Source organism: Eschrichtius robustus, chromosome 15 (assembly GCF_028021215.1).
Source record: "Eschrichtius robustus isolate mEscRob2 chromosome 15, mEscRob2.pri, whole genome shotgun sequence".
NCBI lineage: Eukaryota > Metazoa > Chordata > Mammalia > Artiodactyla > Eschrichtiidae > Eschrichtius > Eschrichtius robustus.
In genome coordinates this window covers 64,009,657-64,245,475 of record NC_090838.1, presented here as the reverse complement: position 1 = coordinate 64,245,475, position 235,819 = coordinate 64,009,657, and the positions used below count along the sequence as shown (strand labels likewise).

At 44.1% G+C, this 235,819-nt stretch overlaps 4 protein-coding genes and 1 pseudogene across 11 annotated transcripts; 2 read left to right on the top strand and 3 right to left on the bottom strand.

Annotated features, from left to right (window-relative positions):
* Window positions 1–2,656: 2,656 nt before the first annotated feature.
* On the bottom strand, window positions 2,657–23,502 carry MTHFD2 (methylenetetrahydrofolate dehydrogenase (NADP+ dependent) 2, methenyltetrahydrofolate cyclohydrolase). Its single transcript, XM_068564737.1, has 8 exons — window positions 23,356–23,502; window positions 8,446–8,630; window positions 6,838–6,960; window positions 6,062–6,214; window positions 5,538–5,645; window positions 4,608–4,700; window positions 4,098–4,223; window positions 2,657–2,910 (listed from the first exon to the last, which is right to left on the bottom strand). Exons 1-8 carry the CDS (start codon window positions 23,454–23,456, stop codon window positions 2,747–2,749), a joined length of 1,053 nt encoding a protein of 350 aa, XP_068420838.1. The 5' UTR covers window positions 23,457–23,502; the 3' UTR covers window positions 2,657–2,746.
* Window positions 23,503–39,012: 15,510 nt separating this feature from the next.
* MOB1A (MOB kinase activator 1A) lies at window positions 39,013–61,473 on the top strand. The gene is made up of 6 exons (XM_068564485.1): window positions 39,013–39,247; window positions 47,661–47,827; window positions 53,153–53,246; window positions 54,701–54,834; window positions 58,941–59,104; window positions 60,280–61,473. The coding sequence occupies exons 1-6, from the start codon at window positions 39,234–39,236 to the stop codon at window positions 60,355–60,357; spliced, it is 651 nt and encodes a 216-aa protein (XP_068420586.1). The 5' UTR covers window positions 39,013–39,233; the 3' UTR covers window positions 60,358–61,473.
* A 9,014-nt stretch (window positions 61,474–70,487) lies between these two features.
* BOLA3 (bolA family member 3) lies at window positions 70,488–80,757 on the top strand. The gene is made up of 4 exons (XM_068565030.1): window positions 70,488–70,595; window positions 72,775–72,898; window positions 74,993–75,081; window positions 80,512–80,757. The coding sequence occupies exons 1-4, from the start codon at window positions 70,542–70,544 to the stop codon at window positions 80,575–80,577; spliced, it is 333 nt and encodes a 110-aa protein (XP_068421131.1). The 5' UTR covers window positions 70,488–70,541; the 3' UTR covers window positions 80,578–80,757.
* A 12,622-nt stretch (window positions 80,758–93,379) lies between these two features.
* Window positions 93,380–95,683, bottom strand: LOC137777383 (formin-binding protein 1 pseudogene; annotated as a pseudogene).
* Window positions 95,684–111,972: 16,289 nt separating this feature from the next.
* TET3 (tet methylcytosine dioxygenase 3) lies at window positions 111,973–223,487 on the bottom strand. 8 transcript variants are annotated; one of them, XM_068564360.1, is made up of 12 exons: window positions 223,414–223,487; window positions 221,402–222,127; window positions 206,683–206,739; window positions 169,528–171,664; window positions 143,875–143,965; window positions 136,720–136,813; window positions 129,090–129,298; window positions 127,791–127,941; window positions 124,655–124,744; window positions 124,003–124,140; window positions 120,425–120,761; window positions 111,973–119,777 (listed from the first exon to the last, which is right to left on the bottom strand). In XM_068564360.1, exons 2-12 carry the CDS (start codon window positions 221,702–221,704, stop codon window positions 117,973–117,975), a joined length of 5,412 nt encoding a protein of 1,803 aa, XP_068420461.1. In that variant the 5' UTR covers window positions 221,705–222,127; window positions 223,414–223,487; the 3' UTR covers window positions 111,973–117,972. The 8 variants fall into 8 exon arrangements, with proteins under 8 accessions (XP_068420461.1, XP_068420462.1, XP_068420464.1 ...); XM_068564361.1 differs by lacking the exon at window positions 223,414–223,487 and adding an exon at window positions 222,943–222,983; XM_068564363.1 differs by lacking the exon at window positions 124,003–124,140.
* Between the last annotated feature and the right edge of the window lie 12,332 nt (window positions 223,488–235,819).

Genomic DNA, 235,819 nt, shown 5'->3' with positions numbered 1-235,819 from the left:
GTTAATTGCCTCTGTAATCCCCAGAGCCAGTACAGTGCCTGGTCCATAGAAAGCTCTCAGTGTTTATTAAATGAAATCTCAGAACTCCCTTCCAAGTATACTGCCATGAGGTAAAGCTCTAAACCTCCACCACTTCTACTGAGGGCAGCAGAATTACTTAGCTGCTCACTAATCCAGAACCATTGCCTGAGTTTAAGTATAAATTCTTTGTCTTCATCTGCACCAATTCTGGGAGAGCTAACAATCTACCCTTAACATTTCAGTTTTAAAAGCTGGCTGATTTCCAATAGCACTTTGTCCAAATTGAATTGTAGAAATGTTGTGGATTCAGGAGTAAATGTGCTTGATTAATCAAACAAGCTGGAAAACTAGAATGTTAATTTTTTGTTGTTGTAAACTGATCACCGTAATTTTCACATTGCCTGTCATTTGCATTTTGTACACACACACACACACACACACGAACATTTTAATTTCCATAGCTTTTAATAGGTTGACATATTGGTACTTCTCCATGCAGTAACAATAACTTGTAACTACAGTTCAATAAAACTTAATCCTGTCTGCTCATCTTGCTCCATGTTTAATCATTTGGGTGAGTCAGCAGGCATGGCTTATGTACAGGAACTACACCTCACTTGCAAAAATATCTCTAGCAACTATCACCCCTCTTCATCTCCAGAAAACTATCAAAAGCATAAAGGCGATGGGCTTCCCTGGTGGCGCAGTAGTTGAGAGTCCACCTGCCAATGCAGGGGACACGGGTTCGATGCCTGGTCTGGGAATATCCCACATGCTGCGGAGCAACTAAGCCCGTGAGCCACAACTGCTGAGCCTGTGCTCTAGAGCCCGTGAGCCACAACTGCTGAGCCCGCATGCCACAACTACTGAAGCCCGTGCGCCTAGAGCCCGTGCTCCACAACAAGAGAAGCCACCGCAATGAGAAGCCCACGCACTGCAATGAAGAGTAGCCCCCACTCGCCGCAACTAGAGAAAGCGCGTGCAGCAACGAAGACCCGACACAGCCAAAAACAAATAAATAAAATAAATAAATGTATAAAAAAAAGCATAAAGGCGGCAGATGAACAAGGAGGGGAGAAGGTCCGCTCTGCATTGTTCTCCTTCCTCTCTCTGCCTCAAGCTGCCTGCAACAGGAGTTGCTTCTGCCTGCATGAAAGCCAAATATCCAGCCCTTGAGCAGAATACACCGGACCTATCCTCGCTGCAAATGTGCCACAGCAAATACCTTTCAATCTGTGCAATCAAACTAATGCTTTAAACACACACACACAGACACACGAAAAAAATTTATACATATGTGTGGGGCGGGGGGGCTTGGCAAAGCACATCAAGAAGTCCCGTGTAAACTGAACGTATGGTTTAGAAAATAATCAGAACAAGACTAACCGCTTAAATGAATCTTACAGATTAAACTCCTGGCTTGGCACGACCTTTTGGGATGTAAGAGTAAAAGGACTAGGCTGGTTTCTCCACAGCATTGGAGAGGCATTGGATTGGGTATTACCAAGGCATTGGATTGGGTATTACCAAGGCATTGGATTGGGTATTACCAAGTATAGGAATATTTAGGTTGATTACATCCAATGAGAAAAATTAGGTCACAACAAGATAGTAGCAGAAAGATACAGTATTTCAGAAACTCATTCTATACCAGTCAGAAGTGTTTTATTTACAAAAACAAAATGAAACAAAGAAGTCCTTTAATCAGAAAGTCTGATTAAATTCAGTATTAACTCAAGTTCTCAAATATCAATCAAGGAAAGCCAACAGATGCATCAGAGAAAAGCCGGCAGCTGTTGACAGTTCTTTGGTGGAAAAGTAAGTTGCACACTTATACAAGCTGCCCTAATGATCATCAAGCCCAAGTTATGTTTTCCAAATACAGGTTTCAAGACACACTAAAGAAACCATACAGACACCCCCAACAGTATAAAAATTTGACAGTGAAGTTTAAGGATGTAGGAAAGTCAAATATGACAACACACATGAATAATTTATAAAATAAGCCTTTCAATCCTAGAAAACTAAAATGGGGAAACCTCAGGAATGGTAACCAACATAAAACGAGGGCTAATAGCAAATGAAACAACCCCAAACATTTTCCCAATGACTAAGCTACAAAATGACAGCTTAGGAGACTATTGACATGTAGTTTTTCTTCTGGTTATCAATCAGTACATATATTAAATTAGGGTAATTTTTTTTCTACTCAACTACCGTCATTTCTTTCTTTTTACCTTTTCCCTAATTTTCTCTTGCAACATTTTTCCTTTGGTTTGACCAGTTGAACTCAAAAGGTTTGGAACCTAAAGTGAGCATCAACTCATTATTGGAATAGCACTTGGGAAATGCAATCGTAGAAAAGACAAATTTGTGCAGCGTTGGTGGTATAGTGGTAAGCATAGCTGCCCTCCTAAAAAAGACAAATTTTAACTGAAGTGGTTGACAAAGTTAGGCAGCCATTCTCAATGTGACAGTGTCCCCCTGTTAATCAGTAGGTTAATGGCTTCCCTTGGCTGGATCCCATGACCCAGCACGATAGTGGCGTGCTCCCTGGTGGGTAACTGCAGGGCTATGTGTGCAAACACCCACCCATTTAAGCTTACAAATAAATAGAAAGCATTGTTTTAAACCATTTAAGTAGAATAAATATTGCATTTCTATTGGCCTGGTTTTCCTCATGAACTAGCTTGGAGTGCTGTTCATGACACAGAAGACACGATAGTTAATTACTTGCTACTCCAAGCTCCTTAGACTTCAGTACTTCCCGCTCTTCAAGCCTCAGCACTTTTTTTGCAGCAATAATGGTATTCTTCATTAGCATTGCCACTGTCATGGGACCAACACCCCCAGGGACTGGAGTGATGTAACCGGCTTTCTTCCTGACTCCTACATAGAAATAAGACAGGCAGACTGCTTTAATTATGGCAAAGGAACTGTATGTACTTTATCATGGAAGAAGCATTCAAAGAAAAAGCAATAAAATACATAAGCGTCTTCATAAGCCTCAAACTCATTTAAAAAAATCACAGCTACATTACTCAGGAGTAAAGGCTTTTGAACATACTAATATAAAATAACACACATATAGGGACTTCCCTGGCGGCCCAGTGGTTAGGACTCCGCTCTTCCACTGCAGGGGGCGCGGGTTCAATCCCTGGTGGGGGAACTAAGATCCCGCATGCTGTGCGGAGCGGCCAAAAATAAATAAATCAATAACACGCATATAATAAGCAGAGTTGTTCAGTGAATATTTATATATCTAAACAACCTATAATTTACCAGCCATACTTTTCCTCCATATTAAATCAACTTAAAAAGAAACATCTCAGTAGGTTAACTGTATGGGAAGTGTAACTGTAATAATAATAAGCATTACTTCAATTAATACCTGCCTACAATATTTTCTTAATTTCATCCTATTTATTTAACTATACTGTTTGCCCAAAGCACCAAGCAAAGTAATTTTCTGGAAAATAAAAAGCAAGATTTTTTAAATTCCAATCTAAAGGGAAAAATACTTAGAAACCTAGGCTTGGGTCTGACTGCTTTAGAAGAAACAGAAAGCTAGAAATAGGATTATTGGCATAAAATTCAGATAAAATCAGAACTGAAAGGAGAAATCTACTAGCAAATTCCAAAATTTTAGTAATTTGGCTCTGTCCCATACTTTTAACATGCCAGGTCTGTGATATCTCCTCTCAGTATGAAAATGAGAAATCTGTACCACTTTTTAGGAGACTCAATAGTTTAGGAAAATCACTTCATTAAATTTTCAGACTTGTTAAAAGTCTTGAAGCTGTTTTAATTATAAAATAGCCCTAAGCGGAAAAAAACAAAACAATTCTCTGAAAACTCTATATCTGTTCTCCATAATCTGATGATACAAACACCTAAAATAATTCTTGAATGACTGTAATTGTTAAAAAGATTTTTCTTAATTAATTCCCATGGAAAGCATTTTAAATGGTATTACCAAGGTAACATAAGTTTAAAAGTTAAAATAGTCTGCCCTAAATGTCCAATAACAATAGTATTTATTGACTTTTATATTTTTAAAAAATCATACCATTTACCTTCAAAATCCACATCTCCAACCAACTTGGGTTTAGCAGTTATGGGATCTTGAATTCTATTTATTCCCACATCAATGACAGCTGCTCCTTCCTTAATCATATCTGCTGTGATCAGATTCGGAATGCCTAGAAATGGAGATAGGAATGATCGGTTTAGTACCGAAAAGAAGATTCTTAGATAAGATTCTTATCTACTTTCAATTTCAAGAGACCTGGAAGAACGAATTAGCTTGTTTTACAAAAACCTATAAAAACTATTAACCAAGGAAACATTTCAATTTCATATAGTAAACAGGCTGTAGAAAAAACATTCATCCATCAAATCTATAATGGAATGCCAGAAATCAGTATTCCAACCACAACTCTCTCCTCATCTTTGTAAGCAGCTCACATTATCAATCCTAGGAGAATAATGAATGGAACAGCAGTGCAGCAGGCAAATTCGAAGATGAGACTCCCATCTTCACCCTCTGAGGTGACGTGCTCCCGCCCCTTCCCTGGTGCTCTTACCTGCAGCGGAGACCACAATATCTGCAAGAGCTGTATGTTTCTTCAGCTGCTCCTTGGGAGTATGTCGATGAGATATTGTGACAGTGGCATCACCTATGAGTTAAAAAATATTTCCGAATCAAAGCTGGGATTGGATGAGATCTCAACTAGGCAAACCATGCGAGAAATTCAACATCTCTGAAAAAATAATTGACAGTTCCTGTGCCATACTTTCTGGGCAGCCAATTGTCATTTTTAAAAAAAAACAAATACTCAATTTCTTGTAACTTTTACCTGCTGGTCCTAGCTCTACCCTTTGGAGTCATACATCTTTAGATTTATTCCTTATCCTATTTAACAGCCTTTCTAAACAAAATATCACTAGAATTACTCAAGGATTTTTCTTAAAAGTGTGCTGAAAGATACCTGGAAATATTTAGTTTTGACATTATTTCTGATGTAATCATGTATAGTCATATTATGATAACCACATTAACTCTGATTTGAAGCTTTTTCTCAAATTAGTAGAACTTGACACAATGATGACACATTACAGTAATATCAATTCAATTGTTTGCATTGGTCTAAGATTTTTTTCTACCAAATGGCACAGAACAGGACACTAACTTTGAATAAGTTCTACTTCTTAGCTCCAACTATCAAAGCCATAACTGGAAATTCTAATTGTCTACAACCATACTTATACTCAAAACTCAAATTTCTGAGGCATATCTATCTCTGAACTAGTTCCATACTAGTGAATATAAATGAACTTTCAAGTGACACTGAGTACAGCTTCTCCTACAAAGATTACTCCCCAAGTACCTATTAACAAAATTACAACAAAAACAAAGTTTAACAAAGTTAACACTTCCAAACATCCACAGGGCAGTCTCTCAAGCGTCTCTCATAAGGGAGAAGAGGACTCATCCCCGGGAGCAAAACCCTTACCTCCGGGGCGTTCGTGTGCCCCATCCGTGTGCAGCAGTACTGCAATGGGCATTCCAACGTTTTTTGACCTTCCAGCCACAAGCACATTCTTCCCCAGGGTTGGAATACCTATGAAAAATAAATATATTTGCATTTAAGATAGTGCCTGATTATCTTAGAAAGAGCACCTAAGGAAAAGGAAGGCTGATGGCCTAGGATGTGACTCTAATTGCGATAATGAAGGAATTCACTAAGCTTATTGCCTCATCAGTCAACTGGACTATCACTCGCTACACATAGTGAAAGCTAAAAGGAAACATTTGATAAGCTGCAAAATGTTATGAGTGTGCACAATCGCCACTATTAAAGCTTAAGTTTCCCTCAGAGGTTTCTGGATTAAACAGCAAAAACAGTTGTAGGCAACTGCTAAAGGAGTTAGGCTCTGGGGAGCAGGACTAGAGGCTGTGGGGTGGGAGTTTCCACTCTGCATGAATTTTTACCATTTGTAAGTACTGCCTTGATAACACAGAGACGGATATACCTACCAGTTCGCTTAATTATTTCCCACACACCCCATGGAGTAGCTGGTAACATGGAATTCTGGTCCAAACACATTCGCCCTACGTTAATTACATGAAAGCCATCAACATCTTTGTCTGGAGAAACAGCATTGCAGATCTTTCTCTCATCAATGTGCTCTGAAAAAGAAATCAGAGCAGTGGTCTTAAGTCACTGTTATGTAGTTAGCACTGCTTGACTCCAGCTTACCTGGTTTGCCACAAAAACCTATTCCGCTTTTACAGCTCGCCCCCATGACTTATTTCTTCATCTGCATATAAGGAACACACATCGAGCAAAGCCAAATGCCAAGATCAAAGCCAGTGTCCTGTTGTACAACTGCTTCCTTCCACTGTCCTTTGCTTTAAGATCTCAGTACCAAATCAAGGAGTAATTGGTATTCTGAGTAGGTCTGTGCCATATCTAATAACATACTCACTCTCTTGAGTTTACCTCCCCTTTATGTCAAATCCACACAAGGGGCCAGTTGTATAAAGTAACAAGTCTCTCCATTCCTCAGAAGTCATTTAAAATATTTATTTATTTGGCTGCACTGCGTCTTAGTTGCAGTATGCGGGATCTTCCTTGCAGCATGTGCGATCTTTAGTTGCGGCATGTGGGATCTTTGTTGCGGCATGCGGGATCTAGTTCCCTGACCAGGGATCGAACCCAGGTCCCCTGCATTGGGAGCACGGAGCCTTACTCCCTGGACCACCAGGGAAATCCCCAGAAATCATTTTAAATGGTGGTGTCCAAATCTCACCTGGAAGAGGCAGCTGAACAAGGAGGCCATCTACATTATCATCATTATTTAGTTTATTGATTAAATTCAACAGTTCTTCCTCTGAAATTGAAGCTGGTTTCACAATTGTCTCACTGTTGATTCCTATAAGAAAATTTCAAGGTAAAAAAAAAAAAAAGAGGCATTTATTGAGACAATGCTACGCTGCCTGCCATGCTACCAGCGAGGCTTTTTATCATCATAGCCACCCTGGTAGCTGGAAAGCTTGAATCTGCTCACAAGTAACCTTAAGTAACTTCCCAAATACAAACACTAAAGAATACTAGCTTGATACTTTCTTTTCTTTTGTTTTCTTTTTTAACATCTTTATTGGAGTATAATTGCTTTACAATGGTGTGTTAGTTTCTGCTTTATAACAAAGTGAATCAGCTATACATATACATATACATATACATATACATATACATATACATATATCCCCATATCTCTTCCCACTTGCGTCTCCCTCCCTCCCACCCTCCCTATCCCACTCCTCTAGGTGGTCACAAAGCACCGACTGATCTCCCTGTGTTATGCGGCTGCTTCCCACTAGCTATCGGTTTTATGTTTGGTAGTGTATATATGTCCATGCCACTCTCTCACTTTGTCCCAGCTTACCCTTCCCCCTAGCTTGATACTTTCCATATATTATACTACATAATCCTCATCAACCTCATTTTATAGACAAGGCCCAGTGAAATTGAAACACAAGCTGGCTGGTGACAAAGACAATCTTTCCAGTTCCAAAGTCCATGTTCTTTCCACTGTATCACACTACCTCCCATCCCAATGTCTTAGAAAGCCATGGCTTACTATTTTCTAGAGGTTCTAAAGGTTTTTCAATGAAAAGGGCAGGAGGCTTCAATCCTCAGTGATCAAGAATAGAGTATACCAAGGGCTCACAGTCCAGTAACACTGGCCAGGCATGCCAGAGGTTTCACAGCCCTTCAGAAGGGCAGGCACACGGTGCTCAGACCACTGACCCACAGAGAAGCGGGCAAAGGCACAGCTGAGCCTACCCACCTCTGGTCTGCGGCCACACAGAGTCTGCAGTACAGCGAGACCTGGAACACAAGCCTCCCTTCACTCAGACCTGTGCCTTCTGCATTCAAACCTCCAACCGCTTCTACACTGCTGATTTAATTGGCTTTGGAACCAACTGGTGGAGAAACCAAAGGCTATTTCAAAGAAGTCAGAGTCATTTCCTTCAAATCCATGACTGTGTTCTAGGCCACATCACTGAGGTCTCCTCAACCAAATGCTCAAACACCTCATTCAGACTCATTATTGCTCAAGGAAAGCAGATGTAAACTGTCTTCAAGGTCACCTATCAAATGTTAGACTAGAACAGAATTCAGACTACATTCCCGAAGACACCAAGAATACCAACCATATTCCTCCTGTCATAGTCTATAACCCTCCCCAGTAGACAGCCTGATTTCTTTATGACAAATATTTGGATACAGTTCAATCACATTAGCCTCCTCTGCCTGGGTTTTCTAATCAGAAAAAGGAATCATAAATTGCAATAGAGTTTGCCTCAGATAAGTCTCAGTTTAACAGCAGTCGGGGTCTGAGAGTGACACATACCCACATCGGCAGCTGCTCTGGTTTTGTTGAGGACATAGGAGTGACTTGCAGGATTCTCGCCAACCAGAACGACGCTCAGGTGCGGCCGTTTGTTGCCTGACGCCACCCACTCTTCCACCTCCTGCCGCACTTCCTGCTTGATCTGCTCAGCAAGTTTCCTTCCCGAAATGACAACCGCTTCATTTCTGCAGAAGGCAACAGAATCACAAAAACAAATAGCTTGAATCTTTGTAAAGAGTAAAGATCAGGCTACAAAAGTGTTATTAAATACCCAAAACTTCAGGAGGTGGGGGAGGGGGAATTGGAAGAAGGTGGTCAAAAGGCATGGTGGGCCCTCCTATCTGCAGGTTCTGCATCTGAGAATTCGTCAACCATGGGTCGAAAACATTGGGGAAAAAAAATTCCAAAAAGTTCCAAAACGCAAAACTTGAATTTGCCCTGCACCTGGCAACTATTTACATTGTATTTACAACTATTTACACAGCATTTACATGGTATTAGGTATAAATAACCTAGAGATGATTTAAAGTATACAGGAGGATAGGTTATATACAAATACTATGCCATTTTATATAAGGGACTTGACCATCTGGGAATTTTGGTATCCTGGGGGTTCCTGGAACTAAACCCCTTCAGATACTGAGGGATGACTGTACAAACTTCTAGTTATAAGATAAATAAGTACTAGGGACGTAATGTACATCCTACATTCTCAGTTAGTGAATTGGCTTTTAATTTATACATGCTTTTAAATCATTTCCCAGTTAGTGAATTGGCTTTTAATTTATACATGCTTTTAAATATATAAATTATGCTATGCAGTTAAACCAATAAGCAATATACTAGACAAACCTCAAATACCTACCACTCCCTCCAGCCCCTCCTGGAAAAGACTTTCCTGATGAAGAATAGGGATTGGAAGGGGGACTAAGGCAATTCCATCTCATAGGTGGCAGTGTGCTCTACCCCGAGACCCCAGTGCCCCATCCACAGCTGACACACCAGGAGTAAGTATCTGATGTCAAGAACAACAATTTCTAGGCTGGCCAGCGGTCCAGCTGGTGCAAAGGTTTATTCACCAGGAGCAGTGGTAGTGAACTAGACTAGTAAGAGCTCCTCTCTGAACTACATTCACATGCTAGAACCACATGGATGAGAAACTGCTTGTTGGGGGTGAGACAATGAGAAAACTCAGATCTAGAAGAAACTTCAGTTCCCAAAAACATATTCAAATCTCTGAAAGCCTATCTCTCCCCAGTAAGAATTGGTAAGAACAATAAGAACAGCTCTTCCTGGGTTCCAACGTGGAGGATTCCTGGTTTTCTTATTTCCACATATATGCTTAAAGTTCCCATTACTTAAAGTAGGACAAGCATCTATTCCTTAAGAAAAAACACCCCGGGGACTTCCCTGGTGGTGCAGTGGTTGAGAATCCGCCTGCCAATGCAGGGGACACGGGTTCTAGCCCTGGTCCGGGAAGATCCCACATGCCGCAGAGCAACTAAGCCCGTGCGCCACAACTACTGAGCCTGCACTCTAGAGCCCACGAGCCACAACTACTGAAGCCCGCACGCCTAGAGCCCGTGCTCCGCAGCAAGAGAAGCCACTGCAATAAGAAGCCCGCGCACCGCAACTAGAGAGAAAGCCCGTGCGCAGCAACGAAGACCCAAAGCAGCCAAAAATAAATAAATAAATTAATTAAATTTTTAAAAAAAGAAAAAACACCTCACTGAAAACAAGACTTTCCCTTTAGATTTTTGTCCCCAGTGTCATAAGGAATGCTCCAACCTCAACACCAATGAAGAATACGATTGTTTGAAACATTGAAACAATCTATTTCCCCTTATAGCACATATTTAATTCTCAGGGATAACATCAAGGTACTGGATATCTTGTATGGTCAGATATAATTAATTCTCAAGGCCACTGTTAATTAAAAACTTTAAAGCTTTAATGGTCTAAGCCTTCAATGCCTGCTTTTCAGTTGCATTGTGATTAAATACCTACTTTAAACCAAATCTCAATGTCTTAGATATAATGCAGTAACTTTATATCTAAACCTTATATTAAACATTAATTTGTATTTGCGTCTTTTGAAGTATTAAGAAGATATCACACAGACACCCCTGAGCGGAAGTGTGGGTGAGCACTGCTCTTGTGGGGGTCCCAGGCGGACTTTATCAACCCCTCAGCGGAGGTAGTGGGTGAGCACCTTTCTCAGCAGGCTTACAAATCTCTTAGGAAGCGTCATGGCTGTACACCTTCCCTCCTGTCCTAGATTTCCCTTATTATCCTCCTTCTCTCCTGACTTCTTGGACTGTCTACCGATCCTTGAGCCTCCCAGCTGGCTTTGCCAGCACGTGGGGTGTTGCTTCTTTTACTTCTGTGGAGAGGTAGCCCTCCTCAACAACAAAAGGACCATATCCTGAGGGGAGCTGTTGCCTTGTGTTGTTAGCACTGCCTTGTGGCCCTTCAGCCCTACCCTTCTATTTGTTTTTCTTTTGTTTAATTGATAAAGTTAATCCATTTAGTTGGCTCAGGGCCTAGGTCTCCTCCCTCCCTCTCTGAAGGATTTAGGCCCTGGGACTCTGGTTGCTTTTTCTCCCACTGGCTCTTGTTCCTTTCCTTGACTAATCCAAAGGACCTACTCAGGCTCACCGACCAGGCAGATTTCGGGTGCTCACAGGGACCCCACTGTTGACACTGGGAGAATGTCAGGACAAATAACTACCACCTGGCCGGGATCCATCAGACTCCCATCTTATCAAGACATCCCAATAAAAAAATGCGGGCAACTACAAGCATCCCGAAGGACTCGCTGCTAGGATGTGTCACCGAGTCCAAGCTCGCCCTGCTCGCTGCACGACAGGCCAATAGATGGGAGATGAGGTGTTGAGACAAGGAATACGACTTTATTCGGAAAGCCGGCAGACCGAGAAGATGGCAGACTGAAGTCTCAAAATAACCATCTTATCGTGGTTTGGATGCCAGTTTCTTTCATAGCACAGAGAAGGGGAGGAGATGAGGAAATAAAGTGAAAAGGCCATAAGTTCTGCAAATATCATCTGGAATGGCCAGTCTCGGGGAGGGGACGTGTTAATTTCTTCTTTCTTGTAGCCATCCACAAGTGGAACAGGGTCCGGATGTTTCCCTGAACAAAGGCACTTTGGTTTAACATTCAGGCAGAGGGGCAGGGTTCCCCAAGGCAGGCCATTATGTATAGACAGTATCCTTTTAGTTAAAAAAAAGCAGCAGAAAGCAAAGTTTAAAGTAAAAGAAACAGGACTTCCCCGGTGGTGCAGTGGTTAAGAATCTGCCTGCCAATGCAGGGGACATGGGTTTGAGCCCTGGTCCGGGAAGATCCCACATGCTGCGGAGCAACAAAGCCAGTGCACCACTACTGCTAAGCCTGCATTCTAGAGCCCGTGAGCCACAACTACTGAGCCCGCATGCCTAGAGCCCGTGCTCCGCAACAAGAGAAGCCACCGCAATGAGAAGCCCACGCACTGCAACGATGAGTAGCCTCTGCCCGCCGCAACTAGATAAAGCCCGCGTGCAGCAACGAAGACCCAATGCAGCCAAAAATAAAAAAAAATAAAAATCAAATAAATAAATAAAAAGATAAAGTAAATGAAACAGATCCAACATGTAGTCTGATTTGGCTCTTCCCTATTACAGATGCATATTAACTAACTGGGGAAAATTTAGACAGGGTGGTTTAAGAAAAAAATTAATTTTCTTTTGCAGTACTGTATGGCCCCAGTACAAACTAGGGGACGAAGTGATCTGGCCAAAAAAAAATTGGGTCATTGAATTCCAATACCATCTTGCAACAGGACCTATTTTGTAAAAGGAAAGGTAAATGGGGGGAAGTCCCATACATCCAAACGTTCATGACCCTATTCCATAATCCAGGTCTAAAGAACTCCTGCTGGGTGTACCTGGCTCACACCCCTTTCAAAGTGCCTTCTTCACAGAAGCCAAATGTTTTAGATGATCTCTTTATGAGTCCACCTCCCCTGAGAGGTCTACCGTGAACTCCTACCTCCCCCAATCGTGAGGGGGGACAGTCTTCCGGACCATTTACCCCTGATGCCGCATCCGGGGAGGTGGAGACACCAGACCCCCATAAATCAGCTCATGGATTTGGCTTTTGGAGTATTCAACAATAGAGAGGCAAAAAGGATTCAGGGACAACAGCAAAAAGCACAACAACTGGCAGCAGCCCTAACCCCTGCACCACCCCAGGGTTACCATCCCTTGCGAAGACCCATGGTGAGGACAGGACCCAGGAATGCTGGATCAGAGTCACTATCTTGCCAAAAAGCATCTGTTTTAAGTGTGACCAAGAGGGTCACTGGAAGCAGAACTGCTCCCAGTCCCGAAGGGGACTCAGGGCTCCCAAAGCAATGATGGCCAAGAGGATCGAAGACTGATGGGGCCCGGGACCCTCCCTGGCTCCCAAAGGACACCTGGTCATTTCTCCGGAGAAGCCTCGGGTAACCTTTGACATGGAAGGTAGGAAAGTTATTTTCTTATTAGATACCTGGGCTGCCTACTCTGTGCTGACTGATTTCCCTGGACCCTTGTCCTCCACAAGCTGTATAATAACAGGGATTGACGGAAAGCTCCGAACCAGTGATTCACTCCTCCCCTCAACTGCCTGCTAGGAAATTTTACCTTTGCACATCAGTTTCTGCTCATGCCTGACTGCTCCCTCCCCTTGTTGGGAAGGGACTGGCTCACTAAATTCCCGACAGTAATCCAAGCTGGAGATCCTCACAGAGATAGCACCCACCAAGAAAAACAATTGCTCTTGGTCAGAGGAATCTACCTCAGTCCCAAGTGAGAGGAGATGTACATTCCACCCCATCTAAGTTTTTAAACTATGGGCTGTTAAACTAGTTCATAGTTCAAGAACTAAAGGTCGCTTTCTTCTGCATTCCCCTGCACCCCAGTATCTCTTTGCCTTTGACTGGACAGATCCAGACACTGAAATGCCATGAATGCCTCCAGTCTGTGCGCTTATAAAATTCAAGCTGAGGGTGCTTACGTGATAGGAATCGAATGGACCAAAAAAAAAAAAAGAAAAAACGTGGGCTAGAAATTGTCCAGCTACCTTTAAAAATGCGATCACATGAGGCCGTAGGCAAGCCGCCTCAGACCAAAGGCCTGACTGAGGGCCATAATTTAAAAATTTCTTAAACCCAGGGAGGATCCCCAAAAGTGTTTGTAAAAATGGGAGGCCACTGGTCTGACTAAGCTAACCATACCTGATAGAAATTTGGGGGAAGGACTTCTCCCCTAAGCTAAATGAGGAAAGTAAAACATTCCTCAACATAGGTAAATGGGTATAGCAGTCCTTCAATATCACTGAGGGAGCCACCCAATTCTTTAAAAAAAAGAAAGAAAAAAAAAAAACTGTCCTTATTTTACAAATCTAGTCTTTACAGGACCAGAGATGTAGCTCCAAAAACAAATACAAAGCTCACAATCCTTTTACCACTCCCAAAACCTTCCCTATTTATCTGAAGAGGCTTGTAAGTATTAAACAAAGGGGAAACAAAGTCATCCTAGGAGGAACTTACCTGTGCCTTTGAGATGCAAATATCCTACCTGTTTTTTTTCCAGGAACCCTTATCTCTGCCATCTTTTTAAAATGCAAATTTTGAAAAAGGCAGTAAATAATTTGTAACTTGTCAAGGACAAATAAAAATCTTAAGTATCTTTTCCATAAATATTAGTAAAAAGGGTTTAGCCATCTAGACAAGTGAGCTTTATTTGTTCCACCTGCCAGAAACCCAATTTTAATCCAACCTCCTTTGTAGACTGATGCTGTACCTGACTCTTGGCTAAAATTTTGGAATGGGAACTATGAGGCCTCTGGGTTTGTTTGTATGTTTGTATGTATCTATGTGTGTGCTGTAGATGTATGGTATTGCCAAAAATTAATTCATAAAAGAGCTCTATTTAGTTGCTTTAAAGAAAATTAAGTGCTTATACAAATACTTAGAAATAGAAAGTAATCTGGCCAGAATGAACTTCAGGTTCATGTTATCTGTAAAATATTCAGTACTAAACTGATATCTGGTATTGAAGGTGGCTTAAGCTTGTTGGTTTGATTAATATAGACATGTCTTTAGAGTCATCAATGTTAAGTATAATACTTCTGTTGCGGGCTTCCCTGGTGGTGCAGTGGTTAAGAATTCACCTGCCAATGCAGGGGACACGGGTTCGAGCCGTGCTCTGGGAAGATCCCACATGCTGCAGAGCAGCCAAGCATGTGCACCACAACTACTGAGCCTGCACTCTAGAGCCCGTGAGACACAACTACTGAGCCCGCGTGTCACAACTACTGAAGCCTGCGTGCCTAGAGCCCGTGCTCCGCAAAAAGAGAAGCCACTGCAGTGAGAAGCCTGCGCATCGCAACTAGAGAAAGCCGGAGCGCAGCAATGAAGACCCAACACAGCCAAAAATAAATAAATAAAAAATAAATAAATTTTAAAAAAACTTACTTAAAGAAAAAATACTTCTGTTGTACCTAGATTTACTAGACCTTATTATATCTATTGCAAATTTGTTAGCAAATTTAGTTATGGGAGTAACTCAATGAGGAAAAAACTTTTAAGGAAAGTAAGATATGTGTTTTCAGTAAAAGAACGTGTGAGGAATGAAAAAATACTGAGAAGTTATGCCATTTTTGATAATAGATTGTGTGAGTTTCTTTGCCTTTAATCTGTATTTGCTTTTGAGATCTCTTGACACTTTGGTTAAGAAATAAGTATTGTCTCATAGTTACCAATGATTTTATTTGATCAAGTGTTTTAAAACTTTTTGACAAACTTCCCAAAAGTCAATTTTTTTTTTAAATTTATTTATTTATGGTTGTGTTGGATCTTCATTTCTGTGCGAGGGCTTTCTCTAGTTGTGGCAAGCGGGGGCCACTCTTCATCGCGGTGTGCGGGCCTCTCACTGTCGCGGCCTCTCTTGTTGCGGACCACAGGCTCCAGACGCGCAGGCTCAGTAATTGTGGCTCACGGGCCTAGCTGCTCTGTGGCATGTGGGATCTTCCCAGACCAGGGCTCGAACCCGTGTCCCCTGCATTGGCAGGCAGACTCTCAACCACTGCACCACCAGGGAAGCCCCTCAAATGTCAAATTTTAATTAAAGTTCTCCTGACTTTCAACTAACTTTGGGGTGCTTTAGAGGGCCCCTGAGGCATCTCAGAGAGAAATATTTAACTAGTATTATTTAGTATGTTAAATTACATAGACAGCATTATCACACAAGCAATAAACCTATTTAAAAATATACTGTATGGATGAATGTTATTAATATAGACATTCTAAAAATTATATAAAGGTTCTAAAATTTGGATATGTCCTGGTATAATGCTATAGTTCTAGTTGTTATCTTAAAATGTTCTATGTCACAACAATAACCAAGCTTCTTTATCAATTACACTGTAATCGGATATTTAACCTTTTAAGTCTTTCGTCATTTATAGACAGTTACTATTGTACTCTGATGCTGTTCCAATAGTGCTTCATCTTCAAGAAGATTCATAGGGAGGCTACAGAAGCAGTTCCACATCAAGATGATGGCTATGCAATGATTCCAGCTCATGTCAACTTAAAACAAGAAGCTGTCCTGCTCCTGGGGCCCCTAGATCAGGCATCCAGAGATTTGTCACTCCCTGACAGGAAGGGTTGATGCCCCTACTCAGCCCTGAAGCAGCTACAGATGACAGACCATTGCCCCTCTGCTTCCCATAAGATTATGGGAGTAAAATCTCTGAGTGGGGAATGAGACAGGAAGGGGGCAGGGCACAACCTTTTAAAGAATGACATAGCCCAAGGATATGACATAAATTGGCTAGAACCAGCTAGGTCCAAGATGGTGGACAAGTTGTCTTCCACCAAACCTTGAGCCTCAGTATACGCTCATTGTAACACATCAGCACACTAAATGACACACCCACATGACAGTTCCAAGGCCGACCATAAAAGGTAAAAAAATGGGCAGTGGCTCAATTCTTGGAAATCCCGACCCCTTCCCCAAAATAGCTGGGATATTCCTTCCACTCATCAACCTATGAAATTACCCACTCCTATAAAAACTGACAACTCCATACCCTGCTGCCTCTTGCCTTCTGAGATGGCCCACCCTCTGTCTAGTGAGTGTGTTTCTCCCTGAATAAACCTTCTTTCACTTAAAAAAAAAAAAAAAAGAAGATATCACAATTTTATAGCGAACCTAATGCATTTACTCGATTTTACATGATAATTCTAGCAGAGCACAAAATATACAATAGCATTTCATATATACTCATGATATATTAAGGAACTAAAAACATGTTAATATTTACAAATCCAATTCAGATTTAGGGTTGAGGAGGACTTCTTTAAAAGGGCTTTGCTGCTGTCACTGTTTGCAGATGACATGATACTATACATAGAGAATCCTAAAGATGCTACCAGAAAACTACTAGAGCTCATCAATGAATTTGGTAATGTAGCAGGATACAAAATTAATGCACAGAAATCTCTTGCATTCCTATACACTAATGATGAAAAATCTGAAAGTGAAATTAAGAAAACACTCCCATTTACCATTGCAACAAAAAGAATAAAATATCTAGGAATAAACCTACCTAAGGACACAACAGACCTGTATGCAGAAAATTATAAGACACTGGTGAAAGAAATTAAAGATGATACCAATAGATGGAGAGATATACCATGTTCTTGGATTAGAAGAATCAACGTTGTGAAAATGACTATACTACCCAAAGCAATCTACAGATTTAATGCAATCCCTATCAAACTACCACTGGCATTTTTCACAGAATTAGAACAAAAAATTTCACAATTTGTATGGAAACACAAAAGACCCCGAATAGCCAAAGCAATCTTGAGAAAGAAAAACGGAGCTGGAGGAATCAGGCTCCTAGACTTCAGACTATACTACAAAGCTACAGTAATCAAGACAGTATGGTACTGGCACAAAAACAGAAATATAGATCAGGGAACAGGATAGAAAGCCCAGACATAAACCCACGCACATGTGGTCACCTTATCTTTGATAAAGGAGGCAAGAATATACAGTGGAGAAAAGACAGCCTCTTCAATAAGTGGTGCTGGGAAAACTGGACAGCTACATGTCAAAGAATGAAATTAGAACACTCCCTAACACCATACACAAAAATAAACTCAAAATGGATTAAAGACCTAAATGTAAGGCCACACACTATCAAACTCTTAGAGGAAAACATAGGCAGAACAGTCTATGACATAAATCACAGCAAGATCCTTTTTGACCCACCTCCTAGAGGAATGGAAATAAAAACAAAAATAAACAAATGGGACCTAATGAAACTTAAAAGCTTTTGCACAGCAAAGGAAAGCATAAACAAGATGAAAAGACAACCCTCAGAATGGGAGAAAATATTTGCAAATGAAGCAACTGACAAAGAATTAATCTCAAAAATTTACAAGCAGCTCAATATCAAGAAAACAAACAACCCAATTCAAAAATGGGCAGAATGGGCTTCCCTGGTGGCGCAGTGGTTGAGAATCTGCCTGCCAATGTAGGGGACACGGGTTCGAGCCCTGGTCTGGGAAGATCCCACATGCCGTGGAGCGGCTAGGCCTGTGAGCCACAATTACTGAGCCTGCGTGTCTGGAGCCTGTGCTCCGCAACAAGAGAGGCCGCGACAGTGAGAGGCCTGCGCACCGCAATGAAGAGTGGCCCCCGCTTGCCACAACTAGAGAAAGCCCTCGTATAGAAACGAAGACCCAACACAGCCATAAAATAAATAAATAAATAAATAAATAAATAAATAAATAAATAAATAAATAAATAAAAGCAATCTTTAAAAAAAAAAAAAAAATGGGCAGAAGACCTAAATAGACATTTCTCCAAAGAAGATATACAGATTGCCAACAAACACCTGAAAGAATGCTCAACATCATTAATCATTAGAGAAATGCAAATCAAAACTACAATGAGATATCATCTCACACCGGTCAGAATGGCCATCATCAAAAAATCTACAAACAGTAAATGCTGGAGAGGGTGTGGAGAAAGGGAACCCTCTTGCACTGTTGGTGGGAATGTAAATTGATACAGCCACTATGGAGAACAGTATGGAGGTTCCTTAAAAAACTAAAAACAGAACTACCATACGACCCAGCAATCCCACTACTGGGCATATACCCTGAGAAAACCATAATTCAAAAAGAGTCACATACCAAAATGTTCATTGCAGCTCTATTTACAATAGCCAGGACATGGAAGCAACCTAAGTGTCCATCAACAGATGAATGGATAAAGAAGATGTGGCACATATATACAATGGAATATTACTCAGCCATAAAAAGAAATGAAACTGAGTTATTTGTAGTGAGGTGGATGGACCTAGAGTCTGTCATACTGAGTGAAGTAAGTCAGAAAGAGAAAAAGAAATACTGTAATGTAACACATATATATAGAATCTAAAAAAAAAATAAAAGTGGTCATGAAGAACCTAGGGGCAAGACGGGAATAAAGACATAGGCCTACTAGAGAACAGACTTGAGGATACGGGGAGAGGGAAGGGTAAAGCTGGGACAAAGTGAGAGAGTGGCATGGACACATGTACACTACCAAATGTAAAATAGATAGCTAGTGGGAAGCAGCCGCATAGCACAGGGAGATCAGCTTGGTGCTTTGTGACCACCTAGAGGGGTGGGATAGGGAGGGTGGGAGGGAGGGAGACGCAAGAGGGAAGAGATATGGGGACATATGTATATGTATAACTGATTCACTTTGTTATAAAGCAGAAACTAACACACCATTGTAAAGCAATTATACTCCAATAAAGATGTTTAAAAAAAAAAAAGATAACTGTAATAAAATCTTTAAAAAAAAATAAAATAAAATAAAAGGGCTTTGCTGATACAAATACCCCTGGCAACATTCTTGATCTATAGTAATACCTGCCCCGCACCAGAAATAGATTCCCAACCCTGGAATAGAATAGAGTGAAAGATTACTTTAAAAGGGCTTAGGACAGTCATTTATATTGAATGAAATAAATAAAGTGCCAGGCATGTGGGGACTTCCCTGGCAGTCCAGTGGTTAAGACTCCGAGCTTCCAATGCAGAGTGCGGGGGTTCGATCCCTGGTTGGGGAACTAAGATCTCACGTGTCACGTGGCATGGCCAATAATAGAAAATAAATAAATAAAGTGCCAGGCATATATATTCACTAAAAATTAATTTCTAACTCTGTTGGCTAAATTTATACACACACACATCCTTAATATACAATAGATATATTTATCTATTTATACACTCGTAAGGATAGTTTTATAAAAATAATCAGTGAGTAGGACTTAGATTGCACTTCATTAAAAAAAATGTTTTTAAGTTCCTTTTGAAAGCAGTAAACTTAGAGAAAATGGTAGCAGCATATTTGGGCTAAGCATGATATAATAAAGTTAAGGACACAGGGTTCTGGGAGAATCCAGTGTTCCAAGTTCCAAAGGCAACTTCTGGATGTTACGCCAATTTGCTTAAAAAAAAAAAAAAAAAAAAAGAAGTCAAAGAGTAACAAGAACCAAAACAAAGCCACAATGCAATGAGTATCTTTTATAACGTAACTGTGTTTTAGCCCTCGCCTGCATACCACAATTCTGCCAAATGTGAAACACAGTCCTGAGAGGGAGTCATTACCTACTTTCCCAACATTTTTTGTTTTTTGCCAATGGGCAGATAAAGTTACTGCTACCCCAAAATAAATGGAAATGGAGACTGAGATCAGTCCCACGGGGAATCCAAAATTTATTAACCATATTAGCTAACACGTTTAGGAGTGCTTTCACAGATGTGTTTAGAAAAATTTCCAATAAAATTATGAATCAACAGACTAGAAAGAAGAGGACTATCTAAATAAAATTAAAAACTGAAATCCAAGTCAGAAGCATCTTCACTTTCCTTCTAATTCAATAGTTTACAGTACTGGGCTTCCCTGGTGGCGCAGTGGTTGAGAATCTGCCTGCCAATGCCGGGGACACGGGTTCGAGCCCTGGTCTGGGAAGATCCCACATGCCGTGGAGCAACTGGGCCCGTGAGCCACAATTACTGAGTCTGCGCATCTGGAGCCTGTGCTCCGCAACAAGAGAGGCCGCGATAGTGAGAGGCCCGCGCACCGTGATGAAGAGTGGCCCCCGCTTGCCACAACTAGAGAAAGCCCTCGCACAGAAACGAAGACCCAACACAGCCATAAAATAAAAAATAAATTAATTAATTTAAAAAAAAATAGTTTACAGTACTGTAATTTTCCATGAAAAATTAATATCAGGTGCATTTTACAATTCATGATCAACTTATTTTGGAAAGAGTTCTGTTATCTACTAATTAATGGAACCAGTAATGAGTGAACACAGACACAAAGGGGGATGGATCTAACATCTCTTAAACGAGATATTTTGCTTAGAGTTTTACATACATTACTCTCAGTTACCTTGGGACTATTATAATAAGCCTGTTATACAGAACAAGAAACTGAGGACAGTAGAAACAAAATTCAAACACAAACTTCTGCCTCCAAAGTCCATTTTTTCCTTTACCTCACTGTTGCCTAGACTACAGTACTACCTCTCTAACCATGAAAACTCTCACACTACCCCCCCGCAAAAAAAGGAATACATTCAGACCCATATTTTTTTTTCATTTCTGTTCAATTTTATTTTAACATCTTTGTTAGAGTATAATTGCTTTACAATGGTGTACCAGTTTCTGCTTTATAACAAAGTGAATCAGTTATACATATACATATGTCCCCATATCTCTTCCCTCTTGCGTCTCCCTCCCTCCCACCCTCCCTATCCCACCCCTCTAGGTGGTCACAAAGCACCAAGCTGATCTCCCTGTGCTATGCGGCTGCTTCCCACTAGCTATCTATTTTACATTTGGTAGTGTATATATGTCCATGCCACTCTCTCACTTTGTCCCAGCTTACCCTTCCCTCTCCCCGTATCCTCAAGTCCATTCTCTAGTAGGTCTGCATCTTTATTCCCGTCTTTCCCCTAGACCCATATTTTTTAAAAGATGTTTTAATTTTACCAGCTAGCAGTAATCAAAGCAATACATTAGAACACTGAATACCAAATGTACTTATTGCCTTCAGAGATGTAGAAACCTACATTTCATTCAGAAAAGGCAGTGAAAGGAAGGCATTTGCTTTTTTGTTTTTTATAAATTTATTTATTTTGTTTATTTATTTTTGGCTGCGTTGGGTCTTTGTTGCTGCGCGGGTTTTCTCTAGTTGCTACGAGCAGGGGCTACTCTTCATTGCGGAGCCTGGGCTTCTCATTGCGGTGGCTTCTCTTCTTGCAGAGCACAGGCTCTAGGCGCGTGGGCTTCAGTAGTTGTGGCTCGCAGGCTCTAGAGCGCAGGCTCAGTAGTTGTGGCACACGGGCTTAGTTGCTCCGCGGCATGTGGGATCTTCCCGGACCAGGGCTCGAACCCGTGTCCCCTGCATTGGCAGGTCGCTTCTTAATCACTGCGCCACCAGGGAAGCCCCAAAAGCAGGGCATTTGTTACTGGAGAGTGTGAGCAAACTGTTCCAGTTCTTTAGGTAAGGAATTGGGAGTATTTTTATAAATCTCTTTTCAATCATGAAAGCACATATGGCCAGAACTCAGGAACGTAGGAAGAGGGAAGAGAACAGACAGTAATGAAAGATGGGGCTGGAAAGGCAGGTCAGGGTCAGACAAAGGAAATCCTTAAATGTCCCCTCTTAAGTCTTCTTTCAAGAACGCATTAATCCCCATTCTTTGCTCCAACAGCACCTTGGAAACGTCTCTAATAGCATTTTTACACTGACCGGAAATTACATTTTCTGCCACACGTACGTGTTCTGCCTCTTGACAAGTATGGGAGTTCCACTAAAGAAAACCGCTTTTACCATGTCTGAATTCGCACAGCCTAGCACAGTGCCTGGATAAAGGGGCTGCTGTTACAAGGCTTAGGTCTCTGCAGCGTAAAGGCTCTAAAGATTGACGGGAAAGAGGGTGCATAGCTTTAGGGAACGAAATCACAGCTCCCCCTCCACCCCCCGAAAAAAAAAGATTCTTCAACCTAGGTTTAGAATAGGAATTTGAGGTCCAAAAAAATCAGGAAATATTTATTACCTCCCTAAGAAAACGCAAACAGAGCTTTCCCTCTTCTCTTCCCGGGCGTTTACCACCTCAATTTACTCGGTCTGGCACTGACCAACTCCGGGTGGGCTGCAGTCAAAGTCCTGGTGACCACAACACATTTATTCTCTTGGGAGGGAAAGGGGCAGCTTGTAGAGCAGCGCGAGCCACACCCACGACCGGGAGAAGGAGGGAAGTGCTGGTACCCGGCGAGCAAGGCTCCGCCCTAACCCCCGCCGCCGCTAGGGTCCCGGGAAGGGACGGCTCACGGAAAGCGGCTCACTCACAACTCTTCCCCGCGCTCGCCAAAACATCTCCTCTGCTTTCCCGCTCTTAGTATCAGGGCCAAGGGCGACCGGCAGGTTCTGGCCGGTGACCTCCGTATGCTCCCAGGTAAGTTGCGGCGCCCCAGGGCCCGCCAGCACCTCCGCTCCACACCGTGGGCCCCGTTCAGCCGGCGGACTGGCTTTGAGACAGGGCGACGCCCGGAGCGTGCAGGAGACCGGCTCCTCCGAAAGGCGGGCTCCCGGTTTCAGCCCACACAGCCGAACGAGCGCCCTGGTGGTAGGCTGCGGCCACTCTGGGATGCCACGTCGCCCCGCCACACCCCTCTCGGTGGCCACCACCTCCCGGGACGGAGATGCTCATGAAGGGAGTCCCTGGGCGGGCCCCGCGCTCGGTTCCCCTCGGATTTCCGCGCTGACCCAGCCCCCCGACCCTCTTACCGAACTGCCGAGAGGTGGAAGGGGCGATGGTGGAGGCGGCAGCTCTGCGCCGGCCGGAGCAGCCGGGTGGCCAAAGCGGATAAAAGGAACGCTGCAGCCATGGCCAGCGCCGAGAGGGAAAGACGCGCCGGCCCTGCGGTTATACCGCTGCCGCGTGGCAGGCCCCGCCTCCTGCCGGCACCCATTGGTCCCTGCGGCTCTCCACTTGCAGTCTGTTGGGCCGCTGGAGCTGAAGGAACCGATCGGTTGTCTTCCTTTAAACGTAGAGAAGCCCAGTAAAGCCATGCTTGTGATTGGAGCAATAAGAGCCAAGAGCGAGGCCCTGGATGGTTCCGAAGGCTCGATAGCTTGCCGAGACTGGCTGAGGAAGGCAAGCCCCTGCCAAACGTTGTCACGGAAGCTCGGCCAACGCGTTCATTCACTGCCCAATTATCTGAGTGCCTACTGTGTGCCAGGCGCTTTAAGAGTGGATAAAAAGATAGGCAGATGGAATAGCAACCAATAAATGCAGAAGAATGATGCAGTTAGAAAACGACTATTTGGCAAAATCATAGTAAAAATTGATTGAGAATCATCAATGGATGTCAAAATAACTGAGTGAAGTTGGATGAGGACCAAGTTATTTACATATAGTGTTACCAGATCTTGCAATAAAAATACAAGATGCCCAATTAAATTTGGATTGGGAGGAGGGGTCATACTTTACTAAAAAGGTATTCGTCTGTTACCTGAAATTCAAATTAAACTGGGCTACCTGTATTTTATCTGACTGGCCGCCCTATTTGCATAGTCTCAAAGTATCTCTCCCACAGAGTATTTTTTTAATAGCAAAGGGGGGGACTTCCCTAGTGGCGCAGTGGTTAAAACACTCCGCACTCCCAATGCAGGAGGCTGGGGTTTGCTCCCTGGTCAGGGAACTAGATCCTACATGCATGCCGCAACTAAGAATTCAAATGCCACAACAGTGGTGCCGGCGAGCTGCAACTGAGGAGCCTGCCAGGCACAACCAAATTAAAAAAAAAAAAAAAAAAAGATAGCAAAGGGAGAAAATGGTACATTTACAGTGGAGAAACCTGACAGTCATCACCTTAAACAGGTGATCAAAATTAACACCAGTAATAGGACAAAAACACATTATATGCCCTCAGATATGACGCATTGAGGAGGACACACCACTTCATAAATCTTAGCAAGTCTGAATATTGAATAAAGTGATTTTCCTAAACCATTGAATTCCCTAAAATTGTTACAGATTTCTTATTTACACAATGAGAGGAGAGATCATAGACCTGGAATGTTAAAGCAGTCCAGGAAAAAGGCACATTCCTGAAATTTTGTAATGTACTAGTAGATCTAATCACAAGGAAATATCAGACAAGTCAAAATTAAGGGATGTTCTACAAGAAAAGCAGCCTGTACTCTTCAAAAATGTCAAAGTCATGAAAGACAAAGAATGAGGTACTTTTCTAGATCAAAGGAGCCTGGGCATGACAATTCAATGTAATATGTGATCCCAGACACGCCCCCCCCCCCAATTATTTTCTTTCTTTTTCCTTCATTCTTCTTTTTTTTCTCTCTCTTTTTTTGCTATAAAGGACATTATAGGACAACTGGCAAAATAATAATAAAGTCTGTAGATCAGTTAATAGCATTGTATCAATTTAAATTTTCTATAGCTAATCATATTGTGGTTCTGTAAGAGAATGTACTTGCTGTTAGAGATGAAGGGACATCATATCTACAACTTACTTTCAAATGGTTCAGAAAAAAAAAATATATATGTATATAGGTTTTGTTAGGGCTGCAATAAAATACCACAGACTGGGTGGCTTAAAAAAATTATTATATCTATATGAGATGATGGCTGTTTGCTAAACTTATTGTGATGATCATTTCTTGATGTATGTAAGTCAAATCATTATGCTGTACACCTTAAAATTATACAGGGCTCTATGTCAATTATATATCAATAAAATTGGTAGAAAAAAACAAAATTAATTCTCTTGCAGTTCTGGAGGCTGGAAGTACAAGATCAAGGTGTTGGCAGGTTTGCCCTCTCTTGAGGCCTCTCTCCCTGACTTGCAGGTAGCTAGCTGCCTTCTCACTGTCCTCACGTGGCCTTTCATCTGTGGGAGCACCCCTCTGGCGCCTCTCTCTGTATGTCTTAATCTCCTCTTCTCATAAGGACACCAGTCAGATTTAATTAGAACCCACCGTGACCACCTCATTTTAACTTTATTGCCTTTTTAAAGGCTCTATTTCCAAATACAGTCACATTCTAAGGTACTGAGGGTTAGGGCTTCTACATATGAATTTGGGGGTGGGGGTGACACAATTCAGTCCATAAAGATGTATATACAAAAAGAGAAGCTGATAAAGCATGTAGTGAATATAACATATTAACAACTGGGGAATTGGGCGAAGAGTATGTAAGCATTCCTTGAACTTTTCCTGCAGCCTTTCTGTGTGTCTGAAATTATTTCAAAAAAAATTTTTAAATCAGATTTCTGCCCTCCTGGGGTTTGAGGGCAAGGTAGACATACAGTGATCAAGAGAAGAGACTAAGAAAAAGAATGTGGTGCTGAGAACCCTCAAGACAGTAGATGTGAAAGGTTGTACAGCTCAGAGCATACCCTCAGGTTATATGCCTGGGTGTGATAACTCACAGAATCTATCCCCAGCAAGCCCTGGTGAGGAGGGCCTTACAGTTACTTGGACCTTGCAGCAGTGGCTTTGAAGAGTGAAAGGAACCGGACATGCCCAGATTTTAGGATACACAACCCTCTCCCCACTCTGCAAAATTTTGGAAATTCTCTTTTCCCAAAAAGAAAACTCTTGAGAGTGAAAGCATGAGAACATTATTATATATTTTTTACTATGCCTAATGAAAGAACTTCCCTCCATGCTCCCACAGTATTATATTGAAATACCACTTGTTTAACAAAAATACTTTATGCTCTAATTTTTAGCCCAAATTCTGTGGGGTGCTCAGGACCTTCTAACTCAGGCCCTAAATAGCCTTTCTGCATACTCTTTCCTTGCTCTGCCCTCCACTGAGCACATCCTGTACTTCTACCTGCTGTTTGATTGCCCTCCTCCATCTACTCCCCAGAACCACTGCTACTCATCCCCAAGGCTGCACCCCCAGACTGCCTGACTTACCCGTCTTGCCTATGGGCCTCCACGTTAAGTGGCCTCACATGTTTCATTGACACATAAGGAAGAATTTGGACCACACACGGGCAAAAGAGCATTTTTGCTCCAACATAATGCTGATAGGCAGAATTAATTGCCCTCTCTTTGGGGCTATCATAGAATATGAGAATACTCCTATGTCAGTCCTCAGAAGGACATCTTGATATTTGTGCATCTGTCTATCTCTTCAAATATTGAAACCGTGCAACTCAGATTGGGACTTACATGCTGGGTCTTTTTTTTTTTTTTTGGCCCCATTGCGCAGCTTGTCGGATCTTACTTAGTTCCCCGACCAGGGATCAGACCCGTGTTCCCTGCATTGGAAGCATGGAGTCTTAACCACTGGACCCCCAAGGAAGTCCTCCATGGTCTTTTAATTGAGATCACACACCTGGTCTCAGGACCTAATGAATCTCAGGTTCTTGATGTCTCATCACAGAAAGAATTCAGTGAGAGACAAAGTGATAGGTAAGAAGTGGATTTATTTAGAGAGAAACACGTTCCACAGAATATGGGCCATCTCAGAAGGTGAGAGGCCCCAAAATATGGCATGGTTAGTTTTTATGGGCTGGGTAATTTCATAGGCTAATGAGTGGATTATTCCAACTATTTTGGGGAAGGGGCAGGGATTTCCATGAATTGGGTCACCACCCACTTTTGGGCCTTTTATGGTTGGCCTCAGAACTGTCATGGCACCTGTGGGTGTGTCATTTAGTATGCTAATATATTACAATGAGGCTCAAGGTCCACTGGAAGTCAGATCTTCTGCCATCTTGGACCTAGTTGATTCTAACCAGTTTTTGTCATGTCCTATGGTTATGTCATTCTTTTAAAGGTTGTGCCCTGACCCTTTCCCTCCTGTTTCAATATGTTGTGGGCTTATTAAACCAAGACAATTCATATCTCATGATTCATTTCATTCATGCAAGCACAAAGCACATTTATAACCAAACATCTATTAATAATCATTCTAATAATAGCTAAGCTTTACTGAACACTTATAATGTGTCAGGCACTGTTTTATGCCCTTTGCAAACATTATCCTATTTAATTTTCACAATAAGCACATGAAGTAAGTGCTATTATTATGTCCATTTACAGATGGGGAAAATGAGGCACAGGAGGTTTAAGGAACATGTCTAAGGTCAGGGTGCTAGTAAGGGGAGGGCAGAGATTGAAGCCAGACAGGCTGGCTCCAGAGTCCATGCTCTGCTATTAAGTACCATTTACTGAGCACTTATTCTGTGCCAGGCACTGGGTTCAGCACCATCTTCTTTAATCCCAACAACCCTGTGAGGTACGTATTATGTTCCGCATTTCAGATGAAAAAACTGAGACTCAGAGAGATGACCAGTTGCCTGAAGTCACTCACCAGCAAGATGAGGCCTGGCATGGAAGCCTTCCCTCTAGCCCTCCACTTCACGTGGGCCTGAATATTTAATAGATAGCTAAGGAGGAAACCGGACCACACACAGGCGAAATTACTTAAAACTATAAATGGGTGAGAGAGAACAGTTGGGCAGAGGAGGCCATGGTGGTGGGACCCACAGAATTGGCAGCTAAACTCTAACAGTGTTCCACGTCTAGAAGGAACCACAGAGCTTATGAACACCAACACATTCCACCACCCGTCAAACCTCCAGTGTAACTGATTTACCTGAAGAAATCAAGGACTCATTATCATCCCAGAGCAATTTCTAAGTAAGGATTATGCCGGGCACCCCTCATGACCTAGAGCTCATAATGGCATCAGGGTAGCCACTGCAGTTGTGAAAATATTGAAATGTTTCTGTATCGATTGGTAAAACCTGTTCTCCCAAGCCCTCTGATTGTCTACCACACCCTAGTACCTCTCCCTAGGGAAATTAATATCAACACCCGGACCATGATCCTGCTTTCACACTAGGCTAGTTTGGGCCATGCCTATCCATTTCATACCCCTGACTTTCTCTCATCTTAGAACACACTGTTTTGGGGACAATGTGCCTTCTCTTTCAATACCACCAAAGTAGACAGCACTAAGACAGGACAGCCCAGTCTCCGAAACACCCAACCAGAGAGAATTGTTCCTTTTTTCTTACTATGAAAGCAATTCATGTTCTTTGTTTAAAACACACACATGTACGCATACACACTGGAAACTACAAAAAAGATTAAGAAGCAGAGACAAAATGGCACTGTGCTTGGAAGTAAGGATATTTTTTAAAAGTTGAATAAGATACAAACTTGTTCTAACTAGCTTTCTAGCTCAGTGAGGTGGAAGACAAATCATGTTAACAGTTGAGTAGGTAGGTGGCAGAGGTGTGCCCAGGCATCTCTGGGAGCCGAGTGGAGGGACCCCTGACTCTTGGCAAAGTCCTGTCCTCGCCTTTATACTGGAATCACCTTTATGGCCATAGTGAAAGTGTGGACTCAGGGAAGCAGGCCAAGGAGTATGTTCAGCCTTTTTGACAGGGCCATAAGGCCGACAGAAAACAGGAGAGCTCGTGGCTCACAAGCAGTCCATCCCAGCCCATAAGAAGCTGGGAACTTTGTTCAGAAGACTGCACAGAAGCCTCCAGTGATTTACAGGGCCGCTTTGCATATCTCCTTCATAAACCATTATAGGGTGAAAGGCAGCAGGTTAAGGATCCAGTGGTTGGAGAATATCAGCCTCAGAATTTTCAGGATTTAGGTTCTTTCTTCAATTCTTCTCTTTCTTGTATTTGAACTGGGGGTGGCTTCTGTTTAAAGGGTTCTGGATATTGGGGGAGTCCGTGTAGCACCCTGAGGAGATGCAGTTCAGTTTTCTTCTAATTTCAAGGAGAAGGAAGGGGACCTTACTTATTTGACAGGATAGGAAGGGGGGCAGGGAGTCAGACTGTGGAGAAAAGGGAACTAGTTTCATAGACCATTAACCACGTGCCAGGAAATATGCTAGATACTTCCCCTACATTTACTCATATAATCCTAATGTTCCTGTGAGGTCAATATATTATTATATCTGTTATAGAAGAAGCAACAAACTCACAAAGTTAAAGTAATTTGCCCATGACTGCCAGCTAGTAATGGCAGTGCCAGGATTAAACATAGGTCTGTCTTCATCCAAAACCCATGTTCTTTCACAAAATATGTCTATCACAGTTGTGTGAGGTCAGATTGAAGAGAGGGCATTTGGCAGAATGTAATGGCTGGAATGGAGCAAGTGGAACAAGGAAGGTTGACAAGGTTACAGATCATTTAATGACATGATACTCCCCGAAGGTTGTACTTTATTAGCCTGCCTGCCTGCCTTCTTCCTTTTCCTCCTTTTTCTTCTTTTTGCCTGACAAAAAAAACTCTTACTAAATTTTTACCATTTACAAAAATTTTGTATGATTTTTTAAAGACGAGAGATGATGTTTTACCAAAGCGGTTAAAAATACATGTTTCTGACAGCAGCACCAAAAATTGTTATGGAAAATATTGTTTGTCTTCCAAACTTCAGTACTGAGATGCCAACCCATCATGTTCTTGCTTATTATCTCCTTAGAATTAATTACAAATAAATCAAAACTTGTATTTTATCATGAAAAAAAATCTACACACTTTCTACTTGTCCTCATTTTATTACATTCAAGATTAAAGGTGATGGCAATACTGAGGGAAATGATTAGCTGCAGAGAACAACATAACTAACAGGTAGCACTTACTATGTGCCAGGCACTGTTCTAAATGCACTACACTTCATAACTCATTTAATCCTCACCATAACTCTATAAAGCAGTGTACTGCTATTATCCCCATTTTGCAGATGAGGAAACTGAGGCACAGAGTGGTTAGTAACTTCCCGAAGATCACACAGCTAGTAAATGGCAAATCTAATTTTCAAATCCATTTCCTTTTTTTTTTTTTAATATAAATTTATTTATTTATTCTTGGCTGCTTTGGGTCTTTGCTGCTGCATGCAGGCTTTCTCTAGTTGTGGCCAGCAGGGGCTACTCTTCGTTGCAGTGCGCGGGCTTCTCATTGCGGTGGCTTCTCTTGTTGCGGAGCACGGGATCTAGGCGTGCGGGCTTCAGTAGTTGTGGCATGCGGGCTCAGTAGTTGTGGCTCGCGGGCTGTAGAGCACAGGCTCAGTAGTTGTGGCACGTGGGCTTAGTTGCTCCGCGGCATGAGGGATCTTCCCGGACAGGGGCTCGAACCCATGTCCCCTGCATTGGCAGGTGGATTCTTAACCACTGCGCCACCAGTGAAGTCCCTTTCTTTTTTAAGACACGAGAGAAATAGCTTTTGAACTTTAGGAGAAAAGAAAAGACATCAACAACACAAACTTTGGTTTCTGAGACTAATAATAGCCAACATATATTAGCACTGTTCTGAGTATTTTACATGTATTATCCAATCCTCTTATCAGTCTTATTATTGTCCCTATTTTGCAGATGAGAAAACTGAGGTACAAAGAGGTTAAATAAGTGCACAGGTGCACAGCTAGTAAGTGCACAGCTAGTAAGTGGCAGGGTTAAGATAGCAAAGGAAAATGGCAAAATATATGAGAAAAGGGATTAAAAACTTTAGAGTCTTTGGGTTCTCTTTGTGACTGAAGGCAATCTGAGCCAAATTCTTGTCACCATTTCTTACTCAAGAGTATGCTTTCAAGGGGATTATATGAAATGTGAAAATTTTGAAAATTGTTAAGCACTATAGAATTTAAAGAATCATTCAATTAAAAACAGTTGAAGCGAAAAAGAGTACACTTTCAGAGAAGGCTACTCCTCAGTGAGTACCACAGGACATGCCTGGGTGACAAAGGTTTTCATCAGTACATCTGGTTCCTGCCTGACTCTCCTCCCCCACACTGATGGCATTTATAAAGCTTCTCTCCTAAATCACCACAGTGGAACGTGAAGATGAGAACACAGTCAGAAGATTTCCCCAGGGTCACCACTTTTATAAACTTTCCCTTTAGTCCTCTTCCTGGAACTTTCAAGATCATTCCATAGAGTTGACCCCCTCTCTTATCCTTCAACACTCTTCTCTTGCTTTTATAACATCCCCTCCTAGTTTCCCTCCTACTTCTCTGGCTGCTCCTTCTCAACCTCCTTTGCCAGTTTCTTCTTTCTATGTGGCCTTTAAATATCAGGGCTCCTCAAGGTTCTGCCCTGGCATCTCTTACTCTCTACTCTCCCCCTGGCTATTTTATCCACTGCCATGGCTGTAAATATCTATATGTTGGTACCTCCCAAGGTGATCTTCATCCTGGTCTCTTCTTTGAGCTCCAGACCTGTATATATCTGCATCGTAGATATTTCAGTGTTAATACATTCAAAACAGAACTCCTGATCTACCCCCAAAGCTGCTTTTCTTCCCATCTTCTCTATCTTAGTAACTGGGAACAACAAGCTAGTTGTTTGTGCCAGAAACACAGAACTTAGCCTTGACTCACAGTCAGCTCATCACTGAATTATTTCTCCAGAGTAGACCTCAGTTCTGTCTACTTCTCTCCATTGATCTAGTCTAGGTCAACCCCATCTTCTGCCCAGACAACCACAATAGCCTCTTAACTGCTTCCACATTTTAAAGTGTAGATGGCATCACCCTTCTCCTGAAAACCTTTCAATGGCGGGCCAACTGGCTTCAACTAAGATCTAAGTTTTTGGTGGCTGCTTTCAGCTCCCTTCACTTTCCCTTTGCCTACCACATTCTCATTACACTGGCCTCTTTTGGTGCCTTCTTTTTTTTTTTAATTAATTTTTATTGGAGTAGAGTTGCTTTACAATGTTGTGTTAGTTTCTACCATACAGTAAAATGAATCAGCTATACGTATAAATGTATCCCCTCTTTTTTGGATTTCCTTCCCATTTAGGTCACCACAGAGCACTGAGTAGAGTTCCCTGTGCTATACAGTAGGTTCTCATTAGTTATCTAATTTATACATAGTATCAATAGTGTATATATGTCAATACCAATCTCCCAATTCTTCCCATCGCCCCCGCCGCCCACCCCCCAGGTATCTATACATTTGTTCTCTACATCTGTGTCTCTCTTTCTGCTTTGCAAATAAGATCATCTATACCATTTTTCTAGATTCGACATATATGTGTTAATATACGATATTTGTTTTCTCTTTCTGACTTACTTCGCTCTGTATGACAGCCTCTAGGTCCATCCACATCTCTACAAGTGACCAAATTTTGTTCCTTTTTATGGCTGAGTAATATTCCATTGTATATATGTACCACATTTTCTTTATCCATTCCTCTGTTGATGAACATTTAGGTTGCTTCCATGTCCTGGCTATTGTAAATAGTGCTGCAATGAACATTGGGGTGCATGTGTCTTTTGGAATGATGGTTTTCTCAGGGTATATGCCCAGTAGTTGGACTGCTGGGTCATATGGTAGTTCTATTCTTTTGGTGCCTTGATCATAGCAAACTCTTACCTGCTTCAAAGCCTTTGCACGTGCTGTTGACTCTGAGCAGACCCTCTTCCCTCTCTCTTCATTCGGCTACCTCACCTTCTCGGGTCTCGGCTTAAATGACATCTCCTGAGACTCCCCAGTCTCTCTTAGGTCTCTCCTGTTACACTCTCTTAATGCTCTTAATGCATTTTGTGCTTTTCTTCCTAGTAGTAATTATGTAATTATTTGTTAATATCTATCTTCTCCAACTGAATGTGAGCTCCAGGAGTGCAAGGGCCATGAACTGCATTCACCAGTGTATGTGACTGACAGAGGTCTGACCTTAGACTGAAGACATTTTCAAAGGGGAAACTTTCACATGACTTCACTGAGTGAGTTTTCCGTGTTTAACAAATTGGGATTTCCCTTTCACGACCTGTGACCTGAGTCATGAGATAACGAGCAGGGACAGCTTAGCAACTTTACTGTCTGTTTGTCTTTTTTCATCCACTTGTGACAGGGGCTAAAACACAGGCTGCCAAGAGCACCGACTAGCTGGGAGGGGCAGGAACCTTGCTGTGACCAAAGTGAGAAGAGGCGGGGCTTGAGCGAGTTAGTTCAAATGATGAGACAGGGCACTTATACAGAATGAAAATGCAAGGTTGCAAATTCTGCCCGAGGGAGCTGGAAAGGGGAACTGCGTGATGAATGCGGGTGGGGCAGGGGGTGGGAGAGGTTCAGAAAAGGCAGTATTGGCTGCGGTACAATTTGCTGCTTAGCTTCTGCTTTCAGCATCTGCTGTGACCAGATGGTGTGCAGTGATCTCTCTGGCCAGCTGAGCCAAGGAAAGAGTAAAACCTCCCCAGTATTTATAGACTATAGGCTGTGTCTGAGGGGAGCAAATTGCCCTGTAGCAATTAGCAATTTCTCTCACTCTCTTCCTATGTTTTACTCTATCTTTCTCTCTCTCAGAAATCTTTTTTTTTTTTTTTTTTTACTTTTTACCTTTATATTTTATTACTTTTGAAATGGAAGTATTATTGCCTTGCAATATTACATTAGTTTCAGGTCGATATTTTTATACATAAATGATCACCATCATAAGTCTAGTTACTAAGTGTCACCATACAAAGTTATTACAATGTTATTGACTATATTCCCTGTGCTCTACATTACATCTCCATGACTAAATAAGTCATTTTAACTGGAAGTTGGTACCCCTTAATCTTCCTCATCTACTTCACTCATCTCCCCCCTCCCCCCCCCCCCCCCCCCCCGCCCCCACCATGACAACACCAGTTTGTTCTCTGTATCTATGAGTCTGTTTCTGTTTTGTTATATTTGTTCATTCAGAGATCTTATCTTTGATCTCTAAGTGGTCTATATTGATAGACTGGTCAAATATTTCCAAATCCCTAAGGCTCCCCCTCCTCCCCTCTGCTCTCAAATGTAGCTATCTGGAAAGGTTTTCTTATAAATGGCTGGCCTTTCATATCCTCCGTGATTCTCCAACTTAAGGAACAATCCCATTAAAAGGGAGGAAAATTTTCACAAACTCCCTTCTCATGCTGTCTGGAAATATTTTTAATGACAATTACATTATTTAAATAATATAAATTATTATAAAAGTATAAATTTCTAAATGTCCTTATGTTTATAGCTTTTAAAAAGCTATCAAATTACAGTTATAAATTAAACACAACAAAACCAGTAAAGTTAATAAAATCAAAATAACATCATTACTTAATGTGACAGGGAATATTTGGATGAAATAAAATCACCTGCAACATGAATGTGGTAGTGACAGGTACAGGGTAAATTCTTTTGCACTGGGCATCCTGCACCACCTTTGCTGAGCTATCCTTGATTCTCCCCCAGTTTTGCTTTTTCTTGGTTTCTTCATTCCACGGTGTGTCATGTGGCTGTCAGTTGGTACTGATGCATTGTTTTCACATTGCTTGCTTCTGTTAATGTTTTATTAGATCATGACAACTGGCACTTTGATACCAAAAAGAGCAAGCAAAAATGAAGGTATGTTATGAGAGGATCATGCAGATGATCTAGAACTGTATGGTCCAACATGGCAGCCATTAGCCATATGTGGCTACTGAGCACTTGAAATGTGGCTAGTCCAAACTGAGCTGTGTGTAGACGTACATACATTCATATCATGTTTTGCAAAAAAAAAAGTAAAATATCTTATTAAAAATGTTTAAATTGATTCCATGTTAAAATCACATTATTTTGGATACATCAGGCTAAATAAAATATATTATCAAGATTAATTCCACTCGGGTTTTTTATTTTTGCTTTAAATATATATATATATATATATATTAGAAAATTTAAAATTACTTATGTGGCTCAAACTCTGTTTCTATTAGACTGCACCTTTCTAGAATAATTGTGTGTGTGTGTGAAAGAGAGAATGTGTACAACAAACTGAAAATACCATATAAAAATTCTCATAGGGACTTCCCTGGTGGCACAGTGGTTAAGAATCTGCCTGCCAATGCAGGGGACATGGGTTTGAGCCCTGGTCCGGGAAGATCCCACATGCTGCGGAGCAACTAAGCCCGTGTGCCACAACTACTGCTGTCCCCGTGCCTAGAGCCTGTGCTCTGCAACAAAGAGAAGCCACGGCAATGAGAAGCCCACACACCGCAACAAAGAGTAGCTCCTGCTCGCCGCAACTAGAGAAAGCCCGCGCACAGCAACGAAGACTCAATGCAGCCAAAAAATAAACAAATAAATTAATTAATTAATTAAAAAAAATTCTCATAGAAAACACGTGGGTAATAAAGAGGTTCCCAGAGGTTTAAACCACTACTCTATCATTTAATGGCTGCATTCTCAGAAGCCAAGGTTACAGAACCAGCATAGGACTTTCCTTGTGGCTCTCACTCTAGTAGCCTTGTGATATAATATCTCTGTTGTTTTCCCACATGGCTTCCTTATTAAAATATTTTGGGGAAGGATCCAGGCACTTCCATCCCTTCCAGAAAATAGGTACTGCCTTACCTGGTCATTTTACTGCCATTTGATCAAAGATTGTTCCCCATTGAGGAAATATGAGGTAGGTTAAAAACAACAACAACAAAAAGTGAGAATGTACTCTCTGGGTAAGCAGATGCAACTATTTCCTAAGCTACACAAGAACTGCTGAAATTCAGGGACTGCATCTGTTTAAAAAAATTGGTCTAAAATAACACTTAGCCCAGAATTCCCTGGCGGTCCAGTGGTTAAGAATCTGTGCTTTCATTGCCGAGGCCCCAGGTTCAATCCCTAGTCGGGGATCTAAGATCCCACAAGCCACGCAGTGCCACCAAAAAATGAATAAATAAATAAAATAATACTTAGCCAAACATTCAGTTGCATTACTTAGCAAATATTTGCTACATTTCTATTTGCTAAATATCTCATACAAGGCTCCACAGTAGGCACAGTTAAAATACAAAGATAAGTAAGTCAGGGATTTGCTTTCAAGAAGCTGGTCATCCAACTGAGGTAATATGTCAAAATTTCTTCCTTTTTAAATAGCAAACGTTGATTGAGTAAATATATGTTCTAGAACTGTCTAAGGGAGTTCTATACCTTATTTAATCCTCACAACCCTAAGAGATTGCCCGCATTTTACAAATGAGAAAACTGAGGCAAAAAGTTATGAAAATACTCAACATTATATGATTATTAAGTAGCACTGGCAGGGTCCAAGTACAAATAGTCACCTCCAAAATATGAGCTTTTTAGTCACTATTCTATCTTGCTTCTCTTTTCAAAAAGAAAGAAGAAATTAATATTAGTATTTGCTTTTAGAGAAAAATAGGAATTATACAGAAAAATAGAAAAGAACATAAACTCTCAAAGTCCTACCACCTAACAAAACAGCTGTTAAATATGCAAATACTACTCTTTAACTTCAACTATAATTATATTATAAGAAAGATATATCAATAGATACAGGGCTACAAGAGTTCAGAGGTAGGAAAGAGGATTTCCTGCTGGATCTTGAAGGACAAGGTAAGATGTGGATGTTGGGGCATTCCAGGCAAAAAGAACTGCAAGCACAGGAGCATGGACTCAAGGAGGCCCAGGACTTATTGGAGAAACAGCAAGAAGTTGTTTGGCTGGAAAACCACCTTGAGCAATGAAGCTAGAAAACTAGAAAACTAAAGGCCAAGTCATAAAAAGCCTAGAATTCCTCTACCTTTCATCTTATCAGTACTGGTAATACTGCACTAATTACCATTTATTCCTGTGTCAATCTCCTCTGTTAGTCTGGGAATTCCAGTCTATATCACCATTCATTGAGCATTTATTGTGTGCTAGGCACTGTGCTGAGCACTGGCGATGACAAATAAACAAGCTTCGTTTTGCCCACAAAGGAATTCACAGTCTAGTGGGGAAGAAAACGTAAGATAGTTCTGATGGAAATATGAACAGTGTGGGTTTCTGTCACTTGCATCCAAACAAGCCTGGCTAAAGTAGACTATTACCAACATATCTGGCCATGGTTTCCCCTTCTCTGTGCCCTACTTGTACCCTATAGAAGCCAGATCACAGGGAGGAACAAAGAGGTTCTTGAAAAATAAAATCAGTGATCAAATCAGGAGTCTAGTGGGATGGGCCAGATAGAACTAAATGGCAAGTAAGATAATGACTGAAAAATGCCTGTGGGATTTGGAAACTGACACTGGAGAGCTTGGTGAGAGTATTTTCTGTGGGAGGGCAGGCACCCTGCAGAATGTGGACTGACTGGTGTTGAGGAACAAAAGAAATGGTAATGTTGTGGAGATAGTGGATGAAGATTGTTACTGGACCAGGACCCTTTTTCAGATGGTCTTTTGGGTGCCTGAGGTAACTTAAAGGAAGATAAAAATGTATTTGTTTCAAAGGCCAATAAGCACATGAATAGATTCTCAACATCAGCCAACAGGGAAATGCAAATCAGAATCAAGAGATACCACTTCACACCCACTAGGATGGCTATAATCAGAAAAATACATAATAGCAAATGCTATCAAGGATGTGGAAATATCAGAACCCTCAGATATTGGCCTGTGGGAATGTAAAATGGTGCGGCCAATTTGGAAAACAATCTGTCAGTTACCCCAAAGTTTAAACATATAGTTACCATATGACCCAGCCACTCCTAGGCATATACCCAAAAGAAAAGAACACATTCATCCACACAAAAACCAGTACAGGAATGTTCGTAGCAACAGTATTCATAATAGCCAAAAAGTGGAAACAACCCAAATGTCCATCAACAGATGAATGGATAAACAAAACATGGTATATTCATACAATGGAATAGTGTTCGTCCATAAAAAAGAATGAAGTACTGATACATGCTACAACATGGATGAATCTGAAAAACATAAGTGAAAGAAGCCAGACACAAAACACTACATATTGTGTGGTTCCACTTACATGAAATATCCAGATTAGGCAAATTCATATAAAAAGAAGGTACACTAGTTGTTGCTAGGGGTTGGGAGGAGGGAGGCATGAGGACTGCGAATGGGTACCGGTTTCTTTTTGGGGTGATGGAAAAAAATGTTCTAGAATCAGATAATGGCTATTGTTGCACAACTCTGTTAATACACACACACACACAAAAAAACACAGGAGCGTACTTTTTAAAAGGGTGAATTTTATGCTATGTGAGTTAGAGCTCAACTTAAAAATCAAATTAAAATTTAAAAAAAATTTTGGGTAATTCCCTTGCCGTCCAGTGGTTAAGACTCGGCCATTTCACTGCCGTGGGCCTGGGTTCCATCCCTGGTTGGGGAACTAAGATTCCGCAAGTAGCACAGCACGGCGGGAAAAAAAAAATTAAAAAAATTTTTGCTCTCACAGAGGCCCCTTAACACCTAGGGAGATGGAACCGGCAAGACATTAGCAACAATTCGAACCACGCACAAGCTCAGCCGCTCTTCCAGTCCGAAGACCGCAATTCCACCACGCCTCCGGGAGCGGAAGTCCCGGCCTAGAGGCTGCTGATTGGCTGAGGCGGAGGAGCGGGCGGTGCGAAAAGGGGCCTCTCGAGACCCTCTCAGCGGGGAGGAGCAGAACGAAGCCTTAGCTCGCGAGATTTTGTTGCTTCCGCATTTTGGGTCTGTAAGGTGGGGGAGGGGGGCGAGGCCGGTGCAGTTGCTCTCACCTGCTTGCCACGGCTCGATCCCGGCTCGGAGCAGCGGCGGCGCGGGCTTCCGCTGTCCGCTGGCTGAGGACCTTCCGCTCCCCCTCGGTCCCGCGTGGGCTCCGAATCCTGTCCGCGGCAGGGGCCAGCGGCCCCTCCCCTCCCCTCCGAGGATAGAAGATGAGCTTCCTCTTGTGAGTGTGGCCCGGTCGAGGGCTCCAGGGCTGAGGGCCGAGGCCCGGGAGGGGCGGACGGACGCCTGAGGCGAGGGCGGGTCCCCGGGGCCGGGGTCGGGTGCCCGGCGCTTGCTTTGCCCGCGCTCGGGGTCACGGGGGAGGCTTGGATGTGGGCAGAAGCAGAGGGAGATGAAGGTCGAGGCAAAGGAAGCGGAGTGAGAAGGTTAGGGAGTAGAAAGGCCCCGAGGCCGGTAGTGCCTCCAGACTTTTCCGCCCGAGGGCACCTGAGGGCAGAGGGACGATCTGGGGGTCTCAATTTGTCTCGAGTCTCGAGCCTTTTAGTAACGATCCATGCTGACTTAGCTTTTTACTCCACCGTACGTCCAGCTTTATTATCGTCAGTATTAAATTACCCCCGCGGAAAAATGCCGCCCCAGGAATATATGGGAGTGCCGCTGAAGTTAAGCTGCGGGCCTTGCATCCAATTCTGATTCAGCCCACTTTGTGAATTTGTATAATTAACTAACTTCTTTTTAACTCAGTAGAATCCGATTTTAGAGATAACGTCTGGGCCCAAATGAGCCTTCAATGGGAAAGTTTGTAAATTCTCTGATGATTCTTAATGACATTAAGGTTTGAGAAGCATTGCTCTAGCACCTTATTTTTCTCAGGTGGCTCTCTTTACCTAGCATGTTGCTTAAAAATATGTATTGTGTGAGCGAATAAATCATCCATTTTCAGTTATGGGCATCACCCACATACTTGACATCTAAAATAGTGTTTCATAACCAGAGTTTACCCCGTTTCTTATTGTGAGAAGTTTGGATTCTTTCTACCATTTTGCTATTATAAAATAAGACTGCTGAGACTATCTTTGTCTAAATCGCTTTTCCCCTCCTTTGGATTATTTTTTTAAGCGTATAGTCTTCAGAGTATGATTACCATATCAAAAAATCTTTATGATTTATATTTTAATTGTAAATTTACATATTACTAGAAACCACCCCCACCCCAGTCTTTTTTTTCTGTTAGTGCTTTGTTTGTGGATGCACAGTTCTTATTTGCTTTTTGGACCTAAATGTGAGGCTGTTTATTTCTTTTAAACTTTGTTTTGTTGATGGACATTTGAGTTTCCACTTTTGGTTATTATGAATAATACTGCTATGAACTTGGATGTACGTATGTGTTCCTTTCTCTTGGGAATTGCCTGGTTGTATGGTAACTATGTTTAACCTTTTGAGGAACTGCCAGACTTTTTCAAAGCACTGCACCATTTTGTCTTCCCACCAGCACTATATGAGTTTCAATTTCCCCACACCCTCCCTAGCACTTGTTAATTGCATTTTTGATTATAGCCATCCTAAGTGGATGTGAAATGGTACCTCACGGTGATATTAATTGCCATTTCCTTAATGACTATTGATGTTGAGCATCTTTTCGTGTGCTTATTGGCCATTTGTGTATCTTCTTTGGAGTAATGTCTATTCAGATCCTTTGACCGTTTTTTAAATGGAGTTGTCTTTTTGGTTTTAAGTTGTAAAAATTCTTTATCCTGGATACAAGTCCCTTATCCCTATGATTTGCAATATTTTCTCCTACTTTGTAGATTCTTTTCACTGTCTTGATGGTACCATTTGAAGCACAAAAGTCTTAATTTAGATGAAAATCATACTGAACCTTGAGACATCATTTCTTGCTAAGTACGGAAAATATTTAGCTACCTGTCATTCACAGCTTGTTTCTATTGAAAGGGCCATTCCCTCTAATTTAGTACTTCCTTATTAAATTTAGCTCTTTATCATGTTAAACACAAACTTTCCATATTTGATTTTTATTGTTTTCATAACTCCTTTTTACTTCATAATCAGTCTCATTTAAAATTCAGATTACTCAGGTGAAGTGAAAGTCCTCAGTTTCATTCCCTTCCCCTTCCTAGAAGTAATCACCACTATCAGTTTGATGGGCGACACTTTCTATGCGTTTATAAAATGGGCTTCTGCTGTGTATTTCATTCTGTAATATGTTTAACCATGTATTGAGATCTATCGGTGTGAATACAAGTACCTCTATCTTGTTATTCTTTTTTTTTTTTTTTTCTGAAACATTTATATTAACATATTTCCATACAAATAACCCAATGAAAGTTTAGTATTAGTTGTTTTGTTTGTTTTTTTATACTGCAGGTTCTTATTAGGCATCAATTTTATACACATCAGTGTATACATGTCAATCCCAATCGCCCAATTCAGCACACCACCATCCCCACCTCACCGCAGTTTTCCCCCCTTGGTGTCCATATGTCCATTCTCTACATCTGTGTCTCAACTTCTGCCCTGCAAACTGGCTCATCTGTACCATTTTTCTAGGTTCCACATACATGCATTAATATACGATATTTGTTTTTCTCTTTCTGACTTACTTCACTCTGTATGACAGTCTCTAGATCCATCCACTTCTCAACAAATGACTCAATTTCGTTCCTTTTTATGGCTGAGTAATATTCCATTGTATATATGTACCACAACTTCTTTATCCATTCGTCTGCTGATGGGCATTTAGGTTGCTTCCATGACCTGGCTATTGTAAATAGTGCTGCAATGAACATTCGGGTGCATGTGTCTTTTTGAATTACGGTTTTCTCTGGGTATATGCCCAGTAGTGGGATTGCTGGGTCATATAGTAATTCTATTTTTAGTTTTTTAAGGAACTTCCATATTGTTCTCCATAGTGGCTGTATCAATTTACATTCCCACCAACAGTGCAAGAGGGTTCCCTTTTCTCCACACCCTCTCCAGCATTTGTTGTTTGTAGATTTTCTGATGATGCCCATTCTAACAGGAGTGAGGTGATACCTCATTGTAGTTTTGATTTGCATTTCTCTAATAATTAGTGATGTTGAGCATCTTTTCATGTGCTTCGTGGCCGTCTGTATGTCTTCTTTGGAGAAATGTCTATTTAGGTCTTCTGCCCATTTTTGGATTGGGGTGTTTGTTTCTTTGATATTGAGCTGAATGAGCTGTTTATATATTTTGGAGATTAATCCTTTGTCCGTTGATTCATTTGCAAATATTTTCTCCCATTCTGAGGGTTGTCTTTTCGTCTTGTTTATGGTTTCCTTTGCTGTGCAAAAGCTTTGAAGTTTCATTAGGTCCCACTTGTTTATTTTTGTTTTTATTTCCATTACTCTCGGAGGTGGATCAAAAAAGATCTTGCTGTGATTTATGTCAAAGAGTGTTCTTCCTATGTTTTCCTCTAAGAGTTTTATAGTGTCCAGTCTTATATTTAGGTCTCTAATCCATTTTGAGTTTATTTTTGTGTATGGTATTAGGGAGTATTCTAATTTCATTCTTTTACATGTAGCTGTCCAGTTTTCCCAGCACCACTTATTGAAGAGACTGTCTTTTCTCCATTGTATATCTTTGCCTCCTTTGTCATAGATTAGTTGACCATAGGTGCGTGGGTTTATCTCTGGGCTTTCTATCTTGTTCCATTGATCTATGTTTCTGTTTTTGTGCCAGTACCATATTGTCTTGATTACTGTAGCTTTGTAGTATAGTCTGAAGTCAGGGAGTCTGATTCCTCCAGCTCCATTTTTTTGCCTCAAGACTGCTTTGGCTATTCGGGGTCTTTTGTGTCTCCATACAAATTTTAAGATGATTTGTTCTAGCTCCGTGAAAAATGCCATTGGTAATTTGATAGGGATTGCATTGAATCTGTAGATTGCTTTGGGTAGTATACTCATTTTCACAATGTTGATTCTTCCAAGCCAAGAACATGGTATATCTCTCCATCTGTTGGTATCATCTTTAATTTCTTTCATCAGTGTCTTATAGTTTTCTGCATACAGGTCTTTTGTCTCCCTAGGTAGGTTTATTCCTAGGTATTTTATTCTTTTTGTTGCAATGGTAAATGAGAGTGTTTCCATAATTTCTCTTTCAGATTTTTCATCATTAGTGTATAGGAATGCAAGAGATTTCTGTGCATTAATTTTGTATCCTGCAACTTTACCATATTCATTAATTAGCTCTAGCAGTTTTCTGGTGGCAGTTTTAGGATTCTCTATGTATAGTATCATGTCATCCGCAAACAGTGACAGTTTTACTTCTTCTTTTCCAATTTGTATTCCTTTTATTTCTTTTTCTTCTCTGATTGCCGTGGCTAGGACTTCCAGAACTATGTTGAATAATAGTGGTGAGAGTGGACATCCTTGTCTCGTTCCTGATCTTAGAGGAAATGCTTTCAGTTTTTCACCATTGAGAATGATGTTTGCTGTGGGTTTGTCATATATGGCCTTTATTATGTTGAGGTAGGTTCCCTCTATGCCCACTTTCTGGAGAGTTTTTATCAGAAATGGGTGTTGAATTTTGTCAAAAGCTTTTTCTGCATCTATTGAGATGATCATATGGTTTTTATTCTTCAATTTGTTAATATGGTGTATCACATTGATTGATTTGCATATATTGAAGAATCCTTGCATCCCTGGGATAAATCCCACTTGATCGTGGTGTATGATCCTTTTAATGTGTTGTTGGATTCTGTTTGCTAGTATTTTGTTGAGGATTTTTGCATCTATATTCATCAGTGATACTGGTCTGTAATTTTCTTTTTTTGTAGTGTCTTTGTCTGGTTTTGGTATCAGGGTGATGGTGGCCTCATAGAATGAGTTTGGGAGTGTTCCTTCCTCTGCAATTTTTTGGAAGAGTTTGAGAAGGATGGGTGTTAGCTCTTCTCTAAATGTTTGATAGAATTCACCTGTGAAGCCATCTGGTCCTGGACTTTTGTTTGTTGGAAGATTTTTAATCACAGTTTCAATTTCATTACTTGTGATTGGTCTGTTCATATTTTCTGTTTCTTCCTGGTTCAGTCTTGGAAGGTTATACCTTTCTAAGAATTTGTCCATTTCTTCCAGGTTGTCCATTTTATTGGCATAAAGTTGCTTGTAGTAGTCTCTTAGGATGCTTTGTATTTCTGCGGTGTCTGTTGTAACTTCTCCTTTTTCATTTCTGATTTTATTGATTTGAGTCCTCTCCCTCTTTTTCTTGATGAGTCTGGCTAATGGCTTATCAATTTTGTTTATCTTCTCAAAGAACCAACTTTTAGTTTTATTGATCTTTGCTATTGTTTTCTTTGTTTCTATTTCATTTATTTCTGCTCTGATCTTTATGATTTCTTTCCTTCTGCTAACTTTGGGTTTTGTTTGTTCTTCTTTCTCTAGTTTCTTTAGGTGTAAGGTTAGATTGTTTACTTGAGATTTTTCTTGTTTCTTTAGGTAGGCTTGTATAGCTATAAACTTCCCTCTTAGAACTGCTTTTGCTGCATCCCATAGGTTTTGGGTCGTCGTGTTTTCATTGTCATTTGTCTCTAGGTATTTTTTGATTTCCTCTTTGATTTCTACAGTGATCTCTTGGTTATTTAGTAACGTATTGTTTAGCCTCCATGTGTTTGTCTTTTTTACGTTTTTTTCCCTGTAATTCATTTCTAATCTCATCGCGTTGTGGTCAGAAAAGATGCTTGATATGATTTCAATTTTCTTAAATTTACTGAGGCTTGATTTGTGACCCAAGATGTGATCTATCCTGGAGAATGTTCCGTGCGCACTTGAGAAGAACGTGTAATCTGCTGTTTTTGGATGGAATGTCCTATATATATCAATTAAATCTATCTGGTCTATTGTGTCATTTAAAGCTTCTGTTTCCTTATTTATTTTCATTTTGGATGATCTGTCCATTGGTGTAAGTGAAGTGTTAAAGTCCCCCACTATTATTGTGTTACTGTCAATTTCCTCTTTTATAGCTGTTAGCAGTTGCCTTATGTATTGAGGTGCTCCTATGTTGGGTGCATATATATTTATAATTGTTATATCTTCTTCTTGGATTGATCCCTGGATCATTATGTAGTGTCCTTCCTTGTCTCTTGTAACATTCTTTATTTTAAAGTCTATTTTATCTGATATGAGTATAGCTACTCCAGCTTTCTTTTGATTTCCATTTGCATGGAATATCTTTTTCCATCCCCTCACTTTCAGTCTGTATGTGTCCCTAGGTCTAAAGTGGGTCTCTTGTAGACAGCATATATATGGGTCTTGTTTTTGTATCCATTCAGCCAGTCTATGTCTTTTGGTTGGGGCATTTAAACCATTCACGTTTAAGGTAATTATCGATATGTATGTTCCTATGACCATTTTCTTAATTGTTTTGGGTTTGTTTTTGTAGGTCCTTTTCTTCTCTTGTGTTTCCCACTTAGAGAAGTTCCTTTAGCATTTGTTGTAGAGCTGGTTTGGTGGTGCTGAATTCTCTTAGCTTTTGCTTGTCTGTAAAGCTTTTGATTTCTCCATCAAATCTAAATGAGATCCTTGCCGGGTAGAGTAATCTTGGTTGTAGGTTCTTCCCTTTCATCACTTTAAGTATATCATGCCACTCCCTTCTGGCTTGCAGAGTTTCTGCTGAGAAATCAGCTGTTAACCTTATGGGAGTTCCCTTGTATGTTATTTGTCGTTTTTCCCTTGCTGCTTTCAATAATTTTTCTTTGTCTTTAATTTTTGCCACTTTGATTACTATGTGTCTCGGCGTGTTTCTCCTTGGGTTTATTCTGTATGGGACTCTCTGCGCTTCCTGGACTTGGGTGGCTATTTCCTTTCCCATGTTAGGGAAGTTTTCGACTATAATCTCTTCAAATATTTTCTCGGGTCCTTTCTCTCTCTCTTCTCCTTCTGGGACCCCTATAATGCGAATGTTGTTGCGTTTAATGTTGTCCCAGAGGTCTCTTAGGCTGTCTTCATTTCTTTTCATTCTTTTTTCTTTAGTCTGTTCCGCAGCAGTGAATTCCACCATTCTGTCTTCCAGGTCACTTATCCGTTCTTCTGCCTCAGTTATTCTGCTATTGATTCCTTCTAGTGTAGTTTTCATTTCAGTTATTGTATTGGTCATCTCTGTTTGTTTGTTCTTTAATTCTTCTAGGTCTTTGTTAATCATTTCTTGCATCTTCTCAATCTTTGCCTCCATTCTTATTCCGAGGTCCTGGATCATCTTCACTATCATTATTCTGAATTCTTTTTCTGGAAGGTTGCCTATCTCCACTTCATTTAGTTGTTTTTCTGGGGTTTTTTCTTGTTCCTTCATCTGGTACATAGCCCTCTGCCTTTTCATCTTCTCTATCTTTCTGTAACTGTGGTTTTTGGTCCACAGGCTGCAGGATTGTAGTTTTTCTTGCTTCTGTTGTCTGCCCTCTGGTGGTTGAGGCTATCTAAGAGCTATCTTGTTATTCTTAACTACTGTATGGTATTCCATGATGTAGATGTGTCATAGTTATTCATTCCTCTACCAGTAAGCTTTAGGATCATTTCCAGGTCTTTCGCTGTTAAAAACAATCTTGGGAAACACATCCTTATCCATATCGAGGAGAGACACCTAGAAGTAGAAGGGATGGATTGAGAAGCATTTCAGTGTTAATAGATATTGCCGTGTTGCCCTCTTAAAATGTTAATGCACTTTGACCATTAGTGAATTAAAGTACTAACTTCGCTCTACCCTAGCCCACATTTAATGTAATTGTTCTGATTTCTGACACTCAGGTTAAGGAAAAATAAATCTAATTTTAATTGAACAGCTTTTCATATGTTCATTTGTCATTGTGTTTTTCTTTCTGAATTGTGTATTCATCTCCTTAGCCCATTTTTCTAAAGCATTCTTTGCCTTTTTCTTAACAGATCATAAAAGCCCTTTATAATTTAGTTAATACTTACGTTGCAAGTACTTTTTTTTTGCTACTTGTCTCCTTGTTCTGAATTATTGAAGTTTTAATTGTTACGGTTAGAAAGCTGTCCATTTTTTCTGGGCTTTGTGTCATGTTAGGAAGACCTTCCTTATGCATGGTGTGAGATAGGAATAAAAACTTATTTCCCCCCCCCCCCCAACCCCAGAACCAGTTGTCTCATTTATTTTCCCCGCTATAAACTCTAAAATGTTAGTGCTACTTCTCTGGTTTGCTTTGATGGCATCACAAATATTTTGATACAGAAAACTGGATTTTTGAGCTATACGAACCTTAGAGCTAACACCCTCACAGCACTATTAGGTGAAAATTGAGGCCAAAGGAGGTTAGGTTTCTCAGGCAGTCACAGAGTTAGTGGCAGATCAAGAACTAGAATCCAGGTTTTTTCTTCTTTTGGTTAAGGTGCCCTTTCTGTTACACCAGACTGCTTCATGAGGCATAGTAAAATTGCCTTCTATGTGAAATTGTGCTGCTAATCCTGTTTCTATGTAGGGGAAAAAATTTAACTCTTTCTTTTATTGTGTTTATTCTCTCCTCCCCTACCCCCCATCTTGGCACTTTTCAGGGAATATTTTTTAATTTCAAAACAATTGATATGCCTAAAATTGTCAATCTGCTTCTGGTCCTAAAAATTGATGTACTTTTACTTTTAACCTAACAGTAGTAGCCGCTCTTCTAAAACATTCAAACCAAAGAAGAATATCCCTGAAGGATCTCATCAGTATGAACTCTTAAAACATGCAGAAGCAACTCTAGGAAGTGGGAATCTGAGACAAGCTGTTATGTTGCCAGAGGGAGAGGACCTCAATGAATGGATTGCGGTTAACAGTAAGTTTTTAATAACTTTCAACTTTACTGGTTTATAAGAAGATTTTGCTAAAATCTTTTTGTTAATGAATTTTCTTATGGGTGTAGCTGTCCTAGTAAAACAGATTATCTGTAAAGAAACATGTAAGTACAAATACATCCAAAGTGTGTTCTCTTCAGAGTTTACCTGATTGTAGCTTGTGTGGTTAAATAGAGAGACCTGAGGAGAAATGAAGAGTACTTTGGGGTGATCTCTGAGGAAAATGGTCTGAATTGCTGAGTAAGGTCAAATGAAAGATTGATAAATACAAAGATTCTACCTGTGGTGGACATGACTTTGTAGGGATCCATCTTCATAGTTGTGCCCCGACTCCCAGCAGCTTTCATCTGCCTGTGTATACAGAAAAGTCAAGTACAGTTGCTATGGTCAGTCACTTGATTATTGTGAGTTAGCAGTAGTCAGAAGAAAATTGAGAGATTGGGAGAAAACAGAGGGACCCATGAGCTGAAAGTCACTCTGAATTCAAGAAGTAAGGGCATGACATGGAAGGATATGCTGAGGCTAGAGATTTGAATATTAGTGTCTATCATTTCTGAGATGAGATCAGTTCTGGATGATAGGGTTTAAGTCCATTAGGAATTTTAGTTGTTCCAGGAATCTTTAAAACTTTTTAATGGAAAATTTCAAACATACAGAAGTAGAGAAACAAGTCGAATGAATTCCCAGGTATCCATTATCTAGCTTCAACAGTTATCAATTCATGGCCAATTGTGCTGCTTCTGTACACTACCCTGATTATTTTGAAGCAAATCCCAGACATATTATTTTATCTATAAATATTTCAGTATCTAAAAGATAAGAACTTCCCCGTTTAAAGGTAATGACAGTGCCATCATTCCTTTATGTTATCAAATATCCAGTTAATGTTCACATTTCCTCTGATTGTCCTATAAATGTTTCTTTTTTAAAAAATATAAGGGGAGTTCCCTGGTGGTCCAGTGGTTAAGACTCCCGCGCTCCCACTGCAGGGGGCCCGGGTTCAATCCCTGGTCGGGGAACTAGATCCTGCATGCCGCAACTAAGAGCTGGAGAGACCAAATAAATATTTTTATGAAAGTAAAGAATAAAAATATATAGTTGGTTTAAATCAGGATCCAACAAGCTCTGTACATATGTTTCTTGAATCTCTTAATTCACAGGTTGCCCCTCACTGCAGTTATTTTTCCTTGCTATTTTTGTTGTTGTTGAAGAAACCAGTTTGTTTTCTACAGAATGAATTTTGCTGATAACATCCCCAGGGCGTCCATTATCTCGCTCTTTTATTTCCTGTAAATGTTAAATCTAGAGCAGCACTGTCCAAGAGAACTTTCTGTGATTAGGCAAATGTTGTATATCTTCACTGTGGCCATTTAGCACTTGAAATGTGTCTACGGTTGCTGGAAACGAATTTTAAATTTAACTTCATTTTAACGTAAATTGCCCTGTGTGTCTAGTGGCTACCATGTTAGAACAGATTTGGAGCTTTGATCAGATTCAGGTTTGATTTTGTTTAAGACTACTTCGTAGGTGGTGGTATATACTTCCAACAGTGTAGATATTTCCATAATGTCTAGTTGTCTTTTTATGTGGTATTCAACTGTTGATAATCATTGCCTTGGTCAGTGTGGTCCAATAGAAATATACTGTGAGCTACAAATGGAATTTAAAATTTTCTAGTAGCCACATTAAGAAAAATTTTATTTTTCTCAACTCATTAAAAAGCCATTATTCATATTACTAAGAGAAAAAAAAATCAGGTGTAGAACTATGTAATGTGTTATCTTTTGTGTTAGATGGGATAAAGAAACTTAGGGGGCAAGACACAGAAAAAATTAGTATAGTAGTTACCTGTGTGTAGGGGGGAAGTTGGAGTGGTTGGAACTTAGATTTTTTACTGTATATATATATATATTTTTTTTCTTCTGATCTCTGATTAGATCGGAGATCATTTTTTTTAAAATTATTTATTTATTTATTTATTTATTTATTTATGGCTGTTTTGGGTCTTCGTTTCTGTGCAAGGGCTTTCTCTAGTTGCGGCAAGTGGGGGCCACTCTTCATCACGGTGCGCGGGCCTCTCACTATCGCGGCCTCTCTTGTTGCGGAGCACAGGCTCCAGACGCGCAGGCTCAGTAATTGTGGCTCACAGGCCTAGTTGCTCCGCGGCATGTGAGATCTTCCCAGACCAGGGCTCAAACCCGTGTCCCCTGCATTGGCAGGCAGACTCTCAACCACTGCGCCACCAGGGAAGCCCCTTTACTGTATATTTTTATCTATCTTTTGGCATGTGAACCATGTGACATATTATCTATTCAGAAAATACCCCTTTTTGTAACCTTATTCAAATTATTATCTTTTATTCTTTTTTTTGATTTTTCTTAAATTGAAGTACAGTTGATTTACAGTGTTGTGTTAATTACTGCTATACAGCAAAGTGATTCAGTTATACATATACATACATCTTTTTTTTATGTTCGTTTTCATTATGGTTTACCATAGGATATTGAATATAGTTCTCTGTGCTATACAGTAGGACCTTGTTGTTTATCCATTCTATATATAAAAGCTTACATCTGCTAACCCCAGCCTCCCACTCCATCCCTCCCCCAACCCCTTCCCCCTTGGCAACCACCAGTCTGTCCTCTATGTCCATGATTCTGTTTCTGATTCATAAATAGGTTCATTTGTGTCATATTTTATTTTTAAATTTTTATTTTTTTAATTTATTGATTTTATTTGTTTATTTTTGGCTTCATTGGGTCTTCGGTTGCTGTGCGTGGGCTTTCTCTAGTTTCAGTGAGCGGGGGCTGCTCTTCGTGTGGTGTGAGGGCTTCTCATCCTGGTGGCTTCTCTTGTTGCAGAGCACGGGCTCTAGGCGTGGGGGCTTCATTAGTTGTGGCACGTGGGCTCAGTAGTTGTGGCTCACGGGCTCTAGAGCGCAGGCTCAGTAGCTGTGGCACACGAGCTTAGTTGCTCCGCAGCATGTGGGATCTTCCTGGACCAGGGATCGAACCCATGTCCGCTGCACTGGGCAGGCGGATTCCTAACCACTGTGCCACCAGGGAAGCCCCTGTGTCATATTTTAGATTTCACATGTAAGTGATGTCATATGGTATTCGTCTTTCTCTTTCTGACTTACTTCACTTAGTATGATAATCTCTAGGTCCATCCACATTGCTGCAAATGGCATTATTTCGTTCTTTTTTTTTTGGCTGCACTGTGAGGCATGTGGGATCTCAGTTCCCTGACCAGGGATTGAACCCATGCCCCCCTGCATTGAGAGTGCAGAGTCTCAACCACTGGACCACCAGGGAAGTCCCATATTCCGTTCTTTTTTTATGGCTGAGCAATATTCCATTGTATATATGTACCACATCCTTATCCATTCATCTGTTGATGGACATTTAAGTTGTTTCGATGTCTTGGCTATTGTGAATAGTGCTGCTATGAACATAGGGGTGCATGTATGTTTTTGAGTTATAGTTTTGTCCGGATATATGCCCAGGAGTGGGGTTGCTGGATCATGTGGTAACTCTATTTTTAGTTTTCTGAGGAACCTCCATACTGTTTTCCACAGTGGCTGTACCAATTTATTGATACATTCCCACCAACGGTGTAGGAGGTTTCCCTTTTCTCCACTTCCTCTCCAGCATTTATTATTTGTAGGCTTTTTAATGATGGCCATTCTGACTGGTGTGAGGTGGTACCTCATTGTAGTTTTGATACGCATTTTAATTAGCGATGTTGAACATCTTTTCATGTGCCTGTTGGCCATCTGTATATCATCTTTTATTCTGAAGGCATCTGTTGGCCTTCTTCAGCTTTTGATTTTTCTTTGAGACTTATTGCTCTAATCAACTGTTCTCAAACCTTTTGGTTCCAGGATCCCTTTATTCTCTTAAAAATTATTGAGAACCTTAAAGGGCTTTTAATTATGTGGCTTATATTTAGTGATACTGTGTTAGAAATTAAAATTGAGCAAGCTTAAATACTTATTTTAAAATACATGTTAACATAAATATATTTTTATGAAAAATGACTATTTTCCAAAATAAATTTTAGTGAGAAGTGTGGCATTGTTTTACAGGTTTGCAAATCTTATTTAATGTCTGACTTAATAGGAGGTTGGCTGGATTCTCATATCTGCTTCTGCATTCAGTCTGTTGTGATGTCATACATCATGGAGCCTCTGGACAACTCCACTGTGCCTCCTGAGAGAGAGTGAAAATTCAGAGCAATTAAATGTTTCTGACCTCACAGATTCCCCTCTGAAACAGGGGATCTCTGGACCATATTTTGAGAACAGATCATAAACCAGCACACCATCTGGGCACACTCTTTGTTTTGAATGAATATTGAATGCCTAAGTATTACTTTCTTAGAAACATGACTAATTTAAGAGGAAGGTTTATAAGTGAGGGAGTTTGTATAAAATTCCTTTTGACATGGTGGAATATTGATTTGTTTTCTAAGAAATTTGGAAAAGCCCTAGTTGATTTTTTAGGTAGTCTTTTAGACGGGGAACTAAGACATTTTTAAAAAAGCTTGCCAAGGCTTATGTGGTTCTCTTTGCACAGAGTAATATGTTTCACTCAGTTAAGTTCATTTCTTACCCCCTTCCTCTTCTGTTTTCTTCCAGATCTAGCTGAAGCTCCTTTAGGAAGTACTCCTTGACTATCTCAGCTCCTCGAGATGTTGCCTTTTCTCTGAACTCTTCTAGCACTTATTGTTGGCCTTTGTATGCTATCTTCTTATATGTTGTATTACTCCTCTCTTTTAATTTTGTCCCTTTTGTTAGCTGGAGACTCTAGGGGAAGGGACATTATCTCCTGTCTTTTTTATGTCCTCAATATGCACTAGGTGTCAATTTTTTATGATGAACTAGATTTTTTAAATGCCTGACACAGCTGATACACCTCCCTCCAAGTATATTCCGCAACGCTTTTCTTCTCTTTCCCAACACAAATGATATTGTCTGGTCCAGATTGGTAAGAAGCTATGGATTTTTTCATTTGCTTGTATATGATCAAATTGTATATTCTAATGTAATAATCACCATTACGTTAGAATTATCCCTAATATTTTATTTTCCTGCTTACAGGCTGTTTAAAAGCTTAGTATATTAAAAGTGAATATATATTAAAAGTTAACTTTACTTAGGTGTAACAACTTAGAAAGAGAATTTATAGTGCCCCTGGATTGTTGAATCTCCTGAGGATTCTTGGCTGAATCCTCTGACTGAGAGGTCTGATGTTTTGTTGTGTTTACACAGACATTTTAACACAGTTCTGCTATTATCTTTCCAGCTGTGGATTTCTTCAACCAGATCAACATGTTATATGGAACTATCACAGAATTCTGCACTGAAGCAAGCTGTCCAGTCATGTCTGCAGGTCCAAGGTACATATACTGGCTATTATATAGGTATTTGAATTATTACCAAATAAAGCTAATCACCAATTGATATAAATTAAATAATAAAGACTTGTTTTTCTTACCCATTTGCTTGTGAAAACAAAAAGTTTACCTATAAGCTTTTAGTTATTAAATACTTTGGTATGTGGTACCCAGTATTTTGATTTTTTATAATTGCATTATATTAAGTATGAATATTCAGTAGTAGGATTGAAAGTAAAGAAATTTGAGTTAGGTTTATCTTGCTTTTACAAAAGTTATTTTTTTCAATTTTATTAACATTTATGGTTCTGTTTCTGGTTTTTAAATTAATTTCTTGGAAGAGTTTTTAGTTGACCCTTTAATATTTGATTTTTTTGTTGTGCTTATTTACTGTTAGTTACCTCCAAATTGTGCTGCTTTAGTTATCTGGCTTAAAGATGCTAGATTAAAATTTTTTTGACTATCATAAATTTCTAGAAATGTTGAGAAAGAGATGGAACTCTTTATCACCCATAAAGTTAAGATGTGATGGAATTAACATTTTAGTGTGTCCTTCCGGCCTTTTTTCCTATAACAAATGATTGATTTTATGTGATGATAGATGGTAGCAAGATATTTACCTCTTGGGAAAAAATAGTCCTTTCTGAATTTGCTATAGATGTAAAGGAAAAAAAGGGCCCCAATGAGTTTGGGTCCTATTTTTATTATGTTATTTTAGGAGAGATGTTTTTTATTTTGTGAAGTGTTAAGTTTTATTCCTCAAACTTTCTATCTTTGGCTTAAATGCTTCACACAGTGAAGTTTTGATTAAGTCTTATTAATCATTTCTAGCTCAGCAAAGATGAGGTAGAAAAAGACGCATGCCTAAGATTGTTTCTTTAAAACCATCTCCAAGAAACAGGGTTTTATAATCTTGGCTCTGTTGATGATTACTTAATGTCCAACAAGCTCAGAATGTGGTGGATCTATCAGCGCCTTACGCAGTCCTCAGCACCCTCTGTCTAACAGACAGGAATGCAGTTCCTTTGTCTTTCTCAGGGCTGTGTTGTAAAACAGATTCTGGCACAGCCAGCTGTCACACTGGCTTCCTTTTCTTTTCCATTTACCATCACATTTCAGAATACAGTGTAACTTATGGTCGGCCCTCCGTATCCATGGTTCCTCTGCATCTACGGATTCAACCAACCGTGGATCTTGTAGTATTTACTATTGAAAAATATCTGTATGTAAGTGGACCTTGTGTGGTTCAAACCCACATTGTTCAAGGGTCAACTGTACTTCTACAGGGAACTCTCAAGTAATCTTCAGTAGAACTTTAGGTAATTTACTAAATATATATACTATACTATACTGTAGTACTATATATATAACTTCTGTTGACAAACTGTGAGCCTACTTTGATTACAAGTTGCAACATGTTTTTGAAAACTTTATCACTAAAACTTTTTTCTCTCCAGATATGAATATCATTGGGCAGATGGTACTAATATTAAAAAGCCAATCAAATGTTCTGCACCAAAATATATTGACTATTTGATGACTTGGGTTCAGGATCAACTTGATGATGAAACTCTTTTTCCTTCTAAAATTGGTGAGTTAATGTTGTAGAACTAATTTTCTTTTTAAATGGTAAATGTGTTATTGTATTTTTAGTGCTCTATTACTATAAGAAAATGTAATAAAGACTGCCAAATTCCTCTCCAAAAAGGTTGTAAATGTATACTCCTTCCAGCCATGTTTGTGTCTGCCTGTGTTTCTTCATCAGTACTAGTTGTTACTCAGTTTTTCATCTTTTCTAATATGGGTAAATACATTTCTAGTATAATGTACATTTTAAAAAATATCAATAACATTGAGCATTTTTTGGTTTATTGATCCTTGTGTGTTTTCTGTTTATATCCTTTTTCTATTTCTTTATGTTAAGGTTATTAGCTCTTTGTCATGCATGTTGTGTGTATTTTTTCCCTGGGTTGCCTTATTGTCTTGTTTATGAGGTTTTTTTGCTATGTATGATGTTCTTATTTTGACCTATTAATCTTTCCCTTTATGATGTCTGGATTTTAATACAATGATTAGAAGGGATTTTCCTACTTACAGATTATAAAATATTTGTCCATGCTTTTATTTAGCACTTTTGTGGTTTTGTTTTTACATTTTATTTTAATCTTTGTTCTGTCGGAATTTTTTCTCAATGCTCCCTTTACTTTTTTCCAACTATAAATGCTAGTTTGTCCAGTACCATTTATCGAATACATGTGTCTTTTATCCCCTCATTATCATATGTGTACACCAAATTGACATATATCTTGGAGTCTTTTAATCTCTTTATCTATAGTTATAGAAATTCCACACTGTTTTAATTACCATGGCTATGTATCTTTGAACATCTTGTAGGGCTAGTCTCTCTTCCTTGCTCTTCTTTTTCAGAATACTTACAGCTATTCTGGAAAATTTGTTCTTCCAAAGAATTTAGAAACATTTTGCAAGTAAAAAAAAAAAACCTGTGAGATTTTTATTATGATTTCATTCAATTTGTAGATTAATGTAGGGATTCTCGTTCTCTTGACAATACTGAGTCTTCCTATCCAAGAACAATTCATATTCATTTATTCATGTCTTTTAATTATTTCTTATTTCCTCTTGTAAAATTCTGTATTTTACTTTATGCTAGTCCTTCAGGTTTCTTAAGTTTATTCCTAGGCACTTAATGTTTTTATTGATAATCTGGTTTCTAACTGGTTATTGTTTAGTATATAGGAAAACTGTTCTGATTCTTTTGGATTGTTTTCTTGAGTTTTTAAAGTATATAGTTACATCATACTAAGATAATATTAATTTCACCTCTTCTTTTCTGATAAATATACTACTTGTGTAACTCTTATCTAATTGCAGTAACTAGTACTTCCAGAGCAGTACTGATCAATGGTGATGATGGCAAACATCCTTTTCTTGTTTACTTTTATGTGAGTGCTTCTAGTATTTCAGCATTAAGTAGGAATCTTGCTTTTGGTTAGAGGTATGTGAATTTTTAAAAATCAAGTTGGTTATAGGGTTTTATCAGATACTCTTCTAGTATCTGTTGTTGATCATAAGGTTTTCTCCATTTTTTTTTTTAATGTTCTGCTGCAAGAGTATTTTTTTTATTTCTGCTATTTTGATTAAGATTTTGGCATTGGTATTCATGGATGTGATTGGTCCTTGTCATTTTCAGTATAAGGGTATCTTATGAACAACATATTGTTGGATTCTGTCTTGTCTGTTTGGGCTGCTATAACAAAAAATACCAGAGACTGGAGGGCTTATAAGCAATAGAGAGGTATTTCTCACAGTTCTGAAGTCTGCAAGTCCAAGATCAGGAGCCGGCATGGTCAGGTTCTGTCGTAGGTCCTCTTCCTGGTTTACAGATAGCAAAAAGCAGTGTTTTTGTTGTATCTGCACATGGCAGAGAGGGAAATCATCTTTGTCGAGTTTCTTCTTATAAGGGCACTAATCCTATTCATGCGGGCAGATGCCCTATGACCTAATCACCCCCAAAGGCCCCACCTCTTAGTACCATCATCTAGGGGGTTAGAATTTCAACATGATTTTGAGGGAGACACAAACATTCAGAACATAGCAGATTCCTTTTTGAAATCTAATCAGAGGCTCTTTAAGGAGAAAAATTTATATCATGTTGTTATGTTTGGTCTGTTTGTTTTTGGTCAACTTTTCCGTTCTATAAAACCTTTTGTTTCCTTTCTCATAGATCCTTTATTGTGTATTGGGTGTGCTTGAATGTTAAATTCAGCTTGGAAAGTGCTTAGATTAAAACAAATCACTTGTATTTCTTTATTAAAGTCTTTCCTCGGCTTCCCAATTCTTCACTATTTTATCCTAATGTTCTGGAATTCTTTCCCCCTTCATTAGGCTATTATCCAGATCTTACTTATGCTAATTATTTATTCTTATTAGACAAAACTGTTTATTATTCATTTTTAAACAAATATATCCAACTTATTAATGTTCTTTTTAATAGCATGGGGCCCATTTGCAAATTCTGAGAGAAAAAGGATTTGACTTAAAAATCCATCTTTTCAGTACATGAATATAAGACCAAGTCCAGAAAAAACATGTCCATAAGCCCCAGAATAATGTGTGAAAAGGCAAGTTGTTACCAAGACTAGGGGTGGGGGATGGGGACACACACACACACACACAAATCAGCTGACAAGAGCAAACTATACTAAATTTCAAGCTATTAAGGACTGGTTGAGAAATAAAGAATACAAAATGCAGGGAAGGAGAAAGTGACAGCCTTTGTTTTCTGAAAGATTAGAGAAAAGAATATGTTCAAGAGTAGTGTCGTGAAACAGACCTTTAAGGCCAACTAATCTAGGTTATTTTGGAAGCAGATGCCTTCTTATGTATTTGTTAACTATACTCAGTGCCAGTTGTGTTGTCTTTCTCCTGTCCCTGTTTTCTAAGAAACATTGGCCTTGTCAACCAAAATTCTCAGGAATGCAACCAGTCACATCCCCACCTGCTCTGCTTGGAGAAAGATGACTAAGTCCTCTCCCAGTTCTTTTCTAAGGAGGTGTTTATCTTCTTTGAAAAATAGGGAGGTGCCATTCCTTCCCTTTACAGAAAGTATTATTCCCCTTCTTAGACTATAGGAAAATGAAAATAGCACTTTAAAAAATTAAATAAAAAGTCAGGGGGCTTCCCTGGTGGCGCAGTGGGTGAGAATCTGCCTGCCAATGCAGGGGACACGGGTTCGAGTCCTGGTCTGGGAAGATCCCACATGCCGCGGAGCAACTGGGCCCGTGAGCCACAATTACTGAGCCTGCGCGTCTGGAGCCTGTGCTCCGCAAAGAGAGGCCGCGATAGTGAGGGGCCCACACACCGCGATGAAGAGTGGCCCCTGCTTGCCACAACTAGAGAAAGCCCTCGCACAGAAACGAAGACCTAACACAGCCATAAATTAATTAATTAATTAATTTTTTCTTAAAAAAGTACATTGTTTATTAAAAAAAAAAAAAAAAAGTCGGGGACTCCTAGTTTAAGAAGGAAAACTGGCTTTTCAGAGTACTTCAGAAGAGGAAATACTTTTTATTTGTAGACAGTAGATAATAATGACTCAAAGTGTGCCTTTCTTTTTCTTTTGCTTGGGAGAGTTTCCAGTCCTGGTTGAGTGTGTATGTGTTTATGTAAAAAAAATTTTTTAGAGTTAAAAATTGCAAAAAGTAAAAATTTTCTATTTATAGTCAAAAATACTTATTCTCCGGGACTTCCCTTGTGGTCCAGTGGTTAAGACTCCATGCTTCCAATGCAGGGGGCGTGGGTTCAATCCCTGGTTGGGGAACTAAGATCCCAACATGCCACGAGGTGCAGCCAAAAAAAAACTTGTTGCATTTAATTTTAGGAAGAAACTCTCCAGTATTAAACAACTAAAATTGTTTTTGATTCCGCATCATCTTGCATAACTTGATACCTGTGCCTACTATTCTAAGGCAGTCAGGGAAAGTGTGGTATGTGAGGATACCTCATATACTTAGGTTTGGGTTTTTTTTTTTCCGTTGCCTTTAAAAAAAAAAAATGGAAATAGGCTTGTATTTGTGAATTTGTGTATTGGAGTTGCTCATGGCAGCGTCTAAACTTTTCTGCTATTTATTTTTCTTGAATTGATAAAAGACTGATTGATACATACCTATATTACAGGTGTCCCATTTCCTAAAAACTTTATGTCTGTGGCAAAGACCATTCTAAAGCGTCTGTTCAGGGTTTATGCCCATATTTATCACCAGCACTTTGATTCTGTGATGCAGCTGCAGGAGGAGGCCCACCTCAACACCTCCTTTAAGCACTTTATTTTCTTTGTTCAGGTAAGTTGAACCGCGTTGACTTTTGTGTCCTTTGACCTGGACATATCTGGATTGGTAGTTAATATAGAGTAATTTTTAGAGACTTATTTATAGATGTAGAGCTAAGCATGCAGGGTTCTCGTGTTTTGTTCCCTTTTCCATGTTTATTTCTTTGATGTGCATAGCAGCATAGAAACCATTACCCCCATTTTGGACCTTTTGCCTCTGGAGAGACCTGCCCCAGGTCTCTGGTTAAGATATGACAAGAAGCACCAAACACTCAAGAAAGCTTGTCCATACCCTCCTGTTCCATCGCCACTGCTGGGTAAAGGGATGCCATGGAAAAACATCTATGGTTGGGTTGTTTCATGAGATGTCTATGCCTAAAAGAGAAACTTTTGGAAGAACTCATTAGCTACTATCTTGGGTTAAGTTTCCAGAAGTCCACTTCAGGCCAAATCTTACAAAGCCAGCAGCTAGAAACTTCAAAAAGAACCACCCCCTTCAGAGGTGTGGCCTGTTTCCTTATGGGCCCTTAGTTGGAATTAGAACTTTTTAGTCAAAATAATTCACATTGTTTGAAAAAGATATCAAAGAATAGGGACTTGTTAGCCTAACTTTCGAGATATATAATTCTATATGCAAAATATAAATATGTCTCTCTAGATATTTTGGAGGGAAAGCAGGTAGCTTTTCTTTATTTTTTTTTTTCATTTTTTTTTCTTTTTTCTTTGTAAAGCAGGTAGCTTTATAGTAGATATTGTGTGTCACAATTCTATGTGCCACACAAAGGAGAATGTACAGTGCTCTCTTCTTTGTCTTCCTTCTGAGATTATTGCATGGCATAGATAGAGTGTAGATATAGATATACGAAAGTAAAAGGTCTGCTACCCCAGATGAGGCCACTATCAATGGTTCAGTGTATAGTTTTCAGATAATTTCTGTGTAAATGCAAACATTATACGATTTTGATTTTACACAGGGTCATGCTAACATGTATGGTTGCTTATTTATTAAGTCCCCTGTATTTTAAAACTGGGAGTAAAAATGACCCCATTATAAAATGTTCATAGAGATTATTTCATCATTCTTTTGGATTTCAGAAAGCTAGGGTTGGGAAGCCCTTCTCTGAATGACATTTATAGAGTTTTAATTTTAGATCTGTTTTTAAATTTTATTTTTCTTCTTTATTTTAGGAGTTTAATCTGATTGATAGGCGTGAGTTGGCACCTCTTCAGGAATTAATTGAGAAGCTTGGATCGAAAGACAGATAAATTTTTCTTCTAGAACAGTTACCCTCTTGCTTCATCTACTGCTAGAGCTATCTCATTGCTTTCTGTTATAGACTAGTTATACAAACTTTAAGAAAACAAGATAAAAAGACACCTATTTTCTGTGTCTACTGATAAAATTGTCCCAAAGGTAGGTTGGCCTAATACCTTCAGAGTGAGAAATTCAGGACACAGCTGAATCTGAGGCACTGTGTGACCACTGCTGTTACTGCCATAGAGCCATACTTGGTTGTAGAATGTGAGGACTAACCTGTAGTTTATTAGTTTACTTATTCTTTTACTGAAGAAGATGATCGACTCTGTTTCAGGTGACAGCATGATGGATATTAAGAATTTCCAATAATTTATTAACAGGTTTCCAGAACAAATTTCCTAATAATGCAATCACAGATCAGTTTTATTCTGCTTTTATTTTACAAATAGAAGAGGTGTTCTAAAACTTCCTTAAGATTTAGAACATTTGTGTCACTTTGGATAACCTTATAGTTTGAAGTTTGTATGCTAGTGTTTTTTTAGGTAAGATTATATATATATGTATATTTTTTCAAAATCCGTGATTGCAGTTTAAATCATCATACGATATGTGGTATGGGAGTAACCAAAGTTATTTCTAAAAGGACTTTATTTTTTAACCTTTATTTTAATCTTTATTTGGGATTTTATTCACATAAACCTATCTAAATTTTTAGCGTGTGTGTATCAAATAATTTTTTTAAGGCATCTAAGGATCGTCTTGCAGATTTTTATTTTGAAATGCTTCATTCAGATTAATTTTAATATGTAGGTTTTGTCTGAGAAAAGGAGAACTTCCAAAAAATATGACAGCTTTGGGTCTCAAAAACCATTATTTTCATTCATGTTTGTTTCAGAGGCCTTAAAATTTGGATAGGAGAATGGAAGAAAGTACTTAGAGTACTTGACTATTTTATTTTGAGTTTTCCTTTAAAAAGAAACTACTTTTATACGTTTTTATTGTGACTTGAGACTTAGTTAAGTGTAGTGTAGAAATGCACGAACCTTATCCCAATAAGGATAAAACGTAAGGAAAACCACAATAAAAAACCTTGAAGGTGTACACATTTTATAACCCAGCTAAAAGTTTGATGTGCTGCCTGTTCTTTAATGTGTGTGTGTGTTGGGCGAGGAGGGGTAATATGTTTAAAGGAGACAAAATGGGATAAGTAAAAAAAAAAAAAAAAAAACCTCATTCTGTTAATAGTCAAAGGATGGATTGGGATTGTTTTGTTTCTGTATTAAAACTTGAAATCATTCTGTTTCTATTGGGATAAAAAGAATCTTCTCCTTTAGTGAAGAAAAGATCTAATTTTCCTTAGGTTTCTAAGATTTAGACTGTTTAAAATGTAACGAGGCACACATATTACTAAAGACTTGCCAGACTGGCAACACTTTAATTTCATCAACGTTCTTTGTTTCAGAGCTATGATTTTTTTTGCAAAGTACTCACCATCTTCCATCTTGATAACTTTGGTTGAGGTTAAATTTGATAGGGTTTTATTTTTATTTTTATTATTCCACTAGAATGTAAAGAAAAGAATTGCTTAGAAACTCCATTTTTGTAATAACCCAATTCCAATAAATTCTTAAATATATGTAGAATTTTAAAGGAAACAAAACATTTTATCTGATTTAGGCTGAAACTGTACATCGTTGTTTTGGGAAATAAAGAGTAGAAAAATCCCTTACGAAAAAAAAGAGAAAAGCCCTCTATGAAACATTCCATAATCCACGTTTTAAGAATATCCAAAGTCCCTGTCAGGCATTCTGTATGTTTATGTTGATCATTTCCAAACAAGAAAGAAGGTTTTTACATGCCACCTAGAATGTTACTGACTCTTGACTTTGAACATTGTTGGCTTTAATTAAGTATGCAAGGAATGAAATATTTCTCACCTAGGATTGTACTTTCATCATTTCTAATATTTCACATATCATCAAACAAAAGGGTTCTCACTTTTCTCCATTTATTTTCAGTGATAGAAATCCTCCTTCTCTTCATGACTCAGCCCTAAAACTAACTAAAGATGGCCACATTTAGGACAGTAGTAGAGGCAGCTTAATAATGGGACATAAATTTTAAAATTTGTTGGTAATTTGGGAATTCAGGTAATTCAGAATGTCCTTTTTTTAAAAAAAATAAAAGCATTACTAGGTTCCCAAGCTAATCTGGCTTAACCAACAATGCTTCTAAACATTGGTGTTAACATTATTTGTTTACATCCAAGGCCAGGGAGTTGAGAACAGGAGAGTTGGAGGAAGGGGAGAGAATAGGGAGAGGATGACACCTTTCTGACTTGGCTGGAGGGTCAACCTTTGATTAAAGTTGGAAGAAATCAGTCTCTCTTTGACTCCTCTCAATCTTGATTTATCTCCCTGAATAACACTCCCCTGGCTCCTCCTAATCAGAAGTCATCTCTCAGTGTCTGATCACTGCCCTTCACACCTGACTGAAATCATGGGTTGGACAGTACTTGCTAAATTATGCAGTTAATCCTATGGTGCTTTAATTTCCAGACCTTTAAAAAAAACTTTGGGCCTGGAAAGTTTTTTTTTAAAGGCCTGGAAATTAAAGCACCATAGGATTAACTGCATAATTTAGCAAGTACTGTCCAACCCATGATTTTAGTGCAGATTTTTGTTTAAATAGTGCAACTTCCTTGTACTACAGTTTTTGTATTGACAGCCAAATGTATCCTTTATTCTCCTCCAAACTGTGAATAAAGTGATTTTTAGTGGGCTGCCAGCTAACAAAGTATTTCCTTTCATCTTAGACTTGTAGATCCCTAGCTCATGTAGCTGCCTACTTGAGAAATGCACATCTGTATTCATCATGACATTGATAACAGCAAGAGGAAGGTTTTTCTAGTAATGCAAAAGCAAGAGGAACAATTCTGGTGGTGATTTTAATTTTTCAAATATTGTTGAGGTTTCTTGATTATATTCTTGACCTTCTCTCTGAGCAGTGAGGTCACATTAGAAGTGGAGAAGCTTCTAAACATAACATCATTACCTTATAAGCATAAATAAATCAGTACTGAAGAGTATTAAGTCCTAGAGATTTGTTTCTAAGCAGCTCCAGTCATGGTGCTGGTGTTACCCTTGCCTGGTTGTAGGAGGCTGTCTCTCCTGTCTAGAATTCTGGCCTGAAAATACCAGCTGGTACACCAAACTAAGCAGCTTCAACAGGGACATTATTTCCTCTTAATATCAGTTCAGTAACTGGATTTGGTTTTTTACTGTTGTACAATTCTGGAAAAGAGGGAAAATAAGTAGTTCCTCAGTCTTCCTTTGTTTTTGCATTAGATTTTGATATTTCAGACTGTAAAGGGCTTTGGGGGATGATATTGATATTACCTGTGATAGCAGTAATTTTATTGAAGCAACTGCATTGAAATTCACTTGGGTTTTCTCTCATTATCAGATTCTTTTCCAAACAAGTATTCTGTAAATCCAAATGGATTACCAGTGTGCTATAGATTTATTATAGAACAACATTCTATGTTTGGTCTACATTGAAAATAGTTTAAGTTAGTCTTGGTTATCATCTAAAATATTTTTAAATGTTCTTTACATGAAAATTTATTTTGTATTTTTAAACCTTTAGGGGCTTTATCTATTTTTCTAAGTCAGTTAACTGTACTTTTTTTAAAAAAATATTTTGTATCTACTTTTGTAACTTCATCAGAATAAAATATATTGAAAGAAAGGAAGGACTGATGAAAGTATGTCTCAACACACTTGTTTCTATTTAAATGTGAAACTTGAGATTTTTGCAGGTTCTGTGGAAGGTTACCTTTGCTTACCATTTAGTAGCGAAAATGTTTTCTTAACTCTTAGAAGAAAGGGAAGTTCCTAAATGAACTAAACATCTTGTAATAGCAGGCCCACCCCCAAGGAACAGACTATGCCTCTGGATGCAGTGGCTAAAACCCATCCCAGACAAAAAATAAGTTGTCTCCCTCTTATCATGCTAACCAAGCTCTTGACCTCTTTTGAACATTCCTGGTTGTGAGATTGAGAAAAGGGAAGAGGAAAGACTAGACTCATTAATTTTCTGACCTTGAAATTGAGTACTCGGCTTATCCATAAGTACTCGGCTTATCCATAAGACACCCCTCCCCACCCCAAACAGACATTTTTCATTATTATAGGAGAAATATTACAGTTATTTTTAGAGGTTCAAATTACAGATGCCTAATTTTAGGTCCATTCAAAATAGCATTGCTAGAATTGTTTTGACCTTTTTTGAGTAGAATTAATGAAAACTTAACGAAAGTGGCTAAATAATATGGGTTAACACTCATTTTGTATAAAGGTATGGGTAAGCTAGTAATCAAAATTTGGACTCTCTTTTTTGATGGTTATATTTCAGTAAACTTAAAATCTGTTGCAAAAGTGTTAAGTTTGTGAAGGTGTCTAATGGCTAAGTTTGAAAGCTATTTTTTTTTTTTTTAATAAATGGAGAGATGTCTTTATTTATTTTTGGCTGTGTTGGGTCTTCGTTTCTGTGCGAGGGCTTTCTCTAGTTGCGGCAAGCGGGGGCCACTCTTCATCGCGGTGCGCAGGCCTCTCACTATCGTGGCCTCTCTTGTTGCGGAGCACAGGCTCCAGACGCACAGGCTCAGTAGTTGTGGCTCACGGGCCTAGATGCTCCGCGGCATGTGGGATCTTCCCAGACCAGGGCTCGAACCCGTGTCCCCGGCATTAGCAGACAGATTCTCAACCACTGCGCCACCAGGGAAGCCCTGAAAGCTATTTTAAACTTTATAAATGAGTAGAAGAACTCGAATAATATTTGGGAGGGCCAGAGTCTGGATTTGAACCTGCACAGCCAGAAACAGTGTCCAAACCATGCTTTGGGCCTTCTTTAGCAAATACCCCAGTGCTGTTGAGGTAGGTTTGGACACTATAGCCTGCATTGTTGTTGCTGGCCACTAGATGTCGGTGAGCCTTACCTCCTCCCCAAAGCTAGATGCATCTGCCTTGACGAGAATAAAGGATTTTACCTAGCACCTCCTTCCTTTCGTGTCTCTTCCTAATCAAAAGCTTAAATGGGTGGCTCTCACTGGCAGATCCTAGGTCACATAGCTCTCTTCTGGCTGCAGGAGGGGCTAGGAAAAAGTTTCTGGATTTTACTTGGGGTTCAGAGTTCATAGCAAATTGATGAACAATCCTGGATGGTCCAAAAGCTTGGACAGGCTGCTGTTCTGTGAACTTTTTGCTCCTGTTCTGTGAAAAGATGAGGAGTTTTCACTATAATGTAAGTATCTGAGTGTACTGTTTAGCTCAGCTGACATTTTTTTGTAGCAGATTTGCTAACTGAAAGAAGTAGACTATTGATTCAGATTCTGGCCAAACTCTTTATCTTGTGGCTGACCAGCATTTTAAATATCACTTCCTTAGAGGAACCTACCTGTTTTAGGGGAGACTTTTAGCAGGTTTATCTCATTTAATCCTACAGCAACCTGTTGAAGGGGTGACAGTTGAGAGGTATGTTAGGAATTTTTCAGTGTTTTTTAGGCTATGTCACAAAAGCTCAGACTTTGAATACATAGTGAGGTGGGTCTCTTTCTCTGGCTTGCATTTGTAAAAGTTCTGTGTACTCAAGAGTGCTAGGAGACTCTCTAAAATAAAATGACTGCAATTAAAAATCATCCCAATGAGGTAAAAAAAAAAAAAAAAGATGTATCCAGATAGATTCTACTTAAGGAATTTTCTGCAGTTAGCTCAGATATAAGTATGAAAGCTGGGAGTGATCATGGACTGATACAAGTGAAGAGGAGAGAATCTCAAGTTCAGGCAAAAAGAGTAAATGCAGAAGGGATAGACCCATTTCTGGAGACCAAAGGCATTATGCTTCTAATCATAAAGTAAAACTGGCCTTTTTTAAAAAAATAAATTTATTTATTCTTGGCTGCGTTGGGTCTTCGTTGCTGCACATGGGCTTTAGTTGTGGTGAGCAGGGGCTACTCTTCATTGCAGTGTGTGGGCTTCTAATTGCAGTGGCTTCTCTTGTGGCAGAGCACAGGCTCTAGGCATGCGGGTTTCAGTAGTTATGGCACATGGGCTCAGTAGTTGTGGCGCACGGGCTTAGTTGCTCCACGGCATGTGGGATCTTCCCGTACCAGGGCTCAAACCCATGTCCCCTGCATTGGCCATTGCACCATCAGGGAAGTCCCTCACTCTATTTTTTATGCCACCAATACTCTTCTTTTGCATTTTTCATCCAAGTCCTAAAACTGGCCTTTGATTTGCTTCTATTATAAAAAATTATGTGAACTGTTATGTTGGAACTAATTTGGAAGTCCAAGATGGTGAGATTGTTCTGAAAATCCTTTTCTAAAAAGGTTCAGATTCATACTGTGGAGCTAGAATTGTTAAACCACTGTCAGTCAGTGCATACCCTTTTCGTCCCATGCCATGCTGGGCCTTTGACATAGGTTACTAAAGCAAGATCCTGTCATGGAGTTTATGGACCAGTGCAAAAAACAGACACATACATAAATTGATAGTTCTAAAGGGCTATTTTGTGTAGTAAAAGTTATGCAGAAGTTATGGGCCCTTAGTTTGCTGTGGGGCAGTCAGAGGTGGCTCCCTGGAGAAGACAAGGCTTGGACTGACTCAAAAGATGGGTAGTTACCAAATAACCAGAATTGTTGCATGGTTTGCATAGGGAGGTATAAGCAGTCCAGTATTAGTGAAGGGTATATTTCAGTTGGGCAGGTAGGTAGGGGTTAAATCATATGAAAGCACTTGGATTTTTACCTGTGGGTGATGACTCTGAAGGATTTTAAGTAAGCAAATAAATGGACAAGTTTTCGTTTCAGATGGCTCTGACAGCAGTGTGGAAAACTGAGGGTAAGAGGAGGATACTAAAGCTTTAATTAATTAGGTTAGGTATTAAGCCCCAGTTTGGTGGTGTGGCCTAGCATAAGTGACCCCATTTGGTGCCTGTGGTTTTCTTTTTAATAATAGGAGTCATTCAACTCCTCTAGTCATTCATACTAGAATGAATGAGCATACTTTTAGCTGATCACTTTCAACAACAACTGTAGGTCCGTCTGATATCTGGTGGCCTTGGCCTGCAGCGGCTTGCAGCAAGATTTCGGTTCCCTGGCCAGAGATTGAAGTCAGGCCACGGCACTGAGAGTGCTGAATCCTAGCCACTAGACCACCAGAGACAGTGGCCAGTGACAAGGCCCTGGCCTGTCGGTTTTTAGAAATGAATTTCCACAAGGAGATGGAAAGTAGTGAAGCAAATAAAGTGTTTATTAGGAGGAAAAAAAGTATGTGTGAATAGACACACACAGGTGGACTCAGAAAGAGTCGTGCCCTCGTGATAGTTTGAATCACTTAATATGGGGCATTTCTTCCGGGTTTCCTCTGGCCAATCATCTAGCATTGCCTGGCTCTGAGTCCGTATTTGGTTTATCTCAGGGTCCTCCCTGTGTGCGTGCATCTCTTAGCCAAGATGGCTTCTAGTGAAGAGGCCTATGGGTAGGTTGACATCATCTACTATGTGTAGTCGGGAAGGTCTCCTTGACCTCGAGAATGAGAAATATGTGGTCTCTGTCTCTTATGTGGGCAGGGCTCAGCTCCTCTCTGCCCCTGCCATTACTGTTATCTTAAAGTGTCCACTGGAGGCAAAGTCCAGCTATTTACCCTGTTCCTGCTGTTACTTCTATCTGGAAGTGTAAACAGAAGGCTGTCTGTAAATGTCTCCTGTCTCACGTCCAACTGTTACCCCACAACTGGGTTTGCCTCTTGGTGGGTGTCAAGCCAAATGACACAACCAAGTCAAAGAGGAGGAGAAGGAAGGATTTATTGCAGCAAGTAATAACACTGGGGATCTTTCCCAAAGCAGTATCTCCCCAAGGGCAAAACTGGAGAAGTTTTAAGCTAAGGGTACATGCATATTCATGAAGGGGCTTGAGCAGAGAAGAATTCAGTCTAGAATTGGGGCACAGGTTGACAGAGTCAAAGTTTTAGTTGAAGTCACGAGGGTCAGGAAAGATCAACATCATTTCTTAGCTTCCAGTTGATCTGGTGGCTGAGCTCTCAAGGTGGGTGGGGATGGTGTTTGAATTCTGCAAAACAACTCAAGAGTGTGCGCCAGGCTAATCTTTACCGTTGAAACAGAACTGGGAGTCTTTATAAGTGATTTATTATCTTTGCTATTGTTACTTCTCTTGCCGGGTTACAGTCGTTTGTTCCTGCATTCTTTTATTTCCTTAAGATCATTAATTACTGAGACCTGTTCAAGGGCAAGCGTTGTGGCCAGGCTTAGATCACAAAATGACTTAGGCCAGAAATGGCTCATGTCAAGAAAGCCATGCCTGATTCTCTTTCTCCGGGGACCTCCTACCCTATCTGCTTGCCCAACCCATCCAAGTGCAACACTGAACATGTTGATTGTATAAGCCAGAATGCAATACGATAAAGACCTGGTACATCCTTCAGTGTATACCAGACCACATGCTGCAAATATCCTACGAGAAAAAGGGCTTGGCTGAATTTTGGCTTGTGATATCTATCTGAAGTATTCCAGCAGTGGGGCAGATTTGCTGATAATCATACTGAAACCGCAGAAATGTGTCTCGGGGCTCCAAGGAGCTCTGGTTCTTTATGGCTCAGAGCAGAAAGAATGCAGCAAGAGGCAAAGTGATAGATAAGTGATTTATTAGAATAGGATGCTTGTGAGGTTTACAAGCAGCCGGCAAGAGGGTGCTGCCCCGAGAGCTTAGTGGGCTACAGCTCTATGATCAAAGGAGAAGTGGGGAGGGGGAGAAGACCACCACCTTCCTCATTCTTCAGTAGATGTCAAGCTTCCATCATCAGTTCATCCTCCATGTCAGGTGGGGGAGTTTTCTTGTCCCTACATGGTCAAACTGGGACTGCTGTGGCACAATGGAAATGAGCAAAAAGGCAGTAACATATACTAAAATGTGATAAATCATCTCAGGTTTCAGTATAATGTCACCTTTTCCTTATATTACTGTTTTCAGTGCATGCAGAGAAGTATGTCTTAGGCATCATCAACTTCCTGAACTTACTGGGTAGGATGTGGGTCTCATTACACCATTGTTTTATTGTTTTGGGGCATGTCTCATGCTTCTGTTGCATGGTTTTGTTGCTAGGCAAGCCTGCTTGGTTTTGTGATTAAGCAAACCTACTTTCTTGGGTGATCGTTAACTTACAGGGGTCTTCTATACTTTTTTCTTTACTTATGATTCCTCAGTGGGATTAACTAATCACCTACTTTGTCCCTTTACTCAGTCCCTATCAATACCGCTCCCTGATGGTGTCAGTTTCCACTGCATTGTGAAGAATCCAAGGTCTGTGTCTCCAGCAGCATCTCCGCTGGGCCGTGTCCTGCAGGCACCTTAGACTCAGACAGATCCAAAACTGAGTTAGTCGACCCCCTTCACCCCAAACCTAGTTCTCCTCTACTCAGTTCATTGTCCAAGCCAGAACCCTGAGAGTCCTCCCTGCCGCCTTCATCCCCTCATCCGCCAATCCGGTCACTGCAGTCCATCCGCCTCCCAGGTGTCTCAGTCCACTCCTCCCATCCCTGCTGCTGCTGCTGCTGCTCTAGTTCAGGCCTCAAGTCTCACTTGGACCATTGCAATAGCCTTGGGACTTCTGTCCTCGTCTCCAATTTCAGCCTCCTTCTGTCCCCGCTCCTTGCAGGAGCGAGTGATCTTTCTAAAACGCGAATCTGAAAACGACTCCCCTGCTTAAAATCCTCTCCTGGTTCCCTCCTGGAGGGAGAAACCCAAGCTCCTCAGTTTAGCAGCAAGTTTTCGGGTGGGGAGTTGGGATGGAGGCGTTCCACCTAGGGCACCAGGGTCCTTGGGACGACGAGGGAAAGTCCTGCAGGACCGAGCACCTAGCACCGGCTTCTAGGCAGAGGAGGAAGGACCCGCTGGGGGCGAGGCTTGGGAGGCAGGAGAAGCGGGGCGAGAGCCAGGGCAGAGGGCGGGGCCCTGGGCGTGGGCGGGGCGGCGCGGCCCCGGGCGTGCGGGGGCGGCTCGCGGCCTCCGGACGGCAGGGGGCGACCTAGCCCGTGGCGGCGGCGGCTCTGGTCCCAGGCTCCGCGTCTTTTGGGCGACAAGGCGACCTCAGACGACGGGCCGCGTCGGCCGGGCATGGCGGCGTGGAGCCCGGCCGCGGCAGCGCCTCTGCTCCGCGGGACCCGCCGGGTGAGCGCGGGCGGGGACCGGGCTGCTCTCCCCTGGGCGGGAGCTGCGCTGGGACCACGGGGCCGGCCGCGGCCGCGGCTGGGGAACTGGTCCACAGAGGGCGGCGCGCCGGGCCCAGGACCTGCCCTTCATTTCTCTCCTTCACTCACTGGTTGGTTCGTTCATTTAGTGGGCCCGACTACGGGCACTGGGAGAAGTGTCAGGCCCGGCGCGTGCTGGGGAAGCTCCCGAACGGGGTGGGGGTTGAGGCCGAGAGGAATAGATACATAAACAGTCATAATACAGCGGGCACGGGAAAAGCAATGTTGATTTACTGAGCCGAAGACATGGGAATCATAACCCGGAGTCGCGGCGTGCGTGCCGGGGACTGTTGGCTGGGTCAGAGCTCCGGAAAGTCCGCCTGGCTTCTGTGACCTTGACCCTCCCCAAATCCCATACTCCCGGGGTAGGAAGCCAGCAGAGGGCACTCACCACGCGCCCTGCTAATTTTCTCTCCCCCCTTTCTGATTCATTCTTTCCTCACTTCATCCACTTCTTTCGCTTTCCTCTCACATTCCTCCTTCTCTTGGACCTGCCTCCCCCAAGCATGAAGGGCACTTCTGCTGGTGACTTTCAGAGTGGACAGTCGGCTTTCCGGGGATTTTGTCAGTGGATTACTGGTTTAAAGGCGCTCGCTGCCTGCAGATCAGCTGAGATGAGGAAAAGGCTTCTCCCAAGGAGTCAGCAGTGCTAACCACCCTCACTCCTTAGTGATTGCCGCTTCTGCCTGCCACCTGGCTGCCCTCTGCCTTTGCCCCCCAGGGCACTGTCTTCAGAGGAGGTCCCATTCCCCCCCGCCCCCCAGTCTTACCCAGGCCCTCAACTTAAGATTCTTTCCCTCTGTACATCACTCACACAGCCTCCCTCCAGATCTTTCTCCTGACCTGCATTTCAGTTGCCTGCTAGAATCAGGACTTCTTTGCAGGTGCCCAGTACATATGCCCTGAATCGTGTGGTTCTTCCCCTGCTCATTCATTCATTCACTCATTCATCCATAACCCAAGTCCTCCTGAGGGTCTGCCCTGGGTCAGCTCTGGAAGACTGCAGTAACAAGACAGACTCAGTCTTGGCTTCTAAGACCAGTTGGTGAAAGAGTCAGTGCACAGGGCATTTTAAGGAAGGAGCTCTGAGGTTCTATAACCCAGGACCCTGCTCTGGGCCGTCAGAAAAGGCCTGAGGATGGGCGGGACTGAGGAGGTGAAGGGATGTTACCGTCAGCACCAGCACTTGATGAACAGCGCTCCACCCGCCTTCCTCCTCCATTTAGGGATGCTTGGTACTACTCCCTTTGTAATGATACTGTTATCTGGGAATCTTTCCTGACTTGCTTCAAAAGGCACTGTTACTTTGGCACCAGGAAGCCTGTCTAACAAAGTCCAAAATCTTTAGCCTGACATTGAAGGCCTGCCATGCTCTATTTTCAGTCTCCCCTTTTAGCATGTGCTCAACGCAGCCAAGGGGCTGCCGACATGGTTTTGTGCTCTTTCATCCGTAAGGGTTGAGACACATTCCCATCAGAAGCACTGGGTCCTTAGGATAGCCACTGGGGGAGGGGGGAGTGTTACTGCCAATGGTAAATAATCTAAAAATGTTCTGACTTCAGGTCCTTTAATAGAATTCTGTTTCTTCTCCCAGTAAGAATTGCAAAGGGTAGCTGGCTTATTGAGCAGTAGGCCACAGGGTTACACCCCACTGGAGAGAATGTAGAGTGTTAATCAGGCCTAACGGGTGGGTGGCATTTGGCCCCATCAGTACGTGGTCATTGGCATGCTGGCCTAAGCAGGGCACACCTGAGCCAGGCTGCCTGGCCTCTCCTGACTCTGCATCTTATTAAGGGATCCAACCTTGGCATATTACTTAGTGCTTCAGGCACCTCACTTATTAAACCGTCATCATGATAGTGTCTCACTAGCATGAGGAGTTAAACATTTGTTGAATTAAGTTGGGGGCCTTGTTATCTCTAGAGTCAAAGTGAGTTATTTACAACTCCACTCCCCCCTCAAAAAAAGTTTATTCTGCATCCTGGAGAGCTTAAATGGGCATTGGACACCATGCAGTCCCCCTGACTTAGCCGGGGGCCCAGCCTTGCAGGGGAGGGCAGGGGGGGCCTGCACAGTGACTCTCCTCTGTTCTGTGGTAGCTTCCTCTTCTCCACTGTGCCCAGCGTATGTTTGCCTCGCAGACTGAGGGGGAGCTCAAAGTGACCCAAATTCTCAAAGAAAAATTTCCTCGAGCTACAGCTATCAAAGTCACTGACATTTCAGGTAAAGTTTTTCTCATCTTTCCCACAGAGTTTGGTAAGATTTTACCCACTGGAGGGGTAGAGGGCAGGGGGCTTGGATGGAACTCGCCGTCAGTGGCTTCTCAATACATGTGGCTTTTAGACACATAGACCTTGGCCTCTCCCGCTGGAAGGGTGGAGGTGGGGATGCAGAAACATTGGTGGGGAACTGCAAGGACTTGTGGTTGCCAGCTTGGCCCAGCTCAGATTAGATCCCTCTCAGTCACCCTGGGGCTCAGGTCCACAGCCTTTAATTTGACTTTGAGATGAGCCAGACTTTAATTTCCCCACATTGTTCTGACACCCTAGAATGCCAGAGCTGGAACAGACTCCAGGAAGACGAGCCCAGAGAGGCCTAAGAACCTGCCTAGCCCTTCACAGGGAATAGGCGGCAGAGCCAGGACCCAGGGCAGACTCTGTCCTGAGCCCAGTGACCAGCCCCAGCCAGGCCCTGCCTTTCTCAGATGGCCGCTGGCACCTCGAAGTTCAGGCTGACTGTGAGTTAGGAGCAGGCTGGGATATCAGCTTCTGCCCACACCAGACGGGGAAGATAAGGCCTTTATCTAGACACACATGTGGAAGAGCTGGCCAGGGGTGGCATCTCCCACACCCAGACACAGTCTTTGTCACTCTGCATTGCTCGAGGGCTCACTGGCTTCTCTGGGAACATAATATTTACAAGGATAGGGAGAAAGTTTAGAAAGTAGTTTTATTCTGGACACTATAGGAAATTAACCAATCTAAAGATCTGTTGGAATGGTAGGTTGGGTGAGCCCTCTGCAGGGGTCCCAGGGCAATGCTGAGGTCTTTTTTTTTTTTTAATTTTTGGCCGCGTTGGGTCTTCATTGCTGTGCGCAGGCTTTCTCTAGTTGCAGCGAGCGCAGGCTACTCTTCGTTGCGGTGGGCGGGCTTCACATTGCAGTGGCTTCTCCTGTTGCAGAGCACGGGCTCTAGGTGTGTGGGCTTCAGTAGTTGTGGCTCGTGGGCTCTAGAGCGCAGGCTCAGTAGTTGTGGAGCACGGGCTTAGTTGCTCTGCGGCATGTGGGACCTTCCCGGACCAGGGCTCGAACCCGTGTCCCCTGCACTGGCAGGCAGATTCTTAACCACTGTGCCACCAGGGAAGTCCCATTGCTGAGGTCTTGATGTCACCAGTCCTGTACCTGCCTCAGGCCCAGTTAGGGGAGAGCTGGAACTTGACCTCCAGTCTCACTCTGCCCAGCCCTGGGTAGAGTGCAGAAAGGGGATCAAGGCTAGGAACCTTGGTTTAGCCAAAGCTTAGGCTCCTAGAACACATGAGAAAAGCTTAACAAAGCCTACTGAGTTCTTTCTTGCCGCATTGTTTCATGCTAGAGCAGCAGGTTTTATTATCATCAGTCATCAACACTAGCTCTCCAGCCATGTGGAGACAAAGCTCGGGCTGGGGGTGGATGGGTCCACACAAGCTCTGCCTTGAGCGCATCCCCGGATAGCCACCCCCTCCCTGCTGCAGCCCAGGGGGAAACCCTTAATGCTGCTTGTAGAGCAGGGGTGCTGGAGAGCCCAGCTCCGTGACCAGCATGTTTTCACTGTTTATTGTAATGCTGTGTCCCTGTCTCTCATGCTTCCTTGTTCCTTTTATTTTGGATAGTATTGCACATGGTTTTTGAATCAGATTTTAGTGTGTTTTTGCATTTTTAAAAATACCAATTGCTAGTTCTTTGGGAGATGGAGCCCTGAAATTCAGTCCCTCCCACCTTCTTCCATGGCATTTGCTGGTTTAATAAAAAGAAATAGTAGGAAAACCTACATTTCCTAGGCTTTGCATGTTTTGTGCCTTATCTTTCCTACCCCAGAAGCAAAATTCTGGGCAGTGCAAGTGCCTTACCAAAGGAAGAGCATGTTTTGGATCGAGGCAGCCTGCCAGGAGGAGGACGTGGTCAGATTGTAAGCTATGATCTTCTAACAATCTTAGCAACTTTCTGCTGAATGATAACGTTCAGACCTTCTTTGGATTGTGTGGTACTTACTTCAAGGACATAAGGAACTGTGGCTGCTGTAACTTAATAATTGAAACACTTTCAAATCACATTTATTTCAGGAGGCTGTGGGGCAATGTATGAAATTCAAATCGAATCGGAAGAATTTAAGGAGAAGAGAACTGTCCAGCAGCACCAGATGGTAAATCAGGTCAGTAGAGGCTTTGCCACTGGTCTCCGCATCTGAAAGGGCCTGCAAGTGGGGATGGTATTGTACCACCAGTCCTAGGAAAGAATAATGCAATACCACAATCATGTGAACAGGACTCAGGATCCGAGAAAAACATAAACTGAAACTATCTGGGATCGGATTGTAGGCAAATATGAATTTTATTCAAAATTGAAAACAAGCCGCCCAATAGTTATTTTGCATTTCCCTGTATAGTGCTACCAATGTTTACTGTGTACTGTTATTGTTGCATATTGAATAGTATTTGTAAACACAGGAGTATGAAAATATGTATGTTTTTGTAGATTTGAACATTTTTTTAAGCCTCTTTTAGGACTACTAAAGTAGTCCTAAATTGGGTAAACAGGGATGGCCTGATAGAAAATTGCTCCAGCTGCCCTAGACCTAGTAACAACAGCAGGGGTCTGGAACATCAGATTAAACCAGACTAAGGCCCAACATATTCATTTTCTATGCTTATTTTACTTGGAATTTATTCCAGCCTTGACCCTTGGGCCTATGTCTATAAACTCACCCCATTCAGCCAGTGTGTTTGACATCGTTCTGGAAAGTTGCACTTTGTGAACTAGTTTAACTTTTGTAAAGCACAGCTTTGGTCATGAAAGTCGAGTCCAGGTGTTCCAGACTGCTCTTCCAGGCCTTTCCCCACCCTTCTTGGCCCAGATCCTCCATCTGGGCCCTGCCCATTGGTCTCTCCATGCATCTGGACCTTTGTCCAGATCAGACCTCCTGCCTGAGCTGCCCCTCCCTCACTCCTCTGCCAGGCTCAAACGCTGCTTTCCCACCTGCCCGGCAGGGAATGAATGCCCTCCACCGTCTGACTCCAGCTTTTCTGCCTTGTGTCCTGGATACTTAGGTCCCTGCCGCCATCCCTTGGCCCTGCCAGCCCTTTGTGGTCCGGTTGCTTGTTGGATCCATCTTTGGGTTCCTTGTGGAGTCCACCTTCACTTGGATGTGGGCACGTACAGCCCTAAGGCATGCTGCTGGTCTGACTGGGCAGTCTGGGGTGAAACAGCAACCACTTCTGTCCTCCAGGAGCACTTCTAGCCCCATGTGATCCCAGGGGTTGGAGCCAAGGTAGAAGACAAGGCAGGGAAGACCCAGCTGGCCCAGATCATCCCCAACTGGTAGGACTTCGGGTTTTGTTATCAAAACTACTCAGGCTGCCTAGTGCAACTGGGCTCCTGGGGGTGCTGTTAAGTACAGCACATCCCCTGGCCTGAAGCCATGGTTACAAGGATACAGGTTCTGGAGTTGGACTGCCCACATTTCAAATCTGGGCTCTGCTACTTTCTGCTGTGTGACCTTGAGCAAGTTACTTAACCTCCCTGTGCCTCAGTTTCCTAATCTGTAACAGGGAGAGTAATAGGATTTGCCTCAAAGGGCTCTTTTGAGGATTAGTGGTAAAGTCATGAAAAGCACTGAGAACAGTGTCTGACACATGGTAAGTCCTTCATAAATGTCAGCCGCTGTCACCATCATCATCATTGTTACCTATAAATGCTGCGAGGAACCTGCGCCAAGTTCAGGGGACAGCAATTTCCTCCGCTTGGGAGAATATCACCTACATCATCTTGGGCTCAAGGTTTCCTTTGGGCCCTTACTGAACATGTACCTTCCCTGGCCCCGTCCTTGCTGGAGAACGTTGCTCACTTGTCTGTCGTTGCCCTGGAAGCAGACTATGCAGGCCAGGCCCAGGTCTTTTCTTTTTCTTTTCTTCTTTTTTTTTTTTTTTCGTAATTTTTATTTTATATGGGAGCATAGTTGATTAACAATGTTGTATTAGTTTTAGGTGTACAGCAGAGTGATTCACTTATACAACCCAGGTCTGTTTTCTTCACTGCTGTGTCCCCAACACCTAACAAAGGACCTGGTACATAAAACAGCTCAATCAGTATTTGTTGAGAGTTTATAGAGAGTAAGGAGAGCTGGCCTGGGTTTTGTTATTGATTTACAGATAAATTAAATGTTTAATGCCTGAAAGGCTTTCCATTTCAGAGAATTCACCTCCTGGCATTGGTGTACTTTTAACCTGGAGCAGCTACTGCCTGGGTTACCATAGCAGCCGCTTTGCTGGGCCAAGCACTGCTTGTCGTGGGGTGGGTGATGCAGGAGGCAGTGGCAGAGGGCGTCACTGCCATATGCTTTGGGCCAGGCCCCAGCGATGGCAGGATGATGAGGATTCCTTCCCCATCCATCCTGTCCCCACCCTGGGGAGCAGCCACACAGAGGAGAGCAAGCGCCGTGTTCCCTTCTGTGTCGGGTGAGCTGGTCCATCCCAGCTCCGCACGTTACAGTGAGACTGGAGCTTCAGAGTTCTCGCTGGTGAAGATCACGTGAGGTGCTGGCCACACGTGCCCGCCTTGTGCTGGCATGGGGAAGGCGTTTGGTAAATAGCAGTTGCCCTCTCCCTTTCTCTGCCCTCTTTCCTGTCTGTTGTCCATCATCCTCCCCGAAGGGTGCCTCTGCCCTTGTTCTCCTACTCAGAACCCTCCAGTGGGCACCCTGGTTGCCCATGGAGCCCGGTCCCACCCTCATCTGGGATTTCCGATCCTCTGTGTGGTCGGCCTCAGTGTCCCCTCCGTGGGCCTGACTCAAAGTCAGGCTTTTCCTGGTGAATTGCAGCAGGTTCCCAGCCTTTCCTCACCTGCTCTCCTGGGCCCGGTGCCCTGTGCCTCTCTGCCTGTTGCACCTCCCGCTGTCCCGCTCCTGGGCTACCTCCTCCACAAACGGCCAGTGCAGTAGCAAATGCTTCTTCCTACCAGTACCCGTAGCAGTGCTGAGCTGGCTTGTGGTCTGGCAGCATCCATCACTGTCTGTGCTGAATCCACTTCTTGTGGGCTTGAGTTACTTTCCTTACCTTTTTTATCATTTTCCCATGCCTTTTTCATTTGTGTCCCCAGCACCCAGCATAATGCCATGGGCATAGCGGGTGCTGAAAAATGTTTACCTATTCTACATCTTATAAACTGTGGGACTTTGGCCAAGTCATTTCCCCACTAGGGCCTCAGTTTCCTGACCTATTTAAAGTGACCCAAGTGATCTCTAAGGCCCTCTGTAGCTGTAAGATCCTGTGACCTGTGTTGGGGAGCCCTCTGAGGGCTGCAAGAGAGTGGGGAGAAGGCCCTGGAAGGGGAAGTGCACGGGGCTTAGGGATCAAAGCCTGGATGGTTTCTCTGTCCAGGGTCTTTCATGTGAAGCTGTGACTGGGCCCTCATTTAGCCACAGAGGCTTTAAGAATTGTGGCCGAGACACAGGGACAGCCTCTAGGGAACATTCCATGCCTGCAGAAAGCAGAGAGCATGTGGCTCAGGGCACTGTGTTTCCCTCTCGCAGCAGTGACATGAGGCTTTTTTTTCCAGAGGCATTTCTGCTTATCTGCAGAGCTGAGGGGCTTATTGTGAATATGGAGGTGGTGGGGCAGCTCATTGGCTCCCAACACAACCACAGCTCCTGGCATCAGGGGTGGCCAGGATGTCAGGATTCCCTGGGTTCAGGTTCTATCTCACTTGCTGTTGCTCACTTGCTGACTTTGGACAGGGATAAACTCTATTTCTTTTTTTATCAAAGATGGAGATAGGACTAGATTATCTCTAAGGATCCTTCTGACTCAATAAACTTGACCGCATGTGTTAGTATTCTCTTTGTTGTAAGTGGCAGAGACAAAGTTAAAACGAGCATTAGCAAACAAAGGTAATTAATTGGCCCATGTAATGAAATTATCTAGATTCAGGGTCTTAAGTTCATCTGCTTGTTCTTTCATATTCTCTTTTTCTGAGCTTCCAGTTTCTGTATGTTGGCCTCATTTTCTCCTACTGGAGATGGGCTTTCTCTTCCTGGTGGGGAACAGGACTCCAAGTTGCCTCCAAGCGACAGTATTCCAGTATGCAGGCATACCTCAGAGATATTGCAGGCTTGGTTCCAGACCATGATGATAAATCAAGCACATGAATTTTTTTGGTTTCCCAGTGTATATAAAAGTTATGCTTACACTATATTTTATCTATCAAGTGTGCAGTAGCATTATGTCTAAAAAAAAAAAAAATCTACATATCTTAATTTTAAAATACTTTGCTAAAAAATGCTAATCATCATCTGATAATACAGGGATGCCACAAACCTTCAGTTTGTGAAAAAACACAATATCTGCAAAATACAGTAAAGCGAAGTGCAATAAGACAAGGTATATCTGTGGTGACCAAGAGAGAAGGCTCTACACTGAAAAATCCCAGGGAAGACTCTGATTGGCCCAGTTTGAGTCATGTGCCTCCCCTGGACCAGTCAGGCTGGTCCAGGGGCACATAGCTACCTCAGTACAGGTCAATTGGTAGTCCCACCAGCAGTACACAATTAAAGTGGAAAGGGAGAAGGGAGATTGCTGGATAGACTGGAAAAAAATGTCTACCCCACTGTGGTGTCTTGGGCCTAGTATAAAAGGACTTAGACTCCCATGCCTCATTCAGGTCCTGTAGTTTGTCTCCTGGTACTTCAGGAGCTAAATATCTATTTGATTGTGGTTGCCCATTTACACTTGGGCCCTGACATCATTTGTAGCCTTAAGCAAATCTCGTAATTTACAACTTTATTTTCTGATTTAGAGTAAAATTGGGGAATTGGTGCTGATTAGTGTAGTTTTATCTTTTTATTTAAAAAAAAATTTTTTTTTTCATGAAGCTATATATTTTCTTTTATTCAAGTAATTTTTTAAAATTTTGGCCATGCTGCTCAGCTTGTGGAATCTCAGTTCCCCAACCAGGGATTGAACCCAGGCCTCCGCAGTGAAAACGTGGAATCCTGACCACTAGACCACCAGGGAACTCCCAGTGTGGTTTTAAAGAACAGCTATTCTTTGCTCAAAATAGCGAAACACAAAAAACAGCCTGAAAGTTCTTCATTAGGGGACAGGCTAAAAAGTTATGATACATATAATGGAATGCTATGCTGATACAAAAAAGAATGAGGGTGTGCTTTATGCCTGATATGGAAAGATCCCCAGTGTTAGGGAAAAAGAGAGTGCAGAACAATGTGTTTGAAATACTATCATTTGTGTTTTAAAAAGGTATTGGGATGGAATATATATTCATATTAGTTTGAATATGCATTTTTAAATCCTTGCAAAGATGCACATGAAAATACCAACAGTTCTCTATTTGGTTTGGAGGTGGAAACTGGGGGACAGTTGTGGGAGGGAGACTTTACTGCATGCCTTTTATGCCTTTTGATTTTTGAGCCAGCTTAAATACTGATTCTAAAAAAAAAAGGAAACATTGTTTAAAGAAAGTGTGTGCAAAGTTTCCTACAGAGATAGAGCTATATAAAAATACTCCCATAGAGACTTACTGTAATCAGTGTCAAATACAAAACAATGATGATGCTCTTTTGCTTCCTTAGGCACTAAAAGAAGAAATCAAAGGTATGCACGGATTGCGGATATTTACCTCTGTCCCCAAACACTGACCACGCCCTGGCTGCGTAGATGTTGCTGCTGAAACCTTGGATGTATCTTATTGCCACCATTCTTTCCTAGGCATATGACAAAAAATTTATCTATTTTGTTCATGGACATTTCCATATTTTAATTATAGAAGAATATGGTATCTATTTAGATGTTAATTAAAGGCAACAGACAACTAAAAATTTTTTCATTACAAAAATATTTATTTAATCCTGCTCTGTGCTAGGCAACATTCTTCTTTTTTTTTTTTTAAATATTTATTTATTTATTTGTGCTGGGTCTTAGTTGCAGCAGGGGAGCTCCTTAGTTGTGGCTCACCAGCTCCTTAGTTGCACCACGTGGGCTCCTTAGTTGCAGCTTGAGGGCTCCTTAGTTGTGGCATGCGAACTCTTAGTTGTGGTATGCATGTGGGATCTAGTTCCCCAACCAGGGATTGAACCCGGGCCCCCTGCATTGGGAGCGAGGAGTCTTATCCACTGTGCCACCAGGGGAGTCCTGGCAACATTCTTAATATGGGGATAATGTAATTAATAAGCAGACCAAGAAAGACTATATGAAATTTTTGAAGAGTCATGAGTAATGCTTTTAGTTCCTTTATTTCAGAAGCATGTCCTTTTGTTCAAAGTGGTCTTGTCTTTGAACAGTTCTGTCCTGATGCTAGAGGCAGAATGGGGTGCCAGCTTCCTTGTCTTGTCAAGAAACTTTGTTTCTTCTCCTCTGTGAAACTGCTCAGGTCCCTTAATTTTACCAAAAAGAAAAGAAAAGACCCTTTGGTTTTGCTCTTCCCTTAGTTCACCACTCTGTTTCCCTTTCCCTCCAAACTTCTTACAAGAATGATCTTGGACCCTCAAGTTTCTTACTTCCTGGAGTGAACTCTGAGGAGTGTGGGCTGCCTGGATCAGGGTCTTCTTCACGTTTGAAGATTCCCCACCCTTTGCATGTTGGTGGGAGGTTGAGCCCACCTCCAGTGTCAGAAGCTGAAAAGTCTTGCTTTCCTAGCTCCTTGGCAAACAAGGCACAGGCAGATGATCTAGACTCAGCCAGATGGATCTGCCTTGAACTTTGCATTGGGAGCAAGTGACGCTGAGAAGCGGGGCAGTGGCATATCCATTTTGGTAGCTGTGGCAGCAATGTCCAGTGTTCTGGGAGGTGTCAGTGTTATAGGCCACTGTCTCTGGAGTCCATGATGGTTGGTAGTCACTGTGTCTGTAACATGATCTGGGCTCTGGCCAGTCTTCCTCTTCCAGCCCATTTTCAGAAGCTGCTTCGTCAGTGTTCCCAGAAATTCTATGATTATCCCCATATCCTTTCACTAAATTCTTTTCTGCTCACATCGGCCTGGTCAGAATCTGTTGCTTACAACCGAGAGCCCTGATGGGTTCACCCGCCCCTCACAGTGTGGCTCCTGCCCTCCTGCTCCCATCTCTCCACTGGACAGCTTTCTGAGAAATCACATCCACTGCCTCTCTCAGTCCTCCACATGACCTGTCACCATAGCGATTGCAGGTTGACCATCCACTCCTTCCTCAAACTCCTCCTTTGTGTTTCATGGAACTGACCACCAGAGAAATCACTGGTCACTATTAGTTCTTAAGATCCCTCTCACCTCCCTAAGAAATAAAAGTATGTAGGTAAAACAACCTTGAGCCCCAGAGCTTTGGAGCAGCACAAATTTTAAATACTCTGTTCACATACGGTGCCCTCATTTTTTGGTTTAAAATTATTCTCTAACCCCACAGTGTGGGGGAGGGATTGGTGTCCTGCCAAGGCAGAACTGCCTTTTACATGGAATAGATTCACTAAGTTGTATCAGAGTTGAAAAGACAGGATAAAACAGAACTCCTGAGGCCCCAGGGCACCTCCGAAAGACCTAGACACCCCAGAGGACAGCTTTTAGTTGGTATAGTGAGGAAAACACCTAAGTCCCAGAGGCAAGAAGAAGGCAGTGGTCAGCGAGAACAGAAAGACCACAGAATTAGATACATGTTGATTACTTGTGTGGAGCCTAATTGTCCTCCTCTTGAGGGTGGGCTGGACATAGTGATCTGCTTCTAAAGAACAGATTAAAGTGGAAGTGACAGTGTGCAGCTTCAGAGACTAGGTCATAAAAGGCACTGTGGCTTCCTCCTTGCTCTCTTGGATTGCTTGCTCTGGGGGAAGGTAGCTGCCATGTTGTGAGGACACTCAAGCAGCCTGTGGAGAGGTCCATGTGGTGAGGAGCCAAGGTCTCGTACCAACAGCCAATGAAGTAGGCCTGCCAGCAGCCCATAGAGAACTGAGCCTTCTGCCAAGACAAGAGCCATTCATCTTGGAAGTGGATCCTTCCAAGTCTGTCACAGCCAAGCCTTCAGAGAACTGTAGCCCCAGCTGACACCTTGACTGCAAATGGCTGGAACCACTCAGCTAGGCTACTCCTCAATTCCTGACCAATAGAAACTGTGAGATAATAAATGTTTGTTGTTTCCAGCCACGGAATTCTGGGGTGAATTTTTATGCAGCAATAGATAACTGATACACTTGTGCATTACTAGGAGGACACTGGGGATTACACATATTGAAGGAAGGGTTGAAGAGCCAAACTGCAGAAAGGACAGGGTTACAGCTAAATGTCAGGAACATGAACACCACTGCCACTGGGGCTCCTTGCCTCTCCTGTCTTCTTCTCTTTGCAGATCAGCTTTATTGTCTCCTACTGTAAATCAGCATTCACCACATGCTGCCAGTATACAACCGACTATACTGCCAGTAGCTCTTAATTTTTATATCTTAATGTGCAGATCATGAGAAGGACAGACTGTCCTTCCAACTTCCACTTCAAAGGATGCCAGGGAGGGCCTTTGATCGGCCTGTCATGAATCAGGAGCCACCTGGAGTCCAGGAGTCACAGTATACTGCAGCCTCTCTCTGGACTCTGGTTTGGAGTGGAGGGAGGAACAACTGCCAAAAGAAGTAGGGGTTCTATTCTCCAAAGCAGAGACTGGGGACGAAACAACAGGAATTCTCAACTGGAGGAGAAGGTGAGTGGGAGAATAGGAAGAAAAGGCCTCATAGGAGTGTGGGGACACTAGAGAAACTGGGACTCTTGCCTCTGCTTCATCACACCCCCCACCCCAGAGGACTCTTCAGACCCAGTGAAATGTGTCAGTCCCACCACTTCACACGTCTGCTCCCAAATATGGCAAGAAGAACTTTTTAAAGTACCCCCCCCCCCGCACCCTGTGAAACACACATATACAGGTGTTCTTACCCACAAACTAAAAGGCAAGTTGGGAGAGGAATAACAGGGTTTCTTTTTTAGTTGACTGAATAAGAAGAAATTGTTTCATGTTAGCAGCCACAGTACATACATTGCATCTGATACAGCCAACTCCTAGAGTTTAAGTGCTACTTATGGAAACTGCTGAATTAACATGAGACATCTTCTGAGTCAAGGGTCCTTTTGAAGACAATGTGCAGTTTTCCAGTGGAAAATCCAAAGCATCCTAGGGTAGGTGATTGCTAACTAGGCAAGTCAACCTAAGTAAGAGACACTGCCGGGTCCCAGGCCTGTTTTGTTCCATGGGTTCCTGTGGTGCCCCTCTCACCCCTGATGAGAGCACCCAACTAGCAGTTGTGGGACAGGCTGGCCTGCAACCTGGGAGGGGATTGGGGCCACAAAGCCCCCCCCCCCCAGACAATGGCAGTGAATCAATAGATTCAATTTCCTTTCATGGGAATCCAAACTGGAAAGGGTAAATGACCAAAGGACAGATAATGGCTGGTGGAAAGCTCTGGGAAAACAAATCTGGTTCAAATCGGGAAATACGGAGAGAATCAGTCAAGGAGAAGCAGAAGTTGAAAAAAACGGCCTGGGAGCTGTCATGAGGGGCACTGGCAAGTCCGAGCTAAGAGAAAGTCAGCACTAGGAAATAAAGAGCGATTCTCAACCTACTGCAAATCAGAACTACCTCGGGTATTTTAAAAATCCCCATACCTGGTCCCTCCCAGGTCTAAGAGACCAGCTAGTGAGGGGTGGGGAGTGTGGATTCCAGAGCCCAAGTTAAAGACAGACTCCCTTAGTGGCCCAGGAGTCGGGACCCACCCCCCCCCCCAGACCCCTCACCTCTGCCCCCAGACAGGTGAGGCCTGCCCTGCCCACCCCCTTTTCCCTCTAGGGAGCTGCTGCACAGGGGGCAGTTGGCCAGCTCACCTCCGCCCCCACCATCTAGGGGGAGCCACCCCCAGGCCCCTAATTGCGCAGAGTAAAGCGTGGCAGTGCGCGACGCCCCCGAGCCAGGTGCAGCCCCGACCTAACCTGGGCGGAGGGCACGCTGCCCTGGGCGGGATCCGCCCCGGGATCCAGGTCAAAGAGCAGGGCCTCCACCAGCTGCGACGCTCACCGGGGAGCAGAGCCGGCCCGCCTTCCCGCCCTGCGCTTCCTCGCGACGACTCAGATACGCCGGCCGGCGCGCGGCAGAGACTCGGGCTGGGGTCCGCGGCCACGGCTCCGCGCCGCCGAAGACCCAGTTCCCCCCACCCCAACCTCTGCGGGGCTCCCGGCGGCCCTCGCCCGGCCGGCGGGGTCTCTGCTGCTCGCCCGGCGAGCCACGCTTTGGACGCCTTTTTATTTGCATTTGTTGGTGGGGTGAAGTCTGCCGTTAGGCACCTCATTTCACGGAACTGATCTCTTAGGCTGTGGTAAAATACCCTGACACTGTGAATTTATTTTTTTAAATTAATTACTTTATTTATTTTCGGCTGCATTGGGTCTTCGTTGCTGCGCGCGGGCTTTCTCTAGTTGCGGCAAGTCAGGGCTACTCTTCATTGCGGTGCGCGGGCTTCTCATTGCGGTGGCTTCTCGTTGCGGAGCACGGACTCTAGGCGCGCGGGCTTCAGTAGCTGTGGCTCCCGGGCTCTAGAACGCAGGCTCAGTAGTTGTGGCGCACGGGCTTAGTTGCTCCGCGGCATGTGGGTCCCCTCCCCGGTCCAGGGCTCGAACATGTGTCCCTGCGTTGGCAGGCGGATTCTCAACCACTGCACACTGTGAATTTAAAAGAACATTTATGCACTTTAATTTTTTGAGGAAAATATAATATTAGAGAGGCGGATAAAAGGGTACAAGTAAAAGGTGCCAGATGGTTTCATTTCTTTTAGAATAAGAATAAAAACAAACAATCATGTTGACCTTTATTCAAACAGTTTATTCAGAACCCAAGTGTCTATAATAGTCTCATGTGTCTCATCCAGCAGGCAGCCTCTCCAGCAGTTATGAAAATAAAAAGGTCGTTAGGGAGCAGAATAATCAGCTAAACAAATGGATAAAAGAGTAAAAAGTTAAAACAACTGAAGTTCAAGTAATCACTTTAGGTTTTTGTTTTTGTTTTTTATAAGCAGTTTTTAGAACAGTTTATATTGAATATAACTGTTTTTAGAACAGCTTTAGATTTACAGAAAAAATGAGATAGTATGGAGAGTTCCTCTGTACCCCAGTTTCCCCTATTATTAACAGCTTACATTATTATGGCACATTTGTTAGCAAACCCCAATACTGATACAGTATTACAAAATAAAGCCCGGAGTTTATTCCGATTTCCATCGTTTTCCATAACGTCTTACCCAGGGATCCCCTCCACAGCACCACATTACTTTCAGTCGTACAGTCGCCTTAGGCTCCTCTCCCTCAAGACAGTTTCTCATAATTTCCTTGTTTTTGGTGACTCTTTAAATAGCAGTATATTCTGTGGGGCGAATTACAGATGTGTTTGATTGAAAGCACTTTTAAAAACAAAAACAAAACCACAAAAGGAGTCATAATCCAGTTGGCCAATTGAAAGTTATTCTAAACATTTTGGCAAACATTAAATAATCACATGTTAGACACCACACCGAAAAAGTGCCCTAGCATTATTAAAAAGAAAACAAGTGCCCTGAGGTTTGGACCTCAGGAAGTAACAGCTTCACCCAAACAGGAGGAGTTTAAAGAAATGCATTGTCTGGGGTGAGGTTTGGTAGATTTATAAACAAGGTTAGGGAGGAAAGACTTCAACACACACATTATTAACCTGTAAGTGAAACGGCAGAACACGTTTCGGGGCTTAGTAGAGCATAGGTTCTTCTGTCTCCGCGCAGAAAGAATTCAGTGAGAGGCAGAATGACAGGTAAGGAAAGAGTTTATTAGACTAGGACCCTTGTGAGGGGGTACAAGCAGGCAGGCAAGGGAGTGCCACGCCGAAAGCTAGGCGGGCTACATTTTTATAATCAAAGGAAAAGCGGGGAGAGAAAGAAGACCACCTTCTTCCTCATTCTTTTTTTTTTTTTTTTTAAGAAGTTTGAACACTAAGACCTTGAGCTCTTAGCGGTCTTCTCTCTCCTAGGGGCATTTGCTTTTTTTTTTTTTTTTTTAAATTTTATTTATTTATTTATTTATTTATTTATTTATGGCTGTGTTGGATCTTCGTTTCTGTGCGAGGGCTTTCTCTAGTTGCAGCGAGCAGGGGCCACTCTTCATCGCGGTGCGCGGGCCTCTCACTATCGTGGCCTCTCTTGTTGCGGAGCACAGGCTCCAGACACGCAGGCTCAGTAGCTGTGGCTCACGGGCCTAGTTGCTCCGCGGCATGTGGGATCCTCCCAGACCAGGGCTCGAACCCGTGTCCCCTGCATTGGCAGGCAGATTCTCAACCACTGCGCCACCAGGGAAGCCCCTTCCTCATACTTGAGTAGATGTCAAACTTCCATCATCAGCTCCTCCTCCATGTCGGGCGGGGGAGTTTTCTTGTCCCTACATGGTCAAACTGGGACTGTCATGGCACAATGGAAATGGCAAAAAGGCAGTAACATATACTAAAATATGGTAAATCATCTCAGGTATAATGTCATCTTTTCCCTATATTTTTGTTTTTAATATGCTCAAAGGAGCATGTCCTAGGACTCATTAACTTACTGACCTCACTGGGCAGGATGTAGGTCTCAGTTCACCATTGTTTTATTGTTTGGGGGCATGTCTCATGCTTCTGTTGCATGGTTTTGTTGCTAAGCAAGCCTGCCTTCTTGAGTGATCATTAACTTACAGGGGTCTCCCATACTTTTTTTTCTACTTACAATCTCCTAGTGGGATTAACTATTTAATCACCTACTTTGTCCCTTCACTGTGTCCCTATCATAAGTGTGTCATTATTAACCTGTAAAATAAAGGAAGAAAACTTTATAATCAGGCTGAGATTTTTCTTCTTTTATTTAACAGAGAACTGTTGGAAGAAAAGAATGTCTTGGGTGGAAAAGGAAATTCCTGATGCTTTGGAAATTGTTCAATACTTTTTCTAATACTTCAGGCACTGACTAAAGGAACTGCAGCTACAAAATATCTTGAACTGTTTAGTCAGTGTCCCATATCTTTATCTGTTTTTGGTGTGGAGGCTACGGCTTAAAATAATGATCATAAGTTTATGCACACAACACTTGCTCTATACAAACAAATCGAGCTATTTTCTGAATCAAATCTGCACAATCCTAAAGAAAAAAAAAAACTTCAAAAAACAGGATGTTTTTCAAGGCAGGCTTTTTAAAAGTTAATGTTGACTTGGCCTGTTCTAGGCTTTTTCTGGTAGTTAACAATTTGGAAGTGAGCTCATAATCTGACATAAGAAGGTCAGATTATAATACCTTTGGTCTCCCATTCATTTGGTTAAATGCCAGAAGCAGTTAGTCTACTAGTTTAATGAGCATTACGGCTCATTAAAACAAATCTCCATCATTTAAGGGTCAGCTAATTTTCTTGATGCAATACTTGAAAAGGAGAACTGAAGGAAACAATCCCCTGAAGAGGTCTGGATCAAGATAGGTGGCTTTATCAATATCATGTCAGTAAAGGCATAATAATGCAAAAGAAATTTTAATTATAAAATTAAAAAAATTATATATGTAGTTGTAAGTTGGGCTGTCATTAAGTACAGTCCGCTATAGCTCACTCTGGTAGCCAGTGTAAAATGTAAGCTGACTGCAGCTAACTTACCTTGAAACACAGGCCATCCAGAGCAACAAGTATGAGTCCCTCCTGCCATTTTCTGATCCTCTGATATGAGCTTATGAAATGAGCTCATAAAGTAGAGGCAAGAAGCTAATTTTCCTATCTAAAAGTAGGAAAGACATGAATAAATACTTTTCAAAGCCAAAAAAAAAAAGGGTATGTCTCAACCTGACACCTTCCTTCTGACCCATTTATAGCTGGGTCTTTATTGAGCATAATCAAACACTGGATTTGGTGGCTGACTATGCATGTGACCAGTTTTACTATCCACCCTCCTGCTTCAGTGCCAATTTAAGAATGCAAATCCTATGTGGCCAGATTTCTTTAAAGACGGTGAGAAATGTTTATTTTATTCTGGCTAAAGTTAATCACATTTTCTGAAGTGGGCCCTTACATTTACTACTTTTTAAAGATTTCAGTAAACTAAAAATTTAGATCTTAAAGATGGGAATGATTTAAAAATCTACCCTTTGGAAACAGTATGCTGTGCTCTTAGTCTGTGTATGACTGTAGTTATCACCACACTGCATTCAAATTATAGCCCAGCCTGGGGAAGTGTGAGCTGAATACAGCTGCTCCTGCCACCAAACCTCCAGCTGAAACAGAACCTAGGTGACTGAGAAGTGGACACGTGCTGTTTTCATGTAAGTGTGTCTGTACATCACTAGAATATCTGATCTGCAATTGGTGGAGAGCTCAACTGGTGCCATATGTAAAAATCAACAGGTTAATTGACCAAACTTTTACAGATTTCAATTAGTTGTTTGGGATCAAATAGACAGGCTGGGATAATCATGATGAACTAGCCATGATCTTAACCACATTTAAGCGTTTAGTACCAATATAAGTATTTTCTTATTTACTTCTTTACTCAAGTAGGGTGAGATTTTATTTTGTTCATGATTTCCTCTTAAGTGAGTAGTGGTAAAGTTTAACAAACTAGCATAGTTCAATTTATTAAGTTACAAAATGTAACATTAGAATATGGTTCAATTTGTGGCAGACACTGTATATAAAGAAGAGATCAGGGCTTCCCTGGTGGCACAGTGGTTGAGAATCCGCCTGCCAATGCAGAGGACACGGGTTCGAGCCCTAGTCTGGGAAGATCCCACATGCCACAGAGTAAGTAAGCCCATGCGCCACAACTACTGAGCCTGCGCGCCTAGAGCCCGTGCTCCACAGCAAGAGAAGCCACTGCAATGAGAAGCCCGCACACCGCAACGAAGAGTAGCCCCCGCTGGCCACAACTGGAGAAAAGCCCGCGCGCAGCAACTAAGACCCAGTGCAGCCAAAATAAATAAATAAATTAATTAATTAAAAGAAGAGATCAGGAGAGAGCAGAAGCACCCTCAAGATGCTGTGCTTTTTGATTCAGAAATAATGGTGAGAAGGTAGACTCCAACTTTTTTGTTATTTATAGATGCTGCCAAAGGAAGAAATGTTTATCAGATTTCAAATACTGTAAGTTGTAAATTGGTAGTTGGCAGCTTTGAATGTAAAACTTCAACTTAGCAGGAGAAACCTGACTAAGTCAAAACTCAAGGAAAGGAAAGTCAAGGAAAATTCAGGGGTATGATGCCTAAAAGCTCACTATGTGGCTGTATAAAAATATGTATTGTGGTGCTATCCAACCATCCAGTACTTTGAAGAACTTCCTGTAATAGTCACAGTTGTGGGTAGAAACAACTGTGTTTCAACAAACTCCAGTGTTGAGATTTTTTTTTAAGTTTTTAAAGTAATATTAAATATGGGCATACCTTGTTTTATCTCTCCACTTTATTGTGCTTCACAGATACTGCATTATTAGCAAATTGAAGGTTTGTCGCAACCCTGCATTGAGAAAATCTATAGGCACGATTTTCCTAACAGCATTTGCTCACTTTGTGTCTCTGTGTCACATTTTAGTAGTTCTTGCAATATTTCAAAATTTTTCATTATTACTATGTTTGTTATGCTGACCTGTGATTACTGTGATCCTTGATGTTACTATTTTTAAAAAATTTTTATTGGGAGTATAGTTGATTTAAAATATTGTGTTAGCTTCTGCTGTGCAGCAAAGTGAATCAGTTATAGATATACATATATCCACTCTTTTAAAAATTCTTTTCCAATATAGGTCATTACAGAGTATTGAGAAGAGTTCCCTGTGCTATACAATATGTCCTTATTAGTTATCTATTTTATATAGTAGTGTGTGTATGTCAATCACAATCTCCCAATTTATCCCTCCCCCCTTTCCCTCCTGGTAACCATAAGTTTGTTTTCTACATCCGTTACTCTTCTTCTGTTTTGTAAATAAGTTCATTTGTACCCTTTTTTTTTAGATTCCACATATAAGCGATATCATATGATATTTGGTTTTCTCTGACTTACTTCACTCAGTATGACAATCTCTAGATCCATCCATGTTGCTGCAGATGACATTATTTCATTCTTTTTTATGGCTGAGTTGATGTTACTATTGTAATTGCTTTGGGGAGCCACGAACTGCACCCATTTAAGACAGCAAACTAAAAAAACTAAATGTTGTGTGTCTTCTGACTGCTCCACCTACCGGCTGTTCCCTGTCTCTCTCCCTCTCCTTGGTCCTCCCTATTCCGAGACACAACAATATTGAAATTAGGCCAGTTATTAACCCTACGGTGGCCTCTAAGTGTTCAAGTGTAAGGCAGAGTCACACATCTCTCACTTTAAATCAAAAGCTAGAGATGATTAAGTTTAGTGAGGAAGACATGCCAAAACCCAAGATAGGCTGAAAGCTGGGCCTCTTGTGCCAGTTAGCCAAGTTGTGAATGCAAAGGCAAAGTTCTTGAAGGAAATTGAAAGTGCTACTCCAGTGAACACACAAATGATAAGAAAGTGAAACAGCCTTATTCTGATATGGAGAAAGTTTTAGCGGTCTGGATAGAAGATCAAACCAGCCACGACATTCCCTTAAACCAAAGCCTAATCCAGAGCAAAGCCCTAACCGTCTTCAATTCTATGAAAGCTGAGAGAAGTGAGGAAGCTGCAGAAGAAAAGTTTAAAGCTAGCAGAGGTTGGTTCAGGAGGTTTAAGGAAAGAAATCATCTCCATAATATAAAAGTGCAAGGGGAAGCAGCAAGTGCTGACGTAGAAGCTACAGCAAGTTATCCAGATCTAGCTAAGATAATTCATGAAGGTGGCTACACCAAACAACAGATTTTCAATGTAAATGAAACAGTCTTATATTGGAAGAAGATGCCATTTAGGACTTTCATAGCTAGAGAGGAGAAATCAATGCCTAGTTTCAGAGCTTCAAAGACTCTCTTGCTAGGGGCTAATGCATCTGGTGGCTTTATGGTGAAACCAGTGCTCATTTACCATTCTGAAAATCCTAGGGTCCTTAAGAATTATGCTAGATCTACTCTGCCTGTGCTCTGCAAATGGAACAATAAAGCCTGGATGACAGCACAGCTATTTACTACATGGTTTCCTGAATATTTTAGGCCCACTGTTGAAACCAACTGCTATTAAAAAAAAATAGATTCCTTTCAAAATATTATTATTCATTTACAATGCATGTGGTCACCCAAGAACTCTGATGGAGATGTACAATGAGATTAATGCTTTTTTCATGCCTGCTAACACAACATCCATTCTGCAGTCCACGGATCAAGGGGTAATTTTGACTCTCAAGTGTTAGTATTTAAGAAATACATTTTGCATTTTGTTAGGCATAGTTGATTTTAACTAAACAAGAGAAACTTGGCAATATCTATTAAAATTAAAATTCAGATAGAAAAAGAGGATTACATTTTGTAAGGCTATAGCTGCCATAGATAGTGATTCCTCTGATGGATCTGGGCGAAGTCATTTGAAAACCCTCTGAATTGGAAAGGATTCACCATTCTGGATGCCATTAAGAACATTCATGATTCATGGGAAGAGGTCAAAATATCAATATTAATGGGAGTTTGGAAGAAGTTGATTCCAACCCTCACAGGTGATTTTGAGGGGTTCAAGACTTTCATGGAGGAAACAACGGCAGATGTGGTGGAAAGAGCAAGAGAACTAGAATTAGAAGTGGAGCCTGAGGATGTGACTGAATTGCTGTAATGTCATGATAAAACTTTTCACAGATGAGGAGTTGCTTCTTATTGATGAGCAAAGAAAGTGGTTTCTTGAGATGGAACCTACTCCTGGTGAAGATCTGTAAAGATTCTTGAGATAACAGCAAAGAATCTAGAATATTACACAGACTTAGTTGATTGATAAAGCAACAGCAGGTTTGAGAGAATTGACTCCAATTTTGAAAGAAGTTCTACTGTGGATAAAATGCTACCAAACAGCACGGCTACAGAGAAATTGTCCATGAAATGAAGAGTCAATTGATGTGGCACACTTCATTGTCTTATTTTAAGAAATTTCCAGAGCCACCCCAACCTTCAGCAACCACCACGCTGATCAGTCAGTAGCCATCAACATTTGGGCAAGACCCTCCACCAGCAAAAAGACTGACTTGCTGAAGGCTCAGACAATGGTTAGTATTTTTTAGCAATAAAGTATTTTTAAAAATTAAGGTGTGGGACTTCCCTGGCGGTCCAGTGGTTAAGACTCTGCGCTTCCAATGCAGGGGGCGGGGGTTCGATCCCTGGTTGGGGAACTAAGATCCCACATCCCGCGCAGTGCAGCCAAAAAAAAAAAAAAAAAAAAATTAAGGTATATATGTTGTTCTTTCAGACATAATGCTATTGCACACTTACTACAGTATAACGTAAACATAACTTTTATATGTGCTGGGAAACCAAAGAAATTCGTGTGACTTTATTATCATATTCACTTTATTGCAGTGGTCTGGAACCAAACTTGCAATGTCTCCAAGGTATGCCTGTATACATCTTAGCACCTTTGGCATTTTTGTCCAAATAGACTTTGACAAATAAAGTAGGAATATAACCCTTTTCATCTTCATTTCTCCAAATGCAGAATCACCTTCATTTTCCTCTATAACATACAATGTTTCTGCTTCAACTCCTGAAAGAATTCCTTCATTCTGATCTTCAAATATGTAGAGAGTTTTACAAGTCCCTGTGTGTGGGGGGGAAGATGTTCCTTGTCATCGAATTTATTACTAAAAGTCATGACCAGACCTGCACCTCACTCTCCTGACTTTGCTCCTCTGTGTAACTGGTGTCTGTATTCTTCCAGTCTTGTGCACAGTTATTTGGGACTGAGATTTTTGTGCATTACACTCTGTTGTCAGACCTCTTCACTTGGTGCTGGGAGCCTGCCTTCAACCTCAGCCAGCCAGACTACAAGGTTCTGGGCCTCTCGTCACAGTTTTCCTATGTATATATATATATGTATATGAAACTCTCTCTCTCTCTCTCTGTCTCCATTTATATATATATATATATATATATATATATATATATATATATATATATATATATATATATATATATATATATACACATACATACATACATATAGTTAATTTGTGACCCAAACTGGCTGGGTCTCCCATTTGAGGATTCTTTAGACAGTCACTCTTCATCTTTGTTATACCATCTCTGATCCATCTCCATCTGGATTTCTTTATTTAATTCATTGACTTTCTTTATATAGCTTTTTCCTTCTTTGTTGAGATGAAAGATTGCTGAAACCCTCTGGTGTTGCCCTCTCCCCCACAACCATGCTTAAGGTTTTTAAAGTGAATTTGGGGTTTGAAGATCATGAACTCATTGAAGCAATGAGTTCCCTCTACTGTGTGGGAGACATTTATTTTTATGAACAGCCATAACTTTCCTTTGGATTTGCTATCAGATTTGACCTCTGTTTTGTCTACTCTGGAATTTTAAACACTATGATCAGACACAGTACACTTCATTGGCTGAGTGTCTTCCTCAGATGTCTCCAGGAGGCTCAAACTCTGACTTGAAAGTTTCTGTTACCAACTATGACATTTATCTGATCATTGATTCAGCTGCCTTAACTATGGTATCCAAGCATTTCCCACTGGTTACTATTGCCTGTTGATCAACAGCTGCATGTCTTCATTGATCCTCCAATTCTCACTGTCCTTCATTCTTCCATCTCTTGTATTTTCTGAAGGATGTTGGATATATGAGGATGGTAATATTCCTGCAGGTCCTGGTCCAATTTCTTGAAGATTTGGTGAGTAATCTGCTTTGCTGTCCTCTGCTATTGATGACACTTTTGAGTTTGTTGGTGTGCCTTTTCAACACCTACCTTTTAAACACTCATGTCAGCATGATTTTTTTTTTTTCCAAAATACTGCTGTGTTCTGTCAGTCTTTTGGAATCTCACACATACCGTCGTTTACTTGATTTACGTTGCTTCCAGCAAGTGTCTACCGGTGGCTCTCTTCTGTGCATCACAAAAAGCGCGATTTCCACTCCTGCTCTGGTCTTGAACACAGCCTGCTAACTCCATAAATTCATGGTGCCCAGCGTGACCGCTCATTTCGCTCACAGGGTGGGAAGAAACGCTTTACATGACGAATATACTTGTATTCTTCCTCCTTTCAGTTCTTTTTAGGTTGGTATTTCTTCAAAAGATTCCTGAGTTGCTTTGTAAAGCTGAGTTCAATCTCTGTCGTTTCCCTGACAAATGTGATGTATTCCTCAAGAATACCAATTCCTCACTGCTTGTGTTTTCCTAAGTCGAACGGATCCCCGAGCTCGGTGCCCGAGTCCGGGCGCAGGGGCGGTTAGAGGCTCCCCGCGGCAGGCACGCCGCCCGCGTCCTGCTGGGTCTCCCCCACGGCCCCCTCTCCCGGTAGATCCGCACCAAGATCGCTCCACCCACCGCCCGCCGAGGGCTCTTGTGTGCTTTAGTTTGTAAATGACCGGGATGTTCTCCCGAGTCCGGAAGCGCTCAAAAAGCTCAAAAGCTCAAAAAGCTCAAAAAGCTCAAAAAGCTCAAAAGCTCAAAAGCGCTCAAAAGCTTTGTCCAGGCGAATGGCGCACAGGCCCGGAGGGAAAGACCGAGGGGTATGGACGTCGCCTGTCAACGCTACCCTGCCCTGGCCCTGGCAGGATGGAGCGCTGCGACCCTGGCCCTGGCCCTAGCAGGATGGAGCGCCCCAGAGGGAGGTCCGACGGGTCTCTGGGATGCAGCATCCTCGGAGGGGCCCGGAGGTCCAAGAGGCCCTCTCATGTAAGAAAGGAGGCGGCCCATGGGTGGTCCCAGAGCGCTTCTGGTAACAGGGCCCCTGGAACACTACTGGGCCTTCCTGCTGGCACCTCAAGCCTGACCTACCTCTGCCTCCTCATTCCATTCTCTGTCGGCCACCCATAAACCAGACTGTACCGCCCAACCTTCTCGCCCTCTTCTGGTAGAGGTGGACCAGACACATTCAGTCCATACGGGCAAAATAAATGTTAAGCCAAAGCCAAGCATAGAATGGAATGCCATCATCTGAGAATTAACTTCAGAGATAATTAACGTCAGTAATCTGATATTTTATGGTTAAAAATTCAACTAAAAAAACTTAAAATTATATACTAGGTTGTACAGACAATATCTCAGATGTAACAGGCTTAGATCGTTCCTGTGGTCCTTATGTTACACATTTGTGGAATGAAAAAATGTTTATGTTCACGTCATGCTATCGCATCATTGTTATCATTAACTTTAATTCACGAAGGAGATTTTTCAGTAAAATTTTCTAGAGGGAACTTTGTTCCTAGGATTCGTAGCTTGAATAGACATTTAAAAAACCCTTTGTGTTTTGCTAAAAAAAATAGTTGGCAGACTATAAGCTATCTTTTGTTTGTTTAAAATTTTAGCTTCCTCAAAAAGCCAGAAAAAGAACTACAAAATTAACCAAATAAAGAACACGGAAGGAAATGATAAGCATAAAAGCATAAATTAATGAAGTAGGAAACAAAAGATAGTGAAAATAATAAATCAAAATGCTGGTTCTTTTGGAAAAAATTAACAAGATCAACAAACCAGTAGCTAAACTAATTAAGAAAAAAGGGAAGAAAGCACAAAAATACAAAATATAAAGGGGCATAGGGGAAATAACCATTGGAACAGAGGAAACTAAAAAAATATATGAGACTATTTTGTACAACTTTATGCAAATAAATTTCAAACCACAGATAAAATCAATAATTTCAGAGGAGAATACAGTTTCCCAAAACTGACCCTCATGGAGAGAGAAAACATTAACAGACCAATCTCCATAAAATAATAGAGAAATTTATCAAATAAATACACCATATATAGGGGAATTCTATCAAATCCTTAAACACCACATAAGCCTAATACTACACAAATTATTCCAGGGTCTAAAAGATGAAAGGAAATAGCCAAATCCTTTTGCAAAGCAAGTATATCAATTAATATAAATTAATAAAATTAAACCTGTTTTAAAAATCCTAAGGGATCCACAAAGAACTATTAGAACTAGTAAATGAGTTCAGCAAGGTTGCAGGATACAAGATCAATATACAAAAATCAGTTGTACTTCTATACACTGACAGTGAATAATCTGAAAATAAAATTAGAAGAATTCCACATACAATAGCATAAAAAGAATAAAATACTTAAGAATAAATTTCCCAAAATGAGTTTAGGATTTGTACACTGAAAACCACAAAACATTATTGAAAGAAATTGAAGAAGATCTAAACAAATGGAAAGACACCACCTGTTCATGGATTAGAATAGTGTTAAGATGGCAGTACTCTCCAAACTGATCTATAGATGCAACACAATCTCTATCAGAATTCCAGCTGCCTTTTTTTGCCGAAATTGACAAGCTGATACTAAAATTCATATGGAAATGTAAGGGGCCTAGATTAGCCAAAACAGTATTGAAAAAAAGGAATGAAGTTGGAGAATTCGTACGTCCCAATTTCAAAACTTACTACAAGGCTACAGTAATCAAGACAATGAGGTACTGGTATAAGGATAGAAATAGAGATTAATGGAATAGAATTGAGAGTTCAGAACCAAACCTTTACATTTATGGCCAGTTGATTTTCAACAAGGGTGCCAAGACAATTCAAGGTGGAAAGAATAGTCTTTTCAACAAATATCGCTGGGACAACTGGATATCCAGATGTACAGTAATAAAGCTGGACTCCTTCCTCACCCTGTACAGAAAAATTAATTCAAAATCTATCATAGACCTAAGTGTAAGAGCTAAAATTATAAAACTCTTAGAAGAAAACATGGAAGTAAATTTCTGTGACCTTAGGTTAGACAAAGCCTTCTGGTATATGACACTAAAAGCAAGTGAGAAAAGAAAAATAAATTGGAATCCATCAAAATGAAAAATTTTTGTGCTTCAATGACACCATCAAGAAAGTGAAAATACAATTCAAAAGTGGGAGAAAAAAATTGTACATAAAGGACCTGGACCTATGTCTCACACCATACACAAGAAAAATATGCAAACGATCAGAGGTCTAAATGTTAAAGATGTAATCACACAAGTAGTAGAAGAAAGCTTATATAAAGAATTCATACAACTCAACAATAAATACAGATAACCCAATTTAAAAATAGGCAAAAGATTTGAATGTCTCCAAAGAAGATATACAGATTGCCAAAAGCACATGAAAAGATTCTCAACAAGATTAGCCATTAAGAAAATGAATATCAAAGCTACCATGAACTAGCACTTCACACCCACTAGCGTTGCTAGAATAAAAAACATGAACAATAACAAGTTTGGAGAGAATGTGGAGACATTGGAACTCTTATACATGGTGGTGGTGCAGCTGCTTTGGAAAACTGTCTGACAGTTTCTCAAACAGTTAAACATAGAGTTACCATATGACCCAGCAATTCCACTCCTAGGTATCTACCCAAGAGAAGTAAAAACATATGCGGACACAAAATCTTGTACACGAATGTTCATAGCTTTGTTCACAATAGCCAAAAAGTAGAAACAATACAAATGTCCATCAACTGATGAATGGGTAAACAAAATGTGGTATATTTATACAATGGAATACTATTAAGCCATAAAAAGAAATGAAGTACTAATACATGTGACAATGTGCATGAACCTTGAAATCATTATGTCAAGTGAAAGAAGCCAGACACACATATTATATGATTCCATTTACATGAAAATTCCTGAGTAGGCAAATTCTTAGAAAAAGAGAGTAGATAGGGTTAGGGATAAGATGTGACTGCTAATGGGTACGGAGTTTCTTTTTTTTTTTTTTTTTTAATGTCTGAAACATTTATATTAACATATTTCCATACCGGAGTTTCTTTTTGAGGTGATGAAAATATTCTGGAATTATATAGTGTTGATCCACACACAACTTTATGAATATACTAAAAACCACTGAATAGTACGCTTTAAAAGGGTAAGCCTTACTCTTTGTGAATTATATCTCAATAAAGCTGTTAACTTTTATAACCCATATAAAAGTGGAGGTAAGGGAATAAGAAAGAAATCTTATTGATCTAAATTGATAAGGAATTATTTCCAGTTTATCTTGTTAAGATATAAAAGTGCAATCAACTGGAAGCAACCCAAATGTCCATGAACCAGTAGAGGGATAAACAAATTTTTCTAGCCACACAATGAAAGAGTACACAACAATAATAAGGAAAAGAACAATTAGTACTTTTAACAACAATTATGAATCTCTCTTTCATTTTGCTAAGTGAAAGAGGCCAGATGATACAAAGGGCTAAATACTGTCTGATTCCACTTCTATGATATTCTAGAAAAAGTAAAATAATAGAGAGAGGAATTAAATCTGTGTTTGCCAGAGGCTGGGAGTGGAAGAAGAAGATTGACTGCAAAGGGACAGGGAACTTATTGGGGTGCTGGACATGTTCTGTATCTTGGTTTTGGTGGTGGTTACCTAGTTTGATACATCAGCATCAATCAAACTGTACACTTAAAAGGAGTGAATATATCATACTTCAATAAACCTTCCTTTAAAAAAACCCCAAAAGTTTGAAAGTATATTTCATATGCTGGCTTTTGTGTAAGTAAGGGAAATAAAAGTCTATATTGTGTCTGCTTATTTTTGTAAAAGGAAAGATTGGAAAGATAAACCAGAAATTTAATGAAATTGGCTTATCTAGAGGGGCTAGGTGGGAATGGAGAGAGAGGAAGAGAGAAAAGAATGAGACTTTTCTGAATACATCTTTTTCATATAGTTTTGACTTTTTAACTGTGTTAATATTTTACACATTCAAAAAATAAATCGATGAGGATGGGGAAAATACTTAACATTTAAAAATGAACCTAGCTGAAAGTCAAATTGATAACAAACTCATTTATACAGAAGAAAAAAATATGATTAGTTCAAGTAACTTTGAACACCATCCTTTTAATTGGACATATTCTGAGAATAAAAAAAATCTACAAAAAATCTTGACTTTTACTTGATATTTTTGTTGTTCGTAGTGGTATAAGTGTAACAACTCTGAAACTATTTTGTGTGTATTGTAGGATTGAGCAAGTGACTAAATACATCCATACTGTTGGGAGTGAATGTTTTCACTGTGGAAAAAGGGAAATACTGAGAGAGAATTAGCCCTTGACAGCTGGAAGCTGACCTGGCACCGGAGGTAGGCTGTGGTGTTTATTAAAAGTAAAAATTTCGCAGAACACCAACGTCAGGGAAGGCCACTCTGTGATGGTGATGGATCCAAATAAAAAGAGGGCCACCTCATAATCATGTCCAAACACAGACAAAAACTTGAACATTGTTTAAACCACAAAAATGGCCTAACCCTGTGATTGGTAGCCTTGTTCCCATGCTTCTCTCTTTCTAGAAAAGAATTAAGATACCTGCCCATAGAGTTAGCCCTGCCTCCTTACAGCCATATCCAGAGCAATGCGCACTCCCTCAAACCTTCCTCCGTAATCACCCAACACAAGCCCAAATCCTGCTAAGTCCTTTCTGACACCCTCCCCCTGGGACGTCCCATGGCTCCTCAAGTTGAGCAGTTTCCCTTGTTGCAACAGGTCAATAAATCTAACTTCGTTTAACTGTAGGTGTGCTCCTGGTGGCCTTTGGCTGATGAAGGAAATTTACAATACAGATGTGGAACACAGAACGGGGAGGAAAAGCCCTGTGGTGTTAGAGGGGAATTAGGGTTATCTATTTGAACTCATGATTTTTTTAAAAAATGTATTCACGTATCTCCTAAATCTGTCAACTGAAAGGGCTGGGAAACGATACTCCAAGTAGCACTGGACATGAATATCTCCCAGATTTTGATTTCTAAATATTTCCCATTTAAAAAGAACCAGGGCTTCTTGGAGAAATGGCTGATTCCAGGACTGGGGCAGGGAAAGTGTGAGATAAGCCTGGAATATATTGTGTGACAGAAAACAAGAAAACACTCGAATGATGAGGACATATCAAAGGTCACAGGCATGAGCTTGAGGGGCTGCCACTGGTTAAAGTAGAGACAACTTGTGTATCAAAAATGAATAGTTTAAAAACGTGCAATTATAAATAAGAATCTATGAGTTCATAGTACTACTAATATTACTACTAATAATACAAAAGGAAGGAGAAGGAAAAGTGCTTTTTTAAAATAGAAGAATGACAACCAATAAATGTAGGAATTATAACATTGGAAAATTACCATTTTTGTAACAACCATGGTTAATAGTTGATTCGCACAAGAATCAATGGAAACTAAAACCACTTGGTGGGCGCCCTGCAATAAACACTGTGTTTTCCTTCACCACAAACAAACAAACAAACAAACAAAACCCCACCACTGGGTGAAAGATTATTGGAGAACAGGTTACTCATACAATTTCAAAGCATCATCTCACAAATCTGATTTATTACAAAGGGGAAATTTTTCAGGCACCTCTGCAATAGAGAATTCTGCTGGACACTGCCTGAACTAAATGACAAGCTTAACATTACCAATAACGGGACAAGAGTACCTCCTCCTGTGAGGTACTGAGAAGGACACATGGTCTGGGTAGGATTCCTGTCAAATTGGGTTGGCCTGAATTTAATAAGGAAGAAACAGACAAACCACAATTTAAGGGCATTCTGCAAAGAAATTGACCTGAACTCTTAAAAGATGACAATATCACAAAAGAAAAAAGTGATAGGGCAACAGTGGCAGCATTAAGGAGATGAAAGAAACATTACAACTAAATGCACTGCATGATTCCAGATTGGTTCCTGGTTTAGGGAGGAAAACCACAGTTATAAGGGACATTATTACAACCACTGGATATGACCTAATATATGACGTCTGTATTAGATAATATTATATTGATGTTAAATTTCCTGAGTGCAATAATTATACTGTCATTATGAAGAACGACCTTATTCTTAGCAGACACTGGCAGAAGGACTTAGAGGAAAGTGTCCTGATGTCTGCAGTGAATTCTCAAATGGCTCGTCAAAATATATATCTATAGGTAAATATATGTGTAAATATAAAAATATATGTATATGCAAATGTAAGCATTTATATATATGTAGGGATGTATATGTGTGTCTGCACATACGTGTGTGTGTTGAGAACGTGAGAGAAGCAAATATAACTAATCGCTAATGATGAATCTAGGTAAAGGGCATGTTGGGGTATGCACTGTAGTATTTGCAATCTTTCTATAAATTTGACATTTTTTAAAACAAAAAGACTTAAAAAATTTCAGTTTTCATAGATTCAAAAGTATAAAAAATTTTTTTCTTTATTTTTATAAAGGCCATTGTTTGGGCAGATTAGTAAAATAAAATGAGTACCTAACTTCTTCCAACAGTTTCTCTTTTTCATCATATTCTTAATTATGTTTGGATTGAAGTTAACTGAGCATGGATATTTTGGTACGTAATCTTGGAATTTTTTTCTTCTCTTAATGTTTTGAGGTAGAAAGTGTATATTGATGATGATTTTTTTTGTTTTTTGTGGGTTTTTTTGACGATGTTTTAATTCATCCAAATGTAATGTGCAGAATTCCCAAATAGTATTTTCTCCTGAAAGCCTCATGACCTAAATATAACTAAATAACTAAAATTAATTTAGTCCTTAAAGATTAGTATGTCCAAAGTTACAAATGTTAGTACCAACCAATTCTATAAAGATTGGAATTAAGATTTAATCTCATTTTTATTATTCTGCTTCACATTATTTTAAAACGTATAAACATTTGTTGGCTCAAAAAGGATATAAGGTCTTTCTAAGGTTACCCAATTAACACTGTCTCTCAGTCTTTGTATTAATAGTCCACCTATTTCCTTGTGCGTTAAACTTATAGTTATTTATAAATTCTTAATAATTGTTTTTGTGTAGTTCACAGCTTTCACAATCATTAGTTATTGTGGCATATTACTTTTGTAGTAATAAATATACATTATTTAACCTGACTGCTACAATTTGTACATATAAAACTTATAAGGAGTATTTTATATTTGGAAGAAAATGTAAAAAATGAAATTAAAAGTACAGCACAAAAGAGGAAAAATGGATTAATAGTTTTAAATTATAGTAATATATGTCTTTTTAAAAAGGGGAAAACTTATACCTACATGTTAGTCTATCATGGTAATAAAGAGTAAAATTACAATTTCTTTTTTATGATCTTAATTTCTGTAAATTTGTCAAAACAGACTTTCTTTGCATATTCATGTTCACTTGATGGAACAGACAGATATGTCAGTCTTCAGTCGTAGCTTATGGAAGAAGAAATATTCCAGTAGGAAGAGTTGCATACAAATGTCTAAGTTTGGACTTCCCTGGTGGCGCAGTTGGTTAAGAATCCGCCTGCCAATGCAGGGGACGTGGGTTTGATCCCCGGTCCAGGAAGATCCCACATGCCGCGGAGCAACTAAGCCTGTGCGGCATAACTACTGAGCCTGTGCTCTAGAGCCCGCGAGCCACAACTACTGAAGCCCGCGCGCCTAGAGCCTGTGCTCCGCAACAAGAGAAGCCACCGCAATGAGAAGCCCACACACCACAACAAAGAGTAGCCTCCGCTCACCACAACTAGAGAAAGCCCGCGTGCAGCAATGAAGACCCAACGCAGCCAAAAAAAAAAAAAAAAAAAGGCAAAGTGCAGCAGAGATTCATAAAAGTGTCTTTTCACAATGAATTCCAGAAATTGCAATTATGTCTGTCTTTTTTTCAAGACTGATTCTAGTGGGTTTAATTTGTCTCCAAGTTAAAAGTTTTAAACATACAATGCAAAGTGGCCACACAGAATGATGGAATCGAAATAATATGTCTATTTCTTCATCCTTACATTTTATTGTGAGGATTGTATTTCAAATGTACAATTTAAAGCAGGGTATGGTGGGAGGGGGTAATTAGAGGCATTAAGGAGCTCAAAGCCAGAACCAAAGATTCAGAACCTTTACAAATTCACTCTTAAAACATGCAGCTAATGAAATGTGGTATGCATATACAGTGGAATATTATTTGGCCTTAAAAAGGAGTGAAATTTTGACACATTCTATTCCATGGATGGATCTTGAAGACATTAATGCAAAGTGAATTAAGCCAGACGCAGAAGGACAACTATTGTATGAGTCCACTTCTATGAGGTACCTAGGTAGTCAAATTCATAGAGAGGGAAAGTAAAAAGATGGTTGCCAGGGGCTGGGAGGGAAGAGGATGAGGAGTTATTGTTTAGTGGGCACAGAGTTTTTGTTTGGGATGATGAAAAATTTCTGGGGATGGATGGTGGAGACTGCACAACAATGTGAATGTAATTAATGCCACTGAACTGTACACGTGTAAATAGTGAAAATAGTAAACTTTATTTGATGTACATTTTACAATAAAAAATAAATTGAAAAAATTGCTAAGTAAACAGAAGCCAAGGGGAAAACTCACTTTAACCCAAATAATAGTAATAATTAAAAAAAAAAAAAAAAAAAAGCATGCTGCCGAGTCTACGTGTCAGGGGCTGACTTGGTACTAATTTGCCTGCAGAATGTAATGTTTATTAAAGAGTAATTTTTAAATGTGCTAATCTGCAGGGAGATCAGCTCCGTGCTTTGTGACCACCTAGAGGGGTGGGATAGGGAGGGTGGGATAGGGAGGGTGGGAGGGAGACGCAAGAGGGAGGAGATATGGGATTATATGTATATGTATAGCTGATTCACTTTGTTATAAAGCAGAAACTAACACACCATTGTAAAGCAATTATACTCCAATAAAGATGTTAAAAAAAAAACATGAAATGTTAACATCAGAAAAAATAAAATAATTTTTTTTAAAAAGTGCTGATCTGAAGGTTCTTTATTGTTAAAACAGTAACCACAACAACCGTTAGATCCACAACGTGGGCTCCTTGGGGAGGCCATCTGCAAGCACCCGCTGAAAACAAAGACCCGCCTGGGGACTCCAGGCCGCCTATGACGTGAAGTTTCTCCGCCGCGCTTCTCAGCGCTCGCCCAGCAGCCAGAGGGACGCTGTCAGCACACAGACGGCATCAGGTCCAGCCGGCGCCGCCTCTTCTCCACGTGCTGCTTCCCGCTTGCACCGCCCCCGCCCTCGCCTCCGGCTTGTCACCTGGGTGCCCGGCGCTTCCTCAGGCCTGGCGCTCTGTCTACACCAAACACTTCCCTCCACACCCGCAGCAACTCCTCTCTTCCCGCCCTTTAACAAAACACACGTTAATGCAATTAAAGTGTCAATTCCAGCAGTAAAAAGAAGCGATCTATCAAGCCACGAAAACACATGAGGAAACTCAAATGAATATTGTAAGTGAAAGAAACCAATCTGAAAAGGCTGCACACTGTGGGATTCCAACTATATGACATTCTGGAAAAGGCAGAACTATGGAGACAGTGAAAAAAGATCAGTGTTGGCAGGGGTTGGAGGGGAGGAAGGGATGAACAAGGTCGCACACAGAGGAGTTTTAAGGAGGTGAAACTATTCTGTAGGATGCTGCAATGGTGGATACATGTCATCACACGTTTGTTAAAACCCATAGAGTGTACAATACAGAGTGATCCCTAATGTAAACTATAGACTTTGGTTCATAATTTTGTATCAATATTGACTCACTTATCATAACAAATGTACCACACTAATGCAAGATGTTAGTAATAGGGGAAATTGGTGAGGATGGGGTGGGTATATGGGAACTCTCTACTTACCAATCAATTTTTCTATAAACCTAAAACTGCTCTACAAATAAAGTTTATTAATTTAAAAACAAAGCATTAGTTCACTTTTCCTTTTTTGTACCATAATATTTACCTCATTTATTGCCTTAGCAATGACACTGTTTAGAATTGCCAGTGCATAGGGATAGTAAAAACCAGCCGGACATTTTAGTCTCCAGTGAGGTCCTCTGCTCTGAACTGCTTGGATGTCTGGGCCTGGCGGTGTGTGCCCAGCACCCAGCACAGTGCTGGCTATGGATAGAGTGGATCTGAGACTTGAGGGCTGTGGGCCTACAGCTTTTGCTCGGGGTTCCAAATGTGAACATGGCTGAAGAATTGAAATGTTTTTGCAGAAATGATTCCTCAGCCAATGAGGAGGAGGTTAATCTCTGGGACTTGGACTTCTTGATCAAATGAGCCACAGCCTGCAATGCCTTGGAGGTATCAATTCCACCTGACCTCATTCAGAACATTTTTCTTCCCATAGACCTTTGATTACTGATTCAGAACCATTTATTCTGTGTCCTTTATTGGGAACTCTCTGTATTTTCAAGAGGCATTTCAGTGCTCTATTCTCATGGTCTTTTATGGCCTTGTGCATCTCCCTATGTAATCTTTCGTGTTAAATAGCTGTTTCCTGATCTACCTCAGTTATTCTGTTCTCAGCATATCAGTCGTGCTTTCAGCATCGATACTATTTAGTCTATTATCGAGGAATCTTGCTTCTGTTGAGTGGGTGAGATATTCTCTTTATTTATTTATTCAGTTATTTATTTATTATTGAAGTGTAGTTGTACAATATTATATAAGTTACAGGTGTACAGTATAGTGATTCACAATTTTTAAAGGTTATACTCCATTTATAGTTATTACAAAATATTGGCTATATTCCCTGTGTTGTACAGTATACACTTGTAGCTTTTTTTTTTTTTTTTTGAGAATAGATTGCAATCACTGTCTAACCTTCTGTATTTCTTGCAAAGGATTCATTGCTAGTCTCTGAATTAATGTTTGAGGTTCTTTGTGCAGTAAAAGTTTTTCTTTGGTTTCAGAAAACTCGACTTCCTGTTTATTCATACTTCCTTGAGTAAAATCTTGTTGATCTTTTTGTTCTTATCGATAATTTATTTGGAGTAGTTTTATAGTTTATGTAAATATTTTAACGGATTTTAAAAGGAGTGAGTTCTTGGGGGTATTATTTGCACTACCATTAGCCTGAGAGCACTCTCATATGTGAGAAGCCACCTGGCCGGAGTGGGGGCAGGCACTGAGGAGATCATCGGACAAAGACACCGAGTGGGCTGTGAGCTGGAGCCATGTCCTGCAGGGCCCTCGGACGGAGTTAGGGTGTTGCACCTTGCCCTGAGAGCTGTGCCAAATGGAGAGCAGTGAGGAGTATTACAGGGAAATAGTATCATCCTCTTTGGTTTAAGGAAGATTATCTAGGTAAGGAGATCGGCTTTGGTGAGATGAGCAGAGAGATAAAATTGGGGCTGGAATGCAGACTTTCAAATATTGATACTTGTTGAAAAGCTTTAAAAAGCACAAGTCTTCCTGCAGAGCCACCTTGTCCTATGCCTCTTGTACTCACAGACCTGCAGGCTGCCAGCCATGCCTTAAGCTCAGTTTGTGGGTAGATTCCTGCCAGCGAGAACAATGTGTATCCCTTGGATACATGGCTCGTAAGGTGCAGAAGAAGCAGGGGTATATTTGGACAGGGCTCAGGCTTTGGTGTCAGACACACCTGGTTTGAGTCTGGGTTTTGCCACTTCCTAGATGATGGTCTTGGGCAAGTCACTTAATCTTTCTGAAAGTTCTCATTTTTATTTTTTTATTTTTTTTATTTTTTATTTTTTATTTATTTATTTTTGGCTGTGTTGGGTCCTCGTTTCCGTGCAAGGGCTTTCTCTAGTTACGGCAAGTGGGGTCCACTCCTCATCGCGGTGCACGGGCCTCTCACTCTCGCGGCCTCTCTTGTTGCAGAGCACAGGCTCCAGGTGCGCAGGCCCAGCAGTTGTGGCTCACGGGGCCAGTTGCTCCGCAGCATGTGGGATCCTCCCAGACCAGGGCTCGAACCCATGTCCCCTACATTGGCAGGCAGATTCTCAACCACTGCGCCACCAGGGAAGCCCATCTGAAAGTTCTCATTTTTAGACCAAAGTATGAGAGGCCTCTGCCCTGGGCCCCTGGCTTTAGAAGGCCCTGCTGTGGTCCTCTCCTGCCCACAGGGAATCTATGCCAATGATCAAGGCCCACATGTTAGTCTATGTGAATGGTGCCCCCCAGACTTGTGCAGTGCACATCCTGTGCAACTGCACAGTGTGGGCTGCTAATAATAGTGAAAAGAGGAGGCAGGATTGAGGACACTAAGGGGGTAAAATCCAGCCTTGGCAGGTGTCAGGATGTGACCAATAGAATGATGGGGCCATCAACAGCCGGAGGAAAACATGGCAGAGACTTGAGAGGTCAATTTTAGGTGTGTTAAGACTTTGGCCCTGCCAAACAGCCATCCAGAGCTATCCAGCAGCCCAAACTCATGAGGGACTCAGGGCTTGACACAGCTTTGGAAATCACTGGCATTAGGGTCATGGTTGAGGCCTGGTGGCTGAGCAAGGCCTCTGAAGGAAAGCCTATAGGTCATAGTGAGGATTGAGCCTATTCTCCTGGGGGGCATATATGTTTAATGGACATGAGGGCACAAAGGGGCCATGAGAAGAGCAGAGGGCTTTAGGGTTCTGGGATAATGGGACGTCACTGGTGGTACATTCCAGGAGTGGAGGGTTTTGAGAGATCAGTGAAGACAGAATCATTGGCCTAGAAGACAGCTCTTTCTGGAGGGACAAAGACACGGTGAGTGAGTAGTGTGGGTGTTGAAGCCAGGAGGTTGTCTACACCTGCAGAAATGTGGTGGTGATAGGAAGCAGGGAGAAAGGTGGTGAGCTTGAGGGCAGAGCAGGATCAGGCCGACAGTCCTGAGAGCACGGTGAGGGGAGGAGCTGCAGAAAGAGGATAGTTGATGAGGCATGTCAGAGGGGAAGCAAAGGGTGCAAATCAAGAGAAAATGTCAGGGGGGAGGGGAGTAGTCCCAAGGAGTAGGAGTCAATGTGTGTGAAGAAAAAAGACAAAATAGGGAAGATGTTTGAAGGGTAGGGAAGGGGTATTGGGCCTGGGTTTGGGCTTGCTGGCAGAGGAAGAGAGCAGGTATCTGCCAAGGCTTCTGCAGGTGGGAGTCAGGGTAGCATTGGAAGGATCTAGATTTTGATGAAGCTTTGATTATGTCTTCTATGGTGTCTTCTATGTGTGGTCCTCTTGTGTCTTCTGTGGTGTGCTTGTGTCTCTGACGGGAATGTGCGCTGAGTTACATGTGTTGAATGTATTTCAGCTGATCCCCCGCTCCCTAAGGGTATCAATTCATTTCTTCTTACAGGACAATGAGTGCCTATTATTTTCAGAGTACAATGGGAGACATAAAATGACTAACAGCTCTCCTAGGTTAAGAAGCCTAGAAGAGCATCAGCAGAACTTGTGATAAGGTTGTTGAACAAGTTTGCATAGCTATATAGGGTTAAACAATATTGACAAAATTGAGATTCAACACTGGCAGGGAGGATGGGTTAAACAGCCCATTTAGGATCGTTAAGGTTCAAGTGCCGTGTGTAGAAGTAAAAACACAAGATGAATTGCATAAAGGCTGGAGCTTGGGAGCCTGACTTGGCAGTAGTTCACATAAGAGGTCACTCTGTGGTCCACAACTGAGTCTTGGACTCTTTAGTGACTTAAAGCTTTGTATATGCCCAGAGTAATAACGATAGCTTCTATACCTGCCACATCTCAAATGCCTGGTACTGTTACTTCTCTAGCATTTCTTTTTGACCCTCATATCCATCTTATGTGGTGTGATTAGCCTGCTTTACAGACAAAGAAAAGGACACAGGGAGATGAAACTTCTCATCTCACGTCACACACCTGGGAAGCGAGGGAGCCATGTTCTTCCCACTGAGCCACACAGCCCTCAGCGTGACTCAGCTGCTTAAAAAGCTAATAAACTTTGGTGTGTGTTAATAAAAATGGCGTGTCCAGGTTGTGGGACTCCGTGGTGTCTGTGTGCTTGGTTTAGGCCAGCCAGATCGCATCTGGGACAGCGGTCATTTCTAGAGATCCCACTATAATGAAGGATGCTCTAGCTGCGAACAGGGGTATGGTGAGGGTAGTATAGGGTCACAAGAAGGTTCAGGGAATTAAGGATGCAGTCATGTGGCTCAGAGGGATTAATTGAGATGCTTCTTGGAGGACAAAGAAATTTAGTGGAAATAAGATGGAGGCAGATTTAGATTAGTTCAGTTTATAACTGCAACAAGTTGGAATCTTAAGAGTTCAATAGTAATGTGTGGTTGAGTAAATCCACACAATGAAATACTAGGCAACTCTTTAAAAAGATGTACAGTTGACCCTTGAACAACATGGGTTTGAACTGCACAGGTTCACTTATATGCAGATTTTTCTTTTTAATTTTTAAAAATTTATTTTTGGCTGCACTGGGTCTTCGTTGCTGCGCGCGGGCTTTCTCTAGTTGGGGCGAGTGGGGGCTACTCTTCATTGCAGTGTTCCAGCTGCTCATTTCGGTGGCATCTCTTGCTGCGGAGCACGGGCTCTTGGCACATGGGCTTCAGTAGTTGCGGCACGTGGCCTCAGTAGTTGTGGCACCCGGGCTTAGTTGCTCCGTGGTATGTGGGATCCTCCCGGACCAGGGATCGAACGCGTGTCCCCTGCATTGGCACGTGGATTCTTAACCACTGCACTACCAGGGAAGTCCCAACGCAGATTTTTTTCAATAGTAAATACTACAGTCCTACGGGATCCAAGTTGGTTGAGTGGGTAGATGTGGAACCTCAGATACCAAGGAACTGCAGATACAGAGGGTGGACTAGTAAATAATCTTAGGCTCTTTGTGCAGAGGGTTGGTGCGCCTAACCACTGTGTTGTTCAAGGGTCAACTATAGTTCTGTATTACTGATACTTGAAGATATGTTAAGTGAAAAAAGATAACAACATGGTATTATTGTTTTATTCCATTAAAAAATATATATATATATATACACACACATATAGTTATATTTAAATACTCAGAAAATGTTTGTGACCAATAATATGTGGTTCTCTTGTAGTGGGATTTCAAATAATTTTTTAAAACTCCTGTCTTCTAATTTTTCTATATTTAACACGGAATTTGTATAAGAAGAGATGAAAGCATATTTATATTATCCAGTAGTGAGTCAGTCCCTGCCGAAGCAGTAATCTCCTAGCCCCTCACCTCAGGGCCTGGAAATGGGGCCAACACAATAGGGGCTGGGAGAGGGGACACTAGGCCTCTTTCAACTCAAAGACGTCAAGTGGAAAGCAGGTTACCAAACACAGTGTGACCCCACTTCCATAAAACACACGAACATCTGTGAGAATCCCTGGTAACCCTGGTGTGCCCAGGCATTTCCAGAGGGTTCCTTTGCAACTGAAACAGAGAAGAAAACCCCCGAGGCTGTCATCTGGCACCCCTATTGGAATGATGGGGTTTTCACGCAAATGTCCTCAGAGAGGAGCTTTCCTGTCTAGTGACCTAACGGGATACTGGCATCAACTGGAGAGAGTGCTGGTCTTTGTGGACTGCGGGGTTGGTTGTCCCTCAGAGACGCTGAATCCATTTTAGTCCGATGCTTCAAGCAGAAGGGATGGTTTCTCCTCCTCCCATTTACCCTTCTCTCTTTTCCTTTCTTCAGCTTATAGTTCCCTTTTCAGCCATCAACAGAATTGGCAACCTGAATGAAAAGAGGTAGCCCCAGGCATGGGACCTTATGGGAAAGCTCCTCTCTCCAAAGATAGGCCCTTCCTACTGGATGTGCTGCTGAGGCCATCAGAGTGGAGCAGGATGCAGCAATCCTTAGCAAACAGTACATCAGAAGTGAAAAATGGTAATGGGGGCAGGGGGTGGGAGTCTCCAAACTGAATGGAAAAAGGGGACAAAAAGATCAAAGGGGAAAAACAAACAAAGGAGAAACAGATGAGTAAAAGGCCACATCTACTTTCCCTCTTTCTAGCAGCTTTAACAGCTGCCAGTCTTTGAACATCACTTTATGCAGGAGGTGGAAGGGGAACAGGCTATTAGTCAGGGCTTCCTTTGTGTACCTACAACCTGCAGGGGGACGGTGGGATTACAGGGAATCTTAAATACCACAATCTGGGCCCAATTCAAGGTGGGGGGGCGAGGCGGAAGAAGCCACACAGAATATGAGTGCAAAAAATAAATATAAAATTTATTAAAACACCCACAATATTTTAAAGATACCAGGAGTAATACAGTTCACAAACCCAGTTGTTTGTGTAAATTATAATAAAATACAAATCAAAAAAGGATACATACTTGCAATTTCTAGGCACCCTAAATTAAATCTGCTGAAACACTGGGGGAGAAGGGAAGGCAAGGAGGGTAGCTCAGGAGGCAAACCAATAAAGTGGGAAGAAAAAATATTAACAAAAAAGTAAAAATTATACAAAATAAAATTATCAGCATAAATTTACTGTACTAAGAATATCTACAGTTTAATAATACACATCCTATTGCCTTGAGACATTGCAAAAATCTACCATTCATCCATCAACCCCAGATAAACTTCATTTCAAGTAGCCACAGTTACAAAGTCAAGACGGAATATTCAAGTATGGTTGTTAAGTTCACCTCCATTGGAAGCCAAGTAACCAAACAGGAATTCAAAGAGAGAAGAAATAAAACACACCAAAAAGCTACAGGGGTTCTAGATGAAGTCTAATGCATTAATATGCCACAATATGACCTGTCCTTGTTTTTTTTAAAATTAGAATACGTGAAAAAGAAATTACATCGCTCCTGTTTTTCTCCTCCTTTTTCCCCTCAAAAGAAAAAAAAGTACTGGAACCAAGAAAATTTGGATGTTCAAATGAGCCAAATAGTATTTTTTAAATCCTCATGTGAATAATGATGAGTTATCCCTGAATGACAGGTAGTCAAAACGAGAAAAGAGAGCAAACAATACCACTACAAAAAGCATCCCTGATATCAGAATAGAAGCAAACAAGGAAGTAGGCCAATTCTCACTGATTCTTAGGCAAAAAGCAACTTTAGACTTTGCATTTCTGTGCTGCAGTCTCTGCTCAGGGAAGAAGCCTATTGCTTTGCTCTTGTCGGCAGCTCTCCAGAAGGAAGGGCTGGGAGCGCCAAGACGGGGGCCTCACACATGGAAAAGCTCTTTGCACATGTGGGTGTGGGACTGTATAACCTATGCTGGGGGTATGCACCCCAAAAAATGTTCATTTTGGTCCAGGGTATGTTGAAGTTGGCCATGTACTACAGCAGATGCAGCTGGCTAATAAAACTAGGTTTTGAGGGAGTCATTTCAAATGACAGCAACCATGACTGAAAAAGCTCAATGAGATGGGCATGGGAAATTCACATTTTATTCAAAAGCAAAAAAAGGAAATGAAATAAAGTCAACCACAGTCCTTCCTTTAGGCATTCTGCCATTTTAACTGAAGAATGAAAAACAAAATGACCCCAGATTCTTCAAGGTCAAGTATGTCATCAAATGGATAACCTGTATGTATCAGACCCTCATGGAATCTACTTTACCAAAGTTGTCATGATGTTTTGTTTTTGAGGTATTTAAAAAAATTATTGTGACAGTGGATGACACAAAATGGAGCTTCCTGTTGAGTTTTTAAAATATCAACTTTTGTGGACCCAAGAAGAAATTTGGAATAGCACCAACTAAAAAGAGCCTCAGTGGCACCAAGTGAGCAAAGAAAGCTCCTTCCTTTAAGTTTGAATGTGAGGGGTTCCCAATGAGAAGCAGAAGCATTGCTGGGGCAAAGGCTGTGAGGAGCAAAGGAATGAGACCCCTGCCCACCATGGTCCTGGCCAGTGCTAGGTGAGGAAGGAGGCCCATCTGGCCCACCTTGGTATGCAGAGCACCTTTGGAACCCTCAGAGACATCTACTTGGCACCCTGGACTGCAGGAGGAAAATGTGTGTTGGCTATGAGAATGCCTGCCACGTTAGAAGAGGCAGGAGTACCCAACTCCCCTTCCTCCAAAAAAAAAAGAAAAAAGAAAAGCCCTTCACACCTCCTTTCTTATCAGGCCTAAGAGGACAGATGTGAAACGAGAGCTCCCGCCACCTCCAAGCCAGGCAGGCCCATTCCCCGTCAAGCCCATTCCCCGTCGTAGTAAGGGAGCTGGCTGCCTTCGAGAGTTGCCTTTCTATTTGGCCAGCAAGGGAAGAATAAAACAAAACAGAAAAACTGCTCAGAGCAGGTTCTAGCACGTAAACAGAGGTCTAAGGAGACAGCACCAAAAGGGGGGAGGGGGGGAGAAGCCAAGAGAGACTGGAGCCCACCTTGTTTTTGGTTGGTTGTGGTTTCAGAACCTTGATAGCACCTCAGCAGGACAGGATCAGGGACAGTCACATTAAAACACCATAGCACCATTTTATTTATACTATTTCAATTCATAAAAATGCTTCCTAGTCCATAAAACACACTTCAGTAACAAAAGGAAAGAGAGATTGGTTGAGGCACGTCAGGGCTATCATTTTAATTTTCCACAGCACTGCCTTGGTGTGAGATCTGGCGGTGGTTAACTTCATGAAGCCTGGCCGGGTTCTCTCAATGGAATCAGGTTACCATCTACTTACTCACTGTCACCCGTCCTCACACACCCACTGCTGTCTGGTACAAAGCAATTAAGATCTGCTCTTCTTTCCTTACTTTAGCACTTTAAAAGTCCCTTGTTCTGCAAACTACTGTTTCCAAAAGAGGCTGGTGAAAGGACCAAGAGGGGTGGGTATGATCTCTTTCCATGCATACCTGTCATCTCAGTGAGACAGCAAAGCAGTACCCACGAAGCCAGAGTGTGGGAAACCTAGGCCCTGCCAAAAAACACACCAAACAACAACAAAAACAAGAAACCTCAAAATCCATGAAACACCTTACTCAAGATTTCTGATGGTTAGATAACGGTTTCTTGAGCTAGCACCAGTTATTTTGCGAGAACCTGCCACAAAGCGATTTTTATTTTAAAAAACCTCTTAGCACAAAACTTTGCAAGTACTTTCCTTGCAAGCAAAAGGCGGGGAAAACAAAACAAAAGAAGAACCAAATGTCTGCACTGCATGTGGATGGCGTCTGTGGACAGGGCACACTGGGGGATGACTCTAAGACTCCATCATTTCCGCTGCTATACTATTATTAAAACTTGATCATGCTGTTAGGTTCTTTAGTTGCAATGGCTTTATTTTTCTTCTCATGATAAAAATGTCTGTTAATCATCTTTAGGACTTAAAAAATGATAGTGCCAGTAAAAAATAAAAATTTGATTTTTCTCTTTAAGAAACCTTCAGCAGCAACGGGGGGGGGGGATAAAGAGCTGTGCATAGTTACTTTTTCAACATACGTCTAAAGCATGCTAATTTAATGACTGAGATTTGAGGTAGGTTATACATGTAGTGTGTAAAAATCAGCATGGGCTTGAGCATGGCAACAGCACCACCTAATTTCTGAAACACCGTTCTGAAGGGCATGGGGACGTCCAATGGAGACTGCCTCTTGACTCACTTCTCAGCAGCCTATTTGCTGATCTAGAATTTATGAACCGAAGGCTGTTTGGGCTGGGGGGACAGACATCACATGCTTTTAGCTTGTATTGGTTTCTTCTTTCATCTAATGGCTTTGCTACCAAAGGGGGATGAGGGGAAGAGTCTATTTAACACACATCAAGGAGATTCATACATGCCAAGCATCAGAATCACCTGGGTTACACTCAGGACCTTCCAAACCAACAGCCAACCTGGGGCTTTCCCGGGTCATACAGACGGTCACATTCTCCAAATGTTTTGTAAAATACTGTATTTCTTGCTTAAGATAATTTAAAATGAAGTTTTCAAGGCACCCCCGCATCTACCTAAGCACGGAGTCAAATGAGACCTGCATAAAAGTACTGATGCGATAAGCAAAATAGCATTTAAAGGACCCAACTTTTCCTCAAAACTAGAAAATCAGCATGCTCATTAAAGACTCTGCTTCCTTTAGCTTGTCAAACTGAAGGTCAGAGGTTTTCCTATAAATCTGAGTTCTGAATAATTCGAAATCCTGATAAGCTCTTGGGTACTTATTTCAAAAGCAATAATATTTCATTTTTGTCCTGTAAAATAAATGCAACTTTACAGAATATGGTAAAAGTGAAGGATAGACAAAGCACGTTAAATATTCAGCTACTATTTACAATTTCTCCCACAATTACATGTTAAAACATACTTTTTTTCAAGTTGCTGTTTAAATCTAGGCAAAAGTGCTTAAAAAAATTTTTTTTTCACTATTTACAGTTAAAACCAGACCACATAAATGCTCAGGACATCTCACAGCGACTCTCCGCCAGTGCTTCTGGAACAGTTACAGTAAACACCCAGCGGGTCAATTCTCAGCTCTTACACAAGGCACCTGGAAGCTCAGGAACTTGCCTTTAGCATCATCATCTGATTGTTAAACTCATTTTATGAAGACCCACATCTGAATAAAACTGCTCAATAAATATCTGATGTTTATCTCAGGGCTTGGCTGTCATTCACTGTGGGGCCATATTCCCCTCTGTGTCCTTATGAAGCCTCCCACTCACCACACACATCCACATGGGTAGCTGGATATAATTTCTGCTAATACCACAGGAAAAACAGACACTCCAAGAAGTCTGACTTGCTGTCAACGCACGTTGCTTCCGCCTGTCAGGCCCAACCTCTCTCAACAATGTTGAAAAAATTAAGCACCACATTCTCATTTCAAAGAACTGAATGAATGCACCAGAATTTTAGAACGGGCATGTTCAAGTGGGTGGAGAGGGGAGGAAGGAAAGGAGAAAATGACCAAATAGAGAAATGGCACCAATTAGGGAGGAAAATCATAGCTACCTGCTGAAAATGTTTGACTCTTGCATTTTAAAATCATTAAGTGTAGGCCCACTCCCCAAATGATAGCATGGAGGAGGTGGGCTCAGGTATGAGGCATGCACCATTGTCCAATGTGAAATCCAGGGATAAGGAGATGCGTTCCTGCTGTCACACTGCTGTGCGGAGCTCCTGCAGATGCAGCCTGCCCGAGTCAAGGAAGTCCCAGCACAACACTACAGCACCAGGCTCTGCGCAGCGCTGCACACAGCACCGCTGGCTTTTCACAGCTTGGGTTCAACTTCCTGTTTTTAAAGATACAGTAGCCCTTTTCGGTATCAGCACAGACTTTGGGGCATTTAAAAAAAAAAAAAAACCTGCCACTAAGACAAATTCCTTCCAGCCAGTATTCGTTGGCTAGTCAGCTCGGTGGAAAAGGTTCCCGAGAACCTCTTGATTCCAGCTCCATCCCGAGGTGCTGCCGAGGGGACCACGGTATCACATGACTTGATAGCTAAGGGACAGAGAGGATTCAGTGTGGAGACTAGCAAGCTTGAAGCTGTCTACTTCCAACCTGGTTTCTGGGAAAATCTATGCCAGCATCTCAGGTGCCTGGCCTGGGGCGCACCTGCCCCAATCCCCGACTCCAAGCCGGTGACTGGAAAAGGGACCCCAGCTGTTTTTCTACAGATTCTCCCATCCTACCGGAGAGGACAGAAGCTGTCCTGAGGGCTCCCTCCCCTGAAGGGAAGGCATGTCTGTCAGGAGGGATGCAGTGGGTGGCTACAACCTGCACTTGGCTCATGAGGGGCCGATGGCTGAGAGAACCTTGTCAGCTCCCAAGAGGGCCAGGCTCACCAGGCCCAGCACAACTGGGCAGGAATGAGTGCTTCTGGCCTTTCCTGCCGATCCTTTACCATTACAATTGTCACTTTTAAAAAAATCCAATAAATACACATTTTAAATGGAATTTAAAACTACTCCTTTGTGAAAGGACACTATAAACTTTCTTTCCATTATTGTGATATACAAGGATAGAGTTTTAAAAACAAGAGAAAATAAAAGGCCCCCCCAAACAAGGGAGGAAAAAAACCAACGTGGAGATATAAATATTAAGATCACGAAAAAATCACCCGACAGCCGTAGTTTCTTCTTCAAAGTGCTGGGGAACTGGGGGGAAGGGAGGGGCGGGTCAGTTCTGAGGTTTGGACCATAAATACATATATATGCGTATCTATATATGTATATATAGATAAAAAGACTTCTGCACCCCCAACCCGCCCCCAGGTGTGAGGGCGAAAGCACCACAGAGGCAGCTCGGGCCTGGCCCGACGCTGAGGTACGCTGGCTCCCTGGCACCCTGGCACCTAGATCCAGCGGCTGTAGGGGCCCGTGACCTTCGTGTAGGCATACGAGGACACGGTGACTGCTGAGTCCGTGGGCACGGCCAGCGCCTGCCGGGTGGGGACAAGCCCCTTCTTTTCCTTATGCTGGGGCTCGACGACCACGGCACCCCCCCACTTGCGCTTCTTCCCATACAGCTTGGCCTCCTGCTGGCCCAGGCCCAGCCGGGCGGCCTCCTCCTGTCTCGCCCGTGCCCTCTCTGCCAGCTGCTTCATCTTGGCCTCCCAGAGGGCCAGCCCGTGATTGGGCTGGTTGAGGTTCTTGTGCTGGTAGAAGACCAGCGAGATGCGGGTGGGGTGGCAGCGGTTGGGCTTCTTGAGGGGCGTGGTGGCGTGCAGCTCCCGCCGGGCGCACTCGATGAGGATGGAGCCGTGAGCGGGGGCCACAGCCACGCCGCCGATATTCTCGTCCAGGAAGTTGTGTTCACTGTCGGACCACAGCTCCTCCTCCTCCTCCTCTACCCCACCAGTGCTGCTGCCTCCGCCGCCCTTCTCCTCCTTGACCGTGCCCTTGCTGGGGGGCTCCTCCGCCGTCCCCTCCTCCAGACTGAAGGGATCCCACAGCTTCTCCTCGGACTTCAGGGCCCCGAACAGCTTCTCACTGGGGCCAAGGGGCATGCCAAAGGACTGCCAGGCTTTGTCCAGCTGGCTCACCCCCGGGGTTGGAATCCTTCCCTCCTCCCCTTTCAAGGGGCTCCAAAGCTTGTCTTGGAATCTGGGACCACCTTTCAGGGCAGAGTTGAAATCCCCGGCTCCTACCGCCCATGGCTTCTCCGTTAGGCTGGGCCCAGCCAAGGCCGAGGTGGTGTTCCCAAACTTGCAGTGGCTCCACGGCTTGCCCCGCAGCCGTCCTCCAGGCTGGGGGGCCGGCTGCTGCCCCTCGCCAGGGAATAACCCCCACTGATGCTGGCCATCTGGGAAGTGGGAAGGGGTCAGGCAGCCAGCCCCAAAAGAACCGAGCTTATCGGGGACAACGGCAGGGCTCTCCGCAGGAGGGAACACACCCCAGCTGCCACCCACACTGTTAGTCCTCTTGGGGGACACGCTTGGGCCTCCTGAGTACTGTCCCCATAGGTGATTGGGTCCCCCATTCTGAGACGCCTCGGGCAAAGGCATTCTGACCATCTTGCCAGGCTCTCTGGGTACAGATTCGGCGTGGACCAGTGGATCTACCGGCTCTTGCTTGATGGATCTGCTGTAGCAACTGGAGCTCTGTACGAAGGGAGAGGGGTCCCTGGACACTGGGTGGATCTGGGGGGCCTTGGGAAGCAGATACTCCTTGGGGCCTGGATAAGCAGGCTGCTGGTGGTGAGGAGCAGGGTGGTGGGTGTCTGTGGGAACAGCCTGGCCAGGCAGCTCGGCAAACTCAGCACCACCGTAGGCTGGGCTCAGGCTGTTGTGCAGAGCACGGAGGTCTGGCTTCTTCTCAAAACTGCTGTTGCTGCCACTGTGCCCCCAGGTGCCAGGACCCAGGAACTGAGAGGGGAAGACGGGGTTACTGGATGGAAAGCCATAGTAGCCAAATGACGGAAGCGCGTACTTGGAGTGGAAGCCATTGACGGAGGCCAGGCCGGGCTGTGCATAGTAGGAGTGGTAGGAGTACACGCTGTCCACGCTGTACGGGTCGGAGGGCCGGCAGCTGCCCAGCACCGAGTAGCTCTCCACCACCGCGTTGCCGCTGTACTTGAAGGAGCTGAAGTGGTTCTGTGGCTCCACCTTGAGGGAGGGCTTCAGGCTTTGCCGGGACAATCCACCCTTCAGAGACAGGCCTGAGGAAGACAGGAGGCAAGACAGAGAAGAAGCACAGAGAAGCACAGAGACGGACGCTCCCTCTCGCCAAGAGGTGTCCTCTGCTGGGCGGGCGAGATGAGTGAGGCCGGACTCGCTCCCAGGGCCGCGCAGTGGGGCCCGGCCCCACGGAAGCCCCCGAAGAGCAGCAGGCAGAGCCCAGGGCTCTGGTGCTGTCATTCTTCCTGACTCTAGCGAACTCCACCCGGCCTCACTGAAGCCCCCTCGTGCCAGCCATGGCAGGGACGAGGGCCGCCCCACACCTGAAAACCCTGCCGCAGACCACGCGCCTGGCGCCTTGGTACTTTCCGCAGACCCGCAGCGAGGAGAGCGGGTGAGCCGGGGGGACGCCCAACTGCCCTCTGGGAAGACAGGGAGACTGCCTTCATTTGGCTCCCAGGTGCCTCCCATCTGGCCTGGTTTCCCGGGGCTGCTGCAGCTATGGCGCTGACTGACAAAATTAAGATAACTGATGGTCCAGGTGGCTGAGAGACACCCCCCCGCCCCAGTACTTTTCTGTATGGAATTCTATCTCACGGCAGGAAGAGGGGTGGTAAGGGAGCCGTCCAGGGCCCCCCCACCCAACAGTGCCCGTGCCACCCCTGCCGGGCACCCTCTCCCCACACACCTGGGTCAGTGGGGATGCCAGCCAGCTCCAGGGCCTCCTGCTTGATCTTCTCAGGAGTGCTCAGCTTCTCCTTCTGAACCTTCTTCTTCTCGGCTGCCGCCTTCCTGGCTTCCAGCTGCCGCTGGCGGCAGGACTTGGCAGGCTCCGGCAGGCGCCGGACCTCGCGGGGGAAGGCGGTGAGCACCTGGATGGCCCCGCTGCCCACCTTGGCGTTCTGGTTCTCCTCGCTGCCAAACTCATCCGTGTTGGCCATCTTGTACAAGGGGAGTACGTGCAGCTGCTCGTCCTCGGGAATCTTGCCCACGCAGCGATTGTCTTCCTTGGTCAGGGTGCAGACCTGCCCCAAACAGAGAGACGGGGAGGGTGCATGGGGTTGGGGTAGCCAGACACTGAGGGGGAGGGGCTGAGCATCCCGCACACAAGGCCGCCCCTTCCCCACACCGTCCCAGCCCCAGCTATCCACTAGTACTCTCTGGAGCAACTGAAAAGCGCATTTGTCTTGCTTTAGAGAGTAACGGAATCACCAGCGTTTAGAGTCTGCTCGACAGTTTTCAGAGCACATCCATTCACTTTGTCTAACAAGGCTCTGGGGGGATAAGATGACCGGCCCAGGGTCACACGGCCAGAAAGGGGCCAGGTCACGACTGGGAGATGTGCTCTGCCCTCCACTGCCATCATTGCCATTACATGTCATCACACAGACCTTGGACCTTCCACCATTATCCTCCTTGCCTTCAACACTCAGCCTCCTTTTGCCCTTAAAATTGAAAATTATATGTGCTGGTTGTAGAACATTTAGGCCAGCACAAAGGACATAAAAATTATCTCCATAATCCCACCAACTAGAAATAACCCTTGTATATACTTGGTCATATATACACTCACTTTTTAATAATTAAATAGGATCACTTATATTATGCATACAGTTTTAGAATAACTTTTTTTCTTAACACAGTATATTTTCTTTCATGTTAAATATGCTTCCCCAATATGATTTAAGAGCCACACAATATTATTCCACTGTATCAATGTGTTAATTTAACTAATCCCTCATGACCATTTAAACCTGTTTCCCTATCACAAATAATACTTTTATCCTTTTCACTGAATTTTCTAAGATACTTAATTCCTTAGAATAAACACTGTAAGGTAGAACCGCCACATATTGCCAAACTGCGCTCCAAAATGATTATCATCAGTGTTTCACTTACACTGGCAGAATGAGTTTCAATTTTCCTATACTTTTGCTGATACTTTTGCTATTAATTTCTTTAAAACTTTTTGCCTGTTATCAAAATGTATCTCGTCGTTGGTATGTGTTTCTCTGATTACTAATAAGGTTTGATTGATTTTTTTCTCGTTTACGTTTTACTCTTATATTGACTATATTTTATTTTCTGTATTCCTGATGTTCTGGCATTTGGGGCCTTGATCCTGGAGGGACTGTCCCTCCCCTAAGACTAGCTAATTCCTATAGATAGCAAATGATCCCCTGCCAGTGCAACTTTGATACACAAACCAACAAATCCAGAGTCCCCACCCCCAACCATCTCCTTTATAAAATTCTCACACACCAAGCAAATATTCTCTCTGCCTTAAATCACCCCAGGGCTAGGTATTGACAACTAGGGACCACCTCTATAGCCCAGAGCCTGCAGAAATTATTCAAACTATCCATCCTAAACTTATTCAGCTTACTTATCCTACCTTGCCCATTCCTTTCTACGAAATCCCCAGTAAAGCTCTGGGCTATTCTCTCCCCTCTCTGCCTCCTGACAAACCCTACTGCTGCCCAGTAAGCTGCCAAATGAGCACTCCAAGGCTGTAAGTGTCCTTATCCTGGGGCCACTGCACGAAGCTGTGCTGAGGACGCCCTCCCTGTGGTTTATAGAGCAGTACGAAAGCACTGCCACCCATAGGAGATCAGTCACACAGCCTTAGAACACGCTGCCTATATCCACCGACCAGCAAGTTGTCCACCACGTATTCTTGAGTCAAGAAAAGCAAGATCCTGGAACAGCACGTACACATAGTGTGTAAAATGTATACAACTGTGCACACACACATACACTCAGGTGTCTGAATGGGTGGTCATCACAATGCTAACACAGGTTACCTATGAGATTTCAGGCGTTTTTACTTTATACTTTCTCATATTATTAAAATTATTTTTTACAATAAATAATTGTTTAATTAGAACAAAAAACATTATTCATTTTTGGAAAAAACTTATTTTTCACTCCAAACTCCAGAAGCTCTGGGATCCAAATAACCTCCCTGTGCTCCTATCTCTCAGTGCCCCATCCTCCTTCCCTGCCCCTCTCCTAATCCTGGAGGGCCCACCCTTCTTTCTCTGTATTTCAGCTAGAAACCCTCACAATACAGTGTAGACAGAAGCCTGCCCCATCTTGCTTCTCATCCTCTCTTTTCCATCGGCACTCACTCTTCTGGGGCCTGCATCCAGGCTCATGGTCCTAACTATGAACTCAGCGCTCTCCAGTCTCAAATTCATTTCTCCAGACCCTCCCTCTCCCCTGCCTACTCTACATCTCCACCTGGACATTTAGCAGGCATCTCAAAATAGAATTATTGATTTTCACCCCAAAACTGGTCTCTCCTGATATTCTACATCTCAGTAAACACCAACACTTGGCTAGTTGCTCAAGCAACTCACACATCCTAGGTCCACCCCATCAGCAACGACTCTCAGCTATGCCTTCAAAATCAACCCACAACCTGTCCAATTACTCCCCACGCCCCACCCTCACTCCTGCCCAAGCCCTGTCACCTCTGGCCTGAACAAGTGTCCCAGCCTCCTACCTGGCCTGCTTGCTCTGATTCTCCGCCACCCACCCCTACCCCAACATATTTTATTCTCCATCTGCAGGAGCAAGAGAGTGCTTCTGACTTTATAAATGAGATCTTAGGGCTTCCCATCACACTTAGAGCACAACCCACAGCCCTCCCAGCTTGCCATGCTCCCTGCGACCTCACCCCTCCCTGCCCCTCTAATCTCACTCCTCTGAGCCTTTGCCTGTGCTGGTCCTTCTGCCTGGAGTACCCCACCCTCACGCATTCAGTCCCTTACTTCCGCGTCTCTGCTCAGGTGCCCCTCCTCATACAGGCCTCTCTCCATGTCATCTAAAATAGCATCTGCTGTCATTTCATCCCTTACCCTACTTCATCTTCTCCTCACAGCCTTCCTTGCTACTGGACATTATATCACATTTTTGGGCAGCACTCTGTCCAGTTTATTCCCCGGCATCTAGAGCAGTACCTGAGGCACAATAAACATTTGCTCAATGAATGAATCAAAAGGTTGTTTGGACTTAAATCCAAGTGCTCAGAGAGACCTGGAGCCACACTTTAGAGAACTGGGAGACACTGGGTGCCCAAGAGGCTGCATTCTGCAGCACCCAAGCCAGCCTTGCCCCTGCATTTCCCAGAGAAGTGGGCAGGAGCAGGCAGTCTGGCAGGGTCCCTCCCTGCCTTGAGCCCACCTATCTGCAGAGAACAGGTGTGCGCCCTCCCAGGATCGTCTCGCAGGTGGGGCTGTGACAGGTCACAGGCTTCCTTACCACCGTGCACCCGTTGTAGAGGTTATGCTGGTCCTTGTGGGCGTGGGCACAGAAGTCCATGCAGGCCGTGACCCCTGAGAAGGGCCGCCCTTCCTTCAGCCCCAGGCGGCAGTCAATCGCTATTTCCTCATTGGTCACCTGTGTGGATGGCCAAGGACAGCTGCTCGAGTGACCTGAGGTGAGTGGCCCTGATTCGGCATGGGGGAGGCCAGGTCTTAGAGGGAAGGAGGGAGGAAGGAGGTTAAGGACCACAGCCATCTTGTACTTGGGCTGTAGGAGGGAGGTTTTCTGGCTGAAGTCCCTATAAGGGGTTACTTCCTTCTGGGTTATCTCAAGTCCTTCTCACCTCGTCTATGGGGTGCAGAAGTGACAGGTGAGAGAAACTCAAGCCTCCCTAGTAGAAACCACAGCAGAGGAGGTGGAGGATTATTAAGGGGAGAGAGACAAAGACCAAGGATACAGGAGAGACAGCCTGGGATGTGGTTAGCTTGGTGTAAACAAGGGGTCTTAACAAAGACCTTAACAAAGATCACTGCTCTAGCTCTGGCTGGGCTTTTCCCGTAAGGAACCCACTCTGCCGTTCCCCCACTTCAGGGAGCCTGGGCAGAGATGTGGGTGACATGTGGGCACAGAACAGCCCAAGACCCAGTACCTGGTTCTGATAGGCCTGGGGGGCCAGCCGCTTATACAGGGGAGCAACTTCGGTGGCCAGGTCCTGGAAACTCTTCCGGAGCACTTCTTCCTGTGGACAGAAGAACAGTCACACACCTCCAGAGCAGCCCTGCCTGGCAAACTCTGCACACTGGAAATTGACCTCCATTCTAGAACCACTGCCAGGTTGCCACTGGGAAGGTAGGAAGTAAGGAGCCATCAGGTATCTTTACGGTGTTCCCTCTGGGAGGGGTACGGTGCCAGGTCTGTTTTAATGCTGGAGACGCTGAAGCTCACCAGGAAAGACACTGCCTGAGGGTCTGGTCACCCTGACTACTAAGCACCTGTTCTGCCAGGCTCCAGCCCAGTGCCGCTCAGAACACCTAGAACAGGTTCCTGCTCTTGCTAAGCACTTGCTCAACACCCTAGGTCAGAGGTGTGGGATGGCAGGCATGTACAGGCACGAGCCGCAGGCGTGGGTCCTTCTTGCAGTGGTCCAGACAGGTAAATAAAGGCAGGGACGGGTGGGTGACGCTTGTGCTGGAAATCCCACAGCCAGCCAGGCCCAGCGCCCATCACGAGCCAGGCACACAGCCAGACTGCAAAGTTCTGTCCTTTAGACCCGCACCATCTCATGTGTTTAGTCACAAGCCACGTGTGGCTATTGGAATATAAATTCATTTTAATTAAAATTAAATAAAAATTTTTTTTAAATTAAAAAGTTTTAATTAATTTAAAAAAATTTTTTTTAATTTTAAAAATTAAAAGAAAATTCAGCCCCTCCACTGCACTAGCCACATTTCAAATGCTCAGTGGCTACATGTGGCTCCCATGGCTGTGTGTTTTCTACAGAGAACATTTCCATCATCACAGAAAGTTCCACTGGATAGTGCTGCCCTCGACGAAGCAGCAGCCCTCAGACTGGCAGAGAGTTTAAGGTATCTGCAGCCTCTCTCTGGCTCTCTGAGGGTAACAAGTTGGGCTATGGGGGCTCCTAGCTAGCCTTGAGCACAGGCATGAAGAGTTTATGGAGAAGAAAGAAGAGGAAGAGGGAAGAAAAAAGGTACCAAACTCACAGAATTAGAAATGGAAGGGTGAGACCAATGGCTCAGCTGTCTGTCCAGCAGGGCGGCCAGAGTTGCCAGCCAGCCTCGCTGCACCTCCCTGGCTGCCTTCCAGATGCTGCCACCAGCATAGTGGGCCTGAAGCCAGCACAACACGGGGGTGAGGCTTGTGAGCTCTGGGGAAACACAGGCCAGGGTTTAAATGCTGACTTCATCATCACTGTCACATGGCCCTGGGCAAGCCATTTGCCTCGCGTGTAAAGGGAGCAGTAGTAGCGCCTAGATCCTCAGGCTGTCATGAGATTAACTGAGACACACGTGAGGTGCTGGGCAGAGTACCCAGCACTTAGTAAGTGCACAGGAAATGGTAGCTGATGGAACAGGGAAAGTATTTGTGAGAAATTAAAGTAATTATTTTCATTCATGGTAATTCCTAGTTCCTGGTGGCACTGGGACTCCTCCATTCATTGAAGCAACTGCATTTGCTGCTTCTGGGGGAGGCCAGGCACTGCCATAAATCAGACTCTTAGACTAGGTCGTGTAATAGTCAGAAAGCTGGGCTTTGAGGGGAAAAAAGGGGTTCTAAATTTGGACATGCTTCCTTTTATTTCTGAAAAGCAAAGCTTGGAAGTCTGAGCATAGAAATTTACATGTAGTGTAAAAAAAAATGTGCCCCAGGACAGTCCCTGTCCCCTGGAAAAGGGGGAAGCCCTTCTGGTAAAAGGAGCTTGGAGAGGTTTGGAAGGTAGAGACTGGGATCAAGGTACTGCCTGGATCCAGTACCCCCCTCACAGTAGCAGAGACAGGAGGCAGGAGGCAGGAGGCAGGGAGGCAGGAAGCAGGGAGGCTGGAGGCAGGAGGCAGGAGGCAGGGAGGCAGGAGGCAGGGAGGCAGGGAGGCAAGAGGCAGGGAGGCAGGGAGGCAGGGAGGCAGGAGGGGACATGACAGAGAGCCCACTCAGGCCTGTGCCTGCTTTGCATCTGGACTCCAAGTGGAGACCCCCTCAGGATGGTCCTCACAACCAGGGCAACAGAGAAGTGGCAGAGTGGGAGGCGACCTGACCTGACGCTTCTGGTTCCCAGCCCAAGCTCGGTCTGCAGAGGAGACCCTGAGGCCCCTTGTCCTGCTGTCACTGGGTTGGGGAGGAGCTCTGGTGGGCGGGAGGAGGCCTCAGGCCTAGTGGCCATACCATGTGGATGCCAGTCCAGTGCCCAAGGACCGTGCCAGGCCCCCAGCAAGGAGACACCAAGGACCTGGACAACTGGACAAGTGCACAGAGATGTGGGCCCAGCAGCCAGGCAGGATGAGGGACACCTCGGGACGTCCAGCATTGGCCAGAAGGTGGCCTGAGGCCCAGAGGCCCCTCTTTGTGCCACACCTCACACCCAGAAAAATGTCTTGAGAAGAATGGAGGGGAGGAATAACCCTTTAAGAGGGTCAAATTCTTTTTTTTTTTTTTTTTTAATTTTATTTATTTATTTATTTATGGCTGTGTTGGGTCTTCGTTTCTGTGCGAGGGCTTTCTCTAGTTGTGGCAAGCGGGGGCCACTCTTCATCGCGGTGCGCGGGCCTCTCATTATCGCGGCCCTCTCATTATCGCGGCCTCTCTTGTTGCGGAGCACAGGCTCCAGACGTGCAGGCTCAGTAATTGTGGCTCACGGGCCTAGCTGCTCCGTGGCATGTGGGATCTTCCCAGACCAGGGCTCGAACCCGTGTCCCCTGCATTGGCAGGCAGATTCTCAACCACTGCGCCACCAGGGAAGCCCCAAGAGGGTCAAATTCTAATGAGGAATCTGAACATTTACCTTAAAGAGACTTTTCTAAACTGCAAGAGTCTGAGGTACCTATAATTGGTAAGTCTAATTTTTCACTCATCGTATCCCTCCACACTACACCCCACATACCTTATTTCACTGCAAGATAAGGTCAGTTTAAAAAAAAAAAATGGAAGTTCCATTTTCTACACATCTGAGTCACAGTGTGCTAATCCTACGTCCCACTGGGACTATTAAAGGCAGCAGGTGGAACAGGGTGAGTGGGAGGGTCCCACGCTCCCTGTGGGGCTGTGCTCACCTCTTTGGGGTTGTCTCCCGCGAGGCGGAACTTGCGAGGAGTCTTGCTCCGAGCATATTTGCAGCCATTGAAGTACATGCTCCAGGAACAACCGAAGGAGAAGGAGGCACCACAGGTATTTGGGTCTTTGCCTTGGCAAGCGCAGGTACGGCTGCAACATACATCACATGTTAGGCACACAAGGCACATTTTTAGTTCTGGAATTTTCCCCCTCCCTCTGGCTTCCCAGTGACGGCCATGCCATCCTTCCCTGCCCTCAACTCCTTTCCCAAATCTCTACCCTTGTGGGCAGATAATCAGCTCTGAGCAGCCTGTTTGGCTCCCACCCCTGAGCCTGAAGTCTGAGAGTCTGCTGCGGGGAGAAGCACACGGGTTGTCTGAGATGGCTGGGAAGGATCTAATCAAAAACCAATAACGTTTACACTTTGCCTTAACTCTAATATCTTGACCAGCTCCAACACAGACCACACAAATGGGAATAATGTGAACCACATGCCTGCTTCTTGCAGGCCCAGGTGCTGACAGGCCTTTAAACAAATGAACACTGACTTTACCATTCAACACTTAATAAAATCCAGAAACAACCCAAATGCCCTCCAACTGGGGAATGAATAAACAAATTGTGACACACCCACACAGTGGAATACTACTCAGTGGTGAAAAGGAATGAGCTACTGATACACACATCCATAGATGAAACTCAGAAACACGGTGCCCAGGGAAAGAAGCAAGACTCAGGAGGCTATATGCTTTATGGTTCCATTCATATGACACTCTTGTAAAGGCAACCCTACAGGGACAGGAAACAAGATTTGTGTTTGCCAGGGGTGGGGAGAAGCGCCTGGCTATAAAGGGGCACGGTGGAGTCTGGGGGGGTGATGGAACTCTTCTATATCTTGATTGTGGCAGTGGCTACATGACTGTAAGCATCTGTCAAATTCTCCAAACTGTATACCTCAAAGGATGAATTTTACTGTAAGTAAAAATATCTTAATTTTAAAAATGGGGGAGGGGACCCTATAAGGGTAGGTCTTGTGAATACCACTGATGCCTTATATTAGCAGGGCACTCACACTTTTCCACACTTGTTACCACTATTAGAGCCTCAGAGTCAATCTGGGGCGGAAAGCAAAGCTAAGCTGAGCCAAGAGACCCTCCCCAGCCAGGGCCAGACCCCAGGCCAGATCCGTAGGTAAGCATTCTTTCCACCACAGTCCTAACTCTGCAGGACACACAGGGCCCTGACCCCACTGCCCCACCCCTGCCCACTGGGACTGCCCACTGGGACCGTCCACATACTCATCGTTGAGGCCACATCTCCGGCTGGTGGGGTTCCCGTACTTCCGGAGGGTATCGGTGAGCTCCTGGTAGAGGGTGTCTCCAAGGCTTCGGGGGATGCCCTCCCAGGCCAGGATGAGGATGACGATCACGGCATTCTGGCAGTGGTGGCCCGCCCGGTGCCGCACCAGGCAGAGCAGCTTCTCTTCCAGCGTGTGCCTGCGGATCACCTGCAGGGAGGTGGGGCGGGGGTGCTGTGAACCACAGGAGCCGGGCACCCATGCTCCTCTGCACGGATGCCACAGCCCCTCACCTCTGCCCAACAGACCTGGGGGTGCAGATCTTTAGGGCAGTGTACCAGGGGCGTCACACCTTGGCGACAGCAACCGCACAGGCTAAAGGACCATTATAATTAGGGAAAGAAAAACATTAAAGAGCAAAATAAAAAAATAATTACTACAAAACCTAAGTCATTGGTGATGTATACAGACTTAGGGATAAGAATATCGAGTTGGCCAAAAAGTCCCTTCGGTTTTTAAGTAAAAATAAAAGACATTTTTTATTTTCACCAAGAACTTTACTGAACCACATATTCACCCTTTTGTTCCACTACCTTCTGCCATTTTTCAGGCAACTTCATAATTCCATCTTCCTGAAACTTTTTCTTTTTGAGCAAAGAACTGTTCCAGGTGCCTTTCACAGTCTTCCAGGGAATTGAAATTTTTTCCATTAAGAGAATTTTGTAAAGACCTAAATAAATGGAAATCCGAAGGTGCAGTGTCTGGTGAATATGGCAGATGAATCAGAACTTCCCAGCCAAGCTGTAACAGTTTTTGCCTGGTCATCAAAGAAACATGCGGCCTTTCATTATCCTGATGGAAGATTATGCGTTTTCTGTTGACTAATTCTGGTCGCTTTTCGTCAAGCGCTGCTTTCAGTCGGTCTAATTGGGAGCAGTACTTGGAATTAATCGTTTGGTTTTCAAGAAGGAGCTCATAATAGAGGACTCCCTTCCAATCCCACCATATACACATCACCTTCCTTGGATGAAGACGGCCTCTGGTGTGGTTGGTGGTGGTTCATTTCACTTGCCCCACGATCTCTTCCATTCCACCTTATTGTACAGTATCCACTTTTCATCGCCCGTCACAATTTGTTTTAAAAACAGAATGTTTTCATTAAGTTTGAGTAGAGAATCGCACGTGGAAATACGGTCAAGAAGGTGTTTTTCACTTAACTTATGTGGGATCCAAACATCAAAGCGATTCACATAACAGAGCTGGTGCAAATGATTTTCAATGCTTGATCTGGATATTCTGAGTAAGTCGGCTATCTCCAGAGTGGTATGACGTTGATTGTTCTCAATTAATGTCTCGATTTGATTCGTTATCAACTTCAACAGGTCTACCCGACCGTGGAGCATTGTCCAGCAAGAAATCTCCTGCACGGAACTTCACAAGCCACTTTTGACACATTTGATCAGTCACACCACCTTCTCCATACACTGCACAAATCTTTTTTTGCGTTTTTACCTTCCTTGAAATAATGAAGCATAATATGCCAAAAATGTTGCTTTTCTTCCTTCCATCTTCAATATTAAAATGGCTACACAAAAATTCACCAATTTTGATAAGTTTTTTTTTTTAACGCACTCTGATATGACAGCTGTCACAATACAATCCAACAAAACCGTTTCGAATGAAGTTAAAGACAACTAGACGCTACTAGAGCCAACTGACAGAAAAAACCGAACGAACCTTTTGGTCAACCCAAAACATAGATAAAATTATAAGCCAAAATATATTCAGAGATTTTTATGTTGTCCTAAAACATTTGCAGAGAAAACGGTGCATATCTGTATGTTTTTAGTTAAAAAGCAAGAGCCTTGATGCTGTGGAAAGCAGTTTTTGGTAGTTCCTCAAAAAGTTAAACAAATATAACCAGGCACACCTAAGAATACACCCAACGGAACTGAGAGTAGGGATTTGGACAGGTACTTGTACCCCCATGGCCAGAGCAGCATTACCTAGGAATAGCCAAAAGGCGGAAACAACCCAAATGCCCGTCAACTGACGAATGGATGAACAAAATGTGGCATGTCCATTCGATGGAATATTACTCAACCTTAAACAGGAACGAAGGTCTGACTCGTGCTACAACATGGATGAACCCTGAGAACACTATGCTAAGTGAAGCAAGCCAGACACAAAAGGACAAATACTGTATGATTCCACTTATATGAGGTACCTGTACGTGTTAAATTCATAGAGACAGAAAGTAGAATGGTGGTTACCAGGGGCTGGGATGGCAGAGAGAGAGGGTTTGGGGAGTTATTGTTTAATGGGTATAGAGTTTCAGTATGGGATGATGAAAAAGTTTTGGAAATAGACTGTGGTGATGGTTGCATAACAATGTGAATGTAATTGATGCCACTGAATTGTACACTTAAAAATGGTTAAAATGGCAAATTTTATGTTATGTATATTTTAGAAAATTAATAATACCAAAACCCACTGAACTATATACTTTAAATGAGTGAATTGTATGGTATGTGAATTATACCTCAATAAGGCTGTTTAAAAAAAAAAAAAGCACGGGCCTTGGGCACTGCTCTCCTCTTCACTCATTCCCTAAACACCGTCCTGGCTCACACAAAGATATGTTAAGGCAAAGGGTCCAGGAGTGGGGGATGAGGTGGCTGAATCTCCCCCCAGAATCCCAGGGAATTCTGTGACTAGATAAGATGTGGGGACCTGTGAAGAGGGGAGACAGGGAAGGGCTCTGAGTGGCAGGAGGAGGGACAAGGACTTGAGGCGGGGCTTCTACAAAGGACTATAAGCAGGGGGCTCACTTATACACATAGCTACATGCTTTAGAAAGGGGCGCAGACAGTCGGGAGAGGGGTGAAATGGGGAGACCACTGACGTAACACAAGCAAAACAGATAAAGTCGGAACTAGAACAGTGGGGAATGAAGCAGGAAAAGGCATGGATTCTAGAGACCTTTAGGAGAAAGGGGACTTTGGGACCACCTGACTATAGGAGCTGAGGGACAGGGAAACGTCTTAAATCACCTCCACGTTTTGTGGCGCAGAAAAGTGGGTGAGTGTGGGCAGTGTTTCCTGGCAGGTTAGCAGGGAGCATGCTGAGGCCAGAGGCACTTTGGAACACTGGAGTGGCTATTCTAAGCAGCCCCAACAGAATGGGTCTGGAGGTCAGGAGATGTCTGGGCTGGAGACAGACTTGGTCATGAGTCCGTCAGTGCAGGGAGATGCTGAGAGAGCCACCAGGCAGGAAATACCAATAAGGAAAGCAGGCCAGATGTACAACTAAAGAATTGGGGGGTGGGTGGGAAGCCAGACCTCTCTCCATCGACCACTGCCTGGTGGGAATTCCAGCCGAGTGTACCTACCTCTTCCAGTTTTGCAAGAAGAAAACAGAAATCCAGATTTTCACATGAAATCTCTCCTTTTAAACACAGGAACACCAAATTCAATTTTTAAAATTGTAGTAAGATATATGTAACATAAAATTTAGCATTTTAAGTGTACAGTTCAGTAGCATTAAGTATATTCACGTTGTTGTGCAAACTATCACCAGAACTTTTTCCATCTCCAGAACTTTTTATTTTGCCAAACAGAAACTCTACACCCGGGGCTTCCCTGGTGGCGCAGTGATTAAGAATCCGCCTGCCAATGCAGGGGACACGGGTTCGAGCCCTGGTCCGGGAAGATCCCACATGCTGCGGAGCAACTAAGCCCGTGCACCACAACTACTGAGCCTGTGCTCTAGAGCCCGAGAGCTGCAACTACTGAAGCCCACGCGCCTAGAGCCCGTGCTCCACAACAAGAGAAGCCACGGCAATGAGCAAGCCTGCACACTGCAACGAAGAGTGCCCCCGCTCGCTGCAACTACAGAAAGCCCGCACACAGCAACGAAGACCCAACGCAGCCAAAATAAATAAAATTAATTAATTAATTAAAAAAAAAAAAGAAACTCTACACCCATTTACAATAACTCTCCATTCTCCCCTGCCCACAGCCCATGGTAACAACCATCCTGCTTTCTGACTCTATTAATCTGACTACTCTGGGTACCTCATAGAAGTGGAATCATACAGCATTTGTCCTTTAATGACTGGCTTTATTTCACTTAGCATAATGTCCTTAAGTTTCATCCATGATGCAGCATGTATCAGAATTTGCTTCAAAAATTTAAAGGACACCTTGTATGCTAAACAAAACATAAAACTGGGCCAAGAGTTCCTGTTCTGAGCCACAGCAATAATGGTGTCCACCACCCTCACCCTTTGTGGAAGCATCGATTACATCAATTTATTTATAAAATTGTTTTTGTGGCTCAGTAAATATATGAACATGCCATTAATCATATCCCTGTGTGATTGGCCTACTGCAGGCTGAGTCGGGCATTTCATGGGCATCTGCACACATCGTAGGTACTAGGGTTTCTGAGACACTATTGTCAACCTCTGCTCATTGCCCGGGCAGCGCATTGACTAATTGCACTCATGTGCAACACACGTTCAGAGCACACAGAGACACCCGACCTGTCAAAGTTAAGATTGAGGTCACGCCCTTTGGGTTTCCCAAGTGACAAACACATAAAGGTGACTAGGCATGAGCAGACAGCCCTGTGGAACCCTCGCAGGCCTTTGGGTACACTCAAAAAAGCTATAACAAAGCGGAGCTCCCTATCCACACTCTATGAAGGAACCCAGCAGGATGAAATACACAAAGTGCAGAAGTCAAAGGCCAACGTAAGGTGTGAACAAACCAACACTCGAGCACGGCAACACAGACTGTTCACATGCCATCACAGGATTGTAAACAAATCACCTAGGTTCTGGGCAGGAATTCCCTGAGCACTGAACCTAGAACAGCACCAGGCAGAGACTCAAATCTATTCCCCCATAACTCTCACCCTTGGTACTTAGTTCCAACCACTGGGGTTCCCCAGTAAGTCTACTCTACCATGCCCCTGAAGGGTCTTCAAATATCTGCCTTCTGACCTGTTACCTTTACAGGCTGGCGAAGCAGCATCTCCATGATTCTTCTACCAAAAGCCCATTTTTTCCGTCTGCAGTGTTTGCTTCTGGCATGCCTCTGTTTATTCTGAGCCTTTGGAATGCTCCGTGGGTCACTCCCTTACTCCCATGCTTGGTGACTTCCATACTTTGTACAGGCCACCTTAAAATAGAGACTACCAGCAGGCTCTCTGGGTAGTCCCCATTGCTTTCTTAGATCATTCTCTCAACACACATTTGCTGGGTATCCATGATGCACCTCAGCTTTGTCCCCCAAGATCCTAGCCGGTTAAGTCTAGAACTTGTCAGGTACACTGCTTGTAATGAAGGTATTGGTTGGGGGTTCAGGCTGCAAACACAGACATGAACCCCAGTTGGAAAGAAAACCCAGGCTCTAGACATGGGACAGGGGAAGTAGGGAGAGCCACAGAAGGCACTGTCCACCACAGGCAGCTGGATGCTGCCACTCCCCCGTGGCCATGGACCACTTCCTGCGCTCTTGATGCCATGCTGCCACCAAGGATAATCTGTCCTTCTTAGCATTTGTGGGTCACTTCCCCGGGGGGGCGGGCAGAGAAAGGGAACACCTGCCCCTTCTCTAACTTCCAAGGAGGTGGAACTCTAGATGAGCTCTACAACCAAAATACATAGGGTATTTGGTGGCTGTGTAGGCAAAAAATAAGAGAAGTCCACCACACTATGAGAGATGGCTATAAAAGAGGAAAAAAAAAAAAAAAAACCACAACTCAGCATGGCCTTTTTCTTGCCACTGTAACAGTTCTATGATCTACCACTCTTCTCATAAAAAAATTTTCTTTCCTCTCTCCTTTTATCTTCACTCATCAGATATAGAATTTCCTCACCTCTCTGTCACTATGTATTCCCTTCTATCTGAGCTTTTCTTTCAAAGCTGGCATCCCCCACCAGACTTGGTGATACCCACAAGTTATTCCAACCTTTGGACAAAGCACTGTGCTACATGTGTCCTGCTCTGGGCATTTGTCCACAGACTCTGGAGGACCAAAGTTCTGAGGACCAAGTTCCTCCCCCGCCTCCATCATTCTGCTTCCCTCTCACAGCCCCAGAAACTGATCTCATGCTTTACCTGGGCAACTTCCTCCTCAGCCCTCAGCAGAGACATACAAGAGCTGGTCAAGAGCTAAAGCTTGACCACGGGTGTCTGGGGACTGGAAATGCATGTTCTCATCCTCAACACCATCCACATAGCCAGGTGTCTTCTTTCTTTAAGGTGCTGCTTCTGAAGCTGAGAAGTCCCTATCTCTACCTACGCCCCAAGGATCTCCAGTTTCTTGCCCAAGACTTTGGAATCCCTCAACAACTGCCTGAATTAGCAGGAGAGAGGGACAATGCCATTTCTCTAATAGGTTCTCTGGGGGGATAACACCCTACCGTGATCAGCCGCAGACATAGTCAACCTCCCACTGTAATGACCATCTTTCACAAGGGTGGGGACAACATGCTTCTACATACCTGTGAATACTCTAAAGTATTCCAGATTTTTCCAGATAATTCTTCACTACTGTCTGAAAATTGCTACAAATAGATATGTGGTAGTTCAGGTTCAGACACATTTTATTTTCGTTAAACATAAAGGTGCAAAGGCATGGGGTATAGACCAGATAAAAACAGGCATGTGCGCAGACGGACAGAGGATGACAAAGGTCATCTTACCACCATCCCTCACTCAAAGTGAGCCGTGTGTACGTTCACCCAGCCTTTTTGCCTTTGCCAACATGACTCTCCTCACCAGGAATGCTCTTACCTTCTCCTGGCCCATTTAATATGGCTCCACACATAGCCACCTTCTCTGGGAAACCCAGCCTGCCGGTCATGTCCCTTGCCCCTGAACTCTACAGCACCAAGTCTGCCTCTCGGTGTTAAACCTCGATTATTCAAGTCTCCATGACCTTACTTCCTGTGTCGCTACATCATAAGCAGCTTGAACACAGGGAAGGAGCCTTCTATTTTCCATGTATATTCTCCCTACCAAGCACTGAGCAAACAGCTACCTGATAACCTTGCTGCTGCTCTGGGCACTGGTTCTGCAGTGGTTCTAAAGTGCTCTATGAGGACTGGAAGGGCAAGGTCAGAAAACTTTGGGTGAAACTGGGGTCTGAGTCATTGACGTCCCCTCTACCAAGACACACAGGCTGCCTTATAGGAAACAGTGGCTCAGAAGTAAAACAGATGCAATGCTGTCCCTGACCCTGTCCAGAGGCTTAGTTCTTGTGGACAGGAGACAGGAACACCTGCAGCTCCAGGGCACACAAAGCGGGCAGAGGAGTCACAGGGACTGTGGTGGGGCTCAGCCTTGAGCAAGATGACATCTCCAGCTTCCGCTTCTCCTCCCTCCCTCTGCAGCCCTGAACCACACGGGCAGTATGAGCTGAGAGTAATGACCAGAGCAGTTCCAAGGCCAGCCCTGGACATCAGAGGCTGGCATTTAAACAAAGTGAGGACTAACAGCTGAGGCTGGGGGAAGATGACCCTAACCAGCACCAGACGCTGGCTCACAGCTCCCTGGACAGTGCACACGTCTGCCCTCCACTCCCCGGCCCAGCTTGGGCTGTGGAGCTTTGACACGTACCCACTTTGCGATGGGACAGCCCCGTGAGCTCTTCCCTTCCTTCCCCGTGTAGATGACCTTCTCGATCCGGATGGCTTTCCCCTTCTCTCCGTACCTGGAGAGGGAGACAGAAGGCACCATTAGCACAGCTGAACCCCAAAGGAGAGCAAGTCTTGGTAAGAAGGCAAGCCTCAGTGTGTTTCAGCTAGGGTTTCTAGTTACTGCGGGGCAATAGAGAAGGAAGAGGAAGATTTAAATGTTTATTCCGTGTGAAAGCCTCTGGGGACACAGCTCCACTTACAGACTCCCAGGGCCTCTGGTCCACCTGGCTCCGCTCTGTCCCAGGGCAGAAGGTCTCTGATTATTACCTCTGAGCACTCAAACCCAAGGCTCAACACAGGCATTTGTATCCAGCCCTGTCAGCAGAGTTAGTTATTTATAAATTCAGTAAAATGCAATAGACAAAAGAAAACAAATGGGGAAACCCTTATTATTCTCTCTCAACAATCCCCAACTGACATTTGAACAGATGAGGACAGATAGCTGAGGCCAGGGGGAAGTGACCCTACCCAGTACAAACTGGCTCTGAGATTCCCTTGGACAGTAAACACGTCTGGTTCCTGCACACACCCCTGCCCTGGCCCATACAGGTGTGCACACACTCAGGGATTCACCACATTCAGAGGTGAAGAAACTGTGGCCCCCAGAGCTGAACTGACCTGCCCAAGGCCACACAGCTACCTGGGGGCAATGGCGGTTAAAGTGCAGCCTTGGAGGTCAGAGAGCTGGGGCTTGAGTGCCAGCGCAGCACTTTCTTGTTACAGGACCATGGCCAAATGACTGAACTTCTCTAAGCCTCAGTTTCCTCATCTGTAAAATGGATATAAAAATGGTTCCTGTCTCCTAGGCTTGGGAAAAGATCAAACGAGATAATCCACAGGGAGTGCAATAAAGTACTCTGAAGTTCCTGGCATGAGGGAAGAGCCCAATAAATATTAATTATTCTTAATACTGTAAACATCCATCTTACTGAATTGTCTTATTTTTAGTAGCTTTTTAGTTTCAAGTACAATATTATATCATCTGCAAATACTGGTTATTTGCCACCTCCTCCTTTCCACTTTCCATGCCTCTATTTCCATCTCTTGTCTGTCTGTACTGGCCAGCCCCTTCCAAAGCACTAGCAGGCATCTTTGCTTATTTCTTGACTTTACTGGAAATGTTTCTAACTACTCATCCCTGGGCATGAAGCTCGCTGACTTTGGGATAGAGATAGAGACTCCCTTACTTTGAAGGGCTCTACTAAGCGTTTCCTGTTCTAAGGATTTTTTTTTTTTTTTTTTTTTGCTGCATTGGGTCTTCGTTGCTGCGCACGGGCTTTCTCTAGTTGCGGCGAGCAGGAGCTACTCTTGGTTGCGGTGCGTGGGCTTCTCGTTGCGGTGGCTTCTCTTGTTGCGGAGCACGGGCTCTAGGCACGCGGGCTTCAGTAGTTGTGGCACGTGGCTCAGTAGTTGTGCACGGGCTTAGTTACTCCGCGGCATGTGGGATCTTCCCGGACCAGGGCTAGAATCCATGTCCCCTGCAATGGCAGGCGGATTCTTAACCACTGCACCACCAGGGAAGTCCTCGTTCTAAGGATTTTTAATCAAGAATCGATCAATTTTATCAAATACATTTTTAGCAACTAAGGACATAGATGATTGAATGGTTTTTCTCCTTTGGTCAATTAACAAGGTATGCTATTTTAACAGACTGTCTAAATCAAACAATCCTTATATTTCTGTAATAAATCCAATCTGGTCATAGCATATTATGTTAATATACTATTTAATAGAGGATAATGTTATCATAGCTACTACATATTCTGTTTAACATATTCTTTATATAAATACATATATAGTTACACATAATTCTTTATCTCATCCACTCTACTTCTAGGAATCTCTACCTCAGACATAACTGTACAAATACACCAAGATTTAGGAAGAAGATATTCATTGCTGCATCAACAACAGAAAATTTAGAGAGAACTTAAATATCCAGTATAGGACTGGCTAAATAAAACATAATAAAATAAATGTCCATGCAATGGAAAACCATGTAGTCGTCAAAAAGGATTCTACAGAATTGCAGGTACTGACATGAAAGAAATTAAGTGGGGTGGGGGGTAATAGCTACAAACATGGGGATAGTATTCTTGATCCCATTTTGTTAAAAATTTCTCTATATACGTACGTGTATCTCCGTAAATGCTTAGAAAAAATAGTAACGTAAGTGTCAAACTTTTAAAAAATATTTTCTTCTAAGAAGGATAATTATTAGAGAGCTTTATTCACTCTAGACTTTTTAAAAACAGCCTTTTATAGACATGTTTTATTTTTGTAATTGGAAAAGAAAACAAATATTTAAAAAAATGCTGATCTAAGGTTTCTCTGAGTTCAATGTTCTCTATTTCACTCAGGACCTCAGGAATGAGGTGAAAAGCTGATAACTGCCACATTAAAATTCTAAGGCTATGTTAGTCCCTTATAGAATGTGTTTGGAGACAGGACTCTGGGGAGTTTATATAGCGTGGTCTGGCTCAAGAGGAAAAGACCAGATACTGCTGCTTTTGTTTGGTTCCTGGAAAACTTTCAGCTCCACAAGCATCTATCAGGAGCGCAGAGCCTGGGCACTCAGTGTGTCCCGGGGTCGCTGTGGGAAGAACAACCTGAGGTGACCATACTGTTCTCACTGGAACGGACAGGATATCGTGTTCCCCACAGGAGGGTGAGCTGAGGACACAGACTAGGGCTTTCTGACCAAGACCTTCCCCACCGTCCCATCCTTGTGAGAAATGCTTCCTGTAATGAACTTCATATTTGAGAGCAAATAAAAGGGCCAAGCACTGTCTGATCAGTTAGAATTTTTTTTTTTTTTTTAAACCAGAACTGTCTCTGTGTTTAAAGACAACCAACCAACTCTGGATTTAGTTCTTTTTTCTTAAATGTCTTACTTTCTGGCCTATCATTAAGAGGCTAGGATATAGGTGAACTCCTAGACCCTAAACTAAGTCTGGAAGTGTAGGCTGAAACCTTATTCTAAAGGGTAACTTGATCGTCTTAGCCAGTGATTCTCAAAGGTGGTGCTGGGACCAGCATCCTCTGGAAACTTGGGAGGAATGCAGACTCTTGGGTCCCATCCCAGACCTGCTGGGTCAGAAATCTTGGGGTGGGGCCCAGCGATCTGTGCTTTCACAAGTCCTCCAGAGACCTGAAGCATGTTCAAGCTTGATAACCGCTGATCTAAAGTTGTGATTCTTCAGGGTTACCTCTATCACACATTAATGAGACCAGTTCCCCCCAAACTCAGAGGATTTGCTGGCATGGTGTTGGTGCTTTCATTCCTAGAATGAACATTTAATGAACTCCTAGGCTGCAGAGAATCCCCTTTCCAGTTAGAGGACATGTGGCCCTGTGCAGCAGGCCATTCTCAGATATGGGTTTGAACACCTGACTCCAATTATCTATGACAACAAGGACCTGGGTACCCAGGAGGTATGGAACCCATTAACAAATCTGATAATATTTTAGGACTTGCTTTCAACCTCCTCCTTTCACAGTCTTTCCCAGATAAACTAAAAGCACCAACATCCCCTGGATTTCAGTTTTCTTCCCTCCTTGCCTTGGCCAACTCCTGGCAGTGGAGCAGTCCTGCAGAGAAAGGGTTGGGGGGGAAGTCTAGAGAAAGAGACAGCCTGGATCATTCACAAACTAGACCCCCTTCCAGGTGATTTTCAGCAATCATTCATTCCCCTCCTGTTCCAGAAGGAGCTTAGAAAGATGTCTATGTGATAAAAATAACAGGTGATGAAATCAGAGTAAAGGGGGAAACAGACATGATGCTGTTATGCAAAATGCAAACGGTGGGATCTTGTGCGTATTTTTAAGAGATAAGCCTAGAGCATTTCATCACATGAGAAATCAAGGAAGCTAATGAAGACCCCTTAGGGTCATGTCAAAAGGACTCAGGAGTGAACCTGAATAGGCTCCCACGGGCCAAAGATGAGAAATTACGTTCCTCCTAATGAGGATACACAAATCTGGCTCTAAGCTTACTAGCAGCCAACATAAAGATGGAAACACAATCTGTTCCATGATTTACAAGGCCCTTAAGATAAAAATAAACCAGTTGCTGAGGGAAAACACAAGTATTCCTGGTCTTGAGAGGAATTCCTCCCTTGGATCAGTTTCTGAAGAATCTACACTTGGCTGTTATTTTTAAAGCAATGACAAAAAAAAAAAAAGGACAAATCCCAACTTTATCATTATCTCTTAATCCTTGTTTCAAAACATACTCTTCCATAACTAAAAGTTATTGAGAGAGCTGTCTAGAAATCTTGCAAAATTGTTACCAAAAAACAAACACACATAAAAACTGTCCCAGATCAAACTTGTACATTAGACTCCCCTGCAGCCCTCAACCTGTAAACAATAGCGTCAAGATTCCTCACAAAATCGCTGGCCAAAAAGAATGCTCAACATCATTAATCATTAGAGAAATGCAAATCAAAACTACAATGAGGTATCACCTCACACTAGTCAGAATGGCCATCATCAAAAAATCTACAAACCATAAATGCTGGAGAGGGTGTGGAGAAAAGGGAACCCTCTTGCACTGTTGGTGGGAATGTAAATTGATACAGCCACTATGGAGAACAGTATGGAGGTTCCTTAAAAAACTAAAAATAGAACCAGCATATGACCAAGAAATCCCACTACTGGGCATATACCCTGAGAAAACCATAATCCAAAGAGTCACGTACCAAAATGTTCATTGCAGCTCTATTTATAATAGCCAGGACATGGAAGCAACCTAAGTGTCCATCATCGGATGAATGGATAAAGAAGATGTGGCACATATATACAATGGAATATTACTCAGCCATAAAAAGAAACGAAATGGAGGTATTTGTAATGAGGTGGATGGAGTTAGAGTCTGTCATACAGAGTGAAGTAAGTCAGAAAGAGAAAAACAAATACCGTATGCTAACACATATATGGAATCTAAAAAAAAAAAAAAAAAAGGTAATGAAGAACCTAGGGGCAGGATGGGAATAAAGACGCAGACCTACTAGAGAATGGACTTGAGGACACAGGGAGGGGGAAGGGTAAGCCGGGACAAAGTGAGAGAGTGGCATGGACATATATACACTACCAAATGTAAAATTGATAGCTAATGGGAAGCAGCCGCATAGCACAGGGCGATCAGCTCGGTGCTTTGTGACCACCTGGAGGAGTGGGATAGGGAGGGTGGGAGGGAGGGAGATGCAAGAGGGAAGAGCTATGGGGATATATGTATATGTATAGCTGATTCACTTTGTTATAAAGCAGAAACTAACACACCATTGTAAAGCAATTATACTCCAATAAATATGTTAAAAAAAAAATCGCTGGCCAAAACAATGCCCACTCCAACCTCGAAGCTGCAACACATACACATGTGGGCACATGCAGGTGTGCATGAATAACCCACACACTGTTTTAAATGTTTCATTCTCACCAACAGTGTACTAGGGTTCCCTTTTCTCTACATCCTTGCCAACATTTGTTATTTGTAGACTTTTTGATGATTCTTATGGACTCAGAGGTGCTCTTTCAATCAGTCTTGAATTTACAGATTGGGTCTTGGATCAAATGCTTTTCTGATGGGCTCCTATGAATATAAATGTTTCCAGATGGTACACGATAATTAAGAGTGTTTATAGCAGATCACTGTGCTCCATACATCTTACCTTTTATTCATTCGGGGATATCACTACAGTTATTTAGTTCAAAATCATGTTCCCTGCTATATTAATGACAGTATTAGTTACCCTGGTCAGACAAAATCTGGTCCCCAAATTTGTAGAAATTCTAAGCTACAATTCTCAGCCCCCAGCCTTCCACACATCTGTATGTCTATGTATATGTATGAGCAAACATGTTTATGTCTTACATAATTTACGCCTTTACTATTAAAATACTAATGTTTGTTAAAAAAATGCAGTCAGTAAATGCAGATATGATGTAGACACCCTGTATGTAATATTTACTAGTAAGCACTAAGTGCTTTCCAGACATCAATTCAGTTTATCCTCATAACTCTCCTCCAATGTATATACTTTTATTTTCTCCATTTTGCAGATAAGAAAACCGAGTCACAGAGAAGTAAAGCAACTTACCAAAGAACTCATCAGTCACAGAGAAGTAAAGCAACTTACCAAAGAACTCATCAGTAAGTGGAAGGGCCAGGACTGGACCTTAGTCTAGCTCCAGTGTCCATATGCTCTCAATCACCAAGCTATTTTTACCTCTCTACACACTGGAACTCACAGTATTCAATATCTACTGTGGACACGTACATAGATTTTAAAGTTTCTATCTGTACAAAACTGCTTAAAAAAGCAAAACAGAGCTGTTAAGTAAAAGCCCTATAGTCTTGAGTTCGAATTGGAAGTGTATATAAACTCAGTGTATGTATTTAATCACTAAGCAATAGCAAAAATAAAAAACCTACACATACACCTTGGCTCTTTCTACTGAAATGGCCTAGAAAATGAGCACCCCCAGCACCCAGAGTCTGTTTTCTAAATACTTCTTCCCCCAATAAAAATACGAGAAATCAAGAACTCCTAGGATCATGTCAAAAGGACTCAGGAGACAATGTGAATAGGTGCCCACTGGCCAAAGACAAGGCATACATTTCTCCTATTGGTGGTACAAAACACCACCTAGGAAGTAGTTTTGAAAGAAAGAAACAATCTGATTCTGATCAAGCCTTTAGATCTAACCAATTTACACAACACAGGGCAGAAGAACCTGTTAAACAATACCACAGGAAAGGTAGCAGCAAACTTCAGACCATGGGAAACTCTACAGAACATACATCCATTTAACCCCATTTCTTTAATAAAAAATATTTCAAGAAAGAGTGAGATAAAAGGGGGTTATGGGGATCTGTAAAGGGCAGACCTATAGACAGAAAGAAACCCAGGGCACTGGGGGTGAAAATTCCACATTCAACTTTTCAGTCTGTGTATCAGGGATTCCTTTCTGTAGGCTGCCTAGTATAAGGCAATGAAAACGAGAGGTGCTTAAAATCCATATTCTATTAACAACTTGCCCATTTCTTCTTGGACATCTGTATATCACTCACCGCTCCTCCATGAGTTCCCGGATGGAGGCTACCGTGGGGCCAGATCCCAGATGAGTATAATACGGACCTTCATCTTTCTCCACTATTTGTTCTGCAGAAATACAGAGTAAACATTATTTGGAGACATCAATTCATCAATATTAATTTAGGAAGGCAAACCATCAATAGGAAAATTAATAGCATAGTACAAAACAGGAAGTTCAATGGCTTATAAACATGTGGAAATATGTTCACCCCCATTAGAAATCAGGAAATACAAATTAAAATCACAATGAAACACCATTACACACAGACCAAATTGGCAAAAATTAAAAAATCTGATAAAACTATGCATTATCAAGACTGAGGCCTAACTACTCTGGAATTTAGTTTATCATTATACATAATCTAGACCAGAGGTTGGCAAACCACCCCACTCCTAGGTACAGACCCAAACAAGCTGGAAACAAGGACTCAAACAACACCTGTATGCAGTGTTCATTGCAGCATTATTACAAGAGCCAAAAGGCGAAAACAACACAAGTGTCCATCAACAGATGAACAAAATGTGTTATATCCATACAGCAGAATATTATTCGACCATAAAAAGGATTTATTCTGGGGCTTCCCTGGTGGCGCAGTGGTTGAGAATCTGCCTGCCAATGCAGGGGACACGGGTTCGAGCCCTGGTCTGGGAGGATCCCACATGCTGCGGAGCGGCTGGGCCCGTGAGCCACAACTACTGAGCCTGCGTCTGGAGCCTGTGCTCTGCAACAGGAGAGGCCGCGACAATGAGAGGCCCGCGCACCGCGATGAAGAGTGGCCCCCACTTGCCACAACTAGAGAAAGCCCTCGCACAGAAACGAAGACCCAACACAGCCATAAATAAATAAATAAATAAATAAAAATTAAAAAAAAAAAAAGAGTTCTCATCACAAAGGAAAAAACTTAAAAAAAAAAAAAAAAGCATTTATTATGATATATGCTGTAACATGGATGAACCTGGAAAATGTTAGGCTAAGTGAAATAAGCCAGACACAAGAGGACAAATATTGTATGATTCTACTTATAGGATATATCTAGAATAGGTAAATTCATAGAGGTAAAAATTAGATTAGAGGTTACCAACAGCTGGGAGGAGTGGGGAATGGGGACTTATTACTTAATAGAGTTTCTGTTTAGTGTTGAAACAGTTTTAGAAATAGATAGTGGTGATGGTTGCACAATATTGTGAATGTAATTAATGCCACTAAACTATACACTAAATGATGGTTAAAATGGCAAATTTTATATTATGTATGTTTTACCACAATTAAAAAAAGAGAAGGGAATGAAATACTGATACATGCTACAATGTGGACGAACCTTCAAAAACATTACAATAAGTGAAAAAGTCAGACACAAAATAGCACATATATCGCATGATTCCATTCATATGAAATAATCCAGGATAGGTAAATCCATAGAAACAGAAAGCAGAATGACGGTTGCCAGAGGCTGGGAGGAGGGAGGAATGGAGAGTTACTACTTAATGGGTATAGGATTTTATTTTAGAATGATGAAAGTGTTTTGGAACTAGATAGAGGTGATTATTTCACAATATTGTGAATGTACTAAATGTCAGTGAATTGTACACTTTAAAATGATTAATTTGGGGGGGACCTTCAAGATGGCAGAGGAGTAAGACATGGAGATCACTTTCCTCCCGATAAATACATCAAAAATACATCTACATGTGGAACAACTCCTACAGAACACCTACTGAACGCTGGCAGAAGACCTCAGACTTCCCAAAAGGCAAGAAACTCCCCACGTACCCGGGTAGGGCAAAAGAAAAAAGAAAAAACACGAGACAAAGAATAGGGACAGGACGTGCACCTCTGGGAGGGAGCTGGGAAGGAGGAAAGGTTTCCAACACACTAGGAAGCCCCTTCACTGGAGGAGACGGGGGTGGGCGGAGGGAAGCTTCGGAGCCACGGAGGAGAGCGCAGCCACAGGGGTGCGGAGGGCAAAGCGGAGAGATTCCCGCACAGAGGAGCGGCGCTGACCAGCACTCACCAGCCTGAGAGGCTTGTCTGCTCACCCGCAGGGGCGGGCGGGGGTTGGGAGCTGAGGCTCGGGCTTTGGAGGTCAGATCCCAGCGAGAGGACTGGGGTTGGCTGTGTGAACACAGCCTGAAGGGGCCTAGTGCGCCACAGCTAGCTGGGAGGGAGTTGGGGAAAAGTCTGGACCTGCTGAAGAGGCAAGAGACCATTCTTTCGGGGTGTGCGAGGAGACAGCATTCCTCCCCAGTGTGCCCACAGAAAGGCAGAGCACCGCCTAAGCAAGCTCCAGAGATGGGCACGAGCCGTGGCTATCGGCTCGGACCCCAGAGACGGGCATGAAACACTAACGCCGCTGCTGCCGCCACTAAGAATCCTGTGTGCAAGCACAGGTCACTATCCACACACCCCCGGGAGCCTGTGCAGCCCGCCACTGCCAGGGTCCCGAGATACAGGGACAACTTCCCTGGGAGAACACACGGCGCGCCTCAGGCTGTTGCAATGTCACACCGGTCTCTGCCGCCGGAGGCTTGCCCTGCATTCCAATTATGACTACTGTACCCCTCCCTCCCCCCACCTGAGTGAGCAAGAGTGCCCTAATCAGCCGCTGCTTTAACCCCCTCCTGTCTGGGCGGGAACAGATGCCTGAGGGTGACCTACACGCAGAGGCGGGGCCAAAACCAAAGCTGAACCCCAGGAGCTGTGCGAACAAAGGAGAGAAAGGGAAATCTCTCCGTGCAGCCCAAGGAGGAGCATATTAAATCCCCACAATCAACTTGATGAACCCTGCCTCTGTGGAATACCTGACTAGACAACAAATGTTCCCAAAATTGAGGCAGCGGACTTTGGGAGCAACAGTAGACTTGGGGTTTGCTGTTTGCAACTGATTTGTTTCTGATTTTTATATTTATTTTAGTTTAGTTTTTAGTGCTTGTTATCATTGGTGGATTTGTTTATTGGTTTGGTTGCTCTCTTCTTTTATTTTTATTATTTATTTTTTTCATTTTATTATTTTATTTATTTATTTTTCTTCCTTTTTTCTTCTCCCTTTTCTTCTGAGCATCGTGGCTGACAGGGTCTTGGTGCTCCAGCCAGGTGCTAGGCCTGAGCCGCCGAGGTGGGAGAGCCAAGTCCAGGACACTGGACCACCAGAGACCTCCCGGTCCCACGTAATATCAATTGGTGAGAGCTCTCGCGGAGATCTCCGTCTCAACGCTAAGACCCAGCTCCACCCAACGGCCAGCAAGCTCCAGTGCTGGATGCCCCATGCCAAACAACTAGCAAGAGAGGAACACAACCCCACCCATTAGCAGAGAGGCTGCCTAAAATCACACTAAGGTCACAGACACCCCAAAACGCACCACCAGACACAGCCCTGCCCACCAGAAAGACAAGATCCAGCCCCACCCACCAGAACACAGGCACCAGTCCCCTCTACCAGGAAGCCTACACAAGCCACTGACCCAACCTCACTCACTGGGGGCAGACACCAAAAACAACGGGAACTACGAACCTGCAGCCTGCGAAAAGGAGACCCCAAACACAGTAAGTTAAAAAAAATGAGAAGACAGAGAAATATGCAGATCAAGGAGCAAGGTAAAAACCCACCAGACCAAACAAATGAAGAGGAAATAGGCAGTCTACCTGAAAAAGAATTCAGAGTAATGATAGTAAAGATGATCCAAAATCTTGGAAATAGAATGGAGAAAATACAAGAAATGTTTAACAAGGACCTAGGAGAACTAAAAAGCAAACAAACAGTGATGAACAACACAATAAATGAAATTTAAAATTCTCTAGAAGGAATCAATAGCAGAATAACTGAGGCAGAAAACAGGTAAGTGACCTGGAAGATAAAATAGTGGAAATAACTACCGCAGAGCAGAATAAAGAAAAAAGAATTGAGGACCGTCTCAGAGACCTCTGGGACAACGTTAAATGCACCAACATTCGAATGATAGGGGTCCCAGAAGAAGAAGAGACAAAGAAAGGGACTGAGAAAATATTTGAAGTGATTATAGTTGAAAACTTCCCTAGTATGGGAAAGGAACTAGTCAATCAAGTCCAAGAAGCACAGAGAGTCCCATACAGGATAAATCCAAGGAGAAACATGCCAAGACACATATTAATCAAACTAACAAATATTAAATACAAAGGAAAATATTAAAACCAGCAAAAATATTAAAAGCAACAAATAACATACAAGGGAATACCCATAAGGTTAACAGCTGATCTTTCAGCAGAAACTCTGCAAGCCAGAAGGGAGTGGCAGGACATATTTAAAGTGATAAAAGGGATAAACCTACAACCAAGATTACTCTAGCCAGTAAGGATCTCATTCAGATTTGACAGAGAAATTAAAACCCTTACAGACAAGCAAAAGTTAAGAGAATTCAGCACCACCAAACCAGCTTTACAACAAACGCTAAAGGAATTTCTCTAGGCAGGAAACACAAGAGAAGGAAAAGACCTACAAAAACAAACCAAGCCAATTAAGAAAATGGTAACAGGAACATATATATCAATAATTACCTTAAATGTAAATGGATTAAATGCTCCAACAAAAGACACAGACTGGCTGAATGGATACAAAAACAAGACCCATATATATGCTGTCTACAAGAGACCCACTTCAGACCTAGGGACACATAGAGACTGAAAGTGAGGGGATGGAAAAAGATACTCCATGCAAATGAAAATCAAAAGAAAGTTGGAGTAGCAATTCTCGTAGCAGATAAAATAGACTTTAAAATAAAGACTATTACAAGAGACAAAGAAGGACACTATATAATGATCAAGGGATCGATCCAAGAAGAAGATATAACAATTGTAAATGTTTATGCACCGAACATAGGAGCACCTCAATACATAAGGCAAATGCTAACAGCCATAAAAGGGGAAATCGACAGTAACACAATAATAGTAGGGGACTTTTAACACCCCACTTTCACCAATGGACAGATCATCCAAAATGAAAATGAATAAGGAAACACAAGCTTTAAATGACACATTAGACAAGATGGACTTATCTGATATTTACAGGACATTCCATCCAACATCCAAAAACAACAGAATACACTTTCTTCTCAAGTGCTCATGGAACATTCTCCAGGATACATCATACCTTGGGTCACAATCAAGCCTCAGTAAATTTAAGAAAATTGAAATTGTATCAAGTATCTTTTCCAACCACAACACTATGACACTAGATATCAATTACAGGAAAAAACTGTAAAAAATAAAAACACATGGAGGCTAAACAATACACTACTAAATAACCAAGAGATCACTGAAGAAATCAAAGAGGAAATCAAAAAATACCTAGAAAAAAGTGACAATAAAAACACGACGACCCACAAAGAGAAAAACAAGTACCATATGCTAACACATATATATGGAATCTAAGAAAAAAAAGGTTCTGAAGAACCCAGGGGCAGGACAGGAATAAAGATGCAGACCTACTAGAGAATGGACTTGAGGACACAGGGAGGGGGAAGGGTAAGCTGGGACGAAGTGAGAGAGTGGCATGGACATATATACACTACCAAATGTAAAATCGATAGCTAATGGGAAGCAGCCGCATAGCACAGGGAGATCAGCTCGGTGCTTTGTGACCACCTAGAGGAGTGGGATAGGGAGGGTGGGAGGGAGGGAGACGCAAGAGGGAACAGATATGGGGATATATGTATATGTATAGCTGATTCACTTTGTTATAAAGCAGAAACTAACACACCACTGTAAAGCAATTATAATCCAATAAAGATGTTAAAACAAAAAAACACAAAACATGATGACCCAAAACCTATAGGATGCAGCAAAAGCAGTTCTAAGAGGGAACTTTACAGCAATACAATCCTACCTCAAGAAACAAGCAAAATCTCACATAAACAACCTAAACTTATCCCTAAAGCAATTAGAGAAAGAAGAACAAAAAAACCCCAAAGTTAGCAGAAGGAAAGAAATCATAAAGATCAGATCAGAAATAAACGAAAAAGAAATGAAGGAGACAAGAGCAAAGATCAATAAAACTAAAAGCTGGCTCTTGGAGAAGATAAACAAAATTGATAAACCATTAGCCAGATTCAACAAGAAAAAAAGGGAGAAGACTCAAATCAATAGAATTAGAAATGAAAAAGGAGAAGTAACAACTAACACTGCGGAAATACAAAGGATCATGAGAGATTACTACAAGCAACTATATATGCCAATAAAATGGACAACCTGGAAGAAATGGACAAATTCTTAGAAAAGAACAACCTTCCGAGACTGAACCAGGAAGAAATAGAAAATATGAACAGACCAATCACAAGCACATATTGAGACTGTGATTAAAAATCTTCCAACAAACAAAAGCCCAGGGCCAGATGGCTTCACAGGTGAACTCTATCAAACATTTAGAGAAGAGCTAACACCTATCTTTCTCAAACTCTTCCAAAATACAGCAGAGGGAGGAACACTCCCAAACTCATTCTACGAGGCCACCATTACCCTGATACCAAAACCAGACAAAGATGTCACAAAGAAAGAAAACTACAGGCCAGTATCACTGATGAACATAGATGCAAAAATCCTCAACAGATTATAGCAAACAGAATCCAACAGCACATTAAAAGGATCATACACCATGATCAAGTGGGGTTTATTCCAGGAATGCAAGGATTCTTCAATATACACAAATCAATCAATGTGATACACCATATTAACAAATTGAAGGATAAAAACCATATGATCATCTCAACAGATGCAGAAAAAGCTTTTGACAAAATTCAACACCCATTTATGATATAAACCCTCCATAAAGTAGGCATGGAGGGAATTTACCTCAACATAATAAAGGCCATATATGACAAACCCACAGCCAACATCGTTCTCAATGGTGAAAAACTGAAACCATTTCTTCTAAGATCAGGAACAAGACAAGGTTGTCCACTCTCACCACTATTATTCAAAATAGTTTTGGAAGTTTTAGCCACAGCAATCAAAGAAAAAGAAATAAAAGGAAACCAAATCGGAAAAGAAGAAGTAAAGCTGTCACTGTTTGCAGATGATATGACACTATACATAGAGAAACCTAAAGATGCTACCAGAAAACTACTAGAGCTCCTCAATGAATTTGGTAAAGTAGCAGGATACAAAATTAATGCACAGAAATCTCTTGCATTCCTATACACTAATGATGAAAAATCTGAAAATGAAATTAAGAAAACACTCCCATTTACCACTGTAACAAAAAGAATAAAATATCTAGGAATAAACCTACCTAAGGAGACAAAAGACCTGTATACAGACAACTATAAGACACTGATGAAAGAAATTAAAGACGATACAAATAGATGGAGAGATATACCATGTTCTTCGACTGGAAGAATCAACATTGTGAAAATGACTATACTACACAAAGCAATCTATAGATTCAACGGAATCCCTACCAAACTACCAAGGGCATTTTTCACAGAACTAGAAGAAAAAGTTTCACAATTTGTATGGAAACACAGAAGACCCCGAATAGCAAAGCAACCTGGAGAAAGAAAAACGGAGCTGGAGGAATCAGGCTCCCTGACCTCAGACTACACTACAAAGCTACAGTAATCAAGACAGTGTGATACTGGCACAAAAACAGAAATATAGATCAATGGAACAGGATAGAAAGCCCAGAGATAAACCCATGCACATATGGTCACCTTATCTTTGATAAAGGAGGCAAGAATATACAATGGAGAAAAGACAGCCTCTTCAATAAGTGGTGCTGGGAAAACTGGACAGCTACATGTAAAAGAATAAAATTAGAACACTCCCTAACACCATGCACAAAAATAAACTCAAAATGGATTAAAGACCTAAATGTAAGGTCACACACTATAAAACTCTTAGAGGAAAACATAGGCAGAACACTCTTTGACATAAATCACAGCAAGATCCCTTTTGACCCACCTCCTAGAGAACTGGAAATAAAAACAAAAATAAACAAATGGGACCTAATGAAACTTAAAAGCTTTTGCACAGCAAAGGAAACCATAAATAAGACAAAAAGACAGCCCTCAGAATGGGAGAAAATATTTGCAAATGAAGTGACTGACAAAGGATTAATCTCCAAAATATACAAGCAGCTCATGCAGCTCAATATCAAAAAAACAAACAACTCAATCCAAAAATGGTCAGAAGACCTAAATAGACATTTCTCCAAAGAAGATATACAGATTGCCAACAAACACAGGAAAGGACGCTCAACATCACTAATCATTAGAGAAATGCAAATCAAAACCACAATGAGGGGACATCCCTGGTGGCACAGTGGTTAAGAATCCGCCTGCCAATGCAGGGGACATGGGTTCAAACCCCGGTCCGGGAAGATCCCACATGTCGCGGAGAGGCTATGCCCGTGTGCCGCAACTACTGAAGCCCACGTGCCCTAGAGCCCGCAAGCCACAACTACTGAGCCCATGCGCCGCAACTACTGAAGCCCGCGCAACTAGAGCCCGTGCTCCGCAACAAGAGAAGCCACTGCAATGAGAAGCCCGCGCACCGCAACGAGTAGCCCCCACTCGACACAACTAGAGAAAGCCTGTGCGCAGCAATGAAGACCCAATGCAGCCAAAAATAAATAAATAAATTTATAAAAACAAACAAACCAACCACAATGAGGTATCACCTCACACCAGTCAGAATGGCCATCATCAAAAAATCTACAAACAATAATTGCTGGAGAGGGTGTGGAGAAAAGGGAACCCTCTTGCACTATTGGTGGGAATGTAAATTGATACAGCCACTACGGAAACAGTATGGAGGTTCCTTAAAAAACTAAAAACAGAACTACCATACGACCCAGCAATCCCACTACTGGGCATATACCCTGAGAAAACCGTAATTCAAAAAGACACGTGCACCCCAATGTTCACTGCAGCACTATTTACAATAGCCAGGTCATGGAAGCAACCTAAATGCCCATCGACAGACGAACGGTTAAAGAAGTTGTGGTACATATATACAATGGAATATTACTCAGCCATAAAAAGGAATGAAATTGAGTCATTTGCTGAGACGTGGATGGATCTAGAGACTGTCATACAGAGTGAAGTAAGTCAGAAAGAGAAAAACAAATACTGTATGCTAACACATATATATGGAATCTAAGACGAAAATCGTTCTGATGAACCTAGGGGCAGGACAGGAATAAAGACGCAGACATAGAGAATGGACTTGAGGACACGGGGAGGGGAAGGGTAAGCTGGGACGAAGTGAGAGAATGGCATGAACATATATACACTACCAATTGTAAAATGGCTAGCTAGTGGGAAGCAGCTGCAGAGCACAGGGAGATCAGCTCGGTGCTTTGTGACCACCTAGAGGGGTGGGATAGGGAGGGTGGGAGGGAGGCGCAAGAGGTGGGGGATATGGGGATATATGTATACATATAGCTGATTCACTTTGTTATAGAGCAGAAACTAAGACAACATTGTAAAGCAATTATACTACAATAAAGATGTTAAAAATAAATTTTATGTTATGTGAAGTTCTCCACAATTAAAAAAAACAAACTACTGATTCATACAACAACATGGATGATTTTTAAATGAATTTTTCTAAGTGAAAGAAATGACTCAAAAGACTATGTAATAGTAACTCTGGAAAATACAATATGGACTGGATACTATAAGGCTACAAACAAAAAGAACTTCACACAAATACTGTACTACAGTGGGTAAATTTGTTTCATGTCTAGGGAGATATACAACTAAATGCGATGTGTTATCCTGCAATGGGTCCTATAACAGAAAAAGGACCTTAGTGGAAAAACTGACGAAATCCAAAGAGTCTATAGTTAATAGTACTGTGCCAACATTAATGTCTTTGTTTTAAATGCACCATAATTATGTAAGACGTTTATATTACGGGATGCTGGATAAAGGGCATGCAGGGACTCTCTGTACCAACTCTGCAACTCCTCTATAAATGTAAAATTATTTCATAGTAAAAAGTTAATAAAACGAACAAGCAAAAACAAGAAACTATGCAGGGGATCCTAATTTGCTGATCCTGTCCTAGAGGAAATCTTGGCCACATGCATCAAAAAATGTACAAGGATTTTCACAGCAACATATTTGCAGTAGTCAAAATGGGAAACAACTCATAATCCAGCAACAGTGGAATAGATAAATAAAACACAGTAGAATCATATAACGGCATATATCCAGCAATGAGAATTGACAAACTGCAACAACACGGTTGAATACTACACCACCACAGTTAGTGAAAGCAGCACAGCACAGGATACAGTAAGATTATATCTAAATAATATTCAAAACCAGGTTCAACCAAACTATACTGTTTAGAGATCCATACGTAGGTGGTAAAATTACTAAATTGAAATATAAAATATAAAAAAAATGATTTTTTGCCTACAAAAATGGCAATTTCATACAGCTCAATCTTAAAGAAATACAAGGAAATCGTTGTCACAAGTCAAGAGAGTGGTCGCCTCTGGGGGATGGGAGAGGAATGTGATTGGGAAAGGTATACAGGGGACTTCTGGGGAACTGGAAAGGGCCTACTTTTTGATTCAGGTGATGGTTACACAGGTGTTCATTTTATAAATTTTCATTAAACTGTACATGAATGCTTTGTGTACTTGCCTATATACGGAATTCACAATTTTTAAAAGGTAAAAAATTAATGTCATATCTGTTCTATGCAGAACATCATGCTCAGTTTTATGGGGAAAGAGAGCAGGACAAAACTAATTGGGGCTTTAAAAAGTGCATGGTCTAGCTGGGTAGATAAGACCCATATATAAGAAGATACCTTATAGCATTTCCAGTCAATGGGGAAAGATTAATTTTTCAATACATGGTGTTGGAACAACTGAGGAAAAAATTTTGCTCCACACTTAATAACTTACCCCAAAATACATTCCAAGTGGTTGAAAGATTTAAATACAAAAAATTAAATTATACAAGTTCTAGAAGAAAAACAATGGATGAGTTTTTAAGAATAATCATACAAGTGGGAAGGTCTTCTCTAAGTATAACATGAAATTCTGAAGCCAACACACATAAACCAAACACTCTGATAAATGTAACTAAAGAAAAATTTATAGTAATAACTACCAAAAGTCAAGCCAAAAGACAAATACTGGGGAGAAATATCTGGAACTCACACCAGACAAACACTACTTTCTTTAACAGATCAAGGACTCCTACAGCTAAATAAGGTCAATAATACAAGAGATAAATGAAAAAAAGATAAAATTGGTTCTTTGAAAGGGAATGAAAATGGGTCAAACATATGTAAAGGTACAATAAAGTACCAGTTTTACCTTTCAGATGAGTCACCATCAAAGTCTGATAACTCCTCCTGTTGGTGAGGGTACAGGAAAACAGGCAGTATGGAAAGTAATTTAGCAATACACTAAAATTACCAATGCCCAATCTGTTTGACTCAGTAATTTCAAAGAATGTCAAATTCTTCTAAGAATTTATTTTTAGGAATTTGGATATACTTGCATATATACAAAGTGATATTGTATATACAAGAATACTCACTGCATCTTTTTTTAAATAAATTTATTTATTTATTTTTGGCTTTGTTGGGTCTTCATTGTTGTGCGCGGGCTTTCTCTAGTTGCGTCGAGCGGGGGCTACTCTTTGTTACGGTGTGCGGGCTTCTCATTGCGGTGGCTTCTCTTTGTTGCGGAGCACGGGCGCTAGGCGCGCGGGCTTCAGTAGTTGTGGCACGCGGGCTCAGTAGTTGTGGCTCGCGGGCTTAGTTGCTCCTCGGCATGTGGGATCTTCCTGGACCAGGGCTCAAACCCGTGTCCCCTGCACTGGCAGGCGGATTCTTAACCACTGCGCCACCAGGGAAGTCCCTCACTGCATCATTTTTAATGGCAAAATATCAGAAACTTAAATGTCCATAATACATTATGTATTATAAATACATTATAGCACATCCATATAATGAAATACTAAGCAGCTATCAAAAGGAGTTAGGCAGCTTCAGATTTACTGATCAAAAAATAACCTCCAAGATATTTTAAGTGGGGAAACAAGCAAATTTCAGTATAGCATGTGTAATATGCTACAGTTAGTATGCACACACAATCACATATACATTAGTGTATACACACACATATGCAAGCATAAAGGTGTATGAAGGTGTATATGTCATTACCCACACTAAGAATAAGGGTAAGAGTAAGACCAATGTTGTGAAAATGAGTTCAGTTGTATTCCTGGTTTAAAACAAACAAACAAACAAACAAAAGGTTGGCAATGGTATGTGCAGCCCAGTAGATGAACTGATGCAAGTTGTGTATCACTCATGGTTTCTGCTTATGGAGACTCTTCATCCCCGCTTGTGTTACTGTCATGGTCTCCTAACTGGTCTCAGCCCTCTGAGGTCATCCTACCTAATACCACCAGTTATACTTCCAAAACAGAAATCTGATCAGACCAGTTCCCGCTGATGGCTCCATGCTAGACAGAAGACAGAACCCCAATTCCAGAATACAGTCCATAAGGCCCCCGAGGAGCCATCTCTGCACACTGCCCAGGCTTGCATCCTGCGACAGCTACCACAGCTCCTTTTACACAACCATGCAATACTCCTGTGTCTTGAAACACCTTTTCTCATTGACCACAGTGCCTTCATTTCTTTCCTTCTTTGGAAAAACTCATGTCGTAAGGCCTAGTTTAAATGCCACCTTTTCTGTGAAACCCTACTGGACTTCTCCTTTTCCCTCTGGACTCCCAGAGCACCTTTCATACAACAAAAATATCAGAGCATGTATCACATTTTTATTGTAACCATGTCACAGCAGAATGAACACAGATTTTACAGAGACCTGGGCAACTGTGATGAGTTATCCTCCCAGCCTCTCTAATCCTCACACCTTCTTGTGTAAAATACCTAAAGGGCCAAGTGCAGTATTTGGTGTATAATATGAACTCAGTATGTAGCTGCTGTCTAGGCTCTGCCAAACAAATTGTATGATTGTGACCAAGTTACACAGCCCTTATGAGCTTTAGAGCAGTGAAAGTAATGTTTCTATATTTTAGACCTGTTGAGGATTAGATGATATGTAAGGTACCTAGCACAGTCCTCAACCTATCCATGCTTCAATGTTTTCATCCTTTTCAACTAAATGATTAAAAATTACTTGCCCCAAATATGCACTATTTTGAACCATAAGACAGAGAGGATTATAGAAGGATGTATGTGAAGTGGGAGAGGGAAAGAGACCAAGGTTTAGGCAGGGAGAGAGAACATAAGAATATAGGTGTTGGAAGTAGTGGTCTGAAAGCTCTTTACAGGTGCTAGAATACTACAGCCTATATGGAAAATAGAACATAGGAATATGCCAGAACTTCTGGGCTCTTTTCCAGTTTCTACTGTCTGGAGAAAAGTCAAAGTAATGGATTGACTGCAGGGTGTCACACTGGAACTAGAATATAATGTAGTTTTTGGTGAGTACCTTCTGTCCCAAATCAGAAAAACTCAAAATTTACAGTTAAAGGCAGAGAAAGGAGATTTTCAGAAGAAAATCTTGGCAACTCTATCCCAGCAGCTAGGGGAAAAGATATGAAGCTCCAAAACCAAGCTAACCTGAAAATTATAATAGATGGTCAAGTTCCTCTGGGAAGGCCACTAACACACAAAGGGTAGACACAGCTCCAAGTGCCAAGCAAAACCAAAGTCATTCTCTCCCCTTTGCAGTTTACAAGGCATCCCAAGTAGTTGTTTAGTAGAAGTCTGGTTTCTCTTGATTACATCCCTTTCCCTGATTATATAATATATATATATATATATATATATATATATATATATATATATATATAACACATATATATACACATATACATGCATTTCCCTTTCCTTGATTAGATGTCTGTATGGGGGAGAAGATATTCTATGGGAAGAAACTGGACTTACAGCCTAATATGCTTAGTTATAAAACTAGTAGACATTCCCAAATTTAATTCTCCTAATTTGTATATATATTTACATATATATGAGGATATATATCATTATATATATATCCTCATTTTATATATATATCTTTAGTGTGGCAATGGGCTTGTAGTTAGTTACAGTGCCAGACAGGTGACAATACTTTGCAAGGTTGGGGTAAGGTTCTATAGAATATAGTATATGCTCTCAATCAGTGACAAATATATGCTTCTGTTTTCCCACAGTAAAATGAGGTTTATTAACATTCTTAGTGCTGTCTAGTGCTATTAATCAAATCCAGTAGATGAGTTTACCCTATTTATATTTATTACTGTAACATATGCATGGTCTTCTGTCATTTTATGTTTTCCATGTTTATGCTTCCTTGTGTTCTTTCCTATCTTTTTAAATAGATTTTGTATTTTCTTTTACTTCCCCCTGCCCCACCAATCTATAGTATGCTTTTAGTAATGCTAATGGTACTGTGGGAAAGAAAGAAGTCAGCACCCTTATACAATTTCTCACACCTCTTCCTTCACTTTACCTCCTGCTTTTTGTTGGTATCCTTGTGAACATATTTCACCCCCCCCCATTATAAAAGAGATATTTAGTATACAACAAAGTTCAAGTATAGTATAAATAAATACATTACCTTTTGTTTCAGAAAAATAATACATTTAGCGTTCACTGCCAGCCCCTTCACAGTACAGCTTCCCCGATCTGTTACTTATTTGATTCATCTCCAGAAAATTTAAGTTCTAATATATTTGGAAATGTTTTCATGAAGCCTTTACACATGAATGGCAACTTTATTGGGCATAGAATTCTTAAGCCAAACATTTTATCTCAATATCCCGAGAACTGCAATTCACATATCCAACAAAGAACTCACATTACTGATCAATAAGAAAAAGAGAGAAACACAACAGAGAAATGGGCAAATGGCTTGAACTCCACAAAAGAGGACATATATTAGTCATCAGGGAAAGGCAAATTAAAGCCACAATGAGATGTGATGATATACCTACCACAATGGCAGAAAGCCTTTTGATATCATTTGCTGGTTTAGATGTGGAGTACTACTGGTGGGAGTTTAAATGGCTACAACCACTTTGGAAAACGGGCAGTACCTACTAAAGCTGAACACATACAATTTCAGTCCTAGGTATACACCCAATAGAAGTATATAAGTGTGTACATACATGTACCAAGGGATGTATATAAGAATGTCTTATAGCAGCATGATTCATAATAACCCCAAACCGGAAACAATCCAAAAGACCATCAACAATCTAATGGATAAATGGTGGTATATTCGTATTATAAAATGGAATACTATACAGCAATGAGAATGCATGAACTACAAATATTGCTACACAACACAGATGAACCTCACAAATACAACATTGAACAAAAGAAGCCAGAACATAAAATACATGCATGTGAAGTTCAAGAACAGCCAAAACTGATCAACGTGGTTAGAAATTAGAATAGTACTTACCTTAGGACAGGAGTCAGTAGACTTTTTATGTTAAGGGCCAGATGACAAACATTTAAGGCTTTGCAGGGAATGCAGTGTCTGTGGCAACTATTCATCTTTGCTAATGTAGAGCAAAAGCAGCCATAGACAGTTCGTAAACAAATGAGGGTGATTGTGTTTCACTAAAGCTTCAGGGACATGGAAATCTGAACATCATATAATTTTCATGAGTCATGAAATACTATTCTTCTTTTGATTTTTAAAAACAATTTAAAAACATAAAAACTTGTTTTTAGTTCACAGATGTTAGCCAGACTTGGTCTGCAGGCCATAGTTTGCTTTAGGGAGTCAGGTGTAAGTGACTGGGTGGGGGCATATGGAGGTTTCTGATGTGATGGTAAAGTTCTGTTTCTGGACCTAGATGTGGTTACACAAGTACATGCTTTTTGTAAAACTGTACAGGCATACCTCATTTTATTGTGCTTTGCAGATACTGTGTTTTTTACAAATTGAAGGTTTCTGACAAACCTGCGATAAGCAAGTCTATCAGTGCAATTTTTCCAACAGCATTTGCTTCCCTTCATGTCTCTGTGTCACGTTTTGGTAATTCTCACAATATTTCAAACTTTTTCATTATTATTATATTTGTTATGGTAATCTGCAATCTTTGATGTTACTATTGCAAAAAGATTACAACTCACTGAAGGCTCAGATGATAGCATTTTTTAGCAATAAAGTATTTAAATTAAGGTTTTTTTTTTTTTTTTTTTTAAGATATAGTGCTATTATACCCCTAACAGACTACAGTATGGTGCAAACATAACTTTTACATGCACTGGGAAACCAAAAATTCCATGGGACTGGCTTTAATGTGATATTCACTTTATTGCAGTGGTCTGGAACCGAACCCACAATATCTCCGAGGTATGCTTACAATTTATATACCTTCCTATATGTGTTTCAATTAAGAGAATGTTTTTAAAAAATTAAACATTAAAAATGTTTTTAAAATTTTTTTATTTTTTAAAAAATATTTATTTATTTATTTAGGCTGCGCCAGGTCTTAGCTGCAGCAGCATGTGGGATCTAGCTTCCCAACGAGGGACTGAACCCGGGCCCCTGCAGTGGGAGCTCGGAGTCTTACCCACTGGACCACCAGGGAAGTCCCTAAGAGAATGTTTTTTAAAAGTATATCTTAAATGGTTAAAAAAAAAAAAAAAAAAAAAAAAGTTAAAAAAACCAAGTATGTATGACCAACTTAATTTTGGGTTAATTTATTTGTAGGGAATTCTTCATCCTTGGAATTCATCTTGAAGTTCATCCAGATCATTATTTGTCAATTTTTATTCATTTCCTTTCATTTAAAAAACATTTTCTATTTTATCTTTGACTCTTGCCTGTGTTCAATTTGTTTCATGATCTTTGCTGGAAACACCAGCAAATGTTCCCAATATTCCCAACAGAATGAATCTGTGGAGGATCCCTCCTGCCTCTCTTCTGTATCCCTTATCTCCACCCTGATTATGTTCATTTCTATTTTCTTCTTCTACTTTGGCGAGGTCTTTCAAGCCTGTCCTTCTTCCTCACTGATTTGCTTTTTCTGTAACTCTGATTCTGCTTTTTGCAGCTTCTAGGGCACTGTTAAGTGCTTTGTGAAACGGCACACTTCTGCAGTTTAATCCACACCTCTTGTGACTTCTTTGTCACTTTAATCTAGGACCTCATCTTTCATTTCCGGTTTCACAGTGAACATTTTAGTCAACTTTCTTGAAGGTATAAATCAGTTGTTCAAACTCTTCTTGTATTTCCTAATCTAAGTCTTCACTTGAATATTATATTTAATCCCTCTACTTTTCCCCACAGAATCTGAATGGGTTGCACATTGAATTTTTTGTTTGTTTGCTTGTTAATTGGTCTTTCAATGGAGTTTATCTCCCGGCTTTCTCCCCCTTGGCACTATTGACACTTTGGACTAGATAAGTCTTTATTGGGGCGGGGTGGGGGGGTGGGCGTCCTGTGCATTGTAGAATGTTTAACAGCATCCCTGGCCTCTGTCCACTAGATGCCAGTAGAACCACGCTGGTGTGATAACCAAAAATGTCCTCAGACATTGCCAAATGTCTCCTGGGGTGAAGAGGGGTAAAACGGCACTCAGTTGAAAGCCACTGGTCTAGACTCATTTGCCCAAAAGCAGAATGGGTAGAATCTCCCTATTCTTCTGTATTTACCTGGATACTACTCAAATTCTTCCCTTAGAAATTAAGCTTAGAGAATTAGATGTTGTAGAGGTTTCAATTATTAGTTCAAAAGTTCAGCGGCCTACGAGGATCTGGGGCTGGCTGTGGACAGCTGCAGCTGGGAAATGTCGTCTCTATGCCCTCTGTTTTTTGGGGCCAATGCCTCTCAATCTGTATGTATGTTTGTGTGTGGAGGCTTGGGCTGTGCTTTGTCCTGATGCTAAGATTTTGGTTTATTTCCTCATATGGGAGTGGGCTGGTCACTCTGACAAGACATCAAATAAAGCCCCATGGTTTGCAGAATTTTTGTTTGGTGGTTCAGCAAATATTTTTCTCTACAAAATGGCCTTTGTTTGGTGCTGTTGGCCCTTGGCTACAAATCTGGCTCCTAAGATGGCTTCTCATCTTCTCCAGCCAACCATCCTCACCCCAGACCTTAACCCCATCAGAAATTGGAGAAGAGCAGGAAAAGGAGATTTTCCAAAGTGCATGCTTTCTAGATGGGTGGTCTCCAGCCCATCTCTCCCAGTTGTGGAGTCCTTTTGAGCCTCCACTATTGTTTTTCCTAACCCTGGGAGTTGTATATACCTCATGTCATTTTTTTTCAATTCAAATTGATCTTTAGCTGGCAGACAGCACTTGGAATTCACATAGTTTAAGATTGGGGCCATTTTCAAATTTCAGTTGATGAAATTTCCTCGTATATTTTTGTTTGTCTTGGTTCTTTTCACCAGGTTTCAGAAAAGGAGTATTTTGCTATCTTACTGTTAAGTCATCATTTTTCCTTTTAGTCCCCAGTGTACTATTTCTTCCTTTTCCATAGAGGTTAAGTGACAGGGCAAGGAAATGGCTCAACTCTTCCTAAAGTAAAATCTCTTTTATGTCTCTCTTTGAGCAGTGAGGGAAGTGACGTTTTTTTCCTAAAATACATAGTAGAAAGCTCTGGGGTAGAGCTCAGTAGAGCAAGATCCAATTTTTGAGGAAATGCTGGTTATGTGGCTCTAGGTGCTTTTTTTTTTTCCCCTGTGCACTTAATTTTATACTCAAAATAGAAAAATATGATCTGTTCCACTTTTGCACTAGGCTGGGGAGAGAATGAAATGTATCCTTTGTGCTATCAGCAAGAGATATTAAACACAAGAAACTACTCATTACTACCTAGCAGAAAGAGGGGTCCTTAATTTCTAAATGAACCTTCCACCTTCTCTACCACCTCTCTACACAGAGACTTAGGGCACCCACACTTTCCCAGTGGGGAACCTCACAGCCAGGTATAGATATAGGCTGAGGCATTTCTTTTCTTTATGACATTGATAAAAAGAGATGGTTGATAACTGGTGTACAATTAATGCGTAGGTGTCAAAATCACACAAATGTTTTACTGTACCCATCTTCTTTTTCCTATATAATGCTCCAGTTTCCTGATGTAATTTTAGCGGACGTAAAGCCAAACACCTTAAGTTTATATAACTAATTCCACTTGCATGAAAGTCAATAATTGACTGCTAGAACTTTGCCTCCTGGCAATCCACACTGTGGGCAGGTAGATGGTTGGGCCCCACCCTGAATCAGGTGTGCCAGGTGAACTTTTTTAAAACTAAAATCTCAGGTCGTCTGCCTGTGAGTTCACGGGCAGCATGCTGGGTCTGCTGGTAGCAGAAAGACTTTCATAACAATGGGCACACTCGGGCTTCCCTGGTGGCGCAATGGTTAAGAATCCGCCTGCCAATGCAGGGGACACAGGTTCGAGCCGTGGTCCAGGAAGATCCCACATGCCGCTGAGCAACTAAGCCCGTGAGCAACAACTACTGAGTCTGTGCTCTAGAGCCCGTGAGCCACAACTACTGAGCCCGCGCACCACAACTACTGAAGCCCGCACGCCTAGAGCCTGTGCTCTGCAACAAGAGAAACCACCACAATGAGAATCCTGCCCACCGCAATGAAGAGTGGCCCCCACTCGCCGCAACTAGAGAAAGCCCGCAAGCAGCAACAAAGTCCCAACACAGCCAAAAATAAATAAATAAATTTATTTTTTTAAAAAACCCAAAAAACAACGGGCACACTCATTGATGACAAAGGTTAAAGGTAAGGAGATCATGCCCAAACCTATTTGACGTCTTTGTAGAATTTAATATGGAGGTAGAATAAGGCTGACCAGTTGACCAAAAAATAGGTAGAGCACCACCATATGATCAGCACCAGTTCAGATGCTTTAGAAATACAACATTCAGTCCCTGTTCTTAAGGAACCTGGGATTTAACTGAAAAGACTAGTATGCATATAATAACAAATCACGTAAGACAAAGATGCATATAATAACAAATCACGTAAGGCATTAAATATTGACCCTTCTTCAGTAGCGATGCTGTTGGCTCTCCCAAACTCTCTCTTTGTTCTAACCTATCCTCTCCTCAGTTTCTTCCCACATCTCTTCCATACTTCCCTCATGGCCTCCTGTTTGAGATCCTCTACCCTAAAAGACAGTATCCTCCATTCTTGATCTACATAGTCAGCCTGGTGAAATGTCTATAACTGAGACTTCAACTACCATCAGTTTGCTGAAGAACCTCCGATTCACAGATCCAACTGGATGCACACCTGCTGGTCCCCCAGACGTCTCTAAGTCATATACCCAAACTTGCTTCCCTGCCAGTATTTCAAATCTTGGTGAATGGCACCACCATCCACCCAATCATCCAACCCGGAACCTCAGGAGTCATCTGTGACTGCTTCTTCTTTACTCCTACGTTCAACAGGTCACTGAACCAGTTAATTCTTTCTCTCATTCTTTCTTTTATCCACTCCTCCTCTCCTTCCTCCTACTCAATGTCATTCTTACTTCAGGCACACATAATTTCTTGCCTGTGCTTGCAAACTCTCTGCCTTTGGTATCATCCTCTCATCCCCTGAAACTCTCCTCTCCAGCCACTCCCAATCTTTCATCTAACACACCGGTCATACCAGAACTACTTGTATTTCTTCTCCATGTTTTCTCATCTATACATCTTCATGTGGTTTTTCATGTATTTTTCATCTCTATAATCTTCATGTCCCTTTGCCTAGAACACTCTACTTTCTCCCTATTAATCTATTAAACTTCTGCTTATCCTTTAAAACTCCCATTAGACATCGCTTCATCCAGGAAGTTCTTTCTGATACCCTCCTACCCAGAGTCTTATTCCCCACTTTATACTGGTATACAAATACTCTATTGCCAAAAAAATATTTAAAAGACATGAAGTTCCTATTCATCTCAAACTGCATACAAAGGAGGAAAATACATTCTCATAAAAACTATAGGAAACAGACTTTACTGTAAACAGAGGTCAGCCTCTGTGTCCCCCCGTTCAGAACTGTGGCTCATACTGAAGTCACCCAGTGGGTGCTGCTATCAGCCACGTCTGCTGGGCGACATCCCTCCGTCACCCAAACTTTTACCATGCTTCAGGCAAAGGAGATGTTCTTCTTGTATTCATCTTTGGCTACTTCTTTAGGGCAGGATGATCAACTGGATAAAAATACAGCATTCCTATGAAAACAACCTCTAAAATCTACGTCTCAGTTTCTTACTTTTGCTGTGGTTAAATGTCTCCAGCGACCTGTGGACTGCTCCTCTGAGACATCAGGACAAGACTTGAAAGTTAACACAGACCTGTTTCCTTGTCTATAAAATGATGAGCAGATGATCTCAAAGGATGCTCTTCCCGCTAAAACATCATCTGGACTCATTCCCTGTCCTAAGCTGGCTCTCCCTGTGAATGTCCCCATTTCTGAGAACAGATAAAGTACATAAAGGGCCTAGCCTACAGGTATTGCAGTTCAGCATGTTGCCTCTGACAGGAGTGTTATAGGAAGGTTAAGTGGTGGTTAGGGGAATCTCCAACGTGTGCCCCTACATATTAGGAATGCGTCAATACTCTCTTCTCCCAATAATTCAATGCAGAACTTCAACTTGTGCTATGTTTTCTCAAGCCTGTACATATCACACTACCTTTTGGAGTATAGCATTTCCTTTCATGTCTTTTAAATTTATTTCTTTGAAGCCTCAAGGGGTACCTTTAATTCTAGTATTTCAAGATTCAGAGAACAAGTAGATATGAATCCCATCCACACCTTCAGAAAACCTGTAATCTTCATACAAGTGTAAGATAATGCTCTTGGTGTTTGGCAGTTTTTGGTTACCTGGTGATGCCCACATTGGCCAAAATTGCTTATTTGCCAAAAATCACCATGGCGCTTGAATATTAGGTTTCTTTTGCTATAAGGCCTTTCCATGTTTTTATAAAGTTGTTTCCGTACTTAGATCGCCTGTTATGAGCGCTTAATGGCATCTCCAAATTTCACTGTCGCTTCTATGGAAAATTCTTCATTATAGTGACCTACAATCTGCACCTTTCTATCTACCACTGTTGAGGAGCTGAGCTTCTGGAATATGAGATGGTTCCCAGCTAACATTAATCCCAGAGTGAACAAGCTTCATTCCTAACGCTTGTCCCGCCTGAGCCTGAGTTCACAAAGACAAGTTCATCAAACCAGCTGATGAAAGCACCTGTCCAGATGTGGGAGCTTTCCCTAACACAACCTCAACACCTCCAGAAACTGTTTCCAAGTGAATGCTTTCTTCTTTGGCCCTCTTCATTCCTAATACCACTGTTTTAGTTGGACTCATTTCTCAGCTAAACAATTTTAATCACAGTATGACATGGTGGTCCAGCTGCCTAGGTTCAAATCTCACTTCTACCATCTGCTAGCTCTATGACTTAGGTAAATCACTGAATCTAATTTTGCTTTCTTCATCATTCAAATGGAACTACTGACAGTACCCGCCTCATATAGATGTTATAGAGGATTAAATGAGGTAGTGACTACAAAGCACTTGGTACAGTGCCTGGAATAGGGCAAGTGTTTCATATTCTACTACTATTACTATTGTTGTGGCTGTTATTGTTATTCTCAATAGCTTCCTAAGTGGTCTCCTGCCACAAGATTATCACTCTTCACTCTTCTGTGCTACTTCTAGGAGGAGGTACTTTAAAAAATATTTCTTGATTATAAAATACATATTTCATTAGAGAAAATTCAGAAAACATAATGAGGGAAAAGTCACCCACAGTCTGACCAGTGATACAACCACTGTTGATATATTTCCTTCTAGTCTCTTCTCTATTTTTTTTAAGCTAGAGCTGATCATTTAAATACTCTTTGTGTCTGCTGTTTTCACTTCAGCGTTTTCCCATAATTTAACATTTAATAACACAAGGTGGGTTTGGTTCTAATTCTTTGTTTAGCATTAGATGGCATAGAAATGTTTTATCTGTATTACATATAAATAAAATACAAATTGGAGCAACCAATGATTGGTGGTGGTTGCTCCCCTTACCTCCTGCCCACTGTTCCTGCCATCCACCTGCCTGCCAAGGCAACAGGCTGCCAGCATTGCCACACTGGGTTTCTCTGATGCTGACAGTCTACTGCCTGTGCTTTTGCTCACTAGCTGAGACTTGTCCCCTCTGCTAGGGGGCTCCTCTGGCCTAAGGAGTGCAGGAGAACACTGAGGGTTTGGGTCCACTGTGTGCTAGTGGCCTTACCTCCTGCGAGCTTGCTCATGTCTGCTCCTAGACGGTGCTCATAAATTCCTCAGTCTGGAGTGGCTACCTACCCACCTCTCCCCATCTGTGTTCATTACAGTTTTCAAAACGCAGCTCTGAATAGTTTCCTAAGTAAAGCATTACCCTCCATGATGACAACCAAGCCTGGTATTTCAGAGCACTCTGACAGTTCAACCACTTCCATATGACAGCACAGACACTTGGCAGATACCTGCTGATTGGGCGACTGGGTATTTCATTGTTTGTGTTGTCTCTTCAAGCAAACCACAAAGTTCTTCAAAGATGAACCGTTTCTCTTAATTTTTATCTTATTGGTCACTAGGACTGGGCTAGGTAAACAATAAATGACTGATGAATAAAGTAACAGCCAACACTTTTCTTCCTTCATAATACATGTGTTTTTACATCTTTTTCTTGCTTTTCTGCACTTGGTAGGCTTGGTAACAGCTAAGCGCTCCTACAGTTCTTCCTACATGCCAGTCACAGTCCTAAGGGCTTTATACATATTAACTAATTTAATCCTCAGATGAACCCTGGTGAAAGGGTACTATCAGCACTTTCATTTTAGGCATGAGGAAGTGATGGGATTAAAATTCAAATTAAAAAAAAAAAAAACTAGCTTGACCAAACATAATATCTATATAATTGAATTCCACAACTGAAATATTTATAATGGATCAACTATGTCCTCAGCCCTATAAAAGAATATTTCCTACCCCGGAGGGGGAGAAACAGCAAATGAGGCCCTAAACACAGGAAGATAGGCCAGACACATACAAACACAAAGAGAGAAAGTGGGGCCCCAATTCCTATGATCAGAACAAGTCTCTCCCAAATGGTGGGAAATAAGGGGCCCTCAAAGTCACATCATTATTAAACCCGGTCATGAAGAGGGTCAGTCCTCGGTGGAAACCACAATCTCAGAGCACGTCTGTGAGCCTCTGGCAGGATGCTGCACATCTGTTCCCCCCAGATAGAAGCACTGGGGCCAACTTTTCCTTGTTCCCCAAGTGATTCTTTGTCACTGGCCCCACTTGTACCCCAGGAGTCTGGGGCAGCTGGAGTGGACAGGACAGCCCAGCTTCTCTTTACTAACTGGGACACAACATCCCAACAAATCACACAATTGACCAGGTATTAGTGTCTTTAAACAAGCAGAGAAGACAGGCTTTTCATAAGACCTATTTGTGTATCATAAAATCACAAGAATTCAACATGCTTATCATCAGCATCAATGTGTTTTTTGCCAACATCTGAAGCACACACATCTTTTATGCAATGCTTGGTGAGTAGCAGAGGACCACAGCTTAGAGTGGACCTGGAGTTTCCTGAGGCATCCACGATCTCCCTGGAGACAGCCGATATCCCCTGGAGCAGTCCTCAGAGGCCCGGGGCCCAACTTCTATTTCAGAAGACAAGGCTCAGAAACAGACCCAATTCCTCAGTGCTCTTACCCACACCATGGCTTCAACCATCACCTGAATGCTAACTACATCCAAACCCGTAACTCAGAGTCCGATCTCCAATCTCTCAGCCCCTTCAAACTCAAGTCGGTCCGAACAGAACGCACCACTTCTCCACACGCATGTTCTCAGTGCCCCCCATCACCAAGGCGGAGACCTGAGCGGTCTGCATCCCCATAGCCCCCCTCCTCAGAGGCCACTCACTCTGCAGCCTCTGCCCACCTACTCTTTCAGTACAGGCCCTTGTTATTTCTTGCCTGGCTCACAACACTACCTTTCTTACAGGCTCCCCGGCCAACCTTTCCTCCCCACCACAAGCCGGAATAGTCTTTCAGAAGCACAAGGTGACAACTGGTCATCACTTGCTTTAAAACCCTCAGGAGCTCACGATGTATTACCAGAGATCAAGTCAAACTCCCGATTGTGGCTCGCTGGGCCCTGCAAGATCTGGCCCCTGCCTGCCTCTCCAGCCACCTTTTGCTCATCCCCACCCTGACTCCTCCCCTTTTGCTCCCCCAGACCAAAGGCCCTCTAAATAAGCACTACCTTGTCACAGCCACCAAGCTGTTGCCCAAACTATTCCCTCTTCCCAGCATGTCTTCTTTCTACCCGACAGCTCTACAGGCCTCAGCACAAGCACCACCTCCCACAGGAAGGCCTCCACGATGCCTTCACCTCAATCTGTACGACAAAGCACCTCCACTGACACACAATACACCACACGGCATCACCATCAGTTTCCTTCAATGTCTTCTCCACTAGCCTGGAGCTCACTTCTGTGTCCCGGTGTGGTGTCTGGCACACAGTGAATGTTTTCCAGATAAAAGACAGTGCCTAGAAATCCAAGCCCGCTAGGTCACATCCCGTTGCCCTTCCCTGACACCCAGGAGGACTTACCTACGCAATCACAGGTGGGGAACTCGGCCTGGGCTCTCTTGGCAGGTGTGTCCAGCAGACTCTTGGTGGGTGTGTCCAGGTACTTAAGAGGTGACTCCAGGAAGCCACTGAGGGTGGGTGTGAGTGGGTTCTCGGCCTTGGTGGGTGTGGCCTCCTGGCCTCCCTCCTCTGAATGGAAGCAGGTGGTTGAGAGCACAGTCACAGCCCCTGAAGATTCGATCTTGATTTGCTTGGGAGAGCGGGTAGCAAAAGGGCTCTCGGGGGCTGGGAGACAGGTTGGCTGGTTCTCGGGGTCCTGAAAGGGCACAGATTGGGGGCCAGGAAGCCCAAAGTTATCCCCAAATTCAGCCTCAAACTGCCGGATGAGCTCTTCCAGCTTGTCATCGGCAGGGGGAAGAGGGCCAGCGGAGCCTGGCTGCAGGGTTGCCATGGGGCTGGGAGACCTCATTTCCTGAGTAGGGGCCAGCAGGCTGTCCCCGGAGGGACTAGGTGCAAATAGCGCAAGAGAAGGTTCTGGGGGCAGGGGGACAGCGGAGCCCTGTGAGGCAGGAACGGGGGCAGGTGGATGTGCCTGCACGTCCTCAGAGACTGGGGACCTCAGCCCTTCCAGGATGATTTGCCGCAGAGGTGGGAAGAGGGGCTGTGCCTCCCGTGGCCTGGACTTCTTGATGTGAATGGACTTCCGGACACTGGGCTTGATCCCAGGGCCAGCTTTGTCAGTTCCCACGAGACCTCCAGCTGGTGCCAGGGGCTTCCTTTTCTTCTCCTTCGGTGGTCTGTCGGATGGCCGTGAGGCAGGTGAGCTGGGTGGTGCCCACCAGCCGGGAGCAGGAGGCTCCGAGGGAGGGGGGAGGGAGGCGTCGTGGGCCTGTTCCAGGAAGAGACTGCGCTTATGGTGGAGGTGCTGCTGCAGGGCCGTCTGGGCCTTCTGGTGGGAATCGGGCTCTGAGGACGGTGTGGGGGCCTCCCTTTGGAGAATGGGGGATGGGGATGGGGATGGGGAGGAAGAGGGTACCTCAACCTTGACCTTGGGCTTGCTGGGCAGGGCCTCGGGCCGCTTGAATACTGACTGGATGTAATCACTGGCACTGCCCAACAACTGCTCCAGTTCAGCCATGGGATCAGGGCTTGGGCGGGGCATGGGCCAAGAGCTCCGGGGAGTTGCTGGTGGGGTGTCAGTGCCCCAGGTTTCAGGAAACTCTGTTCTAGGAGTTGCTGTAGGGAAGGCAGGGCTATCAGGAGCAAAGGATGGGTGCTCTTCAGGAGGGACCACAGGCCATGAGGGAGCCCGGAGGTAGGACTGGGGAGATCTGAAAGGGGCAGGAGGGGACAAGGCCTCAGGAAGGGGGCAAGAAGCCTGGGAGGTGGCGTGAGAAGGTTGGGGGAGGGCAGAGGAGAGTTGTGTGAGGGCCTCAATGGCGATGGCGGTCTGCAGGCTGATGTTTTTTTCCTTGGCGATACTCAGGGCACTCTGGGACAGGGGCAGGCCCTCCGGAGGAGGAGGTATATGAGGGACCTCAGAGCTGAGGAGTGGCCTGGTGATTGGCGCCAGAAGACCAGCCTCACCAGAAGGCAGAGTCCCTGGGAGCCTGGGCCGCTCCTCCCCTCCCTCCACAACCACAGACTTGATCTTCCCCTCCAGCCACTCGAGGTAGTCAGGGCATTCTGGGCCATCGCAGTTGCAGTTGGGTGGTTTCATGCCATGCCGAGCGAGGGCCAGGGCCGTCTGCAGCGTGTCAAGGTCTTCGCTGCCAGCAGAGCAGCTCTCGGGTCCTGACCGGGGTCCCCTGCTGTTGTTCCCAGCTTCGCGACTCATCTCACGGTTGAAGGTTTCATAGAGCCGGGTGCTAAGGGCTCCATAAGAGGACACAGCTTCGGCCACAGCCGAAAAGGCCACCAGATCGTGGGCATCTTCCAGGCGAGCAGTATGAGCTGGTCCTGGGGTCACGTCCCAGTCGGGCTTCGGCTCTGCTCGCCAAGGACCCCCAGTGCCCAGCAAACTGGGTCCAGCAGGTTCTCTAGCACCATTGACCGGCGCCCCTGAGGCGCTTAGCTGCCGTGAGTCCCCATCGTACACTGGCCCTGAGTCCATCTGACCTGGAACAGGTCCATCAACTGGGCTGAGCTCTGAGCCTGTCTGAAGAGAGAGAGAGGAGGAGGAACAAAAGGGGAAAAGATGAGCCACAGTACTTGAAAAGCACTGTCCTGCACCACACCACTCAGAGGCACAACTAACCCTGCTTTCCTTGCAAACCCTCCCTGTCTCTGATAGAGCTTGAACCTCAGCTCAACTTCTCACACCTCACTTCTCAGCTGGCTGCACCGCAGAAGCAGAAAGCACGTCTTTAAGAGATCCTAACGCAGAGTTCTGAATGTTGCTCAGACCCTTTCTGAGCCTCATATTGATCACACCGATCAAACTCCCCTGAAACCAAGTATTTGTTGAGGACACACAAAGAGGTCTTTAACTCACAATGACCAAAGTGACACCAGAACCTTTGTTTTTTGTCAGGAGGAAAAGAAAGCTAACTAAGCATCCATGTAACAATGCACCAGAAGTGCGAAGTCTGTGGGTGAACGGGCAGGGAACGAGCAGCTTTGACTAACGAATTCAGCCTGGACAAGGAATCAGCCATGGCTTCTCAGGGCAAGGAACCCACAGTTCTTTTCTCTGCCCATTACTGACCTCGCTTAAGCTCAGGCTGAACTCAGAGAGCTGACAAGGCAACATTCCCACCCCAGCCCCAGGCCTGAGGAAACACTGATCATCCAATACAGCGTGTGTTTAGCCCCACGCCAAGCCAGTCACGCCAATGACAAGTGAGGTGCTGCTTGGAAGAAGATCCAAGCTTCCCAGGAACCACCATTATTCATCTGATGTCCACCCAAAGCACACTGAAGGGGGAGAGCACAAGAGGAAGTGGGCCCGGAGTCCAGTCCAGCAAGTTAAAAGGTAATACGAGGCAGATCTGAGTTTGCAAGAATTCATCCCACCGGAAAGGAAAGCTCTTCCTTACAGCAGAATGCCAATAAAAAATATAGAAGGATACAGAAGGATTTAGAAACTCATCAGTGGATGCTACGAATAGCAGGTGAAAGCTTAATGAGGCACAGGATATATACATGGCCTCAAAACATCTCTTCAAAAATTACTTAAATACAATAGCAACTTTATAGTGGAGAAATAAATCTGGCTGACACCACCTTTACCAAATGATCAAAGTTATCATCATCACCAATACTGGGAAAAAACCAACATCATGTGTCTCTTGATATGGTAACATTGAGAAGGAGGATATAACGTCACTCACACAGAAGTGCAGCCAGAACATATAACCTTAAATCTAATCATAGGAAACGTCAGATAAACTGAAACTAAAGGGTATGCTAGAAAGCACCTGGATTGTTCTCTCCAAAAATTTCAAAGACAAGAAAAACAAACATCTCTCCCAGCTGACACAAGACTAAAGAGACAGCAAAATGCATGCTCATGGGTTAGATCTTGGAGTGGGGGGAAATAGCTATAAAGTACATCATTGGGACAACTGATGAAATTTGAATATGGATGTGGATAAGATCATATCATACCAATCTCTGTGTTCTGGACATGGATGACTATACTATGGTTATGTAAAAGAATGTCCTGGTCCTTAGAACATATACACACTGAAGTATTTAGGGATAAAGGGTATCTCCAACTTAATCTCAAATGGTTCAGAAAAAAAGTATATGCATATATAAAAATATATACACATAGAGAAAATGATAAAGCAAATACGGCACAATGTAAACAATTTGGGTATACGGGAGTCCCAGGTACTCTTCTTTAATCTTTTCTATAAGTTTTTAAATTCTATCAAAATAAAAAGTTAAAAAAGAAATTAGGGGACTTCCCTGGTGGCGCAGTGGTTAAGAATATGCCTGCCAATGCAGCAGACGTGGGTTCGATCCCTGGTCCAGAAAGATCACACATGCTGCGGAGCAACTAAGCCCATGTGCCACAACTACTAAGCCTGCGCTCTAGAGCCCACGAGCCACAACTACTGAAACCCGCGCACCTAGAGCCCATGCTCCGCAACAAGAGAAGCCACCGCGATGAGAAGCCCGCGCACCGCAACAAAGAGTAGCCCCCGCTGGCCACAACTAGAGAAAGCCCGCGCGCAGCAACAAAGACCCAATGCAGCCAAAAAATAAATAAACAAAACAAATAAATTTGAAAAAAAGATCTGTAAAAAAGAAATTAGTCCCTCAGGTAGAACATACAGTATATATTAAACAGATGGTTAAACGATACTAGTCCCCAGACTGTCAAACATGGCCATCATGGGCTCCAAAGCAGTAGCAGGGAGCTGGGATTTGGGACAGGCCTCTGGGAGATGAGCAGAGGCCCCAGCCTGTGGTTCCCATCTCATTCTCATCACTGCCCCAATTCTGGCCACTAAGGACCCTCATGCTTTTCCAACATGCTATTCTGAGCTTTGCACATGCAGTTCTCATTGCCTGGAATGCCCTTCCTAGCCTCTGTGAGGTCTCTCTGGCTTATCCTTCAAGCATCAGCTCAATGTCACCTCCTCTCTGACCTGGTTCGCAGATTGACCGACGCTCCTTCCCCTAGGCTCCCACGGCACCTTAAACATGCCTCTATTAGCCCTTATCACCTGCCAAGCAGCTGCCTCCCCCCACCAGATGGTAGTTCCTTCAAGACAAGAGCCCAATCGTAATGACTTCTGTGCCTCCCGCCCGGTCCGCCATCCGTCTGCCCCACAGGCCATGGAATACGCCAGCCTCTCCCTGACGCTGCTGGAAGACTACTATCTTTCAGAACTAGAAACTAGGAACAAATACCTTTCCTCTAGGAATGTGGCTGATCACCCAGTTCTCCCTTCCTTCCTTCTGCAAAACCTAAACTAACGTGGCTGCAAAGGCTACAGAATTTGAAGTGATCAAATTTTACATGTTTACATGTTTATGTATAAAAGACAGAAGAAGCATGCATAAACAAGAAGAAACACGAGAGAGTAGCATGGATTTACAAAAACAGTGTCAGGAAGACTAATGCTGCATGAGCTAAGGCTTCCCCAAATGCTCAAGACAACTAAAAGGATTTTTAAAAGTTATTTTTGGTGTGTGAACAAGAAGAACAAGGAAGAGCTAGGCCCACTCTTGTGCCTATGAATTCCCTGGGAAGGAAAATGCTCTTCAGACCAAAGAGAAAAGAAAAGGAAGAGTAGATACAGATAAGAGGAAAGTGAAACCAAGCCGGGTGGGAGACTTTAAGAAACTCTAAATTCCAGTTTTCCCAGCCAAGGGATCCCACTGACACATTCCTCACACCTGCCAGTGATCCTGGAAGAAACTTGCCATCAGGAGAAGGTGCCAACAGGTGAGAAAAGAGCAAGTGTCATCCCCAACTTTCAGAACACTGGGTGAGTTCAGTCCATGTAAGAGTCCTGAGTGGGTAACTAAAGGGACCTCAAAGGAGTCAGGTTCAACGAAGGCCATCAACCCATCAACACGCAACTAATCTTAGTGCTTTGTGTTGTGTGGTCACTGGACCAGGAGATAAGGAGGTCACAAACTCAAGGGCTGCAGGCCAAATCTGCCACAAAACAAATCTGTTTTGTTTGGTTTTTATGTTTGTTTTGCCAATGGTAAAAAAAATCAAATTTCACATGAAACCCAGATTTTCCTGAAGGTCCACACTCCTGCCCGGCAACTTCGTCTACAACTGAGCACTGACTACCGCTCCAGCTCACCCCCAGCCACATTATTTGCACTGCCTTCTTGAAACCAAGGCCAGGAGTCAGGGATTATTTATTAATTGCCTGAATTAATTATCACTTCATTCATCTGCATTACTTGCCAAGGCTCTGGGTTTGCGAATCAGGTTGCAGACACTGAAGTTCCACAAGGCTGGCTGTGATCCCTTTGAGGGACAGCTATGGAGAATGATAGGCTGGATGGGCTGGCTCACCAATGGCTGAATGACCATGCCACGCTCAAAGTAAGAGTGGTATATCAATTGGGGGGGGGTGGTGGTCTGTAGTGGCCTGCCACAGGGCTCTGTCCTCAGAACTGTCCTGTTCAACATATTTATTAATAATGATAGTGAAGGCACACTTATTAAATAGACAGATGTTGAAAACAGGAGGGATAAAACTATGTTAAGTGATAGGACCAGGTGCCAAAAGGTCAATAGGCAGGAGAGAAAAAGATCTAACAGGGTAAATAGGGTCCTAAGCCACATCTGTGCAAATTAAAGACGGAAGAAGCACATAACAACGGCAGTAGTGCATATGAAAATGTCTTAGAAATCAGGAGGGATAAAAGACTTACTGATGGGGGACTTTCCTGGTGGCACGGTGGTTAAGAATCCGCCTGCCAATGCAGGGGACACGGGTTCGATCTCTGGTCCGGGAATATCCCACATGCCACGGAGCAACTAAGCCCATGTGCCACAACTACTGAGCCTGCGCTCTGGAGCTCGTGTGCCACAGCTACTGAAGCCTGTGCGCCTAGAGCCTATGCTCCACGAGAAGCCACCACAATGAGAAGTCCGCGCACTGCAACAAAGAGTAGCCCCTGCTCACCAGTATATGGATGGTATACTCAATATGATGTGATTTGGCAGCTTCAAAAGGTCTTATTACTCAAGGTTTCTTCAAACATTTTTTACTACAAACCACAGTAAGAAATACATTTTACACTGTGATCCATTATATTCTTATATATATGACAAGTTTGTAAAATAGTATTTCCCCTTACTAGATACACAAATCCCTCCCTCCCTCTTTCTTGCAGGTTGCAACAATCTAAGCTGATTTCACAGTCTACTAACAGGTGCCAACCCATCTGCAGTTGGACACACACAGATAGGAACTGACCGGAACAGGACCTGCAACAGCCCTGCTCTGCCTGGCCAGTCCCTACCCGAACACAGGCTTCCCTCTGGCGAAAAAGGAAGCAGGACAGTTCAAAACCGTAAGAGGAACAAGTCCCTTTTGGTTCTGAAGAAGACAAAACTCAAGAAGATCTTTAAACACCTGAGGGCCTATCATTTGGGAAAAAAATTAAACTTGTTTCAAGTGGCCCTAAGAAGTGGAAGAAGAGAAGACTTAGGTTCAGTTTAGGAGAAGTTTTAATACTGAGAGATACTAAAAAATACACTGAAATCCTGTCCCCCTAACAAGCGGGGGGTATTGAAAAGGAAACCGAGCAGTTATTTGACGATTACTGGCAAGGCGCAGGACAATGCTGGCAGAGGATGGAGGCTAGTCTAGGTGCTTGCAAAGTCCCAGCTAGACATGCCCCAACCCTAAAGGCCTCCACACTTTATATCCCTTACTTCTCACTCCCCTCTGGGCTGCAGCAAGCACCGCTCTGCGGGTGCTTCTTAAAGTTTGGTCTCCAGCTGCCTCTAGCCCCTGGAACATGCTACAGGCCCACTGAGAGCAGCCTGTCTAAAGCGGACCAAACTCCCCGCCCCACCTCCAACAGCTCCGTCCCCGACTCCCATTCCCACGAGTGTCCCCAACCCCGACATCCTCCACGTCCTTCCAATGTGCCCAGTCACCAGGTCCAAACAATTCTAAATGTGAGCGCCTTTCTGTTCTATCTCCTCCCTTTCCCTTCCTGTCCTCCTCATTGGGACCTTGGTGTGCGTACACACTTTTTTTAAAAAATTTATTTAGTTATTTATTTTAAATTTATTTATTTATTTATTTATGGCTGCGTTGGGTCTTCGCCGCTGTGCGCAGGCTCTCTCCAGCTGCGGCGAGTGGGGGCCCCTCCCCGTTGCGGCACGCCGGTCTCTCACCGCGGTGGCCTCCCCTGCTGTGGAGCACAGGCTCCAGGCACACGGGCTTCAGTAGTTGTGGCACGTGGGCCCAGTAGTTGTGGCTCGCGGGCTCTAGAGCGCAGGCTCAGTCGTTGTGGCGCACGGGTCCAGTCGCCCCGCGGCATGCGGGATCTTCCCGGACCAGGGCTCGAACCCGTGTCCCCCGCACCAGCAGGCAGACCCTCAACCACTGTGCCACCAGGAAAGTCCCCGTACACACTGTTTAATTGTCCAACCTGACAGGAGCTCCCCAGCCCCCCACAGTCTTTTCTCCACCCTACAATCTGCTGTGGATTGCATCCCTCCCTCGAGACTCCCAGCGCCAACTTCACAACGCTTCCTCATACGCCACCCTTGCTCAGCCTTCAGAATTTAATAAGAGTGCCATGTGCACGCACCCAGTACTTAGCAGGTGTGGCAGAGTTTACTTTCCAAAGACGGACACCACAACCCCTCCACCCACATGCGCTTCTCCCATGGAGAGGTGGGGTCTACGTTCCCTCCCTTTAAATCAGGGTGCGCTTGTCACAATGGTCAAAGTGCCACTGTCATGATTTTCAAAGCTAGATCATAAAAGATAATACAGCTTCTGCCTGATTCTTGGGGACACCCACTCTTGGCACCCAGCTACCACACTGTGAGGAAACACAGGCCACGTGGAAAGGCCACGTGAAGGTGTCCGCAGACCTTTTCGGCTGAGGTGCCAGCCAACAGTGGGCATCAACCTGCCAAACAAGTGAGTGAAGGAGCTCTGCAACGATTCCAGCCCAGCTGTCAAATTACCTCTAGCTTTTGAGATTTCCCAGCTGAGGCCCTACACATCAAGGAGCTGACACCAGCTACCCACGCTATTTCCTTCCTGACTTCCAGGGCCAAAGACTCAATGAACATAATAAAATGATAGCTGTTTCATGCCACTAAGTTTTGTGGTGGTTTCTTACCTTACAACAGACCAGACTGTATATTTCAGGAGCATCAAGAAGTTTATAAGCAAAAGGCAAGAGACAGACCCATAAACAAACAAATGCCCTGGAGCATACTGGTGCCATGAGAGCAGTCTATCCAGGGCCTGGGGCACGGGGGCCACTTCTCTCTGGGAAGGTGGACATGTCTGTCAAGAAAGGTTTCACCTTGAAGAAACCTTCAGGACGAGCCTTGGAAGATGGGCAGGTATTCTGGAGGAGGGGAAGGAGGAGGAATTCCAGATGGAGGGCCTCACATAGGCAAAGGCACAGAATCATGAGAAGGCCTGGCAGGCCAGGGGAAGGGTGAGCTGCGGGGCACATCCTGAGCGTGAAGCGTGGGGAGGGCAGACGTGTGGCTCACAGCATGAACACATAGGAGCAGATTTACATTTCAGGAGGGGCGCTCAAATGATTTCACAGAGCACTGACTGCAGACTTCAAGGCTGGTGGCGTGAAGACCGGTTAGCAGACTAATGCCGCTGTCCAGATCAGTGATAATACGGGCCTGAACTAAGGCAACAGCAGAGAGATGGGAATGAAGTGTGATTACGGAAGCAAATGATTAGATGTAGGGGGTGAGACAAGGAACAAAATCAACCCCTTCCTGATAAAGTCCTCCTGGACCAGTCCTGCTCACCACAGGTCTGAAGCAGATCCTACACAGTCACCACATACAGCCACCTTCTGCTGGGGATCCTCTTCTAAGAGAGGATGACCAGTTACACTATAAAAACTCCTAAGGGACAAGGCTTCCATCACATCTTCAGAATCTGACAGAGTGCTCAGTATGCGTTCAAAATGGTCTGCTGCTTCTTCCTCCTGGGACCTAGCTGGTACAAGCCTCTTCACCCCGGGACTGTGAGAGGCGGCCAGCTGAAGCTCTGGGAAGAGCTCGCAGCCCTCCTCTGCTAAGGCGCCTGTCACAGTGCACACATGTAGAGGTCTGCAAAGCTGCCAATGCCATCAGCAACTGATCTTGAACGGCCTGCACCCCCATCTGCCTCCACAGAGAGGCCCACCAAAGGCGTCGGCGCTGCCCCTTCTCAGAGCCCCCTTCCAGGCACAGAACCCCGCCCTGCCCTCACTGGGACCCGCACACCCAGTCTTACCAGGTCTCTTCTCTGCTTTCACTAGGAAAGCTCCAGCCCATCCCAGGCCTGGTGTGGACAGGCTGGGGGTATGCTCCCCTCACCAAGCGGTGGGCAGCAGGGGTTTGTTACTGGAAGACAGGCAGAGTAGATGCCCTCCTAGAGCCAAGAGACCTGACCCCTCACCTACTTCATGAATGTACAGCATCGCCACCTGCAGAAGACTCCAGGTCTTCCTCCAGGGGCCCAGGAACCCTTTTGGAATTTGTCCCTGTAACCCTGCTTGGTCAGGACTCCCAAGGTCCCACATCCCTCCTCCTCTACAGCCTGCTCCTCTCTACGCTCCCCATCCCCACAGCTGGTCCCTCAGACAATCTGCAGGTATCCAACCACAGCAACAGCCTGCCTCCCCACCCCAGGGGCTCCAGAGCCCCCTGGATGTCAGGCAAGGCTGCAGAAGTGTGGAACTCCACCCCCAAACACCTCATTTTATCCATAACACAATGAGAGGCGTGGAACTGACACCAGGTTTTCCGAGTCTTTCCTGACTCCCAGAATGCCAACACATGAAACCAGATCAGCAATCCTCTATGAAAGGGAAATGGAAGGAAGGCCGGAAGATAAAGGCTACCACTGTGAGAGATCAAAGTGCTCATTCACCATCCTTCTTAGGGCCTCTGGGGAAAGGGGATATTAGAAGAGGCAGAGTCCCAGGGGCTGTCCTGCTGTTCAGCAGTTATACACCGTGTTGGAAGAAACATGTCCAAGAAGGTGTTTTTAGCCAGGATGAATAAGCCTGCAGGCAGGCTCCACAAAGGCCAGTGGCCAGGAGGCAGGGCCAGTCTGCGGCACATCCTCTACAGAGGAATCTCCAAGAATGAATTCTCATGGGACTCCAGGATAAGAGTGGCTGCTCCCCAGCCAGCTGGCCAGCACTTTCCCAGCTGCCCGCACCACCAACTCAGCTCCTCAGCTCCTCCAGCAGCTGTTCCACGGCTGCTTTCCAGCTCCATCCTTTTCCCCAGCCCTAGAGTTCAGCAGCCACCTCCGCATAAAACCAATTCCTTCCTTCCTTCCCCCAAATGGACGGCCCCACCCCGCCCCCCAGTAGCACAGGGGTTGTATTTATGGCATTTTCTGTCTAGAGTTGATCAATTATTCATCTCTTTAGAGAATTCTCCCCTCCTGGGATTTATTGATGATACAAATCTATAAGTAGGGAAAGAGACCTTTTTAGGGGAACCTGTTCAGAGGATGTACACATCTGCTTGTTTTTGCAGGAGTGAATGTGAGAGTGTGTGTGAGTGTGTGTGTGTGTGTGTGTGTGTGTGTGTACACACGCTGGCTAACCCAGTCCCCTGTCTACACTCTCCACATCTGAGCTCTCTCTGTAGACGGCAAATCTCAGAGGGTTATACCTAACTTCTAGAGACTGTCATGTGTAGCAGTGGGTGTCCTTGTGGGAGGTGGCGGGAGGTAATGTTTCATGTGGTTACTATATACATACCAATAACATATTTTAAAATCTAACTTTTTTCCTACTACAAAATGAACAGATACAGCAAACCTCTCAATGGTTGGGGTGATGCTCAGGAAGAAGCTGAAGCCAAGACCTAATTCCCTGAGGTCATCATATCTGGCAGAAGCGCAGGACGGTGATTGTTCATGCCCCCTGATCTAAGAGTAATTAATGTGGTTTCGGGGAAGACAGGAAAAGAGGAGAAGCAACTAGGAAAAGTCTCTACGTAACTATGATGCGGTATTCTTATGATAGGCCGAGTATCATGCTAATCACTGCATACTCATTAACCTCCTCCAGTCATCATAAACTCCTAGAAGGTAGAGGCTCACCTCCACAGATGAGGACACAGTATCAAATAGCAATCCAAAAGAGGAGACATTTTTAACCGCTCTTAATCTCACTTAAGGAAATGCAAACAAAATAAATAAGACAACAGAAGAAATATTAAAATTATATGTGCCAAGGATTTTCCCTGAAGCATTAATAGTAAAGAATTACAAATAACCTAAGTGCCCCAACAATAGGTGAATGATTTTTAAATGTTTCTTTTCATGAAAAGAGAATGCGGAATAAACATAAGTAAAAAAATACTCAACTTCATTAGTAAACAGAAATATAAAATAAGACAGCTGTGAGAGTCCATTTTATATCCATTACAAAGAATTTAAGAGCAAGTATGTTTAGTGCAAATCTTGCCACCACCACTTACTAGCTGTGTGACCTTGAACAAGTTAATTAACCTCTCTGTTCTTCATTTTTAAATCTGTATATCTGGGGTTAAAAGTTGACCTCTCTATGCCTCTGTTTTCTCATCTGTAAATCAAGGATTAATAACAGTACCTAACTTCACAGGTGGTCATGAGGATTAAACAAATTAACATATGAAGAACACTTACAACAGTACCAGGTACAAGCACCAAGAAAGGGTATTTTAGTTTGATACCAAGTGCTAGTGGGATTTAGCAGGAACTTTTTCTTATGAACCACTGGCAGAGGGCAAAACAACCATTTTGGAAAGGTCTGTGGTGCTATCTTTTAATGGTAAACATGCACACACCCTATGATTCTACAATTCTAGTCCTAGAGACACGTTGCATGTGTGCATCAGGAAATGTGTACACAAATGTTCATAGCAGCATTACTCATAAAAACCAAATTGTGGAAATATTCTAAGTGCTTACCAACCACAGAATGGACAATGGAATACTATACGGCAGTGCAAATGAATGAACCATAGGAACATGAATGAATCTCAGAAACTACACTGAGTAAAAAAAAAAAGCAAGCCTCAAAAGACTATATAGTTGACCAACTCTAAAAAGCTCAAACAAAAAAAGCATATATAAAAGTATTGTGTAAGAATATAAACATACGTAATTAAACTTTTTTAAAAAGCAAGGGAATGATAAACACAAAAGTCAAGGTAGTGGTTGTCTCTGGAGGTGAAGAAGGGGGACAGGGTTGGGGAAACATCCAGGGAGTTCCAGTGATGTTAGCAACATCCTAGCTGTTAATGTAGGTAGGGAGTTTACATGTGTTTATTATTATGCTTTATATTGCAGTATGTTTAACATATATGAAACACTACATCAAGTATGTTTCAAATAATACATAAGAAAAATTATACTGTATAATATTCCATCAGTAGATATATGACTTAAAATGATAAAGAATAAAAACACAGGGAAATGTCTTCAATAAAAAAAAGAAACTCAAGAATGTACTTATACTCATAAATAGATGCTTTCTGAGGGTTTTTGTGACAGGGGAAGTGTTTACACTACTTGAAGTGGAAAAAAACAGGATTTGAATTATTGCCCAATTTAAGAATCCAATTCTATTAACAATGCATGTCTGTGCACACAAACAAAACAACAAGAGGAATTATGCAGAAATGTTAACAGCGCTCATCTCTGGGTAGCAGAGAATGGGTATATTCTCGTGTTCACAGTCTCCAGAATGTATTGTAGGTATTACATTTTTATTTAGGGGGGAAAGCTTAAGAATAGAGTACCTACAACACACCTGAAACCCTGCACAAACTATGCGGGCCTCTGAACAAAGACTGGAGGGGAGCCTCATGGAGAGGAATTCGTGGGTGCATTTTCTTCTTGCTATTTCTGTTGCCACACACACACACACACACACACACACACACACACACACACACACACACAGCTGAGCAGCCCTCTGGGAGGGAGACTGGGTCTGGCTGGGGCGGGGTGCCAAGCCTGAGATTCCCCACCCGTTAGAAGTCCTCTGTAAGTCGCTGTGCCCAGCACAGCCCTACCAGGCCGACCCCTGCGGCACCCCTCACCCCGTCAGCAGCTTGCTCCTCCCCACAGCGACCCAGGCAGGGGCGGGATGAAGCCGAGCCCAGCCGGCTCTCCAGACGGGAGCCCCTGCCTCAAGCAGCAGCCCAGCCCGAGGCCAGCGGGAGGAAATGGAGCCGACCACATCTGAGGCCTGGCGAAAGGAGCGGCAGCTGCCTCGGAGGCCGCCAGCGCACGAGAACCAGAGAACCGGAGAACCAGGTCAGGATGCGGAGGCGGCTCCTCAGCCAGACAGCGAGACAGCGAGACAGCCCGTCTTCCCTAGCACACACACACACACACCCACACCACACACCTTGCACACACCCCCCCACACAGCGCCACAGCCACCGAGACCATCGCCCAAGCCACGCAGTGCGTGTCCCACAGCCAGAAAAGCCCCCATCAGTCCCCACCCAGGCCGCGCAAGCCCACGGCTCCACCCACCCAGCTGCTCATACTCAGTTCCTACCACCCACCTCCTACCCCCGAAGTCTGAAAAGCGAAGGAAATGAGAAACTTTGCCAACATCACAGTCCACTGACAGAGAGGCAATCCTTGTCTAATAGCTCCATGCACTCTCCCTAAAGGTGCCCCAAACCCCATAAAACCTACTGGCAGTTCCGGTGTGTCAAAAGGACCAGCGCTAGAGGACGATGATGAGAGAGCAGCTAACAGTTCTGAGTGCTGGGTACTATCCTCTGCATTAAGAAAGCACTTTCATGTTTAAACAAAACCTTTTCAAGTCTTCCAACAACCCAACCCCCATTTCAGTGGACGAGCAACTGGGGCATGGAGAGGTTAACTAACATACTCCAAAGGCTGGAAATTGGTGAGTGGCAAAGGCCAAATCTAACATGGGGCCAATAGTGGATGCCCATGGCCTCCTAGCTACCAGGGTTCTAGTCTTTCAGAGAATGAGCTCCCACATTTGCAGGAGAGTCTCAATAACTATGGATTTCAGCCACCTACTTGAACCCCTGTTGAGTGAGTTTGCCCTCATCCATTCCTTTCTCAAAGACTCGAGAGGACTTAAGTTTTTCTCTTGCAAAGAAATGAATCTTTAAGCCACCACCCAAAAATCTGTAGGAAAAGTAACTTTTGACAGAGGAGGCTGGTGGAGGCCAGTCATAAGACAGACTTCACATAGTGGGCTAGGAAATGGAAACAGGGGGAAGCTGGCATTTAGGGAAGCCAGAAGGCAGGAAATTGGGGAGTGCAAACAAGTTCTATTTATCCTATACCCCTGGAAAAAAATCACACAATACATCTCAGTGTAAAGTCTTGTTATCTGCAGTCACTGCAGGTCTGTTAGCCCAGATAACTGAAAGATGCCAGTAACCTGGGTTGTTGTACATGTTCATCTGAAAGTCCTGTCTTCAATGTTGGGAAAAAACGGGAACAGGAACCTCAGCCTTTCCTCATCCATTTTCTCCTCCCTGAGGTCAGGGGTGATGAGGAAGTCAGTAGGAATCCCCCTCCCTCTCTGTGGCAGACCCCCATTCTCCCACCCACCCCCACACCTCCTTCCCTAGGTTTTTGTGACGCTACTGGATCCTGATCCTCCTTCGTCCCCTCCACAGAGCTGCTCTCCACCCTTCCGCCCTCACCCTCTCAGCCCTCCTGGAAACCTCACCTACACCCAAGGTTCCACTGCTCAGCCTACAGCAATAACCCAAAAGCTTCCTTTCTCCTGGACTGTTCCTCAAGCTCCTGCCCTGCTCTCCAACCAGCACATGTTTCCACGTGGGTGCAACTTAAGTCCAACACACTTAAAACCTAATTCAGCACCTGTCCCCCTTTTCCAGCAACTCTTCTTCTGGACTTTCCTTTCTTAAAATTCATGTAAAGAGTCATTCTCTTGGGTATCCTGGCTCAAACCTTCGGTCACCTTTGAGGTCCTCCTCTTTATGTTTCCATATGCAAGCAGACCCTAGTCCTGTCAACTGCTCCTCTGGACAGTATTCCAGATCTGCCTTTTTTCAGTTCTCTCCTTACTTATCTCTCACAGGAACAATCAATCGTAGGAGGCTCCTTGACTGGCCAACCCACCTCTGCTTTTGCCCCAGCACACCACCCTCAGAATCATATTCAATCCATTGAGCCTTGAGCGCACATCCCCCAACTCCCAGGCCAGGGTGCCCACTAATTCACTACTTCAATCTTCTCTTTTGATATAAATGACAGAAATAAATGAGTACATAAGCAAATAAATAGACAGATAAATAAATGTATCAAGGGCAATAAAGACCTTTGCATCTCATGGTGCTGCTCCTAGGAACTTAAGTTTATAAATTTGCACTTCAAAAAATATTTTCTACACTTTAGTGAAAATTGAAAACTCAGGATGAGGGGAACAGTTTAGTAAATTATGATACAACTCAGTGGAATATTATACACTCATGAAAACCCAAAAATTATGAACACCAAGGAAAATATTGGGTAAAGTGGGAAGTAAACACCATACTGTATGAACTATGTAAAACCATGCATGCAAATGATAAAAGAGGGAAAGGAGGGTTTTTAAAGTGAAAATAGCTATAGTAGCCCCAAAGAATTATGAAATTTCACCTGCAGATGCTATCAGCACATTTTAACAATCATACATTTCATATATGAATATATAAACTTATGCATTCATTTATTTATCCCTCCAACAAATATGTACTGAGCACTTACTATCTGAGTGTCAGTTTTAGGCACTGGGGATACAGCAGTGACCGAGCAGTCCCTGCCTCATGGACAGACTTTTTAGATGTTTGGATTTGTCTTGGGTTCCATTCAAAGGTAAGTTCCTTCAGGGCAGAACATGTACCAGTATCTCTAAAATGTGTGTACCAGTATAAATCTGTCATGTACCCTGTGACTTTGAGTATGTGATGAAAGCAATGAAAACTGATATTAACTGTAAGTTTATCTCTAAGTGAAGCTGCCCTTTGTGTAATTACTGATAGAACATCAAAGGCATACTAAAACTCATTATAGAGCCAGGGAAAACCCTGGTAGATGACCCAAGAGAATACAGAAAGATCATAAGAATAGAACGATAAGGACAGTAAAGAACAGTTGTAGAAGATACTGAGAGAGATGGAAGAAAAGAAACTTCTGTCACTGCAAAGTGAAAAATTAAGAGGTAGGGACCTCCCTGGTGGCACGGTGGTTAAGAATTCGCCTGCCAATGCAGGGGACACGGGTTCGAGCCCTGGTCTGGGAAGATCCCACATGCCGCGGAGCGACTAAGCCCGTGAGCCACAACTACTGAGCCTGCGCGTCTGGAGCCTGTGCTCCGCAACGGGAGAGGCCGCGACAGTGAGAGGCCCGCGCACTGCGATGAAGAGTGGCCCCCGCTCGCCGCAACTGGAGAAAGCCCTCGCACAGAAACTTAGACCCAACACAGCCAAAAATAAAAAAAAAAAAAAAAAAAAAAAAAAAAAAGGGCGGGGGAGAAGTTTGCAAGAGATTCAGTAAAATTATAACAAATAAGATAGAGAATATGTATTAAGCAATTAGCATGCCCTTAAAAAGCTAACTTTTGTTGAAAAAAAATGAATCATGTTTTTAATACCCACAATACAAGAGGGTGCTGCCACTGCAAGATAACTATCTGTTCCATGTCCCCCTTGTAGTGCAAATGACCACTCCAGAACCTCCACAGAAGGACCTGGGGCCTGGTGACCTGCTAGCTCTGGCCAAGCCTTGGGACATATCCAAGGCTCCCACTTTTGGCTGTCTGGCCACTAACCCCAAAATTGCCAAGGGGGTTAATCCCACACCTCCAGCCCAGGTGTCACTCCTCAGAAAGCAGCAATGCCCCACCCAAGGCAGGGAGATCCTTGCTCTTCAGCCCTTTTCGCAAAAGGCAGCGGCAGCGGCAGTGGCTGGGCCGGTTTTTCTGTTTGTATAAAATGAGAAGCATATTTTTATTTGGCTTCAGTTATCAGAGCATTTTAGTGCGAATTATTCAGATATTTGGGGATTTTTTTCTACTTGACTCAGAGGCTGGACAAATGCTAACATATATATATAACACTTTCTACTTTCCAGGTATGTTCTAAGAGCTTTACATTTTTCATCCTCACAACCCCTCATTTTACACAAGAGAAAACTGACACATAGGAGGTGAAGTAACTTGTCCTGAGGTAATACTGGCTGGACCAGTTTTTTTTTTTCTTTTTCTTTTTTTAATTAATTTTGTAAGTGAAATAGGGAGCATTTTCTTTTTTCTTTTCTTTTAATTTTATTTATTTATTTTATTTATGGCTGTGTTGGGTCTTCGTTTCTGTGCGAGGGCTTTCTCCAGTTGCGGCAAGCGGGGGCCACTCTTCATCGCGGTGCGCGGGCCTCTCACTATCGCGGCCTCTCTTGTTGCGGAGCACAGGCTCCAGACGCGCAGGCTCAGTAATTGTGGCTCACGGGCCCAGTTGCTCCGCGGCATGTGGGATCTTCCCAGACCAGGGCTCGAACCCGTGTCCCCTGCATTGGCAGGCAGATTCTCAACCACTGCGCCACCAGGGAAGCCCCTGGACCAGTTTTAAAGTCCCTCTCTCTCACCACCTCTGGCCATGATCCCTGGCCAACACCAAACCAGCTAGGGAAGGGGTGGGGAGGGGTGCTGTGGTCTGGCATTGCAGATAGAGGGGCAAAGGGAAGTGCAGAAGGCAGTTCCCTGGAGAACTGGGCCCCGTGCCACCTCTCTGCCTGGGGAGCTGGCAAATGAGAAAGTCCTAGGAGTTAAGAGATCACCTGACCTGGAGGGGCATGTGACCAGGAGCACTTGAGCAGAGAGACTAGATTCCTAGCCCCAGCTCTTCTAAGACTGTTTGACAGTAAGTCCTGGACAAGTCATTTTATCTATCTGGGCCTGGAATTTCTCACTTGCTTAAAAAAAAAAAAGTCAGGAAAAACTGAGATTCCGCTTCAGATAAAAGGAGACTAAAAAAACCTCACCAATGAATATGTGTGATCTGGGGCATTTCCCCCTACAAAAGAGGTAGTGACAATTGGCAAAATTTGAATAAGGTCTGCAGATTAGTGTTATTAGTGTTCACAAGATTAAGTCTACATTGGTGTTGCATCTATGTTAATTTCCTGATTTTGATCATTGCACTTTGGTTATTTATGTGATTTTAGAAAATCCACACTCAGGTATTTAGAAGTAAAGGGTGTCGCATTTGCTACTTATTTTCAAATGGTTCAAATAAAAATTATAGAGAAAGAGATAGAAAAGAATACAGCAAATGTAGCAAAATGTTAACATTTGGGAATCTGAGTGAAGAGAATTCTTTGTACTATTCTTGCAACTTTTCTAAAACTCTGAAATTGTGCCAAAATCGAATTTTTTTCTTTTTAACTTATTTTTGGCTGCGTTGGGTCTTCACTGCTGCGCGCGGGCTTTCTCTAGTCGCTGTGAGAGAGGGTTACTCTTTGTCGTGGTGCGCGGGCTCCTCATTGTGGTGGCTTCTCTTGTTGTGGAGCATGGGCTCTAGGTGCACGGGCTTCAGTAGTTGTGGCACGTGGGCTCAGTAGTTGTGGCTCACGGGCTCTAGAGCACAGGCTCAGTAGTTGTGGCACACAGGCTTAGTTGCTCCGCGGCAATGTGGGATCTTCCTGGACCAGGGCTCAAACCCATGTCCCCCTGCGTTGGCAGGCGGATTCTTAACCACTGCACCACCAGGGAAGCCCCGAAATATTTTTTAGAAGAGTTATGTTACTAGATGATCTCTAAGACTCTTTCAGTTTCTGTGAAAAGGTAACATTATCCACATCTTACAGACGAGGAACAGGAAACAGGGTGAGCACGGCTCCTCGGCAGCAGGAGGAAGGCTCTAGAACTCGGGGTCTCTGATCAAGTCCTACCCCGCCACCAGACCCCAAGTTCTCCCCACCGCTGAAGGACAGTGAGCCCCACACACTACCCCAGGCACTGGATGAGAACTGCAGAGCAGAAGGCAAGTAAGAAAGAGGACACCTGGGCAGTGTCAGGCTGGCTGTCGGGAGAATCGGAGAGCCTCAGGATGTGGGCTACTCCACTCCCCACCTAGACCCCCTCCCCCCACATGTAAAGAGCACACCCCAGAGGGCTAACCTGAAGCTTTAGCAACACACACAACACACACAAGCTCCAACAGAACACACAGGCTCATGTGGAGCACAGAATCACAGCCTGAGCTGACAAGCAGTACAGCCCTGGGAGGGCGGCCTTTGGCCCTCTCTGACCAAAAAGAACACAACATCTGGAAATCTTAAGTCTCCTAAATAACTCTAGGGTCAAGAGGAAAAAAAAAAAATCAAAATCACAGTTACATTTATTTCCAATCTGTTTATGCTAATTGTACTTGTTATGGTAAGTATGTACTTTAAATATCATTAATATATAATCTGATATGAATATAAAAATAGAGTTGTTTCTGTGGGAAAAAAGTCACAATTACAGATTTGAAGATTAATTAATACCAATGAAAACAACAGTTATTAACAGAGAAAAATTCATGCTTCTATAATACTTTTGTTAAGTAAGAAGGAAAACAAAGGTTTCACTCCAAGAAGCTAGAAAATAAGAACTAAATAAAAGGCAGGAAAGAGAAATCAGCAAAGACAGAAACAGCTAATTAGAAAACAAAATGTAGTGGTATTTATAAATGAATCTAATAGATGGTTCACCAAAAGGCCAATAAAATAAGCAAACTTCTGTTGATCATTTTTAAAAGAAAACATAAAAATTTACATTAGAAATGTAAAAAGAATATAACCATCATCAGTGATTAAGACATGAAGTACTTTACTAAAAAGTTTGAAAACATGGATGGAAGAATGACTTTCTAGGAAAGAGGTAGAAATATTAAAAATATTAATCAGGAAACAAGTAGAAATTTGTCAGAGAGCTACCCTCGAAAAAAGGCACCAGGCCCGGTAGTTGTTTATTACATTATTTTTCTAGCTCATAAAAAATGTTGATCTTTCTTACTCTTTTTTTTTTTTTTAACTTCTTTATTGGAGTATAATTGCTTTACAATGGTGTGTTAGTTTCTGCTTTATAACAAAGTGAATCAGCTGTACATATACATATACCCCAAATCTCCTCCCTCTTTGATCTTTCTTATTCTTTAATTATCCCAGACCCCTGTGAGGTAAGCACTACCTCTCTATTTTATAGACAATAATTCCAAGGGCTCAGAAGGGTCAAGGCCCTGTCTCTAAATCACCCAGCCAGATGTGGCCACAGCCTGACATCTCCAGGAGAAGGCCCAGAAAACTCAGTGTTTTAAAATGCTCCTTAAGTACCTCTGTGATCAGCCAGGTTTGGAAACTTCTGGCCCTTACTACTTAAAGTGTGGTCCAGGGAATTCCCTGGCGGTCCAGCGTTAGGACTCTGTGCTTTCACTGCCGAGGCCCGGGTTCAGTCCCTGGTCGGGGAACTAAGATCCCGCAAACCTCGCAGCAGGGCCAAATAAATAAATAAATAATAAATAAAGTGTGGTTCAGCGGGAAGCGGCTCACAGCCCACCTGTAACAGCAGCAGCATCACTAGAGAGCCTGTTAGAAATGCAGAATCTCAGGCCCCACTCCAGACCTGCTGAATTAGAAAGTGTATTGTTCAGAAACTTCCAGGTCATCTGGATGAACATTAAAATGTGAGAAGCACAGGTCTGGCCTATATCTGCCTGATCTTGTCCAATTCCTCTTAAAATATGCAAAAGCAGTGCCTGTTCTTTTTGGAAAAACAAAAAACAAAAAACAAAAAAAACTGATAAACTACTAGAACTAGATTTAATCATACAAACATGTAAAAAAAAAGTTTGGCAAAGTAAAACAAAAACATTAAAAAATTAAAAGACATTTGTAATATTTGCCAAGGTACAACAAAGCATTAATACCACTAACATACAAATATAAAGCTCTCTTATGAATTCATAAGAAAAATCACACAAAAGAAAAACAGGCAAAGCAAAACAGAATATATTCACAAAGAAGTGCACATCACAACTAAATATAGCAATAAAAATTTTGCAAATCAAAACATTTAACACCAATTTTTATACCAATTAAAAATAGCTTAGGGCTTCCCTGGTGGTGCAGTGGTTAAGAATCTGCCTGCCAAGGCAGGGGACCCGAGTTCGACCCCTGGTCCAGGAAGATACCACATGCCAAGGAGCAACTAAGCCCATGAGCCACACCTACCGAGCCTGCGCTCTAGAGCCCACAAGCCACAACTACTGAGCCCACAGGCCACAATTACCGAAGCCTGCGCGCCTAGAGCCCCTGCTCCGCAACGAGAGAAGCCACCGCAATGAGAAGCCCACGCACCACAACGAAGAGTAGCCCCTGCTCGATGCAACTAGAGAAAGCCCGTGTGCAGCAACAAAGACCCAACGCAGCCAAAAATAAATAAATTTATTTTAAAAAATAGCTTATAATAAACATGCATTATTTTTATAATCGGAGGTAAAAATCAATAAAGACTTTTAAATTTAAAAAAAAATATGACTGTTATAAAAAGATTACAAAATTTTAAAAGCTATAAAAATATTAACAGGAGTTCTGAGTGGTAAAATCACAGATGTTTTATTTTCTCTATTTGCATACCTGAACTTCCTGATTTTTCTACAATGAATCTGCATTCTTTGTAATAAACAACAAAAAAGTTAACTATTTCCTAGAGTTTGATCTTCTCTGAAATGTAATAGCTTTTACACTTAGTCTCTCTTGGTTTTTCACAAGTGTTTGCGTAATGCCTTTCCACAAACCATCAGAGCACTTAAAGGCATGTCTTTTCTGTCCTCATCAAGCACTGGGAGCCCCAAATAAACAGAGCCCCTTTTACATTACTCCATAGACTGGCAGGTTTTCAAACTCCTGTGGACAGAGGAATTACCTGTAGGAAGCTGGCCGCAGATGCAGATTCCCAGGTCCCACCCCCAGAGAGCAACCCTGTGTGTCTATGGAGGGGATTCAGACACAGTGGTCCTCAAACTACCCTTTGAGAATCCCCCTCCAATAACCCTATGGGAGTGAGGGTGAGTGCAGAAAAGCAGGAAGTCCCAGCTAGTTCAGAAACTGGGTGAGCTGAGGGTCTTACTGGTTGGCAGGGAACATCAGTCTCTTTCCACCCACCGTGTGCACACGCAGGCTCTACCTGTCAGGGGTCAGCGCCTCTACTCCTGGAAGAGGGCGACAAGCAGGTGTGGGTCGGGGCTAGGAAAAGGCTTTCTCCAACAGGTGAACCAAAGCCCTGAGCAGCCCCACGTTGCAGCGTAACTGCCAGAATGCACTCTGCTCTGGGAGAAGCACTTGGACCAACTCCATGGGTTCACGGAGGTCCATCTGTCAAGAGTTTCTGCTCAGCACCCTGAGAAGGCAGCTCCTCCAGAGCTGGCAGAGATGCAGCTGTGGCTGCCACAAGGAGCTGGAGGACTCGTCATGGCCCCGGCAGGGCCCATGGCGACCTCCTCCACCCCAGGTGGGCACTGGGAGAAGGAGTAAGACTCGGATGGGGCGGGGGCCCAGAGCAGTGCTCCTGCCTCCTCCTTGACCTCATGGGTGTACCCTGGGCTCCACCGTTTCCAGGGGTTTAAATGAACTAGCAGAAGAGCCAGAGAAAGAATTTCTCTCTCTCCTCTGCCGCCCTGAGCACTGAAGGAGAGGGCGAGCACAGACCACAGGCTAAATGAGAACCACTCACTGCTGCAGTCAAATGCAACACGGTGACACACTGAACCATATGCACAAGGGTACGGAGTGGTTGGGAAGCGGCTCACAGCCCACCTGTAATGGCTATTTCTTTTACATGCATGAGCCAAGTTAATTCCCTCTCCCCCACCTTCTTTTTACACAGGCCAAGAGGCAGAAATCCCAACCTCTGCTTAACGGCAGCGGGGATTCTCGTTGTCTCCAGGTCTGTAGACCCCATGCCCCAGGGATGAGGGGTCCCTCATTCATGGGTCCTGGTGGGTCCAGCCTTCCTAGGCAGCAGCAATCAGGGACCTGTGGTTATGGTAAGACCGGCAGGGGAGCAAGGCAGAGTGGCTTGCACTGGACAGCTCCACCAAGAAAATGTGCCTTCCATTCCCCAATTACAAGTAAAAACTTAAAATGAAAACACAATGAGAAGGATTAGCACATTGACAGGAATCCTAGAAATCCTGGGGGGTTGGAGGGGGCGCGGTCATAGACTCTGGAGGAGAACAGTAGAGGGAAGCCACTACATTTGAGAAAGGAGACCAGCCACACAGACGCGGAGCCAATTTCACCAGTGGTCTTACAAGCTCTGCTTCCAGCCTTGATGAATCCTCATCCCCAAAGGGCAGTTGCAGATAAGTTTGTTTTAGGCTGTCTTCAGGTATCTGGAAACCACGAAGGCAGCTCTCCCTATTACTTAGTGCTAATGAGGGTTAATGACCAGTGGGCATCAGCCCCAGGGTAATTATGAGGTATGGGTTCAGAGGGCTCCTCCCTGATATCGGCCTGTGGGAAAATGGCCCAGGACCTTCTTTTTACTGTGGGGACAGGGCAGGTGCCCCATCTCTGTCACCCGGCTCACAGCTCCCAGGCTTGGCCGCCAGGGCTGCTTTAGGTTCTGCTCCTCACGTTGGCCTAGGTTGTCACACTTTGAGGAGGTGAAGCTCATTGTCTCTGTCATCAATTTGATTCCACAGCATTTATTAAAAGGATTTACTGCATGCCAGGCTTTGTGCCGGTACCGGGGAACAAAACTGAGCAAGATGAGCACCTCACCACTAGGAATTCATACCAGGCACTAAAGTATCACTGCATTGGTACAGACAGTGCATACGGGGAGTGAGGGAACAAGGGGCTGCTCGGCCATCACAGAGGAGCTGACAAAAGCCAGAGCATTTCTAATATACCTGCAGTAGCTGGCTAGAAAGTATAAAGGCAAAAACAACAACAGAACCTACAGTATCCAAGGAATAAGCTTACTGAGAAATGTATAAGACCATATGAAGAAAACTTTAAAAAACTTTGATGCACACAAAAAGACTAGAATAAACAGATACACTTCCTATTCCCTGGATAGGAAGACTCATTATAAAGCTGTCCATTCTCCCCCAAGTAATCTATAAATTCCATGTGATCCCAATTGAAAAAGCCCAACATTTTTCACAGAACTTGACAAACTGTCTGTAAGCATATTTGGAAAAGGAAATTATTTGGCAAAAGAAAAGCCAAAGAAATGTTGTGGAAAAAAATGAGTTTGTTTTTGTTTAAACCAAATTGTTACATAAAAATTGCAGTAATTAAAACAATGAAATACTGACACAGAATCAGACAAATAATTCAATGGAACTGAAGAGAGGCCCTAAAACATTTGCCCATGAATATATGGGTATTTATAAAATGCTTAAGGTAGAATTATAAACCATTTGGGAAACTATAAATATTTAATAAACAGACTGGAGATAACAGGCTTTCTATTTGGGAAAAATCAGTCCTTATCTTATACCATATACAAAAATAAATCTCAGCTTAAAGAGATCTAAATATGTAAAATAAGACTATACTATAAAGTAAAAACTTGGGACTTCCCTGGTGGCGCAGTGGTTAAGAATCCACCTGCCAATGCAGGGAAACGGGTTCGATCCCTGGTCCAGGAAGATCCCACATGCCGTGGAGCAACTAAGCCTGTGCACCACAACTACTGAGCCTGCGCTCTAGAGCCCGTGTGCCACAACTACTGAGCCCATGCACCACAACTACTTAAGTCCGCGCGCCTGAAGCCCGTGCTCCACAACAAGAGAAGCCACCGTGATGAGAAGCCCGCACACCGCAACCAAGAGTAGCCTCCGCTCGCCGCAACTAGAGAAAGCCCACGAACAGCAATGAAGACCCACTGCAGACAAAAATTAATTAATTAATTAACTTAAAAAAACAAAGAGTTGCATGGTTCGTTTCCAAAAAAAAAAAGTAAAAACTTGGATGCCAAAATACTGATGAATTCCAATTGTACAAAAATCAAATTCCATTTGACAGACACAATGAAAGACAAATGAGAAGCCAAAATTTTTTTCAAAATAGAGGTTAATACTGATAATATATTAAGAACTTTAATGGATCAATAAAAAGACAATCTAATTTAAAGTAGGTAATGGACATAACAGGTAATACACAGAATAAGTGCAAAATGGTTAACATTTAAAACACTCTCAGGAATTCCCTGGCGGTCCAGTGGTTAAGACTCGGCACTTTCACTGTGGTGGCCCGGGTTCAGTCCCTGGGAACTAAGATCCCGCAAGCCGCATAGCACAGCCAAAATAAATAAATACATAAAACATTCTCAAGTTCACTAATTAAATAAACTAATATGCTATATCTTTTTTCACCTACCAAATTGGCAAAAATTAAAAACTGGTAATTTCTCATTCAGTGTTAGTAGGAGAGCAAATTTGATAGATATTATCAAATTACCTTTTGGAGGGTAATTTGGTGGTGTCAATTAAAACTCCATTCGTATGATTTTGTCCTATACAAACACCTGAACAAATAACCCCCAAATATATGTACAAATATATAAACTACTACATCATTTATAATTGCAAGAAATTGTAACTGTAAGTGTCCATCAATAGGAAACAATTAATTACAATTAACCCATAAAATGAAAGACTCCACAGCCATTTAAAAGGCGAAGATAAGTGTACCAACACTGAAAGCCTCAACATATTATGAGCAAATAAAAGATTGCCCGATATGTATATGTATAACTGATTCACTTTGCTGCACAGCAGAAACTAACATTTTAAATCAACTATCCTCCAATAAAATTTTTAAAAATAAATAAAATATACTGTATTTTTTAAAAAAAGAAAAAAAGATTACCCCAAAAAAGGTATGGTACGAACACATTACTGCAGGAAAGGCATTATGTTCGTGTGCTCATTTTGGGGTCATGTACTCATTTTGGATTGTTAATAGAGATTATACTGGGATGGAGAAGATACAGGGATTTTCAGTTTACATACTTTGATATTATTTTATTTCTTTAAATGGGCTTGTACTACTTTTATTTAAAGTCCAAAATTTTCTTTTCCATTTTGGAGAAAAAAAGAAAAAGAAATAATAATTTTGTCACCGGTCTCTAGGTTGAACTCGAAGTTCATCCCTTCTCTGTCCCCTGCCCATACCCTCCCCCTGGCCTTTAGTGTCCTCTAGGGAGCCAAGATAAAGGGTGAGAAACTCTACCCACCAAGGTGCTGCACTGTCTCCCCTTAGTGTGACCCCTGGGCCAAGTCCTTCTCTGCTGGCTTGAACAAGTTCAGGCTGGCTACAGAGGCCTCCCCCCACCACATCAGGCCCTGCTGCACCCAGACAGGGGAGACTCTGCCTTCCTAATTGGAACCATTGTTGCCAGCACCCCGAGTTCTAGGAGGGAACACAGAAATGGATTTTCAGCGGAGCGCAGGAGGAGATAGATGCCCACCCTGTTTCTCCTAGCACTATGGATCCCTCACTTGTCTTCTACTGTCCTCTCCATCTTAGGACATTATTCACAGCCTCAAGGACACCAACTGGGCCATAGCTTCTAGAGGTGCATGAAAGAACAGGGAGCAAGACTTGAACCTGCAGCCTAGGCCAGCTCAGCTAGGCCATGAGCTCTAGGTCAAACGTTTCTTTCTCTCTATCCTTAGCTTCTAGCTTCATTTTCTCTGGTGCTAATGTGCGAGGCTTTTCTAAGTACTACTAAAACTTCAATTTGGGCTTAGGATATGCTCTGGTCCTTGCAATTCAAATTGATTTTGCTTATTAGGTTTAAAAAAAAGTTTTCCACAGGTCCGGTCTGCTAAGCTGGTAAGCTATTACTAGGTCCCTTCCTAGGGGTTTGGAGACAAAGCCCCCAAAAGTAAGCAGGCACTGCATTGTCTGGCCTTGCCATTTTTCCACATACAGGGATTCTCTACTAGGCCTGTGTTAGGAGGAAGGGAGTCAGGCTACATCAGGACGTGGTATTTTCAGGTTGGGTAAGCCATCGGCATCTCCCCAAGAACTCCAACAGACATAAAATATCAAAACCTGGAGAAGGAGGCCACAGTATAACTTAGAGAAAAAGTCATATTTTTAAATGTGTTTGTGATCAAAGAAGAAAAAAGCAGACAAAGATAGAAAAAATAGAGCGCCCTAAGGATCCAACTGAGAATCTAGAAAAATCACATACCGGGGACTTCCCTGGTGGCACAGTGGGTAAGACTCTGTGCTCCCAATGCAGGGGGCCCGGGTTCGATCCCTTGTCAGGGAACTAGATACCACATGCATGCTGCAACTAGGAGTTCGCATGCCGCAACTAAGGAGCTGGCGAGCCGCAACTAAGACCCAGTGCAACCAAATAAATAAATAAATAAATAAATATTTTAAAGAAAGAAAAAGGAAAAGTACATACCAAATAAACCTAAGAAAAAGACAATTAATAAAGACTAAAGCAGAAATTAATGCTTTAGAAAACAGAAAGCACAACTGACAAATCTACCTGCTTTTAATATCACATAAAATTGACAAAGCTAAGGAAGGAAAAGAGACAAAATTAATATACAACATTAGAAATTAAGAAAGTGAAAAAATCACAGATACTGAGGAAACTGAAAACCAATAACCATATACGCATTATGCTATCAATAATAAATCTGAAAACAGATCTCATGGAAAAGGCAAAGTAAATGTTTTGTACCAACAGCCACAGGGGGAAAAACATCTGAAAGCTGCAAAGACCCATCCAGCAAAAAAGGTACCAGGCTCAGACAGTTTCATCAGCAGATTTTTTTTTTTCCAAATCCTTAAGGAATAAAATGACTATTTAAACTGTATTTAAACTGTTCCAGAGCATAAAGAAAGAATAAAAGTTTCACAATGCATTATACGAAGTTACCATTACTCTAATACCAACATCTGACAATAAAAACACAAAATGAAAATTATAGATCAATCTCATTCACAAATATAGATGCTAAACTCCCACATTAATAAACCAAATCAAAACAGCATGTTTAAAAAAATTCCCCATTACCAACCATGGTATAGTCAAGGAATGCAAAGATAGTTCAGTATTAAGAATTGTATTAACACAGTTCACCTTATCAGTAGGTGAAGGAGAAATATCTTTTTATCTTCAAACCATGTTAAAAAGACATCCCTGGCCTCGATTCCAGCTCCACTCCCTTATGAAACATGGGCCCTTGGTCATACTACTGTCCTGAATCTCAGTTTTCTTATCTGAAAGGTGGGGCTACCACCATCTGACTTGGAGCTGTCATGAGAACTATGAGAGAGAGAACTATGAAAACTTTGCCCCATGAGACACACACATGGTAAGTGCTCAACAGATAGCACCGCAGTAAGTTATTATGTAGGGAAAAGTGGGCTATAATGCAGCATGACTCCATTTTTATAAAGAACATGGAACAAGCATCCAGTGTGCATAGAATCGAGTGCAGAGGGATATTCCAGTTAAAAATGGTTAAACAGGTTGTGAGTTATGGACAAATTCCTTCCCTTCTATTTATTTCTATTTTTGAATTTTTCCAAGGAACATGTAGTATCTATATAATCAAAAAAGAGATTAAAAAGCCAAAAAATGTTACAGACTTTTGGATTTAGCCAAGATTGAGGACTGACAAGCCTAAAGGCCAAGGTGGAAAAGGAAGTAAAGGGTAGACAGAATAGAGGGTAACACCAGGGAGGGGCTTGCAGGACTCCTCTGCCTTGCGCCCTATCACCTCGAAATCCACTCAGTTTCAAGAACACCCACACAGGCGTGTAAAGGTGTTCCTGAGAGAGGACCAGCTGAAGCCCTCCAGGCCCAAAGCAAGAAAACACTGCTATACTAAGCATAGCTTCACCTACTTTGCCCAAATGCTTCAGAAATTCTGAACAATGGCAATGGGGTAAGGGTACTCATTTCTTGATCCAGGTGCTGGTTACACAGGTGTACTTACTTTGTGAAAACTCACCAAGCTGTACACAGTATGTGCTTTTATTGTGTGTATGCTATCCTTCAATAAAAGTTTTTTAAAATTAAAAGCTGAGAGGAGAACACTGAGTTTCTGTCATCAGCTACAGAATTTCCCTCTTAAATTCTGGTTTTAATATGAACCTATGGATCAGTTTCATAGAACAGAACATTCAATCCAGTATTTTGCTTGACATGTCTCGTTGTCTTAATAAATACAGCATCTGGAAAGACTTTCACTATAATTATCAATAGATGAGAAAAAAAATTCCAGGACAAGCCAGGGATATAGGAGACACAGGGAAAGCCAAAATGAATGAGGGCAGTGGCTCTCAACCCTGAGTGCACATTTAAATCACCTGGGGAGCTTTGAAAACTGCTGGGGCCTGGGCTCCACCCCAGACCAATTATATCAGATTCTCTGGGTCTGAGGCCTAGACATTGATATTTTCTTTTTCAAAAGCTCCACAGATGATTCTAATATGCACTAAACTAGTTGAACCAGAGGGCCCGGCCGCTGGAAACTCTGGAGGCAAGCTGAAGCGTGGCCCCTGCGCATCCTGGTGGAGGCTGTGGAGGGGAGCAAGTATTCAGGGCTGAAGTGCCCTGCCACCCGCCCAGGTCTTCCTCCACATGCCGCTTCCCCAGACCTCAGCAGAGACCCAGCGAGGAGCAATGCCCCCCACATGGAGGAGGCAGCCTCTGGAAAGTAAGGGGGAGGGGCTTCCCAGGGGTTGGACACCGAACCCTGGGCTCTGGCTCCCAGCTGGGTGTTCAGACCGCTCCAGACCACTTGTCAATACAACCCCAAGGCATATACCACTCCAACCACACAACCCCAGAACTAAGCCCTAACTACTACCCAGGGTCCAAATGACACCACTGGGAACCCACAGCTGGAAAACAGGAAACCGAGGAGAAATAACAGTGGAAAAAAGGGCCACAGGGCAGAGGTCAGTGTATAGCTCAATCATCAGGTAGGACCTGGCTCAGGGACAAGTGGTAGGGGCAGTGAAAAGGGGATGCCACGCAACTCACCTGCTGAGAGGTTCCAACACTCACCTCTGGGGCTCCCACACCCAGTCATCCTGCATCCATTCTACCTAGTTATATGACAGGAACCCACAGGTGTGACCCCAACAGATGGCTATCTCGGCCTGGCAGCCCTGCAGCATTTTTACAAGCTCCTCGGTAACTCTGACACAAGGAGTCCTTTGCCCATGCCCTGCAAAGCAGTGCTCTTGCAGGCCGTCTCTCTGCTCAGTCTACTTAGGGCTGAGCTCAAAGCACGAGGGGTGAGAACGGGGACGGGCTGAGGCCGTGAAGAGCATGTTAGGATGGAGAGCACAGGTGGAGAAGAGAAAGGAATCTGCAGTGCCAGGAAAAACAGGGTAGGCATCTCTTGGGCACAGCCTCCAGCACTCCACTGAAAATCCATTTCTGTATTTCCCCACTAGAGTTCTGGTGCAGGGCAACAATGATCCCAATTGGGAAGGCACGGTCTCCCGGCTCTGGGTCCAGCAGAGCCTGGTACAGTCAGACGGCACCTTCTTCACCCAGCCTGAACTTGTTCAAGCCACCAAATGGAGAAAGGTCAGAAGTCAAGGTACCCTGCCCAAGGCAATGGAGCTTTAGTGTCTGGCAGGGCCCAAGTTCACTCTGGCAACTACAGGGGCCTGGCCTCAGCCTTAACTGTTCTCTTCCTCTAAGTCATGCAGCACACACACACACACACACACACACACACACACACACACGCACGCACGCACGCACTCACAGAGTCCTGCCCCTTCTGTCCTGCCCCACAGGTCCTGACGATCCACCATGAGAACCTGAGACTTGCAGATATAAAAGGGCAGACAGGAGGCATCCTTATCTACAGAGGCTGAGATGCAAGTAAAATCTTTTGAAGTATTCCAAGAGAATTCGGGGGCAGCAAGATCTCTACTCTTCCAAGTGATGGCTCTGTCCCCAAGATGGAGACTATGGAAGACAGGTGTCAAAACAGAGACCCTCTGCTCTCCCAGAAGCAAAGTTCTAAAGTAATGCTGTTCAGGGAATGGCCCATAAACTGTTTATCACCAGTTCACCACAACATAAACACAGGAACCAAGAATAAGCTTTTAGAAACCAGCACTGCGAGTTGAACCTGCTGCTCCGTCCAAGTGTACATTTGCTGGACCACCTCATCCAATGGCTAACAGATTGGTCTAGATGGTGCTGAACTCCTGAGGGGAGCCACACGTGGCTAGAGCTGCCAACTAGTTGTACAAAGTAGGACCTGTTTTGGTCTGCAGTATTTTGGGAATTAGGAAAAAGGTCCTTCCCCCCCTTTTAGTTTGAGAAAAACTAACTTTGGAGGCAACCCCTTCATTTTACAGAGGAGACTAAAGTCCAGGGACTGCCGCATGGCTAATGAAAGAACCCAAGAGTAGGAGAGTTAGGATTAGACAGGAAAAGAAACTGGACAACTGCACTTCTCATCCTCCTCTTCCCAGCCAGTGGCCTCATGGGCGCTCCTAAAGCAGTAAGGGCTCCAGGACCCACACACTTCAAATGAGTAGAAGACAATTTCAGGTTCAAGGTAAACTGCCCAGGCACAGTATTTTCTTCCAGCTTTTCCTGAATGTCAAACCCAACACATCTAAAGCCAACACCTTCCTTTCAAAATTAAGCTATCAGGACTTCCCTGGTGGCGCAGTGGTTAAGAATCCGCCTCCCTATGCAGGGGACACGGGTTCAATCCCTGCTCCTGGAGGATCCCACATGCCGCAGAGCAACTAAGCCCATGTGCGCCATAACTACTGAGCCTGCGCTCTAGAGCCCATAAGCCACAAATACTGAAGCCCGTGCACCTAGAGCCCGTGCTCCGCAACAAAGAGAAGCCCCCGCTTGCCTCAACTAGAGAAAGCCCGCGTGCAGCAATGAAGACCCAATGCAGCCAAAAAAATAAAATAAAAATAAATTTTAAAAATTAAAAAAAAACAAACAAAATTAAGCTATCGTCCCAGCTGGTCCATTTCTGACCCCACTACCCTAATCTGTAATCGCCAGATCCTGGAAACACTAACTTATTGAATATACAGTTGGCATGTTGATTCTTCCTTCAAAGTCCTTTGAGGTCCACTAAGTTGATGATGAAAGCAGATGTAAAGAGCTAGGGCTGGCTGGGGGTGAGAGGCTTGGTCTGCCACATGCTAGTTCACAACCCCAACACAAAGATCAAAAGCATTTACTGTATTTAAAAAACAACAACAACAACAACTGCCAATGATGGTTTTCACACAGTGTTACAGTTTTAGGCAACTTGGTCAATGTCTCTTACTTCTAGTGATGTTGTGAATATCAAATCATAATGATTTCTCTTATTTTTCAGGACCTAGTACTATACCTGGAACATGGTAAACACTCAGTAAATGCAGAAAGACAAAGGGAGGAAGAAAGGGAGATAAAGTGAATGGGAATAGGATCACAGTTCTGGATAGCATGATAATCTGTGGATTTTAATTGTCTCAGCCACCCCATCTCTATTTGCCCAACGGCTTCCTAAACTAATCCATAAGGAAGCTATCTCCTCCTCAGAAGCTCCAGACAGGCTGGTAACGAGGGGGAGTCCTCAGCTGACTGCCAGATGCCGGAGTAGGAGAGAAAACGAGGCCAAAAGCCCAGGAGGTCAGGGTGGGAAAGACAAGATACCCAAAAGCTGAGCCAAACCAAGGCCTCCCTATACTCCCTGCCCCCATCCCCAGCCAGCCAAACCATTTGCTACAGCCTCGGGGGCATGGGAGGGGACTTGGCAAGACCACAATGATGGTTTCTAGCAGAAATGTCCACCTACAGCTGGAGGGAGCCTAGCACCTAGGTCCCTCCTCAGCCAGCCCAGCAAGGGGGCTAAGGAGCCATCACAGTGACCCCTGCAGGCAGCTCCAAGGCCTGCACCGTGGTGGGCAGGAAGGCTCTCCCTTGGGCTCACTCACCTATCTGTACTACAAAGTCTTCCCGCTCTCCCACAACGTTAAAAAATGGCTGGGGTCACCAAGGAGGCGGAGCTGAGCTCTGGGACTCTAACTCTACCGCTTATTATGCACGGTGAAGCCCTCTCTTTCCATTCTCAAACTCAACTCTGAAATCCTCTTGGTTGGTTCCTTTCCTATCATCGTTCTATATGCTCACCTGCTTCCATATCTCCCCAAGTTCACTACTGCTTGTAAACATACCTCAGAGAGAAAAGACTTCCCGCTGGACCCACACAGAGAGCTGGAGAGTGGGAAGAGCAGGCGAGAAAGAACTAGTAGGAGTGACCCACGGTGTGTGGAAAATGGAGGATCACAGATCCTTGACAAAAGGAGCAGTGGTCCAAAGGAGAGACAGAAGGCAGAGATCCTAGGCACAGTTCCAAAATAGTTTGCACACATCCTCAGCCAGTGGAGGGTTCCCATGCGGCAGAGTATGGGAGCAGTGTGGGAGCCCGAGAGCAGGGCAGCCTGGTGCTCTCGGCACTGGGCGCTCGCTCCTGTCCAGGCTGCAAAGAGGGAGGCAGTGGCAACAGCGTATGCTATGGCATGTTCCTTGGGGTATCGTGGGTAGACACGTAACACACGAGACAGTAAATGACCACGTGCGATCATCAAGCTCAACTCTATGCCTGTGCTAGGCATGACGCACACCCTACATCATGAATATTCTTGAAACCCTGGCAGGACTCAGCACACAGTAGATGAGCACATTCCCACTGGTTGCTGGATACCCTTCACCCAGGGGGCTTACCCATCCTGTGATCCTGTGCCCATCCTGTGGGAACACAGACTGGGAGACCCCTCTGTCCTGTGTCCCAGAGTCTTTGCCTGATCTGAATGAGCTCACACGCCACACACATCTTCCTACACCACCACCTCCTGACGGAAGAGGATCTAGCAAAACTGCTCCACCAGGGTATGTGGGACACCACACTCAACTGGCCACCTAAGAAAACTATCTGGGGGGAAGGTGGCACCAGGAACAGGGACTCAGATCCAAGTGCTTGCTGGCAGTGGTAAGCTGGACCAAGAGGAAGCTAGGCTTTTCCAACAGACAACTTAACAATGAAAATCAGCACAGACCCCTCAGAGCTTTAAAAACGCCGCCAGGGACTTCCCTGGTGGTCCAGTGGTTAACAATCCACCTTCCAATGCAGGGGACGCAGGAACTGTGATCCCACATGCTGCAGGGCAACTAAGCCCACGCGCTCTAGGGCCCGTGAGCTCTAGGGCCTGCGCATCACAACTAGAGAGCCCGCGCACCGCAACGAAAGATCCCACGTGCCGCAACGAAGATCCCGCATGCCGCAGCTAAGACCTGATGCAGCCAAAATAAATAAATATTTTTTAAAAATAAATAAATAATAAAAACGCCGCCAGCTCAGGCCCCACTCTGAGAAGGGGGAAGAAGGAAGACATGTTTGAAGGGTGTCCTCTGTTTTTCCAGGGAGCCCTGCTCCATGCCCACAACACTAAGGGTGGTGGTATTAAGCTGGGAGCTTCCAGCAGGACGGCAGGGACAGCAGAATGCAGGCAGACAGGAATGGAGAACACACTTGGAAAGACCTGAAGAGAAGCCATCGTTAGACAGGAGGGGGTGCTTTCCGGAGTAAACAAACCTGCCAGCAGTCCTTCCTCCCAGCAGACAGAGAAGCTCTGGCTGACAAGGCCAAAGACACAGAGGAGGGAGGGGGCTGCCCCTTCCCTGAGCCCATCTGCCTTCATCCCCTTGTCCTGCTTTCCCCAGGGTAGAGGGCAAAACAGGTGTACTCCATGATCTCCGTGTTCACAGCCCTCAACAGCACACAGGTGATTACAGCAGTGGGCGGCCAGAGGCGGAAGTGGAGGTGACACCTGCGGGTTTCACCGGAGAAGGGGTGTGGAGTGAGCTCACAGCTCTCTCCTCCCCACGCACAGCATCGCCAGTATCAACCACCTCTGCTTGCCTCAGGGACCTACCACGGTCTTGTCCCAGGTGGTCACCCACTACTAGCATCCTCATCAAGGCTTGCCCAGCTCCCCAGGGGAGCCAATGCCACCTGGCTCTTCTCCTTCTCCCAGAATCAAAATTCTTGCCCTCCCCCAAGTACTTCCTTGCTGTAAGTTCCTTTGGGAGGAAGCCAGGGAACCACCCCAGCTCCTGATCCACCCCGCAGCCTCACCCAGTAGCCCCCATCCCCTCCGGGAAAGCAGAGCCCCTCCCTGACAGCGTCTCCACCCAGGTAGTGAGGGTGGCACTTCCAGCACCTCCAGGCAGCTTCCCGCAGTTTTCCCAGGAAGCCAGGGGAGGATTTCCAGGGAGAAAAATCTCAGAGCATCTGGGGACATGAGCAGCTCACTCACCTGCTACCCAAGCAACCAGATTCCCCCAGCTCCTCACAGGCTCCAGGGGCTGAAGGAGAAGACAGAGCTGAGGCAGGGGCAGGAATGGGCTCCCTCCTCCTAGAAGTCCCATCCAGTCCTGCCCTGCCTACCTATCTATCCCTACACTCCTTCCCCAGCCTCTCTTCTCTTGACTTGAGAGGCAGCCACACTGAGCTGCCTCTTGCTCTGTTTTCTCCACCCTGGGCCAGCAGAGGATACTGCTGAGTAATCCCAAACTCACAGCGGATCCCCAGCTCTGAAAACAGGGCAAAGCCCAAGGAAACCTACTGATCCTGGTCCTTGCCAACCAGGGAGGAACATCTGTGTTTCCTCGTAATGGCTTATATTCCACAGACTCTGCCCTGCCCCAAATACCCCAGCCCTGGCCCTGAGACAACCACATGGAGAAGCTCAGTGCCCCCTTCTCCACTTCCCACGCACCTGGTAACATTCCCTTCCAGTCCCCCAGACACCAAGCTGCACAGAGTAACAGCAGCCGACCGCCTGCAGGATTCCCAGTCATGATGTTGCATCAGCCCCCACCCTACCCAAAATATCCTCACCCCCACCACCTCCTCTCCTCCAGCCATCTCCATGGTGACAGCAGCATGACTAATGACACCCTATCAGCTTCAGACTCAGGAGCACAATTCCCCCTCCCCCTTAACCTCTCCCCCCCCACCCCCCACCCCCCGCCCGGGATTTCTGCAGATTGGATGCAAACCAACAGTGGCAGGGACATTCTCGAGAGATTTCCAGAGGTAAGGGTGGGAGTGGGTTGCATGTCTTAAAAAAAAAAAAAAACCAGTTCAACAAACCCAATCCCAACTGCACCCAAACCATCCAGCTGAGAAAGCAAAAAGAATCCAAACAAAACCCACACAGGCCTGAGAATTCATTGGCCGCCCACACCCCCGCCGCCCCTCCCCCTCAGCTGCTGCTACACACACAGTGGGAGATTAAGGGATCACCAGAGGAGACCCTTTATTTTTATCCAATCCCATCAAACACTTCACCTCTACCACACACACACACAGGCACGCACACACACACGCGCACACACACACACACACACACACACACACACACACACACAAGGTACCTTGACAGCAGCCCCTTGCCCCCACGGCCCGGCTCCTTCACCAGCCTTTATTTCCACCTGCAAAAGAAGCCGGAGAGACTGATGAGCCAGGCTGACACCAGGAAAGCAGCAAAGTCCTTCTGCTGCACCCCCAGCACCGCTGCAGGGAAAGGGGGCGAAGGGGAGGCAGGGGGCCTCGGAAAGAAAGGATAGCAGGGACCATCTTCCTGCCTCCAGCTGCCACCCAGACGCGCGGTGGAAGGGCTCATTCGCCTTCCAGAGTGTTTTTGTTTTCATTTCTCCTTTTTCCACCCTCCCAAGATCCAGGAGGGCTCTGCCCCTCCTCCTGCGTCCGGTCTAGCCTCGTCCCTCCCCGCCCTGCCCGCTCTACCTCGGCCGGCCTCCTCTGGTGCATCGGCCGGCGGGCCTCCCATTATCCCCGCCGGAGCGCACGGAGGGAGGCACTGCAGAGGCGGCGGCGGCCAGCTGCCGGCTTGGCTCCCCTCCCCGCCGCCGGCGAGGCTGGTGTGGAGGGGGCGGCGCGCTCGCCAGCCAATCCCCGCGGCCGGCCGAGCGGGGGCAGGGCCGCCGGGGGTTGGACCTGCCCAGCCGGGAGGCGGGGGCACAGCCAAGGGTGCCGGAGCCTAGCTGGCTGTGGCCCAGGCCCGCCGCCGCTCCCCGGCAGGCTGGGGATCCCGGGACACCCTCAACAACTCCGGAGTCGGGGACCCGAAGGTAATACCCAGAGGCATCCTCTGCATCTCCAGGGTCAAAGACAGATTGCGTCGGGGTCGAGCAGATGCTGGCAGGCTTCCCCCTCAGGCCACTCTCTAGCCCTAGGACACCAGCAAACTGCCTCATCCTAGCAGCAGCTAGGACAGTGCTAGGCGCTATAAAAGCAATAGCCCCTGCCATCTTAGAAGAAAAAAATAAAGCCTTGGCAGTATGAATCTTTACCCCATTTTGCAGATGAGGAAACAAGGCAAGACAAGTGAAGTAACTTACCCAAGGTGACACAGCCAGAAAACAGCAACACTGGGACTCCAAGGCAGGTCTATCCGGCTCTACAGACCAGCCTCTCAACCATTATGCAGCCCTACTCCTCCCTCCCTCCAGCAGATTTCCTCTTGAAGCCAACACTGCCTGTGGCTCAAAGCCTCACCAAATCAGACTTGCCCTCCCTTGCACACGAACACCAACCAACACCTCACCCTAGGATCACTCATCCCTAGTGCCTGAACGTAGGCCACCCCCTCCACACAGCCTCACCGCCACCACCACCCTCAATGTTTCCTCCTCTTTTAGAAAGGCCACAGGAGGTGGCGCCTCCAGACTTCAGGGCTTCCCATCCCCTGGAAAGGCTGAGGAGGGGAGGCAGCCCAGACTCTGAGCCTTTGAAGGCTGCAACACCCAGGAGACTGAAGGAGAAAGAACAGAACGGGGAGAGGAAAGCCCTGCAGTTCCTAGGCAACCCAGGAGACATTCTGCTTCACCCCATCCCCTCCCTGTAGCTGAACACCCCAGAGCTTCTGCCTTCCAGGAGGGGGACCCTTATATGGTCTCTGGTACTCATGTATCTGGTTCAGTTCCTGGCTCCACTATCTAGCTGCAGGACCTTGGTGGTGGTACCTTACCTCCCTTAGCCTACTTTGCAGTTCTATTTTACAGAAGCAGCTACCTCATACAAAGGTGTGAGGATTCTGTGAAAAAATGCAGCACAGTGCCTGCCACACTGCAGGTGCTGCTAGCTACCACTCAATTTCTGAGAGAGCTCATTGTGTGCTACTTCTCAACTCACAGATGTGACTTGTAGGACTAGTTAGGATGTGTGAGAGCTCACTTCAGTGACGTGCTCTACTACCAACTTCACCACACCTGCCCAATTACTGCCCCCTACTTGAAGCTCCAAGGGGGTACTCAGAATGGGATGAGCTGCCTCATGAGAGACAGCAAAGCTGGGCTCTGGTGAGGAGACTCCAGAAGGCACTAGGACCCACACCTGCCTCACCCCTGGGGGCAAAGAGCAGCCCTACTGGGCTCCTCCCTAGGGCAGGGAGGAAGGCAGGTGACAAGGCAGGTGACAAGGCAGGGCAAGGAGCACTGTCCTGAGCCATGGGTTTCTGCACCCCTTGGCTCTTACCTTGGCCAGGCCAAGTGAAGTCCCTCCTTTATCCCAGTCCCCAGAACCCCTGCCCCACCCACCCTCATACAGTCTGCTGCTGGATAAGAGCAACTAACACTGTTTGGATAGTAACAATCAATTCTGTTGCTGCTGTGGCTGCCACAGTTTATCAAGCCCCTGCTAGGTACCAGGCCCTGTGCCAACCATGCCGTGGGAGCATCTCATTTGACTTAGTCCACACACAACCTTATGGGAAAATGGGCTTAGAGATGTTAAATTACTTGCCCATCAACACACAGCTGGTGAGTGGTGAGCTAGAATTCCAGCCCAGGTGTTTCTCATTCCAGTTCTTTAAGCCCTCTCTCCCAGCCAACCTCAGGGAAACTTAAAGAGGGATAGGGTCTCTTGAACCAGACCACTTCCCTTTAAGCTATGGGTCTGAGAACAGTAATATTTTCATGCCTCAGAGACTTGGCAATACTGCTCCTTGCCTAGGTTCCCTTCCCTCTCCCCCACCTGGCAAGCTAATATGGTACAAGGCTTAATCCAAACGTCACCTGCCACTGCTGCCTTCCCAGCTCATCTAGCCCTCAGGAGCTTCACCCACTCCTCCTGGGGCCTCTTCTAGAGCTGTCACTACCAAGTGCAGTTATTTATTTACACGGCCGTCTTCCCCACGTGGGCAGGGGCCCCGTCTTCCCCACTCACTAGGCTCTGCACAGAGCTGGAATGTGCTGAGCTGAGTTTCTACACAAGGAGGGTGGAGAGGCAGGGGGTTGGGCACTGAGATGCAGAGGACACTCTCCTGGTCAGCGTGTTCTCTGAGGTCCCCAGGGATCAGAGGAATACTTGCTCTCCTGGGAGGATACGACCTGCCATCTGAACTACAGCCGAGGCCGAGCCTTGTTCAGCCAGCACACGTCTTCCTCACAAGGCTGCAAGAGCCACCCTGACTCTCTGCTTGAACCACAGGTCCCGGCTCCCCCCACCCCCGCAGCCTGCAGACACCCTAGCAGAGCCCGTGGTCCCCAAGGCAGGGCACCTGCAACCATCTCTATCCCACCCTGGCCTCCTGCCCTTTTCTGAAGCACCTGGAATGCTAGAGCTCCAAGGAGTCACAGAGGCGCATGCCGGGGCCACTCTGCCTCCAGCAGGGACGTTCTCCACACCTCACACCTGACCCCCTCCCCTATCTGCCCCTCTTTCTACACTTGGGGCTTCACAGTGACCAACCCAGAGGTGCCTGGGACCCCTCTGCATAGGAGCTGGAGGTCCCTCCCCACCTTCCATCATGACCCCTAGACCCCACTGCACTCCCAGCAGGAAGAATGGGGCCACGGCCCTCCCCACTAGGGAGAGGTGAATGGATTAACTCACTCTCAGAATCCCCAAAATACCCCAACACAGAGAACCTCAGAAACACAGTTACCTACAGGCCAGAACCCACACAGATATATAAAGACTAGGAAATGGGGATGCATCCAGAGATAGATTCGGGGGGGTTTATATGAGGATCATCAACCAAGCAGCAACCCCATGCCAAGCCCCATAATTGGACCATGATGTACTGTATCTTATTTAACCCTCTAAACAAACCAATGAGACAGGAATTATTAATGCCCATTCTACAGATGGAAAAATTGGGAGACTGAGCAGGGCTCCCCCACACTCGTAGCAATACAGCTGGTGCTGCTCTGTGTAGCTCTATGATTTTCTTATCAACCTACCTCTTCTAGAGTTGGCAGGGGGTAGATGACAACTTCTCCTCTCTTGCCATGGCTGTGTCCTAAAGGAGGTCACTCCCCACAGGGCTTTACTTCAAAGCTCAGTTCAAGCCCCACTTCCTCCAGGAAGCCTTCTCAGGTTACCCTAGACCTCTGCCAGCTGACAGCACTTCCAATGTTTCTCATTTGACACTTGGTACTGCTATCTGTCTCTCTGTGTGTCCTGCCTCTCCAACCAGAATGGCTAGAGTCGTGCCTCTTCAAAGCCCCGGGGGATTTTTGTTTTGTTTTGTTTTGTTTGCCCAGCATTCCACACACTGAAGGCACTTGGAATTGACTGTGGGGGAAATCTGTGACCTTCCCTTCCCTCTCCATCACACAAAGGATCTGCCAAAGAAACCCAACATCCCCTCCACCTTCAGAGCCTATGTTTGAAGTCACCGGTGTCCACACATCAATTTCCACCCAAGTAATTGCAGCCCATCACACACGCATCATCCCCTATATTTCAAACTCTTTGCAGTTGTCATGGGAACTGCCTTTGCCTTCATTCACTGATCAGGCCTCACAATTAGCTTTGGCAGCGGAAGTCTGTATCAACGGCAATCTCGGGGAGGAGAAAGACAAGGAGGTGAAAGAACAGCAGCAAAGGAAGAAAAGGTGCTCCTCCTTGGAGATGCAACAGAACCAGACTGAACTCAGGCAGCCAGTGATGTCAGAGGGAAAACAGAGCCAGCCAGCAACTCCACCTGCATAGTTCCATACCAACAAACAGAATGCACCCAGACCCCCCAAGGCTGACAAGCAGCAGCTGTGGCTCTGCCCACACCCCACAAGCCATCCAAAATGCTTGTAAGAAGGTCTTATATTCCATGAACCTCATCACGGTCTCCCCACCCCAAATTCAATAGCCTTGGACCACCAAATGTTCCAGGATCCAAGCAAATAACACAGTACCTTCATTGAGAAGGTGAGACAGGAATACTGAGTGGTTTAGAAACCTGGGGGCAGCCCCAGGGGAAGTCTTCCAAGAATAGTTAACACAAAGCATCTTACCTTCCACCTTGAGGATCCATGAACACCCTCAGCTGGTGCCCTGTGGTCTGTCTGCGTCCTTCCACACCGCTGCCGCCAGCCGTGAGCATTCGAGTAGCATCTCTGCACAGCTCAGTTTCAGGGGAGATGCCTCCCTCCTCCTAGAAGCACCCCCCTCATCTTTCACATATCACTACGCTGAAACTCTCAAAACAGGTCCCTTCCCTTCCATGACGGTCTCTCTTCACCTAACAGTGACTAAGGCTGGTCTCTGCCCTCAAGGCCTCCCTCCCTTGTAGCCCTACCAGACTGTAATAATTTGTTGCCACGCTTGCCTCCCTCCCCAGACTGTGAGCTCATTAAGGACAGAGTAAATGCTGCCTCCCCTTTACCGACGGCTCAGGCTCAGCGCAGCGCCTCGCACACAGCCAGTCCCAGGCGAGATGTGCTGAAGGAGGCTGGGAAGGCAACTTGCAGGTTTACCAGTCAAAGCAGATGACGTCCTGTCTCTGGAAACTGAAGCGACACCAGAGAGAGAAGCTGCCCTCCCCCGGCACAGGGGACACTGGAGGTCCTGGGACTGAGGAAGCATTCCAGGAAGGTGCCTCCCCTCCGTATCCTCCTAGCACCAGCTCTTCTCCTCTCACTGGCTCCCAACGCCCCCACCCCATCCTGCAGTGTCAACCATCCAGACAGGACCCAGGCTCATGGTGAGAGGATGCCATTCCCTCTCTCTTCTAGGGCTCCAGGATCATTCCCAGCTTCAACCAGGGAACTGGGGTACCCAGAGCTTACTCTTAAAGGGCAGAGAAATCAATAAAAAGACAGAACAAAATGAGACCAGAGAGAGCCACCCAGTGTCCTTCCCACAAGAAAGGCTCAGAAGGGAACAGACTCTATAGTCCAGTACCTTGCTACTTGTTTTTGACCCAGCATCTCCACACCCCTTCCTGAGGCTTCCTCTGGCAGTAATTAAATGGGGTGGGGGACTATGGGGCACATGCATTCTGGCAAATGCTCCCAAATGACTCTACCTAATGCAACTCCCTTTCCATTTGGAGCATCTAGAATTGCTGCTCTACTAGTAGTGGGAGGTGCATTATTCTGTCCACGAACTCCCTGGCTGGGTGTGGGGAGACAGGGCACAAGGGAGTTAGAACATGTACAGGTCAGAGCCAGCAGTGCAGGAACAGAGCTTGTGCGACCTGAAGCAAGCAAGCAACCCACTGTGGTCACCGGAAGGCTGGCCAGTTACCCCACACTGGGCGCCGGCTTCTTTTTTTTCCCTCCCTCAGTGACTAATAAAAACTTAGGTTATCAGATTTCTTAAGCAAATGACAGGAGACAAGGCCACAGAGGGGTGTGTCCACTCCAGGTGTGCCAGCAGCCTGGGCCCTGCACAGACACACTCAGGCAGAGGCCCAAAGCAACCCTAAAGGACTCTCACAGCCAAAGTGCAGCAGGGCTCAAGGTAGATAAAGGGGTCGTATTCCTTTCCAACACCTTCTCTCTTCCTGAGCATCCTGCCCTCAATCCACAAGGGAACTAGAAAGAAGTGACGGGAAGGGGAGGGGGAATTAGTGACAACTCCTGAGATCCCTGATGTGGTCTTTCAACTCACCCAGTCACCACACTGCCTTCTCCAGGATGAGAGGCCCAAGGCAGAGAGGCGACTGCTGACTTGGGGTGGGGCATGTGCCCGAGTAAGAACCCTCAGGCAAGCTTCACCAGGGCTGCTGGGCACAGTGAGGGTGGGAGAAGCCACTTTCCCCCAGAGGCAGCTTCAGAGAGCCCTTCAGATGGGGAGCCACACCGCATTCCTATTGTTTTTCCCCACAGCAGATAATTAAAACATGGCCCATGCCTTCAAGGGAAGCAATAAATAAAGAGAGCATGCTCAGTTAAAAAAAAAAAAAAGACGCAATACGCTTTGCCGTGGGTTAGAACTCAGGAAAGCATTGCCCCTTCCATATCCCTCACCACTTACCTTGGGGTGGGAACAGGGACCCTAACCCAAAAAATCCTTCCAGGAATCACCAACTGGGACAGCTACTTCCCCAACCCAGAAACAGTCTTCAGTGAGGGTTCAGAGACCACGCAGGGAAACTCCATGCCCAGTAGAACTACTCATATTGATAAAAAATCTAACACACAAGCCACTTGAAAGGTAGCTAGTGTGCCTGAGTTTCTGAATTTAATTTTAATTAATTTTAATTTTTGTAGCCACACATGGCTAATGGCTATCATATTGGACAGCTCAGGTAGAGCATGCTTCTTAAATTTGGGAGGTCATGAATACTCTTGAGAATTTGCTGAAAACCACAGCCCCTCTCCCCTGAGAAAATATACCTCTGCACATTCACACACTTGGCTGAAATTTTCAGAGAGTTTACAGACCATATTCCAACCCAGGTCTGAGATCAGGTCTAGAAATTGACCAAAAACGTTATGGCCTAAGAGCAATGTTTCTTCTGCAATGTAGTTGTCTAAGGAATATGTTATACTTTACACAGTTTGAGCAAGAGACCACCACGTGTGGAAGACCCCACCTGACAGAGGACGTCCTTGTAACATCCCAGCCAGAACATCCAGCCTCTACTCAGACCCATGCAGGCACAGGGCTGGTTCTTCAGTCTTGGAACAGCTATAAATGTTAGAAAATTCTTTTTTCAAACATGGATTCAGGGAGATCAGCTCAGTGCTTTCTGACGACCTAGAGGGGTGGGATAGGGAGGGTGGGAGGGAGATGCAAGAGGGAGGGGATATGGGAATATATGTATACGTATAGCTGATTCACTTTGTTTTACAGCAGACACTAACACAACATTGTAAAGCAATTATACTCCAATAAAGATATTAAGCAAACAAACATGCATTCAGTCTACCTGCTAACTTCTACCCTCTAATAAAAGTTCCACACATTCCCCTACACAAAGGAACTGACTCCCTCTTCCACACAGGACTCGTCTTAGCCTGCGATCCTCTACTCATCTTTTTCAGTTGTCCTGCATGTGACTACTCTGACAGAGCTCCTAGAGACAGGCTGTCAGCACACCTTTTAGAGTTTCAGCTATTCCTACCTGCTATTTCTTTCTTTTTTTTAAAAACAAGTGCAGAACTTTGGATTTACCCTGATTAAATTCCATTGAGTTTGGCTGAGGCCCATTGTTCCAGACTGCCCCCAATCTCCTTAACCCCTTGTTCTATCATTCAACTTAAATATCTGCATCACCACTACTACCGCCACCACGACCCACCTACCCACTGATCACACCTGCTCCTACCTACATCTTATGAATAGGGGGCACACATCCCTTCAGCTCCTAAGCCTCCAGACCCTTCCATGAGATCCAGGGTTCTATGGGTGTGCTCCTCCTGTTCACAACTACCACCAGCTACTACTCCGTCGTGGGGCTCCCATGTCCCAAGTCAGACTGCTGAGCAGCAAACATCTTCTGAGAACCCTTTCCCGACTGTTCTCAGAACACACACGCAAGTTCTTAAAGGGCTTATTTTCTTGATAACTCACTAGACTAGAAGGAAATGGACTCCAGAAAAACAAGAATAAACATGAAGTAAATCTCAAGATGTTCTCGTCTCCCTGGCCTACAGGGCAAATGGGTTGGATCACCCTCCTTACCCTTGTTGGCAACTGGAGTTCTTTTTTCTTTTTAAGTGTGATATGCCAAATTTTTATTCCCATTACCTCTTTTTTTTTTTAAGATTTTTTTGATATGGACCATTTTTAAAGTCTTTATTGAATTTGTTACAATATTGCTTCTGTTTTATGTTTTGATTTTTTGGCCGCGAGGCATGTGGGATCTTAGCTCCCCGACCAGGGATCGAACCCCCACCCCCTGCACTGGGAGGCAAAGTCTTAACCACTGGACTGCCAGGGAAGTCCCTGCAACTGGAGTTCTTTACCTCTGTTCATCAAGACTTACTTCTTGGGGCTTCCCTGGTGGCGCAGTGGTTGAGAATCCGCCTGCCAATGCAGGGGACACGGGTTCGAGCCCTGGTCTGGGAAGATCCCACATGCCGCGGAGCAACTGGGCTTGTGAGCCACAATTACTGAGCCTGCGCGTCTGGAGCCTGTGCTCCGCAACAAGAGAGGCTGCGATAGTGAGAGGCCCGCGCACCGCGATGAAGAGTGGTCCCCGCTTGCCACAACTAGAGAAAGCCCTTGCACAGAAACGAAGACCCAACACAGCCATAAATAAATAAATAGATAAATTTAAAAAAAAAAAAAAAAGACTCACTTCTGTCCCCTTCTCCATGCCCCATCCCCTTCTCCACTCACAGAAGTGCCACAGACCGGCTCCGCAAACTCTCATGGACATCCAAATCACCTGGGAACGTGGTTAAAGTGCAGCTTCTCATTCAGTAACTCTGATGTAAGGCCTGAGATTCCGCGTTTCTAACAACCTCCCAGGTGATGCCGATGCTGCTGGTCCACTGATTAGCAAGGTGGAAGTATGGCTGTAAACCATTCAGGTGCCCTAAGACTCAGGTGAGCAACTTGCAGTAAAGAGTCCAGGTGGCTGCCCGTCATTCAGCTCTCATCTGTGTCAGAGGAGTTCCACTGTAACTACACATGAGATACACCTGGGGAGCCCCAGCCCAGTAGAGAGCCACCCAAGACCAATCAAACTAGAATCCCTGGGGGTGGGATCCAGGTGATCCCAACATGGAATCCCTGATCCACACTGGTTGATAAAAAGTTTGAACAAGGCAGTTATACCTGTGCCCTCTTCAGGATGACTTTAAATAAAAACTGGTCCTCTGATCTGTCCACGAAGCTGGCAGGAAATACCATCATTTATCTGCAGAAATCCAGGCCCATTGGTTTGACTGAGTTTCTTTGTAAAGAACCACAGGGACCCTCAAAGCTCACCACTTGTCTTTCTAAATCTCACGAACCACCTTTTAAAAAATCTGCTCTAGAACTGTCAAAAACTGACATTGGTTTACAATTTCCACAATCTCTTTGAAAAATGGAACTTTCTGCCTGTCTCTGGTCTTTTGGCCCTCTTCCAATCATCAGAATTCCATAACGATATCATTCCATGAGTATTCCTGAAGGTGTGCAGTAGGGAGTGAATGACTCAGATTCAGGTAGGGTAGCTGGCTCTCCTTTCCTAACCACACATGCTGTGGTCTCTCCCCAGTTTATACTCCCTGACATGACAGGGATCTAGTGGCTTCTCTCTCTCTGTCACTAGTTCTGCTCCAAAGTTGTAAGACTGTCCCTTCCTTCTATGCTCTTGCTGGGAATATATAAAAGACTTTTATTGTCTTGAGCATTTTCCACCACTTCAGCACATTCTGGCCACTGGACTCTTTAATGTTCCTCTTAAAGCGTCAGACTACACTTGAACCGCACCCCTTTCCATGTAAAAAGCATGGTCTTTTACTATCTGCACTCACTACACAGCAGCCCAAGCAGCCACAGAGATGGTTCAGATCTTCCCCAGTCCCACCACCTTCCTCCTTAGGGCACCATTTAGGACTGTTAAGTCAGCATTTCCTTTTTAAAAAGCAATCTTACCCCTCCAGCTAACTTCCCTTTTAGAGTCTGTAGCCATGGGGTTAAAACTGTTTACAACTGAAAAAACAATTTTCTAAAGTCTATGGTAAACACCTCTCCTTGCCCAGGCTTCTCTCTGGATTCACAAATGCTGAGATGGGGTCCCTTTCTCTAAAGAGTCTCATCACTTCTACTTTACCAATCAATTCTTCCTTTGCTGGTGGGAACTGGTGCCAGCCTGACAGCATCCCTCCTCATAGCCTCCATCTTCAGGAAGACAGAGCTACTAGCAGGCGAGGCAAGAAGTGGTCAGGTTCTGATATTGTTGAGAGATCCCCAATTCCAAGGTATCCTGTCTCAAAACTGGCACAGAGCTTTGTTTCAGCCACTAAATCCAACTGGCTGACGGCTAGACACACCATACATATTTCTATTTCTCTTCATTTCTCACCCACAACATTCTCAGTCATGCTTCCAGCCTTATGTATACATACTTCTAGGGAAGTCTTTCTCACAAAGGGTTTCTCTCCTACCCTTTTTATCAGACATTTACCTCCCTCACCATGAGCAACTTTTCAGTCAGGCCCTGGGCCACAGTGGCTCCTTGCTCCTGGGTGTCCAGCCTCCTCCCCCAGCAAAGAGACCGGCAAATGTCTCCCTCCCTTTGCCTGGCCCCACAGTTCTATGAGCAAGCAGGGATGTCTTGAAACAAACATTTAATAAACAATTAAAGCTCAGAGACTAACAAACACAATTCTTATGCATAAAGATTAATTCTTTTCTAGATGTTCTAGGAATGTGTTGTCACCGTGCACTGATTACCTACCATGTGCTAGACATTCTGCATATTTTATCTCAATTAATCCTCACGAAGAAGGGTTAACCCATCTGACATATGAAAAAACCAATGCTCAAGAGAGTCAGCGGCACAGCCCTTACTTTGGGTTCTGTATCTTCACACTCACCAAATCCTACTTTTCTAATCAGTCGTCTTCATTGTGCTACAAGCCACCACTCAGGTAAAAAGAATGTGGAAGTCAAACAGCCTCCAACACCAGCCTAGGATCTAAATCCTCCCTGGAACTAGGAAGGAAGACCTCAGTTACAGGAATGAACCCCTTCAGGTGTGTTACCTCTCTTTAGGGCACAGAGGAGTAAGTAATCACCTACCTCTGTGGTGGACAGGACCAGCCCTGGGAGCTGCCTCTAGTACTAAAATGCTGAACTTTTCTGAGTAGATGGGCTCTGCAGCACCACCTACCCGCACTGGGTAAAAAAGTGAGGAGCAGGGAAGGAAGACAAGAAAGTCAAGATAATGTTCCCCCTCTTACAGGATGACACAAAGCATCTGTCAGCAGATAGCTCAGAGGAAGCCCCAAAGGAAGCTGCAGGAGGTGGAGACAGGATGGAAGTAAAGAAAGGTGCCCAGAAGAGGAGACGCTGAGAAGCACAGGTGCAAAGAGAGGGTCTGATTCCCAAGAGGCTCCTGGGATGCTATGTCTTGTCCCACCTGAAGAGTAGGGGTCAAGTTCTAAAGTTCTATGGGTCTCACAGATGTAGAGAACAAATGTATGGACACATGGACACCAAGGAGGGAAAGTGGCTGCGGCCGGGGAGGGCGGGGGGCGATAAATTGGGAGATTGGGATTGACATGTATACACTAACATGTATAAAATGGATAATTAATAAGAACCTGCTGTATAAAAAAATAAATAAAATTTAAAAATTTAAAAAAGTAAAAAAATAAACAGCATGCACAGCTTGAAAAAAAATAAAGTTCTATGGGTCTCCTCCTTTCCTGACCTCCCAAATCCTGGGACATGTTCCCTCTGCTACATGGCTGCTCAGACCTAGTGAAGGTCTCAGCAGTCCCCTGGGGGCTGTAAACACTGGGCTGGCTCCCTGGGCTCCCTCACTCAGGCACAGCCTCTTGGGCCTGTCAACTCTGCCAGAGATACAATACATCAAATGCAGTGTAGCCTGGACAGTGGTTCCCACATTTTCAGCCTTCAAGGACCAAATTAAAAAAATTGTGGAGACAGACACTAGTTACCATTTTGTAATTCTAGATCTAATTTCTATCAACACCTCCATTTCATTAAAAAAAGCACACTTTTAAACATCAAGAAGTAGAAAGTACCTATCCTTAAAACAAAGTACTGCTCTTTAAGTCAAAGAAAGTTAACTTTAAGACAAAGCTCACTCCATTGTCCCCCTTCCATTGTTTCTCCAGAAACTGGGAGAACTCTGTCATGGGACAGCACAGGTGCACAGATCAGCACGTGGACCCTCTGTCCAGGGGGGATCACAGGACACCAGCCACATTTTCCCTGACCCTGGGGGCCTAGAGGGGCAGCCGGCCATGGCAAGGTCCACAGGGATGTAGACATCTCTCCGAGGGGTTGTCTCTAAGCCTCAGCCAAGCCAGATCCCCGGTCTCTTAACCACGACCACCAGAAGCCCAGGCCAGCAGCTTCCACACAAGGATGACAGGCCCCTGGCTTCACTCCCAGCCCCTTTCACTCAGGTATGCCTCATTGTTGCCGAAAGAAGAGCTTAAACACAGTTCACAAGAGCCACGCGTTCCAGCCCAGAAAGCTCAGCCCCCTTCATCCCCCAGGGTTTGAGAGAAACGGAGTAAGAGAAAGGTGGAAGAGAAGGAGGTAAACCCTACCAGGAAGCAAGCAAAGGAATCAAGCTTTACAAGGTAGACGAAGCAGGTCCTACTTATACCAAAACACGAGATCTCATGCCCAGGAGTGAAGCCTACCACTGATCCCACCCCCCCTTTCAGAAAGGACTCACAGAGCACTGGGCCAGCAGGATGCCAACTCCCCCAAACACCAGCAACATAAAGGAGCTGGACACAGTCTCCCAGGCTGGGGTGGGGAGCTGCAGATGTGATCCAGATGTCTGCTTTAACCTGAGGCCGGGGAAATAACGGCATCAGTCCGCCATCCCTGGCCGTCCCTGGACCGTGATATGCAGCTTCCACAGGGAGTGGGCAAGACAAGGTGAGAAGGGGCAGAAACACCCCAGCAACACCCACTTTCCTGACCAAAACACTTGGATCTTTCTTCCCAGCCACGGGACCACAGCCCCACCAAGCTGGCGGCACAGCTCTGAACTCAGCAGTCAGGGAAATCCCGAGTGCAAGCCGCCAGCCCATGGAAGCCACAGGTACCCCGGCTCTCAGAAGTACAGTGGTTTCCAGCCCAGCTAGAGAGGGCTTCAAAGGCCATCAAGCACAACCCTTGCATCTCCCCAGGCAGAAGACAGACCCAGAGAGGGGACCTGAGTTGTCCGAGCCCTCGGACAAATCAGTGGCAGAGCGGGGGAGTCCCGCAGACAGTGCAGGCCTCCGTCTCTGTCCAGCGCCAGTTCCGCTGCCTGGAGCAACCTCGGCCGCTACACTGCTCCTCCCAAGCTGCTCAACTTCACTCGTCCCTACCTCTGCCAACTCTCCGCTGTTACAGCTGCCACCAACCTCACGCTGGCAGCCCACCACCAGAATGGAAAGGAAAGATGGCCAGTGCAGGGTCACTGCCTCTCCACTTCCTCCTCTGCTCTCATTCCAACTCCTTCCCTCTCTCTGCCTCCCTACTCCAAATTAAGGAAGTACTCCTTCCTGGGGTTGACAGTGTCTCAAAAACACATCATTCATTCGTTCAATTAGTATCTGAGTGCTTACTACACACCAAGGAACTGAGCCAGGCCCTGAGAACACAGAGATAAATGGTCCTTGACCTCAAGAAGTACTGTCTAGTAGGGGAACCCAAATCATGGGTTTCTCATTAAATTCCCAAACAAAAATTCCCAAACAGTTTCAGGTATCATCCCAAAAACGATGGCACCCAAAAAGATTTAGGGAAAGAAACATCCCACTCCATCAGGGTAGCATAGAAACATCCTGTCGCTCCAAATTTTTATTTCGAAACCCATCAGCCTCCAACCCTTACCTGACACCATCACTCCCCACATCACCCAAGCATTGGTGTGACCTTGAAACACATCTGAGGCTTCAAGCAGGACAAGAAACTTCTAGAGATAAAGCTGGATGGATATCATTGTCCTGCATCAAATGCAAACATCAGAGATGAGACTGCTAGCTCAGAGCCCTCTACAACCCGGTTCCTCTCCTATCAATTGTCGGCCGGGCAAAGGAGCCTAAAACAGCTTCCAAAGACAGCAACACTCCTATTTATGGCCCCACTCAAAGTTGGACCAGGAGGATCAAAACGGGAGAATGGGCTTAACTGGCTTTAGCAAGACCCCTGTGAATACAGCACCCTCAAGGAAGGGACAGGGCAGCCACGCAAGATCCAGCTTACCTCCTTGAGAAGCCCCACTTTTTTCTTCAGCACTTCACACTTGCGCAGTTTGCAGATCTGATGTGTGCGGCGGTTGGTACAGCTGGTGCAAGCCCCACAGTTTTCTAGCCGCCGGCAGGGCTCGCAAGTACCACACCGTTTCCGTTTCTTCCGCCCATCTCCACCCCCTCGGAGTTGGGGTTCACTCCTAGCCATTGGGAGCCCAGGCCCCTGGAAGCCCCCTACCATCACCTGGCCCTGAGGGAAGTCATAAAGGCCTGGCAGGTCTGGCTGGACTGCCAGGGGCACCTGAAACTGACTCATGACGCTGCCAGAGGTGGGGGCATAGGTGCTGGGGCAGAGCCACAGTCCAGCTTCCTGCCTCCAAAGGCCACCAACAGGTCCTTCTCTCCTAAAGCAGTCAAAATCTACAGGGTGAAGGCAAGTAGCTCCAGGCTCCGGGATGGGTGCCTCTTCTCAACCCCTCTTCACCTCCTCTGCAGCAGTCTGATAGGACTCAGTTGGGGGCCACTCTCCCACCTGCTGGGGCCCGGGATCTGGGGGAGGACACCAGCGGCAGTCCCCAGAGAAGGGATCATCTTGGCTGGGTGGGTTCTTCACCCTCACCCACTCTGGACCCAAGCATGAGGTGTGCCAGTAAGTGTGTGATGGGGGCAGGGCAGGGTGAGGAGTTTCTCCTCCGGTATTTCTTCTCCCGGGTCAGGATGATGGAGAAGGCAGCGCTGCCTGAAAAAGAGACAGAAAGGGGAAGCGCATCACTCGGGGCTCGGGGACAACTTTCACATGTTACCTCTTCCTGCTTCTGGGAAAAGAGAAGATGGGGGAAGAGAATGGGCTTGCTCTCATGAAGTTCTGCCCAGAACCTCTGGCAGGGCACACTAGCACCCGCTCCCTGAGGGAGAAGGCCTAGGGCCTGACAGGGTGGTAAGGAAACCTGGACGGCGAATTTAATGGGTGGTCAAGGTGAGATTTCTAAGAAAGTTGTCCTTCGCCCCACCCCCATGGGCTTGGGAGAGTTTTGCCAAAATTCCCACACACCCCTCACTGGAGGTGGCTAGGCCCTCCCCAGGGGAGCACAGCTTTCAAAATAAAGTTTGCAGAGAGCTTCACTCGGCGGGGCTGCCCGGGCGCCCCCTGCACGGAAGCGGCCTGGAGAGGGGCGCGCCCGGGGTAGCCCGCGCTGGCCGCCCAGCCGCGCTCCCCGCCCGACGGCCGGACCCGGGAGGGCGGCCCGCTCCGACGAGGGGGCGCTAGGAGGGGGGCGCGCTCCGGCTCAGGCCCGGCGCGCGCGCGCAGCCTCTCGGGCTCCTTTGTTCTGGGGCCTCGGCCGCTCGGCTCCGGCGGCTCCGCAGCCCCCGCCCCGCCCCGCCGCCCCCGCCCGGCTCCGCTACACTGTGATCCGCAGCACCCCCGCCTCGTCTCCCGCAACAAAGTAGCGGCCCCCCGGCCGGCCCGCGGGCCATCCCCTCCCCCGCGGGCCGGGCCCCCCCCACGCCTCCCCTCCCCCACCCCGGAGCCGGAAAGGCACCGACTGCACCGACCTGCCCGCCGCCTCCGGGGCGGAGCGCACAAAGGGGCAAAGTTTCCCGGCCCGCGCCGCCGCCACCACCGTCGCGGCCGCCGCCGCCGCCTGGGGCGCCCGCCTCCTGGAGCGCCTGGCCCGGCCGAGCTCGGCGCACGGAGCCCCCCGCCCGGGCCGAGGAGGGGACGGCGCAGGAGGAAGGAAGAGGCAGCGGCGGCCGCGGCGGCAGCAGCAGCAGCAATGAAGGCGTCCGCGGGACTCCCCGCCCCCCGCGCGCCGCGGCACGTGCTCGCCCGGGGACTCCCCCGCCCGGGAGGGCGCGCACGTGCGGCCCCGCCGAGCCCCGCCGAGCCCCGCCGGCCCCGCCGCCGCCCCCTCCGCCGGGCTCGGGGCTACGCGAAGGGGGAGTTCCGCGGAGGGGGAGGGGACGGCGCGGGCCGTCCTCGAGCGGGTGGGGGCAGGGCTCGGCCCAGACGCCGCGCCTTTGCACCTGCAGTACTTCCCCTCCACAGCGGTCGGTCTTCCCGGGACCCGGCCGCCCTCCTCCGGTTGGCCGCCACCGCCCTCCGGCGCTTCTGCAGCCCGGGCGGGCGCGGCGGGCGGCGCGGGGTGGGGCACGCGGACCTCCCAGTCTAGGCCCTCGGCGGAGCTGGCCTCGGTGTCCCCACTTCCTGCCACTCCCTGCGGGCCGAGCGGCCTGGGACGGCCCCGGCGCCCCCGGGAGTCCTGAGCTCCGGGCCCGACTGACCCCCCTCTCCTGGCAGCCGCTCGCTCGCTCATTCCGAGGCAGGACAATGGGGTACATCGCGCGTTTGCGTACCGAGTCAGCCTGGCCGGCAAGGAGGGGATACCCGCGAGCAGAGGCCGAGGGCCAGCCGGGAGGCACCCTCGCGGGGGTGACGGCCGAGCGCCCTACCCAGGCGGACCCCGGGCCCCTGCCATCGCGAGCCTCCCCCGCGCCGCTCTCGGCTCTTTCGCTTCGAAAACAAAGACTAATCCGATACCCCCGCCCTGCCTCCCAGAGGAGGGGAAACGGGCGCGTCGCGGAGGGTAACCGAGGAGGACAGCGTTCAGGAGGGGCTCGGACAGCCACCGAGGGGGCCGTGGCGCAACCGAGCCCTATAACCCAGAGCAGACACTTTGAAAAGTCACCCCGGGCTATTTTCCAGCCAAGGGGCAAGGAGTAAGACTATTTCCCAGTTGCCAAACTGCCTGTTCTCTCTGCTGCTTTTTTTCCCCTCACCTGTTGTTCAGGCCAAGTTGAAATTCCAGGTTAGATTAATTCAGCTCCACCCATCGGGCCTGACTGCCAGGCTGGTCCCCGAAGCTTCCTTCCACCTACCTGGGTTGCTGGGGAGAAGGGTGGGTCTCTAACACACACACACACACACACACACACACACACACACACACACACAAACACGGGCAAGTCCTGGCAGAAACAACCACGGGCGGACTGGCCTGACCAGTTTGGGCGGTGTTCAAGGAACCAGGTATCTGGCAGGCGTCGCCACCGGGATGAAGCTAACAACTCAGCCAAAACTGGAAAAAGAGCATTCGGCCGGTTATTTAAAAGAAGAAGAAAAAAAAGTAATTGATCTCAAGTAGCGCTGTCCAGAAAGCCCTAGGCGGTAGAAGCCCGGTTTCCGTCTGGAACTTCCCTCCCCACAGGCCTGATTTTGACAGCCTGCTCCAGTGGCCAGGTTGTCAGCTGTGGGAGGGCGGTGAACATGGCTGCAATACCTACTTCCTACTCTGGCCTTTGAGAGTAGGAAAGAATTTCTGTTCAGGGAAGTAAGACTAAAACTGAGAAGAGATACCAATAGAGTAATTTTCAGTCAAACATGAGAACAGTTTGTGGACTTTGTTTTTTATGTAATGAATGTTTAACGTTTTAAGTATTTTATTTTTAGTAAAAAGTATGTATATTAAATAAAACATAGGCAATAGAAAATTAGAAGACAAAAATAACCCCAATACAACATTTAACCTTTTGCTATATTTCCTTCTGGCCTTTTCTATTTGTAGATTATTTCCTTTTTTAAAATAATAACATGGCTGTACTCACACTGGTTATGCAGTTTGCTGTCCACTTTTTACTTAACATTATATTATAAGTATTTCCCTATTTGATAGACAATCTCCAGATAGTGTGACAATGAAGAGGGTGGCTTAGGAGTCAGGGAACTGTGGGTTCCAGGCCTGGCTCTGCCACTTGGTAGCAGAGTGACCTTGGACAAGGTACTCATCATTTCCGAAGGAATCCAAGTAAAGTACTTAACATAGTGCTTAATAAATAACAATTATTGTTTAATCCACATAAAAACCCGGTGAGGTACATACTATCTTTAAACCCACTTTACAGATAAGGAAATAGATTAAGTAATTTGCTCAAGGTCACTCAGCTAGTGAACTGTAGACTCAGAATTTGAGCCTGGCATCTTTCCTCCTGTTTTCTGTCTTGGTGAATGGCACCAGCAATTTACTGTGCCAGTTTACTCTTCACCAGCTATCTATGAAAGGGTCATTTCACAAAATCCTCTGGCTTAGGTAACAAGATGGATGCTGGTGCCATTCACCGAGACAGAGTACAGGAGGAAAGATGCCTGGGGACATCTGCGTGGAACTGAGTGTGGAGCTGAGGAGGCGAGGCTTGGGCTGTGGGCCCCATCAGGGAGCAGCTCGTGAGGCCTCAGGTGTGGAAGACCTCACTAGGAGTGGACATGGAGAGTGAGAAGAAAAGGCAGCCAGGCCAGAGCCCTGGCGAACACCAGCTCATGAGGGACAGCAGCTGACAAGGGGCCATCAAAGGAGACAGAAGGAGCTGCCAGAGAGGTAAGAGGGAAAACCAGTCCCAGGCCTGAGATGTGCTGTCAATCTCCCTCTGGAGCCTTGTATTTCAGCAGTCTTGTCACTCATTCCTTCTGCCCAAGGAAACCCCTTCCCACTTCAACCCCTTCCCAGTTACTCCTTCTACCTGCCGAATTCCCATTCATCCCGCAAGTCTCGGCATAAATGCCAGTTCTTCCATGAAACCACTTCCAGCTCTTCGGACAGATTCCAGAGTCCCACCCACTCTCCCTCCGCAGAAGTTTGACGCTGCCTCCCTAGGAAAATCTTATCAGTACTGTAATCATTTGCACATTTCCCTCCCAGTTACTATGAGCCCTTGGAGGGTTGGAACCCTGTCTTTTCACCTTTGTAACTCTAAAGCTAAGCACCCAATCAATATGTGTTCAATGCAGAAACGAGGTCAGTAGAGCCTGATGAATGAAATATCCCACTAACACCAAGCACCCACAGACTTCCAAGGTTTATTCCTGCTTGCTTTCCTACCTGCACGAACCCTTCAGGGACCCTCAAAATAAAGTCCAAACTCCTCAGGCCCTGCCTTCCCAGGTCTGCAGCCTCCTGTGCTGCCGGGTTATTCCTACTGGACCAGCGCTCAGGGCAGGAGAACAGCTGGGACCGGCGTGGAGGTGGCGAGCGAGCCTCTCTATCTGAAAGCAGCCTGAAACCCGAGGCAGTGAGTGGTTCACTAAGTGTGGTCCCAGGTCCGCAGCGTCACCAACACCTGGGAACTCGTTAGAAATGCAAGCTCTCGGGCCCCACCCTAAACCTACTCAAGCAGAAACTCTAGGGGTGGGGCCCAGCGTTCTGTTTTAACAAGCCCTTCAGGCGTTGCACCCTCAAGTTTGAGAAGCGGGCGAGAAGCAAGTTCAGCACCTAGGCGCCGGCCAAGATCACGCCGGAGGCGCTTAGAGAAGGCGGACCCAGGGAGGCTCCTTTTATAAATCGGCTTGGCGGGCCCCACCCCCAGCGGCCGAGGGCAGAGCCTTTTAGGCAATTGCTCCGGTGAGGTTAGGACCTGGCTGCGCTGCTGCCCCAAGGACTAGAAAGGGAAATCCCGTCTCGAGAAGGAAGAGCCCGAGGGACTGCAGGCGCTACAGAATTGGCAGGGGGCGTTTCGCTGGATGGGGACGGAGGTGGGGCTGGGGAATAAGTAGGGCTTCCATTGATGAACTGAAGTTAATTCCGCACTGGGCAAAGGGCACAAGAAGTGTAATTGGATGTGCGCGCGTGTGGTTCTTCAGGAAGCCACTGCGTGGAGCCGCCACTGCTGGGTGTTTGCCCAACCTGCAAATGATTGAACGTGACTGACTTCCTCTGAGGCACTTGGCTCCACTCCTTCCCTTTAGCTAATAAGCAATTTGTCCTATTTGAAGAATGAGCTTTGTATTACGGGACCTTTTGCAGAAATGTAAATATTCTCCGATGTCCACACCTGAGCTTCGTTTTAAAGACTGAAGGCACTGGGAAGTTCATTTGATTTTTGTTGTGTTCTTCTTTGGTCATGTGTTGGTTAAAAATATTATCACCTTACATTTGCATAGAGCTTTCCCTTTGCAAAGCACTTCCACACCCTTTCCAGTTCTGTCTGCAGAGTGGCTTGTACACCAGGTGTGCAAATGTTACTTTCTTTTTCTTTCTATGACATAGTTATTATTGTTATTATAACCATTTTACAGATAAGGGAACTGGGACTCAGAGGGGTAATTCTTCCAAGGTCATTCACTACTAAGTGTCAGAATCAGGCCTGCAATCCAGGACCTCTGAAATTAGCCTACCAGTGCCAGGGCTGTTCTGGGGGAAGAAACTGGCATTTTGCTCTTGGTGAAAGGGAGATTCGTTAGTGCATTGCTTTTGGACATGCACTGGTTAGTGCGACATGTGTAGGGTATCTAGATTATGCTTTTGGATAACTCAGCAAATGCTTTCATGTTTTATAGCTATTTCTGTGACTTCATTTTGAATTTAGGTTCAATCAAATAGGTACACAACTTACAAGGAGCATGCAAGTGTCCCCTTCATAATGGGAAAGAGATTAAATAACCTGGAAATCTTCCAACCTAAGGGGGCTGGGCAGGAGGATGGGATCTTTGATTGACTCAGAGACTCAAGATGCTGAATACCCAACAGGAATAAAGGCCTTGATGCCCCCAAACCTTGATTTGACTGGGTGTATCAGTCAGGATCAGTTAAGTGGTGCTAGAGTAAGAAGCAATCCCCAGGTCTCAGTGGTTTGACAAAATTTTATTTCTCCATCATGAAATATGTCTCCTGGGGATCAGCAGGAGCTCTGTTTCCCATAACCACTTAGGGACTCAGGCTGCTGCAACTAGACATGTTGCCTCCTCAACCCTGAAGGCAGGAAATGAGGGTGGGGCAAATAGAGCACTAACTCTTAAAGCATTTACCTGGAAGTAACACACATCACCTTTGTTCTGATTTCATTGGCCAAAGCAAGTCATAAGGGAGCAGGGGAATGCCATAGGTGCAATACTCCCATGTGCCTGGAAGGAGAAGCAAAAATATTTGGTTAACAGCACTAATAATTAATACACAGGGAATAGTATGTGCGCATATGTGCGAGGTGGATGTGTGTGTGTGTGTATTTGAGGCATGTGTTAATGCAATCAGTTCTGCCCATTTCAAGAGCATTTCTCCCTCCTGGGGACATATATTTGAGATTTCCACTCTAATGGGTGTCATTCCTCCCACTATGCATGTTCAGAGATTTAGATTAGTAGAAAGAAACCTGAGTTGAGGGAAGCATGGTGGGAGAGGAGAGTGACAGTGGAGCAAACTCAGTAGAAATTAATGTGTAAATAAAAAAAGAATCCAGAAAAGGAAGGGACTCAGTATATATGTCACTAGGGACCTGCCTAGTAAAGAAACTACTAAAACAGCATAGCTGTGGCAGAAGCATTTCCTGCCTTCTTGCCGTTCACTCCCACTCTTCCTTCCTGGCTAAACTCAGGTGACCCTCTGGGAAGCCTTTGATGATCTCTCGAGACTGGGCCCACCAGTCATAGCATAAGAATGAGTCAGTCTGTCCCATCCACTGTGTAGTGGATGGGGACCATGTCTTGTCCAGAGCCAGCTTCAGTCTGGGGTCTTGGAACAGAGGCAGAGAAACCAGTTGGAAGGCTGTTGCAGGAACCCAGGTGAGAAAAAAATGGTGGCCTCCATTAGGGCAGTGGTGGTGGGGATAAAGAGAAGTACGTACTGGAGAGATTTAGGGAATCAAATAACAGGAAGGGGCTGATTGGATGAGGGGTGGGGAGGAGATTTCTGGAAGAGCAGCAGGGTGGATGGTAGCACCAAGGGGCCTAGAGGAGGAGCAGTTTGCTAAACGAGGTCAGCAAGGACATGTTCCATTTGAGGCACCTGTGGGACCGGCCCACAGAGAGACCCAGGAAGCAGCGAATAGAAGGTCCTGGGGTTCAGGAGGGGAAAGCGGCTGCGCTCAGATCTTAGATCTACCTCTTGGTTAAACTTCAACATCAAATCCTCAAACAAGGTCATCATATTTTTAAAGGAACTTGCAAAAAAAAATAAAAACAAGAAAAAAAGTGGGGAGTTAGGGGGAGGAAGCCACAGAAAATACGTGAAAATAAAAATTGTGAAATTTTTGATCTACAAATCCTGAGAATCCAGTTAGAGGAGTGCAAAGGCTTCATGGAAAGAGCTGAGCCTCCCTAAAAGATTGGTTCAACTTCAACCAGTTTGTCTCAATAACTTATTTCCGTAAGTTGTTTCCACCCCATCTCCTGCTGAGCAGGGGCCTACTTGTCCCACCTGAGACCTGAACTTGATATCAACCCCTTTCATCCTTGAGGCTCCCCTTCCCCATATCCTTTTATGGATGAGGGTCAAGTCCCATTTGCAGAAAGAGTGCAGTGCAGGGGGACAAATCTTCAGAACCCCTACCAGAGACCCCTTTCTTCCCACTCAGCCATTGTGATACATAGGTGCCCTAAAGATTGAGAAGCTCTGCTTTAGAAGTCTACAGGGGCTAGGGATAAGAAGGTTAGAGATAAAAAGGACACAGGTGTCCCCCATGGACCTGGGAGAGAGGTTCTTGGAAATACCTGCACTAATGGATCCAGTCATTCAAGGTCACTCTAGCCTCGTTCCTGGGGAGGTATTCTGTGTTCCCAACATTGTACTATTTATCTACTAAACCAGGGAGGGGATTATCAGCTTATGTCTCAGTCTTCTCGCCAATCTCTAGGATGGTCCTAATGGTGGCATGACTAGGCCATCACCCACATCCACCTGATATTCAGCCATCTCAAACCACAGTAAAACTTGAATTTGAACATCGAGCCTTCGGGAAACAATCTAATTATTTATAGTGACTCAAAAGCCTGTAAGACAGAAAATGGGTGTTCAGGCAGAAAGAGGCCACAGTGAACAAAAAGATTGGCCATTCAAACAGGGATATAGGGATTTCCCTGGTGGCATAATGCTTAAGAATCCGCCTGCCAACGCAGGGGACATGGGTTCGAGCCCTGGTCCAGGAAGATCCCACATGCCGCGGAGCAACTAATCCTGTGTGCCACAACTACTGAGCCTGCGCTCTAGGGCCTGTGAGCCACAGCTACTGAAGCCCGCGCGCCTAGAGCCCATGCTCTGCAACAAGAGAAGCCACTGCAATGAGAAGCCCACGCACTACAATGAAGAGTAGACCCCGCTCGCCACAACTAGAAAAAGCCCGCTCACAGCAACGAAGACCCAACGCAGCCAAAAAGAAATAAATAAATTTATTAAAAAAAAACACAAAACAAAAAACAGGGATGTGCAGTGGGCTAAGGGCACCTGAGTGAAGCAGTGGTGAGCACTCAACAGGGCCTGCCCAGGTCCACAGGCCCAAGAGGAGCCTCACAGCTGCTGGAAAAAGAAGGAAGAAAAACAATGAAGTACAGGAAGTCTGGAAGCACCCCCCCCACACACACACTGAGAGGCCTGGAGAAGAGCTCAGGTTTACAAGCACCTGCTGATCTCTGTAGAAAAGTCAGTGAGTAGGGTTTTTTGAAAATATCTCTGGGGCCTCTTGGCTGCGAGAGCCCTCTTTGGAGGAAGGCAGGTAAATTCCTTCATGTGGTATGCCGGAGGTGCCAGGTCTATCTACTGTTGTCTGTGGGCACTCCTGGGACGTGGGCTCCAACATCAACACTGAAAGAAAACCTCAGGATTAAGGTTGCCAGATTTAGCAAATAAAAATACAGAGCGTCCAGTTAAATTCAAAAGTCAGAGAAACAACAAATAATTGTTTAGTGTCCATATGTCCCATATATTACATGCCAGAGCAACCCTACTCAGGATTAGAGTCTGTACCCAAGGCATGGGACCAGGGCGGTGGGCGGAGTGGGTGAGGGGGTTGACCTGAGAGGAAGTTTCTACCTGAGGCCCAGTAGTACCATCCTAAGACCCACCCTGTTTTTGAATACAGAGTGGAAATGGGCTTTTGTTAGTTTGGGGGTGGGCAGTCTTTTGTGAGAGACTATGTCATCTAGCTTGCTTTTTAAACGTTTTTCCCTACAAAGGTGGGAACTACCAACATGTTTTTTTACATGTATCGGGTGGGGTAGCTCAAGGAACGTATATAATAAAAGTATCGTAGTTTTGATAATTCCAAGTCTGGTTCCTATAGGAGATGGACTGTTTCTCAGTTCAGACCAATAAAATCCTGCTTAACCAGAAAAACTTTTCTTACTTAAGCAGGCATTTATTCATTGAGACCTGTAGAAGAAAAATGGTAACTATTTACCTGATCAAGCAATCAAAAAGCATTTCTAAGCATAAAATCACTAAATCCTTCTGCATGTCAACAACCCAAATTAAATTATAAATTAAGGGAAAATATTTACAAAACAAATGAAAAGGAAAAGTGTTATGTAGTTGATATGTAAGAAAAAAGTCACCCACAAGGGGACAAAAAGGCAAAGAATGTGAACACTCACAAAGAAGAAATACAAATGACCAAAAAAGATATAAAAAGTCCAACCTCATTCATAATCATAGCAAGCTGACAGATCACAAAATGAAAATACAGTTGACTCTTGAATAATACAGGTCTGAACTGCGTGGGTCCACTGAACCTGGATTTTTTTCAGTAGTAAATACTACAGTATTACACCACCTGCGGTTGGTCGAATCTGAGGATGCAGAACTAGGGATACAGAGGAACCAAGGATACAGAGGGCTGACTACATTATACTGGGATTTTGGACTTCCCTGAGTGTCAGTGCCCTAACTCCCGTGTTGTTCAAAGATCAACTGTACTCAGTTTTGCAAATACTGTTAACGGTTTTCTTTGCCAAGATATGCCACTGATGAGACCATAAACTCACATACCCTTTTGGCAAGCAATTTCACATGCTTGTCAATACCTTCAAAATGTTTATACCCTCTCAATAATCTCACTTCTAGGACAACGGTGCACAAAAATCAAGGTACAAGGGTCTTCATGGAAGGCTTATTTATAACAACAAAATTAGAAACAACCTAAATGTCCAACATTAAAGAATGATTAATTCATAAGATGTAAGCACAGCAGAACATGATGCAGCCATTATAATAATTTCATTAATTTAAAAATTAAACAAACACAAGTTAATTATAGAAAAATGAGTATACAAATGAGCAAAAAGAAAAATCTGAAAAGAATCTGCAGTCCAGTGTTAATCACTATTAATGTTGTGGACCATATCTTTAAAAATCTTTTATGTCTTAATATTAAAATAGTGCTTTTGAAAAATATTTGGTAATATTGGAAAATATTTACCATATGAAGTCAAAAGAAAATAATCAGTATATATTGTATTATCAAGAATTTGTAAGTAAATATGCACAAAGATTGGAAGGGAATACATAAAAATATTAATAATGGGTCTCTGGATGATTTTTGTTCTTTATACCTTTCTTCTAGAATTTCTACAATAAATGGATATAATTCCTATAATTGAGAAATAGAAAATTATTTTTGAAAACAGGCGAGTGGAACATTTATGCCTTAAAGCAGGTCCTCGAGAGAGCAGGAAGCAAGTAATAATGATTAACAGAATGGTTTTGACTTTGCACACTGGAGCCACCCTAGAGAACTTAAAGAAGCCATTGCCTGGGCCCCACCCTCGGAGATTCCTGCTGAGCAGGGGCCAGGGCGTTATGCCCTTGGCAATATCTAGTCACTCTTGGGTGGGGGTACAATGTGCAGCTAGGCTGGGATGTGTTTGCACGAGCCATCACAAGTTTCCCCAGGAGTCTAGGCCACTGTGGTCTGGCAGAGGAGGAACTGCAGGACCTGATTTCAAGCCCCAAGTGGCATCTCTAGCTGTGTGCTTTAGGTGAGTCATTTAACTGCACCTTAGTCTATCTGTAAAATGGGAATATGCAATGCAAGATTTGGGGTGTGGCTTCAAGGGGAGGATGAATGAGAAAGTGCTGTGTGAAATAGACAGCATATAGAATGTGCTGTTTTTGAGAACCTGGAAACTTAGATGATAGCAACTGTCTTTGATCAATGAAATATCCTTGGCAACTTGGGAACCCATGCAAATAAACAGGTTTGTTTCTAAGCTGTGTCAGTCTTGTAATTTGATTTGATTCAGAGATCCTGTAGGCAGGTGCTGGCAAATGTGGATGCCTGGGGCAGTCTTAGCCTGAGGGCTCATGGGCAGTGGACAGCAGCCAATAGATCTGAGTTGGTTCAGACCACTCGGTCGTCTTGCTTTGAAAGGTGGCTGGCCTCTGGAAGCCAAAACTTTGTTCTCATGAGAATGTGCCTTTGCACGCTACACAAACACCCTAGAATGTCTACTTCTTCTTTTTTTTTTTTTTTCAAAGCAAATCACTGGGTTTTTTTGGTCTTTCTTTCTTTCTTTCTTTCTTTCTTTATGGCTCTATTGGGTCTTCGTTTCTGTGCGAGGGCTTTCTCTAGTTGCGGCAAGTGGGGGCCACTCTTCATCGCGGCGTGCGGGCCTCTCACTATCGTGGCCTCTCTTGTTGTGGAGCAAGGCTCCAGACGCGCAGGCTCAGTAATTGTGGCTCACGGGCCCAGTTGCTCCGCATCATGTGGGATCTTCCCAGACCAGGGCTCAAACCCATGTCCCCTGCATTGGCAGGCAGATTCTCAACCACTGCGCCACCAGGGAAGCCCCACTTCTTTTTTTAAAAAAATGAAAACAACAACAACAAAAAATTTATTTATTTATTTGGCTGTGCTGGGTCTTAGTTGTGGCACGCGGGATCTAGTTCCCTGACCAGGGATCGAACCCAGGCCCCCTGCATTGAGAGTGTGGAGTCTTAACCACTGGACCACCAGGGAAGTCCCCAGAGTGTCTACTTCTAAATAAATGTTCTTATCTAAATCATCTCCTTGGGAGATTATGTGGCCATTGCTTAAAGTGTCTTAGTAATTCCTCTTTTGAGATTGCCTTTGTCTAAGCTACATTATTTTCTGAGTATTTTCAATCAATGAATTCATTCTCCATCCTTTGAAGAGAAGCTTAATTTTAGAAAGCAGCCAAAAACATCTTTCAGAACCAAACCTGACAAGTTAGATGGTATTCAAGCCTAGGTTAGACGTTTTATTTTTTAAGCGAAGAGGTTCCTTGTAAGGTACACATGTGTGTCTGTCTTGCTACCCAGTGTATTCCCAGCACCCTGCACAGCACCTCGGGCCTTGAGTGGTGAACAGAACCTGGCTCTCTACTGGGACCCAGAAACTGGCTCAGAAGGTAAGTCTGGGAAAGTTTTTGAACAAAGCAGCCTGTTTGGGAGTAATAATTTCTAGCTTGTATGTTGACCAGAAATGTCTCTTTCTTTTGATAAGTGTGCTGTGGGTACACCCTGTGCATTTGACTACGGAGAAAATGATGCAGTTCCTTCCCCTTATTGGGGCTAATACTGGATTTAGTCTCCTAAGACAACACTAATCAGCAACACTGGACAAATCCAGGCATTTCTGGAATTATTTTTCATGCCAACCCAATCCACAAAACATGCAAACATGGTATTGTCAACAAGGACAATACCCAAAATATAATTCACTTTTTCACACAAGAATTTCAAGACACTGACATTAATCCAAGTTAAGACTTGCAAATGAGCCAAGGTCCACAGCTCCAGGCACTAATGAATTTGAGGAGTACACAGTTAAGCAGCTCATAGCCAGGACTGAGAGCATCCGCCTGCGAGTCAGAACTCCTGGGTTGATTCTGCTCAGCTGTTAACTAGCTGTGTGTCTGGGGCGCCGGGGCCGGGGCTGGGGGGAGGGGGGGGATTTCACACCTCTCCCCTTGTTCTTTATCCATACAGTGATCTCACACTCTTAAAGCCATCAGTCCTAAGAACAATGAAGGCGGACAGGAAGCAAGGAGAGCAGATTGCTAACAGCAGGCACCCCGCTGGCGGCCGTGGAGGGAAAGCAAGGTGCTGCTGAAGGAGCGGAGACTCGGGGGGGGCAGCAGGAGCCAGTCTTAGCTGAGACGAGATCCCTGCTCTGAAGGAAAAAGAAAGCCAAAGGCAGAGCTCAACTTCTCCTGGCAATGGAACCGTTTCCAAGAAGGGAACACAGAGGTCATCTGAGGTCAAGTTCAGGGCACGCAGCCAGCAGCCAGGCGGGAAGGAAGTTGCAGCGAATGCCCGCCTGCTTCCCAGCCCTTCGCCTTCTGAGCACAAGTCCCGCGCCACCCCCTTTGCCAGGGCGCCCCGGGAACCTCAGAGGCTCCTTCCAGACCCCGGCCTTCTGGCTCTGGCCTCACGGACGCAACCCGCGTGGAGGCGCCGCGGAGAAGCAGGTAGAGTCAGCGAGTCGTTGCGAGCGCTGGGTCGGCGCCAGCCCGGCGTGTCTCGGCCGCTCCGAGCGCTCTACTGAAAACCTTCGAGCCTTCTTCATCCACTGCCGCCCTCCTCCAGCCTCATGGCCTCCCCTGCCTTAGGCACACAGGACTCTTTCTTAGCTCCCTGCCTTTGCTCTTGGTGTTTACCCCAAAGCCATTCTAACCACAACTTTTGCTCTGGAAATCCGGCTATCATTTAATGCCCAG

What these genes read in the sequence shown, in the direction of transcription:
- MTHFD2 (XM_068564737.1), bottom strand. Translation starts at nt 23,456, where the DNA reads ATGGCTGCAGCGTTCCTTTTATCCGCTTTGGCCACCCGGCTGCTCCGG. An exon ending in TGTTCAGCTGCCTCTTCCAG is followed by an intron (nt 6,215 to 6,837) that starts GTGAGATTTGGA and finishes TTTCTTTTTCAG; the next exon opens with AGCACATTGATGAGAGAAAG. An exon ending in GGCACACGAACGCCCCGGAG is followed by an intron (nt 4,701 to 5,537) that starts GTAAGGGTTTTG and finishes TTTAACTCATAG; the next exon opens with GTGATGCCACTGTCACAATA.
- MOB1A (XM_068564485.1), top strand. An exon ending in GTCATGTCTGCAGGTCCAAG is followed by an intron (nt 53,247 to 54,700) that starts GTACATATACTG and finishes TTTTCTCTCCAG; the next exon opens with ATATGAATATCATTGGGCAG. An exon ending in TCTTTTTCCTTCTAAAATTG is followed by an intron (nt 54,835 to 58,940) that starts GTGAGTTAATGT and finishes CCTATATTACAG; the next exon opens with GTGTCCCATTTCCTAAAAAC.
- BOLA3 (XM_068565030.1), top strand. Translation starts at nt 70,542, where the DNA reads ATGGCGGCGTGGAGCCCGGCCGCGGCAGCGCCTCTGCTCCGCGGGACC. An exon ending in TGCTCCGCGGGACCCGCCGG is followed by an intron (nt 70,596 to 72,774) that starts GTGAGCGCGGGC and finishes GTTCTGTGGTAG; the next exon opens with CTTCCTCTTCTCCACTGTGC. An exon ending in CAAAGTCACTGACATTTCAG is followed by an intron (nt 72,899 to 74,992) that starts GTAAAGTTTTTC and finishes CATTTATTTCAG; the next exon opens with GAGGCTGTGGGGCAATGTAT.
- TET3 (XM_068564360.1), bottom strand. Translation starts at nt 221,704, where the DNA reads ATGAGTCAGTTTCAGGTGCCCCTGGCAGTCCAGCCAGACCTGCCAGGC. An exon ending in TCTACAACGGGTGCACGGTG is followed by an intron (nt 120,762 to 124,002) that starts GTAAGGAAGCCT and finishes TGTTTGGGGCAG; the next exon opens with GTCTGCACCCTGACCAAGGA. An exon ending in TGGCATCCCCACTGACCCAG is followed by an intron (nt 119,778 to 120,424) that starts GTGTGTGGGGAG and finishes TGTCTTCCTCAG; the next exon opens with GCCTGTCTCTGAAGGGTGGA.